Source organism: Tasmannia lanceolata, unplaced genomic scaffold (assembly GCF_043159265.1).
Source record: "Tasmannia lanceolata isolate RefF3 unplaced genomic scaffold, GAP_Taslan_0.1 ptg000018l, whole genome shotgun sequence".
Classification (NCBI taxonomy): Eukaryota; Viridiplantae; Streptophyta; class Magnoliopsida; order Canellales; family Winteraceae; genus Tasmannia; species Tasmannia lanceolata.
Window position 1 is genome coordinate 21,482,268 of NW_027518695.1, and position 288,358 is coordinate 21,770,625.

A 288,358-nucleotide genomic window follows, 5' to 3' on the forward strand; every position below is an offset into this window, starting at 1 on the left:
GCCCGTTTGTGAACGGTGCCTCTTTTCTCGAATCCATTTGTGAATGGTATCTTCCTCCTTGAGCCCGTTTGTGAACGGTGCCTCATTTCTCGAGTCCATTTGTGAATGGTCTTGTCTTCTCCTTGAGCCCGTTTGTGAACGGTGCCTCTTTTCTCGAGTCCATTTGTGAATGGTTTTCTATCCTCCTTGAGGCCGTTTGTGAACGGTGCCTCATTATCCAAGTCCATTTGGGAATGCTTCTTATCCTCGTTGAACCCGCTTGTGAGCGGCGTCTCATCTCCTTCTAAAAACTGTTTGAGAGCGATCTTTGTCCTTTCCCTTCAGAATCCATTCGAAAATGATATCTCATTCTCTAATTGCCCGTTTGTGAACGGCGCCGCATCGAGTTTTTATTATTATTCAAGTTCTAGGGTTTCATCTAAGGTTTTGCATTATGTTAAGGTGCGTTGTATCTAGAGAGTCCTTTGTCGATTAAAACTACGCAAAATGGTTCTGTCATTTTTAACTTTGGTATTCAATGACTACGTCATCTCTACCAAAGAGGGGCATCTGTAGACACCCCATTTTGTTTTGTTTTAATCAACAAATAAATTAGTGTGTTAAATCCATGTGAGAACCCCCTCTATCATTGATTTATATGTTTTAGGTCATTAATATCTTGATCTGACTTTACGGATCATCAATCGGGACAAAATAAGCTAGGGTCACTTCATAGCCCGGACCCTGATTCCATTCCGAGACCCGATTTCCGTAAATCGTTAGATCAATGGCAGATCATGACCTGGTCTAACCATCCAAAACCACCTAACCTCTCCTCTCATCCTAACCATTCAAACCTCACCTAACCTCACCTAACCTCTCCTCCCATCATAACCATCCAAACCTCACCTAACCTCACCTAACCTCACCTAACATCACCTAACCTCACCTAACCTTACCTAACCTCACCTAACCTCACCTAACCTCCTATCCCATTCTCCTATAAATACCCTCTCATCTCACCAAAGAAAAGAAGGAAAAAAAAGAAAAGAGGAGAGAACCCCTCTCTTAGAAAATTCAAGCCCTCTCTCTAGACCAAATCCCTCTTCTCCATAAGTTTGCATGGAATATCGTCTACAAAAAGGTATGTCTTTTGGAATTTTATTTTCTTTTCTATATTTGTAGGATTGAGTGTTGTTTTTGCGTATATTTTGGTTGATGTCATGTTTAATTTTGTACTAGTTTGGCCTTGGTCATGTTCTCACTTATGCTAAATATAATTAATGTGTTAGGGTCATTAGAACCTATTTGCAATGGGATGTTGAAATCATTGGCTTGTTAGGGAATTTAGATTTCTTTTGGGAAAACAATTCATTAAAATTTTTTGAACATTTACAAGAAAGAAAACTTGAATTTTACATGAATTATCAAAACCCATTTAATTTGGCTTACAAAACCTCCATCTTTCAATTGATAACAACAGCCCCCACTCCAATTTGATAACAACAGCCCCCACTCAATCTCAAGAACCCAATATCCATACCCCACCTTGCCAAGTAGATAAAAACAACCCCTTTTTCAAACATCCCATTTGAATCTAATCTCAGGCCCATTCAAGCCATTTTTCATATTCACCGTCTTTTAATCACTAAAAAAATAAGAACTATCAAAAGAAAACATGGGGGTGCCAATATCATTCCCGTCATAGTGCTAGCTGTTAGACTTTAAACAGATTTTTCGACCTCTAAACAACAGAATCGTGGGAAATGGTTAACTACAAAGTCGTAGATATTTTCGTGCCGTTTCCAACGAGTATTCGTGCTAGATCAGACAGCGAGCGGTTAAAAAGTTAAGTCCAAAATGGTTGCGGCACACCTTTAGGCATTTCCAGTTTAATGTTGCTGTCCTTTTGTTTGCAACACAAATTCGAACCTCTAAATCACAGATTTACAAACAATGGAGAACTACAAAGTTGTAGCCCTATAAAAGATCTTTCCAACGCATGTTTGTACGTTGAATTTGGCCAAGCGGTTAAAGAGTTACGACAGTTTTAGTGGGCTGCATTTGTCAGATCTTTTAATGGTCAATGGTTTGTCGAATTTGTGCAATTGTCAAAACTTGGTTGTGTTAACGTCATTTTCCAAACCAAAATCGAAAGACATTAATCTAAAGTACATCCAACCTAAAATTAACAAAACTAAAATTCACCCATTTAAAATCCACTGATAAAAATCCGTTAAAAGCCATTAACCAAAAGACCACTAAAAATTTCAAATGAAACTAAAACCTTCTAAATAAACAACTTTAAAAGCTACCAAACACACTAAATACCTTCAGATAATAAAAGCTTCAAGAAAACTCTAAAAGTTTCCACAAATCCAAAAGAATTCGAGATTCCCAAGAGCCGGTGGATTCAAAATTCCTTTAGGAACCCTTAGAGCCCAATTTAGGAACACTGGTGTCGTGTCGTGTCGTGTCCTAAGTTTTAGGGAGTCTTAGGTTTTAGGGAGTCCTAGAGTCAGGAGTCCGGCCTCATCACGGACGCTTGCTATGTATAGCAACCGTGCCATAGGTCTAGTTACACTAGTCACCCAATCTTTCCCTAGGACAAGCCTAGTAAACTAGGATGTAAGGCAAACCTGCATTAGTCTAAGGGACCATTTGCATTTAGATGAGAATCATATAGCATCTTAGATGAAATCTTAAGATAATAAAATCCTCAACTTGAATTAAATAACTTCTCCTAAAACTGTTGAAACAGTCAATCCCGTCTAGGTCGGTGTCCTAGTTGAGTTAGGCATAAGTAGCTTAGCTTAGGTGCACCGAACTACGTCGACTCTGATCCCAGTGAGGCTTGGGTACGTAGGCAGCTTGGATGTCTGATGGCATACCACCCGCGAGTCGGCACCACAAACAAATTGTGGTGTTTTGTATATTAATTTTCTTGTAAATGCTTAATCAAATCACTTAGGATTTTCCATGAAATTAGAATTCTAGGAGAACTGTCACTTAGATTGAATCCAGACAAATTAATAAATCAAGATACACATCTAGGATTCACATTGAAATTAGATTCTAGGATGCATGTCACTTAGTTCGCACATTAACATAGAGTTGAATGAGCCATTTAAAATAAATTTAAAAGAGTTAGCTTTTGGAATCGAAGACCGATTATCGGGCAGGAATGGTGCATGTGGCGGATAACTCCCCATACCTTCCATTCTCGTAACCAGGTAGCGAGTCTAGATTTCTGGTTAATTACGGGTCCTAGATCCCACATCTAGGTGGCGACTCTGTCAGTCTCTTTCGTGTGGAATTCGGATTGCCTTAGTGATCCCAAGTTCACAGGAAAGATTAATTCAAATCAACATTAAAATGCACACGCCAATCGCGTGGATACGAGAGACCAAAAGAGAGAGCGCGCGGCGGCTCGCGCCCCACACCCCTCTCGCGGGATCAGGGTACCACACGCACCTGTTCTAATGCATGTGTCATGGCCAAAATAGCTCCCCTACCATCACTGTGTGGCTGAGTTATGTGATATCCATCACCTAATAGAAAACAAATATCTCATTAACAGATCAATCAAAAGAATTACAGAGAACTATAAGTCTATCCATATGAATGTCTGAAAAGAAGACCTAACATCACATAGCCTCGAACCTCAGCATAAATTTTTGCTCCTCGTTCCCGTGCATGCTCAAGTGCCTTTATTTTACAAGAAAGCAACAATACGAGAATGTGCCACATGATTGATGCAGAATCTCAATTAGACTTTAAAAATAAACAACAGTTACAAACAAGCTATAATCAACAATAGTGACAAAAAGATGGAAGAAACAAGATTCCACAAGATGTCTAGTATCAATATAGCACCAAAGCACCATTTGGCACAGTAGTTTACATCGAGAGTGACTAGCAGTGATGCAGATTGTAGGTCAAATAAGAGGCATATTTGCCCAATAGAATTATTTAGACATTTGCCTCAATACGTGCAAGGGACCCAGCTTCCCGATCTCGAGTCAAAGTTTTTTCAACTTGATCCTATGCAGCCTGCCGTTTTCAAGGTCGGAATGTTAGGAAATAATCCTAACCATGGTTGTGGCCTTAGCAAGATCGACGGCCGAGATCATACTTGTTGGTTAGTTTTGGTTATATGAAAAGACATAACCATTTAGAGAAGAGATGTAAATGTATTGAAAGGTTGTTTGAGGGATGAACCAGCGTGATGAGGAGTTGCGTCCCTTCCCTTAAACATCTATAAAACTCTTCATGGGTCCCTACTTGCACACATCCATTATCGCAGCCCATCCTTTGCAATCCACAGCAAAAGGGAGAAGAAGCCGGTCCCCATCACCGTCGGTTGTGGAGCAAGGAGAAACTCAAAGAGAAATTCTTTCCGACATAATAAGAAAACAACATGCATGGCTTCCGGTATGTTGCTTTTCTATTTCAATTCAATCCATATTGTTAATTGCGTTTTTCTCAAAGTTTGACCGCCAAAGATCCGTTACCCGTGTTCCTGTTATGATGAACACTTACATGTGGTATCAAAGCCACGGTTAAGGCGAGAAAACGGAGAGAAAATCACAAATTTGGTGAAAATTTGATTGGAATAGGGTTTTAGCGGTATAAAGACCTCGTATTTTGATTTCTGCCATCAGTCCACCAATCTGATCGACTATTGAGTGGCACTGAAATGTTGCTTGTGTTCCCACGAATCCAACGCAACAAACGGTTCGTCGATCTGATGTCTGGATTGCGTTTGGTGGCGATTTAAAGATGAAATTTTTAATTTTTGGAACGCTTTGCACATCGCCGGAAAACAGCGTGCCGCCGGAAAACGGTTGCTCCCACCGGTGATTTTCTGACATGGTTACAAATTTCGTTCCGAGATGAGTCCAACGGCGTGTCGTGCGCCTCAATTAGACTTCAAACGAAGCCGCAATGATAAATCAAATTTTCAGTGTTTTTTTCTGATTTTGCTGGAATTTTCACTATTTTAATGAAGAAGACGATGAATAGTGTCGGGCTTCGCAGGCCGAACCGGGCCACGCGGGCCCATCAAGGATCCGCGATCGGTTTTTCAATTAGAAAGGGCCCAGTAGACCCTCTAAGCCCACCAGACGGCTTGGCCCTACCCGGCCCAAACGGCTCAAATCTGTGTTTGACTCGGTTTGGCCCATTTTTGTGATATTTTTTGCCTGATTATAGTGGTTCTGGGGGTTTTGCACCCTTCTGAATCCATGTTTTGGGTCAGTTTTGGCATTTAGGATCTATATCATATAGGTACAGTGTAAATTCAGAAACTTTTGATTTTTCAAGTTGGTTTTGAGTCAAAAGTTTTGGAGTTTTGGGCTCGGATTAGACTGGTTCCTAAGGTTTTAGACCGTTCTGAACCCATCTTAGGGATCGGTTTTGGCATTTGAGCACTGCATAATATAGTGACAGTGCAACTTCAAAAGACTTTTGATTTTATAAGTGTGATTTTAAATCAAAGTTTGGAGGTTTGGGGCTAGGGTTAGATCAGTTCCAAGGGTTTTGGCCCTTCTAAATTCATTTATGTTTTCAGTTTCGGCATTTAAACACTATTTGATATGAGTCCAGCAATCTTTATTACTTTTGGGCTTTTAAAGTGTGTTTTGAGTTTGATTATGATTCCAAACTCTTAAGGAACTTAGCCAAATGCAATAGGGCAGTGATTTTTTAATGAATTTATTACTGATTTATTATTCTAATTAAGGCAGTTGACTCATTTGGTTTCAAATTTATTAAAAGACTAATATTGTTTATATGCGTTGTGCTTTGCATATAACTTAGTGATTTAACTTATTGTTAAAGTCACATGTGAGACCATACGCTTGTTTGTACATATTGTTCATTAGTTCAAGTTGATTATAGATTGTTATCTTCTTATTTGAATGAACAAATGAACAAAGAACCTCGATTCCACATGGGAAATGGAATCGCTTAAGGTTAAGTGGTTAATTTTGAAAAATGTGTCGCATATAGTGACACCTTATGAATTATGAAACCACTTTGAGTTGCGTCTGTTTGTCCAAGAACAACACTCAGCCCAACGGATGACTGTTGCTTTGCACAAATAGGCGGTGCGAGGAGGCTAGGCCTGGGTAACTCGGTTTGGGGTTGTGCTTCTGCCCAACGGTGATGTGTGCCCATAGTACTAGGTTATTTGGCCCTAGTTGGTCTCATGGGAGAGCCAATTGTGTGCCGTGGCACGGCCCAACGGACGGCCCACGGTGGCACGGCCCAACGGAGAGCCAATTGTGTGCCGTGACACGCCTAGTGTCTCGCCAGAATCACAATATTGTGATTGCCTGAATTGAAAATCGTTTGTGTATTGTGGCACAGCCCAACGGACAGCCCACAATGACACGTCTGACGTTTCGTAAGGATCACATTTATGTGTTTCTGTGATTCTGGGCAATCCAACTATCTTCCCTAAAGATGAATGACTCAGTATTGTATTTGAGAACCAATTGTGTGCTGTGGCATAGCCCAACGGACGACCCACGGTTATACACCAGTGTCTCTTCATAATCATGGTATTGTGTTTTCTAAAGTAGAAACCAATTCTGCATCGTGGCACGGCCCAACGGACGGTCCATGATGGTACATATAGTATCTAATTAGAAGCACACTTATCTATCATCATGATTTTATACATTTTAGTCATTTTTTCAGTTTGATTGATTAAAATCGTGGATTGAGTTAATTATACTCCATTTGTGGACTGAATATGTGTTATAAGAAGTAAGCATGTTTGGAACTGCAAGTCTGTGTCTGTGACATTGAAGTTGTTGGTATCTTAGTGGCTTTTCTAGATACCGATTATGTTGGGTACTTTAGTGGGTCAGAAACCTTAGCAAGTGATGGAATAGATCTGCATAATTCAAGACTACAAAAGGCTAGAGTATGCATCATTGAATGACAGGCTCACTAAACCCACATCTAAAAGATGCTTATGAATAGTGGGAGTTCAATGTTAGTATCAATCTAGTAGTAATGGTAGACTTCCATTTTTTATGCAATTCGAGATGTTTTTAAGACTCAAAAATGTGAAGGAGTTCTTGAATGTAGTTAGTGAATATTTTAGAGGATCGTTTGAAGCACTTGCAAATACTCTTATGATGTGTTTTGATAACCTTAAAGTATATTCACCAAAGTTGTAGTTTTGAGCACATTTTGGAAGGCTTTAGATTCAGAACCTTGGTTGTGCTCACTTTACGACACACCTCTTGGTTATTCTAAATGGCAACATTAGAGTCCCGAAGATATAGACTAGCCTTAGCATTATCAATTAAATAGTGAACTTAGTATCAAGTGCCATTATCTTGAATAATAAATGACACAAAAAGTATGGATCTTTTAAGTTTGATATGGCCTAGAATTAATACCATACCTTTGTATATTATGATTCCTATTTAGTAAGTACTCCGGAAAAGATTTGTGAATAGATTAAGGCATTACTATTCACATTTAGAATTCTATGTGAGGTCTTCATGCGAGTTAGGTGCTTAGTAGAGGAGAGTATACCATTATATCGGGAAATAGAATAAAGGTGGTTGTTGAATCCATTGTTACTCGCCACTCTTTTCTGAAATTTTGGCTTCATATGAACTAGAAATCTTATTCTAGAAAAACTTAATTCCTTTGGCTATGAATCAAGGTCTGGAAGTATAATGGATTCTCTCTAGTTTTCCATTTCCCATTTAGTGAGTTTGGTTCTCTTCAGGGCAATCCTTATTGACTTATATTGCTCTTCTCTCAAGGTCAGACTTGGCCCACCTTGCATTTGAATGAGATAATCGGTATTGTTAGAAATAAATGAAATCGCGTGGACAAGAATTTATCCAATCAGTGGCTTAAGTTTTGTAAGCACATATCTGAGGATAGTTGGGTAAAAGAAGAATTCTAGATTCACTTATTTATATTTTGGACCACCAAATGGACCGTTTGGATCATCCTATTGTGTATTGTGTGTACTGCATTATTTGAAAAAAAAATAAAAAAAACTGGACTATATGTGCATACACTATAATGTGCTGCACTCCATCAAAAGATGATGTGTAAAATAGTGGGGCTCACGCACTAAAGAGAAACTGAGTATCATGGAAACCTCTTTAGATTGGAGGGTTGCGATCATCCTGTGTAAATGATTTTTGGGGCACAACCTATTTACATTGTGGCCCATCAAATGGATGGTTTGGATCATCTTTTGGTGCGGGTTGTACGGTAATATTAAGGCCCAATTGTAGGCCCCCCCCTATAATTTTCAAAACAAAGTGCATGGTCCACAGCATAGGATGATCCAAGCCGTCCATATGATGGGCCACAACGTAAATAGTTGTACGCCATGCCCATATAGGGTATGTTGAGCACGTGAGCTTAGAGTTAGGCTTTGTTCCTTCTCCTTATCTCACCACTCTGTGTCTGGTCCTACCGTAGACAAGAGAAACAGAGGCGAGAGACTAGTACTCGACCGGTGTTAGACAAACGGAGGAAACCTAAACCCCTTTTTTTGTTTCAATTATCGTATTGAGGCGGTCGCTACATGATTCGGGAATAATACCTTGAGGACCCAAATCATGTAGTAAACATCCCTATTTCCGGTAATACAATTCAATTACTTTATTCTTTAAAAAAAGGGACTAAGCTTAATCACAATAAAGGATAAAAAGTTAAAGCTTTTGCTAAAGTTCTCTAAAAATGCCAAGCCAAGTCAAGAGATCAGGTTTACCCAGGCATGAGGGGTGCCTAGCACCTTCCCCGAATCTAATCATATCCCCTACTCAGATATTTGTAAAGAACATGCCTAAAAGTAGAGTAAATCATCGGTTCTAGGCCCTAACCTAGATGGCCACTCAGAGATTCCCTTTTCATTGAAATCTGGACTCCGACCCAAGTTCACAGGAAACGCAGACATTCACAAACACCCCATTTGACACACAACCACGCGCATGCTGCAGCGGCCCGGGGACGTCACAGGATGGGAACGGGCTCCCACACCATCCAATCTATAAGGTTTCGATAATTTACAATTTCTTTTTCAATTGGAGGGCTAAGATCATCCTATGGAAATGATTTTTTGAGATACAACCTATTTACGGTGTGGCCCATCAAATGGATGATGTGGGTCTTCCTGTACTGTGGGAGTACGGTTTATTTGGAAAACATGGGTGGGGCCTACCTTGCTCAAAGTTTAAAACAAATTAATTGTAGGGCCCACCAACCATTCATATTGTGTGTGGGGAGAGAGAGAGTAGTTGTACTGCTGTAGAGTAGCAAGGGGTTTTTATCCAGGAAGGGGGATATCACTCCACGTGATAAACGGGATGAATTATTGGTGCTGTAGGAATGGGAAATATCACTCTCCAACAAGAAACAGAAATCAATTATTGGTGCCATGTGTTAGGAAAAAGGCATTGAAGAGAGCTCGAATCTCCATATAACACAGTTAAAGCGGTGAAAAGGACCAATCAACGGGTCCCCTTTTAACGTGATTTGACGTGTTAAAGTTACCACCGTTCACGTTAGGGGTGAACATGGTTCCGGTTCGAACCGAGGAACCGAACCGAACCGGCACATTTGGTTCGGTTCGGTTCGGTTCCATTTCTATATGGTTCGGTTCCAGTTCAGAAATCCGGGAACCGGTGCAAATTCGGTTCGGTTCTGGGTTTGGGATTTCAGAACCGAGAACCGAATTGGTTTAATGTAATCTTTGCTTTGGATATTAGGGCCTTATTATTTTCCAAATTTGTAGTTCATGGCTTCATGCATTGCCAAAATTTGTACATTATTATCCCATCTGTTTGTACTTCTTCATCCTTCATATAAGTTTTGCATTGCCCAAATTTGTGCCTGTTACTGTTACTGTTAGTGCTTGTAATTCATATATAAACAAGGCCATTGGTGAAGGTTGGGTAAACCCAGAACCGAACCGAACCGAACCGATTATATATGGTTCTGGTTCGGTTTGGTTCCACATATATATGGTTCGGTTCTGGTTTCAATTTCAGGGAACCGATTATATATGGTTCGGTTCTGGTTCCAATTTCAGGGAACCTATTATATATGGTTCGGTTCTGAGTTTAGCCCAAAACCGAACCGAACCGGACCATGTCCACCCCTAGTTCACGTTGTAAGGGGCGAATGCGAAGGGGTGAAAATATTTCTCCCCACCGTTTTTTCAAAGTGTTTTCCATCGAAAGAGCAAAAGAGTAAATGTCTTATTTTAGACTTATAATGCTGCCCAGCTGTCCCCCATGGTAGACGAAAGTGACCTTCTTTATCGTGAGAGCGCACATGAATTGCGGTATAAATCCAGGAGTAGAGGTGCACGGCTTCTAGCATCCTCTTTCTCTAATGCAAAATAACTTGGCCATGGCTTTCCCGACTGGTCCTCGGCGGACGACCGGTGTACTCGACACGATCACCTACTTCTTCAACGACATGTACACGGAGTTTAAATCGAATGAGGGCTTGACCAATTACGGTGAAAAAGAATTTTTCTGAGAAATTCTCCCATTTTCCCTTCGATTTGGAGAAATTCGTCCGGCGAATTTCAAGGGTGAATTTTCCTGAGAAATTCTCCTACTTTTCCTTCGATTTGGAGAAATTCGTCCTGCGAATTTCGAGGGTTCCACGTCACCCGACAAGCGCCCGACATAACCGGCGGTCAAAATTCCTATTTCTGCTAAATCCCTACCAAACACCCCTCGGGTAATTAGGAGAATTACATTCCCTGCTATTTTACTCAAAAAAACGTAACCAAACAGTCCCCCCTTAAATTGGGCCCTTCGGAGAAACATCCTTTTTGATTCGGTTCAAATTGGGCGGCCCTTCGGAGAAACATCCTTTTTTATTTTTCGTGTTTAAATTGGAGGAAAGAGTGCACATGAATTGCTGTACAAATCCGGGAGTAGAGGTGCACGGCTTCTAGCATCCTCTTTCTCTACTGCAAAGTAACTTGGCCATGGCTTTCCCGACTGGTCCTCGGCGGACGACCAGTTTACTCGACATGATCAGCTACTTCAACAACATGTACACGGATTTTAAATCGAATGAGGGCTTGACCAAACACTCCATTTACAAAGTCCCCCCTTACATATCCAATACCAACAAAACTGCATACGAACCTCACATCGTCTCTATTGGCCCTTACCATCACGGAAAGCCCCACTTGAAATCCATGGAAGAACATAAACACAGGGCTCTCCATCACCGTCTCGAACGATCCAAGAAAACCATCGATTATTATAGGAAGGTGTTGGACAACAAAGTGAAAGATCTGATGGATTCTTATGAGCAGCTCGATGAAGAATGGCGCGATCAAGACAAGTTCTTACAGCTTATGCTCCTAGACGGCTTCTTTTTGCTCGAGCTCTTGCGCTCTTATTGCAGTTTCAACGATCATGATATCATGGACCCAGCTTTTTCCTTGCTTCTATCTGCCCGGATCAGAAACGATTATGAAATCAACGACCCAGTTTTTAGCATTGATGGATCTGTCAATATCCTTCCGTATATAGTATCCGACCTTTTAATGGTTGAAAACCAGTTGCCTCTGCTGGTTCTTCAGACGATAATTGCTATTGAATGGCACGTTATGGGGAGACAAGAGGTGAGTCTTTTCCCCAAAACCCATCATCCATCCAATTTCTGGTTTAGAAATGTTATTTCCAACCCCTTTCCCTAAAAATGGCTGCAAAATTAGCCTGAAACTCCACCCACTTTAGTTGGACTTTTCAGTTGTTCCCTTTTGACTGATCGGAGCAGCTCACAATAATTAGATGATCTAAGCCCTTCATTAGAAGAGTTTGTCTTCATCCATGAGGTGGCTGCTCTCACATGCAACAAGCCATTAGAAAGAAAATCTTTTTAGCAAATCCCTTATTTTTAATATAGCAGCTCACTTTGGGGCCATTCCTCTCCTGGTATACCTACGTTCCTTCAATACAAAATCATTAGAAAGAAAATCTTTTTAGCATCTTCCACTCGAGAAAGAGAGCTAACATTATCTCTTTAATTTTACGCAGCATTACACAATCTTGAACATTCTTGTGGCGACGTTCTTTATACCTGCAATGAAACCAGACCCAGACATAAGGGACGGCCTACACATGTTGGACATAGTCCGAAAGCTCATTATTTTTGGCCCACCAGCAAACACCAGCAGTCGTTACTCCTTAAATTTTTGGCCACCAGCAAACACAAGCAGTCAATCATCCATAAATTTTTGGCCCATCAGCAAACCCCGCAGTCATTTATCCAGTGCCATCATGCCGTCGTTCTCAGACCTGTTTGATGTCAGAGTTAAGTTAAAGCGGAGCGAAACACAAAGCATCAGAGATATAACATTCAGTAATGGCATCCTTAGTCTCCCAGTTTTCATAGTCGGAGGTGGAGCCAAATCCTTCTACCTAAATGTCCTCGCCTTCGAGCGGCTTCACCACCGTGCAGGCCACGAAGTGAGTTCCTTCGTTGCCTTTATGTATGGTGTTAGACCTAAAATCGGTAACAGGTACAGCAGTGATGTAAGAGCTGAGCTGAATGACTAGGGGAGCTGAGTCCTGAAGGACCGGAGTGAACGAGGAGTGAAGTGGTCGAGAGAGAGTCCTGCTATGAGGGCTGAGTCCTGCACAAGGCAAGCGAGGTCAGAAGACCAGACCGGGTTTTACTCCGGACAGGCCCTTCGACACTCAAGTCAGTATGAGCAGGAGTGAAGGGGAGATGTCTAAGAGTTTAGGGAGAGAAAGGATTTTCGCATTACCCATTGGTTTGAGCTTTGAATCCCTTTTTATAGGGAAAACCTGGTGAGGTGTCCTGGACAGGTGTCCAGGACAGATGGCGGCCTGTAAGAGGCTGGAGTTCACCTACTCCAGGAAAGGTGGCAGGCTGTGAGTGGCTGGAGTTCACCTACTCTGGGACAGGTGGCAGCCTGTGAGTGGCTGGAATTTACCTGCTCTGGGACAGGTGGCAGCCTGTGAGTGGCTGGAGTTTTTACACCCCATCAGTTGCCCCCCAGTTTTCCAAGTCATTGAGTGACTTGGGAAAGTGTGGTTGATCGCTTATCTGGATGGACAGGTGTTGTGTGGAAGTGAATCGGAGGGTTCAGTCTGGAGGTCCAGTCTGGAGTCCGGCTGGAAGTTGAGTCCGGAGGTCCAGTCCGGAGTCCGGCTGGAAGTGAAGTCCGGAGATCCAGTCCGGAGTCCGGCTGGAAGTGGAGTCCGGAGATCCAGTCCGGAGTCCGGCTGGAAGTTGAGTCCGGAGATCCAGTCCGGAGTCCGGCTGGAAGTGGAGTCCGGAGATCCAGTCCGGAGTCCGGCTGGAAGTTGAGTCCGGAGGTCCAGTCCGGAGTCCGGCTGGAAGTGGAATCCGGAGATCCAGTCCGGAGTCCGGCTGGAAGTTGAGTCCGGAGATCCAGTCCGGAGTCCGGTTGGAAGTGGAGTCCGGAGATCCAGTCCGGAGTCCGGCTGGAAGTGGAGTCCGGAGATCCAGTCCGGAGTCCGGCTGGAAGTGGAGTCTGGAGATCCAGTCCGGAGTCCAGTTGGAAGTTGAGTCCGGAGATCCAGTCCGGAGTCCGGCTGGAAGTGGAGTCCGGAGTCCGGCTGGAAGTTGAGTCCGGAGATCCAGTCCGGAGTCCGGCTGGAAGTGGAGTCCGGAGATCCAGCCCGGAGTCCTGCTGGAAGTTGAGTTCGGAAATCCAGTCCGGAGTCCGGCTGGAAGTTGAGTTCGGAAATCCAGTCCGGAGTCCGGCTAGTGTTGAGTCTGGAGGTCCAGTCCGGAGTTCGGCTGGAGTTGAGTCCGGAGATCCAGTCCGGAGTCCGGCCGGAGTTGAGTCTGGAGGTCCAGTCCGGAGTTCGGCTGGAGTTGAGTCCGGAAATCCAGTCCGGAGTCCGGCCGGAGTTGAGTCCGGAAATCCAGTCCGGAGTCCGGCCGGAGTTGAGTCTGGAGGTCCAGTCCGGAGTTCGGCTGGAGTTGAGTCTGGAGGTCCAGTCCGGAGTTCGGCTGGAGTTGAGTCCGGAGATCCAGTCCGGAGTCCGGCCGGAGTTGAGTCTGGAGGTCCAGTCCGGAGTTCGGCTGGAGTTGAGTCCGGAAATCCAGTCCGGAGTCCGGCTAGTGTTGAGTCCGGAAGTCCAGTCCGGAGATCCAGTCCGGAGTTCGTCAGTCCGGCTGGAGATGAACTGGATTTTGTCCTGTAGCGCTTTGCGCCATATCCAGTTCGGCTTGAGATGAGCTGGATTTTGTCCTGTAGCGCTATCCAGTTCGGCTTGAGATGAACTGGATTTTGTCCTATAGCGCTTTGCGCTATATCCAGTTCGGCTTGAGATGAACTGGATTTTGTCCTGTAGCGCTTTGCGCCATATCCAGTTCGGCTTGAGATGAACTGGATTTTGTCCTGTAGCGCTATCCAGTTCGGCTTGAGATGAACTGGATTTTGTCCTGTAGCGCTTTGCGCTATATCCAGTTCGGCAGTCCGGTTGGAAATGAGTCCGGAGATCCAGTCCAGAGTTTGAGCCAGTCCGGCTGGAAATGAGTCCGGAGATCCAGTCCGGAGTTCGTCAGTTCGGCTTTTGGAGCAGTCCGGAGCTTATCAGTCCGGATTTTGTCAGTCCGGAGCTTGGAGCAGTCCGGATTTTGGAGCAGTCCGGAGCTTATCAGTCCGGATTTTGGTCAGTCCGGAGCTTGGAGCAGTCCGGAGCTTATCAGTCCGGATTTTGTCAGTCCGGAGCCTGGAGCAGTCCGGATTTTGTTAGTCCGGAGCTTGGAGCAGTCCGGAGCTTATCAGTCCGGATTTTGTCAGTCCGGAGCTTGGAGCAGTCCGGATTTTGGAGCAGTCCGGAGCTTATCAGTCCGGAGCTTGGAGCAGTCCCGATTTTGGAGCAGTCCGGAGCTTATCAGTCCGGATTTTGTCAGTCCGGAGCTTGGAGCAGTCCGAATTTTGGAGCTTATCAGTCCGGATTTTGTCAGTCCGGAGCTTGGAGCAGTCCGGATTTTGGCTTCGACCGGACTGATTCTGACGTTTTGTAGGACGCGTCGTATTCAGTCCGGAGTTCGGAGTACGGCTTGCACAGGACTGATTTTTTGTCGTCTTGCGCCCAGTCCGGTTCGGACCGGACTGCTTTTTGTCGTTTTGCTGAAACGCGTTATATCCAGTCCGGCTGGGGCCGGACTGATTTTTGTCGTCTTGCGGCCAGTCCGGTTTGGACCGGACTGCTTTTTGTCGTTTTGCTGAAACGCGTTATATCCAGTTCGGAATTATCCGGACTGATTTTTGTCATCTTGCGGCCAGTCCGGTTCGGACCGGACTGGTTTTTGTCGTTTTGTTGAAACGCGTTATATCCAGTTCGGATTTTGCCGGACTGATTTTTGTCGTCTTGCGGCCAGTCCGGTTCGGACCGGACTGGTTTTTGTCGTTTTGTTGAAACGCGTTATATCCAGTCCGGCTGGGGCCGGACTGAATTTTGTCCTGTAGCGAGACTCGTCATATCCAGTTCGGCCTGAGATGTTCTGAACGGCTTAGGATGACCAAGTTTTATTGAACTTGGGTTTCCGGGCAGCGAGTACCCTAGTTTTAGCGAACTGGGTTTCCAAGTAGCGAGTACCCGAGTTTTAGTGAACTGGGTTTCCACGCGGCGTTGGTTTTTGCGTCCGGGCTGGTTCCGGACCAGGAGTGAGCTCCCGATCTTTGCGGAGACGAGCCGTGGCGATCCAAGCAGCGAGTACCCAGTTTTAGCGAACTGGGTTTCTAGAGTACCCGAGTTTTATTGAACTGGGTTTCCAAAGTACCCAAGTTTTAGTGAACTGGGTTTCCAGGCGGCGATGGTTTTTGCATCCGGGCTGGTTCCGGACCAGGAGTGAGCTCCCGATCTTTGCGGAGACGAGCCGTGGCGAACCAAGCAGCGAGTACCCCGTTTTAGCGAACTGGGTTTCCAGAGTACCCGAGTTTTATTGAACTGGGTTTCCAAAGAGTACCCAAGTTTTATGAACTGGGTTTCCAGAGAGTACCCAAGTTTTATGAACTGGGTTTCCAGAGAGTACCCAAGTTTTATGAACTGGGTTTCCAGATACAAGAGGGAGACTGAGTCTGCAAAAAGATTATATTATTCATATTAACATAAATTTAATTTACAAAATCACCTTTCATGCAGGACGATTTGACTTAGTGAGTTGGTGCTGAGTGCTGCTGCTGAAAGAGGAGCCGATCAGAGCGACTTTCTCACTATCTTCTGGGCATAGCGGGATGGAGAGGAGGTCTTCAGCGGGTTGAGTCCCCCTGAGCTCATCCCTTACATCAAGCAGTTCGATTGGCAGTGATTCCACTGCATTTTTGCCTTTGAGTGCCATCGCGTAGCACTCCCTGGATTGAGGTTGATCTCCTCGAACTTCTCCCACGCCGTTGGGGGTTATGAACTTCATCTTTTGGTGATAAGCCGAAGCCACTGCACGAATCATTTTCTGGCCAGGCCGTCCTAAGATAGCATTATAGACCGAAGTGGCCCTTACTACCAGAAAGTTGACCATGGCAAAAGCTTGACAAGGTGGGTCTCCGACAAGAACAGGGAGCTCGATCTGCCCCACCACTTTCACGACCTCTCCGGAGAAGCCAAATAAATCTGAGTTCGCTGGCTTCAGACGGTCGTCGCCTATCATCATTTTCTCAAAGGCGTGGTAGTATAGAATGTCCGCTGAACTCCCATTGTCTACGAGGATTTTCTTCACCTCCCAGTTGGCAACGAGCATGGTTAGAACCAGTGCATCGTCGTGGGGCAGGATAAGATTATCCAGATCTGCATCTGAGAAGGAGATCTCATTCTCCGTTCTCGTCTTTTTGCTGGTTGTGTGCACGGCGTTAACTCGCCGTGCATATGCTTTGCGAGCGGTAGAGGAGGTGCCCCCAGCGGCAGGCCCACCCATAATTGTACCGATGACCCCCCTTGGCTGAGATCGGGGTGCCTCAGGCTGTGCATTGGCCGGCTGAGGGGTTTTGTCCCGAGCAGGGGGCTGCTGTGATCTTCGAGGGCTGCGGCCCTGGGGGCTCTTTCCTCTGCGCTCTTGGTTGCGGCTGTCAGTTCGGATATACTTTTTCAAATAGCCCCGGCTGATGAGTTGTTCAATTTCCTGCTTGAGTTGCCAACAATCATCTGTGTCGTGGCCGTGGTCCTTGTGGAACCGGCAGTACTTTGAGGGGTCTCTCCTGTTTCCCTTGGAGATCATTCTAGCAGGCCACTTCACGAACTCTTCTTCGCTGATCGCCGCCAGTATGTGTTTTCTGGAGGTGTTGAGAGGCGTGAAGTTTTCTTCTCTTCTCTGAGGAGGCGGAGACTTCTCTCTCCTGGGAGGTTTATCCTCCCTGCGCTGCTTAGGGAGATTCTTCTCATCAGAGGTTATCCTCCGGTTTGAATTAAGAGCTGCCAGTGTTTCTTCCACCGTTATGTACTCTTCTGCCCCGGCCATAAGATCCGCTAGTGAGTTCGGATTTTGTCGAGCCACCGCTCGACGGAATTCATTAGACCTGGCGCCTGCGAGGAGCGCATTCATTGCTGCTGAGGGATCTAGATTTGGCACTTGAAGTGCCTCCCTGTTGAATCGGCGGACGAACACCTTCAGAGGCTCGTTGTCGTCCTGTCGCAAGGCCATTAGGGAAGCTGTTGTTTTCCTTGGCCTGCGGCTGCTCATGAAGTGGCGGACAAGATCCTCTCCAAAATCATCGAAATTGTTGATGGAGTTCGGTTTGATCCTGGAATACCAGTCTCTTGCCGCGCCAGTTAGCGTTGTCGGAAATGCTCTGCAAAGAAAGCCATCGGAAGCTCCGTGGAGGAGCATCATTGTTCTGAATGTCTCCAAGTGGTCCACGGGGTCTGTAGTGCCGTCATACTGAGGGACGGCGGGCATTTTAAACCCTCTGGGTGCTGGGGCACCCAGAACATCATCAGTGAACGGCGTACTGCTTGAGAACGCCCTGGAGACGGGCCGGCTCTGGTCCTTCGCCAGTTCCTCTATCCGATGATCCATCTCCTTCATTCTCTGTAGTAGCGGATCCGTCCTGTAATCCAAGGACCTGATCCTTTCCACAGACTGGCTCACCGCGGAGCCGGACTGACTCTCCGGACTCCTACGACGAGGCCGAGACTTCACTGGTGGTGCACGATCTTCATGAGCTCGGCGCCTTTGTGCGGAGAGGGACCGCGACCTTTGGCGGCGGTGAGGCTCTGTTTGGGAATGTCTCGCTGTGGGGTGATGGACTTGTCTGGTGGAGTGGTGAGTTCGATCCTCACCATGGCGCGACGACTCTCCCCTGTAGATGTCTGGTCTTTCTTGGACAGATCGCAGAGCCTCTGGGGGAGGTTGTGAAGGCGTCTGAAGCAGTTGCTGATACTGCCCAACGAGAGCTGTCATCTGTTGAAATAGAGCTTGAACTTGCTCCAGGGTGGGCAAGGGATTCAGATGTTCTGAGCGAGCCGGGCTCTGATCTGCTGTAGCAGAAGCTGCTACTACTAGTGATGCAATTCGCTCGCTCAGGGTCCTGCGGGGTAGCGCGGTTTGGGTAGTCCGCGCCCGCGCAGTAGGCATCCGCGTACTCTTGCGTCCTGCCATTTTTGTGAGTGGGGTGTAAAGACAGCTTTTAGTTCTGGGGTCCCACGGATGGCGCCAATCTGTTAGACCTAAAATCGGTAACAGGTACAGCAGTGATGTAAGAGCTGAGCTGAATGACTAGGGGAGCTGAGTCCTGAAGGACCGGAGTGAACGAGGAGTGAAGTGGTCGAGAGAGAGTCCTGCTATGAGGGCTGAGTCCTGCACAAGGCAAGCGAGGTCAGAAGACCAGACCGGGTTTTACTCCGGACAGGCCCTTCGACACTCAAGTCAGTATGAGCAGGAGTGAAGGGGAGATGTCTAAGAGTTTAGGGAGAGAAAGGATTTTCGCATTACCCATTGGTTTGAGCTTTGAATCCCTTTTTATAGGGAAAACCTGGTGAGGTGTCCTGGACAGGTGTCCAGGACAGATGGCGGCCTGTAAGAGGCTGGAGTTCACCTACTCCAGGACAGGTGGCAGGTTGTGAGTGGCTGGAGTTCACCTACTCTGGGACAGGTGGCAGCCTGTGAGTGGCTGGAATTTACCTGCTCTGGGACAGGTGGCAGCCTGTGAGTGGCTGGAGTTTTTACACCCCATCATATGGTTTAATCAAGTCTGAGAAGGATGCTCGCTTGCTCCGTTCGCATGGGATTTTATATAGCACGCTTGACAGTGACAAAGCCATTGCCGATCTAACTCAAGAGCTTGCAAGGGACATATACTTTGATACTAATAGTCCTCTTTGCGAAGTGAGAGATGCGTTGTACGAATACACGATCATAAAAGCGAACGAGAATAGAATGAAGAGGTGGAGCACAAGAGTTCGTGAGTGGCGTTTGGCTGCAGCATTCCTTCTTGTTCTTACTGTGATTCAGACCTTGTATGCAGTCCTCGCATACCATACTAATAATAAATAAGCACCCAATCCACCCACCACATCCAATCCAAAACTGGGCCTAAGGTAATAATCAAGAACTTCCCTATGAAGTGGGTATCCACCCAGCCCCACAGTGTTACTTCAATGGAGTTTTTTAATAGTTTGAAAGAACCATATGCCTCCTTTCTTTGTCTGTAATTTGATGGAACATGTTGAAGGTTTGTGATGTGGTTGGGCTCATAATTTGTCAAATATAGAACTGTATGCATCCTTTCTGTCTTTAATTTGATGGAACATGGATTTCTATTGTAGATGGTTTGTGATGGGGAGTTTGGAATCATAATTCGTTGACCCTATGGAATCCAATATACACTGTTGAAGGGGGAGATTGTTGTTTCGATGAACCTTGTTGCTGCCCCTATTCGATAGTGTGGAAATGGATTCTGGCCTCTTTGTATCCTCAAGCTCGACCCATCGAATAACTTTCGTTTCCGCACTAAATTGGAAGTTCTGGTTGAGTATGACTAATTTCAATTCCCTTGCGGATTGGAATGACACTGCATGGATGAATCAAGGCATTCTCTTCTTTCGAGAAGGACTTTGTTTATTGTTTAGATTTCTAAAGAGGGGGAATCGATTGTTATTACTGCTATAGTTATTTTGGGCATTAAAAAATCAATTGTTATTGCTGCTATAGTTTGAAGCTTAATAATATAAAAATGGAAATTCCCGTAAACAGAAATCCAGATGGTTAATGGTAAGGAAAACCTTGAAAACCCTAGATCAAACAGGAATCCATGGTGTTATTGGTGAAGCCTGATCTCAGTCTAATCTGGGGTTAGTTTTGTACTTTTATGAATTAGGGTTTTTTCTTTTCTTGTAACGCGTCTGAGAACGCCATATAAAATGATGTGATATCAGAAGCCGCCATAGTGAGATGTGTGAGGGTTTGTAATCTCTTCTTCAGAATAGTGGAATCGTTGGCCTGTCGCTCTGCCGTTGACGTAGCCCATACTAAACTGGTTGGGTGAACCACATAAATCTGGTATTCTGTTTGTATGATTTTCGTTTATCTTTGCATCATTATTCTGATGCGTTGTTAATTCCTAGCACATGGTAAAATATTAAACACACAAAAATTATAGGAAAAAGGATCCATAAAATAAAATTAAAAATCACATAAATGCAGATTTCAAACGTGAAAAAACTAGGGCATATCTTTCTCAAACATCTCAGTATCTAGTAAAAATGAGGGGGGGGGGGGAAAGAACCATAGAAGAAGGGGGAAAAACTTAAAAGCATATGATTAGAGGTTTCATTTTCTATACCTGGAAATGGCGAGAGAGAGACAGCTTGTTTTGACGCTTGAGAGGGAAGGAGGTGGCCAAAATCGATAAAAAAAATCGTGTAAAGAGTGAGAGTATATTTTCGCCATAATTTTCTCTAATTCTAGGAATAAGAATACCACCTCCCTAGGAGGGTATCATGTTGCACCAAAAATCCCCTTCCTTTTTCTGCCCGGTATCATATTTTCTTTCCCATTCCATTCCGTAAATTTCCCCAAACAACGGAAAAGCCCTAAAACGGTATCAGATACCAATTCAAAATCTCTATTCCAGCAATCCAAACGCACCCTTAATGCTCTGTATGGTTGCCGGGTTTTTTTTGTTCATGGGAGTTATGTGGGAGAAAAAAAACCCTGGGAGATAGGTGGGAAAAAAAAAGTCCTAGAAGTATCCTGGTAAAATAAAAATCCCATGTTTGGTTGACCGGATTATGGTGGTTAAAAAAAAAAACCTTTGTTTGGTTGCTTGAATTGTTGGGTAGAAAAAAATTCTTCTCAAGCTTTTTTTTGGTTCCTGAGTTTATTTTTGTTCCTGGGGTTATCTTGGGATGGGATGAAAAGGCAATCATTACAAAAGTGGGATTAAAAAATTCACCCCACAAGTAATCATTACAAGAGTGGGATTAAAATGAACCTAGTGCTAAAAGGCAACCAAACATGGGATGGGACCAAAATTTAACTTACTCTCCCACATAAATTCATGAATTGACATTAAAAAAGAGTTAAAGTCTGCCACATAGCCTTCTTTTAAGGGGGTGCGAATTTATCATCGCCCTTCTTATATCAATTTTTTTTTGTGCTTAATGCTCTGTATGGTTGCCGGATTTTTTCTGTTCCTGGGAGTTATGTGGGAGACAAAAATACCCTGGGAGATAGGTGGGAAAAAAAAAGTCCTAGAAGTATCCTGGTAAAATAAAAATCCCATGTTTGGTTATGTGGGAGAAAAAAATACCCTGGGAGATATGGTGGGAAAAAAAAAACCTTTGTTTGGTTGCTTGAACTGTTGGGTAGAAAAAAATTCTTCTCAAGCTTATTTTTGGTTCCTGAGTTTATTTTTATTCCTGGGGTTATCTTGGGATGGGATGAAAAGGCAATCATTACAAAAGTGGGATTAATAAATTCACCCCACAAGTAATCATTACAAGAGTGGGATTAAAATAAACCTGGTGCTAAAAGGCAACCAAACATGGGATGGGACCAAAATTTAACTTACTCTCCCACATAACTCCCAGGAACAAAAAAAACCCGGCAACCAAACAGAGCATAAATATCCCTGTGGTAGCAGCTATAATGGCAAGATTGGCAACAACAGGGAAAAAAAGCTATGGAATATTAGTGAGTAGAGTTGTGACAGATTGGCTATGAGGCTGAGACTTGAGAAGGTGAGAGCGAGGGAGCATGAAACGCCCCTAAAAAACAGGGGGGAAAGACCAATATCAAGTAGCATATTTTTTTTTTCACTGTTTTGACTGATTTTTCATGCTCTCCCACGCTTCCTCAACGTTACATTCGCCTCTGAGGACAGAAATATCCCTTGGCGAAGATCCCAGAGACCTCGGTGTAGTATATCATGGTTCCCACGTTGCCGCCGCATAAGGGGGAAGATTGTCCACATCACTTCAGCATGGAACTGGAGATTGTTGGGGTTCCACGGAATAGCAAATCATCCCATATCGGATAAAATGGGTGGATGTGGATGGGTTATAAGGGAATGGGCACCCTCCCTCTAATGGCTAGCTTTTAGGGGTGAGTTCTACCCGGATAAATTCCTACAATGGGAATGCTATCTCGGGTTGAGATAGCATATCGGATAAAATGGGTGGATGTGGATGGGTTATAAGGGAATGGGCACCCTCCCTCTAATGGCTAGCTTTTAGGGGTGAGTTCTACCCGGATAAATTCCTACAATGGGAATGCTATCTCGGGTTGAGCTAGGCCCACGTTGCACACCTAAAAAATTCAATTGAAATGAAATCTGTTGTCCAAAAAATTCCATTGAATTGAGAGTGCCGCTGGACACGATCCTAACCTCTATTGATGAGGCTAGAGAACCGGTAAAGACCAAAAGAACCTCCATTAATCCAATCAAACACATTCGAGGAATCGCCTTCCAGTGACGGAGACTCATCACAAAATGCATCCAAACAATGAAATGGGGATATCCAGAGATAATCCCAAATGGGTTCTGCTTTGAAAAGTGGAATGAAGATTCTGCTCACTCTTCCCAATTATTCCATAAAACCATGCCTGGATCCAGTATCAGATCAGAACTGGATGAGCCATACCCCAAGAACCTTGTTCAATGGATGATTCTACCATCCAAGAGGTAGGCATTTTCGATCGCTGACCGTTCACTATATTTCCTTTTCAACAGTCCATTTACAGCCCACCAGTTGGATGGTTGAGATTGTCCGGCGGGAAGATCCCCGAGGAGTGGGCCATCAACTATTTGACCATTTTGGAGCACTGAACCATGGTTCTCATTTGTACAGATAGCTAGCTAAGGCAAGATTGAGTTTGCAAGGAAACAAAAATAGGCTTTCATGTAACTTCCAACAGATTTTAAGTAAACATAAGTTACACCCATTACCTCATTTCCTTGGAATGGATCATTCATCATCTGTCTCTTGTACATCCAGGCTTCCTTCTATCTTAGAACCACGATGCATTTCTGAATAAAGGCGCAATTTGGGTTGGGTCGGGTTGGGTTGAGCTTTCGGTAAATAATGAATTGGAACCAACATGAACCCGACCCAATTTTATGGTAAAACCTCAACCCAAACTCCCAAAAATCAACCCAAGTTGCACCCCTATTTCCGAAGCTCATGTGGCAAAACAACCTTCGCTTAGTACCAACTTAATGACCAAAACTTTGAAGTCTTACACAAATTCCCTGACTGATCAAAATCTCAAGGAAACCTCAATACGCTTGGGAATGCTTGGTCAGTAGCACCTAAAGGATGATTTTTGCAGTCTACTTCAAAGTCTGTCCATAGCAACAAATGGGTACCAACCATATTGCGCTAAGGGGGGCAAGAAAAGAGAAGGGATGCATTTGTTCCACCAAAGCCAAAAGAATTAGAAAGTGCAGCTCTTATCAGCAAATTTTTGGGGCACTCAGAGGCATGAAGCCATCATGAAAGACGGGATCCGGCCTATCAAGATTCAGTGTTGGCGGAGCAATCCCCTGCAACACTGCACAAGCCATGCTACATGTTAAACTACCAAGAACACAACAACTTGATTGATACTAGTAGATTTTGGTAGATACATCCAAGGTTAGCAAACAAAAGCCTCTTGATTGATTTATATCCTTTAAATTGTCATCTGTTTAGGAATTGTGTAAATGTATAGGGGCTGCTCCAAGACATACTAATCACAATATATCAAACAAATTGAGCAAAATATAAATTGAAAACGCTGCACGAAGAAATCAAGCAAACTTCGCAACCCATGACGTAATTTATATGCAGTACTTTTTACTCAATCACATCTTAATGGATAATGTCAAGCAAAATACTGGTAGATAAAATAAGCAAGGCAGCGAGGGAATATCCGTACATGGTATAAGGATAAGACTGTAATGATTGCTTCCACAGCTCCAGCTGCTCCAAGAAGATGACCAGTAGCACCCTACAAATTGTGCTAAGTCATGATAGAAAAAATGGAGGATGCAAGTAGAAAACTAATAACAATGAGGATCGTTGCAATAAGTTTCACTACCCTTAACAATTCAAATTTAAAAACCACAAAATTTACCTTCGTTGAGGACAAGGCCAAAGCACCTGATACTGCATGATCTGAAAATATGGATTTGATCGCGTTTGCTTCTACAACATCGCATGGATAAAGGAGAAATTCAATGCTTTTGAGGGCACAAAAACCAGGTTTTAAAATCATTGTGAGGTCATGTTATCAAATTCAGAACACCCAGCAACTTCTCACTAGTCCATAGTATCAAATTACATAACTGGCAGGGGCCTTGAATTTACCCAAAGGCGTCGATGTATCATGGGCATTTACATAATCCACTTGATTCGGGTGGGGGCCGGACTGCACCATGAGATAGAAAAGTTGCTTTAATACTTAAAACTTGGTATTTCACAACACACACATGCACAAACATGGTTTTTTTAAAAAAAACTGGAACACTAAAACATGCACAAACTTGGTACTTCACTGGAATCAGAGATGGAGTCCATGCCCATCAGAGATGGAGTCCCCACCCCCTCCCCCCACCCCGAAAAAAATAACATTTAGAATTTTATGTTTTGATGGAATAAAGTTACTAACTGTTAATCTGTCACCACTGAAAAAAAAGTTATGATGGTAATGAAGTACTTGTTTGTGGTATTATCCAATACGCGGCGCGATATTGATCAGTGACGACTATACATGGTCGAAGAATACATTTAAAATCACAAAAGTATGTTTTCTTTAGTTATAGTAAATGTCTGGGAAAATCATCAAAGAGATAAGGGGGATTAAAAAGAGTTATTTCCATAATGAAACATCATACATTGCCTAATTTTAGGTAAATCATCTCTAAAGATCCTTAAATCATTTACAAAAACAGTAGTTTTGATACTGGCACTAACATATCAAAGATGCATGCAACGCACCTGTTCTAATGCATGTGTCATGGCCAAAATAGCTCCCCTACCATCACTGTGTGGTTGAATTATGTGATATGCATCACCGAATAGAAAACCAATATCTCATTAACAGATCAATCGAAAGAATTACAGCAGAACTATAAGTCTATCCATAAGTATGTCTGAAAAGAAGACCTGACATCCCATAGCCTCGAACCTCAGCATAAATTTTTGCTCCTCATTCCCGTGCATGCTCAAGTGCCTTTATTTTACAAGATAGCAACAACACGAGAATGTGCCACATGATTGATGCAGAATCTCAATTAGACTTTAAAAATAAACAACAGTTACAAACAAGCCATAATCAACAATAGTGACAAAATGATGGAAGAACCAAGATTCCACAAGATGCAGAATCTCAATTAGACTTTAAAAATAAACAACAGTTACAAACAAGCCATAATCAACAATAGTGACAAAAAGATGGAAGAAACAAGATTCCACAAGATGTCTAGTATCAATATAGTACCAAAGCACCATTTGGCACATTAGTTTACATCGAGAGAGACTGGGCAGTGACGCAGATTGTAAGCCCAATAAGAAGCATATTTGCCCAATAGAATTATTTAGACATTTGCCTCAGTACGTGCACGGGACCCAGCTTCCCGATCTCGAGTCAAAGTTTTTGTCAACTTGTTCCTATGCATCCTGCCGTTTTCAAGGTTGGACTGCAGTATTTAGCAGGGGATATTTCTGGTGGTAACGCCCGTTGTGTTGCAATGCTTTTAGCATTTCGTGAGGCCATTAGAGACTACTCCACCCCACCAGAAAAAACTCTTGTTCGAGATTTAACTGCAAAAATTGGTAGTTACGTTTCATTTTTGATCGAGTGTAGGCCCCTTTGACCCTTTCAATCAGCATGGGAAATGCGATTAGGTTTTTGAAGAATAGAATTGCCAAGTTGCTTTTGACGCTTACAGAGCCGGAAGCAAAAGCCAGTCTTCAGTCAGATATTGATTGTTTTATAAATGAGAAGATAGTACTTGCGGATAAGGTGTTTGTAAGGCACGCAATGACAAAGATAAGTGATGGGGATGTACTCCTCACATATGGCTCATCCTGTGTTGTGGGAATGTTATTATTATACGCTCATGAGCTTGGCAAACAGTTCCGTGTTATGGTAGTAGACTCCCGTCCAAAGCTTGAAGCCCAAGCATTGCTCCGTAGGTTGGTAGCAAAGGGCATCACTTGTACATATACCCATGTCAATGCTATTTCTTATATCATGCAGAAGTCACATGAGTTTTTCTTGGAGCGGCATCTGTATTATCTAACGGAACAGTTTACTCGAGAGTTGGGAGTGCTTGTGTAGCTATGGTTGCCCATGCATTCCATGTTCCCGTGATAAAATACTGTGAAGCATATAAGTTTCATGAAAGGGTGCAGCTAGATTCTATATGCTTTAATGAACTCGGAGATCCAGATGCCATTTCAAAGGTGCCTGGAAGAAAGGACTTGAACCATTTAGATAATTGGGTAAATATGCCTCTTATTGGGCCTACAATCTGCATCAGGCAGGCTACACGATCAGAAATCATTATTGTGTCATTCATTCATACGGGACAAATTGGATTCAGTGGAAAAGCAAGAAACAAGAAATTATTTCTCAGACTAAGGCCAAAACCCAACTTGGTTCACGGACAATTTTCTAGTAATTTAGGACTGGGAGACAGCAACATGTATTTCTAAATCAGAATAAATAGATCATAAAAATAACAAAATACAGCAAGGAATTTTCAAAAAAATGTTAAACTTAAGAGTTCGACCATTAAAGAAACTAAATTCACGCAGATCATGTTCCATACAATCATTCACAAAAGGAAAAAAAACAGCTTTCTAATAAATAAAAATCAGATCTTAGACAAATATGCCCTAGAAAATCAGATCTGGTATAAAATGTCTGAGGCCCAAACAATGCCATTAAGGTAAGGAAATAAGGAGGTGGTCAAATGATCACGGTAGGGTATATGGGTGATAAGGGTATGGCTGATTGGGTTAAATCATGGTGTAGAAACTGATGGAAAAAGAGTTGACTAAGTAGAAAAGAAAGGTGAAGGTTTCAAGGGTGAGATTATGGGGGAATAGGTTATAGAAAGTAAAAGAGAAATGGAATCAATACCTTAGAGAGCGTGCCGGGCTACATCGTCTTGATCATCCGCTGCAAGCAATGTCCGAGAGGGGGGAAGAGGGCAAGTCAGAGAAGGGGGAAGAAATGGATCTAGATCAAGAAAGAAAGCAATATCAAGAAAGAAATCAATATCAAGAAAGGAGAAATACATGGCAGAAGGGGTAGCTTATGAACCCAACTGTGGGGGTGAGAAAGAGGAATAGAAGGGGACAGCTTATGAATCCAATAGCATGAAGAGGTGGAGCAAAGAGTTCGTGAGTGGCGTTTGGTTGCAGCTTTCCTTCTTGTCCTTACTGTGATTCAGACCTTGTATGCAGTCCTCTCATGCCATACTAATAATAATAAATAAGCACCCAATCCACCCACCACACCATCTTTTGTATAAACAATGCTTTATATTTCTCTTACTCCTAGAAAAGAATAACAGTTGCTCCTCTTTCAATAGATTGATTTTGGGCAATCATAAATTCGTGAATTGACATTAAAAAAGGGTTAAAGTCTGCCACATACCCTTTTTTAAATAAAGTGAGTGCTAATTTATCATCAACCTTCTGATACCATCCTTTTACTCTCTTCTTTTTGGTGCTTAAATATCCCTGTGGTAGTGACTATAATGGGCAAGGTTTGCCAGTTTGCCTCCAAGGGCGGAAATGTCCGTTGTGGTTGCCGCTGCATGGAGAGGCAAGATTGCTTACTTCCGCATCGAGGTGAAGATTGTTGGGGTTCCATACAAAAGCAAATCATCCCATATCGGATAAATGGGTGGATGTGGATGAGTTATAAGGGAATGGGCACCCTCCCTCTAATGGCTAGGTTTTAGGGGTGAGTTCTACCCGGATAAATACAAAGGGAATGCTATCTTGGGTTGAGCTAGGGTTGGCCTCAACCCGGCCCAAGTAGCACACATAAAAAACTCAATTGAAATGAAACCTGTTCTACATATAATTCCATTGAATTGAGAATGCCGCTGGAAATGATCCTAACCTCCGTTGATGAGGCTAGAAAACCGCTAAAGACCAAAAGAATCACCATTAATCCAACCAAACACGTTGGAGGAATCACCTTCCATTGACAGAGCCTCATCACAAAATGCGTCCAAACAATGAAATGGGGATATCCAGAGATAATCCCAAATGGGTTCTGCTTCGAAAAGTGGAATGAAGATTCTGCTCAATCTTCTTCCCAATTATTCCATAAAACCATGCCTGGATCCAGTATCAGATCAGAACTGGATCAGCCATACCCCAAGAACCTTGTTCAATGGATGATTCTAACCATCCAAGAGGTGGGCATTTTTCGATCGCTGACAGTTCGCTATATTTCCTTTCCAACTGTCCAATTTACAGCCCACCAGTTGGATGGTAGAGATTGTCCGTCGGGAAGATCCCCGAGGAGTGGGTCATCAACTATATGACCATTTTGGAGCACTGAACCATGGTTCTCATTTGTACAGGTAGCTAGCTAGTGCAAGATTGTAAGTTATCAATGAAACAAAAATATGCTTTCATGTAACTTCCAACAGATTTTAAGTAAACATAAGTTACACCCATTACCTCATTTCCTCATTTCCATGGAATGGATCATTCATCATCTGTCCCTTGTACATCCAGGCTTCCTTCTATCTTAGAACCAGGATGCATTTCTGAATAAAGGCGCAATTTGGGTCGGGTCGGGTTGAGCTTTTGCTAAAATATGAATTGGAATCAACACGAACCCAACCCAATTTTATGGTAAAACCTCAATCCAAACTCCCAAAACTCAACCCAAGTTGCACCCCTATTTCCGAAGCTCAAGTGGCAAAATAAGCTTCGCTTAGTACCAACTTAATGACCAAAACTTTGAAGTCTTACACAAGTTACCTGACTGATCAAAATCTCAAGGAAACCTCAATATGCTTGAAGGAATGCTTCGTCAGTAGCACCTAGAGGATGATTTTTGTAGTACACTTCAAAGTCTGTCCGTAGCAACAAATGGGTACCAACCATATTGCGCTAAGGGGGGCAAGAAAAGAGAAGGGATGCATTTGTTCCACCAAAGCCAAAAGAATTTGAAAGTGCAGCTCTTATCAACATCTTCTTTGGGGCGCTCAGAGGCATGAAGCCATCATGAAAGACGGGATCCGGCCTTCAGTGTTGGCGGAGCAATCCCCTGCAACATTGCAGAAGCCCTGCTACATGTTAAACTACCAAGAACACAACAATTTGATTGATACTAGTAGATTTTAGTAGATACATCCAAGGTTTTTTTTTTTGAAAGGCGACATGGATTCCATAAATATAGAAAGTAGACGGGACCGGGAGTCCCTTTCTACGATACAAAATATTAAGGAAGATTGGGACTGGTATACCCGAAACCAAGAGAAAGGGAACCCAAAAAATGTATAAATACATTAAAGCAAAGACAATACTGCTCAGAATGCAACCTGATTCCTCTTAGCTATCCCTACACGTTTTGATATTGCAATTGGCTGGCAAACCTGATGATCCTACCCTGAAACCTAAGAGGGTTAGAATGAACTGAATTTACCAACCCTGTCTCCAGACTAAGAAGTTTGTGAAAAGATAGGTTAAATCCATGGAGACGCCTAAGCAGAGAAACATCTCCCTCAGGCTATGGCTAAAAGCAAATATCCATTACTGAGTAATTAACTTCGAAGCATACTTCTAAGAGTAATGTGTCACAAGGTTTACTATCCCTGACTTTTAGGGCTGCAAATGAACCGAGCCGGCTCGCGAACATGTTTGTGTTTGGCTCGTTAAAAGCTCGGCTCGGGCTAGTTCGTTTACTAAACAAGCTGAACCCGAGCCCAAAAATTAGGCTCGCCAAAATAAACGAGCCGAACTTGAGCTTTGTATAGTTCGGCTCGGAAAAGCTCGTGAGCTTTTTAGGCTCGGTTCATAAACGAGCCGAGCTTTAAAGCTTGGATTATGTTTGTTTTTTATATATAAAATAAAAGAATGTGGGTTGTTTACCACAAATGAAGGTTTGGCCGAGTGGTTAAGGTGCTGGATTTAGAGGGGGCTTGAGTTCAAATCGCTAAGCCGAGCTTTTTCGAAAACTAAACGAGCCAAACCAAACACGAGCCTTCTTAAAAACTAAACGAGCCGAGCCCAAACACCCCAAAGCTCGGCTCGTTTGCAGCCCTTCTAACTTTCCTTTCCATTTTTCCTTTTCAAACTAACATTAGCCACCTGAAGTTGGAACCCTCAGAACTTAGTACCTAATGAAAATCTCCTGTTCTGAACCATAAATACCCCTAAAAAACAGTGACGATCGCCAAACCTCACCCCTACCAAGAGATTCATCTGTCCTTAACCAGGGGTAGGGGTGTTCAATCGGTTATAACCGAACCGAAATAACCGAAATTTGATAACTGAAATAATTTCGGCTATCAAATTTTGGAAACCGAAACCGAACCGAATTTTACGAAAACCGAACCGATTAAAAATTCGGTTATTCAGTTACAACCGAATAACCAAATAGTGATAGAAAAAGACAAAAAAAGACGATTTGATCGGAGGACTATGATCAATCTATCGAAACGGTTTTTTAGGCACAACCTATTGAAGTTGTGATCAATCAAATGGACTGTGTGGATCATTCTACGAAGTGCCCATACAGTATTTTTTGAAAAAATAATGTTTATTTTTGGTTAATTTCGGTTATTTGGTTAACCGATTTTTTTCCTGAGATAACCGAATAACCGAATTAACCAAAAATAAAAACTGAAACCGAACCGAATTAGCAAAAAACCGAACCGAACCGACTGAATCAATTCGGTTCGGTTCAGTTCGGTTATTTGGTTAAAACCGAATAATGAACACCCCTAACCAGGGGTACTTCTCCCCTTCTTGTCCGATGATTGAAATTGTAGATGATTCGTATTTTGCCTAAACCAAAAAATTATTTCTACAGATAGTTCATTTTTAACTTAGGACCCCTTAATCCTGGTTCCCTTGATCATGGCCAACCTCCTTGATTCTTTTCTCCCTTTCCTTGACATCCCTTTCTTGTATGGGGCAATGCATTTCGCTAGTTTTATCCATATTTTCATCATAAGAAATTCCGAGAACATCCCTATTCTTAAAAAATCACTAAATTGTTCCGGATCTTGAGGTTCAGGGGACCTTAAAATGTCACTGAGGCATCTGTTTTTTCCTTGGGTATCCCCATCCAGTCCTCTCACCTCTTTAACGGTGGGTACGATAGCCAGGGCTAGGTTCCAAGGCCGTCCAGATTATCCTTGTCCAAAGATGCTTTCCTCTCCTCCAAATCTGAAATGGCCAACTGTTTTTCCTCCTCCCAAAGTCTCCTTCGGTACGCCTCTTTGTCTAGGATCTTGCTGAACATTGGAAGTTCCAGAAGGGGCACATGAAGATCTTTTTCACTATTAGATTGAGAGGAGGCAGGCAGAGAAGAGCAAGTCGCCTCTTTCCTCTGTTGCACCCATTGCTTCTTAAGAGAGCTTAAGATGATTTCTGATGGAGTAGGCGATACCTTTCGAGCTAGTTTTTCGTTAAAGGAGATATCTTTCAAGAGGTCAAGGTCACCCTCGTTGAAAGACAAGGGGCTTTAAGATCTCGGTGAAAGATTATTTCAAACCATCGGAGGGGAATAAGCCAGCAGAGGAAATCTAGAGACCGATTTCGTAAACCTCTTTCTTACAAGTGGACCTTTAAGCTTTCTATTCAATGCAGACAATCCCCCTCGGGTGGCTAGGATAAATCCAAGGTTAGCAAACAAAAGCCTCTTGATTGATTTATATCCTTTAAATTGTCATCTGTTTAGGAATTGGGTAAATGTATGGGCTGCCCCAAGACATACTAATCAAAATATATCAAACAAATTGAGCAAAATATAAATTGAAAACACTGTACGAAGAAATCAAGCAAACTTCGCAACCCATGACCAAGTTTATATGCAATACTTTTTACTCAATCGCATCTTAATGGATAATGTCAAGCAAAATACTGGTACATAAGGTATAAGGATAAGACTGTAATGATTGCTTCCACAGCTCCAGCTGCTCCAAGGAGAAGACCAGCTCCAAGGAGAAGACCAGTAGCACCCTACAAATTGTGCTAAGTCATGATAGAAAAAATGGAGGATGAAAGTAGAAAACTAATAACAATGAGGATGGTTGCAATAAGTTTCACTACCCTTAACAAGTCAAATTTAAAAACCACAAAATTTACCTTCGTTGAGGACAAAGCCAAAGCACCTGATATTGCATGATCTGAAAATAAGGATTTGATCGCGTTTGCTTCTACAACATCGTATGGATAAAGGAGAAATTCAGAGCTTTTGAGGGCACAAAAACCAGGTTCTAAAATCATTGTGAGGTCATGTTATCAAATTCAGAACACCCAGCAACTTCTCACTAGTCCATAGTATCAAATTACATAACTGGCAGGGGCCTTGAATTTACCCAAAGGCGTCGATGTAGCATGGGCATTTACATAATCCACTTGATTCGGGTGGAGGCTGGACTGCACCATGTGAGATAGAAAAGTTGCTTTAATACTTAAAACTTGATATTTCACAACCAGTGTTTAAAAACGCGGATTTGACGCGGAATGCGGCCAAGAAAAATCCTTGTCGATGTACAAACTCCATTTCACAACACACATGCACAAACTTGGTTTTAAAAAAAAAAACTGGAACACTAAAACATGCACAAACTTGGTACTTCACTGGAATCAGAGATCGAGTCCATGTCCATCAGAGATGGAGTCCCCACCCCCTCCCCCCACCCCGAAAAAAAAAAACCATTTAGAATTTTATGTTTTGATGGAATAAAGTTACTAACCGTTAGTCTATTACCACTCAAAAAAAGTTATGATGGTAATGAAGTACTTGTTTGTGGTATTATCCAATACGCGGCGCGATATTGATCAGTGACAACTATACATGGTCGAAGGACACACTTCACAAAAGTATGTTTTCTTTAGTTATAGTAATGTCCGGGAAAATCATCAAAGAGATAAGTGGGATAAAAAAGAGTTATTTCCATAACGAAACATCATATATTGCCTAATTTTAGGTAAATCATCTCTAAAGATCCTTAAATCATTTACAAAAACAGTAGTTTTCATACTGGCACTAACATATCAAAGATGCATGCAACGCACCTGTTCTAATGCATGTGTCATGGTGTAGACACCCCATTTTGACCGTGCCCTAAACCTTCCAATTTTGTGCAAAACCCCATCAGATCAATGATCTAGGGTCCCAAACTTAACCCTAGGCTAGCTTTGGGTCCCAGCTAGGTCCCCGCAAAATTTCGTCAAAATCCGATCGCGTTTGCCTAGCGAACGAGCTAAGACGGTGCTGTAGTGTAAATGCGCAGAAGGGGGGTGATTTATCCTGGGTGGGGCCGAACCTGGGCCGAATGGGACAAAGGTTACGGGCGCGCCTTATCATTTGTTTGTGCGCCCATCAATGGTGGTGCCAATATCACTCCCCTCTATTCTTGTAAAAAAAAAAGTAAAAAGCTCATTTACAGAGGAGATGGAATTTTCAAAAAAAACAGCAGAGAGAGAGAGAGAGAGTAGAAGTTGTCGGTTACATATATAAATATATATATATATAATATAAAAAAAAAAAGCGAAGTGGCGAGTTGGATTATATGAGATTTGGGTCTCACATTTGGTGGGTCCCTTTGCTGATAAAACACAAGACACATTTTTTGAGGACCGGAAAGAAAAGTCAAAAAAAAAATGCCTCATGCTTTCGGCTTGTGGGCCAGAAATCATGCGAAGTGCGAAACACGTTACACCCACCAACAAAGACTACCTCCTAATTCTTGATTCCAGCGGAATTCACGGGGGTTCTTGTATTGTTTAAAGGCTGTAGTCTCGGGGGCTGCAGGGGGGGATTGGAGGTTGAATTCCTCTCTTCTAAAAAAAGAAAGAAAAGAGAGCTGAAGAGCTCTCTCCTCGGCTAGAGTGCAAAATTTCTCTTGGGTTGATATTTTTTTTCCTTTGGTTTTGGGGGAGGGCTTTGAGCCTTTGATAGCAAAGAGGTTTTCAAGATACACCAAACACCGTCTTCTCCGGCAAGCCTCCCCACAACCCATCCAACGGCAGCGGGCCCCACACAAGCACACCGACTCCGTCAACATCTTCCTGGATCTTCTGTTCCTCCTATTATAGCCGGTGTAAGTTCAGTTTTTTATTTTATAATTAGTCATTCTTTGCACTACACGATACACCACAGTAGCGGGTCCCACAGCGGGTCCCACATCAGTGGGTCCCACAGCGGCGGGTCCCACATCAGTGGGTCCCACATCAGCAGGGTCCCACAGCGGGTCCTACAGTGGCGGGTCCCTCAGTGGCGGGTCCCACATCAGCGGGTCCCACAGTGGGTCCCACATCAGCGGGTCCCACATCAGCGGGTCCCACATCAGCGGGTCCCACAACAGGTCCCAAAGCGAGTCCCACAGAGGGTCCCACATCCGCGGGTCCGACAGCGGGTCCCACAACGGGTCCCACAACGGGTCCCGCAGCGGGTCCCACAACAGCGGGTCCCACATCAACGAGTCCTACTATGAATAGTAGTTTTGAATAGTACTTATAAATAGTAATTATGAATAGTAGTTTTGAATAGTACCTATAAATAGTAATTATGAATAGTATTTTTGAATAGTAATCTTGTATAGTAATTATAAATAGTAATTATAACAGTCTTCAGCACAGGAGTCAGTCCTTCAGTCAGTCCAGGAGTTTTTCCTATCATCATAGGGGTTAGGATTCTGTCCATCCTCTCATCAAATCGTGATCTTTACCCGCTCCTGCAAGGTATAGGATGCTGTCCAACCCTTGCCGAGTTATTTTCCTGTTCGTTCCCCCGCAAAGTATAGGATGATGTCCAACCTTTGCGGGATTCCAGAAGTCTCCCTACCCTTATGATGATAGGATTTTATTCTCTGGTGTCAAAAAACAATAAAAACATTTCAAAAATACTTGAAAACAACAAAAACATTCCAAAAAACACTTGAAAATTCAAAAACATCTAAAAAACAATTCAAAATCCAAAAACATTTTAAAAATCAAAATTTCAAAAAATCTTGAGTCATGTGCAGAGTAGTTAGGAATTCTGGTCCGAACTACGTTGGCTTGATCCCTTTCAACAGGGTACGTAGTGCAGCTTGGGGTCCACATCCCAGGTCCAGCCAAACCTTTAAAAATAAACATTTCAAATATTCCAAAAAAATACAAAAAAACTTCAAAACCTTTTCAAAAAAGATCTTCCCCTAGAGTTAGGAGTCTGTCCTAGATATTTAGGGTGTTTTAGAGTTAGGAGTCGGTCCTGATTTGTATTGATATGGTGTGTCCTGTCGTGTGAGTGTCCCTAGAGTTAGGAGGCCTCAAGTCGATCGGTTAGACATTTAGTCGAACCGATGGCTAGACTAGGAAGCATATAGTCAACCCATGGTTTTCCTTAGAATGCACAGCCTAGATACACATAGGATATAGGGCCCACCTGCATTAGCTTAAGGCTAATCAACTTGCATTAGTTAGGGCATATAGAGTCCTAAAAATTACAATCCACTTGAATTTAAGCAATCGCACAAAAAACTTTAAACATCAGTCGAGTCTAGTGGATCGAGTCTAGGATAGCGGTCCTAGAGTTTTAGGCATCGTAGTTTAGAATAGGGCACCGAACTACGTTGGCTCTGATTCTTCCCGAGGCCGGGATACGTAGTGCAGCTAGGATGGATGGCCATCCTGGTCCGAGTCAAGTATTGCATTAGAGTCTAGGGCTTGTCGTGTCGGGTCATGTGTCGAGTCGTGTTGTGTTGTGTGTTTTGCTGTGTTTTCTTATTTTTATGTACAGATCCTATACCTTTAGCTGTAGCATGCATGTGCTTGTCCACCAGAACTTAGACACCAATTAGGCATGGCACTCATAACCTAGCTATTCTTAGGCGACATATCTTTCATTTCTTTTGTGTGTGCTTCTTATTCATCTCCGAGACATGCATGATTAGCTAGACGTTATCTCGGAGATATTCGTTCTCATTTCGCATGATTTTCGCCCAAAACTCTTCAAAATTAATAATAAATGGCATAAGAGACCAGGTGCTAGCACTTGGGCGAATTGGGGGCGCCTAATCCCTTCCCCATTCGTCATCAGGCACGAACCCTATTTTATATCTCTGGTTATCCGTTGCAACAGAGCACAGCATGGGATCCAGGGCCCACTTCCTTGGATGGCGACTCTTCTTTGTTTAAGGTACGCCTCGAATCTGGGCTAGTCCCCGAATCGAGAGGTATCTCACTTTACATCGCCGCTCATGCTGTGAGGGGCACTCTTTCGAGAGTTCCTTGGTGGGGCTCTCCTTCACGTGGACGATCTAGAGAGACTCGCGCGGGGGCACGTCCCTCCACGCCCGTCCCGGATCTGGGGTCCACAGGCTGGCCAAAATAGCTCCCCTACCATCACTGTGTGGCTGAGTTATGTGATATCCATCACCTAATAGAAAACAAATATCTCATTAACAGATCAATCAAAAGAATTACAGAGAACTATAAGTCTATCCATATGAATGTCTGAAAAGAAGACCTAACATCACATAGCCTCGAACCTCAGCATAAATTTTTGCTCCTCGTTCCCGTGAATGCTCAAGTGCCTTTATTTTACAAGAAAGCAACAATACGAGAATGTGCCACATGATTGATGCAGAATCTCAATTAGACTTTAAAAATAAACAACAGTTACAAACAAGCTATAATCAACAATAGTGACAAAAAGATGGAAGAAACAAGATTCCACAAGATGTCTAGTATCAATATAGCACCAAAGCACCATTTGGCACAGTAGTTTACATCGAGAGTGACTAGCAGTGATGCAGATTGTAGGTCAAATAAGAGGCATATTTGCCCAATAGAATTATTTAGACATTTGCCTCAATACGTGCAAGGGACCCAGCTTCCCGATCTCGAGTCAAAGTTTTTTCAACTTGATCCTATGCAGCCTGCCGTTTTCAAGGTCGGAATGTTAGGAAATAATCCTAACCATGGTTGTGGCCTTAGCAAGATCGACGGCCGAGATCATACTTGTTGGTTAGTTTTGGTTATATGAAAAGACATAACCATTTAGAGAAGAGATGTAAATGTATTGAAAGGTTGTTTGAGGGATGAACCAGCGTGATGAGGAGTTGCGTCCCTTCCCTTAAACATCTATAAAACTCTTCATGGGTCCCTACTTGCACACATCCATTATCGCAGCCCATCCTTTGCAATCCACAGCAAAAGGGAGAAGAAGCCGGTCCCCATCACCGTCGGTTGTGGAGCAAGGAGAAACTCAAAGAGAAATTCTTTCCGACATAATAAGAAAACAACATGCATGGCTTCCGGTATGTTGCTTTTCTATTTCAATTCAATTCATATTGTTAATTGCGTTTTTCTCAAAGTTGGACCGCCAAAGATCCGTTACCCGTGTTCCTGTTATGATGAACACTTACATGTGGTATCAAAGCCACGGTTAAGGCGAGAAAACGGAGAGAAAATCACAAATTTGGTGAAAATTTGATTGGAATAGGGTTTTAGCGGTATAAAAACCTCGTATTTTGATTTCTGCCATCAGTCCACCAATCTGATCGACTATTGAGTGGCACTGAAATGTTGCTTGTGTTCCCACGAATCCAACGCAACAAACGGTTCGTCGATCTGATGTCTGGATTGCGTTTGGTGGCGATTTAAAGATGAAATTTTTAATTTTTGGAACGCTTTGCACATCGCCGGAAAACAGCGTGCCGCCGGAAAACGGTTGCTCCCACCGGTGATTTTTTGACATGGTTACAAATTTCGTTCCGAGATGAGTCCAACGGCGTGTCGTGCGCCTCAATTAGACTTCAAACGAAGCCGCAATGATAAATCAAATTTTCAGTGTTTTTTTCTGATTTTGCTGGAATTTTCACTATTTTAATGAAGAAGACGATGAATAGTGTCGGGCTTCGCAGGCCGAACCGGGCCACGCGGGCCCATCAAGGATCCGCGATCGGTTTTTCAATTAGAAAGGGCCCAGTAGACCCTCTAAGCCCACCAGACGGCTTGGCCCTACCCGGCCCAAACGGCTCAAATCTGTGTTTGACTCGGTTTGGCCCATTTTTGTGATATTTTTTGCCTGATTATAGTGGTTCTGGGGGTTTTGCACCCTTCTGAATCCATGTTTTGGGTCAGTTTTGGCATTTAGGATCTATATCATATAGGTACAGTGTAAATTCAGAAACTTTTGATTTTTCAAGTTGGTTTTGAGTCAAAAGTTTTGGAGTTTTGGGCTCGGATTAGACTGGTTCCTAAGGTTTTAGACCGTTCTGAACCCATCTTAGGGATCGGTTTTGGCATTTGAGCACTGCATAATATAGTGACAGTGCAACTTCAAAAGACTTTTGATTTTATAAGTGTGATTTTAAATCAAAGTTTGGAGGTTTGGGGCTAGGGTTAGATCAGTTCCAAGGGTTTTGGCCCTTCTAAATTCATTTATGTTTTCAGTTTCGGCATTTAAACACTATTTGATATGAGTCCAGCAATCTTTATTACTTTTGGGCTTTTAAAGTGTGTTTTGAGTTTGATTATGATTCCAAACTCTTAAGGAACTTAGCCAAATGCAATAGGGCAGTGATTTTTTAATGAATTTATTACTGATTTATTATTCTAATTAAGGCAGTTGACTCATTTGGTTTCAAATTTATTAAAAGACTAATATTGTTTATATGCGTTGTGCTTTGCATATAACTTAGTGATTTAACTTATTGTTAAAGTCACATGTGAGACCATACGCTTGTTTGTACATATTGTTCATTAGTTCAAGTTGATTATAGATTGTTATCTTCTTATTTGAATGAACAAATGAACAAAGAACCTCGATTCCACATGGGAAATGGAATCGCTTAAGGTTAAGTGGTTAATTTTGAAAAATGTGTCGCATATAGTGACACCTTATGAATTATGAAACCACTTTGAGTTGCGTCTGTTTGTCCAAGAACAACACTCAGCCCAACGGATGACTGTTGCTTTGCACAAATAGGCGGTGCGAGGAGGCTAGGCCTGGGTAACTCGGTTTGGGGTTGTGCTTCTGCTCAACGGTGATGTGTGCCCATAGTACTAGGTTATTTGGCCCTAGTTGGTCTCATGGGAGAGCCAATTGTGTGCCGTGGCACGGCCCAACGGACGGCCCACGGTGGCACGGCCCAACGGAGAGCCAATTGTGTGCCGTGACACGCCTGGTGTCTCGCCAGAATCACAATATTGTGATTGCCTGAATTGAAAATCGTTTGTGTATTGTGGCACAGCCCAACGGACAGCCCACAATGACACGTCTGACGTTTCGTAAGGATCACATTTATGTGTTTCTGTGATTCTGGGCAATCCAACTATTTTCCCTAAAGATGAATGACTGAGTATTGTATTTGAGAACCAATTGTGTGCTGTGGCACGGCCCAACGGACGACCCACGGTTATACACCAGTGTCTCTTCATAATCATGGTATTGTGTTTTCTAAAGTAGAAACCAATTCTGCATCGTGGCACGGCCCAACGGACGGCCCATGATGGTACATATAGTATCTAATTAGAAGCACACTTATCTATCATCATGATTTTATACATTTTAGTCATTTTTTTCAGTTTGATTGATTAAAATCGTGGATTGAGTTAATTATACTCCATTTGTGGACTGAATAGGTGTTATAAGAAGTAAGCATGTTTGGAACTGCAAGTCTGTGTCTGTGACATTGAAGTTGTTGGTATCTTAGTGGCTTTTCTAGATACCGATTATGTTGGGTACTTTAGTGGGTCAGAAACCTTAGCAAGTGATGGAATAGATCTGCATAATTCAAGACTACAAAAGGCTAGAGTATGCATCATTGAATGACAGGCTCACTAAACCCACATCTAAAAGATGCTTATGAATAGTGGGAGTTCAATGTTAGTATCAATCTAGTAGTAATGGTAGACTTCCATTTTTTATGCAATTCGAGATGTTTTTAAGACTCAAAAATGTGAAGGAGTTCTTGAATGTAGTTAGTGAATATTTTAGAGGATCGTTTGAAGCACTTGCAAATACTCTTATGATGTGTTTTGATAACCTTAAAGTATATTCACCAAAGTTGTAGTTTTGAGCACATTTTGGAAGGCTTTAGATTCAGAACCTTGGTTGTGCTCACTTTACGACACACCTCTTGGTTATTCTAAATGGCAACATTAGAGTCCCGAAGATATAGACTAGCCTTAGCATTATCAATTAAATAGTGAACTTAGTATCAAGTGCCATTATCTTGAATAATAAATGACACAAAAAGTATGGATCTTTTAAGTTTGATATGGCCTAGAATTAATACCATACCTTTGTATATTATGATTCCTATTTAGTAAGTACTCCGGAAAAGATTTGTGAATAGATTAAGGCATTACTATTCACATTTAGAATTCTATGTGAGGTCTTCATGCGAGTTAGGTGCTTAGTAGAGGAGAGTATACCATTATATCGGGAAATAGAATAAAGGTGGTTGTTGAATCCATTGTTACTCGCCACTCTTTTCTGAAATTTTGGCTTCATATGAACTAGAAATCTTATTCTAGAAAAACTTAATTCCTTTGGCTATGAATCAAGGTCTGGAAGTATAATGGATTCTCTCTAGTTTTCCATTTCCCATTTAGTGAGTTTGGTTCTCTTCAGGGCAATCCTTATTGACTTATATTGCTCTTCTCTCAAGGTCAGACTTGGCCCACCTTGCATTTGAATGAGATAATCGGTATTGTTAGAAATAAATGAAATCGCGTGGACAAGAATTTATCCAATCAGTGGCTTAAGTTTTGTAAGCACATATCTGAGGATAGTTGGGTAAAAGAAGAATTCTAGATTCACTTATTTATATTTTGGACCACCAAATGGACCGTTTGGATCATCCTATTGTGTATTGTGTGTACTGCATTATTTGAAAAAAAAATAAAAAAAATTGGACTATATGTGCATACACTATAATGTGCTGCACTCCATCAAAAGATGATGTGTAAAATAGTGGGGCTCACGCACTAAAGAGAAACTGAGTATCATGGAAACCTCTTTAGATTGGAGGGTTGCGATCATCCTGTGTAAATGATTTTTGGGGCACAACCTATTTACATTGTGGCCCATCAAATGGATGGTTTGGATCATCTTTTGGTGCGGGTTGTACGGTAATATTAAGGCCCAATTGTAGGCCCCCCCCTATAATTTTCAAAACAAAGTGCATGGTCCACAGCATAGGATGATCCAAGCCGTCCATATGATGGGCCACAACGTAAATAGTTGTACGCCATGCCCATATAGGGTATGTTGAGCACGTGAGCTTAGAGTTAGGCTTTGTTCCTTCTCCTTATCTCACCACTCTGTGTCTGGTCCTACCGTAGACAAGAGAAACAGAGGCGAGAGACTAGTACTCGACCGGTGTTAGACAAACGGAGGAAACCTAAACCCCTTTTTTTGTTTCAATTATCGTATTGAGGCGGTCGCTACATGATTCGGGAATAATACCTTGAGGACCCAAATCATGTAGTAAACATCCCTATTTCCGGTAATACAATTCAATTACTTTATTCTTTAAAAAAAGGGACTAAGCTTAATCACAATAAAGGATAAAAAGTTAAAGCTTTTGCTAAAGTTCTCTAAAAATGCCAAGCCAAGTCAAGAGATCAGGTTTACCCAGGCATGAGGGGTGCCTAGCACCTTCCCCGAATCTAATCATATCCCCTACTCAGATATTTGTAAAGAACATGCCTAAAAGTAGAGTAAATCATCGGTTCTAGGCCCTAACCTAGATGGCCACTCAGAGATTCCCTTTTCATTGAAATCTGGACTCCGACCCAAGTTCACAGGAAACGCAGACATTCACAAACACCCCATTTGACACACAACCACGCGCATGCTGCAGCGGCCCGGGGACGTCACAGGATGGGAACGGGCTCCCACACCATCCAATCTATAAGGTTTCGATAATTTACAATTTCTTTTTCAATTGGAGGGCTAAGATCATCCTATGGAAATGATTTTTTGAGATACAACCTATTTACGGTGTGGCCCATCAAATGGATGATGTGGGTCTTCCTGTACTGTGGGAGTACGGTTTATTTGGAAAACATGGGTGGGGCCTACCTTGCTCAAAGTTTAAAACAAATTAATTGTAGGGCCCACCAACCATTCATATTGTGTGTGGGGAGAGAGAGAGTAGTTGTACTGCTGTAGAGTAGCAAGGGGTTTTTATCCAGGAAGGGGGATATCACTCCACGTGATAAACGGGATGAATTATTGGTGCTGTAGGAAGGGGAAATATCACTCTCCAACAAGAAACAGAAATCAATTATTGGTGCCATGTGTTAGGAAAAAGGCATTGAAGAGAGCTCGAATCTCCATATAACACAGTTAAAGCGGTGAAAAGGACCAATCAACGGGTCCCCTTTTAACGTGATTTGACGTGTTAAAGTTACCACCGTTCACGTTAGGGGTGAACATGGTTCCGGTTCGAACCGAGGAACCGAACCGAACCGGCACATTTGGTTCGGTTCGGTTCCATTTCTATATGGTTCGGTTCCAGTTCAGAAATCCGGGAACCGGTGCAAATTCGGTTCGGTTCTGGGTTTGGGATTTCAGAACCGAGAACAGAACCGAGAACCGAATTGGTTTAATGTAATCTTTGCTTTGGATATTAGGGCCTTATTATTTTCCAAATTTGTAGTTCATGGCTTCATGCATTGCCAAAATTTGTACATTATTATCCCATCTGTTTGTACTTCTTCATCCTTCATATAAGTTTTGCATTGCCCAAATTTGTGCTTGTTACTGTTACTGTTAGTGCTTGTAATTCATATATAAACAAGGCCATTGGTGAAGGTTGGGTAAACCCAGAACCGAACCGAACCGAACCGATTATATATGGTTCTGGTTCGGTTTGGTTCCACACATATATGGTTCGGTTCTGGTTTCAATTTCAGGGAACCGATTATATATGGTTCGGTTCTGGTTCCAATTTCAGGGAACCGATTATATATGGTTCGGTTCTGGGTTTAGCCCAAAACCGAACCGAACCGGACCATGTCCACCCCTAGTTCACGTTGTAAGGGGCGAATGCGAAGGGGTGAAAATATTTCTCCCCACCGTTTTTTCAAAGTGTTTTCCATCGAAAGAGCAAAAGAGTAAATGTCTTATTTTAGACTTATAATGCTGCCCAGCTGTCCCCCATGGTAGACGAAAGTGACCTTCTTTATCGTGAGAGCGCACATGAATTGCGGTATAAATCCAGGAGTAGAGGTGCACGGCTTCTAGCATCCTCTTTCTCTAATGCAAAATAACTTGGCCATGGCTTTCCCGACTGGTCCTCGGCGGACGACCGGTGTACTCGACACGATCACCTACTTCTTCAACGACATGTACACGGAGTTTAAATCGAATGAGGGCTTGACCAATTACGGTGAAAAAGAATTTTCCTGAGAAATTCTCCCATTTTCCCTTCGATTTGGAGAAATTCGTCCGGCGAATTTCAAGAGTGAATTTTCCTGAGAAATTCTCCTACTTTTCCTTCGATTTGGAGAAATTCGTCCTGCGAATTTCGAGGGTTCCACGTCACCCGACAAGCGCCCGACATAACCGGCGGTCAAAATTCCTATTTCTACTAAATCCCTACCAAACACCCCTCGGGTAATTAGGAGAATTACATTCCCTGCTATTTTACTCAAAAAAACGTAACCAAACAGAGCATTTACAAAGTCCCCCCTTAAATTGGGCCCTTCGGAGAAACATCCTTTTTGATTCGGTTCAAATTGGGCGGCCCTTCGGAGAAACATCCTTTTTTATTTTTCGTGTTTAAATTGGAGGAAAGAGTGCACATGAATTGCTGTATAAATCCGGGAGTAGAGGTGCACGGCTTCTAGCATCCTCTTTCTCTACTGCAAAGTAACTTGGCCATGGCTTTCCCGACTGGTCCTCGGCGGACGACCAGTTTACTCGACATGATCAGCTACTTCAACAACATGTACACGGATTTTAAATCGAATGAGGGCTTGACCAAACACTCCATTTACAAAGTCCCCCCTTACATATCCAATACCAACAAAACTGCATACGAACCTCACATCGTCTCTATTGGCCCTTACCATCACGGAAAGCCCCACTTGAAATCCATGGAAGAACATAAACACAGGGCTCTCCATCACCGTCTCGAACGATCCAAGAAAACCATCGATTATTATAGGAAGGTGTTGGACAACAAAGTGAAAGATCTGATGGATTCTTATGAGCAGCTCGATGAAGAATGGCGCGATCAAGACAAGTTCTTACAGCTTATGCTCCTAGACGGCTTCTTTTTGCTCGAGCTCTTGCGCTCTTATTGCAGTTTCAACGATCATGATATCATGGACCCAGCTTTTTCCTTGCTTCTATCTGCCCGGATCAGAAACGATTATGAAATCAACGACCCAGTTTTTAGCATTGATGGATCTGTCAATATCCTTCCGTATATAGTATCCGACCTTTTAATGGTTGAAAACCAGTTGCCTCTGCTGGTTCTTCAGACGATAATTGCTATTGAATGGCACGTTATGGGGAGACAAGAGGTGAGTCTTTTCCCCAAAACCCATCATCCATCCAATTTCTGGTCTAGAAATGTTATTTCCAACCCCTTTCCCTAAAAATGGCTGCAAAATTAGCCTGAAACTCCACCCACTTTAGTTGGACTTTTCAGTCGTTCCTTTTGACTGATCGGAGCAGCTCACAATAATTAGATGATCTAAACCCTTCATTAGGGGCTCACTTTTTAGAAGAGTTTGTCTTCATCCATGAGGTGGCTGCTCTCACATGCAACAAGCCATTAGAAAGAAAATCTTTTTAGCAAATCCCTTATTTTTAATATAGTAGCTCACTTTGGGGCCATTCCTCTCCTTGTATACGGTATACCTACGTTCCTTCAATACAAAATCATTAGAAAGAAAATCTTTTTAGCATCTTCCACTCGAGAAAGAGAGCTAACATTATCTCTTTAATTTTACGCAGCATTACACATTCTTGAACATTCTTGTGGCGACGTTCTTTATACCTGCAATGAAACCAGACCCAGACATAAGGGACGGCCTACACATGTTGGACATAGTCCGAAAGCTCATTATTTTTGGCCCACCAGCAAACACCAGCAGTCTTTACTCCTTAAATTTTTGGCCACCAGCAAACACCAGCAGTCAATCATCCATAAATTTTTGGCCCATCAGCAAACCCCGCAGTCATTTATCCAGTGCCATCATGCCGTCGTTCTCAGACCTGTTTGATGTCAGAGTTAAGTTAAAGCGGAGCGAAACACAAAGCGTCAGAGATATAACATTCAGTAATGGCATCCTTAGTCTCCCAGTTTTCATAGTCGGAGGTGGAGCCAAATCCTTCTACCTAAATGTCCTCGCCTTCGAGCGGCTTCACCACCGTGCAGGCCACGAAGTGAGTTCCTTCGTTGCCTTTATGTATGGTTTAATCAAGTCTGAGAAGGATGCTCGCTTGCTCCGTTCGCATGGGATTTTATATAGCACGCTTGACAGTGACAAAGCCATTGCCGATCTAACTCAAGAGCTTGCAAGGGACATATACTTTGATACTAATAGTCCTCTTTGCGAAGTGAGAGATGCGTTGTACGAATACACGATCATAAAAGGGAACGAGAATAGAATGAAGAGGTGGAGCACAAGAGTTCGTGAGTGGCGTTTGGCTGCAGCATTCCTTCTTGTTCTTACTGTGATTCAGACCTTGTATGCAGTCCTCGCATACCATACTAATAATAAATAAGCACCCAATCCACCCACCACACCCAATCCAAAACTGGGCCTAAGGTAATAATCAAGAACTTCCCTATGAAGTGGGTATCCACCCAGCCCCACAGTGTTACTTCAATGGAGTTTTTTAATAGTTTGAAAGAACCATATGCTTCCTTTCTTTGTCTGTAATTTGATGGAACATGTGGAAGGTTTGTGATGTGGTTGGGATCATAATTTGTCAAATATAGAACTGTATGCATCCTTTCTGTCTTTAATTTGATGGAACATGGATTTCTATTGTAGATGGTTTGTGATGGGGAGTTTGGAATCATAATTTGTTGACCCTATGGGATGGTTTGTGATGGCGAGTTTGGAATCATAATTTGTTGACCCTATGGAATCCAATATACACTGTTGAAGGGTGAGATTGTTGTTTCCATGGACCTTGTTGCTGCCCCTATTCAATAGTGTGGAAATGGATTCTGGCCTCTTTGTATCCTCAAGCTCCACCCATCGAATGACTTTCGTTTCCGCACTAAATTGGAAGTTCTGGTTGAGTATGACTAATTTCAATTCCCTTGCGGATTGGAATGACACTGCATGGATGAATCAAGGCATTCTCTTCTTTCGAGAAGGACTTGTTTATTGTTTAGATTTCTAAAGAGGGGGAATCGATTGTTATTGCTGCTATAGTTATTTTGGGCATTAAAAAATCAATTGTTATTGCTGCTATAGTTTGAATCCATGGTGTTATTGGTGAAGCCTGATCTCAGTCTAATCTGGGGTTAGTTTTGTACTTTTATGAATTAGGGTTTTTTCTTTTCTTGTAACGCGTCTGAGAACGCCATATAAAATGATGTGATATCAGAAGCCACCATAGTGAGATGCGTGAGGGTTTGTAATATCTTCTTCAGAATAGTGGAATCGTTGGCTTGTCGCTCTGTCGTTGATGTAGCCTATACTAAACTGGTTGGATGAACCACATAAATCTGGTATTATGTTTGTGTGATTTTCGTTTATCTTTGCATCATTATTCTGATGCGTTGTTAATTCCTAACACATGGTAAAATATTAAACACACAAAAATTATAGGAAAAAGGATCCATAAAATAAAATTAAAAATCACAGAAATGCAGATTTCAAACGTGAAAAAACTAGGGCATATCTTTCTCAAACATCTCAGTATCTAGTAAAAATGAGGGGAAAAAAAAGAACCATAGAAGAAGGGGGAAAAACTTAAAAGCATATGATTAGAGGTTTCATTTTCTATACCTGGAAATGGCGCGCGAGAGAGAGAGAGAGAGAGAGAGAGAGAGAGAGAGAGAGAGAGAGAGAGAGAGAGCTTGTTTTGACGCTTGAGAGGGAAGGAGGTGGCCAAAATCGATAAAAAAATCGTGTAAAGAGTGAGAGTATATTTTCGCCATAATTTTCTCTAATTCTAGGAATAAGAATACCACCTCCCTAGGAAGATATCATGTTGCACCAAAAATCCCCTTCCTTTTTCTGCCCGGTATCATATTTTCTTTCCCATTCCATTCCGTAAATTTCCCCAAACAACGGAAAAGCCCTAAAACGGTATCAGATACCAATTCAAAATCTCTATTCCAGCAATCCAAACGCACCCTTAATGCTCTGTATGGTTGCCGGGTTTTTTCTTTGTTCCTAGGAGTTATGTGGGAGAAAAAAAAACCCTGGGAGATAGGTGGGAAAAAAAAAAAGTCCTAGAAGCATCCTGGTAAAATAAAAATCCCATGTTTGGTTGACAGGATTATGGTGGTTAAAAAAAAAAACCTTTGTTTGGTTGCTTGAATTGTTGGGTAGAAAAAAATTCTTCTCAAGCTTATTTTTGGTTCCTGAGTTTATTTTTGTTCCTGGGGTTATCTTGGGATGAGATGAAAAGGCAATCATTACAAAAGTGGGATTAAAAAATTCACCCCACAAGTAATCATTACAAGAGTGGGATTAAAATAAACCTAGTGCTAAAAGGCAACCAAACATGGGATGGGACCAAAATTTAACTTACTCTCCCACATAAATTCATGAATTGACATTAAAAAAGAGTTAAAGTCTGCCACATAGCCTTCTTTTAAGGGGGTGCGAATTTATCATCGCCCTTCTGATATCAGTCTTTTTTATGCTTAAACATCCATGTGGTAGCAGCTATAATGGGCAAGATTGGCAACAACAGGGAAAAAAAACTATGGAATATTAGTGAGTAGAGTTGTGACAGATTGGCTATGAGGCTGAGACTTGAGAAGGTGAGAGCGAGGGAGCATGAAACGCCCCTAAAAAACAGGGGGGAAAGACCAATATCAAGTAGCATATTTTTTTTTTCACTGTTTTGACTGATTTTTCATGCTCTCCCACGCTTCCTCAACGTTACGTTCGCCTCTGAGGACAGAAATATCCCTTGGCGAAGATCCCAGAGACCTCGGTGTAGTATATCGTGGTTCCCACGTTGCCGCCGCATAAGGGGGAAGATTGTCCACATCACTTCAGCATGGAACTGGAGATTGTTGGGGTTCCACGGAATAGCAAATCATCCCATATCGGATAAAATGGGTGGATGGGGATGGGTTATAAGGGAATGGGCACCCTCCCTCTAATGGCTAGATTTTAGGGGTGAGTTCTACCCGGATAAATTCCTACAATGGGAATGCTATCTCGGGTTGCGCTAGGCTCAACCTGGCCCACGTTGCACACCTAAAAAATTCAATTGAAATGAAACCTGTTGTCCAAAATATTCCATTGAATTGAGAGTGCCGCTGGACACGATCCTAACCTCTGTTGATGAGGCTAGAGAACCTGTAAAGACTAAAGACCAAAAGAATCACCATTAATCCAATCAAACACATTCGAGGAATCGCCTTCCACTGACGGAGACTCATCACAAAATGCATCCAAACAATGAAATGGGGATATCCAGAGCTAATCCCAAATGGGTTCTGCTTTGAAAAGTGGAATGAAGATTCTGCTCACTCTTCCCAATTATTCCATAAAACCATGCCTGGATCCAGTATGAGATCAGAACTGGATGAGCCATACCCCAAGAACCTTGTTCGAAGGATGATTCTACCATCCAAGAGGTAGGCATTTTCGATCGCTGACAGTTCACTATATTTCCTTTTCAACTGTCCATTTACAGCCCACCAGTTGGATGGTTGAGATTGTCCGGCGGGAAGATCCCCGAGGAGTGGGCCATCAACTATTTGACCATGTTGGAGCACTGAACCATGGTTCTCATTTGTACAGATAGCTAGCTAAGGCAAGATTGAGTTTGCAAGGAAACAAAAATATGCTTTCATGTAACTTCCAACAGATTTTAAGTAGACATAAGTTACACCCATTACCTCATTTCCTTGGAATGGATCATTCATCATCTGTCTCTTGTACATCCAGGCTTCATTCTATCTTAGAACCATGATGCATTTCTGAATAAAGGTGCAATTTGGGTTGGGTCGGGTTGAGCTTTTGGTAAATAATGAATTGGAATCAACATGAACCCGACCCAATTTTATGGTAAAACCTCAACCCAAACTCCCAAAAATCAACCCAAGTTGCACCCCTATTTCCGAAGCTCATGTGGCAAAACAAGCTTCGCTTAGTACCAACTTAATGACCAAAACTTTGAAGTCTTACACAAGTTCCCTGACTGATCAAAATCTCAAGGAAACCTCAATATGCTTGAAGGAATGCTTCGTAAGTAGCACCTAGAGGATGATTTTTGTAGTCTACTTCAAAGTCTGTCCATAGCAACAAATGGGTACGAACCATATTGCGCTAAGGGGGGCAAGAAAAGACAAGGGATGCATTTGTTCCACCAACGCCAAAAGAATTAGAAAGTGCAGCTCTTATCGACATCTTCTTTGGGGCGCTCAAAGGCATGAAACCATCATGAAAGACGGGATCCGGCCTATCAAGATTCAGTGTTGGCGGAGCAATCCCCTGCAACATTGCAGAAGCCATGCTACATGTTAAACAACCAAGAACACAACAATTTGATTGATACTAGTAGATTTTAGTAGATGCATCCAAGGTTAGCAAACAAAAGCCTCTTGATTGATTTATATCCTTTAAATTGTCATCTGTTTAGGAATTGTGTAAATGTATAGGGGCTGCTCCAAGACATACTAATCAAAATATATCAAACAAATTGAGCAAAATATAAATTGAAAACGCTGCACGAAGAAATCAAGCAAACTTCGCAACCCATGAGGCAATTTATATGCAATACTTTTTACTCAATCACATCTTAATGGATAATGTCAAGCAAAATACTGGTAGATAAAATAAACAAGGTAACGAGGGAATATCCATACATAGTACAAGGATAAGACTCTAATGATTGCTTCCACAGCTCCAGGCTCCAGCTGCTCCAAGGAGATGACCAGTATCACCCTACAAATTGTGCCAAGTCATGATAGAAAAATGGAGGATCAAAGTAGAAAACTAATAATAATGAGGATCATTGCAATGAGTTTCACTACCCTTAAGAAGTCAAATTAAAATACCACAAAATTTACCGTCGTTGAGGACAAAGCCAAAGCACCTGTTACTGCATGATCTGAAAATAAGGATTTGATCGCGTTTGCTTCTACAACATCACCTGGATAAAGGAGAAATTCAATGCTTTTGAGGGCACAAAAACCAGGTTCTAAAATCATTGTGAGGTCATGTTATCAAATTCAGAACACCCAGCAACTTCTCACTAGTCCATAGTATCAAATTACATAACTGGCAGGGGACTTGAATTTACCCAAAGGCGTCGATGTAGCATGGGCATTTACATAATCCATCTGATTCGGGTGGAGGCCGGACTGCAACACGTGAGATAGAAAAGTTGCTTTAATACTAAAACTTGGTATTTCACAACACACACATGCACAAACTTGGGTTTTTTTTTAAACTGAAACACTAAAACATGCACAAACTTGGTACTTCACTGGAATCAGAGATGGAGTCCCCACCCCCACCCCGAAATAAAAAAACATTTTGAATTTTCTGTTTTGCTGGAATAAAGTTACTAACTGTTAGTCTGTTACCACTCAAAAAAAAAAGTTATGATGGTAACGAAGTACTTGTTTGTGGTATTATCCAATACGCACCGCGATATTGATGAGTGACAACTATACATGGTCGAAGAAAACATTTAAAATCACAAAAGTATGTTTTCTTTAGTTATAGTAAATGCCTGGGAAAATCATCAAAGAGATAAGGGGGATTAAAAAGAGTTATTACCGAAACATCATATATTGCCTAATTTTAGGTAAATCATCTCTAAAGATCCTTAAATCATTTACAAAAACAGTAGTTTTGATACTGGCACTAACATATCAAAGATGCATGCAACGCACCTGTTCTAATGCATGTGTCATGGCCAAAATAGCTCCCCTACCATCACTTTGTGGCTGAGTTATGTGATATGCATCACCTAATAGAAAACAATATCTCATTAACAGATCAATCGAAAGAATTACGGCAGAACTATAAGTCTATACATATGTATGTCTGAAAAGAAGACCTGACATCCCATAGCCTCGAACCTCAGCATAAATTTTTGCGCCTCGTTCCCGTGCATGCTCAAGTGCCTTTATTTTACAAGAAAGCAACAATACGAGAATGTGCCACATGATTGATGCAGAATCTCAATTAGAGTTTAAAAATAAACAACAGTTACAAACAAGCTATAATCAACAATAGTGACAAAAAGATGGAAGAAACAAGATTCCACAAGATGTCTACTATCAATATAGCACCAAAGCACCATTGGCACAGTAGTTTACATATCGAGAGACTGAGAAGGCTATACGATCAGAAATCATTATTGTGTCATTCATTCGTATGGGACAAATTCGATTCAGAGGAAAAGCAAGAAACAAGAAATTATTTCTCATACTAACGCCAAACCCAACTTGGTGCAAATCTATAGGTTCACGGATGATTTTCTAGTAATTTAGGAGCAATGTACAGGCTTTAACTCAACGAGACAGCAACAAGTATTTCTAAATCAGAATAAATAGATCATAAAAATAACCAAATACGGCAAGGAATTTTCAAAGAAATGCTAAACTTAAGAGTTCAACCATTAAAGAAACCAAATTAACCCAAATCATGTTCCATACAATCATTCAAAAAAGAAAAAAACAGCTATCTAATAAATAAAAATCAGATCTTAGTCAAATATATCCTAGAAAATCAGAGATCTGAAATAAAATGTAGGAGGCCCAAACAATGCCAATAAGGTAAGGAAATAAGGATTTGAAATAAAATGTCCAAGGCCCAAACAATGCTAATAAGGTCAGGAAATAAGGAGGTGGTTAAATTATCGCAGTAGGGTATATGGATGACGAGGGTATGGTTGATTCGGTTAAATCATGGTGTAGAAACTGATGGAAAAAGAGTTGACTGAGTAGAAAAGAAAGGTGAAGGTTTCAGAGTGATATTATGGGGGAATAGGTTAGAGAAAGTAAAAGAGAAATGGAATCAGTACCTTAGAGAGTGTGCCGGGCTACATCGTCTTGATCATCCGCTGCAAGCAATGTCCGAGAGAGGGAAGAGGGCATGTCAGAGAGGGGGGAAGAAATGAATCTACATCAAGAAAGAAATCAATATCAAGAAAGGAGAAATACATAGCAGAAAGGGCGGCTTATGAACCCAACGGGGGGGGGGGGGCGGGGAGGGCATGTCAGAGGGGGGGGAAGAAATGAATCTAGATCAAGATAGAAAGCAATATCAAGAAAGAAATCAATATCAAGAAAGGAGAAATACATGGCAGAAGGGGCGGTTTATGAACCCAACCGGGGGGGGGGGAATGAATCTAGATCAAGAAAGAAAGCAATATCAAGAAAGAAATCAATATCAAGGAAGGAGATATACATGGCAGAAGGGGCGGCTTATGAACCCAACCGCGGGGGGGATGATAATAGTACAAGGGGGCAAGTTATGAACCAATCGTGGGGATGAGAAAGAGGAATAGAAGGGGACGGCTTATGAATCCAACAGTAAAGGGTGAGAGAGAGGAGAGATGAAAAGGATGTGAGAAAGGAGAAGGAAGAGGAGAGAGAGAGAGAGTGAGAGACTTGATGCAAGGAATAGGAGATCATTTTCGTGTTCTTCACATTAGGGTTTTAGATGGGGTATTTATATGAAGGGAGTATTATTTTTTTAGGTGGTGGGCAGTCGTGGGTGCATATGGCTGACCAATAAGATAAAGGAAAAGGAACTAAGAGGGTAAGGGGTTTAGCCAATAGGAATTAGAGCAAGTGGGGTCAGGGCTTAAAAATGCAATAAAATGTGATTTAATAGGACAAATGGGCCATGAGAAAAGAGGGTATGGTTGGCCATAGACTGATTTAGACATCTTCCACATCTAGGTTTAATAAATAAAATTTGAATTATAACTCTACATAAAGCATCCATTTTAAAAATTAAAAAACGCTAAATAAAGCATAGGTAAATAAAAAACACAACCGTCTGTGTCCATGAATAAACAAATTCTAGAGGTAGACCACATCATAACTGGTGGACTACCAGTCTACGACAGACAAACCAATGCACTTCCTTTCTTTCTATGAATATGTAGTTTCTGCCCAAACCTCTTATGTTATCTCTCTTTTTGTACATTTCTAGGCGTGGGCGGGTACATAAAATTTGGTGCTAGCACCCAATGTTCTAAAAAGCGCTGGGCGGAGCTGGGCGGCTGACTGACCTCCCAGCGCCCATCCCAGCGCCCAGGCTGCCCGGGCGTTTTGAGGCGTTTTTCTTTTTTTTTATATATATTAATATATTTTCATAATATCTTTCATTTTCTTATATAAAATACAAATACTTGAATACATAACAACCCAAACAATTTTAAGCATAAGCACTAAACATTAAATAATAACAAAAGGTCAAAAACGCCCAGGGCCTGGGCGGCCGTCTAATAACTCCCAGGCAGTGAGCCCGCTTTTATAAACGCTCAAGGCCTGGGCGGTGCGTTTTTTCTGAGTCTAAGCGGCGCCTAGGCGGCCCCCTTTTAGAACAGAGCTTTTTCCCTTTTCAGTTGATGACTCCTAATTTGGTACATATGGCATAAGCAGATATGATCTGACCATTCATTTGGTGAGCTCCATTGGATGGGATATAGCCCAGAATCCACAGCAATCAAGTGACCCTACCCATCACATTAGAAGAGTTCTACACACACATCTGATTATGGATAAGTTCACACTAATGGGCCAGAAATAAGTTAAACCCAATAATGAAAACATAATAATTATGCATACTCAAAAATTAAGCAGCTACTAAGCATATTCAATGAACATGGAAAACATCGATATAGTTTCCACTACTTAGAAAAGGTTAGCTTGTGTTGACCCATGTTATAGAAACACATCAAAGAAAGGGACACACCAATGGTTTTTTTTCACCATTCAAAAAAAGTGAAGGGTTTTTTCTTCTTTTTTTCTTTTTTTGAAACAGTTAATTACGTTGCAGAAGAAAAACAGATTACAAAACGACGAGTTGTCCTCCAGAAACAAAAATTACATGTGAAGCACAAAAACAAAAGGAAACAAACTACACAATAGGAAAAACGTTGCTGATAAAAGGGATGCACCAAGAAAAAGTTGTACTAATGATTTACCTCAAAGTAACATTGGCGACACTTCGCTTATATCGAAGCAAGAACAGGTATTTTTGCATCTCTCTTGACCCTTGATTTAAGATTGGATGACAGATAATCATCAATTCACCTCTTGGGAGTCCAACTATGTGTTTGCCTATTTTGTTTGTCGCTGGGTTTTTCCCCTCCTGGGTAATCATCCTTTCTGTATGGTCTTCATTTAGTAAATGTCATTTCACCTGTTCAAATCCAAAAGCTCTTCTGGCTATGACGAAAATCCTGTTTCCCTGTAACCATATGTTGATCTTGGGACTACAGAGTATGTTTCCATCCCAAAGGGTAATAGTAATACTAAAAGATCTGTGGTTTATTTATTTATTTATTTATTTTTATTTTTGAATGGTAAGATCTATGTTGCTAAAGAATTGGATTTTCAAGCACTAGCCATTTTGCTCAGACAAACACAGTAGTTCCTGTACGACGATGTGTCTTTGACTCACTACACAACATATCCATGTCCGCTACTTCATCCACTTCGAATAGTTAAGCATGAAATTTATAACCCCAATTAGAAATCTAAGGCTATAAATAGGTCTGACGCTTATAACTGGTGTCCTGCAAATTTTGAAGACATGAGAAAACCAATCTAGCAGTATATTCAGCCAAAGCTCCAAACAAATGGGGTTCATCTATGCAAGTTTTGGAGGTTGAAGATACTCTAAATTTATGTACAAATTCACCATTTGCCGACACATTCAGCTGGGACATGGCAGAGTCAAAGATGCAAAGAATGCATAAGTAAGCTGTACTAGTTGGAAAAGAGAACTTAAAACCTTAACTGAACCATTTGATGAGAAACAAGTGATGTAAAAATTTTAGGGACTCACCTCCAACACCATGACACCGGAGCCTTCACCTATCCTGGAAAGTTGATAAATTTCAGAAAGTAATGAGATCTAACGAAAACTAGATAAAATTAGTGGTAAATACAAAAGAGAAGGATATTAGAAGTATGCACATACACAAATCCATCTCGGCCACATTCAAACGGTCGAGAAGATTCTTGTGGGAGAGAGTTATATTTTGAAGACAATGCCCTTGACCTATATATTTACATAAATTTATTTCCATGGTATGGTAATATGATCAATTTAGTATAAAATAAAATGTATAGCATCGCAACAAAAGAACCATGGTTATGACGGTACTAAATGTTGAGCAAAAGAATCATCTTTTTTTGTTTTGAATGATGTTCAGCAAAAGAATCTTAGAAATCAATGTAGAGCACAAAGGCTAAAGAAAACTTTCTGGGTACAAAAATAAGAATCCATTGCATGGTTTGGAGTGCACTATAGCTGTTTTGCTTATCTGGCCATTTAAGTCAGACATGTAATTTCATTCAAGTTGGTTCTCACTCAAACTTATTAAGTCAAATAATTTACTCACACCAGTCAAACGAAAGAGTACAGAATAACTAACAAGAGAATGCGCATTTCATGATTTTCAACATACTCACCAAGTTCGAGTCCATTAATTTGTTGAGGCAAATGTTGGAAAGATCATGAAAGATTTGGATACACTAGTGTTTATCAGATTAAAACACATGTATTTTTTAGGCATGTATGATGTATATACGTATGGAAATACATACATACATACATATGGGGGCCCTGTGTTTTTTGAGCGATCCCTTATCTACCTTATCTAAGGTATCCCTTAGAAACACTTTCCCCTGTGTGTGTGTGTGTGTGTGTGTGTTGAGAGGGGGGGGGGGGGGGTGTTGTGAGCTAGAGCTCACAAACATAGGGGGGCCCACATTGTTTGGATGATCCAAAGCATTCATTTGATAAGCCCTCACAGGCTCACATAGATAGGGTGTGCCCAAAAAATCAGCTTCATAGGATCATCCTAACCCTTCCATTTGTGGAGGTTAAAAATGGGCAGATTTAAACCTCCATAAATCTGCCCATTGTTAACCTCCACAAATGGAAGGGTTAGGATGATCCTATGAACCTGATTTTTTGGGCACACCCTATCTATGTGAGGGCCTATCAAATGAATGCTTTGGATCATCCAAACAATGTGGGCCCCCCTATGTTTGTTTGCTCTAGCTCCTATAAGCTTCTAAGCTTATATATAGGGAAAAGTGAGCGTACTCAGTCAAGTAGATAAAGCTTATCTACTTGGTCCGCTAAAACCAGTGGGGGCCCACATTTTTTGGGTGATCCAATCCATTCATTTGAAAGGTCCTTACCTACATAGGGTGTCCACAAAAAATCAGCTCCATAGGATCATCCTAACCCATCCAACAATGGAGGGAAAATGGACAAACTATGTCTGTCCATTTTTCCCTCCACATTTGGATGGGTTAGGATGATCCTATGGATCTAATTTTTTGTGGACACCCTATGTAGGTAAGGGCCTTTCAAATGAATGGTTTGGATCACCCAAACAATGTGGGGCCCCATTGTTTTTAGCTCAATCGAGTAGATAAGCTTATCTACTCGACCGAGTACGGTCACTTTTCCGATATATATATATATATATATATATATATTGTATAAATTAATACAAGCGAATTTCGTAGTATATTGATGCATGTGTGAGCCATGGCACACCAAGGATTAATGCATAATAGGGGGCAATGGCTCATAAAAGGGTCCACATGACCCAGAGGGACTTCTTTTATTTAAGTGTCAGTGGCTTCATAAAAGGACATAAAGGATATTAGCTTTAAGTCTTTGACATAAAAGGGCATTGGATTTCTTTAGAAATATTGGTTTGAGTGAAGGGCATTTTAGCCATTCAATCATTCATTATGTGAGACAATTCATGAGGTTTAACAGGGAAGTCGAGGCTCGCGAAAATATTTTGAGCTTGTTTTTATAAGAGAATAGTTTCTCTCTTTGGATTGCAACAACCAAGAGGTGGAGTTGGGGTGGAGCTTATTGCTGGATTTTGGTTACTTTTCCCTCTAGTAAGTGATCTTCTATATTCACTCCTTTATTTTTGGAATACTTTTTGTTTTTGCAGGGATTAGTCTACCTTAAATCTCATATTTTTTCCTAGACATGTACTTTGAGTAGCTTTAGGATTTCCATGTCCAAAAAGTCATGTGATACATTATAAAAGCTGAGTTCCAACATCATCTTGGACTAACTAGTGTGAAAACCCTTCCCAGGACTGCATCAATTGCCATTAAAGCTTATGTTTAGCCTAGATTTAGTTTGAATAAATTCAATACGGCTGCAAGAAGAGCCAAAGGTAACAGAAGTTTGTCAAAACTAGTGTTTAAAAATGCGGATGGGGGTCAAAATGCATCCAGGGAAATTCTTCGTCGACTCGGCACGGACACGGTCAAGAACGTGGTTGACGCGGCTGAGTACTTGGTTGACGCGGTCATAACTAGGGAGAGTCGAAGGAGTTTTTATTGACTCTGTAGGGCAAAACATGGAACACGGTGGCAAAATGCGGAACGCAACCAAGGGAAGAGGGAGTCGACTCGGGGGAGTCCACGATGATGTGGAGAAGTTTTAAAACTATGGTCAAAACCCTCCTATAGAGGCAAGAGATGAAGAAATCGAAGCACTTAGAAGGCAAGTTCAGCAACTTTAACAGTGATTAAATAACTACAAAGTCGAGAGCATGATGATAACAGCTACGACTGGGAGGATCTAGAGTTTAACCCTTTCTTCTATAGTGCTCCATGTGTTTAGCAAGGCAAAAGGGAAGGAAAACCCTAGATTTTCCAAGTGGAAAGGGACCCTAAGGAGTTTGATATCAATGCAGATATTCTAGATTTCAAAGGCATGCAGCAATCCAAAGACTTTATTTAATTGGATGAATATCATGGACCAAGTGTTCGATTACAAGGAGTGACAAAAGATGCCATTACAGCAAAGGAACTAAATAGACACTAAAAATGGCACACTAGATACCAGAAAGGGTAAGAACCTTCTTGCACGTTAAAGTTTATCGGCAAAGGTTGGGGGAAAAGAACAATAACAGTGTTAAAGTCAAGTTAATCAAATGTGTCAAGTGCTCAGAAAAATATTGTGACATGAAAAATCAAAATCCGATGTTTGCTCCAGTTCTCATAAATATTTTTTGAAACATTATTTTATCATCACTTATATGCTTATTCAGCAGGATCCAAAAAGGTAGAGAGAGAATTACAGTTTCACACCAGATTAAGAAAATGTGCAAAATTTTCTGCTCTTTTTTTTTTTTTTGAATGGTAAGAAAGGTTGCATAATTGGAATCAGTGATCAATTACCTACAAAATCCCGCTATTGATAGAGCATCAATACTGGACTCCGTTCCTCCAGCAACCATAACATCAGAATCTCCAAACTGAATCATCCTTACAGCATCACCAATAGAATGTGCGCCAGTAGCACAACCTGTCACTACAGCATGATTTGGTCCCTAGATTCAATTAAGAGTATGCAGCAATTCTTGTGTTTCAACAATCCTAGCTTTTTTTATTTCTTTTGACTGGTATTCAACAATCCTAGTTAATGACCACATTTTGTTCTTCAGATTATGGTATCGGATTCGTACAACGCTCAGAATAAAATTGAAATAAATAGAAACAGATCAGAGGTGGACGATCACCTTGGATCCATATTTCATGCTCACATGACTTGCTGCCATGTTGATCAATATTCGTGGAATGAAAAATGGGGTAAGTCGACGTAAGCGCTGGGTTAAAGAAGTAGAGAATAATCACATAAAATTGCTGGCAGTGCCATGTATGCAAATAATGGTCAAATATACCTGTAAGACCATGAGACAAAAAGGCATCATTTTCAGAAATATTGATAGTGATGTAGAAAAGAGTTGCAATTCACTAAATGATATCAAGAAAATATCAACCTTCTCACAGATCATTCGTGCCGCATCCAAAATGTCGCTAATGCTTCCAGTACCTTCACCAATGGAAACGCCCTGGTGGTTTCCAAATGCTTTACAGTTATAGAAAGACAGTGGCAAGAGGGATCCCAATACATTTCTTTAAGAAAACAGATGATTACCGTCCTTTCCTTCTTTTCTGGCTCACTCGGAAGCCAATTTGCATCTTTAAGAGCTTCGTCTGTTGAACATAGTGCATATGATATAAACTAGGCAATGGATCTATGGTCCTGAGCAAGAGACAAGGTATATGAAGGAAAGCCTATAAAGATAAATGTGTAAAAAAATTTGTAAGTTTTCTTTCAGTGTAGCATCCCAAAACCCCATTTCAAAAAAATGAAAAGTAAAGTGGAGGGATGGACTTATCTTTGCTTGGCCACTTGCCATTTGATTTCTCATTGCCTCTCTACTTGATATGAAGACAAATATTTAAGTCATTTAAACTTTAAACTATATAAAAAGTGAAAAAAAACCCTCATATTCCGTCTCCTACGCATAAACATGAAGATTGGTAAAGAAACATTTTGGTCATCTAGGTGAGAAGAACAGTTTTCCAACTCTTCCACATAGCCGTGCCTATGATTGCACGCGAGCGCACGCACAGACCAAAAAAAAAACCCCTTCTCTAGACTTCTCATTTTCAGTGGATTTGAAGGCGGGAAGGTGGGTGGACCCAAATACCACTCACCATTGAAGCTGCTATGGGATAGAGGTGAGATAAGACATGCATCAGTTTATAGCCTACCCCTCTTTCATAGAGGCTCAAAGGATCATTAACCACAGTTTCTGATTCAATCTCAGCAATCCTTCACAGCCATTTTCTCAACAGAACAGGGAAGTGAATGTTAACTTAACAACTTCTCCAAAAGCTTAAGCTGTTGGAGAAAGGCGTTATTTATCTTTATACTTTAACACTCCCCCGCACGTGTGGCCCACTTGGCAAACACGTGACACATGAGTTTGGGCTGACCATCGCATGTGGATTTTTGCTATCCGGGAGGTTTGAACTCGAGACCTTTGGCTCTGATACCATGTTAACTTACCAACTTCTCCAAAAGCTTAAGCTGTTGGAGAAAGGCGTTATTTATCTTTTATACTTTAACAGTGAAGAATGTAAAAAATGATGGTGGTAAGGAAATGATTTTTTTTTCCATTTTCAGCAAACTAAGAGCGGATTTCGACTCTGCTATCAAAGAAATCTGGCAGGGCAATTGCTACAAACGAGCCATGGCATGTATGTGAGTAGGATATAGGAATGTGAAAACAAGAGGTAGTTTAGGGAGTTACTGTTCTCATGACCAACCATGTTTATATCAAGATGTTAATGACAGTTGAGTACAATGTGCGGTGACACGGTGAGAGTGCAGAGATGAGATCACATTGGTCAGTGGAGTTTCGAGGCGTCTTGGTCGGACTTTTTTCATTTGAATGAAGAAATTTTATTAAGCGCAAAAGCAAGAGCTACAACACCAAAACCAAGATAGGCTCAAGAAACAAACTAAGGAAGCATACAAAGAGACAAAATCCCACATAATGGGTGATATCCAAAGGGAAAAAATCAGAAATTGTCATTGCCATGGAGTGTCTATGAACACCTTTGCAAGCCAGTGCATAAGTGATCTCATTAGCTGATTGCCAGCCATGATGAAAGGACAACTCAAAACTGCTTATATGATCCAAAGACCCATCAATGACATCAGCATATCTCCAAAGATATGCCTACTTAGACCGCATAAACTGAATCACACTACAACCCCTCCCTCCTCTTTCCACAATGAAGGGGAAGAGATGGCCATGGTTTAATGCACCACCTTTTTGGTTTGTACTCAAATGAATTCTATACATTTAGACGGCCAAAAGAAAGTTGCAATGCTTCAATAATCAATACTAGCATGGAGAGCTTTTGACCTTATCTCAAAAATGAATATGTAAAACTTCTTATGGCCAAAACCATCCCATACAATGTGGTCCTTGGAATCGAAAATTTTAAAGTGGGATAATTTGATTCTAACAGCCTACGGAATTCCAAGGTATGTCTGGAATAAAATAGGGCAAAGGTAAGGAATATAAGTTCGAATTCACAATCAGATTTAAGGAAATAGCAACAGACACAAGATATGTGTGGTTCATCCCAGCATGTAATAAATTAATCAATCAGATTTAAAGAAATAGCAACAGACACAAGATATATGTGGTTCATCCCAGTAACATAGCTTTAGATGCAAGGTTACCTTTGAGATGCAACTTTACCTCCTTTCCATGAATCTTCTTCCCTCCCTTTTAATCCTAGAAAGAACCAAAGATCTCTTCCTGGTTATGAGTCTTATGACCACAGCCGACATCACTAGGAAACCATTGATTTGTCATCAATATATCATCTCTCTATCCACAACACGCTTGATCCGACCATGTACGTAGATCAAGATACCTCCCATTTTCAATCCTTTCAAAGACAAAAATACCTTCTTCCCATTGAGGCTATTGCCTCCAATAAAAAGCATCATTTCCCTTGATGTTATTGCCTACATAACAAAGCACCTCGATCTACCACCAAGAATTGCATGTTTCTAGCTTCGACTTTAAACAAGAGGGGGTTGGGTCTGTAGCTCAATGGTTGGGGCTTTATATTTGTATCCCAACCTTGAAGTCGCAGGTTCGATCCCAGCTTACCTACGAAAAAGAAAGTTTTAAACAGGAGGACATAGAGAACCGTGGAAAACCTTTGTGTTTCTCCAAAGAGAACCACCTCACTTTCTCAACTTCTCACTTAAATAGAGAAACCATGAGAATCCCTAACCCGGGAGCAAGTAGAGTAAATTCAAAGCCCCTTTTGCCTATGGTGAAATGCCACACACCAAATAGCATAATGATGGGCCGTTAGCAGTTAGCACCCAACAATCTCCTATGTAAGAGGAACAACACTTGCTTGCCTTTCCAAGCATGCATCAAGCATCTTTAACTTGCCATCTCTCATGAACCAAGAGAAATAGACTCTGCATTGACAATAATATCATGTTATTGCCTTTGTCAACCATTAATCAAACCTAGATGAATTGCATCACCATAATATCTTCACTTTGAGGGCTCCAGCTTGCCCAATATATTTGTGACAATCTGCTCCCCACCTCATACGCAATTCTCTACATCTTGGTCCCTAGCTGCTCAAATTGGAAAGAAAAAAAAAGGAAACCAAACCCCACACATTACTTGAAGGGAAGCGTGAGAATGAAATATTGGGTATAACGGGTACCGATGATTTTCCTTGATATCAAAAACAACATTCCATGATCTTTCCATAGGGTAGGGTCGAAAGAGTCACTTTACTCACTTTCTTTTTCTTTTGAGGAAGACATGATTCCACTTTCCTTGATCCATTAAGTTATGGATTTTCACAATCTATCTATCTAGATGTAAAGTAATGGCATGGAGAAGATCATTATCTTCGAATAAACCATGGACCCATGGTTCTCTTCAGAGAAAACTAAGGTTTTCATGGTTCTCCCACTCTTTCTTTTGGTTAAAACCTTGAACAGGAATGGCCATTCTCAACAATAGCTCAAGGTGCTATCTAGCATCGATTGTAGTGACAAGGGAGAGAGATATTTTCTCATAGTAGTGGTTGCACAACGGGCTAGTTAGGCTTTGTAAAGATGTAGAAGGAGAGGTGATCGGCGAACATGACCGATCAAAGAGAGATCTAGAAAGGAAGATCGCTTAATGGTGGTAGATCAAATTATTTTTTTTTAATGGGTAAATATCATTGATAAAAGTGAAGGAGACCGAGGAGGTCAATACTTAAGATACAAGAACAACAGATAAGATAAACAAGAAAATAGAAATACAAGACAAAAATCAAGGAGGGGAGGAAGTCGAACTGCTCCACTCTCTGCCTGAATACTCCAGAGTGGTTGTGGTAGATCAGTGTTTTCTAATAATTGTAGTGTTTGCAGTCATGATAAGGAGGGAATTTGGGGTTCTTGCAAAGGGTGAAGAGGAGAGAGAAATGATGGAATGGGAGGTAAGCTCATATCTCAAACTTTATAATTCCTTTATGAATAGTAGATAGCTGTGAAAGTAGTCAACTATGACAAAACACGTATAGCATAACACGTATAGCCTGCATCATGTTTCTATTTCCATAAATCAGGTTGTAGCTTTATTTACATAATTACCAAGGAAATATTCAAGTTGTCGGAATATGTTCATATCTCAAATTTTCGGACTAAAGGATCAGATCGTAAAGTAGAAGGTTTTTGCCATAACAAAGCTTCCCTGTTATGAGGTAAGTTCACATGATGATGGGTAAAAAAACCCAATTATGTGCAAACTCGACCATTTCCACCTCTCCAAAATGTGAAGAAGCATTCTCAAAGCCCACACCAAGAACTTTTCTCAAATCCCTTTTGCCAACTTCAAATTGAGAGCAAGTTGGGCAACCTCTCATCCCAGAGCAAGTATGTGGTTATCCGTCCTAAAGATTAAAGGTTTTCTATACAGTCAATATTGTTAGGGTAATAATGCAATAGAGAGCATTTCAAGCATTGGACTCTTCTCCAAATTGAAGAATCTTAAATAGGACCAAATGAAGTGAAATACAATATAACTACTCTCATTCTTACAACATTGCCTTATCATTCAATTTTTCTACTCGAATGATGAGAAACAATCATTCAACTGTTACGCACCTAATTGGTTGTAACACAAATAAAAGAAAAAAGATGGAAAAAAGAGAGGGAAAGGGTTGATTCGAGGCAACCGGACCTCCTAGAGGTTCAATTATATAGAGGAACCGTGACTCTCCAAAACAAAGTTTGTTTTTGCCGAATTCTCTTCATTTTCTTTGTAATACAACCATTTAAATAGAAGAGCAAAGGTAGTTACACATCATCAATCCACTTGGCCACTTACAAGACACATCATCAACAGGTAACACCCACTGCCCTAAAACACATAATAACTACATTACAACTACCCCATAAACACCATAATAATAAGCATGTATCACCAACCTGGAATTAAACATTAAATAATCTAAAATACCTTCGAATTCAACCACAATTCCTCGTTGAATTCACCCACATTGGCACCACACGGCACGGTAGCAACAACTTTGGATGTCAATTGATTGAATGTATGCTCAATCGTTTTCATGTCAAAACCTTCCATTTTGAGATCCTCGATTGAAACCGCGGGAATTCCACACGCCCCATTGATGAGTCTCCTCCACATAGTCTCTACGCCACAACCAAGAGGTGTGACGAATCCTAAACCTACGAATAACTCCGTGTAAAACAAATAGAAATTACAATACAAAATTGAAAGAAAATTTCAAAAATGGGAATGTTATCAGCAAAACAATATTTTGATATCTGCACAAACCCAGCTGTCTTTTCTTCTTTAATTGGCTCCTGAGAGCTTTCGGGAAAATGCAATAACCATTTGCCAGCTCTTTAAATACTAAAAGACAAGATAGTTTGTGAAAATATCAAAGGGTTCTGGGCACTCGTCAAGCATCATTTAATTGCCGTTGAGATATTGAATTTACACATACTTTTATACTTTTATACATATTTTGAGATTGTGTCCTCAAAGTATGTGTAAATTCAACATTCCAATGGCAATTAAATGAGGCTTAGGGCCCTCATTAGCAAAACCCAATACCAAAATATGGTTGTGCTGATATCATTTCCCTAACAAAAATTGTATGGGTGAGCAGAAGATTAGGGTTAGGGTTACCGGTAACGACGACTCGTCTTAGGGGATCGAACGGTTGTGGTTTTGACGAGCAATGGCGGGTAATCTGAAACCGTTGGCGGGAAGATCGAAGGCGATAAATCATCGTCGGAAGAAGATGGCGCGAAAATGTTTGAAAAGATATATGGAGATTATAAGAGAATGAAAACGAAAAAGAAGAGAGAGCAGAAAATAACCCTAGAAATGAGACTGGGGGAGGAGAATGGCAGAGAAGAAAAGTAGGGTTTTGTAAATAAGGACTGCTACAATGTTCGGCCCGACTAAAATGACGTTTCGTGTTCGGGTTATGTAGAGTAAGAAATTTTATATGGTGCAAGGCTGTATAGTCTAGTATTTTTTTTAAAGTACGGTACGGACCACATTGGATGATCCAAACCGTTCATTTGATAGGCCATGACGTAAGAAGGTTGTACCAAAAAAAAAAAAATCATTTGCATAGGATGATCCTAGACCTCCGATCTATAAAGAAACTGCATATTATGGAATCCTCTATAGAATGGAGGGTAGGGATCATCCTATGCAAAAAATTTGGACCACCAAATGGACAGTTTGGATCATCCTATGGTGTGGTTGGTTCTGCATTACTGGACTATACGGGCTTACACCATAATGTACTGCACTCCATCAAAAGATGAGGTGTAAAATAGTGGGGCTCACCCTTGGGGCCCAAGGCCCACCTTATGAAAAACATGGTGTAAAATAGTGAGTTGGGTGTGAAATAATGTGTTGCACTCCATCAAAACATGAGGTGGAAAATATTAAGGCTCAACCGTGGGACACACCTCACCAAAAGATTCAAAAGTGGTGTAAAATGGTGGGCCCCAACCTATGCACGTACTTGTGAGGATAGTGGGTCCACTCGTAGGGTGTAAAATGATGACCCCTACTACATGCATGGGTTTGGCCGTTTGCGTAGAGATGTGGTCGTAGACACCCCATTTTGGCCGGACCCTGAATCTTCCAAAATCAATTTTGATTGCAAAGAATACGCATTTCACCCAGCCCCCTCAAAGAGCTTGCCAACTGTTCACGGCAAGTCATGTTATAAGGGGGGCGCATGCCAGGGGTGAAAATATCATCTCCCTTTAAAGAAAGAACAAATGTAGTTTTGGATAGCGAATGGATTTAGCTCCCATCTTGGGGTCATTTCTGGAATTTTGCTTTGCCTCTACATGAAGGAATAAACAAGAGCCCTAGGATTGGAGGAGCAAAATGAATGGTGGGGATCATAGAGACCTATTATTAGGTTTTGCTAGAGAATTCCTAAGGTGGGATGATCATAGCCATTAAAACCCTAGTTGTAAGGTTAAACATTCCTCCGATTTGATGAGCCTGCGATGTATCTATATTCTCTTTGTTAGCCTCCTTGAGAATGTGACCTATGTGGTTCCGATTTGGCTATTCCCTGTTGGCATGCAATCCTTTAATCATGACTTGTTTACAAAGAAAAGATGCTTCAAGTTACTAAACCTAGTACATGTTGCTTTCATGGCAGGAGTCTTACCTACTTGCCTACCATCACTCCTAAAAGAGTCATCGTTTCAAAGCCCACCTGGTCATGCCATTTTTCGGGGCTCGACCGAAACTCTGCTTCACCATCTTGTCAAATCCCCGTTCCAATGGCTGAACCACCTGAGAAGCCTACACTTGTCAGAATGGGAGAGTTGATGATGAACCTCTCTAAGCAAGTGGCTTAGTTGAATGAGGTGGGGAGTCAAATTAATAGTCGCATGTGGTGCATGTCTACCCAATATCACCCAAGTTTCAAGTGCTTTGTCGATGCGGGTACCAAGAAGGAAGATGACATAACTTGCAGATGGGCAGCTGAACCCGCCCTTGGCTCCAAGAATCCCAAGAAGCCTTCCACTGCTCCCAAGGGGGGGTTAACAATGTCGGATCCTCTCGTCAACCCCCCTAGCAGTTAGTACTAAAAGAAGAGAAGCCGATTTTGAAACCGATAAGAGAATTTTCCCAGTTGCCCTCATCACCTGCCATTGTTTTGAAAATAACTGATCAAGGAAGGCCATTTAACCCTCCTTGATCCCAGGCCCCCTCCAAATCCTCTACCCTATAACTAAAATGAGCTAGACTTTTGTGAGTTTCATCAAGGTCCACGACACACGATCTATCGTTGCCTAGCCTTGAAGCATAGTATCTAGAACCTGATAGACAAGAGCCTCCTCATTCTTCCCAAATCCAATGTCACACGAAACCCGCTTCCCAACCACGTTGTAACCCCTCCACCAACTGTTGGAGCCATTTCAACCGATGAACCCTTCATAGATCCTACTACCCTCATCTGTGCCATCCTGAAGTTGGGAAGTGGATTGACTATAGATGGAGGAATGTCAGAGCTTGAAATCCTAGGAGATTGTGCTATGACAGAGAAGATTTCACAGATGCCAGTTGTCGAATACTAGCATGAACGAGATCTGCAGGGCATTAGGGCGCCGCCCCTTCTAAGATCCCTATTCCCGATCGGTCTCTCCAGTCACCACAACGATTGAGGAAGGCACGTTGCCCATGCACTCAGGGCACCAATCCCCCGCCTCTGAAGGATATCTCCATGTTCGAAGTCTCGTTACATGTTGCTTGCATGCCAGCTTTCATGTTTAGGGAAGTTGCCAAGTTTCTTTCCTCAGTCTAATGCCATGTTTAATATCAAGTCCGGGTCTGTCGTGTCTGCTGCTTTGTTTAGTTGATGGTTTGGTGTCGAGTCTACCGTTGAGTTCGATGTAGAGTCCGTTGTGGGCGCGTCCAATATCACCGATGTACATCAACTTCCTAATGAAATGAGCAAGCATTTATGGTATTTTAAGTATTCTTATGTGTTTGCTTTTGGATCTAATGTTAACGATCAAACTAAAACACCCTCCTCGGACGAGGGCACCGATGAAATTTCCCTCGGGATATAAAAAATGGTCAAATGAGAGGAAGAGCGTCGAGTAAAACCACTTGAAGATGAAATCGGAACTGTGGATAGTGGTATTGAAACCCAAACTCGGAAAATACGAATTAGCAAAATTTTATCTCCCTAAGTGCACAGAGAATCAATAAACCTACTACAGTGTTCAATGACATCCTGTTTGTACATATTAGGATAAACAGTGATCTGGAAAGCTAAGGAAAAATCCATCAAGCATATTTCATACAATGGAACAAAGAGAATGGCCAAATATGTTGAGACGAGAAAGTATCAATAGAAGACAATGAAAAGATTGAAAGAAGATTTTCATATTACAAGATCACGGCCATATGAAATGAGCCGCAAAAAGAATACTCGGTTTTTATATCCTGATGGAATTTCAAATCAAAAAAGTTAAGTAATGGAGACATCCCTAGTATCAAAAAAAGGAGAGAAAAACGAAAAGAAAAGAAAAGAAGTGAAGAGCAAAAAGAAAAAAGGAAAGAAAGAAAAAGGAAGAACAAAACAAACCATTAAGTAAGTGGATTTATCAGAATTCCCAAAAGCATGGTTCAGATATTCAGATTCCAACGAATTGGATAAAAGAGAGTGAAATATAAGATCATATCCTAGATTATCAACACCACATCGAGAAAGCTCGCATCAGACATATAGAGGATACCCATAGTTGAAAAATCTCAAGCATCAATTTATAATCCCAAGGACAAGTCCAAACCCAATAGGACAGGCCCACTCAACACAGACGAAGTCTTGCCAGGAAATGCCAACAGACTCCTAGAATTAAAGAAGAGAAATCACAGAACCGATGAACCTCAATCAATTGAAAAACTTTTATGTCGGAATACCAACATGCCATCTTCGGCCATTTGAACCTTCAAAACCAAAAAATCCCAAGTTTGAAAAATCTCTCTTGCAGACCCCTTTTGAGCCAAGAGAAAATAAAAAATTATTTTCAAAAATCCAGAAACTAGGGACATTTCATCTGAACTACGTCTGACCTGATCTCTATCTCTCCATGGTACGTAGGCAGCCCGGTCTATCAAGGTTCTGTCAACCTTTTAAAAACTAAATCATTTTTCCTCAAACCTAATAGAACTATGCTGACCTGATCCTCACCACACAGGAGTACATAGGTAGCCTGGAAAGTCTAAGTTTTGAAAACAAAACCAAATCCTTTCCTTTGGAACCCCAGCTCACCTAGAAAGTCCTTCTGATTGAATAGGCAGAGGTTTAAGGCAAACAAAAGAAAAAAAATGAAGAGAAAAAGAAAAAACAATGGAGTCTGAAGACCCGCTAAGTTGAAAACCAGAAATGGCGGTATAGACAAAAGTTAGGGTCATTCACCTGATAAGTTGACAACTAGAAGGCCAGCTTAGGCAAAAGTTAGGGTGTTGAGCCCGTTGGACTAAAAATCCGAAAGGGCGATTCAGGCAAAAGTTAGGGCAAGTAGTTTGCCAAATTGAAAACCTAAAAGGCCAATTTGGTCAGATGGCAGTGACTTCCGCAAGGGAGCAAACCATCGCGTGGAAAGAAAAATTCTTCATGGATGGAGCAAAATCTCTGAGTCAGAGTAGTGCTGGCAAGTCTGCTTTGATACTTTTATAAACTAAGTGCATGGAAACCGAACAATCTGAAAGGAGATAATAACCATGATATAAATATATCAAAGGAGGAAAGTAGTACCTCTGGACACAGTATTCGAAATATTCTAAAAGTGGGTAACCCCTACTTTTAAAAAAATAAAATAAAAAATAATAACACATCAGATTCAGAAGTTAGTCCAGTGCTTGTTAGAGTCTCAAATATCCTTTATGGGTAGAGTCTCTTATAACTTTGGTGTCTTTCCTATTTGCCTTCTCTTTCTCTGAAGCCAAAATGTCTGCGTTGGAAGAATGACGGCATGCCTTCCAAAAGATGAAGAAATTTTGGAGTGACTCCTAGTTTAGGTATCATGAGGGGCAAAAGACATCTTATTAAGACCTGTCAGAGATCTCAGCCTCCAGAAGCGGGCGACGTAAGGGACTCTTAGACTCAGCCATCATCGAGATTTTCTTTCCCTGCCCATACAAAAGAAAAGAACTTCTATAACCTCAACTTTATGTGAAATATAATGTCTTTTCTTCAGTCATTGTTGTTTAGCCTTCTTAAGACTCTTGTCATGTAAGCACAAAATACACTAGGGAATTATTTTTTATCACATTTGTCAAGCCATTTGGGTCGCCAAAATGCACAAAAGTAACCAGGGGCATTTTTAGTCCTCAACCAGTTGAAATGAGAGGCACGAGCACATCTCGAGCTAAACCTCCAAACTCCCAGCCGAGTCTATCTCCAACAGAGTCAACCCTTCAACAAAATCGGTTTCCCCAGCGGAGTCTAGAGTCTGCTCCCCACAGAGTCTACTGTCAACTCCCCACATAATTTTATTTCCAATAGAGAAAAGTCCAATCTCTCAACAAAGTATGTCATGATTCAAACTCTCGGCAAAGAGCTATTAGATTCTCGGCACTCGTGTCATCTTGGTCGGGCTCGCCGATACAAGACTTCCCAGTGGGAGAAGGGTCACCTCCCAAATCACCAGCAAGTAGTATAATTCCGGTCCTCAGCAGAGAATAAATACTCCTCTTCTCTCTGCAAGAAATAACCAATCCCTTTAGGAATCAATCAAAATGCCAAATCGACCAATCTTTACAAGAGCATAATTGTTCCAAATTCGGATCCCCCATACAACCTTAGGTTTCGGCACGACCTTGATTAAATCTTTTGCATCGGACATCAAAGCGACACCCAACCAAATCTCTTGCATCTGACGCCAAAACGACGTTCATCCAAATCTTCTGCATTTGACACCAAAGCGGGGATTATCCAAAAAATTTGCATTGGATGCCAAAACGACAACCTTTAAAATCTTCTGCATAAGACGCCAAAGCGGCGACCTTCAGAACCCTCTAAAGTGGGCTCCAATGCGGCCACCCTCAAAATCTCTTTTGCATTTCAAATCAAAGCGACGATATTTAAAATCCTTTACAGTGGATGCCAAACCGGCGACCCTCAGAATCTCTTAGCGCCAGACGCCAAAACAACGACTTCAAAATCTTCTTCAACGGACGTCAAACCGGTGCCCTTCAAAATCTCTGCACTGGACGCTAAAGCGGCGCCTTTCAAAATCTTTGCATCTGAAGCCAAAGCGGCACCCTTCAGAATCTTCTGCCCGCGGCGCCCTTCAAAATTCTGAACTGGATGCCAAAGTGACACCTTTTAAATCTTTGCATCTAACGCTAAAGCGGCAGCCTTCAAAATCTTCTGCCCCGGCGCCCTTCAAAATTCTGAAATGGTCGCCAAAGTGGCTCCTTTCAAAATCTTTGCATCTGATGCCAAAGCGATGCCTTTCACAATTTTTTGCACTAGATGCTGAAGCAGTTCAAAATCTCTACACCTAATGCCAAAGTGGCACCCTTCAAAATCTTGTACATTTGAGTCAAAAGCGATGATCTTTGCATTAGACGCCAAAGCGGCGAACTTTAAAATCTTCTACATAGGGCGCCAAAGCAGCCACCTTTAGAATCCTCTGCGATAGGCGTTAAAGAGACGACCCTTCAGAATCTCTTACATTAGACGCTGAAAACTTATAAAATTTAAGATTTTTAAAAATCTTGAATAAAAGCAGAAAGAAAATTAATTGATTACAAATAAACAAGATACAAGTTAACAGTTCACAAGATAGAAATTAATTGATTACTTCGCAGTTCCAAGTAAACAGGATGAAATTTAGAGATGAACTATAAAGAGTTTATTTTTGTAAGCATAAATTAGAAATTTGATGTCTGAATATATAAAGGAAAGTAGCATAAACTGTATTACGAAGCTATATTCAAAATAGGATGGTAGGTGACAATAGTGTGAAATGAAATCCGGCTTCAGCCACGAAGTGCATGCAGTCCCCAAGTAAAATCAAAGCACGTTGCAATGATGTTTGCACAAAATAGCAAAGTTCTTTTCCAATTCAAAGCTTAATGCCAACGATAAATAGCTGAAGAACAAATGATAGAAGTATTGAATAATAAAATCTCTCAAACAACGAAACAAGTATTTATTGATATTGGGTCAATATCCCAAATGACTTTTAAAAATATGTTTTATGTCTGCAACAGACCAGGTCAGATAAAATAGGCTTGTTTGAATCTATGAACAGAAGATACTCCAGATTTAATAGAAATATTGAATATTTGATTTTACAAATGAACTACCTACCAGAGATTTTCACAGAGCCTTTCTATCAAGCAATAAACAGATTATATCCAGCCAACTCATGAGTAAATAAAAAAGTAAATAAAAGAGATTCAGGCCTTCCCTTGAGATGAGCCGGAGCAAGGGATCTTGCTCCTCACTGATGGAAGAAGATGGAGTATAGGTGGGTTGTGTGACCCTATTTGAAGACTTTGTTTTTGAGCCTCTGCCCCAGAGTTAAAATGGCGAAAATAGTGAAAAGAAAAGGAAGAAAAATAAAGAATGTTCGAAGGAGAGAGCTTGTAGTTGAGATTTTTGTGTGAGAATGCCATGTCTATGGTGGACCCTTGCTTGGATTTTTATGATAATAACTTCAGTGCCGATGATCTACAAATGTTGACTAACAAATTATGCTCCATGTAATTTCATCTTACGCGTTTTTAAATATGGATTTTTTTTTAAATTTCTTTTGTTGGAGTGAAAGCCAATTCACGCCCTCTTGGCCTATTTTTGGTATTTATATGATTGTTTGTTCCTTCATTTGCTTTCAGGTATGCTCGGAGCACCAGCTCGGTGTTTATAGATTTGTTCTTAATGTGTTCATAGTTTTTAATTTGTCGATTTAAGTTTCAGGTGTTAGTATCGAATTGGATGATCATTGGAATAATTGAAGTTGCTCCGTCATGTTATGCTCCTTTGCCAGCCTATCGCGCACCGGTATTACTTTATGAAGAGGGAATCTTATGCTGGTATGTTTTGTAATTTTAGGACGGTCGAAGAAAACCTGAAAGAGTTAATGTTTTACATTTAAATTTGACTCGAGATTACATTTAAATTTGAGTCGAATAATCCTGGGATGGATAACTCTCTTAACTCTTTGTTCATGTCAAAATTTGACTTAAAATCATGTTTAAATTTGATTCGAATAATCACCGGACGGTTAACTCTCTTAACTCTCCGTTCATATCTGGCAAATATGAGAAATATGAGCTGCTTAGTTCCACTGGACCTGCGAGACTTCAATTTATCATGAAAGCAATTTCGGTTTGCCAAACATGGCCTTAGGATTTTTTCTTCTTTTTTCGCAATTTTAAGAAATATGATATCAAGAGAAACTTATGTCAAAGTAGTTCCAATCACCCTTGTATTGTAAGCTGTAACATAGCAACTTGGTTAGATAGGCCACTAGGATGTCTAGGGGATCACAATAAAATAGAGGCCATTTGGGCAAAGTCTTTAAGTATGTTTGGCCAACTTAAATTTTTTTATTTTTGTTTGGCGACTCAAAACTTTCAGCCATCCAACAATGAAGAAAATTCCTTCCAACTTATAAGAACAAAGTTCCTATATTGTGGGTCCCACATTATAGGATGATCTAAACCGTTCATTTTTTAGGCTCTGACATACATATAGACCTGGCAAAAGGTTGGGCCGGGCCGGGTTTGACCCGACCCAAACAGGTTCGGGTGAAATGGGCCGGATCAGAAACGGGTCACAGAATATACGGGTCACTAATCCTGGGCCCGCACTCGGGTCGACCTGCGGGTCACCCGGGTTTTTGGTAAATTTTTGTTTTTTTTTGTTTTTTAAAGATTTTTGTTGTTTTTATAGGTATTTGCTAGCCACCTTCGCCAAAGGCTACTTCTCGTCCATCCTTTGATGTTAACCATTTATGTGACTTTTTGAGAGATTTGTCTTATTCTTGACGTGGTGAAAACTGCACCGAAGTACCACTTTTGCAAAGGTGGCTAGCATGATAATAATCATGATGAATAATAATCATGCCGTAAGTCCTAAGTTTTGGAGCAAAATTACGAAAAAAGTACCGAAAGAAGGTACCTCTTTATATGACGACACTACGGAAAAAACTACAAAGAAAATGCATGAAACATGACAATTATAGAAAGAAGCCCAAAATAAAACCTTGTTTCATTTCTCTACGGGCACCCGTGGGTCCACCCGACCCGGTCCAGTTTTGACGGGCCGGGTGGACCCGCGGGTCACTTTTAAACGGGTCACGAATGAGTGACCCGGACCGGGTCGACCCGTGGGTCCTAGTCACTTTTTGCTAGGTCTACTTACATAGGCCGTCCTACAAAAATCATCTTCACAGGGTGATACTAATATACCATGAAAATGACCGAAATGCCATTATCTCATAGAAAATAACCAAAATACCCTTATCCAATGGAAAAATGAAAAACAATTCTAGAAAGGGAAAAAAATCTTAAATACCTTATGCAATGAAAAATGACCAAAACACCCTCATTTCATGGAAAGCACCCAAAATATCCTTATCAAATGAAAAAATGAGAAAAAAGAAAAAAAAATATAATTGCTTGGAGTTTTTGAGTCATGACTCATCCACACTTGATCCCACAAATAAATAAATAGGATTATCTGATGTTAACTGTGATTAATTGAATATTAGGCTCAAATTGGATGTCCAGTAAGTCAAAAATGCTGATTGGATAAAATGTACCTATTTTAGCGAGGCTCACAACATTCATTTATTTGGACCCACAATTAGGGCCCACAAATGTCTCAAGGTAGTATTAGGAAATTAGAATGTAAAACTTTTTATGGCCTTACAATCCTCCATTTTTCATGGCGAACATAGGACTTCAAAGCTCCAATAACTCCAAAATCCCTATGTAAGTCCTTGCTTGAAGAGTATTAGACATTCCCTGAGTGACCTACATTCCGTTGGACTTCCATTAAGTTACCCATTGTGTCTGGGAAGTCCTTATGGAATTTAAAATCCCCCTCCCCCTAGTAAAAGTAAAATCACCCCATCCAAACACCAAATACCCTCGAGTACAATGTTTTTATTCTTCTAGTGTTATCAATCTCAAAGGCGTCACTTTGTTTGATTAGCTCAATTCATCTACGGGCCACCACTAGTTTGGTCTATTATCCTTGGTTTTACTAAAATTATATATAAGCCATTGATCAATACCTTGATATGACCATTTGATCAATACTTCAAAGGCAATGGACTAGACTAGTGATGCCCCCCTTGGTTAACAAAAAATCAGATCCATAGGATCATCCTAACCATTCGAACTGTGGAGACAAAAAATGGACTAATTTGTGAAAGTTTAAAGACATCAATTTTACCTCCACAAATCGTAGGGTCCGAATGATCCTATGAATCTGATTTTTTGTAGACACCCTATCTATGTGAGGGCCTTTAAAATGGATGGCTTGGATCACCCAAACAATGTGGGCCCCCACTATATTACCGTTTTCTCTTAAGGTAATAACATTCATATGACTGGCCTTACCAATCTACCATTTTTGCTCACCCAAAAATAGTAGGCCATAGGCTTAAAAATGTAAGATAGGTAATTATGCTTCTACAGTCATCTAAGGCAAATAACCCATGATTCAAGTAATTATCCAAATTATGGGATTTTATTGTTGAGACAAAGGTAAAAAATGGCCCAATGGATCATTAGATCAAGGGTTGGGATCTACCTATAGAGAATATATTTTTTTGTGACATAACTTATCCAGTATAGGCCCACCAAACATCGAACAAGTGGTTCCTACCTGTACTTTTTTACAGTTTTCCTTATTTATCCTCCTTTAAAAATTAGGGCAAAGGTAATATAAATGAGAAAGAGCATCGGAAATAACGAAAACGAAGGGTGGTGGAAATATCAAATATCACCCCAAAAGTCGTTTTCCCCTTCTCCGTTTTAAAACACTCGTAAGCGAGAAAAACGATTTTCCCTTTCTCCCCTGCTCTCTTACAAACCCTCTCTCTCTCTCTCACCGTCGCCGAACTTAAAGCTCTCCAAATACCCGCCAAAAAGGTATATAAACAAACTCAAATCTCTCTCCACACTCTTTTCATATTTTTTAAAATCCCCCCCTCTTTTTCCCTCTCTCGCCCCCCCTAGGGTTTTCTCTTCCCCTTCCCATGGCTTCTGATCTCTCTCCTTTGCAGGTTCGATCGCTCCCTTTCTCTCCGCTTTCTGTTTCTCTCGAAACCCTCACAGTGAATGAAAATCGTTGGTTTTCGCTCTGTAACGAAGGGAAAATCTCGAGGTTCTTCGGATGGAAGATGGTGAGAGGATGGATCAGAACTTATCGGTCTCAAAACCTGAAAATCCGGTCTTTTCTGACGGAAAATCGATGGATAAAGTTGAAGATTTGGGGTTTTCTGAAGCAAAATCGATGGATAAAGTGGTGGATATGTGTGGAGAAGGGCTAGGTTTTGATTCAGGGGCGAGGTTGGGGAAGAAAGCTAGGGTTGAATGTGGTGATGATATGAAGAGAATTGCGGAGATTGTGATGGTTTTATCTGCGTTGGGTGAGGTGAGGAGCGGTAGGAGCCCTAGTGTTGTGGAGAGAGGGCTAATGGCGGAGGCGAGGGAGAAGCTGGCTTTGATTTGCGAGGGGATTGCGCCGAAGGATCTTTTTCCGAGGGATGCAGTTAGGGTTTTGATTGAGGATCTCGGTCTTAATCGGTGGATAGATCAGAGGATTGGGTACCGTCCCCACAACATATCGATAGCGGACAAGGTTTGGCTCGCGAAGAGAAAGGTAATCTTTACACTTTTTGTTCTCTTTTACTCTTGTTGGTTGCATGTATTTACCTCGTAGAGTAGTGGTATAATAATATGGCGCTTGGAAGAGAGACTCAAATAATCCTACATCTGGGTGGATGGCCTCAAGAACAATAGAGATTAAGGGAGAAAGAGATGGTTTTTTCATTCATGCTCCAATGAAAGATCACAACTTATTTTATTAAAGAGATAACTACTGAGTTTAATTCAAGATATCTTGCTGAATATAGTATATGATGACTACTAAAAATACTTCCAAGATCTCTTCTAAATATAGAATAGACTAACTACTAAAAATACCACGAACTGCCACGTTCACATCGTATAAGTAGCCAACGGGGAGGAAGCAAGCCTTTTAGATTTACTTGGAACTTACATCGTACAATAATGATCAATAATGATGAGTTGTGTTTGGTTGTCAACCTCGGAGAGCTGTGGTAGGGAGTGTCATTACCAATATACAGGGATGAGAGAGAGAGAGAGAGAGAGAGAGAGAGAGAGAGAGAGAGAGAGAGAGAGAGAGAGAGAGTGAGCACATCATTTCCAAGAAATCGAAGCAATATTCCACCTTTTTGTGGTTTTTGGTTTGGATTTCATTGAAAGGAGGTAAGGGTGACACATCAGTAAACATGCAATGATTAAGTAGGAGACATCCCTGGTAGTCTCCCGGGATTTCAATGTTATATTGGCAACCAAACAAGGGGTTTTGCTGAAGTGGCACTCAAATTCCAAGCAAAACCCCTAAGCCATCTCTGTTTTTGTGCAACCAAACACACTGTTAATGTTTTGTTTTTCTCAATCACATATGAGCTGCTTTGCTTGATCTCTTAGTGTATTGAATATTGATAGATCAAATTTTTGGTTAGCTCTGAAGTTTATATAGCAAAGGTGGGATTTCGCTTGTATGCATAGTTACTTTAAAAAATCAATTATTGGCAATTCCACAACGTCATACCTAATCACTTCATGGTATATGTTTTTTGTGCATCAGTTTCGTGCATTAATATAGTCCATATGTTTAGCTGAATGTCTGCTATCTATACTTCGTGTTATTTTTTCCCAAGAGTCCTATTTTCACCCGAGTGCCAATCATTGTTGCAAGTCTTGGGAGGCACTGATTGATTCTGCAGCTGGATGCTGTTCAAATTTGTGGTACCCGAGTGTTTGAGATTTGTTATATTTAGAGCTCGTCCAGAGTTTGTGAAAAGTCACAAATACTACTGTAGAAACAAAGTTTTAATTCTCTCTGCAATATGTAATAGTTTGCTATTTTTTTGCTTTAACCATGACAAACTCTATAGACTAGGAGTGAAAACGTCTGAAAGCCATACTTGGCTAATATTTTAGCCTATCTAAAGAGGATAAAGCCATGAAAAGTCATGATCACGTTTTTTGGTATTTGGAGTTGATAAGTGGCAATGACAGTGCTACGCGGTTACTTCAAAATGTCTACGCATTGCGCATGATAATTATTGCTAAGTTTATTCGGTCATGTGCTTGCCATCTGATGCATGTGGGATGAAAATCATATTGTAGGGGTTTATGGATTGGGCACCACAACAAACCATGCAACCTATTAGGCATTCAAATATGACCTCATTGGAATGTTAGAGTTATTCCCAATGGTTTAGGCATTGTATTTAATAGTCCTTAGGTTGTGCAATATAACCTACAAATAGGAAAATGCAAGTGGAAGAAACATGATAGCCAGTCGTTACTAGGTTTTGATTTATTTAAAAGATGCTTATATAAAAGAAGACAACTGTATAATTTATTATGAGTCTTTTGAGAGGTTATTTGAAAGAGCACTACCAGTTTCTAACGGTTTGAGAGAAGCTGGACCTGTGAAGAAAATGTTAGGTGGATAAAATGCATTTTTTTTCTTAAATTTGGTTGGTATAATGGGTTTTTCTATGATTTGGCCGACACTTCGAATTTATTGCCGATTCACGTGTCCACACGTGTTGATACTCCTTTGGACACTTTTACTTGTATTGCTAGAAGTGTTAGACTTAATGTGGGTGTGTGGACATGTTTTTGTACCGTGTCAAGTGTGAAATTTTGTTTTTTTATTGAATATTGTATTTGTCTCATTTAGACAACTTGTATCCATGTCGAAACTGGACACACGAATCCGTATCCACAAATCATGATTACATATACTTTCTATTTTAGCCGTGTCCCCGTTTCTAAAGTTTGGGGGTTTGCCGTGTCCGACACTCCGTGTCTGTATCGACATGCGACACTCGTGTCCGTGTCCACAAATCATTGGGTTTTTTATATTTTTTCTAATAATTTCCCATTTTTTTATTTTTTATTTTTAACTATTAAAAAAATTCTTTGGTTGTAGCATTTTTTCTAGAACGAAACTCTGAAATTTTCTCTCCGACCAAAACAAAACACCAGACAAAACGGTATTGACAACTGAGGTCTGGGCAATCTGTCATTAGAATTAGTTACAACCATGGTTTTAAATTTCGGCCGAAATCCGAAACCGAAATTTGGCGAAATTTCGAATTTCGGCATTTACCAAATTTCGGCTGAAATTTCGGAATTTCGAGAATTTCAGTCCGAAATTTCAAGAAATTGTAATTTAAAAAAAGAAGAAGAAGAAACGGCCGAAATTTAGATATGAATTAAATAAGGTTTTTCAATTATTACTTTGAAATTTCAGGGGTCCGAAATCGGTACCGAAACCGAAATTTTAAACCATGGTTACAACCCATCTTTATTGGGTTCTAACATAATTTTATCGAGTTTTTCAAGGAAACTTAACAATTTTTTTTCCAAATTCTACGATTTATTTTCATTGCATTTTTAGAAACATATTATTGGCACTGTTTTCAATAATATTTGAAGGGATTTCCTTTAAAAAAAATATATTTGAAGGGATTTGCTAGGAATCATCTCAGAAGGCCCTACGGACCGGCTGTTGCATGAGGGAAAGCCACCTTAGATGATTAAATGAATGAGACAAAATCTGAGCCTATGTGGGTGTTTTGTACCCATTGAGCAAATATGGGTTGTAATTGTATAGCGGTATCTGAAAACATATCTTGGGGACGCCCTAAAGCGCTCATGGTATCTTTATGAATATACAAGCCAAAACTGTGAAAGAGTAGAAATATACATGCGCAGTTGAGATGTGATATGGTTGCATCTCGGTGCCTAAGGACACGGTCTAATAGATCGTTGTATCGAGTAGTTGGATCATAGTCTCTTACCATAAAAATGGCTGCATGTGCAGCCAACACCAACTATGAGAAATCCACCGATCCACATGTGATGTGTGAACAACGAAAGTTGTGTACCATAGCTATGGGAAGGAAAAGTTTGATTCAGAGGGAGAGGAAGAGGCAGAAATTGGAACAGAAATATCATTTGATTCGTCGATCCTCAAAAAAAGAAATAAGCAAAGTTTCATCGATGAGTGACAAATGGGAAATTCATGGAAAATTGCAATCCCCACCATGTAAGAGTGCACCTATACGTCTTCATCGACGTTGTTTTTCAACCGGAAGATCCTATGTGGCTGCTCTCTCATGCAACAGCCGGTCCGCAAAATGCTTTCTGTGATGGTCACTAGCAAATCCCATATTTAAATAACTTCACAGCTTTGAAATTTTTTAAAAAACTTGGTTAATTCTTACTTTTGAAAAAAAAACCTTCGAAGCGGATGGTTGGGGGTCCCGGCCTATAGGTTCTGTGTTCTCCTTCGCTTTAGTTCTTTTCTTTTTTGCCTTTTATTTTTCTTTCGATCAGGTTCTTCTCATTAGTGTAATTCTTAATGAATTTAGAGAAACTAAATGCTTCTCAAACTCCTCCCGAGATTTTGGGTGGCATCTAATGTGTATTTAATTGAGATTTAGCATTGTATGTAGAAAAAAATGTAGTTAAATTATCTGGATTTTTACCTAATGAGACCCTTTTGTCAGTGTGAACACTTGATAGCACTTTCATAAATGTTTGAATCTTTTATTTGTAATTTTTGAATCAAAGACAATCATGAATAAATGAAGGGAAAACTACTAGAAACCCCCTGTATCAGAACTAATCTACTAGAATCCCCCCCAAAATTTTCTTAATTACCAATTGTTGTATTTTTGCCTTAAATAGCTTTTAGTTTTTTTCTTTACCCATTTTACCCTTCATTATATTACTCTATAGATAATGTAGTAATCCCCAAAATCTCTCCAGTTTGAAAATCTCTCTCTCTCTCTCTCTGAGGCAACATATATATATACCCCATACGGCTATCCTCTTTTTTTTGGTAACTCTCTATTAATTAAATCCATCTCTCCTACCATACCCCATAAGAATCTACTCTTTTTTGGTAACTCTCTTAACTCATTGGTCTTTCTCTCTCTCCCAAACAAATACTTAAACACAATTGATGGTGGAAGGGAGATGAGATCTATTCAATTGAGAGAGATGCCAAAAAAGAGGAGAATCTTATTGGGTATGGTGGGAGGGAAATTAGTCCATTTGAGAATGAGAGAGAGAGATTTCCAAACGATTAAATAATGAGGGAGAGATTTTAGAGATTTCTACATTATCTATAACAAAGGGTAATATAATGAAGTGTAAAATGGGTAAAAGAAAAAATTAAAAGCTATTCAAGGAACAAGAATGTACTATTGGTAATTAAGAAAATTTTGGGGGGAATCTTGTAGATAGGTTTTGATGTAGGGGTTTCTAGCAGTTTCATGTTATCATTTTAAAATTTAGAATTTGAGGACATATATTGACACAATTTTTAGAATTTTGGGTGAATATAAATGAGTTTTTATCGTGTCGATCCTGTCTTAAACACTTGTTGTGTAGATGCCTTGTACTCTAGCATTATACAGAACTGTGACGGCCTAATTTGCACGATGCACATGCGGGACGAGCTGGGGATGCAGGGGGCAACGCCTCGGAAGGAAAATTTAATTTTTGGTTTTTCCGTTAAAGGATATTTTGGTAATTTTCTTGATGCAATAGCATTGATATATAAGCCACATATTAGAGTTACACACTTTAGGTTTCTTTGTATTTTCTTGGCCAAGAAGAAGAGAAGTTTGTAACCCTAAACTGAAATCGTGTAAGCTCTTCTCCCGTGGATGTAGGCACACTGCCGAACCACATAAATCTTGTGTTCTTTCTCGTGTGATTATATTTTGTTGCATCTCTTCTTGACATTTTGCTGCATATCGTGTTTGATCCTTGTTGAGAAGGCATTTCTCAGTTTTCTACAGCACTTTTTCTTCATCACCGTTTTTTTGGACATTTTTCTATCCATATTTTGAGCTAGAGACATTTTATATCCGTCATTATGGATTGAAATTTTGAAACAGTGAGGAAAGACTTGATGTCTAGGAACATAACAGAGAACATGACCTTGTATAGGAGATAATGGAAGAAAATGATCCATGTAGATTAACCCAACTAGTGTACTTAGTCAATTTAATCCGGGTAGACCCTTTCACCTTCTTCATGAAAATTTTCTGAAGGATTCATTAGCCGACCCCAACTAGTTTGGGACAAAGGCTAAGTTGAGTTGAGTTGAGTTGTATGGATTGACATTTTTGTGGTCTAGGTTTTTCTAACTATGCTATCCTCTTATGCTAAAAAGGCATGTTATACATTAATGGGCATCTAATTTTCCCTTTGGATTTCTTTTCTGTAGATGGAATTATCCAAGGAATTTACTGCACAACCTGCTACAAATTCATCTCAATTGCTTCAAGCGGGCTTTGGCACAAACTCTGAAAGCCTTGGTGCTTTCTTTCATGCTGGCACAGCTCATAGGTTCCCACTGGACAAACCAACTTCAATGCCTTTGTCTACTGGAGGCTTTCAGCCTTCTTCACCTGCAGTTCCTGTTTATTCATTTGCTTCTACATCCTTATTAAATCGGTCACAAGTTAATGAGGCACAGTTGTCTAACATTCGCATGCCACCGGCCAGTGGTTCTTCAGAGGGTGTTCCTTCTCCGTTAGCAGTGCCTCGAGCCGAAGCTGTACATTTCAGATTGGATGCACAATCAAATGGGCCGTCTTATTTGGCAAAAGTTCGAGGTGCAGCCTCTTCTTTTTTCTTTGTGTTGAAGGACAAACTATCTTCTGTTTTGTACACTAGAACTGAAGAACGTTGGGTGCCTTTTCTTATGCTTTCATAATGACTGAACAGAGTATCTTGAGTATAGAGAATAGACTCTTTGTTAGTAGAAAAGGCTCCGTATAGAGAACAGACTATTTGTTGGTATAAAAGGTGCAATCAATTGCTTTATGAAAAATGCTTAAAAGCCTGGCTGTTACGCTCTTTCCTAACACACTTTATGGGCCTTGCTTGTGCCCTGCATACGTGCTCGGATTTGTTGTTCCAAATGGTCATAAGCTTGGCCAAATGCTCGTGAGAGCACCCTAATAGGATGATTCTAGGCCCTTGATCCATGAAGCCTCATTTAGGGGTTTTCAAGAAAAGATTAACCATTGATTTTTGTACTCCATCTTACACACGGGTTGTTTGGCAGGGGACCAAGATCATGTAGGTCGCCACATGATGCTCTAGAAGATGAATTGTCTCGATTTCACATACATGTCCCTGTGTGCGACCCAAAATTGCATGTTAGCTAGCATTGATCTTGACTGTTTGCCTAATTCTCTTTATATGTCACAGATTTCTCATTCTCAATGTCCTTCTCAAACTTTTAATATTAGAGATCATTTTACAACTTATATAGCCGCAGAAACCTTTTAGAAACATGCTTTGGATTGTGAAATGAATTATTTTTGGAATTATATGTTATTCCATTCTGATGGTTACATCATGCCTAATATCTTATAAGGCTTACCGATTGTAAGAAATTGTTAATAGTAGTTACATGTTGCAAAGATGTTTATTGTGCCCTTGGAGTAGACCTAGAGTCCAAGGAGTAACATGCCAGAGCCAGAGGCATTTTTAGAATTTACATACATCAGCAAGCCATTCACTGAATTGTAGTTGGAGGCCAGTTTTATTGTTATTTATAAATTACAACTTCAGGTGAGTTACTTAAACTTGGAGCAACTTTGGTCTAAATGAGTCTGTCAGGTATTAGGTATCTTTATTATTAATTACTTTTAGATTTTGATACAATCGCATCATCTTATGAAGATAGCGAGGGAGATTGGTTACTTTCAAGTGATTATTTGGACAGAGATTCAGTCCTCCCTGAGCATTATAGCTCTCATAGTCCACGGTACTTTATGTTGTAGATATAGATATCAGATACTTAATATTATATCTGTTGAGATTATAGTTAGCAAAACTTGATTCGGCAAAAAAAAAAAAAAAAGGGATGGGAAAAATTCGAGTTTAATACTGTATTAGTTAAAAAAAAAAATAACATAGTAAAAAAAGGGAAACACAAAAAAAATGCGTTTAAAATTTTGTTACGTGCAAAATATAGTGGGGGTAAAGTTGGAAAGTTGGCCAAAAAATGCATTTAATACATCTAAAACGCGACGAAGTTTTTTTCACCAGAAAAGTTTTAAATGGCACACCAATAAAACATGTTTTTATTTTTAAAAAATAACGCCGTTTAAATCAGAGTTTTGCTAAGTATGGTTGAGATTAGAGAACTTAGGGATGCCGTTTCTCTCTATTTTCTGCCTGGCACAATATGCTCGCTTATAGATGATTTAACTGAATATGTGTTTCTCACTTTCTCTTGTGCAGCAAGTTCTTCTGGAGATCACCTGGTGGAGAAAGCTCCAACATTGGCTTCCTCAAAATCCCCATCTCTCACAGTGGCTAAAGTTGGTCAAGCAATTAGCATGTCAGATCACACTGTGAATCCCTTCCAACCTCAGGCCATAAGAGATAACGACTCCAAATCTTCTGTGGTGCAAACTGCGCCCGGTGACGTGCAAAAGGCTTTGCAGGGCACAAATTTTGTGCTAGCTCCCTCGCTCTTTACTATCCACAATGACATTGCTAAAAATGTTCAGAAGATTCTGCAACCAAGGCCTCCTGATCATCCCAATTGGACGATTCCTCCAATTGATTACATGAACAAACCTTTAACTTGCCAAATATGCAAGGTTTCCATCAATGATGTTGAAAATTTACTTGTTTGCGATGCTTGTGAGAAAGGAGTCCACTTAAAATGCCTTCAGTCATTTAATCAAAAAGGCATTCCTAAAGGTGAGTGGCACTGCCCTAAGTGCTTGACAATGAGCAATGGTAAGCCATTGCCTCCTAAATATGGTCGCGTTAGCAGGGCTATTGGCACATCAAAGGTATCTTCAAACACCACCGAAGTTCGGGCTTTTCCAGAGAAGAAAATGGAAATTTCTGATCAGAAGGTTAATCATCATAAAATAATTGCTAATGGTAACCATGCCTTACCAATTTCTGCTCAGGTTGCCAGTACTGGAAATAACCATATTGAGTCTGCACCGGATTTGAAGATGCCAAACGTGGGGCATTCTTATCCTGCCCGACTCACTGACAATGGTATTGATGCCCTTCATGAGTCTCAAGTGTCATGTGAAGGAGATGCCAAAACACCGGGGAATGCTGATGTTTCTGAAAATCAAATGCATGAAATTAGTGAGGTTGAACGTGAGGAGTTAAAAATACCATCTGATTTAACAAAGGGTTATGAATGTAAGCCTGGGTATGGTTTTAAGCGAGAAGATCTAGATGGTACAAAGGCTGTTTCCAATGGGAACTTGGACAGTGGGAATGGGTCCAGTGATTGCAGTAGGTCTTCATCAGAGGACTTGCATAATGTGGAATGGGTTGGTGGCGTACTTAAAGTTGCAGATGAGAGGACTTATTATGAGTCTTGTTGCATTGATGGGATAGTGTACAAGCTGCAAGATTTTGCTCTTTTTCGTTCTAACAATAACAAGCTGTCACCTTCTAAACTTCAGGCAAGCCATTTTCTACTCAAAACTCTCTCATTCTCTCTCTCTCTCTCTCATTATTATTTTTGTAAACTCATTCCAAGATCTAATAATATCCATTGAAATAGCCCTTTATGCCCCTGGTCATTTTTTCAGAAAATTGAAACTGTATTGACATCTAATTAGTTAGAAGCTATAAGATTATGCTCGTTTCTGTTCTAAGAATCACAAGCTGTACCTTCAAAACTTCAGACAAGCCATTGATATGTCTTTTCAAGACGCACACGACACACACACACACACTCCCTCTCTCTCTCTCTCACTCTCTCTCTCTCTCTCTCTGTCTCTCTCTCTCTCTCTCTCTTTGATATCCTTGCAGACTTATGTCTAACAGACTAACACCATCACTTGAAACAGCTAATTTTGCCGCTGGTTACTTTTCAGAAAGTTGAATCCATAGCGAATTTCTAATTAATTCTTTGCAGCCACTGCAAACCTGCTCCTTGAATTATAGAACATCGTCTTTTATGTTCTCTGTATACATTTCATTTCTTTATGAAGAAAGCGTGGTTTTTCTGTTATAGGTTTTGTGGGAAGACAGTAAAACTAGTTCAAAGTGGGCTATTGTGAACCGGTGCTATTTTCCGGATGATCTGCCTGAGGTTGTTGGCCGACCATGCACCCCTGAATACAATGAGGTGAACAGACTTGCTTTTTCTTTATGTTGATTTTTAAAAATATTTTTCATCTTTATCTTACTAAATTTCAATTACTTTATGTTTAGCATTTAGATTAGTGCGCCTATTGTAAAATTGCAGTGCTATAGCCTTTTGAGTTTCATATGCAAATATGCAAGAACAAGAAACTGAAGGGAACAGATCTAGACCATAATATCAATGCATTTGTTAAAGTGTGTCATGTTCTGATCTAGGAGCCTACTGTACAAGGAATTTGTTTGTTCTAATTTTGCACAAGTCCCTTATGTTTCATTATAAATACATAAACGCATGCACTAATTTTGCCAATTATGCAAGATTCTATAATTCTTTGATGTTGATCATCATTTGACTAAGTTACCAAGAAGCATAATATGTATTTGGTCAATGGAAACATTGCAGCTTAGGATATAGTCATTGTAACCTTGGCAGTAGTGCTTCTTTGGTGCCTAGCAATCACCTAGGAACAAGACATGGAAAAGACCATTTTTCAAAGCATAGGTGAGACATGAGAGCAGAGAATTCTTTATCCATATTTAGCACATGTAGAAAGATATAAATGGATATATTTAAGAGTTAGGTGATTTTGACTTCCATTTTATTGACAGTGTTAATGGTTGATTGCATGAAAACATATAGGGGCAGCGCCACAATATAATGGAAGATCTAATGTCACAGCCATGTGGATGTCATAGGCGTAGGTAGAACCAATAATTTGTCCGAGGAGGCTGGGATATAAACTAGTTTACTTGCTTAATCAGTTTCTTATTTTTTTATTTGGGAAAATTACATTCACACCCCCTCTATTTTCTGACACATGCAACTCTAACCCTGACTTTCAAAACGTGACAAGTAGAACCCCTGAGGTTTCACTTTGTAAGTTAGACCCCCTCCGTCAACGGTCCGTCAGGTTAACCCGACGGAAAGACTGAAACTAACCTGGGTTAAGATTTTGAGGACAAAAATACCATCGTTACTGGTTTTAAGCCATTGCAAAGGGATTAGGGTTAGACCATTTCCTTCATCACCGCCGCCGTTGCAATATTGGCCACCGCCGCTGTCACCATCTCCGGCCACCACCATTGTCTTCCCATCTCGGTACACACACACACACACACACACACACAGAGAGAGAGAGAGAGAGATCTTCTCTTCTTCAAGACATCCCACCACAAACAATGAAACCTTACCCCATGGCTACATCAAAGTATCAAACCACACATTTCAAGAAAAAACACTAATAAAGACCAAAAAAAGCCAAAAATATTAGGGTTTTGTTCAAAGCATGATAATGATGTGAATGAAGACAAATAAAACCCTTAAATCGAGGGTTTGTGTTGATAAATAAACGAGGGTTTGAACCAAACCCTAATTTTCAGTTTTCAAGTGTGAAGACCCTAATTTTCAGTTGGGGAAGACGAGGGCATTTTGGTCATTTCCACCTCGCGGTCTACTCCGTCACATTAAAAAAACCTCAGGGGGTGTACTTGTCACGTTTTGAAAGTCAAGGTTAGAGTTGAATGTGTCAGAAACTAGAGGGGGTGTAAATGTAATTTTCCCTTTTTATTTTTCTACTAAAAAATATAGGATTTCTTTTCAAAAACTCCCTATTCTTCAAACTATATTTCAATGTCAAAAAATCATGATTTTATTAAAAACAGACTTTTATAAAAGTAATTTCCAAAAAGGTCCTTGAAATGTACTCCTGCCAAATAATTGTTAGATTTCCAAATAACCATGTTGCGTGGATTCGGATTCGCGTGTCGGGATCCAACCCTGGATTTGGGGTGTCGGATTTGGCAAACCCCAAAAAGTATGATTCGTGGATTCTGTACTTTTTAAATTATATATATATATATATATATATATATATATATATATATATATATATGAGGAAAGTGTCTCTAGTCTCTCCCCTAGATAAGCTTATCTACTCCTCTCTTTAAAAAGACACAGTGGGCCCACGCTGTTTGGATGATCCAAAGCATTCATTTGATAGGTCCTAACATAGATAGGGTGTGCCCAAAAAATCAGCACCAAAGGGTCATCCTAGAACTTCGTTTTGTGGTGCCTTGTGGTACCCAGAATGGACACATATAAACGTCCACGTTTATATGCGTCCATTTTGGACACGGTGTGCCCAACGAAATGAAGTTCTAGGATGACCCTTTGGTGCTGATTTTTTGGGCACACCCTATATATGTTAGGACCTATCAAATGAATGCTTTGGACCATCCAAACAGCGTGGGCCCACTGTGTTTTTTTAAAGGGAGGAGTAGATAAGCTTATCTAGGGGAGAGACTAGAGACACTTTCCTCTCTCTCTCTATATATATATATATATATATATATATATATATGAGAGAACATTTCCTACACACTTGTGTAGATAAGTTACCTACACACTACCTTAAAATACAGTGGGGGCCCACATTGTTTGGGTGATCCAAACCATTCATTTGAATGATCCTCACATAGATAGGGTGTCCACAAAAAATCATATCCATAGGATCATCCTAACCGTTCAAACTATGGAGGCAAAAAATGGACTAATTTGTGAAGGTTTATACACGTCCATTTTACCTCCACAAATCGTAGGGTTGGGATGATCCTATGGATCTGATTTTTTGTGGACGCCCTGTCTATGTGAGGACCATTCAAATGAATTGTTTGGATCACCCAAACAATGTGGGCCCCCACTGTATTTTAAGGTAGTGTGTAGGTAACTTACCTACACAAGTGTGTAGGAAATGCTCTCTCTCTCTCTCTCTATATATATATATATATATATAGAGAGAGAGAGAGAGAGAGAGAGAGAGAGAGAGAGAGAGAAAACGGTTCCTACACATATGTGTAGATAAGTTATCTACACACTAGGTTAAAATACAGTGGGGGGGGCCACATTATTTGGGTGATCCAAACCATTCATTTTTAAGGCCCTCACATAGATAGGGTGTCCATAAAAAATCAGATCTGTAGGATCATCCTAACCATTCGAACTGTGGAGCCAAAAAATGGATTAATTTGTGAAGGTTTAAAGACATCCATTTTACCTCCACTGATCGTAGGGTTGGGATGATTCTATGGATCTGATTTTTTGTAGACACCCTATCTATGTGAGGGCCTTTAAAATGGATGGCTTGGATCACCCAAACAATGTGGGCCCCCACCGTATTTTAAGCTAGTGTGTAGAGAACTCTCTACACATATGTGTAGGAACCGTTTTCTCATATATATATATATATGTGTGTGTGTGTGTGTGTGTGTGTATTCGTAAAAAATTTGAGGATAGAGGGTTGAGGTGAGTTTTGTATTAAGAGCGTCAAAGGAGGAAGGGGGGACAATGTTCGAAGGTCGAGGCGTTGGGGTTTTTATTAAAAGAGTATGGGTTGTGCTTTCATATAAAAAAAGGTTAGGAAGAAAACACGTTTAAAGGGAAAATATACAGGATTTGCATTTTAAAAGAGACACCGATGAGTCGGGTTCGCCCTAAAGAAATAGGATTCGTGCGGGACACGGCTACTTCCATGTCCGACCCGCACACCGCATGTGGAGACGTGTCGACATGGATTCGGCATAGTGGGCAAAGAATCCATGCAACATAGATGATAATAATACATTTTCTTTTCTATTTAGACTTTTAATATTTCTTACATAACTTGAACAATTTCACAACTTTGGGAAGAAGTGATAATAGAGAATCAACAATGCGGACTTCGTTTTTTAATGTAGAATCCAATTTTTGACATGCGCATTGCCAGCAAGACTGCATTTCACTTTATTGAAATAAAAACAACCTGTTTGCGTGCGTGCGTGCGCGCGCGCACACACACACACATATATGTATATATATATATATTGCTTTTAATGCTCTTCGTGGCTCCTTTGTTAAGATTTTGATGATGCCTAATTTGATTGAAGTTTGATAATTGCAAAAGAGAGAGAAAGAGGGGGGGACGAGGAGCTACTAACTGACGTGGCTATGCCCATCTCGTCTCCTTGAATAAACAAACCCTAGAAACAAAAGAATTTCCTTTCCATTTCCATCTCACCCTTATCCTCGCTTTCTGATTGCCATTGCAACAACATGAAACCCTAACCCATTCGTTGTCCAAGACGACTATTGCTATGGAGGTCATAAGTCCCAACAACCACGCACAAGACTCAATCCCCTAAACCAGATCGGATCTGATTATCTTGTTTGCTCTTTCGAGCTCTACTCTGCCAAAACCCGACCCCTTATCTGTGTCTGTCCATGCCGGTCACTCCAAGGCCACCGAAGGCGACGTTTTTGATATCGACCTTGGCGATGTCGCCTGCCCTGCGAAGCTTCGACACCCAAGTGTGGTTCATGCTCAGAAGCACGAAGCGGGTGCAGGCGGGGGCGGGGAAGCATGGATCTAGAAGAGTAAGGTTGGAAGCGCCATGGAGCGTTTATGTAATATTTTCTTTGGCTTTCAAAATTCCAAGTGTATCAAAAAATAGTAATTTCAAATCATATGCATATATATATATATATATATATCTTTCAAAACATAATTACATATACATTTCAAAAAAAATAAAAATGTAATTATTTCTAACTATCTTCATTTTCTTACTCTCTTTCCCCTTGCCTTCTGAAGATGTCTTTGTGCTTGCTCCAATGAAGTACTTTGAAGAGTTAGAGGAGTTTGTTGCAAGGAAGTTGGTGATGGTAGGATTGATGGAGTAATTGTAACTGATGGTGTAGAGAGAATGACATCATCAGTAGGGTTTGACAAGCTCCTTGGTCGCTCCTTCCTAAGGAGTGTCGAATCGCGGTTCGGAAGTGGGAGCGACATCGATGATACATGATTCATGCTTCTGAGGTCCATGTAGTGCAAGTGCTTGACAAAAACAAGAAAGCCATGACCATGGCACTCAGCCCTTCACCTTTCTTTTCTCGCAAATGTACTATATGCCTTGGCCATGGTTCATGGGGTTTGAGAAGAAAATGGTTAAATGGCATTTTTGTAACTTATGATTAGAATGCTAATGGTTGTTACACCGGACTTTTTAGAAATCATTTTACAAAAGTTGAATTGTTTGACAGAATCAATAGTTCTAATGACTAATTGGAATATGGTTGACTGACTAGGGAAATTTTGGAAAAATTCCCAAAATTAATAATTAAGAAATGACGCCCAATTCCAACTTGACCTGTTGACAAAATTTCTTCCAAAATGATATGGTATTTCCAATTATTTCCAGGTTACTAGTGATCTCTCTCTCTCTCTCTCTCTCTCTCTCTCTCTCTCCATGTACAACTTCGGGGCGTGCTGGAAATCATGATTTGGAGTTTATTGGGGCAAGTTAGACAAATCAGCTTGTCGTTGCACAAATCTATGTTACAGTTTGAAGTTGACAGAACTTAAGAATCATGATTAACACCCATTATCAAAATAATGATTTTATAAATGTTAAAAATCTCCGGTTCTCATACACTAGTCAGCTTTGTTCAGCTCCACTTAGATGGGGGGAAATTGCAAAGCATGTCAATTCAATGGGTTCTTGGGTTGAAATAGCCATTTCCAATAAGGAATGCCTTTGCGTCCACAAGGAGAGGAGTGTAGGCTGAGCTTTGTATCAAGTGGATAGAGAAGACCCATAGTTGAGATTTTTGGGTTAATTTTGACTTTTTTAATGTCACTGTTTATATCTTTGGCATCTGTCGGGGAAGCTAAATGTTCACACCAGAATATGGTGTGGAATGGAAAGAGAAGCAAGGGATTTTTTTCATGTCAGTAGCGCTCCTTGTGAAATACAAGAAGTATGATCCACTGGTTGTGCCTGTGCGAAGGGGAAAGGAAATGATAGGAGGGATATATAGATTGCTCGCCTAGAGTCGTCCATGAATTTTATGGGGGCACGGCTTGCATTTGACCAATGAGAGGGAGGCCTAGAAGCAGTAACAGAGGAATGGAAGGCGGATATTTACAATTGATTGTTGCTCAGTGAAGGCTCTTAGTTAGAACATAAGACTATAAGAGGATTGGGGACCTATGAAAAAAAGGCCGATGCGAATATTTTGTTGGCTCATCATAAGCCATCTATTTTGTCATTGTAAATGAAAAAGATGAATGAGATGTATGTGGCAGATTTGGCTGAGATCAGTTGCAGTACCATATTCATGCAGTACCATATCCACATTATCTTTTATCGATTCGGTTGGACCTTCAAAAACGATTTTGGTTGCTTTGGATAGAGCTTTGTTTGAGGTCAAGGAGGAGTTTATTGACACCTATGCCACCTTGGTTTGGTTGAGGTGGGTGTTAGTGGGCGTTTTCTAAAGTCTGCGGCCCCAACGGTTGTATGCTTCGTAGCAGCATGTGAGATGAGTTGGATTTGATCCGTAGTAGATGGTAGATCCTATGATGTGAATGGAGAGACTTCAATGTCACTTGCTTTATGAATGAGAGGCTATAAGAACCCATTTTAGTATGTAAGTGTTTTTTATTTTGTTTGCAGAAATGCTTTATTTTATCTTCCTCTCACAGGGGCTTGGTTTACTTGGGAAAGAAACCAGGATGTGCAGTTCAAGAGTTGCCTAGATTGGCTTTTGCTTTCTCTTCAATGGAGCACACTCTTCCCAATCTTTGTCTTCAATGGTGCATACTCTTCCCTAGATCTATTCGAATCATGCTTCTCAAACTGATTTCAGGTCACCAATCCATCGTTTTAGATCCTAGGTTGGCATAATGGTGGCGTTAACCTTTTCGATTCTAGCTTTCTTGGTTAGAAGATCCAAAGATGCGGGAGAGATTGGTGGTTGTGCATGGTCCTGCTGCTGTTTTATTGAGATAGAAACTTAGATTTTTCAGGTAGTGGGGTAGAGAACATAACGGCCTAGCTGCATAGAGAAAATGTGTCATTCTTGCTAGGATCTATGTGTTAGATGATAAGGAAGGCACCGATTCTCTTGTGCAAGGCATCATATTCAAAAGAGCTCTTCTTAAGGAAGGGTACAATAGGATCATCTTGTTCCAAGAGTTGAAATGGCGACATAATTCTAGATCAAATTGACTAGAAATGGGAGATATGAACATAACATACTTCCATAGTGTTGCCCGTGCTAGAAGGAGATCAAACCACATTCATTCTTTGATAATTCATGGAACGAGGTGCAACTATCCAACCTCTATTTCTTATGAGACTCCAAGTTTCTACGAGGGTCTCTACACCTTAGAGAGTTGGGATCTCTCACTCTAGCTGGGATTGAGTTTGGGCTTGCTAGATTCGGTCAGCAGAGATGGGCTAGAGATCCTGTTCAACAAGAATGAACAGAAGAAAGATCTTTTCTCGATGAAAGGAGCTAGGTTCATGGGGGTGTTTGTGGTGGCGGGGGTCTGATCTCGAAGTGTCAAAGTGCCTTCATTCATGGTACACAAATCTTTGATGGGGTGATGATTGCCAACGAGCATGTCGATTTCTTTCACAGAAGTGGGAGGAGTGGTTTTCTATGTTAGGTAGATATGGAGGAGGCGTACGATAGTGTGGAGCTGCTTGTATTATCTTATCGGTAGGATGGGCGTCAATAGTAGGAGTTTTTATGTGGTGTAAGGCCTTACAACAATACGATTGAGGTACGAGCCTTGACATTTGATCCAGCAGAAGCTCACTTTTTAAGAAGACGCCGTTGGATCAAATATCAAGGGTGGTACCTCCTCCACCGTACAAGGGCCATATTGTTGTAAGGCCTCGCTCCATATAATTTCTCCAATAGTAGATGTGTGATTGGATGCAGAGATGCGCCCCTTCAGCTTGGTGCTCAATATTGGTGAACGGTTTTGCCAGGGGTTTCTTCCAGACTTTCAAGGGCTTCTTGTTGGGCGACCTTTTGCCCCTTTTTATTTTTTGCCACTGTAGTTGAGTAGCTCAGCAAAATGATGGTTAAGGCTCGCTCTGTGTTCTAATCAAGGAATTCAGATTCTACCCCTCTGGATTAGACATTACTCACGTTCAGTATGTGGACGACACTCCTCTTTAGTAGCTCCAATGAGAAGAAAGTGAAGAATCTGTAGGCAAATTTGTAGTTTCAGAAGGCTGTATTTGGTCATAGTGTTGAGAAAATCTGGCGGGCAAAATCTGATCCGCTCGCGCACAAGAAACCGAAAAGTAAAAATAAACATAAACCACTAGAAGAACACCACGATTTATGTGGTTCGGCCAATATGCATACATCCACGAGTGAGAACAGTATTGAGAGAAAGCAAAATTACAAGGATTGCAATGGATTGATCTGAATCCCACAAACCCACAACCCTTTCCCTTGCTTTTCAACGAAGACCATATACTAGAGAAACCCGAGAAAACCCTAGTTGAAAAACCCAAGAAGAAGCCCTCCTCTCTCTCTCTCTCTCTCTCTCTCTCTCTCTCTCCCATACGCACTTCACATAGCCTCCCTTGGGGTAGTCACCACGCCTCACATTTAGCCTTCCCACCAAGAGAAAACAGTCCTTGCTTTTACCCTATGATATCTAGGTTTTCCCAAAAACTTAAAATACTTTCTTGTCTTGGCTTTCCACCACAACAACAATCCTAGATATAATAGGAAATATGTGGTGGGAAACAAGCCAACTTTCCCAAATCTCGACCTTAGATTGTTTCCCTGCCACATGGAGATTTTCTGTTGATGTCTCCACTGGTCCAATGTCTCTGCAAACCGCCATTGGCCTTCCAAAGTACCAGCTACACACCATCGAATCGTCCTGGTTCTGAATCCTAACTCGATCAACATGGTCATTGCACTATAGCTACCAACCTGTTGACTCACCCGGTCAACTCCCCCTCGATCCATCCTCACCAATGCAGGTGCCGTTATCTCCTCACCATCGTCTGCAACATGGAAACCCATCTATGCACCAACTGTGAAAGAGACCCTACGCGTGCACACACCACTACTCTGTTTCCAACTAACCATCAAGATCTTAAGAGCACTAGTCACTGTGTCCCTGACCAGACGATATAAACTACTACGCTTCTCTCCTTTCATTAGAACCATACAAGCGTGTGTGATTTTCATAGCTCCACCTGCAACTGTACGTGCAACCCCTGGAATCCTACCGGCCAAGTGACACTAGATTCTTCCAAACCTCTGGGAAATATCACATATGCCACACCACCCAAAGTACGAACCACTCTGTCGAACATCTCAATCTTCACCATCCCTTTCCTGTGATGACACGAGTAGACCCATCACCCAAGGACACTACACCTACCCTTATCTCATGGAACATATCAAAATATTCCCTCTTGGAGCATACACGAACAGAGCACCCTGAATCTAGAATCCACTCATCATAATAAGTGTGATTACTTGTAGAGACTGTGAGAACATATCCAATTGTTTCACTGTCCTTATCCGTTAGCCCATCACCGTATTTGTTGCACCATTATCTAACATGTCAGCTCAGTTCAGACAATTGCGCTTAATAGTTCTTTAGATAGTAGCATCTTGTTTTGCATCTAAAAGACCAAGTTTTCTTTGTGGTAGGCTTTAGCACTTATGTTTTACTTATTTGTCTTTAAATATGATGAATCTTATAATTTATGCGTGCCATTTTTAAGAAATGTGCTATTTATTCCTAGAATTGCATGTCTCAAGTTTCTAACAATTTCTTTGTAATTTCTACGATATTTTCGATTCTCTCTATCAAGTGTTGATTTTATTGAACTATTCTTAGTGATGTTTATTTGCTAAATGTTGAAGTTCATATGTTATGTTTACAGGTATACGAGTCTAATCATGGAAGCACAATAATGGCGGGATTAATTCATGGCCGGTGTGAGGTGATACCTCCCAACAAGTACAAGGAAGAATTTGAAAAGAGAATTCATGTAGGGCACGGGGCAAACTATGGGTTACATCCAATTTTCTTATGCAAGTATGTCTCTTAATACATAGCTTTTACCACAATTATTTTGCATCTATTTGCATAGAAATATTTTACTAGGTAAGGTTATTTTCAGTGATGATAAAAATTTGTTGCGTAATAATACTTGCTCATGTACATCTACTGTTTTTTCAGCACCGTCTGCTATTTTTCATAAGCTAATGTAAACTATGTAAATGAGTAAGAATCTCTACATTGTTTCTATTGTGAAAATATTTTTTAATCGAATAATGAGATTGAAAAAGGAAGAAGACATGTAATATCTTAAGGGAAGAGTCAAATCTGATTTTGCATTTACAAAGAAACATATTACAAAGAGGCTACCTGAGTCAATTTTGATACGGTGAATGACATGGGGTAAAGATGGAGGGATCACCCATGTGATGTGCTACAATCAATGGAGAAATTGGTTGATAGTGCGAGCTATACTGATGGTAACATCCAACAGTGGTATGCCGACCACATATGACAGCTGTGGACACTGTGAGCGCAATTGTCAGCAAATTAAGAAACAACTGATTTGGGCCACGAAGATAAAACCATTGTTGAGCGGGAATGAATTATACCCTATTTTCTAGATTGAGTTTAGGAGTTTATAAGGTTTTGGAACTTTCTTTTTTAGTAGACTTGGGACTTCTATAGTCACAACTCACAACTCACGAGGAAGAAATTCCAAGGCTTCTTGATAATTAGTGTACGTTGGAACTGGTGGATAGTGTCAATTAGTAGAACTATGGTAGAAAGATAAAGGTTATCTGGTCGCATTGGCTTAATGTATTCAACTGAAATGGAAGTAAGATTGCTCCTGACTGGATTATATCTTTGAGGAACTAGTTGGTCCATTGTTGTTGGAAGTAGGGGTGCAACTTGGGTTGGGTTGGATCGGGTTGAGGCCAACCCTAACCCAACCCTAGATAGCATTCCCTCAACCCTAACCCAACCCAACCCGAGCCTCGGGTTGAGGATGGTCAACCCTAAGCCATCCTTCCTCTAAATCTCTCAACCCTAACCAGACCCATCTAACCCAAAATCTGGTCGGGTTGAGTCAGGTTGGTTCAGGTTCACCTTGGGCCAAACAGAAAAATACAATAACACTGACAATCAAGATAAAATTCTAGGTCGGGTTCGGGCTGGGCTGCCAAGGCCTCAACCCTAACCCAACCCAAAATTAAATCGGTTTGGCTTTTGTCAAATCTAAGTCAACCCAACCTGTGGAAATGCCAACCCTACCCAAGCCAAAATCAGGTTGAACCCGACCCAAGTTGCACCACGCCTAGTTGGAAGGAGATTCAAAGAATCTTGGGATTGTGGGCACTGTTAAAAACTCCGTGTGTCAACCATCTACTCACTTAAGTTGACTATGCTTTTACTCTGGCTGATTTCTCGTCCAAGTCTGAGTTTGGCCCCACTGAGTCAATCAAAAACTACTGAGTCAATCAAAAACTCTGTTGACTCACCCAGGTTAATGAAAATTTATCACATCAATCCATGCGATTCGACTTGCTTTTACCTTGGCGAGCTTTCTTGTTCGAGTCCGAGTTTGTAAACACTGATCATAGCGATTTGCTTGATTCATCATGGACGTGTGATCTTGGCAGGGAGATATCACCAACCTTTAGACATATTCCTGGATTTTCCAATGAGACAGTAGATATGCTAACGAAGTGATTACTGGATTTGTCGTTGGGTATTTGACACCATTATGATTCAGGGCTGACCATATTGTAAATTTGTACTGTCCTTGTGGGACATGTCATCCTGTTTTCCATGTACTGTTTTTTTATTATAATTAAGTGACTATTGTTACCGCACAAAAGAAATATAATGAATGGCGTGGTTAGGATGAGGACCGTAGGATAGGTTTAAATCAATATCTGAAAACTGCTAAAATTTTAAAACTTTGAAACTTTGAATTTGATATTAGTAACGGGAGATGAATTTAAATTTTAAATTTGAATTAAATGGTTGATAGGTCCAAGTGAACACGTGTAGGTATCGGCCTATGGCTGTTCAATATCAATTTCAGCAAATTCTTATGTGCACCAATGGGGTATAAGGTAAACACAACATAAAGTTTGGAGCTTAAATAAAGGTGTGCAGTAATAAAGCTGGATGCTTGGCCTAAAGATATAAAATCTATTGATAGATGGAATCCAACAGTGCAAGCAGTAACAGAGAATTGACTCCTTAACTACTTCAAGCAAACAAGATGAAACTTAGCATGGCCATTCAAAAAAAAAAGAAGATGAAACTTAGCAATGCACAAATGAGAACTGATGCGTGTAGCGAACTAATATGCAAGCAGAAATCAGAAGCTTAAGGTCTGCACATGTAAAGCAAAATAGAATAAACTGCAAATAGAGAACGTATTACAGAGCTATGTTCAAAGTAAAATAGCAAGTTTCAAAAGAGGGGTTTTTAAAACAGGGAATGCTCAACAATAGCAAAAGGGGCCTCTGAGATTAAAGGTTGGACCTATAATCAGTGGGTAAAATAAGATGGTTGTGTAAAAATGGTTTATAAAAAACGAATTGCTTTAAGCAAATGAGGTTCTGAAATTTTGCAGTCAGCAAATGAAATGGTCTCAGAATTTAGAGATGAGCCCCAATATACACAATAGCCTGAGTAAAGAGACTGATTGCTAAATCCAGATTTTGGATGCGAATAAAAGGCAAATGTAAAATGAGGAAGTTAATCGTAAAGTAGACTCAGATCCAGAGTTGGGAATCAAATAAAATGCTGGTGCATGAAGTAAAGCATAACTTGATTACTGAAATTCGAGAATTTGAATCAAATGAAATGATATCTATGAACGAAATAAAGAGAATAATAGTAAAACAAATCCTTAATGAAAGCTTGAGTCTAGCAAGAGTATGAGTAGGCCTAGTGTTAGAAGGGAGTATTTTGTGCGAGAAACTTCTGAAAATGTTAACTTCCTGTAAAATTGATGAAAACCCTGAAGCAGCAAGTTTAATTCTCATGAAACCCACAGTGCAGGAAATTGAATAAAGATACAACAATAGAGGTTATGCAATATAAGAAAAGAATAGAGATTGTGCAATATTCCATGAAGTAAACGGAGATCATACAGAACAAAGATTACGCATAATGAAGTAAGGAATTTGCTAGCGTCCATCGCAGAAGGCATTTCTCAGATGGCTTGTTGCATGTCAGAGCAGCCACACAGGCTCACTTTCAGCAGATTTTGTCTTCATTCACGAGGTGGCTGCTCTCACATGCAACAGGCCATCCATGAAATGCCTTCTGCGATGGACGCTAGCAAGTCCCATGAAGTAAACAAAGACTATGCAATATTTAATTAAGTAAATAGGTTCAGACCTTCTCGGTTTGCAGAGATGACCGTCGAACCCTGTGTCTTGTGTCCGGGCTGAGGAGGAGAAGAGATTGAGGTGAAAGGTTGTGTGGGGATGTTTGAAGATGGTGGAGATGTCGTTCGATTGCTGCTCCAGTGCAAAAGTAGTAAAAAATGAAGATAAAGAAAATCAATAACTTAAGAGAGAGAAAGCTTGTAGTGTAGCTTTTGCCTTGTATTTTTTGTGCTTTGGGAGGGCTATTTATAGGTGAAAAGGGGGGAAATTGTTATTTTTGGGTGAATCAATTAGGGATTTGTGGTATGTTAAAGTTGGGCGAATTCTTGGAAGGGAAATTGGCTATCAATCGAAAATTAGGAGTGCGTGATTGGGATTTTGTGTGAGAATAGCAGGTTTGGGAGGAAATTTATGTTTTAATTAGATTCGTCTATTTTGGGGAAGAAATTTTAGGGGTTTTGGCAAAAAATGGGCTGGTCATTTGGGAAAGAGAGGATGCGCTCGTTTTTAGGGCATAATGGCATACATTTGTAAATTTCAATTAGTTTTGGGATATTTTGATACTTAAATCGGGAATGGCATGGGCTGTAAAACTTTGGAAAAGTAAAGGGTATATTGATGGCTGTTTTAAAGGAGAAAAACGACAAATTTTTTTTTAATCATGTTTACACTATCATATAGAACTGTTGTTTGTACCTAATATATCAGTGTAGAGGTGTGACCTCTGGTGCGATAATTGGAAATCTGGGGACAAAAATGGCATGAATCATAATTTTATCAATATCAATATTTTCTGTTCTCATGTCTGCTACAGTGCTACTAAGGCTGTCGGTCTTATAAGAGGTGTGGCCTCTGGTGCCATAATTGGAAATCTGGGGACAAAAATTACATGAATCATAATTTTATCAATATTAATATTTTCTGTTCTCATCTCTGCTAATAAGGCTGTGGGTCTTAATATTTGTTACCTATTGGACTTGATGGATTGATGACCTTATTTATTCACTTTGTTGAGAGGCATATGCAGATATATGTATAGTTTGCATGCTATTGGTGGGGGACTTTATGCTGCCAGTACTGCAACTATGCATCTGAATCAATATGACTGCATTAGATATACAGATATATTTTGCGCTTGGATCCATATTCCAGTTTTTTTATGGGAGTAATTTACTTTGCAGATGGTTTTATGATGAATCCAGAGGGCTTTTCCAACCTGTTACTGATTAATCCAGTGCCTATCCTTTTTAAACATTATTATCTTCATTCTGCATTCATTCTCCGTATATCCCAAATCCTCACAATCAGGTACATATTTCAGATGATAATGAAATCTGCTATTATTTATTTTCATTCCCTGCCGTGATCGTATTATTTAGCAAAACTTGATATGACAAATACTGGAGGGGAAAAATTCGGGTTTTGTACGGTAGTGGTAAAAAACTGTAGTAAAAAATGGTCAAGTAAATGGAAATGGAAAAAATGTTCAATGAATAGAACATGTTTAATATGTTTTGGTTTCAAATAAATGGATTTAAGAAAGGGTATATATATATATATATGTGTGTGTGTGTGTGTGTGTGCGTGTGTGTGCGTGTGTATTACGGCTCACAACATAAGAAGATCCAAACCGTCCATTTGATGGGCTACAACGTAAATAGGTTGTTCCCAAAAAATCATTTCCATAGGATGATCCTCGCCCTCCGATCTATAGCGGAATTGTAGATCAGAGGCCCAGAATCATTGTTGTGGGCTGCAAGGTACTTTTTTGAAAAATACTGGATTATATAGGCTTACACCATATAAAAACTCTGTATGTATATATGTGTGCCCATGTTAAATCAAAATCCTAATAATAACATTAACTTCAGGGAAATGTTATCAGCATAACCATATTTTGATATTGGCAAAAACCTAGCTGTCTTTTCTTCTTTAATTGGCTCATGAGAGCTTTTTGGGAAATGTAATAACCTTTTGAGTTTTTACTTCTCTTTAAATACTAAAGGACAAGATGGTTTGTGAAAACATCAAAATATGGTTGTGCTGTTATCATTTCCCTAAATTTAATATACAAATTATAGAAGACCCTATTCCAAAAATGTTATGACTTGTAGAAAAGTTCGCCAAAAATGCATTTATTACGCCTAAAATGCGTTTTAAACATTGGGTTTTGTTAACGAGTGCCCCAGGGGCACTGGTTAAAGTGCATTGGAAAAGTATATTTGCAATAAATCTACACGTTGTTTTGAGAGTATTAAAATGTTTTAAGGCTCTTTTCTCAAACCATGTGCAAATATACATTTCCAATGCAGCTTATCGAGTGCCCCAGGGGCACGTTAACAAAACCCTTAAAACATTTTCTTCAAAAAATGCATTTTTTTGTTTTGCTTTATAACATTTTAAACAGAGCATAACGTGCGCCCCCCCCCCCCCTCCCCCACACACACACCCACCCACACCCACACAGACACACACACACAAAAAAAAAACACTGTTTAAAACAACATTTTGAAACTATTATTGTGTTTTAATCCTCTTGTAATTAACTTCAAGTCATCATTTTCATTTCTACATTGAAATGTCCTCTATTTATTGGAAAAAGAGGATTGACTAGTATTAGTAATCCAGACTGGATTTTGGTTTGAGTTGATGTCTCAATGATCTTATTATGATTGGACTGTTGTGATCTCTCACCCAAATTCTGTGTGCTTGCCTGTTTTATCATGTGTTGATTGTTTAACTTTGTTTCTGGAGGAGATGTGCTGAGACTCTTCTCTTGTTTAAACCAGGTACTATACTAGATGGGCCCTTGGAACAAACAAGCCTTCCCTTGTACACTATGTAGCTCTCTTCTTACTTTATAGCCTCCTTCCCTCATTGTAACTGTAATCCTAATCTCTTTCTTTTTTCGCTTGCCCTGAGCCTATCTATATGTGATCATTAAAGTTGTACTTGCATTGTTTCTGATTGAAAATTTGAAGAGGGTTGTCTCTTTACAGTTCTCTCTGCGATGAATTCCGGCTGATATTTCTATTTTTGCAGATTAAAGGAATTTGTAACATATTATGATCAGAACAATCAGCTCAATAATCGGAGAAAATCAGAACACTTCAGGGCCGACATGTGCAAATTGAACGAATCAGCATTGCAATTCTCTTAAATTACTTGAGATCAAACCGATTTGATTGTGCAGATGAGTCTATCTCGTCATCCGTACTGTTAGTATGGGGCCCGATTTCCCAATTAAGCGCCAAAGTCGTAGATCAAGGAATGGACATTTGATTATCATCCCCACAAAATCAAGTCAATTCAATGGTATGGATGACCCCCGCGCATCATCCAGATTTCATATACGGCCTCAATTGATCAAATGGAAGCCCAACATTTCCTAGATTAATGGGCAGAACAGATCCTAGGAGTTACAGGGTTGCCCTCATTTCAGAAGGCAAATTTGGAAACCTCTTCTCTTTTTTTTGAAATGGCTAAAATATTCCTGAAATACTGTGATCTAATGGCCTAGATATTATCTATGAGGAAAGACTTAAAAGCCCTTAAAATGAGCAAATTCCTTTCCCAAAATGTCCTTGAATTTTGATAAGAAAAAAAAAAAATCCAGTAAGAATATTATCCAACCATTGAACAATCTTATCTTTTATTTTCTAATTTTCAGTTCAAATGGGAGATTTTTCTTTATGGCTGGGAGAATTTTGGACGAGTCTCCTTGGATCCACTGTCTCTTGATTTACAAGAAAGTTGGTATTTTCAACCCCTGAAGAGGAGCCAAATATTCCTCTACCCTGTTTGGATTGCATGAAAAACATTTCTGATGGAAAATTTTTCTTTCCACAATCTAGAGAAAGGTACGAAACTTTAGAAATGTTTCTTTCCTAAACTTTTCCAAAAAATTCTCACAAGCCAAACATGGCCGAAATGATTAAAGGATCTTTCAGTATTTTACGCCCATTTTTTCAAAATTTACACCCATTTTTTCTACTTAAAAATGAGTTAAATTTGTTTTACGCCCATTTGTCTACTAAAAAATGGGTTAAATTTTACTTAACATCCAGTTATAAAATTTTACATCCATTTTCTACTTAAAACTGAGTTAAAATTTACTAGTTTGTGGATTTTTTTTTTTTTTGGGGAAAACTTCTAGTTGTTTGTGGATAATCAAGCCCTTTTTATTTTATCTTCATTTAGATGGAATCATGGAAGTTTCGTTTGTTGTGTTGTAAAATAACAATTTTTTTTAATGGTAAAAATAACAATATTTCTTGTTTTTTTCAAATTATCCATAGTTTGAAAGGTAGATTGGCAATTGGAAAAGTTCCAAAGAAAAAATACGGTGGAATTTTTTTTTTTAAAAAGGAGTAAATATCACATTCGAAAAAATTAGAAGGAATACTTTTGGCTTCTTAGTGGAGAAATTATATGATAAAAGGGCGTACAAACACGTAAAGGTGGTACCTTCTATAAACGTAGGGCGGAAAATATAAAAATTAAAAAAGGTTCCAAATATTTCCATTTCCACTACCTTTTACAATAAATCGAAAAGAGAAAAAAAGAAAAAATATGTGCACTTCAAGTCTATTCAATTCAACCCAATCAATGAACGAATGTATCATTTGGAAATGGATTTGTCCCAATAATTCAACAGTGAAAAACATTTCAGCTTCGGTTTTGATTTCGGTAGCCACAGCGATGAAAACGTTTCAGTTTCGGGTGGAAATTTCGGTAGATTCCCGTAAAATCATGGAAATGTATGAAAATATATGCAAATGATAAACTTTTATGATGAAACTCCAAGAAATGTTAGAATAAGTACAAGTACGCAGTTAGAGACCATCATATAAGCAATATAGTAATCCATAATAGTTTAATAAAATGCATTATTGCATTTGTTTGATAATTCAGCACATGCCACATTTCACATGCAATTCATATAAATTTAATTTTAATTATGTAACCCATACTTATATAGTATATCACTAATACACTTACGATTTTAGTTTTGGTGTACATTTGGATTTTGATATGTGTTTCAATGGGTTGAAATGGAAATACTTTAATCATTGTATGAAGGTTTTGGAGACGCCAGCTAGAATCTCGAAATTAAGCACTATTTATATTGGAAAAAATGTGCATGTCTATAAATCATTCCGTTAACCTTAAATCACGGTTAGAGACCTTAAATCACGGTTACAGACGGAGCTTCTTGAAGATAATTGGAGCCTCTCAATGTGCAGGGAATTTCTACCAATTTCTACCAAAATTAGTTGTTTAAATGAGATTTCTCTATTGAATTTTACAAGAAATTTTGTACTTATTGCACACAAGATTGAAAATCATAGGCATATATGGCCTTGAATGCCATCAGAATCAATTCTTATTTGCAAATAAAATTCATTATATTTAATATTAATTGTAAATGGGACATATCATTTGAAGGCCCATTTTGTGAAATTCATTAACTATATCATTTAAAAAACTGTGATAACCATTATTTGAAGATAAATACATTTAACTTGAAAACTATTTGCATACAATCTTTTATGCAAATAACTTTTAGAGGCAACTAAAGAGGCCCATAAACTCCACAACGCAATACACAATCCCTCATTCACTAACAGTGAAATACATAAAACTTGCTAACTCAGCACATCATCAACTAACTCAGCTCTTTCTTTAGAGCATTGGAAATATTCAATCTACACTTCTCTCAATCACACTCCTCCATGCTTAGGTGAATGAAAGATAAAGATATCAGCCTCTTCAGGCAATCTAAAGCTAACCCTCTTCTTATGCAACTTCCCACTTTGGCTTTTACTTAGACAAGAAACAAAGACTCTTTCACTCCCTTCATCAGGCTTCATTTTAATCTCCATAGAGACATTCTCTCTTTCATTGAGGGAGAGACCATGGTTTTCAATTGAGAAATTCTCTCCCCCCACAATGAAGTTATCATGGATGTTCACAATCGTACGGCTACAAGCCCATGGACAGACCTTGGAAGATTGCCTAGAAACTTGAACTTCACCTCCATTGATGAAATCTCGCTCTGAATAAGGAGATACAATAAGCCATTCCTCAAGAGTTACATTCCTTACCTTCTGTGTTTTCACTATCTTATTCTCCTTTTGGTGCAATTGCTTCTTCTTCTGTATCTTTAAGCATCCGGGTATCAGCCAGTCGAGGAGCGGCTTTCGATCCTTCTTTGGGGATGGATCGGAATCCCATGGTAGGAGATTGGGTAGGATTACTCCCATATCTTTCTTAAGATTTGCTGAAAGAATGGTTGATTTGAGAAATGAATTGGGTTAGTGTTTTGAGGGATTTATGAAGGGAGAGAGACGGATAGCCCAAGAGGGATGGTTGTCCATGAGCACACAGACCATATGAACAAGACGTAGTTATTATCTATAGAGAGAGAGAGAGAGAGAGAGAGAGAGAGAGAGAGAGAGAGAGAGAGAGAGAGGTTAAACTACTAATGTTGAGATTTTAGGGATGGGCCATAGGTGACCCACAAATGGAAACTTAAGAAAAAATGAGCAATTGTCTGAATTCAATTCAACAGATCAACGGTTGGGATCATCTAATGAGTGTGATTTTCTGATCATGGCATTTCCGTGTTGAGGCCCTCTCTTGCTGAATGGTCTAGATCTTGTTTATGTAATGTGGGTGGGCCCACCAAAGGGTGACTCATTTAAGTGCATATTATTTATTTTAGCTTTGATTTTGATGTTAGTTAATGTGTATGAGCACATTAACTAAGATGGTGATAGTAGCTAGGAGGTTTTTTTGTTGTTTTTCATCAAGTCCATGAATCCTCTTGTTGCCCAATAGGCAATAGCTTATTAGCTTAGTTGGGGACATCAATGAGAGTGGTATGAATGAAAAAACAAAATAGGGCTACTGTGAGAGCACTTGGACTATGTAGAAGATTATATTAGAATTCGGGAAAATGATATCTCCACGCTCTTTTTCTCGCCTTTTGTTTGTCTTCTCCTATAAATTACCATATTCCCGCCATCTTTGTTTGTCTTTTTCTTGGAAATAGTTTAATGTTCAGGAAAAAGACAAACCCAAGTGGTGGAAATGGCTGGAAAAAGGTGGTAGAAATATCATAAAGACTTTTTTTATTTATTTATCATCCAATACATGTGATTGTAAGGTTTGATAATTTCGGTAATTAATGCTCTACACAGCTTTAGGCTTGGGAGGTTATTTGTTTTAGAGATTTGCTAGAGACTATCGCAGAAGATATTTTGCGGACAGGCAGTTGCATGAGAGAGCAGCCACCTCAGATGAGTTAAATGTATAATACAAAATGTTGAAGAGTGAGCATATGTGGCTGCTCTCTCATGCAACAGCCGTTGCGCGAAATGCCTTCCGTGATGGTTCCTAGCAGGTCCCTTTTTTCAATTTTATCCTATCCGTTCAACACTTAATAGAGTGAAGGATTTTCATAAAATGATAAAATCCCAATTTTTTCTAGAGATTTTGAAAAAAAATCAAGTTATCTTTGGATTTCTTTTTTTCACTGCAAAAATATCTCAAAATGTTGCAATAAATTTATAATATTATTTAAGGTACTGATATCGGCACAGCCATGTTTTAATAATTGCACAAACTCAGCTTGTCTTTTCTTTTAGGGAATTGCCATGGACCCTTGCAAATCCCTTTCTTTTGAGAGCTTTTTTTGGGGACTGTAATAAGGTCTGGACTTTCTAATTTTCTACTCACACTACTGAAAATAATTGCCCTTGATTTTTTATTTTTTGTGTGTGTCAGCTTATTGAGTCTGAACTATGAGCTTCCCTGTTGATGAGGAAGGAGAGAACAAGTGTGCCACCTTTGGTTCATACATTTCCAGAGGTTCTTGGCCAAGTTCTTACCTGAGGTAGAATTTAGACCTACCAAATCAATCAATAACTCATTTGACTTGCCCACATCCGTGTTTTGAAACACTGGATTATCTAATTGCAGGACAACGAAGTGGGAGTAAAGATGCTCTAAATTGTTACATAGAAAGGCAAAGGTAAAGAAATTTGTTAGTGTCCGCAACTATAGCTATGTTTGGCAGCTAGGAATTTTTTTCATGATATATCATAATCTCCAAATGGTAAGAGGGAGAAAAGCTAGTGGGAGAAGGATAGAGATTTGAGAGGGCACGATCCAGATGGGTGGGAAGTGGCTAAAAATCAGAAAAAAGACCGATCCATTTTGAGTAGAATTTTTTGTTTCCTGATTTTTAGCCACTTGAGACACTAGTTTCCTGTTTTTTGTTTCCAGATTTTCAGCCACTTCATCCTCATCTCCACTCGGAGACACTGATTTTATCATGGGAAAAAAAGAAAAAAAAATTCGTGGTAGCCAAATGTGCCCTAAAAAGGGGAACCATGGAATAGATTGTTAGAAAATGAATTTCAACTGCATCAGATTGATCAACCAAGAGCAAAATCTTCCACAAGTTTCGCAAAAATTATCATAAACTAAATAGTATAGCATACAAATACACAGTTGATAGTTACTCTTCTCTAGCTAAAATTTAACTCCCTAATTGCAGAAACCAGACTGATATCACATAAATGTAAAGACCAACCTCTATATGTCCTATGCTGTTATCATGGAGAAGGTGGGAACGGTTCACTTCCAGACACATGGGAGGCAGCATCCTCTTTTGCAATGGCCACATAGTTCACTGGAGCTACTGGTCTGTTTTTGTCACTCTTCCCATCTTTATTAGTGGATCTGACCCCGTTGCCACTGCTCTGATGGGTATTGAGAGATAGCCTTCGGTTGGGGGTGCCATTTGTTGCACTTCCATTGGCTCGTGGTCCCACAACCTTCTTTGGACCGAGTGGCCGGTTTGGGCTTGGCCTTGAACCAAACAGAGTTTCTTGTTCTGTGTTTAGTTGCTCGTGAAACCGTTTCTGATCCTGCACAAGAAGCACCGCAAAGTAATTTGGCATGAGTAGATATTTCCGGTGAAATTAGTGGCGTGTATTTTTATGAAGGAAAATGACAAGGTTTTGGAACTGCAGCACAAAGAGGATAACATGATGGAATTAAAAGCGATGCAGGGCATGTTTGGAAACCATGAAAAAAAAATCATGAAATATTTGCTTACCCAAGGTGGTGGAAGGGTAAAATGATACGGTTTTATGATGGAGTCAAAGGGATGAGATTTGATACTTAAAAAGTAGGCTACAAAAAAGAAGTCGAAAATAGAATTTGAGGAATAAGAAACTTCTTCCATGTCGTACGTTTTTGGTAGTTTTCATCCACATCATTTTGGAACTCAAACATAAAGAAGATGACATGATGGGATTAAAAAGGACCCACTTGAGAGCATGTTTGGCAACCAAGAATAAAAATTCATGGAATATTTTCTTACCCAAGGTGGCAGAAGGGTGGAAAGGGCTGGAGGAAGAGAGATTTGAGGAGGGTTGGTCAACTTTTGGTGTGTGTGTGTGTGGGGGGGGGCGAGATATTTGGTTATCAGGTAGGATTTTTGGCTTCCTTGTCTTCCAACCACGTCCCATGCTCTCTCTCTCTCTCTCTCTCTCTCTCTCTCACACACACACACACACACAAATAAACAAATATTCCATGAATGCAAAACATGCCCTTAACATTACATCTAATCATGATGATAAGAACACTAATTAAGTTCCACATCAAACAATTTCCGTTTCTTATCAATGTTAGTCTGGTAAGAGTATGGGCGCCAGTCAACAAAAAACTACTTTGACTTATGTAAGTCAATAAAAAACGAACTCACTTTAGTCAACTTGGTTTTACCTGGGGTGAGTTTGTGTCCTAGTAAGTTTTCAAATACTGATGTCTAAATGTAAGCACCATGTCTCTTCCACCAGAAAAGGTGAAAGATTAACTGTAGATGTAACCCATACTCTAGTGTCCTACAGTTACTAGTATACCAATGCAAGACAGGTCTTAAAGACCTGTTACGACAAACAATGAGCACGGACCTGTGGGGGATGATTAGCATAGACTGCACTTATCTCCACTACTGGTCATATGCTTACCAATGTCTTAAATTTCTGTTTTTGTGTCGGTTTCAGACACCACTGAAACCGTCAACCAGATCTTAGACCCTGATTCACCCTCCGTGGACGAACCTTGCAGAGGAACCCTTGGGTTTTCGGGGCATTGGATTCTCAACAATGTTTGCATTACTTGAAATTCTTGCTTCCACTCGGCCAAAATCATGTTAAAATATGATAATAATTTCAGTTTTTTTTTTTTTAATTTCCACCGAAATGTCTAAAATTTCGGTGGAAAGTTTGTAAAACAGGGTAAAACAAAATTTCAAGTAAATTTTAACCAAACTTCGCTGAAATCTTGTAAAAAAATGATTTCAAGTAAATTTTGTTTTGGCCTTGGCCGAAACAACATGTTTCGGCCGAAATTTAAAACCTTGATGCTTACAATAGTAGCTAGTATTACCAATATTAAGAAACCAAGAAAAAAAGAGACATGGGTTGTCATATGTACCCTCATTCTCCGCTTTGCTTCTTCCCTGTCCTGCCTGAGCATGGCATATTCATCTAGCATCTCAAGCAGAGGAACACCATCATATGCAAATGAAAACCCACGTTCTTCTTCCCATGCCCGAATCTTGGCCACCAAGGTGTCAACCAGAGCTATAAAAAGGAAATCACATTAATAACTTGATTAACCATCAATGAAAACGGAATTAACTTTGAATCAATGAGCATTCTTTTGATTTTCTTGTTCAACTGTTTTAGCAAGGAAAGAGATTTAAGTGACATTAACTAGTGTTGAACTTAATCATAAAAAAAACTAGTGTTGAACTTAAATAATAAAACTCTGTATATCTGTTTATTCCACATTCTACAAAGCAGTTGTTTATTTATTATTTTCAAATGGAAAATTTCAAGCTACGGCATGTTATATATATCGAAGAAGAGTGTCGGAAATAATATAGAAATCTGCAGAGAATAAGTTGTCAATGGAAACCTTTTTCAAACACTAACGGAACTTTATTAAGGATTACATATATCTTTTGAAGTAGTAGTCATTTTCTTTAAAGAGTAAGACTGTGATGACTTTTGGAAGATCATAACCACTTTATCAGCCTAAAAGTAAAGATTTTGCACCATTTAACAGAAAGGCTTTCTTTCTGCATGTATGCATGGCTCCATATGTGTACGTACATACATACATAATGTATACAAAGATAATGCTATTAACCCACAAATCATTCTTTTTGAGGTTTGCTGAATCCAACACTCAATATCCATATCGGATTTCAACACTCATACCCGTATTAATGAAACTCTCATTTATCTGTGTCGGATTTTAACACTCATACCCGTACTAATGCAAACATCATGAGAGTGTGTCACATATGTTTATAAATGTAGTTAAGAGTTAACTGATAGGCGCACATACAAACATAGGATGTATCTAAGTACAGCAATGCAATTTCCATCCCAGCCAATTAAATCCTAGTTCTATTCTAGCATTTGTGAGGAAGGGAATCTCTAACAGCAATAAACAGTAAAGAAGTTTCACTCGTGAAATTGAGTTCTGCTAGTCCTTGACAACAGGCTGATCAAATCCTTCAATTGAGACAAATACAAAACAGGGTTTACAAATACATAGTGTGACCTTCCTTGACAATGCCATCCTTTAAGCAAGTTTCCGTGAATTTATTTTCATGTGCTAATGTATGTATCCATCAAAATTCCCAGTGACATTTAACTTTAACTATGAACTTTGTGGTGAAGACCAATACATGTAAAATATGGTACTCTAATTCAAAAGATACCTGGAATTTTGTTTACGAGAACACGAGCTTTTTCTGCACGTTTGAGGTTTATATGCGCACCTCTACTGGAATTATATCTGTTATCATCCTGTTTTCACAAACACCAAATCAGAACACCAAAAAGCCAACAGTTACTGCAAAAATGGAGAAAAGGCTGCATGTCTCTGGAAAGAATGCAAGAGGATCATGTCCTTTGCCTTGCATTTCTTCCTTCAGTCTTTATAGACCTTTTTCTTTGCCAGTCAAAGGAAAAAGTGGGGGACACTTAGTTGTTATAAATGGTGAGGGTAATTGTTCGTGAATGTGCATACAAATCCAACAGTGACATGCAACATGGACACACAAGTTCCTAGACTGATAACCTATCAAATTTAGGTTACTCAAATGAATGAGCTACAATGTGTATGCAATTGCACAAAAAACCACTTCGCAGCTTTTGTGATTTAATAAGAATTTTAATTGTAACCGACATACTCAACAGTTCCATTAACATTTCTCCTGCATGCAGGTATGTATGTAAATGTAGAATAAAGAAAGCTAAAAACAAAGGATAGAAAGGATTTTCCCAGTAATAAATTTCAGTGCCGTCTCAGGTCCCTATATAAATTCCGGGTTAAAAAAAAGGATACAGAGGAATCATTCATTAAATGAGAATCGAGTCCTCAGATCCTGAAGGCATGCATTTGTATCGGTTAGAATCTATGATTTGGCCGACACTTCGAATTTATTGCCAACATATGTGTCGTGTCGTTTCCGACATGACACCCGTGTCCACACTCCTTTAGACACTTTCAAATGTATTGCTAGAAGTGTTAGCAACTTTATATGTATGTATGTGTATGAGTGTGACACTATTTCTAGTTTTTTATGGGATTCCATGTCAGATACATCGTATCCGTGTCAAAACTTGGTCAAAACTCGGCACACGAATCTGTGTCCACAAATCATGAGTATATGTACTTTCTATTTTAGCCGTGTCCCCGTTTCTAAATTTTGGGAGTTTGACGTGTCCAACACCCCGTGTCCGTGTCGAGACGCGACACTCGTGTCCGTGTCCACAAATCATAGGTTAGAATCATAAATCACAAAGATGAGAGACAATCACCCAACCCCAACACTAGAAGTTAAGCATCCACTGCTTCCACCACATATTTAAGTATGATGAATAAACTGGAAATCTTTTTATTTTACTAGGAGAGAGAGAGAGAGAGAGAGAGAGAGAGAGAGAGAGAGAGGGAGACAGATCAATGATACCTGATTGTAGTCTTCCAGCCAGCTTTCCTCTTCGCATGCTGACATCCATTTTTCAACCTTTTCTAATATGTCTTTTCTGCTGAGGGCCTCTTCTTTGGCTTTCATTATCTGTTTATCCATGTCAGACAGTAGTTCAGAAGGTTCTACACTCCCGGAATCAATTAGGGCCATTATTTTTTCATGAGCAGCCTCCGAATCTATTTCTATGTGAGCATGGGCATAGATTGCTTCAAGTTCCAGTTGTTTCTTATGAGCAATTTCCTTCATTCTGCTGGCCTTTAGCTGATCGAGCCTTTCAACTTCCACCTCAGCCTACAAAGAACAGTAAGAGAATTGAAGTACAGAAAGCTGAATGCACTCAAATGTAGTGCTCTCAAATTTGAAGGTTAGTGCAATTTGCTAACCTGCTCGATTAGATCAAGAGCAAGGGCCCCGGGAATAGTAACCTCATCTACGGAAGCTGAGATATTGCAAGTGACATGATCGAACAAACTCCGCTCCTCCATAGGCGTATCCATCAGGTCCCAAAGGTCAGATAGCTGTGTCGCTAACTCTTGCAGCTGAAAAGAGGTTACTTTTTATATTAATTACTATTCCTATCCATCAAATAATTGGAATTCATTTCACCTAAACAGCCAAAACACAGAGTTGATTTTCTAAATGACGAGGAGCATTTAAAGTCATCTATGGAAAAAATGTGAGCAGAGAGCATTTTCTTTAGTTCACATCAGGCAAATTCCATATTTGAAAAAAATTATAGGAAGGAATAGAATATGTTATAAGGTAATAGTAATTTTATATTTCCCTGCAGAAAAAAGATGAAGAAATTAAAGGTTGACTAGTGTTGGAGTGTAGTCCTAAACATAAATTCATAAATTATCAGCATGGAACTTCATGTCAATACATCCTCCATTCCTTCCAACCAATATGTGTGTATACAATTCAATAGTCCTGCAGACTAGCAACCGTCTGGCAGTTCAAGCAAGCCATTTACTTCTAGTGTGCCAATATTTTCTAGTAAAAGCTGAAAGTTGGCTCAAAACAATAAATGCTAGGCTTTCGCCGTGGACTTTGTTTTCTCTACGGTCCCTTTGGATGCCATGAATAGCATATTGGTGAAGGAAAAAGCAAGAAGAGAGGAGAAGCTGAGGTTCAAAAAACATGATTTTCTGAAACTGCCTCTCCACCTATGCAAGATGGATTTCTTGTTGGCGAGGCCGAGGACAATGATGGAGACAGGTGACTTGCCGAGGTTTTCAGAGTTCAAAGGCGAATAGGCTGTGGTTGATGAAGATGGCGTCGACCAGTTTTTGCCTAGCCCCACTCGATTCTCCTTCTCAAACTATCGTCTTCCATATAGCTACTGAAAAGTAAAATTAATTTTTACTTTAACACTACTTTTATGTTACTTTTCTTGTATTTTACTTCTACTTCTATATTACACGCATCCAAACAATAAGAGAGAACTACTTTGAGGGCACCACCTTAGTAGTGGGGTTATAGAAGAAGAAAAGGGAAGAATGAAGAGAAAAGAGGGAGGATGAGAGATAGGGTTGGAAGTGTAAAACCTCACAACCCTAATAAACTTGATACAAAAGATGCCACTAAGCAATAATGGTGGACCCCATCTTCATGACTTCACTAATAACTTAAAAAGAAAAATAATGAAGATTGTTTAACTTCCTACACTAAAACATCTACAGTATTAAGTGCATTTACTTGCACCTTTTCAAGTATTTTTTTTATGTGACTAAACTTGGTCTATCTGATATACCTTCAAAAACTATGCATGTTGATTGACAAATGATACTTCCATTTAGGCTACTCTGTAGACTGAAGAATTTTCTAGGACTTTATTTTTTCTACACTCTATATCATCAACGGGAAACTAGGATCCAAGAACAACAACAAAGATTTGAACAGGACTCACAGGCACAAAAGACCTTTACTAGTTAAAAGTTTCCTCAAATACCTAAGCAAAAGAATTCAAATATTCACAAATATATTACCTAGCCAAAAATAACTGAAGAGCACTGACCCTAGACATGTTTCCTTTTCATCTTTGTATTTGACCATCTCCGTCGGCTTCCTTAATTAATATATTCAGCTGCTTTTCAAAAAAAAAAAAAAAAAACTTTGACCCTAGATTACAAGAACACTTGGGTGCCAACCTAGCAGAAAATAGGAACAGTTAAATGTAGTTCACACCATGAACTTGTTACAAAAGTCTAGAAGATGCAGAAATGGAGCATTGCTTTCCCCATTAGTCTTCTATTTTCATAGGCATTCAAACTACCATAGAAGCAATCCATTTCATGGAATTTACAAATTATATTCCTCATCACAAAAACACCAAACCATAGGACGCGAAAACCATTCATAAGTGAATATATATGTGCCCACACACACACATCATTGTCAAGCAAAGCAATAACAGCTCAGCAAACATTTTTTGGCATAAGGAAGAACCTCAAACTAAACTGCCAGGAATACCTTTTGAAGCCTCTGACTCTTATCTTCCTTTAGCGCTAAGACCGTCTTGGCTAGCATGGATAAAGTGTTATTGCTAATGCTCTTGGATTGCACACCAATAGAATCATTTAGAGTAGGATGAACTTCAGTAATAGTACTAAAGAAATCCATCCCCAAGACAGCGCATAGATCATGCACTGTGCTTACAAAGTCCAGAACCTTGTGCAGCCTATCACTCTGCCAAAACAGAAAGGAAGCACCCCCAGTTGATAGTCATCAACAAAAGACATGTAGAAGTAAAATAACCATTGCAGTTACTAAAAACTGTTACATTTTAACTTTTTAAAAATATTGTCAAAAAAAAAAACCTTTTCTTTCTGAAGTTCTTGTAATTGAGAATGGAACTCGTCTAATTTCTTCAGGGACAGATCATTCTCATCAACTGCTGGTGTCCCTACTCTCTCATTATGTTCTAAGTTCCCTGCGATTTCCCCATGTATCTTCTGAATCTGAGACTGCACATCAGCAAACTCCTTCATTCTCTCCCCTTTCTGCTCCCATAGTTGTTCCAATGCTGGTGCTATAGCTGCAAGTTGCTCTTTGATCGTACCCGTCGACTCATCAGGCTGTACCCAATGAAGAGAAATCATCCAGTAAATCCCAATCCCAGTATCATGAACGCAGAAGAAAATTTTCGTGGCAAAGTCAAACCTGTTATTAGATCATAAAGAGTGCAATCGCATGAATGGAATTCATTAATCACCTTTGGCTCGGGGTCCATTATATGTGCATAGAGAAGGCCATATGACCACAATATCCCCGAGGATATTTAACATAGTTAAAATTGAACCCTGGTGAAATGTACAACTAGGTGCTTAGCGCTTTCAGGGCATTTCACCAGAGCAGGCTAGCCTTCGCATACGGTATTGTAGGGCACTCACTGAGGAAAAAATTAAGACGTTTGTACCATGTACAACTAAGACATCTATCATGAGGCTGTCAGAAAAAGACTACCGGGATGAATTGCAAAGTATGTTACCAGGATATTACAGGGGTAATATCCCTAGTTTCGTAATGTGTGTAAAAATTACAATTTCCCTACGTAGGAAAGTGTAGGAAAAAAGGTACAGAACCCATCAAATAAACGATGAAGATGATTACTTACGACTAAACATGCTAACTTACTATTCCAGTAAATGTTTTTTCTCCGAGAGCAGCGAGAAGACTTGCGAGTTCAGCCTTAGAATCAGCCAAGGCCTGAAGAAGTTGTGCCCTTGAAGTTGAAGCCAGGTCAACTTTCCTTTTATAAACATCCAAGCACTCCTGCTCCAATTGAAGCAGCATTTTATCCCGTTCGTCATCACTCTCGCCAACCTCATCCCAGATTTGCTGCAATGAACTCGGTCATTTTTATTCACAACCACTAAATTCCTTTAGGCTCCATTTCTTTCGAGGTAAAACGGGCTGTATAACAAATTTTACACCCAGTTTCCCACTTAAAAATCAGCATAAAATTTGTTTTATGCTTATTTTACCTCAAAAGAAACAAGAGCCATAGGAAATTATCACAAGAAGAGGCAAATTTAAAAGCTAAAAGTCTAACGTGGATTACCTGTAATTGTTGCAATAAGGACCCACATGTGGTTTCACCTAGCAGCGGATTTTGAGAGCCCATAACAGCCATTAGACTTTATAGTAACCTGCATTGTGGGAGAAGTTTGCAAGAAATATTAAGACCATATATGAGAAATGCGGAAACCGAGGAAATGAATTGCAGATCAGCATACCTTACAGGCCGGAAAGGTGTAGCACTCTACCAGACGAATCAATCATGCACACCCGGTGTCAGTTGTTATCAGTTATCACTCTATTAGTGAAGATGAAGCATCAAATTAGTTGAGGAGATCAAGATCTGCAACAATCAGAAAAGAAGACATCTAGTGTGGCTACAGAGCGAACAAATTATCAAAAAGTGAAAGGGCACATGAAAGTTCATGTGCAGATCTACTTAAAAAGGTTAAGTTTCTAGCAGTTGGTTGATCTCTTAACAAGACTTCTCCATCCAGATAACATTATCAAAATCAAACATGTAGGCAAACAATGAACATCCAAAGCCACGAAATTACCTAATCTCCAAAATAAGACAGAGCTAATATTGCTTGAATACAAGAAAATCACTCATTAAAACCTCAGGCGATAGAAATCATTACTCCAAAATAAAGACAATTGCAGCATTTCAGGATGATGTGAAAATTACAATCACACTATCGATTCAATACGCTATTTTCAAATGACAACTGATCTAAAGCTCTCTCGTTTGCAGCATATTATCACCTGCTACAGACAATTCACATCCGGAACTACAAAATGACCTAATTTTCGAATTAAAAGAGAGCTCGGATTGTTTAAATACAAGCAAATCATACATCAAAGCCCCTTATAACTGAACATTTCTCCAAACAACAACACTACTACCCCCTTCAGGACAGCCACATTTCAATCTTAAACCTCGTAAATTATAACTTCTTAAAGAGACGAAAAAACGAACCATCTCATAAACAAGTTTACAGAATTACGAGCTCCTGGACTGCTAACCGAACTCATCCAAGCCAAAACCACTCAAACCACCAAAATAAGGCATTCAAGAAAAGAATCACAAGATCCTGAACTATTAAACTTACTGCATTCGACTAAACAGACTCAAAACACAAAAATCCAACATTGAAGACCGGATAAGAAGAAAAATAGAATCTACTAAACAAATTCGACAAAAATAACCGATTACAAGTTCAAAAGCTCCAAAACACAAATCAAAGTCATATCTCGTAATTAAGAGACAAAATAAGCAGCATTCACGCATCCAAGTACTAAAACCTCAGAAACCCTGATTTCCCCCACAAATTCAACGGAAAGAAGCAAAATACAAAGCATCAAGACCACGATCACAAGTTCAAACGCTCCAAAACACTAATCAAAGTCATTTCTCCTAATTACGACATAAAAAACAAGCAGCATTCAAGAATCTAAGTACTAAAACCTCAGAAACCCTCATTTCCCCCACAAAACATGTATCAAACACATGATCGCAGGGAAAACCGCTCCATAACACTACGATCTCTGTATCTTCAAACCCTAAACCATTCCTGAAAGGGAAGAAACTAGCTTCCAAAACGAGATCGCGAGAAAATAGACAGTAAAGAGCTCGAGAATCGACATTTCTCAATATTGGGAAAAGCACCAGAAGAAAGATCAGACACCTTATCGAGAGGAGATTTACCTAGTTTATTTCCCGGAGCTAGGGTTTTGAGATTTCGCGAGCAGATCTGAGCTTTCTCAGTGTTCTTGTGTTGACTGGAGAAGAGGTTGGGTTTTCTCGGACAAAGGGAAGAAAAAGGTAGAACTCACGGAGAAAATTATGCTACGCTCCCTTGAAAATCTCTTATATTACGGTTATGTCCAGAAAATCATGATATTTCGCGCCTCCGCATTTGGAAGTGCATTTACGAAAATGACATTACAGTTTGCGAAAACTACCTTGTTATCCCTGAAGGGCACAAGTTCAGTGGCTTGCGGTACCTTCTAAATAATGTGGCTCCTCCTATTCTTGATATTTGGGTCACTGGTGTTTGAGAAAAATTCATGTAGTGGCTGAGAAGAAGATAAGAAGATGCTTCAAGAAGCATAAACGCTTTCCTTAAGACGATATTTGCCCTCACCAGTAATGTGCAAATTGGACCACGAACTCGCCTCCAAAATACAATGATCGTCTCCAAAATACAATGAAGTCCGGTTCCAAACCGATTGCTTGATGATGTTCTGCACCGAATGGAATCAAGCCTGAATCACCTTTAAATTTTTCAAATAATTAAGACCCAGGTGTTCTGTTTCTGCAAAAAACAGAATACTTGAAGAGAACTTCTAAAATAGTAAAAACAGAATCTTTGTAGGGAATTAGAGAGAGAAAGAAAGAGAATTGTGCTGGAAATGCAATTTTGGGAATACCAAAGTAAAAATTCGAATTCTCTATATAATGAGTATTTTCTACTGTTTTTATAGAGTTTCTGGCATGCGAAATGCAAAGTGCGCCTAAAAAAAGGTCATTATGCGCCCTATAGCCTATTGCCCACGCGTGCGCGACGGTACGTTGCACCGTCCCGCGGTTCAACCCAAGGCTAAGACCCATTATGCACTATAATAAAGTAGAGAAAAGAGTAAAGCTTTATAAGCCAATCTTTTTATTTCTTATGAGTCGGTACGGGACTATCTTTTCTACACTACTTTTACACTCTTCTTTTTCTCTTGCAAAAAATAACTCTTTCCAAAAAAAAAATCTCCTTTTCCAAAACACACTTAGAAAATATTTTCCAAACACTATCTTTTGACCAAAAATAAGATTTTGAAAATCAAAATCTAACAATTGGGTGGGCCAATGAACTCTAGAACGGTGGATAAGTGCATGTGTTTTCTAAATTTTATGTGAAAAAATGAACGTAAAATTTGTTTTATGACCACTTTACATTGAAAGAAATTTGTTTCTTTGAGCTGATATATAAGTGAAACAATGGACTTAAAATTTATTTAGATTTACATTGAAAGAAACAGAGCCCGAAAGAAATTCGTTTCTACGTAAAATGGGGAAAAATAAATCTTAAGCTGATTTATAAGTGAAAAATTGGGCGTAAAATTTATTTTACACACCTTTTACATTGAAAGAAACAGAGCCTTAAGAAAAATGATTCAACTTTCACATTGAAAAAACTCAGCTTTCGGACCATCAAAGCAAAATGGCATTTTCGTAGTTTAATTGAAGACTTAGGTATAAAATTCAGCTTGAGAAAGGCATTGATGACAATATGGCTTCTCGCGAGGAAAACGAGATTCGTGATGTGGCCATCGCCAGCTGTCACGGTCTTTCTATATCTCATGCAAAGTACGAAATCACACTGTTCATCTCCTAAATGCCAAGAAGTCCGCGGACTATCAAAGTTGTAGTCCATGGATCCACCAATAATGGGCCGAACTCCAAAATTCACTCCAATTACAAAATCCTGTCCATGCATTGAATCGTTACCAAAATTAAGTTTCGGTCCTGTTTGTTTGGGATTTTGAGAATCAATTTTGAATCCCAAAAACTAGTTATTGGACTTAAAATTACACTTGGGTCTTGTTTGTTTTGGATTTTGAGAATAGATTTTTTGAGTCCATAATGAGTTATTGGACTCAAAATTACTTTCACGCTGTGTTTGTTTTGGATTTTGAGAATAAATTTTGAGTGTTTTTGGACTCAAAATTATGTTTAGGCCATGTTCGTGTTAGATTGTGACAACCGATTGTGGGCCACAAAGCAACCGATTATTGGAGTCATATCGGTTTGTGGGCCACAAAGCAACTGATTATTGGAGTGATATCGGTTTGTGGCCCACGATCGGTGTTAGATTGTGACAACCGATTGTGGGCCACAAAGCAACCGATTATTGGAGTCATATCGGTTTGTGGCCCACGATCGGTTGTCACGGAAATGGACAGGGCATTTGGATTTTGAGAAATGATTGTGAGTTGGACTCAATTGTTCTCAAAATCCAAAACAAGATGGGCTTCATCTCACAAATGGGCCCCCCTCATAATGTTCTACAGGATCAACGGTCTAGAATTCACAGACAGGCTCCTATTTAGAACCCAAGAGGCAACTTTCTCCCTTGTCGCTCCCCTATAAGAGAAGACAAACAAAAAGGGGAGGAAATATCATTTCCCCACAGGTAAATTTTTGGGTTTTCAGATCGACGGTCTAGATCAGTTAATTTGGGGCCCGCTATCAAATCATCATGCAATACTAACCCTTCCCATAGATTCTACAAATGTTGGGGCCCGCTACAAAGTAAGAAGGTAGTTATAATTTATAAACTTATAGTTAATAAATACACTAAAGGGGGTGGCCTCGGGAAGAAAATGGGGCGAATATCACAACCTTTTTTTAAGATGTGGGGACCGTTCGTTTGGCAGGTAGTCATGTGAGTAAACAGACACCGAACATCTGGTTTTGTTTTTTTGCACTGAACCGGTCAAAACACACCACATGGGCTCTCTGCTCTTCCTCGAAATGACCAAAATACCGTTGCTCAATTGCTAGATGGACGTGGCCAGTACTTAAACAGTGCTAGCCTTATGTGACCCTTAAATCAACGGCTGATTGTGCAAATAATTTTCATGAGTAGATGATGCTGACCGTTAGATCAATGGATTTTATGGATCGTTCGTCTCTCAATTGTTGCACCTATTTTCCAAATCAGTTTTGTGGTATGTAGATGGAGGATGACAAAACTTCTGATCTTCACCGTACATTTGGCACTCCTAAATGATGATTCTATTTTTTATTTGGTCTATCGACTGTGGGCAACTATGCCAAGTTGAATGGCTATGATCATCCAATTGTGGAAATATGCCAAGTTGAATGGCTAGGATCATCCAATTGGTGTGATTTGGATGACAGATGATCCAGATTGGTGTCCATTAGAAGATCAGATTGAAGCAAATGTATGGTAAGTTTTGGGTCTAATTGGCTTGTGGGTCCTACTAAGTTCAATGAAGTGTCCCAAGAAATAGGGTTGAATGGCTAGGATCATCCAATTAGTGTGATTTGGATGACAGATGATCCATATTTGGGCCCATTGGGTGATCAGATTGAACCAAATGTATTGGAAGTTTTGGAAGAAAATTGATATTGTCTTCTTATTTTTTGATCAAAAATTTGTTGGATGGCTGTTATATGGATGCAAATAATCTGTTATTACAGGTTTAGAACAGACTCCCCAAATAGCCATGTTGCGGCCAAGAATTGGGATCTGTTTAGATAGCCTCAGAAAAGTGATGACGAGTAGCCTGTGGACATGAACAAACGGTTAGAAGATGCAGGATCATCTACCGAAGATGATGTAGCGGAATCCGAAAGTGCATCAAAGACTTGATCATCCTAAATCCATCCGACAGTCCGAATGGCTTCGTCAAATGGACAGTTGAGAAGGGTAATTTAGAACATTTTGCTATTAGGGAGTTACTGATGGAGATAATAAAGAGACAAAACGTTGAAAATGGTGGAATAGAAAGGTTGACAAATGAGGTCGCAGGAAGACAATTACATGGAATTTGAATTTTGGCTTAGCGACGATGAAGGAAGGGCAACCGTGGGAAGCCAATGCTAATATCATGGGATTGGATTTGAAAGTTGACTACCAGCTATGGTAACAAGATAATTACATGGAATTTGAATTTTGGCTTAGCTATGATGAAGGAAGGAACATAGTAATTATGGCAAGCCAACATAGCTAGTTTCTTTCTTTTTTCTTAATCCTTGTAATAGACAGCCATTTTGAATGACCAATGTTGCCAAATTTATCCCTTTTATTTTAATTGCTTTTAATGGGGTTGTAAGGTCCTTAATATTAGTGATTTTGGATTTTCAAAATCATGTATTTTGCATGTTTTAGTGTTTTGGAAAATGTTTTATGAAAAGCATTTGGAAAAAAGAAAGTGTTTTCTTGGAAAGATTTGCTTTTACAAAAGGATGTAGAAGTGTACTTGAAAAGATAGTCCCGTACCGAATGAGAGAAAGGAAAGAGAAGGGCTTATAAAGCACTACACTTTTCTAATACTTGTTTGATTGTACATTGGGTTGAACCCATGGTTGGACCCGCGGGACGGTGCAACGCACCGTTCGCACACGCGCGCGCGCGCGGCCTGGGCAATGGGCAATGGGGCGCATAGTGGCGCTTTTTTTAGCGCACTTTGCACTTGCGATCTAACGGTCAGATTTCAAACATTCTGGAAAGGTGCCCTGTAGAGGTGTTTTTTCACACTGAAAAGATACCAGGTGGTCTATAAAATGTGCAGAATTCGGTCATTTCATATAAGAAAATGAATTAGCAATTCTGACAGACTTTACACTCTCTTCTACACTCCTACAAAATCCCCAAGTATTTCTACATACTGTTTTTTTTTCTGTTTACTGTTCTAGATACTGTTTTTCTGCAGAAATAGTATCTAGAAATTTTTCTAAGGCTTGAAATTTCAGAAGGGCATTTCGGGTTTGATTCCGCTAGTGCTACACGTCATCAAACATTAGTAGGGCTTCCCTATTAGACTTCATTGTATCTTGGAGGCAATTCGCGGATCCCCTTTGCACACTACTAGTGAGGGCGAATCTTGTCTTAAGGAAAGTGATATCACACCTTGAAGCAACAAGTTTTTGTTTTTTGTCAACAACAACAACAGTACTCTCAATTTTTTTCCAACACTTAACACCTTGTTCCATGCAAGGCTAGATATTTTGAGAGACTCACTGGTCATCCCCTTGATCGGTTACAAAGAGACCCCCCACAAGTTCCCTAGGTTGCTGTCCATCCACTATTCCACTTTGTTCCTACATCCCAACAGCCCTCTTGTGCGTCATGAGACAATCTGATCCAGCCCTCCATTATTAGTTGCAAGGAACAATCAAATTGTCCAAAACAGCCCTCTGAACAGCAGCCGAGCCACCCAATCTCTTCCCAACTTGCACACAAACAACAGTGACCCACTTTATTGTAGCTCTCCTGCATTCCACCTTGACCTGTTTCCATTAGCCCACCCAAAAACCCTTATGATTGTAAACCATCAGCCCGCTACCTGCACCTCCCATCATTTTTATAAAAGCTTCCTCACACACCACTGCATCAGAAGAGCACCCAAGTTTGTCCTCCAGGAAGGCCCTTTGATGCTTAAGTTAATGACCAGCAACAAATGAGTAAGAATCAAGAAAGTAATGTTGGGTTTTGGTCCTCTGAGGATTTTAAATTGGGTTTTTTCATTGTTGAACATCAGGAAAAAAATTTGGGATTTCTTTTACTTCCTAGTTCTAGTTGGAATAAGAAAGAAGTTTTAGTTGATTTAGGATTTATAAACAAATGTCTATAAATAGGCTTCACTGTACACAAATTCCATGAGCTTTTGATTAATAAAATTTATGATTCTAGTCCCTCGGAATTGTCCCTATGAGTTTTTGCGTCGTCAGAAATTAAAGTTTCCTTTCACCATTGCTGGAGGTAAGCCTCCTTGCTTTATGTTTTGTTTGATCATAAACCAGTCCTTTTAGCCCATCCAAATCCATCCAATCTCATCATATTTTAGTCCTCGAGGTAGGCACAGTTTCCTACGGTAACCCTACTCCAATAGCCACTTAAAACGAGTCCTAAAAGAAGATGTGAAAGAAAAGAGTCCTAAAAGAAGATGAGGAAGAAACACTATGACGAAAGCATTGTGTTTTCGTCTTTTATGAGCCTTGGGGGATGGTGGAGTTCTTTCTTTTAGTTGTTTTCAAAGGTGATTTTTCTGTGTTTTTGGTAGAGAACGGATCACTATCAATAGTAAGCGTGCTAGAGGGGCTGTGGTTTTTCGCTACTTGAGAGTTTACTGTGATGTCTCCATGGATAGGTTTCTAACTTTGTGGGACACCTGGTTCAGAAAGGATGTTGGGAGAGGATATTTTCCTTTCATTGCTTGATTATGCTTGAGAGACCGTGGTCTTTCGCATTTTTTGAGTTATCTTATATCCCAATTGTACTATTTGAATTTGTATGGTCTGGGAGTTTTTTTTTTTTTCTCATGTTGTTACTGGGTGTTTTTGTATAGGGGCGGGACTACTGGTCCCCAACTTTTATGTTCGCCTTACTATTATTAATAGGTATGTCATCTTTCAAAAAAAAAAAAAAACGAGTCCTAAAATGTCCTCACAAAACCCACCATCTCCATCCTATATTTTCGGCAACCGAACAACCCATATATCAGTCCTCTGTCCTTCCTTTGACCACTCGAAAACCCAAATAAATCTCACCTGCTTACCGGCTGAACTAGGGGTGGCAAAATTGGTCAAACCGAACCGAAAATTATGTTTGGATTGGTTAAACCAAATCAATTCAAATTTCGGTTCGATAGAACCAAACTGATTCAAATTTCGGTTAAGTTTGGTTTGGGGTCAAACCGAACCGTTGCCCCCGATTTCCAATGATTATGAGTGAGGGGTGGCAAAATTGGCCGAACTGAACTGAACCGAAACCGAGCCGAAAATCCGGTTTCAGTTTGGTTAAACCAAACCGATTCAAATTTCTGTTCGGTTTCTGTTCAGCATATGTTAGTCCTCGAGGTAGGCACAGTTTCCTACGGTAACCCTACTCCAATAGCCACTTAAAACGAGTCCTAAAAGAAGATGTGGAAGAAAAGAGTCCTAAAAGAAGATGAGGAAGAAACACTATGACGAAAGCATTGTGTTTTCGTCTTTTGTGAGCCTTGGGGGATGGTGGAGTTCTTTCTTTTAGTTGTTTTCAAAGGTGATTTTTCTGTGTTTTTGGTAGAGAACGGATCACTATCAATAGTAAGCGTGCTAGAGGGGCTGTGGTTTTTCGCTACTTGAGAGTTTACTGTGATGTCTCCATGGAGAGGTTTCTAACTTTGTGGGACACCTGGTTCAGAAAGGATGTTGGGAGAGGATATTTTCCTTTCATTGCTTGATTATGCTTGAGAGACCGTGGTCTTTCGCATTTTTTGAGTTATCTTATATCCCAATTGTACTATTTGAATTTGTATGGTCTGGGAGTTTTTTTTTTTTTTTTCTCATGTTGTTACTGGGTGTTTTTGTATAGGGGCGGGACTACTGGTCCCCAACTTTTATGTTCGCTTTACTATTATTAATAGATATGTCATCTTTCAAAAAAAAAAAAAAACGAGTCCTAAAATGTCCTCACAAAACCCACCATCTCCATCCTATATTTTCGGCAACCGAACAACCCATATATCAGTCCTCTGTCCTTCCTTTGACCACTCGAAAACCCAAATAAATCTCACCTGCTTACCGGCCGAACTAGGGGTGGCAAAATTGGTCAAACCGAACCGAAAATTATGTTTGGATTGGTTAAACCAAATCAATTCAAATTTCGGTTCGATAGAACCAAACTGATTCAAATTTCGGTTAAGTTTGGTTTGGGGTCAAACCGAACCGTTGCCCCCGATTTCCAATGATTATGAGTGAGGGGTGGCAAAATTGGCCGAACTGAACTGAACCGAAACCGAGCCGAAAATCCGGTTTCAGTTTGGTTAAACCAAACCGATTCAAATTTCTGTTCGGTTTCTGTTCAGCATATGTTAGTCCTCGAGGTAGGCACAGTTTCCTACGGTAACCCTACTCCAATAGCCACTTAAAACGAGTCCTAAAAGAAGATGTGGAAGAAAAGAGTCCTAAAAGAAGATGAGGAAGAAACACTATGACGAAAGCATTGTGTTTTCGTCTTTTGTGAGCCTTGGGGGATGGTGGAGTTCTTTCTTTTAGTTGTTTTCAAAGGTGATTTTTCTGTGTTTTTGGTAGAGAACGGATCACTATCAATAGTAAGCGTGCTAGAGGGGCTGTGGTTTTTCGCTACTTGAGAGTTTACTGTGATGTCTCCATGGAGAGGTTTCTAACTTTGTGGGACACCTGGTTCAGAAAGGATGTTGGGAGAGGATATTTTCCTTTCATTGCTTGATTATGCTTGAGAGACCGTGGTCTTTCGCATTTTTTGAGTTATCTTATATCCCAATTGTACTATTTGAATTTGTATGGTCTGGGAGTTTTTTTTTTTTTTTTCTCATGTTGTTACTGGGTGTTTTTGTATAGGGGCGGGACTACTGGTCCCCAACTTTTATGTTCGCTTTACTATTATTAATAGATATGTCATCTTTCAAAAAAAAAAAAAAACGAGTCCTAAAATGTCCTCACAAAACCCACCATCTCCATCCTATATTTTCGGCAACCGAACAACCCATATATCAGTCCTCTGTCCTTCCTTTGACCACTCGAAAACCCAAATAAATCTCACCTGCTTACCGGCCGAACTAGGGGTGGCAAAATTGGTCAAACCGAACCGAAAATTATGTTTGGATTGGTTAAACCAAATCAATTCAAATTTCGGTTCGATAGAACCAAATTGATTCAAATTTCGGTTAAGTTTGGTTTGGGGTCAAACCGAACCGTTGCCCCCGATTTCCAATGATTATGAGTGAGGGGTGGCAAAATTGGCCGAACTGAACCGAAACCGAGCCGAAAATCTGGTTTCAGTTTGGTTAAACCAAACCGATTCAAATTTCTGTTCGGTTTCTGTTCAGTAGAACCAAATCGATTTAAATTTCGGTTCGGCTTGGTTTAGGGGTCAAACCGAACCATTGCCCACCCCCCCCCCCCAACTACCTTAGTATCAGGTGATTTCTAACACACTTAAACCAACCACCTCATATCCTAGAATGACCCGACTATTCATACCATGTTCAGCCAACCTAATCCACTTATTTACTTCTTGTCTTAGCCACATGGTGTCTGACATGTGATCCGAGACCATTGTCTTTGTTAATTCCCAACCCATAAACCTCTTTCGTTAAATCTAAATCTACCTTTTTATTGACAACCGATTAAACCCACCATCCTTGACCATTTTTTTTATGCTAATAGAATTCCCCATCAATCCTTGTTTCCGAAACTACCCAACATCTCCTTCTTTTAACTCAAATTTCAACTTGCCATCTCCATCTCAACTACCCTTCTCATCAATTCTTTAGCCACTCTTCTTTGACTCTTTAACGTATCTATTTCTTAAAAATGAAGAACTTCAATCTTCAAACCAACTAAAATTCACCACATTCTACCATAATTAACCTCCACAGTGCTTCCACCCCTACGTCAGTTTCCCCCTCTCGATCCACACTAGTAATTAATGGGGTTGAAAATCAAACACTACTTTTTCCAATAGTCTCCAAGCCTATGCCCGCACTAACCAGGATATATCATATATGTGATTATAAATTTAGAGAGATGATATCAGCACAACCATCCTTTAATACATTTAATAATTGCAGAAACACAGCTTTCCTTTTCCCTTTTAATGGTTTGTAAGAGCCTTTTTCAGAACTGTAAATAATAAAAAGACAAGATGGTTGTGATGATATCATTTCCTGAAATTTACAGAGCATTAAGACATTAACTCTTAAGAGCAATGCCATTTCAAAAAGGAAGCAATAAAAAAGGCTGAGTTGAGTGGACCCCAACTAGTTTGGGATAAAGGCTTAGTTGAGTTGAATTTAAACATGGCGAATGGGCAGGTTGGGTTGGGTTACCTGCGGTCATGCGGGTGCAGGTCAAACTGGTTGGGTGAAAAATGACCTGCATCCCTACGGGCCAGCACTTAGGTGACTTGCATCCGCTACGGGTGGGTTGGGTCAACCTGCTGGTAACCCGCAATTATTTGCCGAAGAGTGTTTTTTTTTTTTTTTTGGGAGGGAAGCATTTTCGGCCTCTCTCTCTCTCTCTGGTTTTTCTCAAAGCCCTAAAACATGAGAATGACATACCCCCCATTGCAAATGAACCCTTATACATTTTATACTAGGTTGCATTTCCGCTTAATCTAGACCGTTCATTTCTCTTTTTCTTTGATCTCATGGTTCGTATGGGTTGCTTCTCAATGAAGTAGCACAAAATACCTGAAGTACCCTTCAAAAGAGAGAAATCTCCTCTTTTATCTGAAAGTTGCCATTTGTTGCGAGCTGAGAAATGTGGTCGATATCTATTCGAAAAAAAAAAAAAAATTATACTAGGCTGCATTTCCTCTTAATCTAAACCATCCATTTATCTTTTTCTTTTTATCTCACGGTTCGTATGGACTGCTTCTCAATGAAATAGCACAAAATGCCTGGATTATCCTTCAAAAGAGAGAAATCTCATCTTTTATCTGAAAGCTACCATTTGTTGCGAGCTAGGAAATGTCATCGGTATCTACTTGAATAAAATAAGAAAAAGAAAGAACGCCTGCGGGTCAATTTTGACGAGTCACTCGGATGCTAACCCATACCCACAAATTTGCAGGTGGGTTGGGTGGACCTGCGGGCACGGGTCGATTTTGCCAGGTCTAGTTGAGTTGAGTATTAAGAGCAAAATTACACGTCATCTTCGATAGTGTTCTAGTGAACGGTGTGCTTAATGTGGGGTGGGCCCAATCTCATCACATACTAGCTCTTGCCTAACTACGTCTCGTACCATCATTTCCATCCCTCCTTCCATTGTTTCAATCAATCCTGTCTAATCTCTGCCCTTTCTATATATGTTTGTTGATAAGGAGAGCGATAAGGAGAGCGATACGAGATAAGGACAACAGCCAAAACCCTGACAAATAATTACTCCAAATTACGCAGTTGGGGTACCCCCGAACCCGATTCCTATGACGCCCAGAAGCAGAAGTACCAAAATACTTCGATAGGGTCTATTCTCTTCTTTATTTTTCAACAGTTCTCTTCGATTAGCCTTACAATTCACATATAGAGGTTGCGTTGTCTTTGAAATCTTGATAGTTTTTTCTATCTGGGTTTTTGTTGTTTTGATCCGCAAGGGCTTTTCTGATCTGGGTTTTGAATAATCTTTTGAGTTTTGAGCATGAGGAAGAGGGAGAGAGAGAACCCATGTGGGGTTTGTGGGCATTACCACAAATACGAGGAAGGAGAGGTTTGCGGAATCTGTGGGCATCGGATTCCTGCTTCGTTCGAGAAATCGAGCACACAGAGCAGTGCTTTCCCTTCCGAGATCTTGCCGGAGTTCCTCTATTTGGGAAGCTATGATAACGCCTCAAGGGCTGAGCTTCTCAAGACTCAGGGGATTTCTAGGATTCTCAATGTAAGTTTTTTTTGTTCCAGCACTTGAATTTTTGTGATTTTCTGTTTATTTAATAGTTATGGGTGATGGGATTCCTAGGCCTCTTTGGTACACTATTTATTTTATAGGTATTAGAATGAGAAAGAGAATACAATCAGCATACAAAACACTAATCCTATCACAAGAATAGGGATACAGAATCATTCAAAAAAAAAAAAGAAAAAAGAAAAAAGAATAGGGATGCAGACCAAGAGAACAAAGACAAGACCTATCCTTAGAAGCAATATCTAAGGAAAAGTGGAAGCACAAAATATGTCAAGAACCACTAATAATCAAGGGGCCTCTTTGATTCACCCGGGAACATTGAAGAAGAATGTAATAGAGAAAAGAAGATAAATAACTCGCTTAAATTCAAGAACAGGCGAAAACTCTCCATCTTGCATTTAATGCAACTCTCGCCTTTACAAGCAATAGACGGCTATTATTTTATAACAATTTTTTTGTATTATTTTGTTAGGGCACTCGAATGTGTGTGATATACTGTTTGGTTAATGGTTATGCGTGGTAGGATTCCAGAGCCTCTCTGGTTCACCACAGAAATATCTGGTACATTGAGAAAGAAAATAACAGAGAAAAGAAGATATCTCGCCTAAAGTCGAGAGCAGGCAAAACTCTTTAACTTGCATTTAAAGGAACTCTCCCCTTTGCAAGCAATAGACGACTGTTATTTAATTACAAAAATAGATAAAATCTAGCTTAAGAAAATGTAACAAGAATATCTAGAGAAGAAAGATAAAGATAGCAAGATTTCTATCCTAAGAGATAAAGATAAATATACGAAAGAGATAAAATATGAGAAGATTTACGGGATCTTCACATTGGGTTTTTTATCTGTTTGTATTGGTTAACAGTTGTCTGTTTGAATTTGGTATCTCCAAATTTTAGTGTTGAACTGCTGGTATTGATTGGTTGAATCATCTGGAAAAAGGGACTTGCATTAGATGATACTTTTTGTGAATCAACTGCTGACATATTTGCGGTCTATTTTCTCCATTTTCTGTTAGAGGAGTGAAGTCTATATTTATCTTCTTCAATTTCAAAGTTTCTTAATGTTTTCAGCTTGAGAATTTTAGGGTTAAATGGGTCTCCTCTATTTTTGGAGAAAATGGTTTTTTTTTTCAGTCTTCTTCTGCAGTTGTATACTGGGACTTGGCATCTGAGTGTTAGAGTTAGTGGTACGCATTTAGTTAAATAATCTTGAAAGGAGAATCATGTTAATGAAAGATATTCAGATTGTAACTGCATTCAAGATTTTTGGTTTAGTTTATTATGAGTTATGTAACTTTTGCTATCTTATCAGGTTTTAGATATGCTATTGCTACGAAAGGATTTGAATCCTCATATTTTTTCTAACTTTACAGACTTCTATTTCAACATGACATCGACAACATGGTTAATTACCTCCTCCTCCCTCCTCCCTCTTCCCTCTCTTCTCTCTATTCCTGTCAATGTGGAACTTTCTTCTTATTTGTTGAAAAGTTTTTTGGATTAGGACTAACTAAAGGACTCTTTGGATCTGGATCACTTTTCGACCAATGAATTGCTCTCCAAATTTAAGTGGAGGGATATGGCTGAAAAAAAGAGTTGCTTGCCTGATGCATGAGAGAGATACGGCAAATAGCACCATAAGATAGGATTTGGTCAATCTCTTGGAACCTTGGTGGAATTTCCAATGCTATTGTGGTGGAGAGCCCTTCAATAAATTAATCATAATGAGAGAAATCAATTTCTACATAAATTATTGACGAAAGGTCTAAGTGGGAATTGGAGGGGTTGGCGTGCCTATTTGGCACGGTACCATTAAAAAAAATGATCTTTGGTATGGTTAGAGGGAGGTCTGCTTTGGTGCCGACCGCACTGAGCAAGGTGGCGCTCAATGGTGCACCCCCCCTCATGGCTATTTTAAACTCAACTTTGATGGATCCAGCATTGGCAACACGGGACCCTTAGGGAGTGGTGGTCTCCTTAGAGATGAGGAGGGGGCTATGGTTTGGGCTTTCTCTGGTCCAATTGGATCTGCTGATTCTAATGAGGCGGAGGTTAGAGCGGCTCTTTAGGGCATGAGGTCTCTTGAGTCTCATGATCTATCTAAGATAATAGTGGAGGGCGGCTCGCTTAATGCTATTGGGTGGCTGAAGGGGGTAGCAAATCCTACCCCTGGAGAGATTAGGGATCGCATTGGCAGGTCGGAGGTCATTTTTCAGCATGTTAAAAGGTCCACTAATTCAAAAGCTGATATACTTGCCAGGGATGGAGTCGCGAGGCAGTCGTTAGAGCTTTTCGATGTCCTCCCTCCATGAGAGTTCTGCTATTTGGCTTCTCATGCTTTTTCCTCACTTATTGTATCTCTCTTGGTTCAGACCTTCTCGATCGACCTTTTGTATATTACATCGCTCATTTTCACACACACACACACACATAAATACTTTACCATTAAAAAAAGGTCTAAGTGGGAATTATGCAGGCTTTGTCCCGTAGAGCGAGATACGGCAAATCCGCTTTCAAAAAACAAAATCCAAGGTTAAATGAAGGCATACTGTGCCAAATCTTAATATTATTACTAGGCACCCCAAATTTGCTTGCTTATCCACTAGACCATTTCCTTCATGCTAGATACGAGTAAATGAGTTCACATATATCACTAATGACAAGACTTTAGCCTTGATAACATGACTCTCCCCACAAGGACTTTCAAAATCAAGAATAATATTACCATTAGGACCCAACATAGTGCCACCAACAGCAACTTTTCTAACTTAAGCATTGTTTACCATTGATTCTAAACATTATAAGATCTTGCAACCACAACCTAATTTTTGCTCTTCCATGTGGCTAGATTACCCCAAACAAATGTGCAATATTCACTTGTAGATCTAGATCATTATAGGACAGCTCGTCCCCTGCATATTTCTGTATGGTTAATCTCAATGAACATCTTTTTCAAAAAATAATATTCACTTGTAGATCTACGATCAATATGCGAGCCGGATCAATCTACATCTATATTCCCTTCTACAATCATATCTCTCCTAGTGGCATATATAACACCTTTTCTATGTGCTCCTTAAGATATCACATGGTCCTTTGAACTGCTTTTTAGTGTGTAGACCGAGGTGAATGCATTAATCAGCTAACCATGCTCAGAAGTTGGAACACAGGCGATATGCCAATATCTAGGGGAGTAACTGTGAGATAAATGAGCTTCCCATCCGGTCTCTGATAGACTCGCGAGTCAGCAATCAACTCTCCCTACTTGTCGACTCCTTAAAGAATTCTGCAGGCTTTGTCCCTAGCTTACCTATTTCTTTCAATAGGTATAGTACATACTTTCGTTGTGATATGAAAATGACATGCTTTGATATGGCCACCTCAATGAGTAGGATTTGTTTGAGGGGACCGAGCTTTTTTATGTCAAATACTCATCCAAGGTAATCCTTTAGATCTTGGATCACCCTAACATCATCTGGTATAACCTATGAGTTATGACTATATCTTCAAGTATACCACTAGAAATATGGTGTTCCTTCCATCCCATTTAATGAAAACAAAGTGATTTCCATAACTTCTCTTGAACCCTATGCGTAACTAGCCTAGCCGAACCTGTCAAACCGTGTACGGTGTGGATTTTTTAGTCCATATATCTCTTTCTTCAGTCCATTCACCTTGCCCCCCCCCCCCCCCCTCTCTGATGACGAGCTAGTCTTTGTTGGCATCCTATGAAAGTACTTTGATGGACTTGATTTTGCATCTAGTGAGAAGGTTTCTTAGCAATCAATCCGATCGAATTGTGTGAACCCTTTTGCAACCAATCTGGCCATTTATCGATCAATCAACATCCATTTGGTTTATGCTTGATAGTGTACACCCATTTACATCCAATCACATGTTTACCTCTTGGCAACTCAACTAGATCCCAACTTTATTCTTCTGTAGTTCTTGCATCTCTTCAACCATTGCTCCTTTCCACTCTGGACGAACTAAGGCATTTAAAGCTTTGGTATGAATAGAAACTAAAAAAATGGATGATAAGTGAGCTCAGTAGGAGGGAGGCAAAGACTCATATGAAACACAATTAGAGATAGAGTGAGAGTTACATGATCTCTTACCCTTGCATAAGGCAATATAAGACTTGGGAGATAAAACAAGAATATGTGACATAATAAGGACAATACCTGAATCCAAGGCTTTTGATTGCTGAGGATCAGTTGAGATTGCAGCTAGTTCATTTCCTTTTTTCGAGTATAGACTTGTAGCAGTTTGACAGAATCTCTGAGGGCACATCAGTAGATGAGGATGGAGAGCCATCAACTTCAATAATTACTGGAAGAGGAATGCTGTACTTTTTTGAGGTTTAAGTTTGAAAGGTTTTTCCTAGAGATGAAAAACTAGGGAACTTTCTCATGCAAAGTTACATCCGTATCGTTTCCTTGTCCTCGAGATGACATTTTTACCCTTTTTGACAGTTGGAATAACCCAGGAAATGCGTTTGATAGCTTGAACTTCTAGCTTCATTCTACCTTGGCCGAGGATGTGAAGAACCAGATGCATCCAAATACCTTAGGACATATGGCAAATAGAGGATCTTGAGGGTTTAAAATGGACCCCATTGAGAACCTGGGAAGGCATGCGATTTTTGAAGTAAGATGTAGACATGTAGTCAAGACATCCCAGTACAACTTCAGAACATTCATTCCTAGAGCTAAAGACGTTGACATGTAGTGACTTCTAGGAGATGATGCTTTTTTCCTTTCCATGACTCCATTTTGTCGGGGAGTGTAGTGACGTGAACTTTGAAACCCAATAGGGCTCCTTAAGCTGAACTTTGTTGGTTCTAGTGTGGGGAATCTTCGACCGATCGAAGTTTGTTGGGATGGGGGGGTGTCTTCTTTCGGAGCACAACGAGACCACTAGGTAGGCATATTTGACTATCGTGGGGGTGCAAGCACTTTTAGCCAGCATTCATTTTTTAAGCCTAATGGTTCAACCCATGGCAATCTTCTAATCTTGTTTTGACGATTCCAAACACAATTTGATTCATTATGTTATACTAATGAGTTTTTTATTTAAGTTGAAGATTTTATCTATGGAACAAAGTCAAGCAGCATGGATCAATGGCATGGAGCACTTGAAGATCAAGGAAGCCATAGAGGAAAGGATCCATGGAGTTTAAGTGGAAGACTTGAAGGAGAAGACTAAATGGAAGAGCAAAACCAAGTCTTTTTGAGTTTAGATCCTAAAGTCCATCCTGTCACTTTAAATCCATAAAAGGCATCAAAAGGAACTTAAAATAATCCTAAACAAGTTAAATATATCATAAAAATCAAGTGGACTAAGTCCCATAAGTCAAAGAGGAAGAGAAAAAGGAAAAAGGCCAAAATTAGTTGACCATGGACTTTGTCCTGTGGATAATGACCTTAGGGAATTTTTAAATATTTTTTAAATTATTGTTAACATAAAGTACACTTTTATGTTTTCGTAGGGCACATGATCATCAAAATGGGATAAGAAACGAGAGAGATATGAGTTTTCGAAGTTAACTACGCAAATATGGAAAATACAGAAAACACTCTGCAGACAATGGACAGATGATGTCCAGACATCTGCCCAGGCGTCTGGGCAGACGTTTGGGAACGTAACAGCAAGTTTTTTGTCCATTTCTTCTATATAAAGGGGTTCCACCGCTCTAAACCTTTAACGCTCACTTTACACTCATTTGGATCAACCTTTGGAGTGATTTAACATCCTTATGCCTCTCTTGGATAACTGTTGAGGGATTGGATCTAGGTTTCACTTGTAAAACATTTTGAGAGAAGATTTGTGTGGGCATTCTTGTTGTAATCTGCCTTTATGAATGCTTTTCTTCTTCTTTCTTTTACTCATTGCGTTTAGCGAGTGTTGGAGACGCAGAGCCATCTTCGTTTGGCAAGTGTTGAGGTGCGGAGCCACCTCATATGGTAGCCTTAGCGGTTTGGTCTTCACCCGTGAAGAAGGCTGGATTTAGTGAAGCATCCAACGGTTTTGGTGGAGTGGATGTAGGTCCCGGGGTTTTGGACTGAACCACTATAAAAAGACTGAATGCACATCTTCTTTGCTCTCTGTCTCTTTTTCTCATCTCTTTATCTTTATTTAATCCATTTGCACTTATGCTTAATTGTTAATTCTATGTGCATTAGGCCTTCCATTTACAATTTCTCTCAATTGCTTGAATTTATTAAATGAGCAAAGTTTTTCAATGTAATGAAAATATTTTAAAGCACTAATTCACACCCCTCTTGGTTGCCTAGGTCTTGTTCACGTCATAGTGGAAGGAGACTAAAAAAACACTATTAACTAGATGATCAAGGGATCTATTATCCTTGGAGATGTGTGGATGCTATCGGAGTGATCCTGGACCGTATCAAGGGCATTCAATTTTGTTTCATCATATATTGAGATCTACAGATAACAAGGCCAACTAACTTGCTTGCTTAGAGGTTAATAGACTAGGGAGTTTTTTTTTACTTACCCCCCTTGATTGACCCTTAGCTATATTTAGTTTGTGTTTGATTTAGCTTTGTACTGACCATCTTGGTCCCCAATCTCAAGCCCTCTTGCTTTCTGATGGGCAGAAACATGAATACTTGATGACTCCACAATGTTCTTAGAGCTCGAAGATGTCTCTAGCACAACAAGTCGCTTATGGAGATTGTTAGCCTTGATCACGAAGATCCATGGAATAGTTACCTGAGGCTAATTGCGGGGTTGCGTTTTGAGTTCCACTATCAACATATGTGGAAGTGTCACCCTCAGTCATAGTAGTATGAGCACTAGGCACTCCGAATTTCTGATATAGGTGAGGTTGAAGACCCCAACACATCTCTCCCATATGCTTCTTCTTCTCACAACAACTACATCCTAATTTGTCTTTCTTTGTGGCTTTTATGCGTCCTCAATTTACTCCTTTACCGGTATTACCACCATGTCTTGCTTGACCTCTCATGTAAGAAATCAAAGCAGAGGCTCGGATTGAGATGTACCTCCTTTGGCATGGAGGAAAAAGGTGTATAGAAAGAGTAGGATTATAGTAGTTTAGTGAGGAAGGTTAATGTAGGTAACGATTACAACTAGTAAAGAAAATTTCACAATGGTTTAAAATTACAAGTTTTAGGGATTTATAGTTTCGCATAAATAAAAAAACATATTTTATTCATGTAGATTTAATGTTGAGATTTTGAACAAAGATCCACATAAGTTTCATTTGAAACTTAAGATGAGCTTTTAAGTTTTAAATACACCATTTTTTTAAGGGAGATGATTTTTTCACCCCCCTTAGGAGGGATGCACCCCCCCTTTAAAGTGAATTGGGGGCAACTTTAACGCTTTTTGACATCAAATCATGTTAAAAGGGGGGCGCATCCGTCCTGGGGGTGAAAAATCATCTCCCTTTTTTTAAATATGCTCCTTCAACATGATCAAAAGGAGAAAACACCCTTTTATGAAAAAGTATTCACCTAAATTGGAAGTATACTCATAATTAAGAGGAAACACCTAGAAAGCGTGTGTAAAGCCTGCTTCACCATGCCCTAAATTTGGGAAGCAAGAAGAACTTAGCTTCTGAAGTGAGCTTCTCATCCAACTAGGAAGTTTCTGGTAAGGGTAATTTACTGTCACACGCTGTAGATTTCAAAAAATGACAAGAAAATGCTGCCTTTTAAGAAAACTCTAAAAAATGCTATTTTATTAAAAAACATTTCTTGAGGACGAAAATGCCCCTCCAGTTAGAATTTCGATAACCCTTTCTCCTTTCTCCTTTACATTTGTCCTTTACCTTTCTGGTAAACACAGAAGTCTGTTAACCCCAGAACGCATCGTCTCCGGCAACTCTTCGCCGGTAACTCGTCTCTCTCCGACTTGCTCCTCCTTCGACTAATTGGATGAAGCTTGGTTGTAAAAGAGAAACACACAAGCTCCACAAGCTACCCCTCTAGAAAAACACATCTTCTTTGGCGGGCTAGACCTCAGTTTGTATCTTTTCGCCACAAGTTCTCGGAAATCTTCGCCAGCATCGACATTGCATTGAAGGTAGACAACTATTTTCCCATTCCCAAACTTTATACACCCCAAATTTTGAACTCGAAGCCCAAAATCTGTAATTCGACTCGAGAATAGCATAGTCGAAGCAAAAAACTGTTAGTCGAAGCCAAAACTGTTGGTATAAGGGTTTAGATATTTTGGCTTCGACTAACACCTTTTCTGCTTCGACTAATTTTTTTTGGCTTCTACTAACTTCGGCTAACATTTTTTATTTCTAGTAACTTTTTTGCCTTCGACCAAGAGATTTTTTGACATCGACTAATATATTTTTGGCTTCGACTAACACTTTTTTGGCTTCGAATAACAATGTTTCCAATAACCTTTTTTCCCTTCACCTAAGTTTTTTTTGGCTTCAACTAACATTTTTTTGGCTTCTACTAACACTTTTTTTGGTTTCGATTGACACCTTTTTTTGGCTTCGACTAACATTTTTTTGGCTTCTACTAACACTTTTTTTGGTTTCGATTGACACCTTTTTTGGCTTCGACGAAGATATTTGATTTCCAGTAGCATTTTTGCCTTCAGCCAAGAGTTTTTTTGGCTTCAACTTACATATTTTTTGGCTTCGACTAATACTTTTTTGGCTTCGAATAGTTTTTTGGCTTCGACTAAGTTTTTTAATTTCCAGTAACTTTTCCTCTTTCGGCCAAGAGTTTATTCTGGCTTCGACTAACACTTTTTTTTTTCTTTGAGTAACACTTTTTTGGCTTCGACTAATAATGTTGAATTCCAGTAACATTTTTTTCCTTCTTTTAGAGTTCTTTGACTCAGACTAAAATTTTTTTGGGCGTCAACAAACTTTTTTTTGCTTTGCCTAAGAGTTTGATAACTTCGGCTAAATTTTTTTCTTGGCTTCGAGTGACTGTTTTGGCTTTGACTAATTTTTTTTGCTTGGATTTCGGGTGAGAATTTTTTTGCCTCGACTAATTTTTCATGTATTGTCATTCTTTATTGTGATAGTGTTGTGAGTGTAAAGGGCTAAAGGGCTCTCTTGGCTTTTGTTGTGCTTTTAATGGATTTACACACCTCTCTCTCTCTCTGGTAATTTTAACGGGTTGTTGTTATAATCACTTGATATACTTTTCTTATTGAAACAACTTTATAAGTCCCACTTGATTTATCCTCACTTGAAAGATGACCAGTCGTCGAGCAAAATAAAAAAGAACAACAAAACATGGTATGAAAACAACAAAAAAGAAGCTTAAAGCCCATCGAGCAACAAGTAAAAGTACAACAGTCGCTCATACCACAACAATCAAAAGCGAGCATACAACCCTTGAGCAACAACTAAAGGAGCAACTGTCGGCGGAACCACAACAAAAAAGGAGCATCCCAACCCTCGAGTAACAACTAAAGGAGCAACTGTCGACGGAAGCGGAACAGAAATAAAAATGCATACAATCTTTTAGTGCATATTTGTCGGTTTATTGATAAAGTAATCGTCTCTTAGTAACTGATGTCCTGTTATATTTGTAGGAAATAGAAGGTGTTATGGTGAGATGTTCTCCATTCCAGTTCAACGAGGAATTAACTAACTCAAAGAAAAAGCCACATGTCGGCATTTGGACCTTTTTAAATAAGACTCCATTTTGATAGTTATTTGATAAGTTGGGAGGCATCACAGTGTACATGACACTTTTGACATGCCTAGTTAATCTCTAGGACGTTGAGAAGAATTGTTTTACTTTGGGCGAGGAGCAAGTAAGCTTTTATGCATCGAACGTGGCCTTAGCTTTAGGCCTAAGCATAAGAGGGGCAAAAATATCTTATAATAGAAGCCGTATTAAACATGTAGCGGGTTGGATGTTTGACAAACCCTCGGCTCCACGAGAGCAGATTGTAGCCAACATTCTCGGGTTGGTTGATATTGATGAGGATGAGAAGACGGAGTTGACAGTGAAGTTGTTATTATTGCTACTATTTAGTACAGTTTTGTTTAGTCAAACAGAACATAAAGTTCATCGATCCCTCTTCCACTACATTAAGAATCTCGATTACATAGGCAACTTTGCACGAGCCAATGGGCCAATGCAATATCTAGATATCACCCAGTTAGGATGGGATGGTGAATAAGTGTCTACACGGCCCTCCATCATATAATTCTCTCAAAATATCACCATAATTTTCTATTTTTCACCACTAGCATTATGTTGTATTGCGAAATATCCTTAGAGATGTTCATTCCAGATGATTCTTAATAAGAAGCCAGTTTGAAATATTGGTGATGATGTTCGCAGTTCGCATGGGAGAATTTTACTACCATTGGATCAAAGATCACACGGTGGTAAACATCACCACCTTGGACCGACCACTCGTCGAGAATAGTGCATTGGCCCATGCAAAGTTGCCTATGTTATCGAGATTCTCAAATAGGGGAAGAGGGATCGATGAACTTGATGTTCTATTTGACTAAACAGAATTGTACTAAAGAGTATCAACAATAACAACTTCACCGTCAACTCCGTTTTCTCCTCCTCATCAAAATCAACCAACTCGAGAATCTTGGCTACAATCTGCTCTCGTGAGGCCGAGGGTTTGTCAAACATCCAACCCGCTATCTGTTTAGTACGGCTTCTATTATAGGAAATCTTTGCCCCTCTTGTGCTTAGGCCCAAAGCTAAGGCCACGTCCGATGCATCAAAGGTTGCCTGCTCCTCGCCCAAAGTAAAACAATTCTTCTCAATGTCCCAGAGATTAACTAGGCATGTCAAAAGTGTCCTGTACACTGTGATGCCTCCCAACTTATCACATAACTGTCCAAATGGAATCTTATTTAAAAGGTTGAAATGCCGAACATGTAGCTTTTTCTTCAGGTTATTCCATTCCTCGTTGAACTAGAATGGAGAACATCTCACCATAACATCTTCTATTTTCTGTAAATATAACTGGACATTAGTTATTAGGTGATGATTACTTTATCAATAAACCGACAAATATGCTCTAAAAGATTGTATGCACCTTTATTTTTGTTCTGCTTCCGTCGACAGTTGCTCCTTTAGTTGTTGCTCGAGGGTTGTGATGCTCATTCTTTTTTGTTGTGATTTCCTCGACAGTTGCTCCTTCAGTTCTTGCTCTTGAGGGGTTGTATGCTCGCTTTTGGTTGTTGTGTTATGAGCGACGGTTGTTCTTTTTCTTGTTGCTCGACGGGCTTTAAGCTCATTTGTTGTCGTTTTCGTACCATGCTTTGTTGTTCATTTTGTTTTTGCTCGACGACCGGCCATCTTTCAAGTGAGGATAAATCAAGTGGGACTTATAAAGCTGTTTCAATAAGAAAAGTATATCAAGTGATTACAACATCAACCAATCAAAATTAGCATAGAAAGAGAGATAGAGAGAAATGTGTAAATCATTAAAAGCACAACAAAAGCCAAAAGAGCCCTTTAGTCCTTTACACTCACAACACTATCACAATACATAATGACAATAAATGAAAAATTAGTCGAGGCAAAAAAATTCTCACCCGAAGTCCAAGCCAAAACAGTCAGTCGAAGCTCAAAAAGTGTTAGTCGAAGCCAAAACATTCAGTCGAAGCCAAGAAAAAATTCAGTCGAAGCCATAAAAACTCTTAGGCGAAGAAAAGAAAAAGTTAGTCGACGCCCAAAAAAATGTTAGTCGAAGTAAAAAACTCTTAAAGAAGGAAAAAAATGTTACTGGAATTTAACATTATTAGTTGAATCCAAAAAAGTATTACTCAAAGCAAAAAAAGTGTTAGTCGAAGCCAAAGATATGTAAGTCGAAGCCAAAAAACTCTTCGCCGAAGCCAAAAATGCTACTAGAAATAAAAAATCTTTGTCGAAGCCAAAAAGTGTTAGTCGAAGCCAAAAAAATATTAGTCGAAGCCAAAAAAACTCTTTGGGAAGGGGAAAAAAAGCTATTGGAAACATTGTTATTCGAAGCCAAAAAAGTGTTAGTCGAAGCCAAAAATATATTAGTCGATGCCAAAAAATCTCTTGGCCGAAGGCAAAAAAGTTACTAGAAATAAAAAAATGTTAGCCGAAGCCAAAAAGAGTTAGTAGAAGCCAAAAAAAATTAGTTGAAGCAGAAAAGGTATTAGTCGAAGCTAAAATATCTAAACCCTTATACCAACAGTTTTGGCTTCGAGTAACAGTTTTTTTGCTTCGACTATGCTATTCTCGAGTCGAATTACAGATTTTGGGCTTCGAGTTCTAAAATTTGGGGTGTATAAAGTTTGGGAATGGGAAAATAGTTGTCTACCTTCAATGCAATGTAAATGCCGGCGAAGATTTTCTGAGAACTTATCGCGAAAAGATACGAACTGAGGTCTAGCCCGCCGGAGAAAATATGTTTTCGTTTCTCTTTTACAACCAAGCTTCATCAAATTAGTCGAAGGAGGAGCAAGTCGAAGAGAGACGAGTTACCGGCAAAGAGTTGCCGGAGACGATGCGTTCTAGGGTTTGCTGACTTCTGTTTTCACTAGAAAGGTAAAGGACAAAGGTAAAAGGAGAAAGGCTATTAAAATTCTAACTGGAGGGGCATTTTCGTCCTCAAAAAATGCTTTTTTAATAAAATAGCATTTTTTTTAGAGTTTTCTTAAAAGGCAGCATTTCTTGTCATCTTTTTGAAATCTGCAGCGTATGACAGTAAATTACCCTTCTGGTAACTATGGTCTATGGGTAGGAGTTTGGTGGATATGTTTCCTTGATTCTTTAGAGCTGTTACAAAGGGCTTGGCAAGCATTGCCAAATGTTTAGTTCAGCTGGTTGTAGGGCACATGATAGTGTCTTGGACTTGGGAGACATATGATTTTTGTGAAGTAACGTATTGGAAGAGTTTTTGCAGTTACATCTGATTGTGACGGCGTCTTCATTTTTTGGAAGGTAGGTGAGGAATGTGTTGCATTGAATGAGAATACGTTGGAGGGTTTTTAATTCTCTATCTATATAAATGAGTATTGTTCCTAATACCATGTTTAAGTTATGCCACCATTAACATTCTTATCATATGCTTAGGAAACAGTGAAGCACCGATATGGTACTTTCAAATTAATGAAGCCTTGAATTTAATATTTTTATGGGGAATCTAGAGTTTAGTGGCTTATCATATGAAGTCGTGCTAGCACAACCATGTTGTTTTGCAAAACAACTCATATTCCTATAGTGATGAATTATGATATGGAGAAGTCAACATTTCTCTCTTTCTATCTCTCTGCACACATGTGTGTGTGTGTGAGAGAGTGAGAGAGAGAGAGTGTGTGTGTACGATGACATTTTCTTTTATAGAATATGTTCTCAATTAATTTAGAAAAGTTCTGAATTCATTTTTGTTAGTTTCAGAAATTGTAGGAATGTTTGCTATGCTTGAGAATGTTTTGTCTCCTCTCTATTCAACAACCATGAAGCCATTTGGCTTCTTGTCAACAAAGATGAAGCCATTTGGCTTTCAACACTTGTCGTATTCTATGTATCATCCTGTTTGCCATCGATATGGAATCTTGACCATCGCCTAGTGCCATAGCTTTCATGTGGCTTTCTCTGTATGGAAGAAATATTTACCGATAATCAATTATTGACATGGTAAATCTATCCTAAAATGTGTAAATTTTGCTTATAATTGTTTGAGAATTCATTACATAATTTTATAAGGTTTTGTGTTCATTCTAAAGGATATTCAGAGCTAGGTTGCTTGGCAAATTTTGGTGCAGATTGGAGTGAGATTGTATATTTGGCACCTCATTATCTGTCTGTCTGTATTTGTCATACATCATAGTCCTACTTTTGGGCTCTTTTTGGTTGTATGTTTCTGCCTATCTTTTAATAAGTCTCCCTCCTCAACTTTTTGAAAAAAAAATAAATTAGAAACCAGGTACTACATCTGCAGTAATCAACTCCTTTCACTTAATGAAAGTCACTTATTACAAAAATAGTATGGGGTGTGAGGATATTTATTTTCGCATGCCCTATTATAAAATGATATTTTCTTTTCATTTATTGAGTTGTAGTTATGTCTTTTTCTACCATTTTAAAAAAAAAGTTTTGCCTTTTTATGTCTTTTTTCATAATGAATAACCAATGTTAGATCTACAAATTGTACCAATTTTTTGGACTATTTGATATAATTATAATTTCATGATCTCATCCCCATAAGCTGCATGTTACTCTTTAAATGGTTTTCCATTAATTTCTTGCACTTCTTTAACAATTCTTATGATGCTGGCTATTGGTTCAGGAACTTGGCCATTATTTTCTCTCTTTCTTATGACTCTGAGGAAGTTTATTGCTTTTGTTTTTGTGTATTTAAGACGGAAAAAGTTGCTCTGTCTATAAAGTGTTTTGATTTGCTTCTCTCTGTCTGTTTTTGGGGAATATGCAGACTGTACCTGCTTGTCAAAATCTGTACAAGAATTCTTTCACTTATCATTGCCTCCAGGAAGAGAGAAGTTTACCATTTGATGATGCAATTCAGTTTTTAGGTATGTCCATTATATTATGTAGATAGTTTCTGTCGTGAATTAATGTTTATTAGCTCTTAAGATTTCTTTTGTTTATCTGTGTGCGTGTGCATGCTCATGCATGAGTTCAGTTTGTTCATCTATGATTAGGCTCTGGGGCTTATGATTTTTGTTTGAGATACTTGTACCATTTACTATTCTTTTTTAGTAACTGGTTAAAATCTGTACTCAAATCATGACATTTTATCCTATGACAAACATGAACAGTGTTAATTGTACCTATTTGTTAATTGTTATAAAAGGATGGGTAAGGAAATAAAAGCAGAAATGACCAATGTCTGAGAACTAGAAGATAGTGTGTCCCATTTAAGCTCAAGGAAACTTGCCCCACAGGTGAAGGGGCCATATGTTTGGACATAATTGTATGATGTTTAATACACGTCAATTAAGTCCCTTTCCAGATCGATGATAACAAGTGGCATTTTGGGGACCGTGGCTCTTACAAGGATCGGTTCCCTTGGCCTGTTTAAGATGAAGGTTGTTTCTATGGAGCATAGACGCATTTTATGTTGTGCTGATGAGGAATCCAACGTTCATCTTTCATCTATTGCAGCATTGCGAGAAAGATCTAGTTCTATGTTCTCAGTTGTTTTGGCATGTGCTAGTTTTCTCATATTCTTTTGGGTTCCTAATGTAGCACAAATGATGCTTGCATCTCGATTAAGAGATTGTATACCTTGGAACATGATTCCTTTTCTGTGTTAGGTGTTTGTTTGGTCTTGGTCTCTTAGGTGAAATTTAAAGGATGAAGAGGTTTTGTCTCTATTTTCCAGGAGGATAGGATGGTGTGGGCTTGTGATTCATATTGCTTCTTTTCAATCAAGTCCCTTTTCATATCAATGGTGGTATTTTTGGGCATCATATGGCGATCCCCAACACCCTCTAGGGTACAAGCTTTTGTTGGACCTTGGCTCTTAAAGAGATTAATTCCCTTTATCTAGTTAAGATGAAGGCCATATTAGGTTGTGCTGATGGGGGATCTGACAATCATCATTCATCTGCTATAGTGTTGCAAGAAGGATCTGGTACTCTATCCTTGGCTAGATTGACACGCCCTTGTTTTTCCTCATTCTTTCGGTTTTAATGGGGCCATACGCACATATGGTGCTTCCAGCTTTCTTGAAGAGGTTTTGCACGTAGGAACATGAACCCTTGTCCAGTGACTTGGGCCCTTTGTAAAGAAAGATACCGAAGGATGCTTGTGGATATGTTCGTCATGGAGGGGAAGATCTTGTTCAACATAAAGATGATGCTCTTCTCTTGGGTGATTGTATTGGATGACTTTTTTCCAAGGAAATTCGGCTCTTGATATCTATGGGAAGTGGAGTGAAATTATCTTTGGGCAGAAACCTGAAGCCGAGAGTTATACAGGGTTGACCTCCATTGAATGATAAATTAAGTTGAACTTTGGTGGGTGCTGTTTTAGGTTATCCAGGTCTAGTGGGCATTGGTGGCATCTTTAGATATGACAAGAGAGGCAGTATGTTTTTTTGAACCAGTTGGACCAATGGATTAAAACAGATTAAAGCAAAACTTTTACTACTTTTAACTAGATCACAGATCTTTGCTGTTGAGAGGAAGGGCAATTTGTGGGCAGAAGGTGGTCCCACGGACTCGATTGTACGCTTTGCGGGTTCAGGTCCTTGGAGATTGGCTCATTGCATGGAAATTTTTTTAGGTTTTTGTAGAGAACTGAATCTCTCATTTGTTTTCATGTTCCGATACAGAGGCCAAGCAGGCATAATTTCTTTTTTCTTTAATAATATAACCAACTCATTAAATTCTTTGTAGATGTATGCAGAATTTGGCATGCTTTTTGTTTGATACTGTTTCTTATTGGGCACATAGTGTAGTTTGACATGTTTTGTTTGTGCAGAGCAATGTGAAAAGGACAAGGCACATGTTCTTGTCCACTGCATGTCAGGAAAAAATAGGTTTGGATTACTGCAAAAATAACATAGAATATAGTCTAGATTTCTCAATATTATGGTCGCTAGACTTATTATTTGTTAATCATTTAACAGGTCACCCGCTATTGTAATAGCTTACCTGATGAAAAGCAAAGGATGGAGGCTTGCACAAAGTTCCCAATGGGTAAAGGAAAGGAGGCCATCAGTGGAACTATCTGCAGGTCTGTATTGGCCCTGATATATTCTAGCAATTTTTCTCTGATCTACTGTATTTGCAATGTATTTTGAATTGGCATTAAGCATTAAAAAATTATTTCTTTTTATTAACAAAGAGAATTTGTGAAAGGCAAAAGAAAATACAAACATGATGTACTTAGCTACCTCAAAAAAAGGTGGAAGAGATTCTTAAATTCATATTTAAGGCAGAGAAGCAGCAGTTGGTGATGTATTAAAAATAAAATTTGCCTTTCTATGAGTAATGGAAGCAAAATATATCATAGTAAAAAATTCTGAGTTCTAATAAAAAATACCAACAATCCTTCATAGAGATGAAAATTATCTATCTGTTCAGCACATGTCATCAAGAAGAATCTCCTCTGCTGCTTACTAAAAAATAATATGGAAGGTGACAGAGACTTCTCTATGCTCTACTAAAAGGCTGCTTACATTTGCATGGGCAATAATAATACTTACCACCGTCGTTTCTTTTTGTTTCAGAGGGCCGGCTTGTCTCTCCTTCCCTTGTATTCTTTTTCCTTTCCATTTCAATAATGTTGGCCTTTCCAAAAAAAAAGTCTTTTTTTTTGGCAGAAACGATAAGAATAATACTTGCAACAAGGATAATTGTCCCTGCTTATCATTTCTCCTACCCTTAACCAGTTCATAATCTCTATAAGCGAGGTTCCTCTATAAGTGAGGTACCTGTTCATCACAATTGAGCTAAAAATACACTACAAAACATGGAAAAACTATTTCTATGCAACCATTTAGGCCATCTTTCTAATCACGTCAGGAGCTAGAATCCAACCCCCGAAAAGATCCGGTTCTTTCATTCCTCTGCACGCCCTATTTTGTAAAAAATAATTTGCAGTCACCTAGACCATGATCTCTCATTTCCATGGTAGGATAGCAACTGGGGTAAAGGTTGCTGAGGGAAGTGAATCTTGCTTTTCCTCTTCTTATTCTCCTTTTTTTTGGGTTTGAGCTAGCAGCCTTAGGTATTGTTAGTGGATCATTATGATGCTGTATAGTGTTGCTTTGCAATCTACAAAAGCCAATATGGTAGTGCATTGGTACACTATTGTGATTGTTTCAAATTATTAAGGTAGGTCATTGATCATAAGTATGTGTTAATTATCATGAATTCAAGCTTAATGCTCCAGCTCTGCACATAGTGTGGCTTTTATAACAAATTCGAGTTGCCACATACCAACAAGGTTTTGAATTTCGGTTTTTGTCGGCTCTGAAATGGCAGCATTTCGGTTTCAGTTGGAAATTTCGCCGGAAATCTTGTAAAATCACGGAAACATATTCAAATGATGAAATTTTAAGATGAAACTTCGGAAAATGCTAGAATAAGCTCAAATACATACTTAGAAACTATCACATAAGCAAGAAAGCCATCCATAATGGCCTAATTACATTGAACAACTAGTGACATGCGATGTTGCACATGTCTAGAACAATAAAGTAGATAAAGAAGGACAATGTAATGAAGTATAAGAAAGTACAATGACCGATCATATCCCTCTAAGGACCCCAACCCTATGTCAATACAACACAGAGTTATGAGGTGGTATGGGTCCCATTCTGATTTGACATCCCATGCATAAGATACAGTTACTTTTCTTTCAAGTCCAATGATGCTGCCACATATGCAAATGATGAAATTTTTGGATGAAACTTTGGGAATGCTAGAATAAGCACAAACACAGACTTAGAAATCACCACATAAGCAAGAAGGCACATGTTTGGAACAATAAAGTAGATAAAAAAGTACAATGTAATTAAGTATACAAAAGTACAACGACCAACCATCCCTCTAAGGACCACAACCCCATGCTGATTTGACATCCCATGCATAAGATGCAGTTACTTTGGTCTGGAGTCCAATGGTGGTGCCTGCCGCATATCATTCTCTGCATTAATGAAATGAATTGAAATGCAAAATAAATGCTTAGGTTTAGAAATTTGAAATTCCTATGACTCTTCAGATTGGCATGAAAAGTGAGTTCACCTTTGATCCAATTAGGATGACCCACAAAGCATGTTGACAAACATAAAACTCAACTCAACTCAACAAAGCCTTTGTCCCACTAGTTGGGGTCGGCTAAAAGAATCCTTTCGAAAAATTTCATGAAGAAGGTTGACAAACATAAAACGATCTTAAATATTTTTCTACCTTTGCAATTGGCATTGGCACCACTAGTTGCACCATTTACATCCCAATGACAATTTATCTATAAATACAACTAATCAAATGTTGAAAAACAGGGCCTTAGTAAAAACTGAAAAAAGTTTTAAACTAAAAGACAGGGCTTGATAAAAACAAATCAAAGATATAAGGCTTGGAAAAAGACCAAATTTTTTAGGGTTTTCCAAAAAAATTCCAACTTTTAGGTATGTTATTCTATTACTTCTATTTACAACAGATTAGGGCAGTTTTTTTTTTCTTTTTTCTTTTTTTTTTTGAGAAAAACAGCTTTATACACCATAAATCGGATTATCTTTTCAATTTTTTTGTTGCTTCGACCATTTCTGTCGAAATTTCGACCAAAATAATAAAGTTGAATGAATCCATTGAGTTGTCGTTTCGGTGGGGACGGAAACAGAAACATTTTGGTCGTTTCGTGTAAATTTTGTTTGAAAATTAAAATAATGGCTGGTAGGAGCTCTCAGACGTGGAAAAAAGTGAAAAGAAAGGATGAATAAAAGTGGGAAATGGGGCGACAAATTAATCCAGCCGCGAGGCTGAGTAGTAGGGAAAATGGTACGGGGGTAGAAAAGAAGAGGAAAATTGGAGAAAGGCATAGTGGGAAAGAGAGCATGTCGGCTGCAGGTTGGCCGAGAGGGAGAGAGGGAGAAAGTAAAGGAAAAGAAGATGAAAAGAAAGAAAGAAAGAGAAGGGAAGAGGGAGAGAATCGAAGAAAAGAGGAGTTGTAGCTCACCATTGTGGGGGAGAGGAAGTAAAGAAAAAGGAAGCTCGGAGAGAAAACAAAGAATGGGGAGGGGACTTGTCTGCTGCCCAAACCGAGAGAGGAGGGAAGGAGGCTGAAGAGTTGAAGAGAGGAGAGAGGAAGAGAGGGGCACACTTTTGATGTAGAGAGAGAGTTGACCTTGAGTCTCACTAGGTGATGCAGGACAGGTGCAAAAAAGATCACTACTCATGCAGCTTTGATGCCAAATTGGTTTGGGATAAATAAGGGAAGACAACTGGATAGTAGCACTGATAACAATGGACGCAGGTCGGGTACAGAAAGATAGCAAGTCATGCAGTTTTCGTAACACATGTTGTAGGACTAATGGGGAAGGTGGACAACATTAGTAACTGGTCTAGATAATTGAAAAGGAGCCGACCATTGGATTTTTACAAATTTTGGATATGGGCTATTATTGGTCAATAGGATGAAAATTTGCATGTATCAAGTCGATCAGACCTTGGGACTTGAGAGTCAGGCAGGATTCACAGCTCTGTTAAAAAATCAGAAATCAATGGTCTAGATCCGATCTCAGCTTCAGATCCTACTGTTGGATCAGTCTAAAATTTTAGTATGGAAGAAAAATCAAAGAAAGAAAAGAAACCCCAAATTTAGGTTCAAATCCATTCATTGGATTAATGGCTATGATCACACTAAAGGTTCTTGATAGTTGTCAAGGACATTGGACAAGTGTCAAGGATAGGTTGACAGGTTACGGATATGTTGACCGGTGTCAAGGATATGTTGACATGTACAATCAAGGACTGATCAAACAAATCTGGAGACTTGATGCTGGACAGAATTTTATAAATTTGTAAATGAACATAAACAGATATAGAAGCATATCAGTTACAGAATTGTAACAGATCTGAAGTAATCTGTAACAGATGAAATCTGCAGCATATTGTAATTGTAAGATCTGTAATTGGCTTATGGGCAGTTATGCATAGGGATTAAAGCTGGGTAGGTGAGGCTAATTTCTGAAGAGATATGGCAGATTCTTGATGGTAAATATTGGTTAAATCTCAGGGAAATTACGACTAGAGTGTTTGATAGAAATTTATAGGATGAAGTAGCTTCAATGAGTGTGGTTTTATAAGGCTCAAGGTTAGAAATTAACTGGTTAGGTCTGGTATTAATGGATTCTGGGTTAAAAGACAGGTTTTTAGGTGATCGCATAAGTGAAGGAATATTGGAGAAATGTCTTAGGGTAGCAGGTTGCAAGGTGGGCTGTGGGCTTTAGGTATAGGTAGGGAATCTAAAAGAGATGGGTTTGGGGGTCTGGTCTTGTTCTAGGCTAATTTCTGGGTAGATTAATGGTTGCTAAGGGTTCGGTAGTAGAAAAGGGAGCACCAGGTAGGATAGAAGAATTGAGTACAGGTTGTAGGCTAGCAAGCAGTGGCGGAGCCAGGATTTATGCATAAGGGGGGCAAGCTTATGTAGGCTTATACATAAGGGGGGCAGGCCTTCAAATTTTAAAAGGGGCTGGGCCCAATCGAGTTGGGCCTATTAAGGATTTGGCCCAACTCAACAGGGCAACTGCCCCCCTTATGCTACATGTAGCTCCGCCCCTGCTAGCAAGAAAACAAAGAACCTAAACAAAAGAAGAGCAAGAGCACTTACAAAATTAAGGGGTTTCTCCTGAGCAATAGTAGATAACCAGATAGGGAGAAAATCAATATCATTCATAAAGTGTGTAAAAATTGGTCCAAAGGTTTCTATTTGAAGATTAAGTCAGACCCTCTTGGGATTGAAAAATGAAAACTAACCCTAAAAGACATTCAAGTCCTTCTCTAGTTGCTTGAACAAAAATAGAAACTAGTCTAAATTCAAGACTTAATAACTCATACTAAAACAATAATAACTACGACTTCTCATGAGACTTGGACTCACCTATCCAAACCCTACGAAAAATTTAAGCGGGCCTCATGTGGGATTAAGTGACATAATGTCACAGGGCCTTTAATGTTGAGTCCAATATTGATATTGGCACCCAAGGCATAAAGACACAAAAATACATATTGCTAAAAGACACTCACTTCTAATATTGACATCCTTTACTTGTATGGCCAAAAATGATAATGGCACCCAAAAATTTGTAAGGGTCCAGGGATGGTCCTCCATCACTAAGGTTCTCTTGGACATCATACCATAGAATATGATGCATCACACTTCAGATATACATCACACCATAGGATACAAAGCATAAAACTTCAGAAATATCATCACACCTAATCAACATATGAAGCCATCAAATTTTACTCTTACTCACCTCTTTTTAGGGCCAATAGGCCTTTCATATTTATAGGGTATGCAAGTCATACGAAAGTTAAAAAAAAAGAGACTCTTATTCCTTGTTGCAAAACAACTCCTAGTCTAATTAGACCCCTATTATACTTAAACTACTAAGACGAACTCTTGAAATAAAACTGTTATATGGACTCTTCCTACTACAAGTAAACTAAGACTCTTCAAATCCACTAGGACTCCTAACTCATCGTGGAAACTAACGCACTTCAAGTTCCACACGCACAATGACTTATGTCGCAATGTGTGCTCTTTTGGTCACTTAACTGCTTCAGTGATTGATTATAAATGACTTAAATGCCGCTATCACTTAAGATTTTTGTAATAAACATGTGTGCTCTATTTTAAACATCTACAACTTAAGGAAACCAAGTGATATTGGTGAGAAAAAACTGTAGTACCCCTCCTATAACTTAATGGACTTAAAAGATACCTAAAGGTCACTTAAACATTAGAATGTGGGCCCTGAGATTGTCCCCATCAGCACGTTTGACATTTCACTGTCCAATTTGAGGGTGAGTAGTGAAAGATAGTTGAGTTTATGATTTATTTTCATATTCTATGATGTAACTTATGTCAAGGACAATTTATCATGTTGTATTATTTCAGTTGAGTTAATAAAATAGGGCTTGCCCCATTAGGAGACCTCATTCCATGAACTCTCACCTCTTCCTCTCCTCATCTTTCTCTCCTTCCCTATTTCTCGTTTTTCTACCATTTTCTTCTGAGTTTGATTGTCTGCAAAGGCATGACACAATACATGTATAAATAAAATATTGTAAAGTTTAACTAGCAATAACTTGGAAGATACAATTAATAATATATTTGATTATAGCATCTATAAAAGTCACATTTTCAAACTTAATAGTTGGAAATATTTGACCTAACAAACAACAAGCATGATAGATAATTTCAAGATAATGACATGTTTGAAAGATGATGGTTCTTCTGGCCAGGAAAGTATCTATGAAGTGTCCTGCATAGAAACACATCTTGGACCTCCACAAGTATATATGGGTATCATAGCAAATAATGGCTTTTTGAGCACGTCTCTCTCGAGTTGTTTTTATCTTCGATTGGCTGCATCACCCTAGATATGTCCAAAATGGCATTATTACCCTAAAAGTTGTGAAGAGTAGATGTTAAGATATTCACTTTTCTATCCCATTTAGAGGGCTTAAAACTTCCTCATTATGGATCAAATTGTTGCTAGGTATTAAATGTTGAAGGTGATCCACTCACATGTTCCTGTAATGCTTAACATTCGGAAAAAAAATGCTTCTATAATGCTTCGACCTGCATGTCTAACTTGTCCATTTATGAATTGTAGCTGTCTACCAGCAGTTGCAGGAGTTCGAGCAGAAAATCTTCGGATCAAACGAGTTAAACCCAATACCGGTTTTCCCTCCATCTAATCCTCCATCGTTCGGATTTGGGTTTTCATCAATTAATACTGAACCTCTTCCAGCTTTCAATCAGCCATCTTCAACCTCTATCTTCGAGCGTGCCAGCCTAAACATCTCCCCACATGAATTTACCTTTGGAGCTTCCAAGAACGAGAATAAAGTTACCGACAGTTCTTACAGTATCACCCCTCCAAATGGGACCGACGCTCCAATGGATAGCTCCTAAGTTCTTCATACATTTATCGGAATGAAGTTGATTGGATCTCGAAACAAGATTCCTGTGGTTTATATCTGAATCTGGATATAAAGCTGGAATGCTCGCTGCCGGTTATCAGATTCGAATGCTCAAGAGTACACTTGCAAAAATGGGTATGTTTTCGCATGGTATTTGGACTCATTTTCTGAAGTGTGACTTCTCTGCTGTCACCAATAATTTCTTTTTCATATGAGATGATGATTATACCCCAGAATTTTCAATCTCTTTTCTTTTCTCAAGTTTGATTTATGGGTCTTGTTGGAGATTCTGATTTACTGTAAATATACCCTCCACCCATGCTTTTAGCATCAACTTAAATCTCTGTACAAATATTATTGGGTCTTTAGATGTTGTGAGACTTTGAATGATTGGCTTTCCTGCATATCAGTTTTTGGTTGTTTGGGGAGCAAATGCATTGGTTGGCCTCAGCAAAATGATTTTTTTGAGATTTCTCTTTGTGATCCAGATTCTTCATCTGGTTGGATATACTGTGGATGGGACCATGGATGCCCCAAAAATCTCAGCCATTTGATGATGCTTACTGCGCCAACGGACGGTCGAAATGCATTGATTGGATGGCTAGGATGTGGAGAGTTTTGGGACTTCCACTTGGTGGGGCCACCTTGGATTGCTCATGGCAATTGAATGTGCACCCTATTCCATATGTATTTTCCATCCTTCGTAGGCTAGCTGTTGGATGGTTAGGATCATCTATTTAGGTCAGATTTTGGACGATCCAAGGTGGGGCCTTCACTAGGTGGATGTTCCAGATTATTGGTGGTGGGCCATCCAAGGTGCTACAGTTTGCCACATAATCATATACATTTATGCTTAGTACAATAACCTGCGCCCGCTATGGTAGACTGGACCCCACTTACGAATGATCTGAACCGTCCATTTGATAGGTCTTTTCTTTGGATATCTTATAGTAAAAAAATCACACAGGTATTTTATTGAGAGACAGATGTATACTCCATGTGATCCCTTAACTAAGTCCTATTTGTACTTACATTTATATAGCATTATTTAAATGGTTGTCCTATAAAATGGAATTATTTAAGGAGTCCACATAACATTTTCCATGCCATTACTAAAACAAGGGAGTGCCAATATCATTTCCCAAGACATTAGTTGTTAATTTTAGGAAAAGACATTTTTACCCTGGGAGCTATGTTAGCTTCTGGCAATCCACATGGTCTCAAGAACCTGTTTCTGAAACATGATGTAATGGAACAAAGATGCTGAAATTCTACATGCTTCCATTCATCTAGTGGAGATGAACCATGCCCCAATAATCTATCCCTCAGAACAATCCTAAACATTGCTTAGTAGCCAGCAAATTGGTAAATAAAATAAACAAGAAATAAAAAAGAGGCAACAGTCCACATTCAGCTGAAAATCTTCATTGACAGGAAATTTGGGAGTCTGATTGGAGAATTTTTGAGAAATGGCCCATCCACAATGAGACCCAACAGGCACACAGTTTTATCATTGAGAGGGTGGCGCTATAGTTTGCCAGGAAACAAAATCTGAATCCAATTTAGAAGGCCATTTAAAGTTCAGATGCACCACAATGCCTGTATCTGCATCACCAATATCCTTGAGAATCCATCTTTAAGAGGACTGTAATTTTTTGTTAAGTTATAAATTACTGACGTCGATCAAATCCATTGCATGACCAAAGCATATAGGAAACACTGAAAAAATTGGCAGGCTATTGAAAAGCATGTAAAAAAAACAGTATCCTTTGTCTGACGACATTGATAGCATATTCAAATGGGCACCATTAGACTTGTGGATAAATCTGATACCCAAATAGTGAGATTGAGTTGATGGTGAAGGAATGGATAATAAACAATCTGTCAAACTAATTGTTTTGTTTCTTTCTTTTTTTCGAAATCATAGTCCAAAAAACTCAGCGATTTGAGTCACATAGAACAGACGCTTAGAGAATCAACGAGAGAAGCAGATCAAGTCACGATATATTTGAGAATTACAACTTAGATATAGATAATCCTGGCCCCATAAAGATGAACATTTTCGCATTCCACACCCCAGGAGGAGGCAAATTTTTGAATTCATGAACCAACATTTCACTGATGCACCCTGCTCAATGTACTGGTCAAAATTTTGAATTACATTTTCGTTCTATATACATGAATAGGACAAAAAGCATACAGGGATAAGAACAAACTTATTTTTAACATTTCTTGGTGACAACAACAAAAATGCCTCTTTACAACACATTAAATTTCAGCCGCATCCAACAATTAGAGAGGTCTCACCTGGTTACATATTGGATGTCTGAATGTTCTCTCAACCATTCAAGCACCTTCGCTCCAACCAGCAGTTCTTGTACCTACATAAATCGGGAAACAAAACGTTATTGTGGGATTCAACAATAAATGAGTTGTGGATTATGTTATTTGTGGGATTCAACAACAAAATGTTCTTGCACATTAATAACCCATGTAAGTCATTGTGGAATCCAACAATAAATGAGATAGTGCTCACGAAGGTAAAAGGATCCTTTCAAACCTTTCTCCATTAATTTGGAAAAACAAAAAAGAATGATGCATGATGCCTGCTGGGATTAGAAGAGAATAACCTGCTCTTTTACATGCTCCTCATCATAGTCTTGATTATGCCGTTTGAATTCAGCAACAGAGTTCTCAACCTCTTTGACCAGATCCTCTGTTGAAAACTGCAATCAAATCCAGAGTCAATATGATGCCTTTATTTTCTCATATTTATTCCTGACTATCAGTTCAAAACTGCATTGTTAAGCATATGAAGCGTGTTACCTTTTTTTTTCTTTTGAGAACTAACGAATAGAATATTATCGAAGAAAAAACTATGATCTGTGGGCACAGATCCGTGATTGTTGAGACGGGTATGAGGTGTTTGACTTGGCAACCTCTAAAAAATCTAGAAACAAGGATACACCCAAATCTAAAAAATCTGATTACTAGTCATAAGTTGCAACATGATAAAATATGGCATTCATTTAACGAACTAATAAACCTTAAGATTAAGAAACATGAGATAATCAAATAACGGGGCATTCATCAATCTAATCTACTTATCTTCAGTCTCCAATATGCAGCGAGATAGAGAGATCAATAGGATACAGTAAATATAATATCAGAAGAAGTATTTGTTTAGTGTTTTAGGTTTTCTTAAAAAAAAGGGGGGGGTGTGTGTGGAGGGGAGTATTAGTCAAAGAGTTAAAAGAAGAGTAAACGTTGTCAGATGCACCCACATTAAGTCTGACACTTCTAGCAATATGTTTACAAGTGTCAAACGAGTGTCGAAACGTGTCGACATGCGAGTCAGCAGTAAATCAAAGTGTCTGCTAAATCATAGAAAGAAAGAAAAAGAGAAATAGGAGAGGGGCTGAGATATCCCGAACAACATATAAAATACAAAACAAAACAGCCAAAAAATCATAGATGCTTGATCTCATGCAGCCCAAATGCCTCATATTCCTATACTACTTAGTTTCTATCATACATGTGAGGCTTGATCTACACCACTCATGTTATACCTCACATAGGGTGGTTCACTGCCCAAAAAATGTTAAGAATGGGTAATCCTAATTGCCAATCAAGATCCATAAGAAAATACAAGATAGCAAAACATATGAACACACAATGGTCTATTTCCAATGGACAAAAGTCAATGAATTCGCAACCGAAAGGTGTTCCTTTAACTGCAAAACATAAGAAGCATTGCATGTTGAAAACTAACTGGGTTTGCATTCACCTGCAAATTTTCAAATTTGAATATCTCTCCAACAGCGAGCATTTGTTTGATTATATCGGTGATATTTCCCCTCTGGTGTTCCAGGAATTCATTTACTGCATTTTCACTCGAAAGAGAAGCCAGCTGCTGTTCATCTAGTTTTGTGCTTGCCTGTATATGAGTTCATATTTTTTTTTGAAAATTTGTATATGAGTTCATATTGAAATTACAGATTGAAAAAAAAAAAGAGGTACCAGAATTAAGCTTTTTACCTGTAGCTCTAAAAGTCTGGCCCCATAAAGCTGCCTCCCTTGATCCTCGAACAAGGACTGGGGAATATCAACCTCAGTAATCTGAAAATCAACTCGGAAAAATTCATAATGCAACACAAGCACCAGATATAGTATGAAGAACAAACAAACAGGAGCAATGTAACAGATTTGAACATGAGGTGTGGGACACTAAACCCTAAAACCTACACCCGGACTGACCCTCAGAAGACTGCAACCATATAGACACAAACTTCATATAAAAAGGATCTAAATAATTGGTGCTATTGAGTGTTGACAGCTTCCAGGAGCAAATTTTTCCCATGCCATTTTTCAGAACAGTAAATTCACCTTGCACAGTTGATCCAAAATTGCATTATCAGTCGCTTGCTCTCTAGCTGTTTGTTCGACTTCTTTACATCTCTCAAGTATTGATTCCCTGACCTTTCAATTCAGGTAAAAGAAAATTCCACTGAACAGTTAGAATTTATGCCAATTCTAGAAACTTAAACTGCATGCAATCTTATGTGAAACACTCTGTAAAATCACAATCAATATAACAGATAATTTTTTAGAGAAATAATGACATAACATTGTACGGTTCAGAAAGAAAAATAACTTAATCAATGAGACCTGACTCAAGGTACTGCATCCAGGAAGAAGCATATCAGCAAGAGAGTCATCCAGCTCTGGCAAATCTCTATAAAATAGTTCCTTGCATTCCACCTAGAAAAAGGAATTGTGACGATTCATATATTACCATCATGTATTATGTAACGTTTTGACAATGCCAAATTGATGGAAACTGAAAAAAATCTACACCCAATAGCCAGGTTATATTGTCCAAATAATACTTGAAAAAACATATTGAAATTTACCACAAGAATCTAACACTTGCAACAAATTATGCATTCCTGAAAAACTATATATCTTTCAAACCACATTGATAATGGAAACAATAAAACCAAGTTTGTGTCAGAATCAGTCAAACTATGTGCAGTAGGTCAGAAACAAAAAAAGACTCACAGTAAATTGAGCATGAATGCCTTGGAGATTTTCCTGTTTCCATGAATCTGGAAATATAAGGGGAAACGACTTTGTTTCACCTCGGTGAATTCCTATAATTGAATCAAGGAATCCAGGGAGAAGGTAATCCCCTTCTTCTGTATCCAAGTGCAAACCTGGAAAGAGCAACCAAGTATGGATCACTTCATGAAGAATTGCGAGCATCAGGTCACTTAGGCTATACTATTAGGAAAATGATAGAAGTATTAAATAAACAGGAAAAATAAATCATTTAGAATTTTCACGGAAGCATCAGACATGTCTATGTTATTATGATAATAGTTGCCTGCTTCATAGGAAAAAAAATTTGCATGCCCATTTCAAAACTGGTATAGCTCCACATCCCTGCATGTATTAGCAATACCCAATTCATACTTTTTCAAGCCATGGTTACATTTCACTCCCAAATTCTATCAATTGTATATCCTCACTAGAATGGGGAGAGCTTCTAACTTGAAGAAACTTAACAAAGAGATAACTAGAGTTCGTCACTGAGGCAGATCCTTCTCAAATGGAATAACAGGGTTTGAGCCACCCAACTCCCAAAATTAATCTGTGTGTTGAACCCTGGCTAGATATCATACTTAGGGTCACTCCACAAGCTCTACCTGGTAGCCCCATGGCTAGGTTTGCAAGCTTCTGGGTTTAATGGTTCATTGTTTTGAGATTACCATATAAGCGGGTTGGATTCAAATCAAATCCATTTCATATTTTAGCAAAATATCAACCTAACACAACCAGTCATTATCACCATATATGGCTTTTCATGGTTCAAGCCACCTAGTTTCTGCCATTTGAAAACCTTGACTCACATAATTTGAGACATCTCAATAAAAAGTCATAGCAGCATGTGAGATTCATGTAGCATTGTAACACTCATATTAACAAATTGAAGTTTGAAAAGTAAAATAAATAAAAAAGGTGATTTTTTCAACTTGAAAAATCTAAAGTATTTTTTTTTGGCAAAAAAAATTGTAAATGATCATTCATGGTTGTGACAAGTAGCAGAAAAGGACCTTCCTAAAGATTGGTACCTCCACAACAGCAAAACAACTTACTAGCATGGTTTTAAATTTCTAACAAAACCGACATGAAACAACTGAAATGTTAATATTTCCATCCCGACCGAAACGCATACCGAAACCAAAACTGTAAGTATATTATACCACTTTGTGTTACATAATTGTACTTTATGAATTGATTGTGAAATGTGGTGTATGTATTATTTATAAATATTAATATAAATTACACGTGAAATGTGATATGTACTTAAGTATCAGATATAAGCGACAATGCATGTCATTAGGTGTTTGATATTGTCAAATCATTATGGATGGTTGTCATATGTGACTGGGTTCTATGTGCGTAGCATTTCCTGAAATTTCATCTTGAAATTTATCATTTGCATATGTTTCCATACGTTTCTGTGATTTTATAGGATTTCTATTGAAATTTGCCTACAAAATAGTCATAAACATAAGGATAAGACAAAGTCCTCACAAGGCAACAAAGTTGGAAAATACATTTCATCATTTGTAGATGGGAGAGGGAGGTGGCTTTAGCAGTTGGAAGGTGTTATTCTATTCCACAATTTGGAGCATTTGGACAGAGCAAAACATAAGGGCAGTGTCTGGGACATAAGTATAAATGTGGACGGTCTTCTTGTCTGGTTTCAATATTTGTTTACTGGTGCAAGGATTTAATGGGTTCCAGTAGGTGCTACTTCCCCACAACTAGTCTGTGATAAGCAGTAGGCTCCTTCAAGCAGCTGGCCGAAGTTAAGTTACAAAGTATGTTTCAAAAAAGAAAAGAAAAAAAGAAAAGAAAAGAAAACTTCGATGGAAGCTGCAAAGTTACTCCTGGAATGACAGGCTGTAGAATTATGACTGACTCGAGAGGTTCAGGAGCGATATTCTTATACAAGAAAGTACACTTTCTTACATTGCTCCTCCGCATTATGACGGAGATGGAAGGTGAGGTTTTAGCCCCAGCATTACTCTTTTTTTTCTACGCGCAGATCTGCCCTAAGTGTTATATACGACGATCCCTTTCCACGCATGAGGGTTGATTAGAACTTCACGGTGTACCACGAAAGAGAAAGGACCACTTGGACTTTGGCTGAATTATTACACATCCATTGAGAGATTATTATGCTAGGGTTAATTGAATATACCCTTTCAGTACATCATGGTGGACCTCGTGTCCATGCCTGCATTTCATTTTTTAATTTCTTTTCAATATATTAATGGATTTTTACTGGATTAAACTTTTAAAATCCGATAATTTTTATCTCATTTGGTTTTTGTCTCGTACTGCATCAATTCATATACATCAAGCCATCCCAGCAAGCTGAGTGAAGGCTCACGCTCTCACTAGATTTATTATAAACTTGCTACCACAACTAGTAAAAAGATTTTTAGATCACACAGAGGGAAATACAATATAGTGATGTGCTAAGATGCAAGCTATGATCTAAACCCAAGCTAGGTTACTCACAAACTACATAAAGTAACATCAAGCCATTAGTCAAAACTCATATAGAGAAAGCATATGAATAAGTTGCAACAACAAAATTCTAAACAAAATCTGCATTTTATTGTTCAATATGTTTGGAATGAATTATAAAGAACAATTCCAAAACAGAGAATGAGATAAAATAAAGAATAACATCCTGACACCTTGATGCGAAAGTGCAAATGAACAAACCTTTTCTCTCTGCAGATGGAATTTTTTCACCAGTAGAATTATCTTTATCAATTGTCGTAGCAAATATATCAAGGACCACAATATCACCAATCTGTTAAGTTTTCAAATATACTTTAGAAGGAGAAACAAATTTCAGAGCCAAACATTTAAAACATTTGGATTTTTCAGCAATAGACAAAATCTTTGTTTTAGAAAACTGCCAAGCATGGTCCCGTCCACTGTTAGTAGATAAATAATGAATGCAACAAGCTAGACATCAAAAGAAGAGGAAAACATTCACAGTAAGGCACATCCGGGCATGACAATCAAGGTAGACCCTGTTTTACCATTTTCATGAGCCTCCTTGTATATGTTTTACATTAAAAACTTGTGTGTGCCTATGTTGATATTTTACGTGAGAATGTACTAGGCTTCCAATGTTTCCTTTTTAGCCTAGAAGGGCATACTTGTAAGCCTTGAAAAACACCAATGCAAATTATTGTGTAGGGAGCATTCTGAGGTTAGGATGATTTCATAGCATGCTTGATGTTACCTTGTCGCTGATCTCTTCATATATCTTGATATATGTCGCTATATGCATACGGTGGGAAAAGCTAAGGTCAACTAAGTGGTGCTCAACCAACTCATAATATCTCCTATCCTCTAGGAGGAATTTACATCTCAAGTATGAACACATGGGCCTCTTCTCAAACCCATGTACAAAAGCAATGCAGAATATATGTGCAACCGTGTACTCGTCCGTGTCATTCCGAATCGACTAGGATTTGTTTTGACCGCATTCGAACCTACATCCACATTTTGAAACAGTGGTCGAGAGGCTCCCAAGAGTACCTTGTACTCACTATGCCTAAGCGGACAACACAGATGTGGGACTCTAAGAATATGTTGTGTGCTGATGACCCTCGACATGGTTGCTATCTGACAGCTTCAGCCATTTTCTGCGGGAAGATGAGCAACAAAGAAGTAGATGAACAGATGACTAATGTTCAGAAAAAGAACTCTTCCTACTTTGTGGAATGGAAACCAAACAATGTCAAGTCCAGTGTTTGTGACATCCCACCCAAGGGGCTGAAAATGTCATCTATGTTTATTGGGAACTCGACATCAATTCATGAGGTGTTCCAGCAGGTCAGTGAGCAGTTCACGGCTATGGTCAGGAGGAAGGCTTTCTTGCACTGGTACACTGACATCCCACCCAAGGGGCTAACGATGTCATCTACGTCTATGTCACAAATATCTGATATTTTCAAAATATCACATTTTTATTGCGACATTTTGATAAAACGACAAAATCCCGAAATAATCCTGAGATTTTAAAAATATAGCAGTATTTTCATTTTTATCATAAAATATCGCAATAATAGCAAGATATTATCCCGGTATTTTAACAATATTTTTATTTTATATATTTTTAAAATTTTATATATTTATATATATTTTTTAAATAATTTTATTTTTATCGTTTTTCCCGATATATACCCGAAAATAATAATAATATATCACGAGATTTTCCCTTGCTGAGAAATTCCCGAGAACGATATTTGTGACATAGATCTACGTTTATTGGGAACTTGACATCAATTCATGAGATGTTCCGGCGGATCAGTGAGCAATTCGCACTTCACGGCCATGTTCAGGAGGAAGAGGAAGGCTTTCTTGCACTGGTACAGTGGAGAGGGTATGGATGAGATGGAGCTCACTGAGGCTGAGAGTAACATGAATGATTTGGTGGCCAAGTACCAGCAATACCAGGATGCAACTGCAGATGATGAAGAGTATGAGGAAGAGGAGAAAGAGATGGCAGCCAGAGGTATTTACATTCTCTGATTTTTATGTGGATTTGGTGAGCAGGTTTGATATGTTATGTATCAGAGATCAGTGTCAGTCTGTTCGTATGAGTTACATGACTGCGAATGAGTTGGATTTGTGATTCATCGTCAAGATTCTCAAGGGTTGCACCATCTTTCGATTTTTATTCTTTTACCTTCATGAGGTTTGGTCTACAACACATGTATCATGGTCATGTCCTCTATATAAATTAGTTCATGTGTCTCTTCATGGATAGTTGGGTTTGTGATTTAAGTAACTTCTATATGTTTTCATATATGATTAAGGGTTTTTTGTATTTTTATCGAAATCAATATATATGGATTAGTCTCGTTGATACTTTTGCATTGTAAAAAACTCTAAAGATTTGTCACTTTTACATAATATGTTTTTAACATGTATAATTTCTTACTGGAGATGGTAAATATATTACAATTGTAGTTAGTTAGTTAGTTAGTTAGTGCGCGCGCGCGCGCGTGTGTGTGTGTGGGGTGGGGGGGCGCGCTGGATATCACTTCTAAATTGTTAGAATATAATTTGATACGAATTTAGATCTTTTATTTGTGATGATTTTTTTGAAGAAGATATTGTCAATGAATACTACGAGGCAATGCAATTCGTTCGAGAGTTTTTTTTTTTTTGTGTACATATTTGATTTAGGAAAATATGTCCCCTAAAAAGGGGAAGATCTAGTCATACAAAGAGTTAAAAAGAGTAATTTATCTATGTTGCATGGAAATTGACAGATCATGAATACATAAGAAAGAATTTCTAGGATAGATTGGTGTTCATTGAATTAGTTGAACTTGTGAGCCATGTTGAGTGTAGCTTATGGCAATTCTTTTTAATATAGTTGGATGATCTTACAAATTTCATGAAGGTGTTTATAGAAGCTGGCCAAACGAGAGCGAGATGTAGGTTGTTAATAGTATAGATTTTGCGAATAAGGTGCACTTACGGTGTGAATGGTGTATAATTTTGTTTTGTAGGAACTATCGAATTAATATTGTACACCAAATAAGTAAACATTATGGGTGTAAATGTTAACATTGAATTTTTTATTTTTTTTTGAATGGTTAAATGTTATCATTGATATCATACCCGAAGAGGCTTCCCCAGATACCAAGTTGTCGTTAATGGCCGGGGGAAGAAAAGGAAGAACAGAAGAAACAAGAAGAGGAGAAGGGAGGAAAGGAAGTCATGGAGTTTCTTGAATAAAACCCATGCCTTATTATCACTTGTAATTATATCAGTAAGACAAATAAACACAAACCCATGACTTATTTTTACTTGTATATTAGTAAGAGAAAAAAACATATTACAATAAAATCCGTCTGTATGATGGGCTCCACAAAAGGCCAAATATGCACTTAAACAGGAATCAATTAAGTTTAAATACAAAACAAAAAAAAGGCATGGAACAATGCCAAAAACCCAAATCTGGTCCTTAAAAAATCAGTTTTATAACTGATTTCAACATGAAATTTGTAAGTGCGTAGCACGATATTGCAAGCATAAAGGAGAAGTCACATTGAAGGAAGTGTTTCTCAGAATGTTAACTGAATTAATACATACCTGTAAGGCTCTGTCAGTTACAATTCTCAGAGAGCCTAGAGATTTGTGACGGTGTCGTAGCTCGTCTTCAGATGCCTTCTGAGCAGTAATGCTATTGTCTATCTCAACAACAATCTTCAAATTCTTGTATGCATTCTCGGATATCCATTTAACTTCAGGTGCCACGTCTACCACAACATCATAGCTGTACCATAGACCAAATAGTTAAACCAATGTACATATAGACACACATGCTTGCATGCATAAATACACAGTTCTAACATCACTCAAGTATTAAGGTTTTACAGCAATACTGACTTTAAAGAAAGGCAGGCGTGAAATGAGGTTTAAAGTTTAAAGCTTTTGATAATCATCTCCATATTGAAAAGAAAACCAAGAAAATAATTTGACCATGAATCCTGGCATTACAGAGAAAGAACCCCTAATTTAACCCCTAATTTATGCCAATAATTTACAAAAATGACTGCTAAAATTGAGCCAAAAGCAGGGACCATGGTTTTTAAATTTTGGCCGAATTACCAAAAATTCGGTCGAAATTTCGGATTTCAGTTGGGACCGAAACCGAAATCACATGAAACTGAAATTTCGGCCAGAATCCCAAATTTCGGCCGAAATTTCAGGAAAATGTAATTTTTTTAGAAATTTACTTTTTTCCGAAATTTTGGCACAGTAATGAAATTCCTTTTTTTCCAAATTTCAGCCGAAATTTTGATTTCGTCAAAGGCCGAAACCAAAACTGAAACCGAAATTTAAAACCTTGACTGGAACTCACAGTACCAAAATTCAACCATGACTGATGGTAACTTTTGAAAGAAGGACCATACAGAAATGAAAAAGAGCACCTTCTTTTTCATAATTAAAGAGTCAGTCTTTTTATAAAACTTGATGTATTGTGTCTTCCATTGACATCAGAAAGAACATAGGTGTAACATCAACTTGTTTGTTGCTATAGCAAGAGAGATGGCACAAAAAAATCACTCTAATTGGCGTCATGCCTAAAAAAGCATATTAGCTCAGACATCATCGCATCTAAGGTGTCATTATTTTTTCTCCGTTAACCATCACAAGGAACAAACTTAAGTTGAATTGAGATAAAGAAACATAAGATATTACCCACAACTTTTTTACATCCAAAAAATACAGTGAACAGCAAACAAAGGAAATAGGAATATTAAACATAGAGGACACCATGATAAAATCCAGAGAATGAAATAATAGGAGAAAGAAGATACGGTGACAAAGACGTAGGCATCCAAAAAAAAACAGGAGCATAAATTTTGCTAGCTAACTTTGATGAGATCTCTAAAGTCTAAATAGTTTGCTCCTTGATTGACATGACAGATTTTTTTGCATAAAGCGATTAATGTGTGAAAAACTGAGCAAAATTTCAAAAAGCTATGCCTCTAATAATGTTACACCTATGGTGTTTCTTTTCTCTTAAATAAGCAATACCAACAGAGTATGATTGCAGCTCTTGCCACATAGGAAACTCCAAGAGGTTCAAACTCTAACAAATAGCAGAATGATTAGCTTAAAAAGATAAGCTTTGACAGACCTGAGAAACTCTAGAGGGGTAAAGGCTTCTTCCATCTCAGAGAATTTAGTTAAAATGCAAACAGAATCTTTCAAGGCCCTCCCTGTAACCTAGATAAATGAAATTCATCAATTGAGCAGTTGTATGTGTATGAAATTGGTGTTTTCTAAATGATCCAGTATATTTCTCTTTTCCAAGATTCATATCATGCAAAAATACTTAGAATTGATGTAATCCATAAACAAGATTCAGAAAATTGCAGTAAAACACAAGTATCATGCCGTCCCAAATCATCATTTCGCAAAAGACATCTGAAATTGAATAGTTTCTCTGATTCTAATTTTTAGACCAACATGACAAAAAAAAAAGGAAAAAAATCAAGTTTCTTCAGAATTGGTAAAAAGAGAGTAATCCATGGCCTTCCATAACCATAATTCAGAACTATTTATGTTGATTCTATTGAAAATGTTGTCCATAGATCCTTGTGAAAAAAAAACAACAAAACCAGTGCAACTTTTTCTAGTAAACCTGAAAAATTCAACCAAAATATTGATATGCATCACCAACCTACAGTACCTCAAAAGAGAGTACCTCATGAACTGCATGTCTAACATCATGATCGATGAATAACTAAAATTGAACGATTACGGCAAACAATTTTTTTTTTTTAAATTGACATTTATCCAAAGAGTGCCAAATAAGGGACAAGCTGTCCCCTAACAGGCTACAACTATACCGCCCCCTACATACAATAGGATTAGCTTATATATTCGTTATATGCTACCCCATGGCCGTCCATAACCATAATTCAGAACTATTTATGTCGATTCTATTGAAAATGTTGTCCATAGATCCTTGTGAAAAAAAAACAACAAAAACAGTGCAACTTTTTCTAGTAAACCTGAAAAGTTCAACCAAAATATTGATATGCATCACCAACCTCCAGTACCTCAAAAGAGAGTACCTCATGAACTGCATGTCTAACATCATGATCGATGAATAACTAAAATTGAACGATTACGGCAAATTTTTTTTTTTTTTTTTTAAATTGACATTTATCCAAAGAGTGCCAAATAAGGGACAAGTTGTCCCCTAACAGACTACAACTATACCGCCCCTACATACAATAGGATTAGCTTACATATTCGTTATATGCTACCCCATCCCCATTCCCCATTACATTACCCAAAAGCCTAAATTGTATCGAATCTAACAAAAAAGTGTCAAATTTGTGGGCCCCACTAAGTCAAGATCCGTGTCCGCCATACCACACAAACTTGTCCACCACATTCCGGCTGGCAAATTCAATTTTCAAAAATCCCGCTCGAAGACCTAGAGCTATTGTGCGCTCCTAACCGTGCACGATAGCCAACAAACCATCTTCACCACCCGATCTCTGGCGGCCTCCACCTCGCACCACCACCAAGCTCCTGCGAACCCCCATTAAATTTGGCAACATAGTTGCTTCTGCCACCGTCCCCTCCATTTCCTACTTCCACTAACCCCAAAAAAACCAGAATCCGACACCCTCCATTACCACTAGCCACCAAGCCCAACCTCAGGCCACCTCCCATGATCTTGAGTCCGAAACCCACAGCCTCCTACAATCAGATCCGGCAACCCACAGCTTCCAGATCCGACAACCCATGCCCTCCCACGCCATCCATGGCCCCATATCCAGAAACCCACGGGACTTCCACAGCCACCCACGGCCTTCAACGGCTCCAGATCCAGCCTTACGGCCTCCACGGCTCTAGATCCGGCCTCCACGGGAGAGTCACTCTCCAGATCTGGCCTCCACAACTCTAAATCCGACCTCCACGGAAGAGCCACGGCCTTCCACAGAACCAGCTCCGGCCAACATCACGGCTGTGTGTCTGAGAGAGAGAGAGAGAGAGAGAGAGAGAGAGAGAGAGAGAGAGAGAGAGAGAAAGAGAGAGAGAGAGAGAGAGAGAGAGAGAGAGGACGGCTTCCGTCCCTAGCGTTTCTGTCACCCTGGGGGGCATAAGGGGGTTTCCGTTCAGGGAGCTCTCTCTGGGTAATGCTGATCAATAATTACGACAAAATCAGAGAACAAATAATTCCAAGTTTTGAATGAGAAATTAGCATATGATAAACTTAATTGTAAATTGATAAATTCCCATCAACTTTTAGTCAAGGTTACACTTTCGCTATGCATTTTGATTGTCATAGAAATAGAAACATGTTGGTTTCGAATGGAAATTTTGGTGAAAATCTTGTAAAATCATGAAAACTTAACGGAAATATATGCAAATGATGAACATTTGAGATGAAACTTCAAGAAGGACCGGAATAAGCACAAATACACACTAAAAAATTGATACAAAAGCAAATAAAAAATAAAAAATCACCCTAGTGACGTGTTGTCACGTATGTTTGATAATTTAGTATATACAACAATTTACGTGTAATTCATGTAAATATTTATTCATAATAATAATATTGTTATCTTACCCACTTCTCCAAAAGCTTAAGCTGTTGGAGAAAGGCGTTATTTATCTTTTATACTTTAAATACTCCCCCGTACGTGTGGCCCACTTGGCAAACACGTGGCACATGTGGTCTCACTTTGGGATGACCATCGCATGTGGATTTTTGCTATCTGGGAGGTTTGAACTTGAGACCTTTGGCTCTGATACCATGTTATCTTACCAACTTCTCCAAAAGCTTAAGCTGTTGGAGAAAGGCGTTATTTATCTTTTATATTTTAACAAATACATGCATCATATTTCACATGTAATTCATATAAATATAATTATGTAGCACATGGTGGATATAATATTTCACTAATACACTTAGGTTTGGTTTTGATGTGTTTTGATGGGGAAGGAAACAAAAACATATCAGTCATTTCATGTTGGTTTCGATGGAAATTTAAATTTTAAAACCATGCTTTTAGTTGATAAGAAATAGATGTAGTAGGGAAGTAGTTCCAGAGGATTATAGTAGCCTCTTTTTTAGTTACGCTTGATTATAGTAAGCCCCTTGTCATAAAAAAAAATGTCATCTTTTACAGGAGGCATACACTAAAAGAAGTGAGGATATAAAGCAGATTGCGTCAATTGTTATGAAGAGAATATTAGCAAGCTCAAACTAAAGTTCCAACAGTGCAAATACAATATGTACTCAAATCAAGTGAAATAACTTGAATTTTCCAGGGACTAGGATAAATGAACTTTTTTTTCCTGAAATATCTAGCCTAAATGAACTCCTGGCCCTAAATGACCAAGAAGCCACACAACCACTATCTAATAAAAAACATATAAACAAAACATGCCATTGTGAAAAAAAACATATAAATAAAACATAACTCCACAGTTTAAAACCCATTTATGAATCATCATATCAACCTTAATAGCAACTCTATGGACCAAGATATAGGGCATTGCTAAACAATGAAATATGGGATAACCGGATAACCCACTGGAAAATATAGGAACCTAGTCAAGTTTGCATTGGTATAGCTGGATCACTGCATTGCTCAACAACATAGCATGTGCCAAACTACAAACATAAAGTTATAGGTAGACTATGAGTGACCTTATGATGGGTGCAAGTCCCTGTATTGCAAGGCTCAACAACAGCAAGTATTCAAACAGTGTTGGAGCTCCACATGATCAGGGATTGTTGTTGAGACTAAATTTCCAAAGGTTGATCCATCATGAAGTCACTGAAAATATTAGTGCCTATACAGATAGGGAATTAGGTTCAGACCTTGCTCAGGAGACAGAATAAAGTTCTAGACTGACATTTTGTGTGGTGAGAGGGTCTAAAGGATGAATTTCATGACTTAGTCTTGGTGGCTTCATAGTGCGAGAGCTTGGACAAAGAATCTTCCATTAGAGAAAACAACAGAGTTAATTGGAGGATTAAATTTTGAAAAAAAAATCATTAATAGAGAGATCAACAGGGTTGTCGCTTTTATGCCTTTGTTAGTCAACTTTTATTAAGCAGTATACGAGCAACCGGAGAATGTGGACCTAGAGTAATGAAGGAGTCTTCTCTGTTCATTCTTTCCACCATCGTCTTCTGCCAGAGATGCCTCCCTCTCATGCCCACAGAGCTTGGGGAATTCTAGCCTTGCCTAGCGTCTGCACCTTTGCCTGGACGACATGCCTCAACAAAAACCTCACTTCGGATCACCCTCGGAGCGTGGGACGATCATAGTCGACCATTGTGCATTGTGCCTCGAGGAAGGCGAGACTATCGATCATTTATCCATTCACTACAAGCTACCTAGGCCTTAGTTCTTCAGCTTTTTGGTATCATACAGGTCTCCGCAGATCACATCGATAAACTTTTTGAGGAGTGGTCATATGCTCCCTGGTCGATAAGGAGATAGAAACTTTGTGACCTCGCGCGCTTGGCTGCTTTGTGGGATATCCGAAAGGAAAGGTAGGGTTTTCCAAAACTTACATAGTTTGAATTAGGGCTGTGCATTATTCGGTTGAAACTGAAATAACCGACAGAACCGATTTCGGTCGGTTATTTCGGTTCGGTTCTAGGATTTTTCGGTTCGGCTTCAGTTACACTATTTAGCATATTTCGGTTTCCTACTTAAAATCCAAGATTCTAAAGAGAAGCGAAATGAACGGTCTCCTTCTTCTCTTGTCTCCCATCTAGGATTTTGAGGAAATCCAAGATTCTAAAATCCACGTATCCAAACGCCCCCTTAGGCTTACTAGGATTCCATCGACAAAAAGTGGGCCCTAAATAAAAACCTATTCCTCGGGGATATGTTAAACTCAGCTTCGATGGGTCTAGTTTGGGAATCCATCACTGTCCAGATTTGAGGGCCTTCTGCGTGAGTCAGACGGTGTGACCAAACGAAACTATTCATGTCCATTGGGCCTTTCAGATGCTACGAATGCAGAAATGCAGGCTCACCTGGCGGGACCATCTCATTGTGGAAGGAGACTCCCTCAATGTGATTCGATGGATATGTACAGGAGCGTCCTTCTCTTTGAGAATTATCTTTTAGCCTTGTTCTCCATGCGTCCTTCCTAAGTCATTCTTTCTCCATCGCTGCCATTTCAATTTTGTGTGATATTCTCGTACAAGTGTTGAATCTTGTCTTTCTCCTCTTGAGCTTAATTGACACATGTTCGTGGCCTTGTTCATTATTTTAAATTAAGTGATTAAGATTCAATTCCTTTTACCATAAAATTCATAGATCTAGTCAAGAAGCAGAAACAGAAATTAAACCCAAAATATCCTTGCATTGAAGATGCATGTGTTAATAGATTCTACAATAGTTGAGCCCAAATAAAAAAGAACTCAATATTCATAATACATACCGAAGCCATGGCATGCGGAAGGGTCCTCTTCAGAATAGATTCAATCGCAGCCCGTTGAACATTTTGCTTACCTGCATAATTTATAAGGATATTCTCCGGAATTTTCTTCCCTGGCCGAAATCCCGGGACCTGAGTAAATTGTGAATAATTTCTATCATGATACTGAATTTTCAAAAAAATAAATAAAAATGACCTTGCATATTGACTTTATCGCTACTAAAAGAAAAATCAAATATAAATTGAAAACACCTTTGCCTGCTTCGAAAACTCATCTAAGACTCTTTTGTAACAATCCTGGCAAACAACTGGAGGAACTTTAACACTTAGCCTAACCTGCAAGAGAGGGACAGAAATGAGATTTATGATTGCTAAACAACCAATTACTCCAAACCATTAAGCTGTTAGAGTTGATGTTATTTTTCTTTTAAATGGCAAAGAATTATATTAATGAAAAAAGAAAACATCGGGAGAACCCCAGCGATCGAGATGATCTAAGCAATACAAAGAAGAAAGAAAAACATAGAAAAGAACAACCATGAATCAAGGGGGAAGAAAGTAAAACACTTCCAACTCCACACTAGACACCCCTTCCCGATATACCTGCTTTTATTAGTTTGCAAACCTCCTTCCAACTAACCAAGTAAAGTTTCTTCTTATCATCAGCCCCAGCCCATAGAAATCTCCGCTGGAATTGTTCAATCCAATTCACCTCACTCATCAGGCACTTGAACACTGACAACTGATAGATAGGTAAAATAGCTAGGATTGTCTTGATTAGAGAAAGTCTCCCACGAAAGGAGACCAAGCTCCGCTTCCAAGTGTCAGGTCTCTTTTCCACCCTTTCTACTTGACTCTTTCGAGGGCCTCCCCCTCCTAATGGGAGCCCAAGGTAAGAAGTGGGAAACATATCCACTTCGCACCCTAAGAAACTAGCTAGGCCCTCCATCTCCTCTATGGGAATATGAGCGTCAAGAATCCGAGACTTACGGAAGTTGGACATTCAGCTTGTTACCACCTCATAAAATCTCAGGACGGCCTTCAACTTCATCACCTTTTCCTCTTCAGGTGAGCTAAAGATGAGAGTATCGTCTGCAAATTGAAGGAGGAAAACCTCCACCCCTTGATTGCTCAACCTGAATCCTTCAATAAACCCCTTAGCCCTACCCTTATCGATCAATCTACTGAAAGACTCTGCCAATATCACGAACAAGAATGGTGACAGAGGATCACCTTGCCTTAGACCCCGGAGGACTTAGAGAAACACTTCGGAGAACCATTTATTAGCACGGAGAACCACGCAGACGACACACACCTATTAATCCAGCCTCTCCATCTACTACTAAACCCCATCTTCTGCATCATATACTCCTCCTTATGTGTTATTTAGTCATTTATACATCAACACTCCCCCTCATGTGTGGCCCCTCTTTTTTGGGTTGGCTGTAGACGTGGCACATGTGTACCTCTTGGGGGTTGGCCCTACAGGCAGATTTTTAATATCAAGGAGTTGTTGGGTTTTGAACCCAAGACTTGTCGTGACGCAATGGCTTTGGTACCATGTGAAATTGGGGATTTTCTTCTAATCTTGGACGCAATTGCAATTTAAATCCTAATTAGTGTTTATATAAAACACTTAAAAGAGATAAACATAGTAACAACTGATAACTATAAAAATGTTGGGGGTTCCACGCAAAAGCAAAGATCCCACATCAGAAATGCAAGAAGATATGGATGTGCTTATAAGGATTTGGGCACCCTCCCCTTAACTGCTAGCTTTTGAGGGTGAGTCCTACCCGAGTCCCTACAGAAAAGATATTAAGAATAGAATATCCTAATCTAACCTGATTGCTAATCTAATCTGGTTGCCTAATTTATGGGCCCACCACTCAAAACACGACTCTGATACCATGAGAAACAACCAATTACTCCAGAAGCTTAAGCAGTTAGAGTTTATCAGTTATACTTCAACAATTGTAAAGCGCTAAAAAAAAAAAAAAAAAACTCTCAAATTCATCTGTGAAATCACTCTGAAATCGCAAATTTAAACACTTACCCCCAACTGTTTGCTTTTATTCCTCAAAGATAAAAACAAAATTCCAACTCAGTGGATAAGGGAAAAAGAGGAAGGAGGAGAAACGTACTCTGGAACGAGGCTCGTTGGTCTCGGTGACATCGATATCGGCGGGCAATCGATCTTTCTTTTCTGAATTGGGAGAAAGGGTGGTGGAAGAAACATCCTCGATGGGTTTAGAACGTGAGCTCTGTCTAAATCGGCGGGAGGTAGAAGAAGCAGAAATGAGTTTCTGAAAATGTTGAAATCTCTTGGAAGGGAAACTGATAGAGAGAGGAGGAGGAATTGGGTGGGAAAGAGAAAGGAGGGAGTGGTGAGAAGAAAGAGAGGAGGGTTGGAAATAGAGGGTGAAGTTCGGGACAAGGAGCTCCATTCTCTCCCTCTCGAAGCAGAAGGAGCTTTACGGTCCGGTTAAAAGGGGATAGGACTTGTTTTGGCACATTTCCACTCCTCTCTCTCTCTCTATTTTTTAGGTGGGTAAATAACTTAGAAATTGTGTTTTATGTCTGAAAGTAAAGGTAGCATGTATTTTCCACTATTCTTACATTTGCATGGCACCTAACATTCTAAAATGCTATTTTGCCCTCAAGTGCAAATAAAGCATAAAAATGCTTTTCTTTTCTATTCTTTTCTATTTTTTCATCTCCACCAAAGCCAACGACAATCGCTGCAACTTGAAAGAGGAGGAGGACAACGACAAAGAAAATGGAGATGAAGAGATGGAAGGAGGAAAAAGAAAAATCAACGTTGGAAAATTTGAAAAGAGGAAGAAGGAAAAAAAAAGAATCGATGTCAGAAAAAATGGAAAAAATGGGTGAAGAAGACAGAAAAAAGAAAAGAATTGATGCTGGAAAAATAGAAGAGCGGGATTGTGTTCATTTGGAATGAATATGCACACAAATGGACATACCATATTTTATCAAGGTGACCCCACGCAATAGTAAGTCGAATGTGAGAACTAGGGAAAAAAAGAGGTAAATGTGCCGTGTAAGGCATTTATATATTTTTTTCTCATAATTCTAACATGAATTCAAAAATACTTCCAGTCTACTATCATAACATAAATAAAACACATTGTTTGGGTCATTTTCCCTTTTTAGGTCGATAATTTCAATACTTTTTTCTATAGGGAAACGACTTAGTAAATGTGTTTTATCTAAAAAATGACAGCCGACTATTAGCATATTTTGAGTTCACATCAAAATTCCATTGTACGAGAAAAATACGAAAATGCCATTCAAAGAAGTTTTCCGTCTTTTCTTCCTCATTTCTCACGTTCCTAACGAACCTCCGTTGCATTTTCTCCGGCCCATTTTCGCCTTCCCGACTAACCACAGCTGCATTTTCTTCGGCCTTTGTTTTAGCCTTCTTGACAAAGATACTATTGCGTTGCAAGCAACCTCCGTCGATAAAGCGAAATTGTCAACCGTTGACCACCTGAACGGTAAGTCATACTATTCTTCTAGATCAATCTTTCCCAAAATAAACTGAATCAACATTGAAAAAAGAGTCTTAATGCAAAAATAAGGATCAAGGAAGTCTACCGTAGTATAGAAATGCTGGAATTTAGGGTCTACTTGGTAAAATATGGGGTCAAATCAGTAAAATGTGGGGTCGTGTTGAGAAAATGTTGGCTTGTGTCTGTAAAATGTGGGGTTGTATATTTCTCAGACACAACTCCACTTTTTGCCGACACTGTTGGGGTTTCCAAGCCACAAAACGTGAAAACAAAGAGGGGAGAAGAAGAAAAGAGAAAGGGTCACAAAGGGGTTTTGTGTGCTGGTTCTTCTAGGGTTTGCTTTTGGGAAAAGAAAGCAAAGAGGCTTTGGAAACCAAGCCATTGAAGGTTGACATCTTTGGAAAATGGCAAGAAAGAAGAGGGAAAACAGCCAAAACCTAGGGTTTTGGAGTTGTGCTTGGAGAAGAAGAAGAAGATCTCGGTAACCCCGGTATGCCTCTGAGAACGGAAAAATCCCCCAGGGAAGATCTCGTAGTTCCCATGTTGCACTTGCATGGATGGACGAGATTGTCCGCGTTGCTTCCACATGGAGGGGGAGATTGTTGGGGGTTCCATGTGAAAGCAAAAGTCCCACATCGGAAAGGTTGAAAGATGTGGATGGGCATATAAGGATTCGGGCACCCTCCCCTTAGTGGCTAGCTTTTAAGGGTGGGTTCTACCCGAGTCCCAACGTGTGGTATCAGAGGCGGGGCGTGGTAACCCCTGTTTAGCCTCCGAGGATGGAAATATCCCTAGGGGAAGATCTCGATAACCCCGGTATGCCTCCAGGGATGGAAAAAATCACTCGGGAAAGGTCTCATAGTTCCCACGTGCCTGCTGCGTGGAGAGGCGAGATTGTCCGCTGTGCTTCTAGGGTGCAGGGGGGAATTGTTGGGGGTTTCAAGTGAAAGCAAAAAATGCCACATTGGAAAGGTTGAAGGATGTGGATGGTCTTATAAGGATTCGGGCACCCTCCTCTTAACGGCTAGGTTTTAAGGGTGAGATCTACCCGGGTCCCAACATACACAACCTCACTTAAAATATCTTCTTCCTCTCCTTTTTCATGTTTAGCATCTTCTATTTTACCGACGTCAATTCTTCTTTTTCCTTTCCTATTCTTCCTCTTCCTTTCCATTTTTCCAGTGTCTTCTATTTTTGTCGGCGTTGATTCATCTTTTTCCTTCTTCTTTTTTCCCCTTACTCTTGGTATTCCTCTCCCTCGTCCGCTTCCTCTTCCCCCTCCTCTCCCTCTTCCGCTTCCTCTTCCTCCTCTTCTGAGTTGCAACGACTTTGTCAGCCGTTGTGGAGATGAAAAACAAAAAAAAAATGTAAGAGAAGAAGAAGAGGGTATTTTGGTCTTTTTCCTCATAGGCACCACTTAATGTCAACTCAAATTTTGATGCCATTTTGTGGTAATTTAGAAATAAAGCGTTATTTTTGAGAAATTTTCCCTTATATAACATTAAGAGAAAGAGACCTAGAAATTGGGTCTTATTTTTGAAATTACAGTTGAATGGCGACATAATTTGATTTCACATGTCAGGGTATCGTCATATGAGAAAGAAAATGAAAATGCCCTTCGAGGCTATTTTGTCTTTCTTCCTCATTTCTCACATTTTTGACAAATTGATTCTTCCATGGCCGTTGTGTTTGTTCCTCTCCGGTTGTCACCTTCCCGATGATCTACTTGATGTGTATTGGGTGCTGCGAGGCCATTCTTGCAACCATCCTCCATTTAGATATCAAAACCATCAGCCACCTAAACGGTAAGTCACACCATTCTTTTACTTGAATATTTCGAGAAATGAACTACATCGACAGTGTAAAAGATTTTTAATGCAAAAAAATACGATTGAAGTAGTCAATCAAGTGTCACAATGGTGAAATTTGAGCACGGAAATGTCAATTCGTGTCGGGAAAATGATGGAGTGTGTCAAGAAAAACATTAAATCAGACCACTTTTACTTCTTCCTCTTCTTTTCTTGAAGTACATTGATAGAGCGCCTCAAAGTCATATTATATCATGTCGTAAGAAAAATATGAAAAATTCTGTATAAAAATATCATCGAGAATAGAACAAGATAAAGAAGAAAAACCTAAAGAATGGTGACAAAAAAAGACCAAGATTAACTAAAGAATATTTCTACCTATCTTAAAAACCATGAACATGATCTTTTCTTGTATGTTTTGGCCACGTCTGTTTCCGTTTCGAAGAGGAAGGTTTGGATCTTTCAATCTTATGTTAAGAGTGATGCGACCCATGTTAGGTCCATAAGATACCAATGTTCTATGATTCACCTCTAACTAATGTGTGCGCCTCCATACTGGACCAAAGAAGAAGAGGTCGATCGATCTAATGAGCATCCTGCATAAAATGAGAACCTTGCTTCATGTTTCCAAAGTGTCCATAGAGGTAAGACCCGATAGGGTGAAGAGTGAGGCTTAGGCCTAGGACTTGTGGAAACCACCTAGTAGGCAAAGATTGACCTCCGGGAAAGACCGATTCACTCGCATTGACATGAGGGTCCAACCAAGCTTTTAAATTTCAATTTTGGAATGTGTTTCAATCCTCACTGAAACTGAAATTTCAGATGAAATCTATTGAAATGAAATAAAGTAATATTTTATCCCATACAAAATTTCGGAATAATATTAAATAATGAGTAAAATCCAGATTTTTTTGTTACATTCCTTAAGTTTTGCTAAACAAAATTTCGATTGAAATTTTGCAACGTTTCGAGTTTACCCAATTTTGGTTTCTGTATTGATCAAAACCCGAAACAACATTGTTTTAGTCACAAACCATTCCTTAAACAAAGGGGTTTCAGTCATTAGTTTTATTTTTTTATGCAGGAATAATTTTATCCATTGTTTGGCTGAGACCTCAGTTGATATCCTTCTACGTTTAGCATTTCTAGAGTAATTTTTCCTTTGGGTGATGAAAAATACACACCCTCTGTAGGATGGATTCATGTGAAAAAAGCAAGTTTTTTTTTTTTTGCTCGGTAAATTGGGGTTAGGCAGATCTCGACCAGAATATATTAAACAGAAAAAGAATTACAATCTAAGGTAGAGAGTCCCAAAGGAATCCTCTAAGGCAATTACAAAGAGATCATATGGAATACAAGATAGGGGAATGGGATCCCCTTTACAAATGCAATTGCTTTTAGATAGGAAATCAGCAGCCCTGTTACCTTCTCTCCAAATGTGGCTGATTTTCCAAGAATTTAGGGAGATTAGATCTCGATGGAGCTTTTCAAGGGCAGGGAATTTCTCCATGGGCAAGGCCATTGCTTTCTAATAATCTGAACTGCATTGAGAGAATCTGATTCTATCCATAAATTTTCCACCTGTCTGTTTCTGGCTAGCTGAACACCCCTGATGATTGCTTCTAATTCGGCCTCTTGAGTGGGGACTGAGTCATAGGCAACAGAGAAGAGAGAAATGATCTGGCCTTTGCTGTCTCTGAGGATACCTCCCAAAGAAACCATATCAGAACTGATCGAAGCATCTGTGTTTATCTTTAACTGAGTTTGAGAAGGTAGCACCCACTGGCAAAATCTAGATTCCGATTGAGAATGAAAGAGGGGGAGATTCTAAATCTGGGCTATACGACTGTTTACTTCATTCAAATCTTCATTCAGTTTAAGGAAGAGAACACGGCTCCTTGCAACACGGCAGATTCTATCTAAGATAATGCTCTTGTGAGTTTTTATCTTATCATGAAGTCTGTAATTTCTTTCTAACCAGATGTAGTAAACAGAAGCAGTGAAGAGGATTCTTGCAAGACAACCACTCTGGCCTTTGAATTTGAATTTTTTCCGGATCCAACCCTCCTCTTCGCCAAACGATTTTCTCTGATTTTTCCGGAGGGATAATTTCCTGAGAATTGTTCTCCAGATCCAGGCTGAATAGGAACAAGAAAAAAATAAGTGATTAACAGATTCTGTTACACTATTACAAAGCAGGCATCTCTTATCAGCATTGATAGGAAGGAAGGGGAGTCTATCATTGGTTGGAAGACGATCTTGAATTGCTTGCCAAGCAATGAAGCTGAACTTCGGAATATGACCAACCCATGGAGATTGATCTCCAGAAATGACATTCCAAAGTTGCTTGATTTGTCCGGCAATGTTAAGATCCTTAAGACATCGAATCCCAAGTCCTCCTTCCTTTTTTGGCCTGCAGATGATATCCCAAGAGATAGGATGATATTTCTTTTCAAGAGAGGGGCCTGACCAAATAAAATTCCGGAAAATCTTTTCAATGTCTAAAAGCACTTCTGCAGGAATATGGAATGATCCTGACCAATAAATCTGATAAGTGCTAAGGATAGATCTTACCAGCTCAATTCTTCCTGATCTAGATAAATGTCGGTTGGTCCAGGTTGAAATTTTTTTCCTCACCTTATCAATGATTGGTTGGCAGTCCCTAGAATTTAGTCTTGATGTTACCAGAGGTAATCCTAAATATTTAATCGGCGGATTACCTTCTCTGATATGAAGAATGTTGTAGATTGCTCTTTTGGTACAATTCTCCACACCAGCAAAAAAGATTTCACTCTTGGTAGGATTAAATTCCAGACCCGAGCAAAGCTTGAAGGTGCGAAGGCAAAGTAAGATTCCTGAAGCATTTGGAGGATTCAGGTCTGCATAGATCATTACATCGTCTGCAAAAAAAGTATGAGAAATAGTGAGATCTCCTTTAGAGAGCGGAGAGGAGATGGTTCCTTGGACAAGGTTTGTATGAAGGATACAAGATAACATCTCCATAACAAAACAGAACAGCAAGGGGAAAATGGGGTCTCCTTGTCTTAAACCATTGGAAGATCTGCAAAATCCATGAGGGGCTCCATTAATGAGAACAAAAAAGGATGCAGTGGAGATGCACTGTTGTATCCAATTGCACCATCTAGGAGGGAACCCTATTTTTGATAAAAAAACAAAGGAGGGTAGAGTGGATAACACTATCAAAAGCTTTTTTCAAATCCATCTTTAGACACATAGCTTTTTTGGGGTTTTTCCGATGGAAATTATGACAAAGATCATGTGCAATCAGGATGTTATCCTGAATGGATCTACCAGAAATGAAAGAAGATTGAAAGGGAGAAATGAGCTGATTCATAAGAGGTTTGAGCCTGTTAGCCAACAGCTTGGTAATAACTTTATACAGGAAGTTGCAAAGGGAGATTGGCCTATAGTTCTCAGGAGAGCAAGCATCTGGATGTTTAGGAATCAAGGAGATGAAAGTGGTATTGAGCTAAGGGAGAATTTTGCCTTTTAGAAAAAAGGATTGAATTGCTAATGTTATATCGCTGCCAATAAGGTACCAAAATGATTTGAAGAAATCTCCATTGTATCCGTCTGGGCCAGGGGCTTTATTCCCGTCAGAATCCTTGATGACTTGCCAGATTTCTTCCGAGGAGAAGTCTTTAACTAACAATGAGGCCTCAGTAGATGAAAGCTTTCTTATAGGATCGGAGGCCAGATCAGGATCTCTGCTAGATGAATTATCCGCTCTATTAAGGAGGTCCTCAAAGTATGAGGACATAGTTTTTGCAATTTCCCCCGGGTTAGTAGAGATGTCACCCCCATCTGTGGTTGTGCCTTGGATGCCATTTTGATTTGTTCTGGCTTTGACAGTTGAATGAAAATAGGATGAGTTAGAATCCCCAAGGTTGAGCCAATTCATCCTCGACTTTTGCCTATAAAACTTTTCCTCCATGGTGGCCACTTTGATATAAGCATCTTTGAGGGAATTTTCTTCCTGTCTCAGCTCTTGGTTCAGAGGAGAAACCGCAATTTGAGCTTGTAAAGAATTAAGTTGATGACGGAGAGATGAGGCTCGGACATCTATTCTTCCAAAAACCTCATGATTCCAGATTCTGAGGGCAGCTTTCACTTCACAGAGTTTCTGGTATACTCTGAAAAGGGGGGTTCCTTTTATTTCCTTGTTCCAGGCTCTTTCAACAATTGGAAAGATTGAGAGATCATCCAACCACATGGAGAAAAACTTAAAAAAGGTTTTTTCAAGTTCATGGATGGGTTGGAAATTTGAGTGATCATAGGGGAGTGGTCTGATAAACCAAGGAGGTGATATGAAGCAAAGGAGGGATATAGAAAAAACCATTCTTCATTTATCAAGGCCCGGTCAAGCCTTCTTAGCTTGATATCCCCAATATTGGATCGATTGTTCCATGAAAGAGATTGGCCAAAGGATCTCAGATCAGATAGGGAATTATTATCAATCCAGCAGTTGAACTCATCCATATCGCTTCTGGACGGACCCACACCCCCCAATTTTTCATCATTAAATCTGACGATGTTAAAATCTCCGAAGATGAGCCAGGGCAGATGCATACCTGTAGCAATTTGGGATAGGTGACTCCAAAGGGGTCTTCTATCGATGGGTTTGTTATGAGCATATACAGAAGTTACATAACACTGAATATTTGTTTGAAGGAATCTGATATGGCTATGAACAAATTGTTCATTTTCAGAGATGATATTCCCTTGAACCCGCTGAGGATTCCACAGAATCCAGATTCTGCCTCGAGAGGAGGAGGTATAATTTGCAAAGTGATTCCATGTTCCACATATTTCACCTATATAGTGAGGCATTTTATGTTGGGGAACATGCGTTTCAATGAGGCTAATAAAAGGCAGATTCTCTTTATGGATTAAATCTTTTACCTCTTTTCTTTTATTTTTTGTTCCCAATCCCCTGATGTTCCACATACCGAGCTTGATCATTGGGAAGGATTTTGAGGATGGAGATGGGCAGGCCTAGGCGGGCTAGCATTGGGTGAAGGAATTTCAGAAGATGAATTCTCAATGGATTTATCGAAGGGAGGCTTGAGGTTCAATGTCTCTGTTTCAAGAAGGTTCAGAGTTGGTGAGACAAGAAATTGGGTCTCTTCAGAATCGCTTCTCATCTTGACTGAGGGATCATTCTCTTCTTGGATGAAAATCTGAGATTCCTCCATTGGATTAGTCAATATGTCCCCAGATTGCTCGGCAGCTTCTTTCAAACTATCCAGGTCAGAGAGGGTTTCAAAGGAATTTTTGAGCTGAATGGTTGATTTTTCACCTTCCTGACAAATTTGATTCGGGGGGGGGGGGGGGGGGGGGGGGATCCATGGGAAGGAGAGGGTAAACTGGGGGATAAGTCTTGCTCTTCAGTGGCCTCTCCAATGTCTTTCTTTCCCACAGGTTTCCATTCCATCTGATTAGGTTTCGACAGCTGAAGGGATTGATTTTTGGGGCATCTCTGCAAAGAATGGCTGAAAGATTTGCAGTTGATACAAGAACTAGGTTTCCACTCATATTCCACAGATTGATCAACAATTCCAAATGGAGTATGGATGGGAATAAGATCTATCAATGGCTCTCCAGCTTCTACTTCTACGCAGAGTCGGGCAGAGCTTAGGCGTGAGGATTCTGCAGTTTTTGTGTCCATATAAAGAGGGGTGCCAATCGCACTACCAATTTTACTGATGCCATCCGAGTTCCAAAATTCAAGGGGGAGACCCGGAAGTTTAATCCAGACTGGGACAGTGGATAATTCTGGTTTTTCAAGAGGGATACCAGGGGACCATCTTCGAAGAATCAAGGGCCTTCCGGCATAAGAATGACCTTCAGTTTCGAGAATTTGGGTGCAATCCTCCTCACTGCTAAAACTGAAGAGATAGAAGCCATTTCGAAGACCAAAGACTTGGAGACTTCCCTTTAGTCTCCATTTTCTTTCGAGATTTGCTCTGAGTGTCAAGAAGTAAGGTCTTTTTCCCATGAAGAAACCTACAAGGGAATGATCCCATTTGTTGCTACCTTTGTTTACTTCCTCCATATCAAAAGAAATCTTTATCTTACCAGTCTCAACTTTTATAGGGGTAACTAATTTTAGTTTCGACTGGGTTGGATTTTCATTCTCAGGTTGGTTTTGCCGGGAGAATAAATTTTTCCATGGATGATTTGTGGGATTACCAGAGCCTTCTTCATGGTCCAATAGTAGTGGCGGGAAATCAGTTTTTGAAGTTACCAAAGGGCAGGAATAGATACCAGGGGAAGAGAAGGTATTCAAGTTTCTCGATGGGCCAAGGGCATCTGAGTTTCCCGCACATTTTTTGAGCTTTTCAATTTTTGTCGCCTCAACGAGTTTTTAATTTAGGGTGGGGGTGGGGGTGGGGGTGGGGCTGGGGAAGTGAGAGGGGAAGATCTGCCGATAGATGGTACATCAATAGAAGGATCAAGAATAGGATCTAGGAAAGAATAATCAACCAGGGTTGGACTCCCAAATTTGGAAACTGGGTTAAGAGGAGAGTTAGAGTTATCTAAAACAGGGGTGTCCTCTGGGATTCCATCTCCAGCCATCGACCTAGCTGGGAGGAAGAGGTCAAAGGTTGGAGGGGGAGGGGCAGGTTTAAGCGGTTGATGGGGATTTGACGATGTGGGCCGAGAAGAGGTAGGAGCAGATTTTGCAATCTTTTGCATTGAGGCTTGGCCAGGGATGGTTTAGGGAATATTTTATGCAGACAAGAGCCTTTTTTGAAATAGGTTGGTTCTGGAATGTTAGAGATCCTGGATTCAAAGGAGTTCTCTGGAATAAGGGAAGGGGATTTTCCAGCGATTGAGAGGCTTGAGGAGATGGTGGAATCTGTCCAATATTCTTTCTTGCACTCAATGGCTTTTTTCAGAGCGTCAATGTGCTGGAAGAAAACCGAATCTGGGTTCGGTTGTATTGGCCAGCATCGCTCATCAAATTCTCCCGGAGCAGAGACCCTCTTTCCAGGGTCAGGGGGTAAGCGATCCATTAAGGATAAATAGCAAGACTAACTGGTAAAAAGAGGGACGAGAAGGGCTTGGGCCCTTGCCTTCCTCTCTCTCTGTATATGCTTCTTCTTTGTTTTAATGGTCTTTTAATGGTGAAAAAGGCAAGTTGTTAACCATTAGTCATTTTTTACACATAAAAAAGCATTAAAGCCTGCCAGATTCACGTTAAAACGGGTGAGAATCATCCTCCCATCCGAGATTTAGGAAATCCAAAATTATAAAATCCGCACATCCAAACAGCACCTTAGCATCATTTTTCCTTTTCCATTTTCCCATTTTTGCTCTTATTATTAAGGATGAAGAACACATTTGGTAGACTTCGATGGCCAATTTCAACTTGAGACTTTGAATAGATCAAATTTCATATAACCCAGCATAAGGAAACCATTATTTTTCATGGCTCCACAATGCTAGTAAGAGTGAGGAACATAGGAACTAACCATCTGTGTCTATGTTATTTGAGCAAGCAACACTGAGCAAAATGAAAATTTTCTAAAAGGTCCTAAGCTTTTCTTCTTCAGAAAAAATAACAAGTCTCTGAATGTGGGATGCTTTCAAAATCCTAATTTGCTCAATTGAGAACTTAAAATGTTCATAATTTCCCTCACTCTTCAACACAAACTAGATTATAATGGCTGAAACTTTTTTCCCAACCTCAATTCATGCTTACCCATCTCTTCATTGGTTATAAATCAATTATTAAAAAAAAAAAGTAAACTAGAAATGGTATCTAACCAAGCCAGTGTATACTCCCAAATCACACAAAAACTAATAGAACCCACAAGGTGAGTTAGGATTGACAACTAAATCAAATCAGAACTGTATTTTGGCGTGTAGATCCAAAATTTTACACTAAAATGAGCTTTATAAAAGAGACCCAATAAAATAGAAAGATTTAGACACCGATTGACGCAATCTGCAATAGCAGAAAGCAGATTGCCTGGACGATATCTTGTGGGAAGAAAAACCCATTGTTCTATGTTTGAGAAAGGCTTCTAAAAAAGGCTAAAACAAAGCCATTTTCTCTCTCCCCCTTCTCATATTATCTCTATCTTCTTCTTCTTCCTATAAGAAAAGAAATATCAGAAATTCGGTAAGCGGTTTGTCGACTGAAATAAGCAACAACCGACCAGTTTTATTTCTGATTGATTTAGCTACAGCCACATTGGCAAATTCAAGAAATGGGTAACTGAATAGATACGCCCATCTCTTGGTACATGTAGCCACAAACAACAAAATCAATGTAAGAAAGACCATAAAAGAAAAAAACTAAAGCAAACCAGAAACCCTAAGAAGCACAAGAAATCAAACAATAAAGGCAAGGAAACTGAGCAAAAAGCAAAACCTAGAGCAACCCAGAAACCCTAATGCTCAGGCAACCCCAAGAAAACAAACGCCAAAGCAAAGGATACAAGCCCTAGGTTTTACTAATGAACACTTTATATAGGAACCCTGAAACCCCAAGAAATCAAACCTTACCTCAGTACTGACCATGGTTGAGTTCAGAGAGTCCGGTTACTAGTTCTCATGACCATTAAAGTTTGTAGTTCAACCCAATTTTAGGCATACATATGGGCCGATGAGAGCATGTGATGGTTCCTGAAATTCACGAGATCTCCTCTAGATGAAAAAATGACTATGATCCAATCGACACATGGCAGATGTGTCTGCTGATCGGGACTGTAGATTTGATGGGCCACACAGGGTAACATGTGGGTCCAGGTCTAATGTTAAACTTAAGATGTAAAATGGTGGGATCCGCTATAATGTATGGGTTTGGGTGGAAATGATGTTCTCTTGTAAAATGGTGATCCCCACCTACGTTGTCCATGAGTATAAAATGGTGGGTTCCACCCCCTTAAAAAACATTAGTTGTAAAATAGTAGGCCCCACTCATGCTATTCATGAGGTGTAAAATGATTCAATGAAAAAAAAATGAAGGGAAATGAGACATCCGCCCCTTTTATCACGGGGAACAGCCCGTGTCAGTGTATCGATGAGTAAAGAGGGGTTGTTGTACTTACGTCAGAAGAATTCAATGCCCCTGATTGCCACAAACACTGACAGGGATGTTCCTGGTGATCAAAGGGGCGGATATATCATTTCCCTAAGGTTCTGTTCACTTGCGTCCCCTGTAAAGCAAATCCCTGGAAAACAACCTCTCTTTTCCTTGAGAAGACCTTACAAGATAGAATTCTGGTGTTCACTTGCTTCCCAGTGAAAATAGAATTACATATGTGGAATTTCTGCAATAAGTCACAAAATGACACGGAAAAACCCATTTCCCCCCCCCCCCCCCTTTAGGGATTTCAGTTCCGACAAAAAACACACGGATTTTGTTTCCTTGGGAAACTAGTGCAAAAAAAACGGCAATCAATTTTCCTGAAAACCTTTTCCTGTGCGAGTGAACAGTCCAAGGAAACCTTTTCCTGCTCAGATTCCCTGGATTTCTTTTCCTAATGCCACATCAGATTCCCAGAAAACATTTTCTTTTCCTTTCCTGGAAAACAAGTGAACAGAGCCTAAATGAATGAGGGGAGAGATTCACATTTCCTATGTACTATGAGAGGAATGATAGAACAAGGATATCTATATTATAGGAGGAATGATAGAACCAAGGCTCCCTTGCATAAAGAGATGGAAAAGGGTGCCCCATTGTGTTTGGCACTGACCACGCTGCGACACGGAACCTATGGGCCTACGAAAAGCCTTCAAGCGAATCCCACCACATGGCAAGACACATCACACCCAAGCTATAATGATCCTTTCGGCCAGCACGGTAACTCCTTCCAACACGATACCTCCACAAATCATATGCCAACCCATTTCATCAATAAGAGGTCGCCGGAGAACCCTTGGAATGAAGCAACACCAAAGTCAATTATGGCACTCCTTGCAACGTCCCATTGGCGGCTAGAGCCATCCCTACAAAAGTTGGACAGATCGGCAGAACCGATAAATGAGCCAATACTAGCTTTCCCTTCATCCTTCATGGAAACTCCATCTATAAAAGGGAAACCCACGGTTAGAGCAAAGGAGGCTAAGGTATGCATAGGAAACCCCTTGTTTTGTGCCTGGTTCCATCGTTTACCTCCAGAGTTGACTTGAGTGTAGAAAGGTTTCCCTGGAGTTCCCAACTCCGGGAAGCCTTAATCCTTTGTCTGTGAGCATAGGTCCTCTCTAGATAATCTTGTAGAACCGCGTTCATCAGAGCATAGTAAGGAAGGGCCCACTCGCGCGCGCTTAAATCGGATTTGAACGACAACACATTGGAACCACCTCATTCTCAGCAACCAATTAAAAAACTTTCCAAAAACCACTCTCTCGTTTGTGTCTTGCCTATCTCTTGGCCTTAAAATCAGCACCACAATTTGAAAATAAGATGTTACTCTTCTTGGAGATTGATCAATTCTATCGGCCGCTAGAGATATTTCAGGCGGCCCTACACATCATCATCAATGGCAGCCGGCAAGTGATCTAAGGTGGGGTTCAGGTCCCACTTACAGTTTTGGAAGGATTCAGATTGTAAAACCGATTACTGAAAATGAGGTGTTTCTAATAGGGCGGCCTTTTTTGAACCTTTATGCAAGGGCGCCCTTGCTTCTATCATTCCTTAAGAAATAAAAAAAAAAAAGAAAAAGAAAAAGGATCGGAATAAAAAACAGGAGGAATGATGAATTGAAGGCAATTTGTTGAAATAGACCAATGGGAGCGCCCTCGTAGCTGGTTTTTCCGAGGGCGCATTTCACCCTACCATTCCTCAAAAAATAGATGCAAAATCTAGGGAAGTGATATTTACGCCCCTTTTCATCACCAGGGACTAAGGGTGTCAATTTTGGCTCGGGCTCGGAAGCTCGCTCGAGCTCGGCTCGAATCCTTAACGAGCCGAGCTGAGCCCGAGTTAGGCCAGGCTCAGCTCGTTAAGGCTCGTTAAGAATTTAATATATTTAAATATATATATTATATATTAATATATACATTAAAAGGGTTGTCCATGGAGTGAAAGCGGGGGGGGGGGGGGGGGGGCAAAATATGTCACTTCATTTTTGGAACCCCATTTGTTACTAGGACCACCCCCTATAGTGTAAAAAAAGTAGTCAAATTACACTAGTAGGGCTGTCCAGGGAAGATGAGGGGTGTGAACATAATATAACCCGAGCTCGGTAAGGCTCGCGAGCCTGGCCGAACCGAGCCCGAGCCTCACTTGTGAGCTTAACGAGCCGAGCCGAGCCTGGCCAAGCTCGGCTCGGCTCGGTTCGTTTACACCCCTACCAGGGACACCTGGTGCCAATATACCAATGACTTAAGGGGGCCTAATGTACTTGATGTCAGAAGAATCTAGTGGCCTTGATTGCCACGTACACTGGCGTTGGGTGTCCTTGGTGATGAAAAGGGGCATAAATATCACTTCCCAAAATCTATCCTTCTTTGCTTTCCTTTTCACCGAGGAGACAACCAAACAGAGCCTAAAGTGTATTTTTTGAGGATTGTAATTGTCTTTCTTTTTAGTTTTTCACTTTATTAAAAGTATGGTATGGCCCGCACCATAAGGTGATCCAAACCGTCCATTAAATGGGCCACAGCCTAAATAGGTTGTGCCTCAAAAATCACTTCCATAGGCTGATCCTAACCCTCCGATCTGAATGTTAGAGGGTTGATCCTAACTAGGGCTGCAACTCGAGCCGGGTTTTACCCGACCCGAAAATAGCCTGGGTTGGGTTCAGGTTTCATGGGTTTTGGGTCGAGCCGGGTTGAGCATTCAAAAGCCCGCATGAATCTCGGGTCGAGCCGGGTTTGAAGGGGCCCGACCCGACCCAACCCGAGTTACATAAGTTATAGTATGTACATTTTTTTCTATTGTTAGTTAAAAGTTAAAAGTGAAAACCCACGTACCCACTGTTACTGTATGTGAGTGTAATTTCTGCTTCTATAAGTTGAGTTGATTCAGGTGTTTGATTCAGCATTGTTTGATTGTAATTACAACATTGTTTAATTACAGCACTGTTTGATTCAAGTGTGATGTGAGTGTAATTACATCATTGTTTGATTCAAGTGTAATGTGAGTGTAATTTCTGCTTCTATGAGTTGAGTTGCCTTGCCAAACAAGAATTTTCCTTAAAAAATTGCGTCAACGTGAAAAAACCCGACCCGACCCAAACCGACCCGAGATTTATCATGGGTAGGGCCGGGTTTGGGAATCGTGGGTTTTCCGAAAAAAAACCAGACCCGACCCGACCCGAGATATTTCTCGGGTATGGTTGGGTTCTCCAAAACCTGACCCGCCCGACCCGAGTTGCAGCCCTAATCCTAACCCTCTTTAGGGTTGATCCTAACACTCTTTAGATCGGAGGGTTAGGATCAACCTATGGAAATAATTTTTGGGGCACAACCTATTTAGGCTGTGGCCCATCTAATGGACGGTCTGGATCATCCTATGGTGCGGGCTATGGTGCGGGCCATACTGTACTTTTAATAAAGTGAGGAGTGCCCTCATCAAAAGACAGTAGTGCTGAAAACATTTCCCTTAAATAAAGGAGTGGAGTGCATCTATCAAAAGAAAGGGCATATCAACACCCAAAAGAAACCTCTCTCTCTCTCTCTCTCTCTCTTCCCATTGGTTTTCAACGCTATCAACCGATCCACTCTGCCACCGGCCCACCGCCACCCGCTGGTAATGGAGGCCGTGGGGGCCCGATTAGGAAGGTCTTCGACCCGGTATGGCCCAGCAATCGTATTCAGTGGGCCCGTCCGGAAATGGAAGAAGAAGTGGGTCCCAATATCACCATCCTCTTCTTCAAACCCTCCTCCCTCCTCAAGCACCACCAATGGCAACAACACCTCCCATCTCCTTCTCTACAAGTGGGCTCCACTCTCTCAAACCAACAATACCAACAATTCTGGCAAAGATGATGCCGCTACCGTGCCGGACGAACCGCCACGAAGGAAGTTCCGATACGTTCCGGTACGAAGACGATATATCCTTCCCTCTTGATGGGTTTTTTTTTTTTTTGGTTATTGCTTGTTTTAAATTTGGTTTTTTGTTAGAGTTTTAGTTTTGGGTTAGCCATAGTGGTTGATTTGGGGCTGTTGATGTGTAGAGACTGAAAAGGTGAATGGGTTTCAAGAATTTTTGTATTTTGGATATGGGTTTCTGTTTGATTGTAGTATTGTGGATGGGTTTGGATGGTTAGGGTTGTGGAGTTTAGGTTTAGCTAGGGTATTAGTTCTAGGGTTGTGTGGTTTGGGTGAGATTGGATTTGGAGATTATTTGATTTTGGATTTGGGTTCTTGTTGGATTGCAATATTATGGGATTGTATGACAAGGGTTTTGGTTTACCTAAGATTTTAATTTTCTGTTGGGTGCTGTGGAGGACATTGCTTGATTTAGAAGCTTGTTGTTATGTGATTTTGGATTTGCCTAGGGTTTCATTCTGACTATGGTTTTGTGAAAAAATGGGTTGGGTGAGATGGGCCTGGAGATATTAGCTTCTAGATTTGTGTTTTCGGTTTGATAACATTGTTATTTCTTGGCTTGTAGAACTTTATCATTTTTTTGAATGGTAAAGAATTAAATTAATAAGGCAACGATCTTACATGCTGAAAAGAGATTGATGATCATGCCACTCGATCCAATATCTCATCAACTCACTGTGCGAAACTCCATTGATGAGAAAGACTTCTTAGACATTTTATAGCATTGGGGGAGTCTCCTTCCACTATCACCCGATCAAGAATATTCGGCTCGAGGAGCCTTATCCTTGATGCAACTGTTAGAATCAGTTTTCCTTTTTCCTATTCTGCTAATTTAGATTGTTTTCTTTATTTAAGTTATTGCAATATTTAGGATTTCCTTATTTTCCTTTTCATATTCTAATGATTTATGTTTCCTTATTTTGCTTCCCTTAATTTCTATATAATCTAGATGCCGTATGGCTATTCAGCAGGGAATAATCACAATTAGTGCAATTAGCATATTGGAGGTCTAGTTTCCTCAAATTAACTCATTGGAGGCCTGAGTTTCCTTGAATTAACTCATTCCTTCCCTTTTCCCTATCATCTTCTTCCCTATTTTCTTTTATGATAGAATGGTGTTCTATCAAGTTGGTATCATAGTGGTTTACTGGTAGATGCCTCTTACTCGCAGTCAAAAGAACAAGATCGGTATCAAAGATTTGAAGGCTTATTACATGGCTGTCGGGAACAAGAATGGTTCGTCATCAGAAGAACAAGCCTTGGAAGCGAAGTTGGATGCAAAGATAGATTCAAGATTCCAAGCTTTTGAAGAGAAAATAATGAAGATGTTTAGAGAATTAGCCTATCAAATTCCGAATCCTCCTCAAGTGATGACCATCCAAGATAGACATGATCTTGTGTCTGAATCTACTATTGTGCTCAAGGATCAGTTTGAACAAGGGGGTATAAACTTTCGTGATCGTCGAATCAATGAACCTGATAATCGAGGTGGCGAAACGTTTCTCGATCGAGATCAAAATTTTCGTCGGATTAAAATCGAGTTTCCGCCTGGGGATGGTAGCGATCCAATTGGCTGGGTGTCTCGAGCGGAGCGATATTTTCGATTCCATTAGACGGCGAAGGATCTCAAGGTCGTAATCGCTTCTATCAATCTCGAGGGAGATGGTACTCAATGGTATGATTTGTTTGAAGCAACTTGTCATGGAATTCTTACTTGGGAGGAATTCGTAGAGGGTCTATTATTTCGTTTTGGCTCATCTGAGTACAAAGATGTCCGTGGCGAGCTAGCAAAAATACAGCAAACAACAACTATCTTGGAGTATCAAGGTCGGTTTGAACGACTCTCAAATCGAGCCAGAGACTGGTTAGAGCCACAGTTGGTTGGGACGTTTGTCGCAGGACTCCGTCCTGACATTAGGTGGGAAGTCAAGATGTATCGTCCTCGCACGATGACGACGGCTATCTCTTATGCGCGATTGCAGAAGGAAAGACTAAATGAAGATAATCGACGTTCGTATGATGGCTTTACTGGCCAACCCCCTGGTCTTCTTTGAGAAGGTCCCATTGAATCCACGGGTCATAACATGCATGTGAAGCGGTTGACTGAAGAGGAACTCAAGGACCGAACGAGTAAGGGGCTATGTTGGCACTGTGATGAGAAGTGGCATAAGGGTCATCGTTGCGGAAAAACACGGTTGCTGATGATCGAGCCAGCTAGCTATTCCAACGCCGATGATGAGGATTATCAACCTTGAGGACAAAGTTGAAATTAAGGGCGGAGGAATGTTAGGATCACTTTCCTTTTTTAGAAGATTTTCATTAAGCTAGATTTCCATATTGCACTAGATTTCTATTTTCTCATTTCCTATTCTACTGATCTATATTTCCTATTTTGCTATCCTTATTTTCTATAAGATGTAGATGCTGTATGGCTTTTTGGGCAAGAAATAAAATCGCGTTTAGTGCTTGGCACGTCGGAGGTCGAGTTTCCTAGAATTAACTCATTGGAGGTATGAGTTTCCTCGAATTAGCTCACTTTCTTCTCTCTTTTTCTCCCAATCTATCAATATTCTTCTTTATTTTCTGTTTGATAGAACGGTGTTCTATTAGCAACACTCTAATCTCCGTCTCATTGGAGTTTGTGATTCCAACGGGACCTGAAAACGCTTAGATGGTTGCACCCTCATGATCACGAAGGAGCCTCCCTGTACTCATCGGCCTTGGATTTCCCATGCTTGAACCATCGAAGTTCAACTTGAAGATTCCCTTCCCTGGAGGTATCCATGCTTGCTCTACGATCACCCTGTGTTCCCTACTGCTGCATACCTCAGACCAACCACTCCATAAATCATGCGCTGAAACAAACCTGAAGCTGGGGAGAGCCTTATCCCATGCAATGTTAAGTGCTTTAACCTTAATATATAGGGAATGCAAGGTTTTGGCTTTCGTCTCTTTCCAAAGCACCCAGATTGTAGTGAGCAGTACTTCATTCTATGTCACTACCTTTTTTCCACCAGGGAGCATATGCCCAACTTTCCAAAACCTCTAAAAGTTTGGAAGGGAACACCCATGAAATCGAAACCTACCTAGGATTCTGTTCCACACATATCTGAATGTCTTGCAATGTATGAACCAGTGGTTAAAAATGCGGATACAATGCGGGACGCGGTCGAAGAAAATTGTAGTCGACGCGGCCGAGTACTCGATTGACGCGGCCGGGTACTCGGTTGACGTGGACATAATTCGGGAGGGTCAAAGAAGTTCTTATTGACTCTGTAGAGCAAAACACGGAACACGAAAGCAGCAGAATGCAGCCAAGGTAAAACTATGGTATAAACCAAGGTTTTAAATTTCGACCGAAAGTGAATAGGGTGTACCCGAAATGGTATAAACTTTCAACCGAAATTTTGAAATTTCGAATGCAGCCAAGGTAAGACTATGGTATGAACAAAGGTTCTAAATTTCGACCGAAACCCGAAATTTCGGGTTTCATCCCAAAAATGGATTTTCCCCGTTATTTAATAATATCCTGAAATTTCAGGCGAAATACCGAAATTTTCTGTGAAATAAAATATTATTTTATTGGCTTTCGTAGATTTTGCACGAAATTTCAGCCGAAAATTTCAGTTTCGGTGAGGACCGAAACGCTTTCCGAAACCGAAATTTGACACCTTGGTATCAACATGTGGTTCATTGACTCTCCCGCCTCCACACATCACACAATGATCAATGATCCACGTGTTCCGGTTACAAAGGTGATCCATTGTTAAGATCTTGTCCGCTGGCCACTCGAAGGCGTGAACTTTAGGAGGGGCCGGTATGTTCCACACTTTTGCCACTAGCGAAGCTGAAGGATTAAGTGCAATCAGCTAATAGAATGATTTGAAGTTGAACGTCCCAGAAGAGCATTGGATCCAGACCCTTTTGTCGACCCTCAACTTATTTATATAGCAAGCCGCAAGCATTTCTAATAGTCCCATCCTCATGTTGCTCCAAGCAATCTTTAACCCATGCCACCTTCTCAGTCATCAAAGCAAACAAGCCTAGGAAAGCTTCTTTTAGAGAAGCCTCTCCACACCACTTATCCTCTCAAAAATTGATTCGCTCCCCTGAATACACTCTGAACCTAATACCTTATCTGTTGTTTTAGAATATCCCTCCATACTGTCACTCCTCACTGCCTATACCTGTGGTCAGACATCCATTTTCCCATAAAGGCACCATACTTCAATAATCTTCACCCATAAATTGCCGCTTTCTTACCCAAACCTTCATAACCACTTCCCAAGCAGAGCCTTATCAACCTCATTTAATAAGAGGCTTGTAGAGCTCCATCTTTATCATCATAGCGTGTCATCAATAATTTCATTTATATTATTATCATAATTTCTATTTTTTTGCTAAATGTCTATTTAATATGAGCATCAAAGGTTTGAGATAGATCAATTGAGCTTTCCCACTTATCATTCAAGTAAATCCATAATCTCCTCGATAAACAGGAACACCCAACAAAACTTGATGTAAGAAGCTCAATGTCTGTAAATAGCCCAGAGCATGAATCCCCATGGGCCGCATACAACCCATTTAATTTTAACCATTTAATGGTGGTGACTCAAATTCTTGAGCTTTTAACCTCCTTGAGACATTTGAAAATCAAACCAAGCTGCTTTTACTTCTTCATCGATCACTTGACATTGCAAGAACCTGCATTGGCAAAATGACTCCTCCATTAGGTTCAAAGATGGTTCCCTCGTAACCGGAAACCCTAATGCTAGCAGAAGAGTCGCCTTGTACTTTACTACTACATTCAAAATTGAGTCCGAGGCAGCCGATTGGTGGGCATCATCCAGACATCCTGATGCCCCTAGAAGGGGATAGGTCTAAGCGGAGCGAAAAGGGTTTTCCATGAGATGGGAAAGGAGAACTATTAACCTCACACTCCGGAAAATGGAATTCAGCAAATATTTTCTTATATGGAGTCATATTATATGTGTGGATTACATATAGATTTGATATGGATCCTTTTTTTTTTATTCCTTTGGCCAATCGATCTTCCAATATGCTAGTTTCAACGACTCTCGTTCCTTACATTTCTTTCGAGACTGAGAGATTTGAACCTTGTTCCTACATGACCCGATCAATTCGATTAGGCACTCTCCGTCTATTTTCATTGTTCAACTCCTCACGGACAGAAAAAGATTGCAGTCAGTTTGATAATGATCGAGTGACATTGCTTCTTCGGTCCGAACCAAGGAATCCGTTAGTTTTGCCACTTCAGGTCTTTTAACTGAAATGCATCAATCCGCAAAGATAAACCAATGATTCGTCATTGGAGTAGATAGCAAGAACCATTTCATCGGACATGCAGTTCATCAAAATTCAAGATCTAATAAACCAAAAAATTCAAATGAATCTTCAAATTAACGATTTTTTGGCTCCCGAATATCCAACTACCAATTAATTCCTTATAACGTGCTCTATTTTATACGATTGGCGGGCATTGTCCCAACTCCCAATTAGAAACTACATAGTTAAGAGAGATTTCCTTAAATTTATTGTCTTCGCATCTCGTTCGGATACCCCACTATTATTTAGTGAATGTGTTAATATTTCTGCATACTCTATAATTAGTGGGGAAAGCACTGTCTGGTAGAACCACAGTAACTCAACTCAACCTTCAGGCAAGTCCGGAGCTGACAGTGGTGGCAGTATAATTCCGCCAAGATTGCATTGACATAACTGGGGTTTTGGCTGTTACTACTTGGGTTTTGGTATTTTTGAATAACTTCTCAATTCTCATGCTACTATCCTCGACTACCACGGTCCTGGTGAACTGACTGTGGTTCACGTGGCACAGATCCTGCTCGCCACCCACACATGACACAAGTGCAAGCAATCAGAATTTCACTAATCAATGGGCCCCTCCATGGATGGGCCATAGTAAACTCTTATTAGTCAGACTGTTGCCATCTAATCTGTGGCACTGAATGTGAACCTGTAGCAACTTTTGTGACACCAACTCATTTAGGTCATGTCTGGCAACCATGAATTTTTTTTCATGATAAATAAGTTTCTCCAAGTGGTGAGATAGGGTAGGGCGGGTGGGTGGAGATTGAGGGCACAAATGAAGAGAGGGTGAGAAATGGCTAAAAATAAGGAAAAAAACAATCATATTTTGGGCCAGAGTTTTTGTTTCCTTGTATTTTAGGCTTTTCTTACCCCTTGCCTCACTCAATCCCTTTCGCATCTATCTCTCTCCCTCACCATTGGGTAAGCTAATATTCCAGGAAAAAAAATTCATGGTAGCCAAACGTTCTATGATCGTTTTTTTTTTTTTGAAAAATAACTAGCTTCCATTTGAGCTGTCCATTCCTATACAATTGATTAGATGGCTAGCACTTTCCAACTGGTGAAATTTTTTGACTTGTGGCCATCCATCTTGGGCCCCTCAATAGGTCAGTCGTAATTGCACTAACATGTGCCATGTGGCGAGGCTGAGTGCACCCCAAGACGGTACACTGGACGTGCACTGGATGATAGAACTCATCTCGTACTTTATGTTTTCTTATTTGTGTTCTTTTTGTTATTATTGTTATCTTCATCATTTTGCTTGAAGATTTGTTACTTGATGTTTATTCAATAACTTGGAAATGCAGGTTTCTGTAATAGAAGAACAGAACGAAGAGGCTGCCACAAATGTTGATGACGATGACACTAAGCCAAGTGATAGCGTTATAAATGATCCATCTCCTATGGCAACCAAGAGTGATGATTCTGGTGGAAAACCTGATGTGAATGATGTACCAATGGAAGAAACTCAGGTGATAGTCAAACCTTTTTCTTCAATAAAGCGGTCTGTCTTCTGTCTTCATTTTATTTATTTCCTTAGTGACTTATACTGCAATCATCATTTAAAATATATATGGGATTTGCTAGCGTCCATCGCAGAAGGCATTTCACGGATGGCCTGTTGCACGTGAGAGCAGCCACTTTTCAGCAGATTTTGTCTTCATTCATGAGGTGGCTGCTTTCTCATGCAACAGGCCATCCGCAAAATGCCTTCTGCAATGGACGCTAGCAAATCCCTATATGTGTGTCTCCATTCTGGTTCCTAGAGGAACTTCAGTCCTCCAGATTGTTCTTTGTTCAGGACCGCTTCCCCTTCCCAACTTCTCTGCTCCCCATAGAAGGTGGGTTTTGCTTGGTTTCTAGTTCTGGTTTTGCTTGCTTATTATTTTTATTTTTTAAAATTTTAACAAGTGAATAAACATATGCATAGGGGAACACAGAAGTACTAATAGAGCCTGTCTCCAAAAATGTCCATCTGTGTTTCTTCATTGTGAATATGTGAAAGTTTCCTATTCTCAAAGTTCGAAAAAATAGGGTTCATTTTGTGAATTTTGAAAGAAATCTCAGAGGAGAATTTCCATGATGATAAAACCTTCAGGTTTTCTCTTGCCGTGAATTCAGCTTTATCCCTTCCAATATTTTATGCCAATTGTCCCTGTAAGTTCCCACCAAGAAAATTACATTGGTGTAACTTCTGTACTTTTTTTGTTCTTTATTGTAATTTGCATGCTCTGTTTTGAATGGTAGCAAAAAGTTTATTAAAAACAAAAGGGAAATAGCTCAAGACCGAGATGACTGATATACAGGAATGGAAAAGAACAGAGAGAAGAAAAATACATACTAAAACAGCCCTCCCGAAAAGGAAAAGTTAGATTCTAAAGAACAAGATCTCAAGAAGGGAGGAAATCAAATAGCTCCAATCCCTCATTAGAAACCCCATCCCTGGCTAACCTATATTGGCTTTACCATGGGCAGACCTCCTTTTTTTTTTCTATTCTTTTTTTCTTTTGGTAGGTAAGCTGGGATTGAACCTACGACCTCAAGGTTGAGATGCAAGGTCTCATCCATTGAGCTACAGGCCCAACCCGGGCAGACTTCTTGGCCTGCTGCAATTTGCATGCTTTTCTGCCACAGATCTTAGGCATTTCCGTTGATGATGATGCTTGCAAGAGGCAATTGAAGCTTTTCCTTTATTTTGCTTTTTGAACAACATTGAAGTTACTTCATGGCAATGCCTGATATGAGTTGTTAATGGAAGTCTTAATCCACATTATATTCTAGGCTTCCTCCAAGGGTCAATCGGCACCACAGGACCTAAATGAAACTAGTCTGGATTTGAGCTTGGGACTGAAAGCACGCAACGAAGGTAATGATCCAAGAATGTCAGATCAAAGTGAAGGTGGTCAGCTAGAGAGATTAAGCTCAGGTGGGGATATTGAGATGAAGCCTGCGACAAATTCAGAAGGCGAAAACAGAACAAAAAGGAAGTCCATGGTACCTGACTTAGAAATGAGAGTGTAAGTTTCATTGCACAGTTTCTTTCTTTCATAGTGTTACCTTCTTCAGGTCCATTGATGTACTATCACCTTCATTTCTTGCATGGATTGGCTGTCATTCCATGCCCAGCTCACACCCAGTATGTGAAGCTTTTCAATCAAATGATGTTATTGAGCATGTTTCCCATATCTTTGAGAAACAAGTGGGATATTTCTTTACAAAATTTTGCTTAATTTCATAGCAATTCTGCCTAGAGAAAACAATGTGATCTTTGTTGGTCAGCTTATGTCTCTGCTGTATTGAGAATTTGAAATGAGACTAAATTATGGTTTCCTTATTTCTTCTTTAGCTGCAGAAGCCTCAATCCCTAATATTAAGATGGCTGTTAAAATACTGACAAATACTTGGCCCGGGGAATTTCTTAGAAAGGGTGTATCAGAAAAATGCATATGTAAAATATATTGTAAAAGATACATTTAAGAACATAATTAGAACAACAAATAATTTCACGAATCTGTCACTGTATTTTTGTGATATTTTTGCGGTAAAAAAATAAAAATAAAAATAAAATATAAAGATATCTTGATGATTTTTCAAAATCTTGGGAAATTTTCTTATTATGTTGTTTGATAAAAAAAAAGAGTAAACTGTCGTCATAGTTCTGAAAGGGAAATGATTTTAGCACTCCAATGTTTTGATAAACACGGGCTCCTATGGTTGTCGTGTAGTATTTAAAGGGTTTTGACAAACATGTTGTCGTGTAGTATTTAAAGGGCTTTAAGAGCTTTTTGAGAACCTTTAAATACTACATGACAAACGTGGGAGCACATGTTTATCAAAACATTGGAGCGCTGAAATCATTTCCCTTTTGAAAATGTAGATATTTTGACTGATTGTTAAAATCTCTTGGATGAACATGAGAGAGAGAGAGAGAGAGAGAGACTTCCCAGCCCAAAAGAAACTTCCCAGCCCATTTCCCAATCAACCAAAAACAATTCTTCCCTTCTCCAGATACTCGAGGACAAGTACAAAAAGCAATGAAGGATATCACTTAAAGCGAAAGACTTGAGTCTCTCAATCTAAAGGGAATCGACTTCAATGCAATTGCTCCGTAGCTTCCATGAAATTCATTTAAATTAGAGTCCAACAATCGGTTGACCCGTCACAATCGGTTGGCATAATCTTAAACTAACAGGGCTTAAAGAGTTGGTGTTATTTAATAATCATTTATACTTCAACAGGTAGTGTACATTTCATTTGGTAGCCATGTGGTTCGGTCACATGAGCAGATGAGTATTTTTATTAACTATCAAGTTACAACTTACAAGCTACGATTGACAGCTGAGATTTCCCAATAAGTCTAATCTTGTGGTCACATTTTGATAGGCCATTGGGCCCACTGCCCCATCACAGAGAGTTGGTAGATTTGAGTAAAAGAAAAAAGAAGAAGAAGCAAACTACTTCCTCTCACAATCATAAGTAACTTAACCAGGATACCACATATGGATCTCGTCAAACCTTCTTTGTCAAGCATTCCTATATGGGTTAGGCTACCTGAGCTCCACTTGAAGTTTTTGGACTCAAAGGGGGATCAGCAAAATAGCCAGTGGCATTGGGAAGCCTCTCTACATAGATTCTAGTACAGCTGAGGGGTCAAGACTCAATTATGCAAGATTCTGTGTGGAAGTTGATGTTGATGCTCCAGCTTACCCATCAAAAAAAAAAAAAGTTTTACTTAACCAATATGTATTAAAGATCATGGACCTTTGGATGCAAAAATGCCCAAACTAAAATGGTTCAAGTTGGGCATTTATATTGCAGTTTTCACAAAAAAATGCGAGATTTTATATGGTGTAAGCCCTTATAGTCCCTTATTTTTCAAAAAGTACTGTACGAGACGGTTCGTGGGCACTCACTTCACTAACTTATACTTCTCTTTAGAATCACATCATAGGATGATCCAAACCATACATAAAATGGAACACAACTTAAATAGGTTGTTCCCCAAAAATCATTTCCATAGGATGATCCCAACCCTCCGATCTATAGAGGAATCCCCAACCCTCCGAATCTATAGAGGAATGGAAACCTCTATAGATCGGAGGGTTGGGATCATCCTATGGAAATGATTTTTGGGGCAATCTTATGGACGGTTTGGATCATCCTAAGATTTGGTCCGTACAATACTTTTTTGAAAAATAAGGGACTATAAGGGCTTACACCATATAAAAACTCAAAAAATGCAATCTAGAGAGGACCAAATTGAGATTTTAACTTTGGCTAGGCATCCAAATGAACCAGACTTGAAAAGATGTATGCAGCTAGATTTAGCATATCGAGTGTTTAGGTGGCAACAAAATTCTTCACAGATCTTCTGCAGAAATGTCTTCTTCTACAAAATCGATTTCTGCTGCCATAAAATCCATTCCCTCAAAAAAAGAATCACTTCGAAAAGCATTCGAAGAACTCCAATCTCATTCCTCCTCTTTCGCCTCCTTCTCTCTTCAATGGAACGATCTCGAAACCCACATCGACTCCATGTCAAAATCCTTCGAGTCTCGCCTCAAAGACCTCGAATCAAAGGACAAACAAAACCCTCTTGTCGAAAAATCAGAAAACCCAGAAAATCCTTCCAAAAAACCTGAAGAATCATCCTCAGACGCTATTCCAAGACCAGAGCTAAAATCCTTCTGTGAAAACATGGATGGAAAGGGAATTCGATCTTTCATAATAAGAAATAAGAAAGAACTCTCTACTGTACGGAATGAAGTTGGCCCTGCTCTTAGATTTGCATCTGACCCAGCAAAGTTGGTTTTGGATGCCATGGATGGGTTTTATAGTTCGGATTCAAAATCAAAGGGAGATAAGGATATGGAGTTGGGTTCAATTAGAAAGACTTGTATTCTTTTGTTAGAGAGATTGTTAATGATTTCACCAGAGATTAAGAATGATGAGAAGGAGAGAGCGAAAATTTTGGCGGTTGAATGGAAAGGGAAGATTAGTCCTGGTGGTGAAAACCCTTTAGAGGTTTTTGCATTTTTGCAGCTTTTAGTTTCATATGGCTTGGTTTCTTTATTTGATGTAGATGAATTATTGGACCTTGCTGTTTTCATTCCTAGATGGAAACAGATTGGTTTCATCAGGGCGCTTGATTTTACAGAGAGGGTTCCTGGTAAGGATCAAAGGAAAAATTGCATTTTGATTGTGTCAAATAATTTTTATGGGTTTTTGCTTTGTGGGTTTTGATTAGAAGGTTCTTTCCACTACAAAAAATTGATTGTGTTATCTAAGATGGATATGCCTCACATGATTGTCTCAAACTACCATTACTACTTTTTAAGTTTAATTGGTACTTGTTTATTAGTCTACTCTTCATGCATATAATTCCAGCTTCTTGATTGATGTTGGACACTGGGTTTCCAATCCTACTAGGATAATAGCTTTTTATCTTTATGTAAGATATTAGTGTCTTATTATTGATGTTTATCTAGTTGTTAGGATTTTATCAAGTTTTTTTTTTTTTATAACTCATGAAGTTTTATGCAATTAAGGAACTATTGTTAATTGTTATATTAGTTGTAAAAAATGTAGGGTGGGCTTTTTGGATGTAAAAAAAAAAGGTTTATGGAGGGCTTTTTGGATGATCAATTGAAGGCTTTTTCAGACACACTCTGATGTTATCCTGGCAGGGATTTACAGCGACCCGTTAAAAAAAGGATTTGCAGCGAAACCACAGGATGAGAAGCTAATCAAACTCAGATGAGGTCAGAAATACTTCGGCAGATCTAGTAAGATGTTAGATTTCCCTAAAAATATCCCAAAACTTAAATAAACAATAGAACAATGAAGCAAACCACAATCAATACATGCTTAGATCCTTAGTGGAACATTAAGAGATCAATCCAAGAGAAATTCACAGAAGATCGTTGTGAAAATGTCCAAAAGAAAAGAAATTTTAGTGTGTTGGCAAAATTTTAAACATCTCCAACTGCCGCTCCGATCGCCAACTACCGAGGAAAAATGTTGTCTCATGGAATACAATGTTCAGAGCCCATGCGAGGTTTGGATCCGTGGGGACTGTTCAGAGGCTTTTTAACAATGCTTCGAAAATAAATGTAACTACATGGAGTGCTATCATATCAAGGTGAGCAGTAGGTACCAGGATGCACTTGAGATGTTCAAAGAGATCTTAGTCGAGGTAGTGAAACCTAACCAGACAATATTGGTTAGTAAACCTGTCTTGGGGATCTTAATTCTTAAACTAGGTATTTGGGTTCATCGTTATATTGAGAAACTGGGATTGAAGTGGATGATATCTTAGGTGCTTCGTATTCAAAAGTGTGGTTTCCTACAAGGTTCTACCTTGGTGTTTGGTAAGATAGTGAAAATGGATGTTTGTTCTTGGACTTCAATGATCTATGGGCTTGCCATACATGGGCATTCTCTTAGAGCACTGAATTTATTCAGTGAAATGGAGAGCATAGGGATTATACCTAATGCCATTATCTTTGTAGCTCTCTTATTTGCTTGCTCTCATGCAGGGTTAGACGATAGAGGGTGAGAAATTTTAAATCAAATGGATCGAGTTTATAACATTAGGGAGCATTATACATGCATGGTTGCTCTTCTCAGTCATGCGAACCTCCTGGACGAGGCTCAGGAGCTTATCAAAGGAATGCTGATGGAGCCCATTGTTTTTGTCTGGGGCGCGTTGCTAAGAGGGTTTCGGAGCCATGGGAAATCTTTTTGGGGAAGCGAAGATGTGGAGAAATAGATTGCAATGTTGGAAACAAGGGACAATGGAGCACATCTGCTTATATCGAATTTATATGCTTCAAAAGACCAGTGGGACAATGTGGCAAGGATGAGGACGATGATGGTGATGGAGCAAAGAAAAACCCAAGTTGCAGCGTGATTGAGGTGGATCAAGTGGTCCATGATTTTTTAGCAGGAGGAAGGTTACATCCCGGATCTAAACAAATATATGAAATGATGGGTCAAATATATGGAGAAATTAACCTGGAAGGTAAATTCCATCTGACCAAACAATCTAATCGTTTCACCTAAAAAACAATTTAACATTCTGCATTTAATTTCATGTTAATTTACCCTAAAGATAAAAAACATAGTATAAGACATGAAACATATGACATATAGGGTTGAGTTTTCTAATGAATATGAATTACTCACTTGGTTGATTGGTTGATGTTTCATTTCCTATGTCTCTTATAAGGCATGTATTACTTTAGATTCCCTATTGCTTATAATTAAGAATCAAATTTATCAGTCAAATGTGATTCTATTGCAAAAACAGAAAAAAATAAATTTTCTACCTTAGTTACCAAACGTAATTCTCGAAGAAAAAACAAAAATCAAGAATCAAAAGCAAAATTAAGAAATTGAATTGGAATCATAGCCAAACGCCCCCTTATTTTCCAATGTTCAGAGCAAAGAAACAATTTAAAAAACCTCCTATTACCACGAGTTTATGGGCTATATATAGCCTCAAACACAAAACAATTTTAAGCTCATTGAAATTATGGTTGCATTAGCTTGTGGATAAGTCCCTTCCTGTGACCAGCAAGCTTTTTGCTTGTTTCAGATTTTGTTCAGAAGCTGGTCAGTAAGGGGAAGCAACTCGAGGCTGTTTACTTCGTCTATGCTTTTGAGCTCGTGAATAAATTCCCTCCTGTACCATTGTTGAAAGCCTACTTAAAAGAATCCGAGAAGGTTGCTGAAGAAATCCGAAAACGGGGGAATTACACAACTAGGTCACAGGTATGGTCTTTGCATCCTTCTATTGCCTACTCCCGATGTATTTCAATGTCTTTTGCTCATGGAGACACTATAAACTGTGTATATCTGCTACAGAATGAGGCCAAGGACAAAGAAATTGCTGCTTTGAAAGCAGTAATCACATGCATAGAAGAGCATAGCCTTGAATCTGAATTGTCATCTGAGAATCTTGAGAAGCGTATTTCTCTGTTAAAACAACAGATGGCGGACAAGAAACAGGGTGCACGGTTGCATGCACTTAAGCCCCAGCAACATGCACCCAACAAGAAGCCTCGGCCAGTGGTGCCAACCATGGCTGCTGTCCCTCATAGTGCTCCTCAAACCACAATCAATTAACAACAACCACAGCCTTCTGGGCTGTTGGTCAACCCTGTCTCTTCAGAACATCTTCTGGGAACTAGTTTGTATGATAAGCATTTGGTCTACAACGGTCTCCCCTTGTCTGGTGGCTTACCGTATCGTCCATCGTACTTACCTTAGTTTGATGGCACAGTCCAATTTAGTCTGGTCAATGCGGGTTAGTTGGTAAACCTTAGCATGACCTTCTAAATGACCTAAAAGCAAACATAGAATGGTATTTTCTGCCGTTGACATGTTGTGACAGTTATCTGTAATTCTAACTTTAACTTCATTGTTTGCCGTTGTGCATCTTATTTAAATGGAAATATCTATTTGTTTTTCATCCATATTAGAAGTGTTCTTTATTTTTGTTCGCAACAAATTTCACGTGCATGAAAAGGCAAATCACACACATAAATGCATTGAGATGAAATTTCCCTCCTGCGAGAATAAGTTTTATTAATTTTGGCAGGGATCGTACACTTCCCGCTTTATTGACAATTATTTACATTTCTTGAAGAAAGAAAACACCTCTGATCATCAAAAGGTTCCCTATCTAAATACAGCTTCCAATTAATTATCCTTCAGAAAGATCTTATTTTTGTTAACAGATATTTTCGGATGAAATTTCTTTATCTTGGGGACTTTCTTCATCTTCTCAAACTTTCTTCATTTTCCTTTGGGAATGCGTCATTTTTATCATCTTTCTCTTTCAAGAGAAAGGTCTTCTTCCTTTAAGGAGTATCTGGGAAGAGATCCTAAAGGGACCTTTAGAGACTCTCTGGAGAGAGATTCTAAAGAGATTTTCTTCTTTCTCCCGAAGAAGAAAGGTTTTCTTTCTTTTGGAGAAACCACCGTCTTTATCTTTAGAGGGGAAATCGCCGTATTTATCATCTTTCTCCCCCGGAAGAGAAAAGCCTTTCTCCTTTAAGGAGCCTCTGGAAAGAGATCCTAAAGAGACTTTTATAAAGTCTCTGAAAGAGACTCTAAATGGATTTTCTTCATCATTCTCAAGAAAGAAAACTTTTCTTTCTTTTGGAAAAACCGCCGTCTTTATCTTTTGGGGGAACCGCCTTCTTTATCATCTTTCTCTCGGAAGAGAAAGGCCTTACCCTTTAGGCAGTCTCTGGGAAGAGATCCTAAAGAGACCTTTAGAAAGTCCATGGACGAGAGTCTAAAGGAATTTTCTTCATCCTTCTCATGAAAGAGAAAATGTCTTCTTTCTTGTGGGGAAATTGCCGTCTTTATCTTTTTGGGGGTAAACTATCGTCTTTATCATCTTTCTGGTCTTCTTCTTTTAGGGAGTCTCTGGGAAGAAATCCTAAATGGATCTTTAGAAAGTCCTAGAAGAGACTCTAAAGAGATTTTCTTCATCCTTCTCATTAGAGAGAGATGTCTTCTTTATTTTGGGGAAACCACCGTCTTTATCATTTTTCTTCCGGAAGAGAAAGGTCTTCTCTCTTAGGGAGTCTCTGGGAAGAGATCCTAAATGGACCTTTAGAAAGTCCCAGGAAGAGACTCTGAAGGGATTTTCTTTATCATTCTCATGAAAGAGAAATGTCTTCTTCCCCGAAAAATATCTGCAAAAGAAAAAAAAGAAACTGTTAGCTAAATCTTTTCTCACATTTCTCATTCTCTTTCTTCTATTTCTCATTTTGCGTAGCTTTCTCTCTCTAGAAGATCCGATCCCCTTTGCGTAGCTTTTTCTCTCCAGGATTGGATCCGGATCCTTTCTCAAAAGGACATTTCTTCTATTTATAGAGATTCATTAGGCTAGTTGGTTACTGCCAACTCATCATTTATCTTTAATTTCACGATCTCTACTTTCTCTTTTTGGAGCCGTTTGACTCTCACGCAACAACCTGTCCATAAAATGCCTTTTGCGATGGGTCCCAAGCAAATCCTAAATGAAATAGTCCTTGCTTAGGAAAAGAATGATTTAATAACCATTGATCATGACCCACGTCGAGGCCCACTATTGTTTTCAAAAATTATATGATGAAAGGGTGTACAAATACATAAAGATAGTACGATGGAATATTTTTTCATGTTGGCCAACCACGGCCTAATTGTAATTTTTGTCTATACTATGTACCGATAAGGGGAGAGTACATGAGAATCATGTTATCCCATTCTTTTTCTTTTTTTTTCAAAGGTAACTAATTTTATTGAGTAAAAAGGTATCAATTACATGGGAATCTGTTTTATTGAGTAGAAAGGTAACTGTTATCCCATTCTCATACATGGGAATCATGCTCTCTCTACGGGTTTTGTTTTGGGAAATGATAAATGCGCCTCTTTTCATCACATGGGACACCCAACTGCAGTGTATGCAAGGTTTTAAATTTCAGCCAAAATCCGAAATTTCGGTGAGGACCGAAACCGAAACGTTCCGAAACCAAAATTGCCGAAATTTACGAAATTTTGAAATTTAAGATAAAATATTAATTTTTTATTCCTCTACATAATTTCAGCAGAATATATATCAGTAATTTCGCCAGAAATTTTGGCCCAAAAAACGACATCTCCAGCGCCATTTACCGAATTTCAGCCAAAATTTTGGGATTTCAGCTAAAATTTCTGTTTCAGATAGGATCGAAATTACCTCCAAAACCGAAATTTAAAACCTTGAGTGGACGTGAAGTACATCAGCCCCTCTCTGCAGTCATTGATACACTGCAGTTGGGTGTCCCTAGCAATGAAAAGGTGCGCATTTATCATTTCCCTTTAAATATCCATAATTATACTATTTCTCCTCTAAATTGTGCAAAGAAAAAATTCCAAGAAAAAACCTGTCAAAAATGCTTCTCTGGCACATTCCAAACAGGGAGAGATTCTCTCCGGAGTTTATGCTTGTGTTATTTGTATTCCGAGCTGGTTTAAGATGATGGATCTTCGGTCTCTTCATATGATGGAACATTTGAAAAATAATAGTTCACTTGAGATTACAGTTTTTGAATCTGCTTTTCATAAAAGAGTCCTCCAATGTTAGGGTATTTAGTTGCAAAAAAATTTCCTAGCAGAAAGAAGAGTAGGCCAACGATATGAAGTAGGCTTTTGGTCATGGAAATTGGTTTTGGGAGCAGTCTTTTAGTGAAAAACTTTACTGAATGAAACCACCAGTAAAGGTATGAACATGCCTGGAAACGTATGAATTAGAATCCTATTGTTCCTAATTTAGCTCCCCAATCAGACTATATGCTCCCTTGCTACTCTCCAAATGCTTAGATATTAATCCACAAGTGGGGCAGATTCACCTGTGATGATCCTTCCCCTCTCTATTTCTTTCTCTGCCAATTCATCCGCTAAATCATTTACTGGTCTGTGTTAAGCACAATTTGTGGGTGAGATTGGTTGCAAAGACCTTGAATCTTCAAAAATAAATTTTTGCCCACGTAATGGTAAATTGGTAATACAAGAATCACCTTCAATGATCAATTGTCCTCAAAGTGACGAGAAGATTTTTATGCCCCATAGCAGCGCTCTTGTTTCCTCTTCATTCGAGTCACAAATACCAACTGAACCTGAAAATGCTTGCTGATTTGAGTCCACAAATACCCATGTGAACGGTGAGGATCGTCTTTCTTCAGGTGAAACTTTTTTAAATAGGAGATGACCAAATGAGAAGAACAAATACACTGAAATGTAAAATCAGAGATCTGAGCATCAGTTACTGAATTGGGTTTTAGAAGAGATTCGGGCATGGCGGACGGGGTTGTAAGATTCAGCAAGAAGATTAGGGTATCTGTCAAAAGAGGAAAAACGGTGCAGCATAGCAAATTAATGACAGGCATGTAAACACTTTCTATTACTGCTTTCACATAAAATTCATGGAATGTGCCTTAAAGTACTTGGCTATCAACCCAATAAATAAGCTTAGTTTTCATAACGTTAATCATTTTGAAGATATAAATGAAGTTAACATGTATTATGGCACATCTGCTGATATTGTTAATGAAATAATGTATATCTCTGTTAAGGCAAAACTTTTATCCACCCATCCTGGAATTAGAACCAAGTATCTCATTCTAGAGGGTAAATTTTACCTCATAGAATTTATACAGATTCCCACAAAAACAGACACATGTACTGGAAAGGCTCTTCATGCGACAGAATCTTCATCGGCCTCATTGGTTACAGTAACGCCAACTTCAGCTGCCCGAATAACACGGTAATGAAGCATGTATCCAGGCTGCAGCCAAAAACAAATGGAAGCAATTTAATCCCTCATAAAGCATTTACTTTCTACAAGCACTTTAATCCCTCAGTTCTAATGCAAATGTGAAGAATACTGTCAGAAAGAAATCATGATTGCAGATTTGAATACATATGCAGAATCATTGTTTTAAATTTCGGCCGAAATGCGAAATTTCAGTTGGGTCCGGAATCTGAAAATTTTGGATTTTGACTGAAATGACTGAAATTTGGAAAAAAAAAAAAAAAAGTGGCTTCGGTAGGGACCAAAACCAAAATCAAAATTTAAATCCATGTGCATAACTAGACAAGCAGGACAACACGAAACTAGGCCCTCCATGAAACCCACCAAATACCAATGCCAGTCACTGCTGAAACTCGTAGTAGAAAAACAAATTGCCACCTCTCTCTCTCTCTCTCTCTCTCTCTCTCTCTCTCTCTCTCTCTTCTTATACTCACCGGAATATTTTTTAACAAAAAATAAGCTCTGATGCTTACCTACTCCCAGTGAAACAAAAAATCTTATTATAAGGGCACAAAAATAGATAATTTTTGCAAATAACACATACTGAAGAGATTAATAAGTATATGCAGGCACTGGGTTATCCGTTATGACACTGAAATAATCGATATCCACAGTTTATAGGTCTTCAATGCGTGGGTGTAAGTTCACTGTTGTTATACTTTCATTACTTGACCATTTCAGTGATATGAAGTCTGTGGCATGGGTTGAACTCATACAAGACTCAGTTAACATTTCCCTGTTATCCAATTTGTTCATTTATTGCAAGCCTACAATAATTCTTTATATTTCGTTTTATTCCTAACTTCTACACATTATTAAGTCTTTTTGCAATTTTCTACTTATGCGGTTATGCCCCAAAGCATTGACACTCTCCTATAACAAGGATCTCCGCTTGTAAAACATAGGTATGGCCTTATGAAGTACTTTGACCTGGTTGACCGTGGTCCTTCTGCTGTTCTTCTTCCAAGGGAACCTAACCCATATAAAAAGAAGCAAGCTCCTTAGAAACCAGTAGGTCTCACTATCATTTTGGTGCTTATCTGAAACACTAGAATCAAGCAATTTTCAACCACGCATGGTGCACAAGTATCCACAATGGTAAGGAATCAAGAATATCAATGTTTGATTTGGGGAAAGAAAGACACAGATAACACCATAACCTCTCATTGCTTGAATTTTATGAATTCACTTAGCGTTGGCAATAAATTTGTCCATCCATTATGGGATCCTAACTCAGTTAAAAATCAAGACATGGACACCTGGGGCTTGGACAATCGCCCTTAAATTTTCAGGATCTATGACAGCAGGAAAGGAAGTGCCCCTTAACGTTTGGAGCAATGTTGAAAACGCAGATGCGGCGTGGAACGCAGCCGAAGAAAATCCTAGCCGACTCGGCACGACGCGGTCGAGTACTCAGTTGATGCGGCTGAGTACTCGGTTGACGTGGTCATAACTTGGGAGAGTCAAAGGAGATTTTATTGACTCTGTAGGGCAAAACACGGAATGCTGATGTGGCACAACGCGGATTGTCGCCAAGGTAAAAGAGAGTCGCCGCGGACGCGGGGAGTTTGAAAACTATGGTTTGGAGTAAAAAAAATGTCAAGAAACTGACAATATGCAAGTAACTTTCAAGCAATAGATTTTTCTCAAGACAAATACTGTACCCAACAGAATTCATGATTATCTGACGCATTATATATAACGAGTTCATACCTTCAGAACGGCAGCAACAGTGTTAGATGGCTTTGAAGTATCAGGCACTTGGAAAACCGCAAGATGTCTATGTGGATCAAAATGCTCATTTATAGGATCAAATTTTTCCACTCCAAACTTTCTGAACACCTGAGAGCGAAAAGGTTGAGGATTTTAAGCAACAAAAACCATCAAAGAATCCCTCATATATTGCACATAAATGAAAAAATAAAATAAACTTGCTAGAAATTAATTTGGCATGGCAAATTAGGAAAAAATAAAGACAACTAGTATATGTAAAAACATACATGGGTTCATTGATAAGGATTTCCATATGACCAAATCATTTGCTTCCGTTCATTCTCCGTTGCTTGTCTAGGATTTTAACAAGATGTTTGAGCAATGGAGCCCCTTTTTTATTTTTCTCTTTACAATAACAATCCTGCAACTACAATGCCAAGTCGACAAATTGAATTGACATAAAACTCATGCCCAAAGTTCAAGCAAGGGAATATCATGGACTAACTTCGACGAATCGAGAATTGGCAAACCCGGTCTGGCAGGAGTGGGGGGGCTCCAAAGAGATGAAAGGGGGATGACAAGATGAGCCTTCTCAAGACCTATTGGGGAGGACTCTAATGAGCTGAAGCCAGAGCAGTGGTGTTCAAGGCATTCGGATTATCAACATTCTCGACTTGAGTCATCTCATAGTGGAGGGAGACTCCCACAATTTTATCAGGTGGTTAGATGGTTTGCATTCCTCGCCGTGGGGTTTTTTGATGAGATCTGGGATCGATTGGGTGGTTTTCCGATTCGCTTCCATCATTTGCGGGGATCGGCTAACGAAGAAGCGGATTGTATGGCTCGTCCGGGCGAGATTTAGAGATTTTTGACTTCCTCATTGAGTTGCTTTTGTTTTCTTGTTTTTTTGCATAGTTGTTCATTCTACCCATCATTCAAAAATGGGAGTATAATGGACATCAACAGGAACCACTCCCCTAATTTAGCCATGTTTCCAATGAGACCATGGTTATCAATGCAGTTTTGTTTGGTCCGAAATGGACAAAATTGAGTGTAAATGCCCTAAAAGCTAGCATTTATATAATAAACCTTTGACTTCTTAATTGATTTCATGACATTTAATGGGTAATTAAACGAAATGTATAACATGCTTATTATTTGAACCCATGTTTTCCCTAGGTAGCTTTTTTTGTATTTCTTCTACTTGTGAAGATTCAACACCAAGGATTTCTCCTACTTTTGAAGGATTCAACACCAAGGGTTTCTACACAAAATGTATCTTTTGTTAAATTTAGTTGATATAATGATTTATTACATTTTTCTATGAAACAGACTAGACACTAGCATGTCATGAACCACTAAACACCTAAAGAAATGGTATTCATAACTATAAGCAACAAAATGCATCTTCAACAATCTGATAAAAAAAGGCACTGCGGCAACATTACCTCTGCAAGCTGTTTATCAGTCATTTCAACACCCTCCAAAAGTGTTTTTAAAAGTGGAACAGCTCCAGCAGAGTCTTTAGACTGATCAATCTTTGAAAAGCTATCTTTTACAACAGAAGCAGCTCTTCCCAAATTGTCTGCAACATCTAATAAGTTCTTGGCGAAGTCCTGAAGAAAAGTCACAATATTGAGCATCATAAGATCTCAAAACCCGCCAGAAACAAATGATAAAGTAATAATAGCCAGTACAATAAAAGCAGAAAGAACCACTACCAGTAAAAACAAAAGAATAATGAGAAGCGGATCCACCATTCAAAAATAACGTGAGAGTAGCAGACCTGTATAGCAAATTTTTTGGAGTTCGCTGCTCCACGTTTTGTCCTGTCCATGACATTCTCCATTTCTGCATACCTCCGACGAACTTTATCTTGCATTATCTCAATTTCGTTGTATTTTGCCTCCAATAACTTTTCCTTCTCAGAAACTATCTTTACTAGATCATCAATAGATAGATCACTCTCCGTATCTGAATCAGAAAATGCAGTTAGTTAAGTACTTCTCCTCTTTTAGACAGATTCAGACTTTGAAAATTTAGGATCTGAACTTGAACCTGACTCTTTTGTTTGATCGGGAGCTTTACCATCTTCACTTTTCTTACTTGACTCACTAGTATTCTCATCTAAACCATTTCCGTGTTCATCTACAAACTGGCTAGTTTCTTTATCGGTTGCGTGAGGAGATGCAGATGAGGAGATCCCAACTTGCTTAAAATTGGCTTTCCCGGGGACCGAATAATGCAATGTTTGAGTTATCTGACATGGAGACCACTGGCAAGGAATAAAGTACCGTTGTTAGTCCAGTTATATTAATGATATTTTGTTTTTGTTTTTTGAAAATATTAATGATATATTGTTCAAAATAAAACTTTTAGAAATTTATATTTTGTAATATTTTCAAGCTGCATGGCAAACTTTCATGCAGCTTGAGAATATGTTATCATTGGTAAGGCACTATATCAATGATACTTTGTTCAAAATTCGTTCTTTGAGAATTACGAAGTAATGACTTGCCAACTAACAGAATTTTCAATGATCAAGGAAAATCATTGTAACCGTGCGACCATTCAAAAAAAAAAAATCACTGTAACTGTGGGTTCTACCTCACTTGAAAGGTAAAGATGCAATTTCTTTACAGGATAAACGAATCCAGGAAATAAATTTGAATAAAAGAATATAAAATTTCTTTACAGAATCAGTGAAGCTAGGAAAATATATTTGAAAGACTTGGTCGAGACATATCTATTGTAACAGCTCATATAACAGACAGAATGTGAGAAGACATATAACAGACCAGGGCATAACGAAGCAAATGAAGGTCAGGGTCGACAAACTAAAGAGCTTCAACTCCACAAAGAAGTCCCCAAAAAGAAAATGCACAAGATAGGTTGTATTGGAAGAAATTCCAAATCCAATTCATTAAAAGAAACTTCTTCGTTGAAATTTACAGATCTTATAGCTGAAAAAAATTCCAACATGCTCAAGGTGCACCCTCTTGTTTTGCATGGTAATTATATTAAAAAGAGCAGATGGAATAAAAAGATCGAGGAGGAGTCAGACCAAAAAGAAGAAAACAGCAACAAGCTATGAACAAAACAAATGGAAGAGAGAACAGAAAAAACAGGAAAAAAAAAACAAATAACCTCAAGGAGGATCTCAGTCAACACCCGAACAAGCGAGTCGACAACAAGTAGCTATAAACAAAAAAAAAAAAATGGAAGAGAGAACATAAAAAACAGAAAAAAACAAATAACCTCAAGGAGGAAAGTAATCAAAAGTCATAATATCATCTCTGTCAACACCTGAACAAGCGAGTCAATCTAGATCGCTATTGGATGATCACCAAACATGCCAAATCTACGTGTCGTGACCCTCGATCACATCCAACATCTCCTCAATAGCATCTGCTCAAGGTGCATCATCTTAGGAAATGGTGAGCCTTTTTAATTATGTCCACCAGGCAGTTGTCAAACTAAAAAGCATGTAATGAGGTTTTACTACATGTGTAAATGTTGTCGACTCAGGATAAATCTTAAACTCCTACCTGACTAATTTCAGCAGAAATCCTTTCAAACAATGAAAAGATACTCGACAAAACACTAACATCTTAAATGTAGATATTTTGGATTAATGCACTAACTTTAAACAGTTCTCATTATTGTCTTTTGTCCATGTATGAATAAAGAATTAAAGGGCATAATGGAATGTTCAGATGTCGGTGGAGATGCTAGGCTTATAAGTTCATGGCAAAGTGTTGGTGATCTATATGATTTTCGACACATGCTTCAGTTTACTTCTACAATGCCACCTTTTCTTCTCTGAAAAATAGTGCAGAACTAAAGTTTCCAAAAGCAATTCTCAACTATAGTCGCAGTACAAGTAACAAAATCTCCACACTTGCCATTCGATCCATTATTTCGTATATCTCTTGCTTTAGTGTTTGTATGATCCTGAAAGTCTGTAAATCATTTCATCGAGGGAAGAAAATAGGACGAGAGTGCAAATCCTAAAGTTCTTGGTACCCCAGAGTCAAAACTAAGTTAGCCTTGGTTTATTATAGATTCCTTCTGAAACTTGTAGTTTTAGATTTTTTTTTCAGGGGGCTATTCTTTCCCTCTCTTAAATTCTTTCATTGGTTCATACAACTCATTTGGAATTGTAATAGATAATTAAAGATTCTAAAAAAGAGGGTGGAAGGTACAAAAAGATACGATACAAAATGGTAAAATACTCCTCGTCTTCTGCCTTTTGGCCCCTTGTCCAGCTATGTCACAAATATCTCCGATATTTTCAAAATATAGCGTTTTTATCGCGAGATTTTGATAAAACGACAAAATCCCGAACTAATCCCGAGATTTTAAAAATATAGCGATATTTTCATTTTTATCATAAAATATCCCGATAATATCACGATATTATCCCGATATTTTTATTTTACATTTTTTTTCTTAAATTTAATATTTTTCTATATTTTATAAATAATTTTATTTTTACCCTTTATTTCCCGATATAAACCTAAAAAAATTAATATATCGCAAGATTTTCCCTGGCCGAGAAATTCCCGAGAACGGCATTTGTGACATAGTTGTCTAGTCTTGAGTTAATAATCACCTCAGATTAACAATATCAAATAACTAATATACCAATATATGTGCTCAAGTTTTAGTAAGTAAACTGAGATAACCCAATGGAACCCATTCTTGTAAAAGATGAAAGTCAAAATCTAAGAATGATTATATGAAAATTTATAAGAAAAATACACATTTTGATCATTCAATAATCTCTATTAGCAAAATGTACATAGATAAACATAAAATATGAATAGAAGGTAAGAATTAAAAATAGAGAAATGATTTCTGCGCTCCAAAGTTTTGATAAACATGCGCTCCAGATGTTTGTCGTGTAGTATTTAAAGGGCTCTAAGAGCCTTTTGAGAACCGTAATATTCCTCTGACAGCCCTTTAAATGCTACACGACAAAATTTATAGCGCATGTTTGTAAAAACATTGGAGCGCAGAAATCATTTCCCTAAAAATATAGGGAATGTATTCAACAAATGGGTTTCCTAGAAAAGCGCTTGGGAAACAGGAAAAAGAATCCTTGGAAGAACAATCCTTGGAAGCAAAGTTGGAAGCGAAGTTGGATGCAAAGATCGATTCGAGATTCCAAGCTTTCGAAGAGAAAATAATGAAGATGTTTAGAGAATTGGTCTCTCAAATTCTGAATCTTCCTCAAATGATGACCACCCAAGATAGACCTGATCTTGTGTCTGAATCTACTATTGTACACAAGGATCAGTCTGAACAAGGCGCTACAAACTCTCATGATCATCGAATCAATGAACGTGATAATCAAGGTGGCGAAACATATCTCAACTGAGATCAAAATTTTCCTCGGATTAAAATCGAGTTTCCGCGGTGGGATGGTAGCAATCCGATTGGCTGGGTGTCTCGAGCGGAGCGATATTTTCGATTCCATCAGACGGCGGAGGATCTCAGGGTCGCAATCGCTTCTATCAATCTCGAGGGATATGCTACTTAATGGTATGATTGGTTTGAAGCAACTTCTCATGGAATTCCTACTTGGAAGGAATTCGTAGAGGGTCTATTAGTTCATTTTGGACCATCTGGGTACGAAGATGTCCATGGCGAGCTAGCAAAAATACAGCAAACAACAACTATCTTGGAGTATTAAGGTCGCTTCGAACGACTCTCAAACCGAGCCAGAGACTGGTTAGAGCCACAGCTAGTTGGGACGTTTGTCGCAGGACTCCATCTAGACATTGAGTGGGAAGTCAAGATGTATTGTCCTCGCACGATGACGGCGGCTATCTCTTATGTGCGATTACAGAAGGAAAGACTAAATGAAGATAGTCGACATTCGTATGATGGCTTTACTGGCCGACCCCCTGATCTTCTTCGAGAAGGCCCCATAGAATCCATGGGTCGTAACTGCATGTGAAGCGATTGACGGAAGAAGAACTCAAGGACCGAACGACTAAGGGGCTATGTTGGCACTGTGATGAGAAATGGCATAAAGGTCATTGTTGCGGACAAAAATGGTTGTTGATGATCGAGCCAGCTAGCTATTCCGACGACAATGATGAGGATAATTAACCTTGAGGACAAGGTTGAAATTAAAGGCGGGGAATGTTAGGAATAGATTTTCTTATTTAGATGCTTTCCTTATCTATGTTATTGCTATCTTATATTAGGTTTCCTTATTTCCTTTTTCCTATTCTGTTGATTTCTATTTTCATATTTTGCTTTCCCTAAATTCTATATAATGCAGATGCCGTATTGCTTTTGCGCAAGGAATAATCAAATTAAGTGCAGTTTGCATCTTGGAGGTCGAGTTTCCTCGAATTAACTCATTGGAGGCATGAGTTTCCTCGAATTAACTCATTCTTTCCCCTTTTTTCTATCTTCCTCTTCCCTATTTTCTTTTCTGATAGAACGGTGTTCTATCAATTGACGATTTGATAGGAAGTTTGTACGATGATCTGAAGGGAGTTTCCCAGTAAGTATGACTGTATGAGTACACAAAATGAAATAGAATGTAATCATGTAGAAATTGCTATTTGTACCAACAACATAGACTAAAGCACTGCCCAATCCAGTACCCAGAACCTAAAATCTACCCTTCTTGTTTTGTTTTTTTTTTTTCTTTTGTTAAAAGGAAAAAGGATGTAGAAATCAAACCCCATAAACCCTAAACCCAGACAGCAGAATTCAAAAAAAGAAGAAGCAAGGCCTGGTTTTGAATCGAATACCTAAAACCTAACTACGCACAAAAGGCAAAACCAGCGATATGTAAGTAAAAAAATCGAGCCTTTTCAAAGTTTTTTAAAAAATATAAAATTAAGATGGGATTGATTACTACCTTGGTAAAAGAGGTTGTGGATTTGTGCAGAGAATGGGAATTGTTTGAGAGATTCGGAAGCAATTCGTGTCGAGAAGAAACGAAAGATCGGATGTGGCTTGGGCTGATCTTAGAAATCCGAGAGAAAACCCTAGAAAAAAGCATTTTGATTTTGGGTATGGAGGGTAAGGAGTAGAAGAAATAGATATAGACTGGTGGAAAGGTAAGGTAATGTCGAGAAAGAGCGCGAGAGTGCTACTCGTTTGCTTGGGGAGAAGGAAAAGTAGGGTTTTTGTAATGGCCCCACTGTTTGGATGATCTAAACCATTAATTTGATGGACCCCATAGGATGATCCTAACCCTTCGATTTAAAAACCTCAATGCTTCTAAGGGTTAGGATCATCTGAGATTTTATACGGTGCTGCTGCATCCCTTGATATTTATTTGATCCAAAAACAGCCGTCGTTGGGCATGCGCTGTGAAACGCGGAAGTTTTTGGCCTTTAACCCGGAATGAGTGTGATTGGAATTTTTAGATTTAAAAAGGGCAAAAATGACAATTTACATTAAACTAGGGTTAAGTAAAGATTGCATCGTGGTTAAACTTTACCGTTTAAAAATTAAAATTGTTCTCTTTCCGTGCATCGCAAAAGGCATTTCGCAAATGGAGACAAAGTTCACCAGGTGGCTGGTTCGACTTGCGACGGATCAGCCTCGAAAAGCCTTTTGCGATGGACCCTAACATATCCCTTGTTTTTTACAATGCTGCGATGCGATTTATCATGTTTTCTTTGCATGCTTGATCCGCTTGTTATAGTGGGTTGGTAGGTGCTGAGCGTTAGCTGAGAGTCATATCTATGTTTTCAAATTCAGAGGATGAGAGGAATGGTTGTGGAAGGTTGCAACGGGATCTAGGCGTGTGAGGAGTTAGTGTAGTAGGACATTTTCCAGATTCATTTATATCAGAATCGAGTTAGTCTAGCAGGACATTTGCCAGATTCATTAAGGCCACGTTTGGACACCTCATGTATATAAATTTGGATTTGGATTTGAGTTTTTGGATACAAAAGGCATCGGTCATCCTCATGCTCATGTTGTACCAGGGAGGGAGGGACGTCTTGCTGCAGCAAGGTTGACGGGCAGCAAGGGTGAAGGTAATTGCATGTCTGCAGGGGCGGAGCCAGGAATTTACGGTTGGAGGGGCCAAATTAATTTACACTTGTCTGCATTGGTCATTCGGGGGGGGCCATGGCCCCCCTCAAGCTATATGTGCTTCCGCCCGTGCATGTCTGGATCCTCTAGCTTTGCTATATCTTCTTGGTGTTACTTCTAGATTTAGATCTTTAGAATCTCAGAGTGTAAGATTGATATTTTCGGAATTATCAGTTAATCAATCGTTCAGAGGTACTTGTTTTAGGTTAATAAGAGTTTTGTGCAGTTTCGGAAGGGTACATATGAAAGTTTTTGGAAGTGCGATAGATAATTTAAAGAAGGCATGTTTAGAAAAGAAAGGAAAGGGATAGTTTATGTTTTCAGTTCATATTTGTATGGTTTGTTTTTCATTAGTTTCGGGTATGCCCGTGTCAATATATGTTAATCTCTTGTAATGCAGGCTTTGACTCCTGGTCCCGAATGCTCTTTGAGTATTAATGAAATATTTCAATTTTCAAAAAAAAATCTAAATCTTGTGGGTATCCAAACGTGGCCTTATTTCATTTAGGATTATTGACTCCGACACTTATTGGTTATTCTATTATTATTGGGTTGAACATTTATGAGTAGAGAATTGTTTTTGGAGGATTATTGTTGGATCATTGACAATTATTTTATTTATGAACTCTAGTTGCTCTACATACTTGTTATATCAAGCAAGTGATGTTTTGATCTCTTAGCCTTGCGCACTTGTGCAGGTGAATCAGGGGAATGCGGCGCTGTTTCAGACCCTGGTTTGGGGCATGACTCCTTACCAAGAGGGGCACCAACAAATGAACTTCTTAAATTATCTACTTTCACAATCACTGTCAGGATTCACAGGATGACGTGTCAATCATAAAACCATCAATTTATGGTCCCTTAGGGCACGTTTGGCTACCATGAATTTTCCCCCCTTGAATATTAGTTTTAACGGCGAGGAAGGATGGGAGATAGGGGTGCAACTTGGGAAGGATGGGAGATAGGGGTGCAACTTGGGTCGGTCTCAACCCAAACCCGACGGGTTCAGCCCGATTTTGGCTCGGATTGGGTTTGCATTTTCTCAAGTTGGGTTGGGTTAAGGTTGGGAAAAGCCAACCCGATTTAAATTCGGGTTGGGTTAGGGTTGAGGCCTTGGCAACCCAACCCGATCTGAACCGGACCTCCGTCTTCTAATGTTATCATGATTTTCTCAGGATTATGTTTTTCTTTCTTGTATTTTTTTGTTTGGTCGTAGATGACCCGACTCCAACCCGACCCGATTTGGAGGCGGGTTGGGTTAGGGTTGACCATCCTCAACCCGAGGCTCGGGTTGGGTCGGGTTAGGGTCGAGGGAATGCTATCTCGGGTTGGGTTAGGGTTGGCCTCAACCCGACCAGACCTGACCCGAGTTGCACCCTAGTGGGAGAGGGATAGATATTGGGAGGGACTGAGTGAGGAGAGGGTAAGAAAAGTATGAAAATCCAGGAAACAAAAAACTCCACTCAAAATATGATTTTTTCCTGATTTTTTAGCCGCATCTCACCCTCTACTCATTCATATGCCTGCCAAGTCTTTCTTTCTCCCACCAGCCCTAATCTCTCTCACAAGCTAATTTATCATGAAAAAAAAACCCTGGTTGCCAAACATGGCCTTCGGGTGCAACTTGGGCCGGGCTCAACTAGAAATTGACTATTTTGATTCTCCCTCAAATGGAATGAAAAAAATATAAAAAATTAATTCTAAAAATTCTAAAAAAAATTCCATTCAGACCGGGGCGGAATTTGTATGTCACTTCTTTGGGGCGGGTGACAACTTTCGGCATTTATTCCCCCGTAATTCCGCCTCGGTGTCAATTCACCCCTTTGATTCCGCTCTTTTTTTTATCCAAATGTCGGAATTGAGTGGAGTTGGAATCAAGTCCCGATCCCTTTTGCATCTTATTGCACCGTTACATATTCTCCACATAGATCTTTATTGGTAACAAGGTGCAAAGATTGGATCAGACTGCGCAAATTTGACTCTTGTCGAGTCAATTCGGTTTGCAAAACCCTAGTCGATTCAATCTTCCTCCTTTGATCATGATCATTAGCATTCTCATGACCCTTGCACCCCAGCAGAAAGGCAAAGAGTCCTTATCCTTGGGTCACCACATCATAGTCTTTGAACCTGGATATAAATGCGAAACATGGATTACAATCTAATCAGTTTTACGGCTCACAATCGGTTTAATTTTGAGTAAATAATCAGTTTTGGATTCACAAAAATACACCGCATTTTTACAACTGACAATCTGTTTAATTTTGAGTCCAATAATCAGTTTTGGACTCACAATCAGTTCTCAAAATCCAAAACAAACACGGCTGCATTTAATTTGAGTCCAATGATCAGTTTTGGACTCACAATCAGTACTCAAAATCCAAAACAAAAACAGGGCCTAAATGAGCTATAAAAAAAATCAATGTATTTCATGGTATAATAACACCACTTCTACAGTTATCTGGCTTAACAATATAGCGGGGGAAATGATAAATGCGCCCATTTTCATCACTTGGGACACCCAGCAGCAATGACTGCAGTTGGGGGCTGATGTACTTCACGTCAGAAGGATTCAACGGATTTGATTGCCACGTACACTCCAGTTGGGTGTCCCATGTGATGAAAAGGGGCGCATTTATCATTTCCCTACATCAGCAATTTGCTAAGATTATTGAACTGGGAAGCATCTCATACCTATTACTATATAATAAAGATACGAATACACTGCAATTTTGAAGAACTTCAAACCAAAACAAACCACCAAATTCTCAAACGAACATTATGTCCTCATCAATTCAAAATGTTTTGGCCATAAAAATGGCTAAAAATCTGAAGATACAATGGAACGTAGTGGGAGATTGTCTGTTCCTTATTCTTTTAGAACCGCCTCTTTAGCCTCGTCAAAGTAATCCTGCCTGAAAGAGTTCAAAGGGATGAAGCGTTAATACAATTTTCCACATTCCTCTGAAAGTGATTAGAAACTAAAATATGAGAAATTATATGGTGTAAGGGCTTACAACAATAAGGCCTTTGTACAGTGGAAGTACCATCCTTGATGTCTAATCCAACAACAGCTCTCAAAAAGTGAGCTGCTGTTGGATCAAATATCAAGGGCGGTACGCCTACCGTATTGTTGAAAGCCCTTACACCATATAGAATCTCCTAAGATATAGTAGAAAGAGAAATAAAGCGACTTTTGTCTGAATAACAGCAAGTTAGAGAAGAGATTTGGTTTCTAATGAAAAATAAAAACTCCTAGGCCATGTTTGGAAATCGTGAATTTTTTTCCATGGAATTTTAGTTTATAATGTGGCGAGAGGGATGAGGAGGGTGGGAGGAGAGACTTGAGAGGGAATGAATGAGGAGAGGGTGAGAAAAGTCTAAAAAAAAAAGGGAAAAATAAATCATTTTTTTACTAGATCTGTTTTTCCTTTGTTTTTCAGCCTTTCCTCACCCTCTCCTTGCTCAAGCCTGCATTGTGAGCTACCTCCAAGGCCCTACTTCATCAGGCGCCCACACTGGTGTGGTAAAAACCTCATTCAAAAGAGGTGAAAGGTACAAAAATGACAATGACCAAGGTGGTCACTAATGCAAAAACAAGGATGGAAAGCAGAAAAAATAAAGGTGGTCACTACTTCATCAGGCGCCCTCAGAGGCACCTTAGCGAGGCTGCCGGGCCTTAGTGTGAGTCGGTTGCTATTGAAATCGGCTCGAAGGAGTCGGCGAATATCTTTGAGTGCCCGGAGGAAATATGGGCTGCATTGAAATCGGCTCGAAGGAGTCGGCGAATATCTTTGAGTGCCCGGAGGAAATATGGGCTGCATCCATTGAGCTGGGCTCTAGATTTGATTTACACAGCACCTTTTGGGGTAACCTTGCCACAAAATCTATGACGGACCACTATCAGCTCAAAATGTGGTTAAAAGGTGTTTCGGGCACTTCAGCCGAGTTTGAGATATTTCAGGTAGCTCCTGGGGAGGTGGCTATAACCTCCTCTCCGGAAGCCTTCGTGGTAGATTGCCGACGTCGATGGATGAATGCTTCGGATACTCCTTTCACAGAGATATGTGCATGGAAGGATAAATTCCCCGGGAACTTTACGTACTCCTGGTGGTCGATTGATGGACTCCCTCCTCAAGCATGGTTGGTGGAAAATTTCCGGAAAATAGGGTGTCGTATCGGTAGAGTGCTAGCAACAGCTGATTCCTGTGATGAAGGTAGAGGGTATGAGAAAGCTTCCATTCTCCTAATGACTTCTTCAGCTTCCCCAGATTCCGTGCGTTTACCAGTTTACATCGATGAGTTGGTGCATTGGGTGTCGGCCTCAAGAAATCCTACTACTCCGCTACAACGAGTTGTACCGGCATCTGAAGTTTCTCGAAACTGGCCGGAAAATTTTGGTTTTTCCGGTAAGAAGTGGTCGGAGAAGAAGAGGGCGCAGGTTAGTCCTCAAGGCGTGAAGTGTCTAAAGCACGCTTCGTCCTTTAGTTCTACTGTTGACGTGGAATTAGGTGAGAGGGGTAGGGTAAGCAGGCTTGCAAAGGGGAAGGGACCAAGACAAAATGCGGCTAGTCTTCTCTGTCAGAAATACGTGGCGGATGGAGAGACTGCATGTAGTTGGAAGACAAACAGCTTTCCCGGTTCAACTTCCCAGGCTCTCATCTCTCCCTTCATTCAAATGGACTCGCCCTATCCGTTGGATCAAGGGCGTCAGCAGCTATGGGACCATCCTTTTCAGTCAAAGGTGGTGGGCCTGTCTGATGTAGATAACATTGAGCTCTCGCCCTTCAAAACCTTTCCTTCGGTCATGGCCCAGCTGGTGGGCTTTTCTGCAATAGTCCATAGCCCATTTTCACCTACTCTACAAGTATCGGGTCTGAGGGATCACTCGCTCATTTCGCAATCCCGTTCTCTTCGTCTCGGTGATTGGCGAGAAAAAGAAAACCCTCGACTCATGGTCAACTTAGCGGAGGCTTTCGCTGGTGTCTCCTCTTTTGATCCTTTCATAGAAGGAATTCACGAAGGAGAAAAATATCGTCTCTTGGTCAACCTGGCGGAGGCTACTGTAGGTGTTTCCTCTGTGGATCATCTGGTTGACGGAATACAGGAAGGTGACCTTTTGCTTCGGAGGGAAGTGGTGGACCCGGTCGGTGTAGCTTGCCCAGCTATCGTTAATTCATCTTGTGTGCTTTCAATCTATGAGGAGGCCCAACGGGGTGTGGTATCGGGCAAAGACATTTGCTGCAGCCAAGATCGGGGTGATTCCTCCACCCAAGGATTAATCGATGTCTGTCATGACAATCTGCTGTCCGATCCTTCTACATCTGAGAGTTGGAAGTTTTCGGTGGAAGGCGTTGATGGTGGCGGAGTTCCGGATTCAAATGAGGAATTCGTAAGTGACAACTTAGCTTTAGTTTTGAGCGTGGAGGAGAATATCACTCCTCTCTCATGGGTAGATCCTCAATCAGAAATTTTGGAAATTTTTGTGAATCATATAATTTCAACTAGCAGAGTTATGGGCTTATCATACTCCGGGCCGGAAGACCAATTGCGCTCTATGTTCAGAGTGGCGGAGCGTCGTGAAATGGATCACAGAACCTTTTCTGATCCTTCCAGCGTCGAAGGAGTCAGGAAGATGCTGCGAGAGCTATCCAAGTTGAAATCGGATGTCAATTATGATAAATCTCCTGTCTTTAAAAAAGGAGTTCGCCATGCGAGAGGTTCCAGTCGGATGAGTCCGCGGGTAAGTGCTCAAAGGTCGTCTGTTCGCCCATGCTGATTCTTTCTTGGAATGTTAACGGGCTGGGGTCTCTGGAGAAGAAGGCACAGGTTAAAGACTTAGTGAAACGACATAAGCCGGATATAGTTTGTATTCAAGAAACAAAAATGGGGGTGGCAAATAGTGCTTTGATCCGAAGTCTAGGCGGCAACTCCAATTGGGAGTGGCTCTCTTTGGCCGCTGTAGGGGCAGCAGGAGGCATTCTAGTGATGTGGGATCAATCCAAATGGGTGATTCAGGATTCCTGGGTAGGCCAGTTCTCAGTGTCAATAGTTCTTGGTCAGATGAGCACACAAAAAGTTCTTACCTTTTCAGGCATCTATGGTCCAACACTCCGATCAGCGAAGCAACAGTTGTGGTCAGAACTTCTATTGATCAGGGGTAAATGGGGACATCTGTGGTGCTTAGGGGGCGACTTTAATGAAATCAGACGGGTAGAAGAAAGACAAGGGTGTCGTAGAATTTCCCAACATATGTTAGAGTTTTCCGATTTCATTGCTGAATCTGAACTCCTCGATATTCCACTACTGGGGGCTAAATTCTCTTGGTCCAGAAACTCCCAGAAAAGCTGTTTAGATCGCTTCTTGTTCAGCAATGGCTGGCTTTCCTTGTTCCCGTCAGTGTGTCAGAAGGCGATTGTACATTCAGTGTCTAATCATTGCCCGATAGTTCTGGATCCACGACTGGATTCATGGGGTCCATCACCTTTTCGATTTCAGTTAGGATGGTTAGAAATTCCTCACATGATTGAGCGGATGGGCGGATGGTGGGAATCACATAAAGTGGAAGGGGCAGCCGATTGGGTCATAGGGGCTAAACTTCGTTATGTGAAAAAAAGACTCATCGAGTGGGACTCTCTCAGAAAAGAGGCTCTCCGCGATCGCCAATCTTGGCTACAAAATCGGATGCGGGTCTTATCATTGGCCGATGAAGCGCGGTCAGCTTCAGAGGATGAGTTGCATGAGTTGGGAAAAATTAAGGAGGAACATAAAGGATGCCTCCTCCAGGAAGAAATTTTATGGAGACAGAAGTCCCGAGTTAGTTGGCTAAAGCAAGGAGATAAAAATACTGCTTACTTTCATAACATAGCCAGTGCACGGAGGCGGAATAATAGGATTGAGGTTTTAGAAGTGCAGGGTACCCTTTCGGATCGCAAAGAGGCGATTACTAAGGAAATTCTGGACTACTACCGGCAGTTATATTCAGCAGAAGATATTTTACAACCTACATTGGATGCGGTGAGCTTTACCTCGCTTGATGCTTCTAGTTGCTCGGGGCTTGAAGGCCCCTTTTTGGCTGAAGAGGTGGAGAAAGGGGTGTTCTCCATGCATCGTGACAAAGCGCCGGGGCCGGACGGTTTCTGTCTTGCTTTTTTTCAGGATTGTTGGGAGTACGTAAAGGGAGATGTCATGGCCTTCTTTCAAGCGTTCCATGCTGGGTTGAAGCTGGATCGGGGAACAGGTGCCACCTTTCTTGCTCTCATCCCCAAAGTTAAGGGAGCAGTGAAGATTTCCGAGTTTCGGCCTATCAGTTTGGTAGGTTGTTTATATAAGCTCTTGTCTAAAGTGTTGGCGGACCGGCTCAAGAGGGTCCTCCCCTTTATCATCTCAGAGAATCAATGTGCTTTTGTTGCCCAGCGACAAATTTTAGACTGCTCGATGGTAGCCAATGAAATGGTGGATAACATGGCAAAGTCAAGGAAGCAAGGTATTATCTGTAAGCTAGACATGGAAAAAGCGTATGACAGGGTGGATTGGCAGTGTCTGGACTACCTCTTACAAAGAATGGGTTTCGGGAGAACATGATGTGGGTGGATCCGTAGTTGTCTATCTTCAGCTCACTTTTCAATTCTGATTAATGGCTCTGCACACGGGTTCTTCCAATCGTCTCGAGGATTAAGACAGGGGGATCCTCTCTCTCCCTTTCTATTTGTCATTATAGCGGAAGCCCTTAGCGTGCTGTTGAAGAAAGGTCGAATGGAGGGGTTGATTTCCGGGGTAGATTGTAGCGAGTCTGGGTTTCAGGTCTCGCATTTGCAATTCGCGGACGATACTATACTCTTCAGTTCTTCCCAGGCCTTAAAGATTCTTAATCTTAAGGCTATTCTCCGGTGCTATGAGTTAGTGACAGGTCTTCGTTCCAACTTCTCAAAATCTCGTCTCTACGCTTTGAATATGTCCGCCGAAGGTGCTTCCGATCTAGCGACTATTATGGGATGTTCCTTGCAGAGTTTGCCTGCCTCTTACCTGGGATTGCCTCTGGGAATAGGTCGACCTCGAAAATGTGCATGGGATCACATTGTGGATCGAATTGAGCGAAGGCTTGATACATGGAAGAGGAACTTATTATCTAAAGGTGGCAGGTTAACCTTTATCAAAGCTGCTTTGGCCAATATACCCATTTATCAGCTATCATTATTCAAATGCCCGGTGTCTGTGGTCAAGCGCATTGAACAGATTCAACGACGATTTTTGTGGGGGGGTTTAGCGTCGCAGCGGGTCCTGGCGCTAGTGAGTTGGGAATCGGTGTGTATGCCCCTTCAAGGGGGAGGCCTAGGTATTCGGAGGCTCAAGTAGGTCAATCAAGACTGATGGGTAAATGGTTATGGAGGTTTGGTGAAGAGAAGTCAAGACTATGGGCTAGAGTAATCTCAGGTAAATATGGTGTTGCTCCAGGTGAATGGACTTCTTTGAATATCTTCAACAAACCGGGGGTGACGATTTGGCGGGATATCCTCAGCCTCTTACCGCTCTTTGATCGTGAAATCACGTATCGTGTGTACTCCGGCGAGCGGATATCTTTCTGGCCCATGCGGTGGTGTTCGGCTGTACCGCTCCAAGCCCTATTCCCGGATCTTTTTCTAGTTGCAGCGGATAAGTATCTCTATGTGAAAGATTGTTTTGAATACGTTGGAGGAAAAGTTATATGGCAGCCTCCTTTCCGTCGGAATTTCTTTGACCGCGAATTGCCATCGGTGACGAACTTATTTCAGATTCTGGAGCAGAATTATGTTAGTGTCTCTGGGAAAGACAAACGGTTGTGGGCAGCAACGTCTTCAGGCAGCTTCTCGGTAAAGTCTTTCTATAATAGTTTGGTGCCTTTTGAGGTTAATCATCTGGTAGCAAAGGTGTGGAAAACAAAGGCGCCCCCTAGAGTATGCTTCTTCGGTTGGGCGGCATTAAGGAATCGAATACAAACAGTGGACTTCCTACGTCAAAGGCACATGCTGTACTTTATGCCTTGCATCAGGGGAGTCGGTAGATCACATTTTCATACACTGTCGAGTAGTAAGGGAGATCTGGGGGAGGCTTTTAGGCCGATTTGGCATCATATGGGTGTTCCCTTCATGTTTGCAAGATCTGTTTGCCAGCTGGGGATGTATACCTTGGGGAAGCAAGGGAAAGAGGTTGTGGTGGCTATCCTTAATGGCGGTTTTATGGGTAATATGGACAGAAAGGAACTCTCGGATCTTTGATGGGAAAGCTAAATCTCCGTTCTTTTTATTTATTAAGGTCATTTCGCTTACTATCTCCTGGGCTAGAGCCCTGCCGTTATTCCGTTTCGTCTCGGCATTAGAACTGTGGGAAGGGTGGACAGTAGTGTGCCATAGCAAGGAAGTTCAGCAGGTATCCATTCAGCATTGGAGCCCTCCTCAAGAAGGGCACTTTAAATTAAATTTTGATGGTTCAAGCTTGGGCAACCCAGGCCCTGCAGGGATTGGTGGAGTATTACGAGATAGCAACGGTGTCGTCCTGAAGGCTTTTTCTGGCCCACTCGGCATAGCGGATTCGAATGAGGCTGAGGTAAGGGCAGCGCATCAAGGCATTGTAAGCTTGGTTAGGGAAATATCAGACAGCTGTGTTGTGGAGGGTGACTCGCTGAATGTTATAAGATGGCTCAGGGGACCTCGGACTCCCCCATGGCGCTTTCTTAAATTCTTTGACGAGATTACAGATATCTTACAGGGGCGGCCGGTAACTTTTAATCATGTGAGGCGCTCTGCTAATGACGTAGCAGATAAGTTAGCAAAAGTTGGCGTATCGCTGCAGGCTTTAGAACTCTATGATTTTCTCCCGCCCTAATTGTATTACCATAGTTTGTTTTATTTTCTGTGTTGTAAGGGGGACACCCTCAGTCTTCTTTTAATATAATTGCTACCATTTAAAAAAAAACAAAAAAACAAAAAAGAAGCACAGAAAGTAAAGGATGACCCATATAGCATATTTAATGGGGAAAAAAGTCTCGCCAATGAGAAACCGATCCAGATGGACAGTGCTACAGGCAAGTTCATTGGGTTTCGCAAAACACCACAAACAAACATTCATCTGCATCCACAAATCACGTTGAGATTCGCCCTCTAACAGGAGTCTATGCTAATGAATCTGAAGTCTCCCTCGACCATGATCTACCACCTAACTCTCTATGATAGATATAGAAACCAGAGGGCAATCTCTCCGGCTTTATTTGAGTCCTTAATATCAAAGCCAGAAGCCCTAGTAATTTTCCCTCTATGGCTCTCAAACAAGCCCCTGCGCGCATAGACCATTTTGTGATCCAAGGCAAAAATAGACCATATTCACCACCCAAACTCATCTGTGCAATTATACAACTGACACACAAACAAATGTCATAATCCTATCTACGAGTATCAGAAATACAATGAAAGCACTAGAAGGGTCAAGCATTAATTTTTTTTAAAACTCGAAATTTATCTAGGAACCCAGGCTGCCACCTTAAATTTTATTGATTGAGTAAAAGAAAAACGGAGAGCGGGACATGTTGCGTTACCTCTGGACCCAAAAAAGAAACAAAATTACTAACGATGGATGCTTGGGATACCCAAAGCATCACACCTAATCGTTCCCCTAGCCCTAATGGGCATCTCATTCCATTGACTAAAAACTTTATCACATATTATATCACAAGCGTACTTCGCCAAAGAGTCGGAAACTTGATTAGCTTCCCTATAAGTATGAGACAACTGAGGCTTCAACTCTGCAATCAAAGATTTCAATTACTGCCAATATAATTTGATGGACCATGGCAGTTCTTTATCGTCATTTAGTAAATCAATTAATATCTTGTCGTTAGATTCAATCTAAATCTTGATGAGACCAAGAGCTTTGCAATATCTAAGGCCATCCATCATGCTCCTAGTTTTTGCCTGCATGTTAGTACCCGTATTATAAAAATGAGAATAGGGAAAAATCAGCTCACCATTATAATTTCTCAAGCCTACCCACCCACCTGATATGCCAGGGTTGCCTTTTTAGCAGCCCCATCTGAGTTCAGCTTAAACTCATCAACCCTCGGTTTTCCCCAGCATACTTGAAAAACCTTGGAGGGACACCGGCATGGGAGAAATATTAATTTTGCTAAGAGCCCATATTTCCCAACTAGACCAGTCAAGAATACGAGTAAAGGATATGGCAAGTGAGCTAGTCCAAACCATGACTTCCTTTATAATCCATTTAGTTGGTTTATTTAACCCTTCCATTAGCCCTCTGCGCTGTTCTTTCCATATTTTCCAAACTATGAGGGATGGAATCATCTTTATGACGAACCTTCTTCTCCGGGCTATCTCAAACCTTTGAAGGAGATGAGCAATGATGGGCTGATTTTGCATTAAAGGAACACTAGGGAGGGTTGCAAAGTGGCCCCTCAAACCCCTACTCATGTCATTGTCTATAAGGAGGTGGTCAAGATTTTCTTCTAGGCACATAGATGGAAGGGGAATAAAAATATCTTTCAGCCTACTATCAACATGAATCACATTCGAAAACTTTCCATATGAAATATCATATTTTGGGAGGAGGATCACTCCATGTGGATGACAACCATCTTTGTTTTGACTTCTCTCTAACCATGTTCCAAGTTGATTTAGTTGAGAAAAAATTCAAAATTTCTTCTCTCTAGCTATCATGTTCCAAGTTGATTTAGATGAGAAAAGACCCCAGGAGTTATCCTTCAAAAAAAAAAAAAGGAGACCCGAGGAGTTTGGAGTCCAAAGTCCAAAGTCCAAACACTCTCATCTTCATTGTCAGTCAAATTGACTTTGAACACTTTCATGTCATTGATAAGCCATTGAGGTCTATTTTTCTCAAACTCATTTAGCTCCTAGTTTCCATGCTCATTTATAACCTCCTTTACTTGAGTGTTAGGTTCACTTCATTTCAGCTGTAGGCCGCATGATTGATAATGGGGCAGTTGCCAATCCATTTATCAGTCCAAAAAACTACTTCTCCCTTACCAATAATGAATAATCCAACGACCGTTGTTAAACCATTCTTCTTTCAAACTAGCCATGTGCTTCCACTGCTTAGAGTCACCAACCTTGGATTTTATTAGAAAGAAGCTTTTGCCCTTCAAATCTTTGGACCTCATGAAGTCACTCCATGGGCTCAGTTTCACATGCATATTATGGATGCTTTTAAGTCTAAAAGCATTGCAGAAGTCTCGAAGGGATTTGGTTCCAAGGCGTCCTTTCTTGGGTTTGCATAGATTATCCCAAGTCACCCAATAATGTTTCCTTCCCTGATCGGTAGTCTCCCACCCCACCAAAAATGGGCAAAAAATGCTCTCTATTCTTTTGAGAACCGCCACAGGAGGTTTTAAAACTAATAAAATATATATCAGAATAAAAGCCATTACATGGTTTAAGAGGACAAGTTTACCTCCCGATGATAAAAGCTTTCCATCTGCCTACTCACTTTTTTGATCAACCTTTCAAAGAAAAGTATCTTGATACAAAGGAGCCGAAGGTAATCTATACTTCTATAGGAAAGCCAGAATAAATAACTTATAAAGCGAGTAGTGACACTTATTATCCTCCTTATTGCCAAAGAGCTTTTCTTAGAGCATGTAAAGCGGTTATTGCCAACCTTCCATCGGCATCCTCACCTTTTCGATCAACCTTTCAAAGAAAATTATCTTGAGCCTCCCCTTATACAAAGGAGCCCCCCGGATAATCCATAGGAAAGCTATTATAAGTAAAGCCCGTAGCCATGGTTATTATCTTCCTAGCCAAAGAGCTTTCTTAAGAGCATGAAAAGCAGCTATTGTCCTTGTTGATGTGTTGATCTAAGGCTGATTCATGGGAAGCAAGGACCTTCATAATATTCTCAATGGACCTCCTTTTCAATTTAAAAAGATAATGGTATCATCTGCAAACAGACAATCGGAAATTGGGGTACATCCTCTAGAGCAAAAGTAGTATTCAGCCTTCTTATCCTAGTATACCTTTTCAATCCTCTACTCATCACCTACACATGACCTCTTCTGCAATAATAAACAGGTAAGGCTAAAGTGGACCCCCTAGGAACAAACCTCTCGTAGATTTGAATAAGTCCTTTGGCTCGCCATTTATGCATATCGAGAACCAACAGTTTGATGTAGCTCTATTTATCATAATAATAAAGGCATTTCCAAAGCCGGATTTCATAAGCAAAGCTAGGAGGAATTCCCATCTCACACGATCATAAGCCTTGGCCCAATTTAAGCAGCACATTAGCTCCATGTACCTTCTGGACAATACTTTGAAACATTATTTCCTGCACAATGGAGATGTTATCGATAATATTCCTTCCTTTAAAGGGTCAAGCATTAGTTTCCAACAATCATGTCTCACATGTACATGATTTGTCTTGTTCTAGAAATAGGTTAATTATCTATAGTTTCCTCAAACCTATATTTACCCTTTGGCAGTCAGCATGAGATATATTTGATTGATACTTTAATTAAATGTGTTTTTGTTGCTTATACTTAAAAGAAATAAAACTTTGGAACCAATAAAGTTACCTTCTTCCTGCATTATTTTGCATAAATCCAATCGAAAACTCAGTAAGAAATTAATACACACCCATATGAATGCAGACAATACGATTAATAAGAGAAAATCTTGAAATTAAAAAATGCAAATGGCATAACAGTTAAAGCACGAAGCCAATTTTGTATGGAAGATAGTATATAAGATGAATCTGTGCCATACCGAATTTTGCGGGCGAGTTGATAAATTCCTGTCCCTGCCATTGCGACATTTACACTGAAAAGGTTCCAGTTTTTCTACAAACCCAGCATGATATACCAGTATATTAGAATTGATTCATAGAAACAAACCCAAACACCTTCAAGTTCTAGAAGATGCAAATCAACAAAAGAGACAAACTGAAATGGTTTGATCCTTCAAAGGGGAATAAGGCCGGAAGTAGGAAAAGGTCAACAAACTCACTCCAATAACCATTTTAAAGTTGGTGTAAAAAAAATAACCATTTCAAAGTTCCTTAATTACAGATTAATTCAATGCAAATGTTACTCAATGCATCTGCACTAAGTTACCCAGTTGTAGCCGAAGAAAATTTAGTGAAATTTTAAATTGGCTTGAGTTAAATCATGAGTAGAGCTTAATGCATATGCTATTGAAAGTGGAAATCAGAATTAGAAACGATGTGCCCAATATGTGTCATTTCATGAGTGAAGTATTTGGTTTTTCTGGAGGGAGGGTGTAGACACCATTTTGACCGAACCCAAATAGCGTCGTTAGATTAGAAATCCTGTTAAATCGGCGTTCTAGAGTCTCAATTGGTACCTTAAGATAGGTTAGGATCCAAGGTAGGTCCCTTTAAATTTTCGTTTGAATCCGTTAAAGTTTGTCTAGCAAACGAACGAAGTTTGTAGTGTAGTGTAGTGTAGGAATAAGGGTGGCGATTTAGCCAGAAAAGGGGGTGCGCTTGAACCTGGAAAGCCAGTTCAAATTTACTGCAATGGGCTGTATGGGAGGATATGCAAGCATGCAGATTAATGTGTAATATAATTAGGGGGTGCATTATCCAAGAGCAGGGCAGTTTGGTAATTAGGGAAGATTATTTTCTTCCTTTTCAAGTTTCGTTTAAGGCCTAATCTAGACTAATGAAGATTTAGGGCTAAGATTAGTTGGAGGGAATCCTAGGAAGCTTCCTTGGAAGCTTCTTAGGTGGTTAGAATCCCTTTGATCCCAACCCTTGAACAAAAAGATGATTTGAAGGTTTGGGATCAAGAGGGGAGAAAGATATTTTGCAAAGTTTTTGCTCCCTTGTTTTCTACTTGGGCCACACCTCCTACTAGTATAAAGAGTAGTCTCAATTACACTAGAGTGGGCTGTCCATAGAAAGGATGGGGGGTCGATATATCTTTTTCCTTATCAAAACCCCCATCGATTTAGGGTTTGGCGACAGAGCCTCATTTGAAAGAAAGCATAGAGAAGGAGAGAAAGAGAGAAGGTGGTGATCGGAGAGATCGTCTTCCCCAACCTCATCTCCGACCAACACTATTATTTTCCCCTTCTTATTTATCTTCTTCTTCTTCTTCTTTTTCTTCTTCCAGCCACCGCCCCATCCACAACCTCCGATTCGACTTTCACCCAAACCCATCACCATCACAGCCACCAAACCCTCTTTCATCTCCACGGCCATTTTCTTCTTCACAAACCCATTATCCAAACCTATTCTACCATCTTCTTCTTCACCCAACTATTAGCCACCTCTGTAATCCGTCCACCATTTCCGGCCTCATTTCCGGATGGAATCCGGCCAGACCAGACATCTCTAGCTTCCTCTTACTGCCTTCTTCAAAAACCCCCATTGCTCATCCCTACAAACCCATTTTTTAGCACCATCGTTTTCCCCTTCTCTAACCCTCCATCAACACCATCAATTCCGCCGGAATTCGGCCACCTATCACCATCTTCTTCGCCTCCACCATCATCTCCCATGTGCAGCCATTAAACCCCTTTTCCTCCATCAATTTATTCAAAACCCATCGACTCAAACCTACCATCTAAATCCAAACCCTTCCCTACTAACCTCCATTCTCTGCCATTGTAGCCATCACCTCCATTCTCACCTACATACCACTTCCTCATTTTCTCAAACCCCATTACCCAAACCCATTTCCATAAACCCCATTAAATCTGGCCACCATATCACACATCTGCCATTATTAAAGCCATCTCGATTTTCTTCCTAATTCATAGCAGAGCTTGTATAAGAAAAAGAGAAAGAGGAAATTAACTCAGATCTTTTCAACGGAAAAGTACTTCAGAGAATCAATTGAAGCAAGGAGAATCCAATAATCAGGTATCTCATATTTTGTTCTTCAACATCTGGTGATGTCTCATTTCTCATCTGATTTTTAGAATTAATGCACAAATTCACTGAACATAGTATGGAGCTGGTTTTTATGTCTGCTCTGTATTGATTGATTAATGCTTCAAAGTGATTTCTTGTACATAAAGCTTTCGATGTCTGTGAAGTAATTGATTTCGAGATAATTCCTTTCATTCATTCCTTGTTTGGAATGCCTTGATTAAAGCCTAAATCTTAGTTTGTGTTGTTGAATCAATTGAAAATGAAAGTATTTGATACCTAAAATGTCTGTTGTGTGGGCATAATCTTCAAATATATGATACATAGTGTTTGTTGGATGGCCTCAAAGGATTTGGATTATGTTGTCTTGCTTTGAGATTGATTTCATTTCAATTTGGGGCTTTTTGATGAATAAGTCTGAATCGTGCAAGCATAAAAACAAATATAGGATTTATTTCTTAGATCTCAGGCATGTATTTGAAAGTTGCAAAGCTAGGATTTAGTTTCCCTCTATAGTTTTACATTGACCATTAGCTTTCAGGTGAGCATCTACTTTTACTTGCCAGGCTTGCAACTTTCTTGCTTCAATATGCTCTCCATTTTTTATTTTTTATTTTTACTTTTTTATTCTTTTTTTTTTTTCTCTTTTTGTCTGTGATCTAGATTTCAGATATTCTATTTTGGTAATAATTTGCCTTTAGTAAAAAAAAATTTTTAATAAGAGTTCTGTGAGAAATTTGACTTTTTATAGTGATGATCATTAAGTTGTAGACAAACCTTCGTAAATGTGATGATGATATGCTTTAATATTTTCAAAATGGTTTAGGCTTGGATGCTTTGAATTGTCATGATTCTCTTCAAACTGGATGTAAATGAGAAACTATGTCTGCCTTTGTATGAGTGATTGTGTTGGAATTGCAAATTTTCTTAATCCTATGCTCATTCATGCCGATACTCCTCTCAAGCTCTCATTTTAGTGGCTTTGAACTCTTTAAACTCCATCTAAATCTGTAGAGTACTTCTCTTGATCCGGCTTCATGTGTACTCAACCTATTCCTTTTACTTCATATTAATCCCCCATGCAACTCTTAATAGATCTTGGGCAGAGTTCTTTTCGCTAGAAATTACAGGTCAGTTTGTTGCTCTGAATAGTGCAAAATTCTGCACTTCTTTCACCTTGCCGTCAACCTCTCAAGTATACCATCCATCTTCATTGGTACCAGCTGGCTTTCTTATTGTCCTCTAACCTATCCAACCCTTTTCTGTTTTCTTCATATCTTCTATAAGTCCTATGGTTCTCGCTCCAAGTAGCCCCCTTTCTTCCATTTTTTTTTAAAATCTGTTCAGGGGACAAAAGAGCAGGTTAAATAATAGCATAGTAAGAGTATTATTATCAAGATTTAACAATATTAAGTCAGCTGTTGGGTCTGTTTTTTAACTTTATGAACATGTGCATCTGAAGTTATGGTTTAATTACTTGATCTAGCAGGTTTTGAAATTATGGAAATGCTCTTCTTTTACAGCTCTGTATTTTTTATTCTAATGTTGATTGGTTAAGCTTTTGGTTTGTGTTCCTGTCTTGTTGAGCATAAGTGAGAATATAAGTGAAATGAATATGGGTCTGTTGTGTATATGAATAATAAAAAAAATGTGTACTTTGCTCATATAAGGGCTGGTATCTACACTACTCTATTCTGATTTCAAAATCAGCACAATGTTCTGTCTCATGCTAGCATAGACCCGGACATTAAGGTGTGAAATGATTGTTTTTAATGATTTCTGGTACAAACTTAGACTTTGATGAATAACAGAATTATAGACAGGGATATGCTGAAGTTCTAGATTAGTGTATTATACTCGTTTTCTGTTCGTTGTAACATAGGCATTTCAGCCAAAAAAAAATGAAGGTTGCTGTCCTTAAGAATAACCACTGTATTACTGAGTTGTTTTAATGGGATCAGTAATCTGAACTTGGAAACATGTTGTCTTGGAAATACATAGTTCTTGTAGAAATATCATTTAATTGGTAAAGTATTTGTTGCTCTTGTTTATATAAATCATGTAAGCTTGTCTCCTAAAAGATTTTGACTTTTCTGCTGAGACATAGCTTGTCTCTCTAAGGGTTGGCTCCAGCTAGCGCTATCATTGCCCTTACAATGACGAAGGAAGGGAAATCTAAGACCAAGTTAGTCTTCTACTAATAGGGATACAACTACTCGAGACTTGGATAGTCTCCCAAAAGGCTGACTCACGAATGAGACAAACCATGTCTCCAAAGGGGGAATTAATCATTTAAGAGCGCCCAAAAGACTGTGCAAGTCCACTATATAAAAGAGGGGGGTGCTACTTGGACTGAGCAAGTCCCCTAAAGATGGGCTTGGGCTAACGCCTTCATCGCCTTAGCAATAAAAAAGGCTACTAATGTTTATAGGTGAATATCTAAAAGATTAAGAAGACTCTACAGAAGGGGAAAAAAGAGAGGGGGGATATAACAAATATCCTCCAATTATTCTATTGTTTCCTACTATAAACAGAATCCCAGTCCAAAATAAGTAGAATAACCAAAACATGGCTTCATTTAAGAACCAAATTCATCACTTCAGTTTTATCAAGTAAAAATGAATAGCATGCCACTAGAAAATAGGAATATCAAAGCTTCTGATCTATTCTATACAGCCCAAGTGACTTAGAAATTTAGTATACAATAAAGATATCATATCAAGCTTATTAAAGTACAATTATAACAGTAAACTTCTTTAATCTATTCTATCATGGTAAATTGCTAGTTGAACCTCCTACCATGAATTGACATTACCACTTTCCAACCTATTTTCCATTATCACTATTACTCTTAAAGAGTGTACAGAACGGTCACTTAATCACAACATGGTTTATATAAACAAGAGCAATAGATTCCGGCGGACTTGATGGTGTTGATGGAGGGTTAGAGAAGGGGAAAACGGTGGTGCTAAAAAATGGGTTTGTAGGGATGAGCAAGGGGGGGTTTTGAAGAAGGTAGTAAGAGGAAGATAGAGATGGCAGGTCCGGCCGGATTCCGTTCGGAAATGAGGCCAGAAATGGTGGAGGGATTACAGAGGTGGCTGATAGTTTGGTGAAGAAGAAGATGGTAGAATAGGTTTGGATAATGGGTTTGTGAAGAAGAAAATGGCCGTGGAGATGAAAGAGGGTTTGGTGGCTGTGATGGTGATGGGTTTGGGTGAAAGTCCAATCGGAGGTTGTGGATGGGGCTGTGGCTGGAAGAAGAAAAAGAAGAAGAAGAAGAAAAAGAAGAAGGGGAAAATAATAGTGTTGGCCGGAGATGGGGTTGGGGAAGACTATCTCTCCGGTCACCACCCTCTCTCTTTCTCTCTTTCTCTATGTTTTCCTTCAAATGAGGCTCTGTCGCCAAACCCTAAATCGATGGGGGTTTTGATAAGGAAAAAGATATATCCGACCCCCCATCCTTTCTATGGACAGCCCACTCTAGTGTAATTGAGACTACTCTTTATACTAGTAAGAGGTGTGGCCCAAGTAGAAAACAAGGGGGAAAAAACTTTGCAAAATATCTTTCTCCCCTCTTGATCTCAACCCTTCAAATCATCTTTTTGTTCAAGGGTTGAGATTAAAGGGATTCTAACCACCTAAGAAGCTTCCTAGGATTCCCTCCAACTAATCTTAACCCTAAACCTTCATTAGTCTAGATTAGGCCTTAAACGAAACTTGAAAAGGAAGAAAAGAATATTTCCTAATTACCAAACTGCCATGCTCTCGGATAATGCACCCCCTAATTATGTTACACATTAATCTGCACGCCTGCATATCTCCCGGATAGCCCATTGCAGTAAATTTGAACTGGCTTTCCAGGTTCAAGCGCACCCCCTTTTCTGGCTAAATCGCCACCCTTATTCCTACACTACACTACACTACAAACTTCGTTCGTTTGCTAGGCAAACTCTAACGGATTCAAACGAAAATTTAAAGGGACCTACCTGAGATCCTAACCTATCTTAAGGTACCAATCGGGACTCTCGAACGCCGATTTAACAGGATTTCTAATCTAACGACACTATTAGGGTTCAGTCAAAATGAGATGTCTACGGAGGGCAACGCAGCTACTGATTTCCTCTCCAAATCTAAATTTCCTATTCACTCAGGATATTCATTCTGCTCAGTCACCCTTTGATTTACTCTCCATACATCTGACCATTGTACTGGCAAAATATATTGATGGATGCAACTGATTATCTTTTTTCTTCCCACCAAACGCTGGCATACCAAAGGTTACCTGGAACGCGGTTCGTTCCGGTACGCAGTACGGGAACGGGGTACGATGGTAGTCCGGTACGCGGTACGATGAGGATATATATATATATATATATGTGAGAAAACGGTTTCTACACACATGTGTAGATAAGTTATCTACACACTAGCTTAAAATACAATGGAGGGCATATTGTTTGGGTGATCCAAACCATTCATTTGATTGGCCCTCACATAGATAGGGTGTCCATAAAAAATCAGCTCCATAGGATCATCCCAACCCTACGATTTGTGGAGGTAAAATGGACGTGTATAAACCTTCACAAATCTGTCCATTTTTTGCCTCCACGGTTCGAAGGGTTAGGATGATCCTATGGAGCTGATTTTTTGTGGACACCCTATCTATGTGAGGGCCAATCAAATGAATGGTTTGGATCACCCCAACAATGTGGGCCTCCACTGTATTTTAAGCTAGTGTGTAGATAACTTTTTTTTTTTTTGAATGGTAACAGAATTCATTAAAAAGAAGACTGAGAAGGTCCCCCCTCAAGTACAAATACACAGATATAAACCAAGAAAACATAGACAACCCTGCAACCCATAGTACACGTGTGTGTAGAAACTGTTCTCTCTCTCTCTCTCTCTCTCTCTCTCTCTCTCTCTCTCTCTATATATATATATATATATATATATATATATATATATATATATATATAATTTCATATATTTTTACAAGAATGTCATTCCATAGTACACACTACACACATTTAATACACAAAATATAAAAACCTCGTGTATGTCATACATATTTTTTCAAAAAGAAAGTTCCAGTTGGAATATATGAATATCCTTCTATAGTCCATAGTACATCCATTTAATAAAAAAATAAAAAAACCTCATGTATGCCCTACATATTTTTTTCAAAATAAAGCTCTAGTTCCAATTCAACCCAAAATATATAAAATTTATAGCTCTCTCCATCTCTCTTCTAGTCTATATGCATCTCTCTCTCTCTCTCTCTGTCTCTCTCTCTTTCTCTCCCGCGGGTCGCCGCGGTTCGTCATTTTTGGCAATCTGGGTCGTTAATGAACCACGTTTCGGATCGTGTGACCCCGGATCGCGGATCGGATGGTGAATCCGGTAACTATGGGCATACCCCCCCCCCCCCCCCCAAAAAAAAAAAAAAAAAAAAACCACCATACGAACGCACGCATATGCACACACAGAGAAAACTTGGTATATTTCCATTTTTTATAGGTAAGCTGGGATTGATCCTCACGTGGTATATTCCATAGTTGCTTCTAATGAGAATAAAACACAATGGATCACACCTTCAAGCCTGCGACAAATTGGAATGGGCCCCATCTGTCCAATAGTCCACTAGTGATGTGAGCCCCAGTTATATTAATCTTAAAGTCACGAACAATTCTTTCTTTCCTATTGCTTGGCTCATGTGTGGGCCCCAATAATGGATCATGAACACTCGCTTGAGATTGCACTGCATTAGGGACTCCCTGTTGAAATAACTAGACCTCAAGCTCAAGTTGCCCTCTTCCAAAGACGTTCGATTGTCAATGAAAATATCATGGCAATGATCTACAAATCTAAAGACTCCTTCGCTTTTTCGAACAAAATATTTGGAAAGAGAATACATGGCCGTAGCTCTGGTGGTATATCATCGGGAATGATATGAATAAACTCCTCCAAGATTGGATGGCCAGATGAACAGAACTTCAAAATCTCGTCTAATCGATCATCCTTCTCTATCATTGATCGACTTAATATCGGTCGATCGATTTACCACTCAACTCAACTAAGCATTTATCCCAAACTACTTGGGGTCGGTCGATAGATTTACCATTTCAAAAAAAAATTGGTCGATCGATCCATTCCAACGTCGATTGAACATACATAAATTTTTTAAGCACAATTTCTTTGGAAGAAATACCCTCGGACACAATTTTCCACCACTAATTCCACTGATTGTGGTATTGAACGAATCCTCTCTTATATTAGTTTGTGGTATTAGAAATATTCACATACCTCATAGGATTCTTCACTCAAATCCTTACAGGTTGCTTCTTCATCTTCTAATATTCCAAAGAAATTGAGAATTTCAATCTTAATTCTGTCTCCCATCGATTATTTTCTTATGAAGCTCGATTCATGGGTTGAAATTGTGGTCGAGGTATAGGAGGGTCCCAATTGTGTGTTGGTTGATACCTAGGGTTACCTCCTCTTCAATTCCTCCCGTGTTGATCCCCACAAGCTTTGACACACTAGGTAGTTGGCATCCGATGACTCTCTTGATTATACGGAAGTTGGGCAGGAGACAATAATTAAGCGAATTCTTCCCTCATCTCCTTCATCCTCTGGTTTCGTCATTCTACTTGACATTGTAACAACTCCTTAATCTCTTCACCCTTCTTGTTCTTATTTGATTCTTCACTTGATTATGGATCAGATGGCCTTCTAGGGCCATCTTGGCTCTGTTACCAAGTAATATATATATATAATCTACTAATGGCAATGCTTTGATACCAAAATGACGTAAAAAAGATCTTTCTTGAATAATATGTGTGGGATATGGAATTTTAAAAAATACCTTACTTGAATAATATGCCTAAGATATTGAATTTTCCGCTAAAAGGAACCAGATCAAGGTTGATTACATTCCTATATTTAATCCTAGGAAAAATTTCCTGAAATTTGCAACAGGTCTTCCAAGGTTTGAGTTTTCTCCAAGAAAAAAAACCCCACGAACAGTTCAAGAACCAAAACTAGTATTCCACACAAAATAAACTCAACTTCTTTTACTCAAAATGAAAATTGTTATTTAAAACAAGAGAATAACACAGTCTCTCTCTCTCTCTCTCTCTCTCTCTCTCTCTCTCTCTCTCTCTCTCTCATGAGTGGGCACAATTCTGGATCACGAACAGTAGCATGATATTGCACTGCATCAAATACCCAATAGCGTAGTGCCGTAGCGTATTAAACACATATAACACGGATCCAAGCGGAAAAACCAACATTGTTGATCTTTGAGCAATTGGTGACCTATTCTAAGTAATGCACCTATATGCATGAGAAATCTTCCCTAGTAGGAGGCATCTGGGATTCACTTGAATTGTTTGATATCAAGTCCCCTTCTTCTAATTGTAACTCGTGATTTAACTCCAAGCAACTGTAAACAAGTCATTGGTTTTGATATGGACAGTTTCTCAGAGGCAAGGTATAAAAAAAGTTGTGTCTGATATGGACTCCAACACATGTGCCTTAGTTGTGTGGCACCCTCTCCTGAAAGAGGGAGACTTTAGCTATGTAAGTATCTATGATTTTTCCTGGTATGCCTGAGTTGTAGTAGGAGCATAAGTGGTTGGTTTTAGATAGCAAATAATTATTGGCCCGTATACTTTGTGAGCTCCATGTTTGTTGACCACATTAGTCGACTTTTAGGAGTCCAATATGCTACATTAAGTGGATTAAATAAAAGTTCAAGCATTAAATCCAGCTTCATAAATTATGTGGCAATCAAGGCTACCAATGATTGCTCCATGCCCAGGGACTGCATATATTTTCAATTACTGTATCCGTTGAATTGTGATGTCCATCGTTACAAAATAGAGCTGAATGAATCAGTGGCCAAGAATATTGAGATGGATGCATATTGTCCATCAAACGTAAGGAGCTTTCATAGGTATTTGCGTTTGGAGTTATCTAGACACCTCAGAATAAGTGTTTGTCTACGTTCTAGAGAAGTCGCTTAAGAAATCTAAAAGTTAGCTTTATGAGCATTACAATCTATTGAATATGGACAAACTCGACTATAAATAGAAAAAAAATGTATGTGACAGCTTTCTTGGACGCTTCTATGTGACATAGTTGGAGCTTTTTCTCTATTTTGATCTAGATTGATCAAGATCATTTTGTTGTTTTATCCTTTCCTAGAATTATCTTGTGTGCTCTTTAGGAATTATTGGTAGATCTTGTTATTTGATGCATCGATAGTCTTTCAGAGGACCAGACCACATCATCTTCTTAAAGTATAAAAGATTAAATAACTCCATCTCCCTCAGCTTAAGCTTTTGGAGTAACTGGTTGTTTCACATGGTATCAGAGCCAAAGGCCCTGAGTTCAAACCTACTGAATAGCAAAAATCCACACACAATGGCCAAACCCAAAAGAGGGGCCACATGTGCCACGTGTAGGCCAATCCTAGAAAGAGGGGCCACATGTGAGGGGGATTGTTAAAGTATAAAAGATTAAATAACACCATCTCCATCAGCTTAAGCTTTTGGAGTAACTAGTTGTTTCACACATCTAATGATGTATTTTCATAGTGTCTTGTGTGAAGCAACTCTGTAAGAACAATTAGGTATCGACACATCAAAGTTACTTTTTCTTTTTACTGATAATGAAAAAAGAAATCGAGCCTATTTCAGTCTGCTATTCTTTAGATGCATGGCATATATTGTTTACTAGCGATGAAAATCTTCTTTTGGACAAACCTAGTTTCAAGATTTAATCCTTTTCTATCTATAGCAGAATAAGTAGTTCAGGATGATACCAGTACAGCACAGATTACTCCCTATTTATACGGTACATGGGAAGGAAAGATTTTAATAAGTATTTCGTTGGCGAGAATCATAAAAAAGATTATCGTAATTAGTAGATTACAAGCTCCCATAAAAAAGATAGCATCAAATTCCCTATTTAATCAACCTTACCGGTACAATTACAGTGCTATAGCGTGTCCAGATAACTCCAGTAAATGTAACAGCTGAAAGATCATAATACAAAGATGAGAAATAAGTCCACATTAAAAACCTGTAATGCATACAAATAGAAACAGAACATAATCATACCATACAAATAGAAACAGAATATATCATGCCTCCAGATATTATTACTTAAAACAAAACATACAAATGTTCACTGGACGAACCACACATACCTATTTGTTGAGGATAGGAAATCTTCTCAGGTGGCTTTGAGAAGTCAGCAATATTGGCTATGCTGATACCCCATTTAAAAGTTGGAGCCCAAAAATGAACTGCAATAGAAAGGAAGTTATTCTTATGCATGCAAAAGGAAATGTAACATCACGAGTAATTTGTGAAGTAGATATCAAACATTCTTTTAGAAAAAATAAAGGGCATAATAAGGAAGTATAACTCTCTCTCTCTCTCTCTCTCTGAACGGATAAGGAAGTATAACTCTCGAGCTGTTGATAATTCAAAGGTATTTATATATGAGTTTTTATTTTTTAATCAATATCCAGAGAGCAGGTTATTAACTGATGGGATTATTGACTGCCAACCATGGTAAAGGAACATGTGTAGATTGAGAAAATATGTTGGTACATAGTAGAGCACAACTGAAAAGGCAAGTACATATGTAAAGCTAATTTATTTATTTTTCAAAACAGCGGCTGAATTTATTTATTTTCTAGGTCAATTATTAATGGTTTTATGGAATGTTCAATTTCTTAGAATCCAAGAATAATATAAAACTACAAAATGTTTTTAGAACAGTAGTTAATAAAGGGTATGACAATTCCATTAGATTTTGGCCTTTCAAAAAAATACACTAGGTTTTGAAGTACAACCCATTTATAAATATGAGAGAGACAGGGAGATTATAGCCTGTTAATAGAAAACAAAATAGAACAAAATATGAGATGGTAGCATTTTATGACAGTAATTTATAAAGGGTATGGCAATCCCACAATATTTTGAAGAACAATCCTTTTATAAATAAGAGCAAAAGAGCAAACGAGAGATCATAGACCATTAACAGAATAGAAAACAAAAGCAAATATAAGATGGTAGCAAAAAGGAAACTGATCCAAACAGTCAACAATACGTATGTACAGAAATACCACTACTTTCAAATACTTAAATGATTAAGCTATCTCCCACTAAATGGTTAATAAACAATGGAAAGCACTTCCTGATTGCTCTGATTAATTAGTCAGTCTATGATTTATTATAAAGAATAAGATATGATAGGTGAGCCCTCCAAAATCAAAAAACTTTCTCTACACAGAAAGAATAAAACCAAACCTCCATTTGCCTAGAGCTGAACATCTCACTTCCACTAGCTTGCTCTAATTCCACACAAGTCTATGGATCAAAAACTCCAGTTCACCCTTATGCATGTGAAATGATGCACACACCATGCTACAGAGAATAAAAGCTCTTAAAGTAATCCTTAAATAGGTGTATCTAGTCTAACCATGCAGGATAAGTCATTTACTTGGTTGGGTTGTTTGAAACTTTGATCATCTCAAACTTCCCATACTAGTTCATATAACATTGAATGAGTTATCCTAATTTATTCGACAATCAAAACAGGTTATCACCTTTGCGTGATAAGCCTCATCCCATACACCTCAACTGTTGTAGGGCGATCAACGGTATTCAAATAGTAGATATTACTATGTCGATGATCATCAACTAATCGTAAGATCAGTTAACTAAAAGTCCTAGTTCTATAACATGCAACATTACAAGAATGGAATAAACAATTAACCAACATCTAATACATAAAGCGAAATTAATCACATAAAAATTCTGAATGGAGGGGACTCCCTCAATGCAATTAGGTGGCTACAAAATCCACACAATGCTCCATGGAGATTTGCGGCTTATTTGATGAGATCCAGGATAGAATTGGAACCTCCCCCATATCCTTCAACCATATAAGGCGATCAGCAAACGGAGAGGCTGACAATCTTGCTAAAGGGGGTGTACATAGGGAGAGGATGGAACTTTTCGATTTCCTCCCTCCCTAATTATTTCCATTTTTCTTATTAGCTTGCTATTTGCTTCTCTTCTTCTTGTATATTTGCGGGACTTTCTTGGTCTCGGTTTTATCAATGAAGTTTCTATTACCATTCAAAAAAAGTAAAATTCTGAGTGGAGAAGCATACATGTTAAAAATTACTGAACAGCCAAACAAGTATCTAACACTGTTTCAAAATGCGGTTGTGGGCCAAAACGCAGCCAAAGCAAATCCTAGTTAACTTGGTGTGGAGCGATCGAGTACCCGGTTGATGCAGTCAGAACTCGAGAGAATCAACCCAATTGACTCGGTCATAACTCGAGAGAATCAAAGGAGTTTTGTAGGGCAAAATGTGGAATCGGACAAGAACTCAACCATGATACAAGGGAGTCGACTTGGGAAGTGGAGGATGATGTGGGAGAGTTTTGAAACTATGGTCTAACAAGCAATTCCTCTTCCAACTAGCCCACCATCAACCAAATATAAATATACATCTCCAAAATATCCATGGTCTTATGCTAATGGGAAGTTACTCAATAAATGAATCTAAAAATATCATATTGAACTTTCTCATTCTACCATAGTGAAGGGAAGCTGAGCTAAAACATATATTTCACCTAGGAAACAACTCTCTAATATCTTGAACTATAAGCAATTGTTTCTAGTGAGCATTCCAAAATTCTATCTCTGATTCCTTCACTGCTTCCCGAAACGGACCTGCTTACACTGCACTGCTTCTTCCAACAATACTGGAAGTGGGGCTGCCCTATATGGCCAAGCCAGGCACCTCCCTCCCCTATCTCTAGTGTGGCTTGAAAGAAAACCATGTTGTTTTTGGCAATGAATGGAGTAGAGTATCAATGGATTGGCGGCACAACAGAGTGATTTTGACTGAGACACCTGTTTGATCTGTTTCGAGTCCCCGGGGGATTGGGGGTTTTTGGACCAATTGTTCAAGTCCGAAAAAAAATCCGTTCGAGAAACAAGAAGATCAATTTCGGGTCGAATCAAAAACCAGATTGTATAGTTATTATGGATGCAGATAGAAAGTCCTCGGTCATACTTGAAGCTGATTGATCACAAATACCTGTTGCATCTTCAGTGGATTCAAATATTCCAGTGCGATCCTACAAAAGAATCACGTATCGCACAGATCGGCCGTCCTATTATTTCCTTTATGCCTAAGCCTACCTAAAGAGCTGACCGAAGGGACTAAACAGATTCTAATCTTAATCAATCGGTCGCTCCGCTCCCTTACGCTTCCTGCTTAGCGGTCCTTACCAAACTCCCTACCAATGGTTTTTATTTACTCCTTAAGTTTGGATGGGGATTCCAAGGTGCTAGATCGGTTCCTTAGAGTAAAAAATGAGCTTGCCGAACCTTATAGTTTCCTCTTAGTTGCGGGATAAAACCTTGTCTCGCTCTTTCTTATTGATTTTGACTGCTTTACAGTATAGGCTAAGAACCTAGCCCCTACCTTGATACACTCGCTCGCTTCCTCCATGATAATTATGTTATCCGCAAGCTGTGGTGGACTGGGAGATGTCGCGCAAGGGGCAGGAACTACAATTCTTCCTCAGATTAATCATACTTGAAAAAAATTGATTTATATAAGTATATAATACTATAGGCGGTTCGTCGAGGGCTTCTTGGGTGATCAGAAGAGCTTAAGCTGCTTTTGCCTTAACTGGCTGAGCTAGCGAAGGTTCTCCCTTGTTTGTTGCCCTATTAGTAAGCAAGGCGGAGGCCATATTAAGTTTAAGTCAATTCGAAGCACAAAGAAGAATTGGCTGAATTGGAGGTTCTCTACTGGTTTCACTAACTATAATTATAGGGCCCTTACTTCGATCACGCTTGGCCCTTGCCGCTGACGCCTATCGTTTTCAAGATACAGGAAGAATCGCTAAAAGCAGAGGAGCATGATCCCACCTTTCCTTGCTTTCGCCTAGCTGCCTATTGAGTTGACTACTTCGGGTAGGGAGCGAATAGGAGTGAATATTCGATTGATTTCATAGCCCTTATTAGATTAGCATGTCGCGCGCATCCGTTTCGAAGCTGGCTTCTTTAAAGCCCCTTCTCACGCTAGTAACCTAATAAGGGTCTTTATGGTGCTAGCTTATATGCTTTTGAAACTGGTGTGGAATGCACCTGCCTTGGTGTAGACAAGTAAAAGCTCTTAAAGCAGTCACTAAGCCCTGCTCGTTTGAGATTATGACAACTGATTGTGAGCCCCAAAAGTGATTATTGGACTTAAATTACATTAATTTTGACTCTAATTATCAGTTTGGGGGCTCACCATCGATTATCATAATCTCAAACGAATAGGCCTAAATTAGATGTATCTAGTCTCGCTATGTAGGACAAGTCCTCCTCGAGTTGCTTGAGTGGTTTTACTCGGTCTCAAACATGGCATCATAGTTCTATACAAGGTTTCAAATTTCAGTTTTAGAATGCGTTTCGTTCCTCACTGAAACTGAAATTTCAGCTGGGCCGAAATTTTGAAATTTCGGACAAAATCTAACTAAATCTAACAAAACAATATTTTATCTTGTATTACCGAAATTTCAGGAAAATATTAACTAAAGAATAAAATCCATATATTTTTTGGAGATTTTCCTTAAAATTCGGACCGAAATTTCAGGGAAAACGAAATTTTGACCGACATTTCGACTTTACCCAATTTCAGTTTCGGGGTTGACCGAAACCCAAAATTTCGGACCGATTTCAGTCGAAATTTAAAATCTTGGTTCTATGACAGAGGATGGGTTAACCTAATCACGCACGGATACACACAAACCATGTCCAATCAATCTACCAATAAACATTCAATTAATTGCACCATTAAGGATAATCCAAGTAATACCTTCTCAAACAAATTTTATTTGTGACTTCCTAATTCCACCCAATTTTTTGTTTCTTCCTACTGGGTACGGTTTTTGACAATCTCTCAACTAAAAACCAAGATGCTTCACATGGAATTCTTCAGCTTACAACAGAAATATCAACCTAAGAAGATTTCAGATCAAGAACACACATAACGAGATCCAATGTTTAAACTTTAAACAGAAGATAATTGTCTTGAAAAAAGATGGAATTATTCATTAAATTGAAAAAAATATGGAAATGAGTAATGAAAAATATGAGAGAAAGGCATTAGACTAACTGGTTTTAGGGCCGGCTGGGTGATTCCACAGCGCTTGGATCTTCGAGGCCGCCATTGACTCTCTCTCTCTCTCTCTCTCTCTCTCTCTCTCTCTCTCTCTAGATTCGTCAAAGGCGTGAAAATACGGAGGGTATTGAATTCCGTCTTATTTTGAAGCAGAGGCTGGTGATGTTAGTCATCCAGAGGTTATTTACTTGGGACAGCCCCTCTAGATCTAGTTGCGGCTGTCCAAAGTAAAAAATGATGATGTTAAATATCACTTCCCTTATTCTAATCGTTTGGCCCCACTAGGCAGATGATATAGCCAAAGAAGAACTCAAATTTTATCAAATGACAAGATTGTACTGTTGATCATCCCTTTAATAGTTGTACAAACTCATCTTGTCGTTTGTTATTTAAACAACCATGTAAGGTTGTAAGCCCAATGGCTCAACCTTGGCTAATTCTCATCTTGTTTTGATGATTCCAAACATAAGTGATCTTATGTTTCCTAATAAGTTTACTTCATCAGTTGTAGATCATGTAATCGTGTGTCCAGTATTAAGGAGGTTGGATCATGGCAAATGAAAACCTCATTGGTGCATCAAGGCAAGCTTGAACTAGCCTTAAGAAGATCTAAGAAATGATGGACTTAAAGCTTTGAAGACAAAGTGAAGACTATTTACATTTCAAGTTAATTTTGTAGATTGTAAAGTCTAATCTCACTTAGGGTTGTTAGAAGCACCAAACACACCCAAAATAGGTTGTATAGACTTTGGACAAAAGGCCTAAAAAGGAAAAGCAACATGGAAAACAAATCGGCCGAAAAATAGTTACTACACTTCTATAGACCAGGGGGGAGGGGGGTCTGCAGAAATCTGGATGTTTGCCTTCTCTAGTAACTCTGGCAGACACTACCCAAATGTCTTCCACGGCGAATATAGCTATTGAAGCTCATAACGACTAGTTGATTTGTGGCCTTAGAAAATACGGAAATGCCACTCAACGGCTTGTTTTGGTTTTTGCCTATAAATACAAGTTTTAAACACTTATTTAATCAATTGTAAACACCCATAAGCAAATCTTGAATGTTCTTTTGAGTTGTGAAACCCATTTTGAGCCTCTTGTAACCTCTTGAGTGGAGATTCGGACAGAATACTTCATTGTAACACCATCATCCACACTGTCCAACCCTTTGAGAAGGGATATTTACTTTCTTTGATACAAAGATATTAATTGGGTCGAGTGTGGAGACGTAGAGCTCTGGAGCGAGTGTAGGTGACTTAGAGCTATCTCTGGTTGGCGAGTGCTGCGGGGAGGAGCCATCATTGTAATTTATTTAATTCCCACCGTCAAGGGAATTAAAAAGGTATTGGTGGAGTGGAGTAGGCCTTGGCGTGGATCTTCTGACCGAACCACTATAAAAATCTCCGGTTCACTCTTACCTTTTCTCTTCTGTTATCTCTTCGTGCATGGTATTTTTAGCTTCTCTTATGGTTTGATCGTATTAATTTCTTCTTGTTTTTAAATTTGTAATTAACAAGGGCAAAAGTTTTTTAAAACCCAATTCACCCCTTCTTGGGTTGCCATCTTAGTATGGGCCTTTAGATCGTTAGAGTTTCAAAGGTTATTACAATTCTCAAAAAGGTTATAGAAGCTGATTAAAAAGACAAACAAGTTTGTGCAATTATTAAAACATCGTGGCTACAGTAGTATATATATATATAGATCGTTTATTTGTGCAATTCATTGGCCCCCACCCTGTTCGAAAATCTAGATCGTTCATTTGATGGCCCCAGCAACTGATCTTTGAATACGGTGACCCCACATATTATAGGTTGGCTTTTATAAATTCCAAAAGACGGGGGGCTTTTTGTAAGAAAACGTCAATACTATAGGTGGTGTTTTCGTTAAAAACACCTTAAAAAAAGAAAAGAAAGATTATCGTTTGACGGGACTCCGGCACTGAAAAACCTCGCATTTTGTTCGGATTTCGTCGGTAAACCCCTCGAAAATCGCTGGTGGGGAGCTCGATTTTTCAGCCGTGATAAACCCTCTTTTTTCACCTGTTACAGAGGTTGGCTTTTTTCGAATTCCCCTTACTGTGTTTTTTGTTTTTCATTATCTATAGGTTCGATTCTAGGGTTTTTTCTTGCCACCATAATTCCATCTCGTCTGGACATTATTTGCATTGTTTCTGATTGAGTTATAGGGCATGTTTGATATTACTAGCTTACCCTCTGGTATTTTCACGCCTTTGACGAATCTAGAGAGAGAGAGAGAGAGAGAGAGAGAGAGAGAGAGAGAGAGAGAGAGAGAGAGAGAGAGAGAGAGAGAGAGAGAGAGAGAGAGAGAGAGAGAGAGAGAGACGGCCTCGAAGATCCAAGCGCCGTGGAATCACCCAGCCGGCCCTAAAACCAGTTAGTCTAATGCATTTCTCTCATATTTTTCATTACTTATTTCCATTATTTTTTTTCAATTTAATGAATTATTCCATCTTTTCCAAGACAATTATATTTTGTTTAAAGTTTAAACATTGGATCTCGTTATGTGTGTACTTGATCTGAAATCTTCTTAGGTTGATATTTCTGTTGTAAGCTGAAGAATTCCATGTGAAGCATCTTGGTTTTTAGTTGAGAGATTGTCAAAAACCCTACCCAGTAGAAAGAAACAAAAATTTGGGTGGAATTAGGAAGTCACAAATAAAATTTGTTTGAGAAGGTATTTTACCCATTCTCTGTCATAGAACCAAGATTTTAAATTTCGACCGAAATCGGTCTGAAATTTTGGGTTTCGGTCAACCCCGAAACTGAAATTGGGTAAAGTCGAAATGTCGGTCAAAATTTCGTTTTCCCTGAAATTTCGGTCCGAATTTTAAGGAAAATCTCCAAAAAAATATGGATTTTATTCTTTAGTTGATATTTTCCTGAAATTTCGGTAATTTCGTTTCGAAATTTTGTACAAGATAAAATATTGTTTTGTTAGATTTAGTTAGATTTTGTCCGAAATTTCAAAATTTCGGCTCGGCTGAAAATTTTGTTTCGGTGAGGAACGAAACGCATTCCAAAACTGAAATTTGAAACCTTGAATAGAACTATGATGCCATGTTTGAGACCGAGTAAAACCACTCAAGCAACTCGAGGAGGACTTGTCCTACATAGTGAGACTAGATACATCTAATTTAGGCCTATTTGTTTGAGATTATGAGAACCGATGGTGATCCCCCAAACTGATAATTAGAGTCAAAACTGATAATTAGAGTCAAAACTAATGTAATTTAAGTCCAATAATCACTTTTGGGGGTCACAATCAGTTGTCATAATCTCAAACGAGCAGGGCTTAGTGACTGCTTTAAGAGCTTTTACTTGTCTACACCAAGACAGGTGCATTCCACACCAGTTTCAAAAGCATATAAGCTAGCACCATAAAGACCCTTATTAGGTTACTAGCGTGAGAAGGGGCTTTAAAGAAGCCAGCTTTGAAACAGATGCGCGCCACATGCTAATCTAATAAGGGCTATGAAATCGATCGAATATTCACTCCTATTCACTCCCTACCTGAAGTAGTCAACTCAATAGGCAGCTAGGCGAAAGCAAGGGAAGGTGGGATCATGCTCCTCTGCTTTTAGCGATTCTTCCTGTATCTTGGAAACGATAGGCGTCAGCGGCAAGGACCAAGCGGGATCGAAGTAAGGGCCCTATAATTATAGTTAGTGAAACCAGTAGCGAACCTCCAATTCAGCCAATTCTTCTTTGTGCTTCGAATTGACTTAAACTTAATATGGCCTCCGCCTTGCTTACTAATAGGGCAACAAACAAGGGAGAACCTTCGCTAGCTCAGCCAGTTAAGGCAAAAGCAGCTTAAGCTCTTCTGATCACCCAAGAAGCCCTCGACGAACCGCCTATAGTATTATATACTTATATAAATCAATTTTTTTCAAGTATGATTAATCTGAGGAAGAATTGTAGTTCCTGCCCCTTGCGTGGCATCTCCCAGAGTCCCAGTCCACCACGGCTTGCGGATAACATAATTATCATGGAGGAAGCGAGCGAGCATGTCAAGGTAGGGGCTAGGTTTTTAGCCTATAAGCCTTTTCTGTAAAGCGGTCAAAATCAATAAGAAAGAGCGAGACAAGGTTTTATCCCGCAACTAAGAGGAAACTATAAGGTTCGGCAAGCTCATTTTTTACTCTAAGGAACTGATCTAGCACCTTGGAATCCAGTAAAATAAGTGTAGTTCAGCAACAAATGCCTTGGAACCCGGAGAAACTTGGTTCGTGCTATGTAGCTTGTTTTCTGACTTGAAGATCTCTAATTTTCTCTATTTTATGATTTTGGACTAGAGTTCTTATTGGCTAGTTGGACATTGAAAGGTGACCTCAATGGTATGATTATGGCATGGAGTTCTATAGCTTTATTTAATACTCTACTATCATGAAACTCTTGCAGCTCAATAAGTGCTTGTAAGGAAAAGAGAACCATGAGTTGTCAAAAGATTTACCCTTTGCCCTCTGGAAAAAGGGAATGCAGTAGCAATAGAGGCAGCATGTAGTTAAATTCATGAGTTTACTTTTCCCTTACAAACATTCTTGTAGTTTTCTTTTTATTTCTAGGTAGTCTAACGTAATTAGGCAGTTCTACATAATTAAGCATATTTTCTAAGACCCAATTTAATACATATTTTAAATTCTTATTCAGGTTAACACACAAAAGTGAACTACAAATATAGTGTTATAGGAACTAAAGCAATTCGTTTGGCCAAGAGGCCTTAAAGGGTCAGGCTAGGTAAGGCCTTGTTTTTTTTTTTCCTTAAAAGTTTATAAGACCCAACCAAGCACGTGATTAGGCCTAATATCAGCTTATTGAAACTATGAACAATCATCAATTTGAACATGTTTTGAGGAAATTGTAAGTTCTGAGATTTTTTACATTAACCCCAGAAGTATCAATTTATGGCCGACTCCCAATATGACCTTGAAAAACCTTCATGTTATCAAAGTAATTTGGTGACAATCAGACTATTTTTGTGGAGCTGAACCCAAATTGAAACCCTAACAAACAACAAAACCTTCCCAATACCCAAAACAAACAACAAAACCTTATCTTATCTGATTATGGACCGTGGACGATGCCAGAGAGAGAGAGAGAGAGAGAGAGAGAGAGAGAGAGAGAGAGAGAGAGAGAGAGAGCAAAAACCCCAGATATCTCTTAGTCTCGCTCCAGAGGTAACCGGCGATTGGAATATATTTGCATCCCTTTTATTCCCCGATGCAGTCCCTTTATAGTGTAGAAACTAAAAAGAGTAGTTCTAAACGGTGGGTGCAACTTGGGTAAGGCTCAACCAGAATCCGACGGGTTGAACCCGATTTTGGCTTGGGTTGGGTTAGAATTTCCTCGGGTTGGGTTGGGTTGTGTAGGGTTGGGTTAGGGTTAGGAAAAGCCAACCTGATTTAATTTCGGGTTGGGTGAGGATTGAGGCCTTGGCAATCCGACCTGACCCAAACCCGACCACTGTCCTCTTATTTTATTATGATTTTCTTTGGGTTTTGTATTTTTCTCTGGCCCTAGGTGAACCTGAACCCAACCCGGCTCAACCCAACCTGATTTCGGATTAGATGGGTTGGGTTAGGGTTGAGAGATTTGGGGTAGGTTGGGTTAGGGGTTGACCCTCCTCAACTCATGGCGCAGGTTGGGGTTGGGTTAGGGTCATGGTTTTAAATTTCGACTGAAATCCGAAATTTCGGATTTCGGTGGAGACCGACACCGAAATCACCCAAAACCGAAACGGCATTTATTTCGGCCGAAATTTTCCCCAAAAAATCTGTTTTTTTAATATTAATTTAATATTTCACCGGCCGAAATTTAATATTGAATAAAATATTAATTTCGGGTTTTGTACCAGATTGTCGAAATTTCAAAATTTCAAGGTCCAAAACTAGTACCGAAACCGAAATTAATATTTTATTCAATATTAAATTTTGGCCGAAATAAATGACCGTTTCGGTTTTGGGTGATTTCGGTGTCGGTCTCCACCGAAACCCTTTAGTTTCTACACTATAAAGGGCTAGATCGGGGAATAAAAGGGATGCAAATATATTCCCATCCCCGGTTACCTCTGGAGCGAGACTAAGAGATATTTGGGGTTTTTGCTTTGCCTAAACCTCTCTCTCTCTCTCTCTGGCATCGTTCACGGTCCATAATCAGATAAGGTAAGGTTTTGTTGTTTGTTTTGGGTATTGGGAAGATTTTGTTGTTTGTTAGGGTTTCAATTTGGGTTCAGCTCCACAAAAATAGTCTGAATGTCACCAAATTACTTTGATAACATGAAGGTTTTTCAAGGTCATATTGGGAGTCGCCATAAATTTGATACTTCTGGGGTTAATGTAAAAAATCTCAGAACTTACAATTTCCTCAAAACATGGTCAAATTGATGATTGTTCATAGTTTCAATAAGCTGAGATTAGGCCTAATCACGTGCTTGGTTGGGTCTTATAAAATTTTAAGAAAAAAAAAAACAAGGCCTTACCTAGCCTGACCCTTTAAGGCCTCTTGGCCAAACGAATTGCTCTAATTCCTATAATACTATATTTGTAGTTCACTTTTGTGTGTTAACCCGAGTAAGAATTTAAAATATGTATTAAATTGGGTCTTAGAAAATATGCTTCATTATGTAAAACTGCTTAATTACGTTAGACTACCTAGAAATAAAAGGAAACTACAAGTATGTTTGTAGGGGAAAAGTAAACTCATGAATTTAACTACATGCTACCTTTATTGCTATTGCATTCCCTTTTTCCAGAGGCCAAAGGGTAAATCTTTTGACAACTCATGGTTCTCTTTTTCTTACAAGCACTTATTGAGCTGCAAGAGTTTCACGATAGGGGAGTATTAAATAAAGCTATAGAACTCCATGCCATAATCATACCATGGAGGTCACCTTTCAATGTCCAACTAGCCAATAAGAACTCTAATCCAAAATCATAAAATAGAGAAAATTAGAGATCTTCAAGTCAGAAAACAAGATAAATAGCACGAACCAAGTTTCTCCGGGTTCCAAGGCATTTGTTGCTGAACTACACTTATTTTACTGGTTTACTTTTCCTATAGTCAATACTCAAGCAAAAACATGCATAATTAGGAGAGGGGGGGTTGGGGGTTAAATACTGAAAAACCAATAATAAAAGGATGAAATTACTAGATTTAAATTGTCAAAGTCCAACTAAAGTCCCTAATAATAATCATTTTGGCACCTAAATCCACCGACCCTTTACTCTTTTACATTTTTATTAGTTGGTGTTTAAATAGAGAGCCAACATTCATATGTCAAATTTCCTTATTGGTAGTGGTTAAATTTACCGAGTTTCATGGGGTAGATGCTGTACTGCTCATTTTGTATTAGTTTTGCTCTTTTGTTAGGTTAGTGGGTCTTTTCCTCTAGGGGAAACTTTTAGATGAGGGTTGTTTTCTGTTTCCATTTTAATACATTGATTCTCCATCAGTGTAACTTAACAGCCCCAAAGACTGAATTCTTCTTTTCAGACTTCTAAAGGTAACCTTCTGAATTCATTTTAAAAAAAAAAGGTAACCTTCTGAATTGGGTGCATTAATCATGAACTCATGTGGGTTTCTTCTTTTCCTTATTTTTGGATGACAGATTCTAATATTTTTTTTTGAATGATCATGTCAGATTCTAATATAAGTTTCAAAGGACTTGCTATGTCGTCTTTCATACATTATAGAGTTCTTTTTAAAATATAATTCTACTCTAAACACCACAAGCTGTAAATTGTTACCTGTATTAGTTCATTTCTTCCTTTTTTAGTTTTCACCTCAATTTTTTGGATTTTGTTTTTGGAACTTTTTAGTGACTTATGTGGAGAGGGCGAGCCTTGGCGCAACAGTAAGGTTGCTCCATTGTGACCTGGTGGTCACGGGTTTGAGTCACGGAAACAGCCTCTCTGCAAAGCAGCTGTAAGGCTGTGTACATCTAGCCCTCCCCAGACCCCGCAATGGTGGGAGCCTCGTGCACTGGGCTGCCCTTTTTTTTAGTGACTTATGTGGGGGTCTTGTTGGGGATTGATCGAAGACCCCTGAGTATATATGTTCCTTACTTATGTAGCAATTTAAGAACTTGAAAAGATAATAACCACAATGCTTGCATTTAGTGACTCAACTCACTTCATACTTATTATTGATAACTAATCATTCTTCTCATTCTGTTTTTTCTCCTTGTTGGATCCTGGACAGTCTGACAGATGGTTCGGTTCTGAACATACGTGGATTCAATCTCCGAATGTAGGATCCGAGGAATTCTCTGATCAGGAACTGTTCCTGTTACGATCCTAGCTGGTTGTGACTTGGGCACGGGTGGATCTAATCCTAATTTGGCCCGCTGACACCTCTAATCATAGCAGAGATTCACTACTTCAACAACCTGATTATGGCTAATCAATTCGGCACTCGTATGAACCCAATCAATCCTATCGATGCCCAAAACCAAAACCCTTCTTTGCAGCGGCTTCATCACGTTGAAAAGGTAAGAGGAACTCAACATCCCATGGAGACACATGAAATTCCCTTTGATTTGCTTGTTTTTCTATTAGTAGCATTTGTCACAATCAAAGCATGAGGATGTTGATCTTGGTCTTGATTGGGTGTAGAGGATAGTCCATGTCTTGGAGCTCGCCGGAGGCGTAATGGATGAGCTGGCAAATTCCACCGGTCCGAGGATGGAAGTTCTAAACAGCCACTGCCGTGAGTTCATGCAGTCGATGAGGGTAAAATAACATTTTTATGTTTCATTTGTCAATTTTCAACCTTTTGTGCTTGTCAGATGGTTTGAATTTTGCAGTAATGCCCATCCACGGTGGGATCTTTACCATGTGGATGGTTTGAAGCAATTGCACAAGCTAGTTTTCATGATATTTTTGGCAAGTAATTGTCGATACACAGGGTTTTTAGTCACTTAAATAACTAAATGTAAGTTGGGCCCATCTCCTTTTTGGTTCTTCACAAGTGAAAAGAAGAAATTTCCGTCATATAGGTCATATAGGTTTGTGGGTCGGATTTTCCAATCCAACAAACAATCTCTCTCTCTCTCTCCTCCTCCTCCTCCTCTCTCTCTCTCTCATCTTACCTTCTTGCTTCTTGTGATTTCTTTGTCAATTTAGTTTATAATATTTTGGAAAGGTGAGACCATAGAAGCAGGAAACGCCTAGGGTAGGTGGGAACGCGTTTCCGAAACGGGTACGAAACGCTTTTTGGAAAATGGTGAAACGGCTGTAAAACGCCAGTGAAACGCGTTTCCCATTTCTTGGAAACGCGTTTCCATGGAATTTTAATACTTTTAAAAGGTATATTTAAACCCCATTTAGTTTTCTGTGAACAACCCTATCTAGTTTAAAGATAAATACACTAAAGAGGGCTGTCCTTATCAATATATGTGTTACCATCACATTTATGTGTTTCACTAGCGTTTCCTTTAGGTTTCACGTATGTTTCACTAGCGTTTCCTCTAGGTTTCCCAAACGTTTCCCTTGCGTTTCCCAAGACGTTTCCCAATGCGTTTCACATGTGTTTCTCTATCGTTTCCCGTTTCTCATTTCCCCTTTGATTTTTTTCACGCGTTTCATGTTTCCGTTTCACGTACCATTTCCCGTTTCCGTTTCCCGAACTGGCAACTATGGGTGAGACTATTTGAAGCTTCTAGAGTTCCTATTATTTTGAAGTGAGTATGTTTAAGTTGAAGTAGGGAGGTTGATTAGGGCTGCTTTTCTTGTTAGAAATAGTTTAAGATAGAAAATAACTTGTATTAGAGGAAGGTTTGGTTAGTTTTCTTTGGGAAATTTCATTTTTTCTTTCCTGAAAGAACTAACTTGTTTAGGAACATTTTAGTTGGAAAGTTATTGGAAAGGTCTAGAATGGTTGTATATGAAGAAGGGAAGTGCTTTGGAGGTGAAAATATTATTTATATGATGTAAGATACTCTTTTGTGGAATTTTTAATTAACTATTAAAGTCAAAGTTTATAAAGGTTTTTTTTTTTTTTTGTTCTATGCTGTTTTCTCTCTGGGTTAGCATCTCATCCTGCTGTCTATCTTGTCCTTATTGAGTTACATGCTTGGTTTTGTTATGGATTCGATTTAATGATAATTTAGCTACTCTGCTTCTTTGTTTCTTTCTCTCTCCTTCCCCCTTGCTCTTGGCCTTTGCAAACCCATCTCACCCTTGTGCATGGGAAGCCAATCCTTTGGAAAATACACCCATCTCAGACCAAATGCTAAAATGGAAACAAATAGCAAAACACTGAGAATGTTTGGGCATGCCACAAACATTCATGCCCAAACATTCAGTTTTTTCATGAGTCTTGCCCCCATGTTGTCATTTATGCCAAACGAAATGGGCTACAGAACTCTTAAGCAGCTTGGGTAGTCCGTGTTGACATGGTCAATTAATCTGTGGCTTCTTGATGCCATTCCCAAAATATACACATTCCGCCATCAAAGCCATCATAGTTCGTAGCAGGACATGCCTCCGTAACACAATTTTTGAGTGATTGACATGGCTCTGCCCCTTTACAACTAGGTTCCAAGATAGTGATCATATATAGGTGAAGACTAGTTTGATATACTTAATTCAATGTTAATCAGGCTCCTTGTCAGTTCCAAACTAGAATTTTTATTTTATTTGAACGTATTTGTACTGCATTGAGGCCCTCTTTGGACAGCTGTCAGAATATGCTTCAGTGATGTTGTTTTGATATCCTCAATTGCAATGTTCATTGGTCTCCATGCCAGTTCCAAACTAGAATTTTCATTTTATTTGAGCAAATTTGCACGGCACTTGGCCCTCTTTAGACAACTCTCAGAATCCACTTCAGTCATGCTCTTTAACCTGGAGCAGTCTTTAATTTGTTTTTATAAATTCGAGATGGTTCTGAAATGGGGGTAAATAGTCAGTGGTGATGTGTCGAACGAACTGCTTTTAGTTTATTTATATGGTCATAGCTAATTGAATCCTTTGGTGTCTTCAGAGAGGAATTTGAATAAGAGTTAGTGGCTGATTTCTCCGTATCATATATTTCTTCTGAGTTTTAGTGGCTTCTCTAGCCATTACAATAGCTTGCAAGGTGTTAGAAGCAGGGATTACCTCATTACACACATCGGTTCTAATCTCCACACGGCGGTTCACTGTAGTCATCCCCAAGCAGCTGAACCAGTAGCCCTGTTCACGTTCTCTGACAACCAGTGTAGTGCTATGGGGATTTGCAGCAGGAGTTTCTTTTTTGGTTATACTGACTGATTCTCTTTGTAGTGTGGTTCAGAGGTGTTCAATCTCTCCATTGGCCTCTCAATGCTGTTTGTTAACTGAATATATGTTGCCTTTTTTCTTCATGGGCATGCTCAATCATTCTATTTCTATTTCCTGCTCCTCAAGCATATGGGTGAGACGTGTTTGCAGAGGCTAGACGCAAAGGGCAGGACGATGAGAAGTAGTGGTAAAATTCCATTTCTATTTATCTGTCTTCCATTTAATTTTCTTTGTAATTATCTCTTTCAATATTTTGTTTTCTTTCTATTCGTTCCCTGTATTTCTAACTCTCCTCAGCCATTTTTTCTTTCTCGGATAAAAGAGGGCCGATGATAATAGATTTCATGATCTTAGAAAATTTCAATGAGCACGTCAATGATCTGATTCTTGTTACACTCACCAAAAGATGCGGATTGTAGGCCCAATAAGAGGAGGCATATTTGTCCATTAGGACTTTTTAGTGATTTATTTCCATGTTATTTAGTTTTTAGGATTTCTATTTACATGATATTTAGTTTTCTAAAAAAATGGTGTTTAGTTGATTTTATTTTTCATATTATTTAAAGTTAGGGATTTTATTTATTTCCATGGAATTTTATTTCCATTGCCTATATATAAGCCTAATGTATTAAAGATTTTAAGTTTTTGATGAAATAAGATTGATTGAGAATCTCCTTTTCATCTTCTTCCTCCTTCCCCACTTTCTCCTCTATTCTTCCACTTCTGTTCTTCTCCTATTCTTCTTCTTCTTCTCTTCTCCTTCTATTTCTCTTCCATGGCCTGTATCCCTGAACCCTATGCCTTCTCTTTCCAATTGCTTTAACCAAGTTTTCTTCCTTCTAAATATCTGATGTCAATGTTCCCTTGTAGCTGCTTTTCTTTCCCTGTTTGATATATTTTGGATTTTGACATCTCTGGAGTGATTGCTTGGTAGTTATCCTCATTTCAATGATCTGATTTCTTTTCATCGTTTTTCTCATAAAATCATTTTTTATCTCTATTCTTGTGTGTGATATATTTTCCATTGTCTCTTCTTTTCATTTTTACATTTTTAGTGATTTCTTCTTTCCATTATGCATATTTCTTGTTGGATACATTGTTTGCTAATATGCACTGGTATGACTCTTTGTTATTGTAGTTGTCAGATTGTGTACTCTTGAATGATTTAATGGTAGCACGCTGCTTCTTTATGGATGGATGGGCAATTCTGTGGCTGTAAATTTGATGCCCTTTTGTTGATCTTTGCCGTGGATGAAGGGAATTGGTGATCGCCAGCTTTTGTCATGAAGTGGGAACATCCTTCACAGATATAAACCCCCACATTGAGTTCTTGATCACACTTCTTTTCTAAAAACCTACAGGCTGTTCATGTTTCAGAAATTAAATCACAACCTGTACTTAAGGGTCTAGATTCAGTATATAGTTTTATTGTTTTATCTATCTACACAGTGAAAAGTAAAATTATGCAATTTTACTCTCTTAAATGTTTATCAACTCCTACAAATGTCAATCTTACAGAAAAAGAAACATTTCTTCAGTTTTTTAGAGAGAAATCATGCATGGAGAAGCAAACTATTCAGCAATCTCCCATTGGCCGAATCAATGGGGACCGCCCATTAAATGAGGATACCTGCTCACTCATTATTTGGGCCCCTCCTGAAAACAGGTGGATCCCATCTGTTCAGCCAAAAGGAGAGACCACAAACTGCCTTCCCATGGCGTCTCTGCATCTGTAGTCTCTAAATCATTCCTCTTCTTTAGCATGTGGTATGCAGAAATTAATGGGACATTTCATTGCATTGTGAATGTAGGACATCCAAGTTATGTTGCGGGAGGAAATCAAAAGTGCATGCGAGTACCGTCCATTTGAAAATTGCGATTACAATGCTAGAATTTCCAATGAGATCTGTTGCGAGAAACTGGAGTATGTTATTGGAAAGTTGGATGACATGAAACAAAACATTGATAAATACAATGACACATTCTAAGACACCGTGCAGGTGGCTCTCGTAAGTATACCGACTAATATTATTACAATTTCTCTCTTTTGTTAAGAGAATATTGTTGATTTTTCATGTCTATCAGTAGCTCCAACCTTGAATATTATTCTTCAGCCAAGATTTTATGGGTTTTACCATGGAGTTTCCGTCATCTTGTTGATGAAATCCTCCTGTTATTCCACTTTTTATGTAAGATTTTAGGACCTCTTTTGATACCACCAAAACCCTTCCTTATTTGTTAAGATTATATATGTTGATCTTATCTGCAAATGGATCTTATCTGCAAATGGGACATTAAGGCCACTTTGGAAGTTATTAACTGTGATATATATAAGCTTTTGCAGCCAGAATACGAGTTTATAGTAAATAAGATTATATGCGGATAGCTTTAGTCGGAAGAGGCCCTTTAAAGGGTAATATCAAGCAATACACAGCTACAATTTCCTCAAAGAATTAATCCTACTAAAACTGTAATGGGTATAGTGATTTAGGTTTGATTCATCAGCATTTAGAATACGCATGCTAACAAATTCTTCCAAAGTTTTGCTTGAAAATTACGATATGTTAATATTGCTAACATATCATTAGATGCATTGGCGGATGGGCTTGCTAGACAGGGAGTGAACAGTATTGAGCTCACATTCTTTGACCATCTTCCACCTTGAGTTTTTCTTTTCTGTTTCGCTCTCTCTCTCTTTTATTGTAATCCTGATGCTCATTTTCTCTGTTGTATTTTGACCGTCTTTTTGATTTATTTTAGGGGCTACATTAAAAAAAATAAAAAAAAATCATTAGATGCATTCAACAGGAGAAAAGGCGAGAAAGGAAATTCTGTCTTTGGTTCCAACAGCGGAGGCGGAATCTATATTTAGATTGTCATGGAGACGTACGATAAAGTCCGAATCAAAGAAGACAACCCATCTTATCGTCAACATCTTCGATCTTTGGTTATCGATTCGTCTGTTACTCTTTTCCTCTTTGTGATTGTAGGATCAGGAATGTATAATTATACCGTAATTCTTCTGCTTATCAAGTCACAGTCAACAAACATGGGATGTTCGTAACAGAATCCGATCAGAGGGATGTATCTGATTGAGGAATAGGGTGATTTGTTCACACTGAGATTATATTTTATTGTTGTTAAATTTTATATTATCACAGTGGTGATTATAACAGGGGAATTTCCTTTTAAGACAGCATCATTTCTTGGGCATGGACCCAATTGTTGGCCATCACAAGTCTGGCCAAGTGCCCTGGGTGCCACCCTCATCAGTTGATTACCTTTGATCGAGCATAACAAGTACATTCTCTCCTAGCCATTGATTTTTGTACGAATCAATCATGCGAATGAGATCTCCATTTGACATCAGATTTGGTCCTACTGGGTTGCCCTGTGATGGCTCTTCAGGTGAACGGATCCGATCATAATGCTGGATTTTGTTTATCTTCTTGCTGTTTGATCTCTTATAACAGTCATGCATAATCCACCCTACAAGATGGCATATAATATATCTTGGGCCATGAGGACATTAAATTTGATTGCAGCGTCCAGGCAAGACAGTGTCCTAAGATCAAGGTATGGAAATAATCAAAGGTTTGGTAAAATCGTAGGAAACCTTTTATTTTTTGGATTTTCATAATTGATTTTAAGTGATAATTGCCTAGTAACTTGAATTCATGTAAAACTTTCCCAAACACTCGGGCTGTTTGGATACGCGGATTTTAGAATCCAGGTTTTTAGTTTGAAAACAGTGTAAAAGAGGGTCATGATCAAGCTGCTGGTATGCTGTCCTGACAGTGTTTCTTGGGTTTTAAGTAAGAAAACTAGGTTTGATACATCTCTCTCGTATCCTGCGATTTCTAAAACCTGAAAACATGAGACGATCGCCAGCTCTCTTGCTGTCGGAAAGAAGGGCTAGAAATAAAAAAAAACGACGGCTGCTCTCTTTCTTCTCTCGTCTCCCAACTACAATTTTGAGGAAATTCAGGATTCTAAAATACGCGTATCCACACACACGGCACCTTCTTTCTTGCTCGATGGTAAAAGGAAATTTGTGAGTCTTAAAAGGGGGTACAAGGGGCATCTATGTGAGATCAAACTTGATATTGTGGAACATAATGAGATAAGGACTGAAAAATCAAATGGGTAACCCCTATGGGACATACATCATTTCTATTTAGGAAGTGTAATAGTGGTTTCTTTCCAAGAATCTTCATTTGTTTGTTGATCTAATTCATTCATTTGTTGGGCTACATAGATAGGATGATCCAAACCTAGGTTGTGCCCCCAAAATCATTTCCATAGGATGATCCTAGCCCTCCAATCTACAGACAAACTGCATATTATGGAAACCTCTATAGATCGGAGGGTTAATAATCTTAAGATCATCCTATAGCAATGAGTTTTTTGGGCAACACCTAATTACGTTGTGGCCCATCACATGAACGGTTTGGATCATCCTACAGTGTTGTCCGTACAGCACTTTTTGAAAAATACGAGACTAAAAGGGCTTACACCATATAAAATCTCTAATTCAAGGATGTTTTCCACCCTTTCGTTTTTAACAAAGAGACAAACAAAAGGGTGCGGAAATGGAGAAAATAGGGGTGAGAAACATAATCACACTTCTTCCATTAAGGAGATAATATTTTTTCGCCCCCATGTAGGATTATGCGCCCCCCCCTGATAGAGTGAATTGTGGCAGACTTTAAACCTTTTTGATGTCAGATCATTTTTCAAGGGGGCGCATAATCCTACAGGGGGTGGAAAACAAATCATCACCCTTTCTTTATCCGCATCTTCTTCCCTCCGCATAAAACATTTCCCTACAACGGATAAGTTTTTCAATCCTTCATTTCTCTCCAAAAATCCATGGCCGCGTCCTTCAATTTCCCGCGAATTCCTTTCTCTACGAACCCTAACCCTAACCCTAACCCCTCTCTCCGACCCTTCCCCATCTCAATCCGTACTCCCATCTCAGCCAAATTGGAGAAACCCTTACCGTCGATCAGATCCAGAGATCCGATCACTGAGATCGATTGGATCGTTAATCCATCGATACGTTATGCGAATGTGATGTTCTTTAGATCGGGTTATAATGTTCAGGTGATGGTGGATGAAGGAGAGCCTGAAGAGGTGCTTTTAAGGAGGTTTAAAAGGGAAGTTTCGAAAGCGGGTGTGATTCAGGAGTGTAAGAGGAGGAGGTTTTTTGAGAATAAGCAGGAAGAGAAGAAGAGGAAGGTTAGGGAAGCTGGGAAGAGGAATCGTCGTAGGTAAGTAGAAAAGTAGCGATTTTTTTTTTATAGTTAAAACCGTAGTTCTTCTCTTTTTTTTGATGGTTAAAACCCTAGTTCTTCTCTCTTTTTTTTTTTTTGATAGTTAAAACCCTAGTTCTTCTCTCTCTCGCTCTCTCTCTCATCGATTTCGAAGAGGAATCGTCGAAGGTGAAAAAGAAAAAGTAGTGATTTTTCCATCTTAAAAACCCTAGTTCTATTCTGTTGTCTCTGTTTCTGTTATCAATTTCGAAGAGGAATCTTCGAAGGTGTAAAAGAGAAAAAGTAGTGATTTTTCGATGTTAAAACCCCTAGTTCTGTTCTTTTGTCTCTGTTCTCTGTTCTCTTATCCATTTCGAAGAGGAATCGTTGAAGGTAAGAAAAAGAAGAAAAAGTAGTGATTTTTTCCATATTAAAAACCCTAGTTCTGTTCTTTTGTCTCTTTCTCTCTCTTATCAATTTCTTGTTCGTCTTTGTTTTTTTTTTTTTTCTTGATTTTGTAGAATGTGATGGATTTTCTGAGGAGCTAAATTTGCGATTATTTGACCTTAGAAATCCCAGTTTGTTTATTTTATTAATTTTATTTGGTTTTTGATAGAATGTGATGGATTTTTTGAAGAGCAATTTGCAATTATCCGTCCTTAGAAGTTAGATCCCCCTGAGCAAACCTCCACGGGTGAGGATGATTACCCTTCAACCACCTGATGACGTTAAGGGAATCGCCCTCAGGATCACTCTATCTAGGTCTCTAACCTCTATTCTCCTAATGCCTTGTGCTACAGCTCTCGTCACTGCCTCATTGGTGTCTGTTATCCCAATAATGCTTGAGAAAGCTCACTTTGTGGCCCCATTTTCATATTTTAGAACTTTTCCTACTCGTGCAGGTCCTGGATTCCCCATGCTGGACCTGTCAATGTTTAGGTTCCCTTGTCTTGGCCCAGGCGGGTACCACCCAGGGGTAGGATGCTCAACTTGCTCGCTCCCGGTAGCACATATAGCTCTCCAACCATGCCATAAATCATAGGTTGTTCTACACCTGTTTACCCTGCTAGCATTCATGTCGGAATCCGTATTTTTCCTTACAAAGTCAATCAAAACACCTTTGACTTTCCTGAGTTAGCTTCACCTGTCTAGGCCCAGATGTATTTTTCCTTACCTGCTGATGCAAGTTCTTCCCTTCTGAATCAGATAGTACTCTGATCACGACACACAGAATCGAATCGGATTTGCTTTGGTGGTATTTTAGCAGATTTGTTTTGGTAGTATTTTAGCATTTTAAAACACTGGCACAATGTAAACAGCTGATTCCTTCTGCATTACAGGTCTAACACCAGGTTTCTACATGAATGTATGAAATGCCCATATGAAAGTCTGTTGTGGTTGATTAAACATGGATCCCACTCTCTTTCCCTCTATTGATTTTTCTCTTTGGATGTTTCTCACTTGATCATTCCGATTAGAAAGTTTACAACCATGTATACATGGAATCACAAGGATCTCTCTATAATTGTAGAAACAGAATCACCATAAAACAGAAAATGGCTAACAAGAAACTCCATTCCATTTGATCTGTTACAGACGTTTTGGGCCGAGATTCACACCAACAGAAGGAGATGCTGCACCTAAGAAGGCCGAGGCTGCGGAAGATGAAGACAACTGGGATATGCCGGCAGGAGGCCTTCCTCATTGACATGTCTCCGACCATTTCCGTCAGGAGGCCTTCGTTATTGACATGTCTCCAACCATTTCCGTAAATTGGGAGGTACTCTATCTTTTTGTAATTTCTTTTCTGTGATCTGTAGAGCTTTCAGCAATAGTGGATATTGTTTCACCTCTGAAATGTACTATTGTCTTTCATGTCAAAGATGGTTAGAATTCAGTTGTCAAGAGGCTCATTTAGTATCCATGATATTTGTCCAAGGGAAAAAAATTGTTCAATCCAAGAGTTTCTAATCCTCCCTCTTCTTCTTCTGTAATTTGGTTAACAGTTCATTCTGTGGATGTAAAATTCATGAGTAGGCTGAATGCTGCACAAGTTTGCAAGTGCTTAGTTTTTACAACAGATTTGTATGAGACTGTTTTCTATCTATCAATTTAGCAGTGTCTACCTCTTTTGTATGTTTCTTAGGCCATGTTTGGCCACCATGAAAAAAATATTCCTTAGAATATTTCTAGCAAATTTTTTTTTGAATGGTAAAAAAAAAACCCAATTCTGAATAGGTATTTTCTTTACACCAGTTTTTAGGAATTTTTTGATGCTATCTCTATTTCCTCCCATTTAATCATCTCCACCTGCATCCTTCTCAGCCTCTCTCACACAATTGGGCCTGCAGATATTTCATGGAATACTTTTCATGGTTGCCAAACATGCCCTTAATTGTTGATTGCCATATCCTGCAAGTTTTTTGATTGGTCTCTGTAGACCCTACAAGAATACATTCTCTCTTTCTCGAATCTTTACAAATGATCAAGGGCTAAACCTTATACTGTAAGGATAGATTAGTAACTGACTTATAGAAAGGCCTTTGTTTTAGTAGATATTAGTTCTATGTTAAAACAAAATTGTAGGGGCGCGATTTGGGCCGAGTCGGGTTGAGCTTTAGCTAAAAAATGAATTGGTAAAAGCTCCACCCTAATTCTCAAATATCTACCCGAGTTTCACCCAGAAGAAATTGCCATTAGCAATAAGAAAAAATTGCACAATCATTAAATTCCACGGTGTAGTGGAAAGACCTTTAAGAAAAAAAAAAATGAAAAACATGATTCTACAATGGAACCATTCAAAAAAAAGAAGAAGAAGAAGATTCTACAATGGAAGGAGAGAAATTCCAGGCTATTTAAAATTGATCTTAAAACCTTATTTTCACATTCACAAAGATTATTTCAATTGTTATATCTTGGTTGAGGGTTCTCCCTTCATTCAAGTTTCACTCCAGCTCCAACCTCCACAGATGTTGGAAGGAGATTTGCTGTAGAACCGAGAGAGTGGATTTGATTTTACTCTTTTGGGTGCTGCCTGATCCTGAGTGGCTTAAGTTAAATTTTGATGGCTCTAGCATTGGAAATCTGAGGCTGGTTGGAGTAGGTGTATTCAAGGTTTTAAATTTCGGTTTTGGTACTGATTTCGGACCCCACCGAAATTTGGGACCGAATTTCCGGAATTTCGGCCGAAATTTTGTAACATTTAAAAAAAGAAGAAGCATTTAATCGAAATTTCAGACCGAAATTCCGAAATTTCGGTTTCGGTCGAAATTTAAAACCATGGGTGTATTGCCCAGAGATGGAGAGTAACTAAAAGGGCCTTAACAGGTCCCATTAAGGACTCACATACTAAGCTGAGGTTAGAGTGGTGCTTCAGAGCATCAGGATCCTTAATGCTAGTGATTTGGACAGGCTAACAGTCAGGGCGATTCTCTCAATACCATTAGTTGGTTGAACGGGTAGTAGGCCTCATTCGTAGACGTTCATAGATTTCACAAACTATCTCATTCACAAGATTGAGGCATGCAAAAAATAACCTACTCGACGATATATTTAGGATGGCTTTTACATCATGCTTGATCAAAGGTCTAGAATCGTCCGATGAAGGTGGGATTATGGAAAATATGCCGAACTCCATCAATATTCGTAGGACCATTGCGGTACACGGGCAGTGGGACGATGTCACAAAGTCATTTTTATTGAATGGTTGTCTTCAAAGGATATCAATACATAAAGATACAAAGAAACAAAAAACCCTCCAAATTTTTTATGGAGGGTAGGTAGGGTCCTACAACAATAACAAGCCCTTTAACAAGTGGTCACTGATCACTATCAGATGTAAAATGGAGAATTTAACACGGATTGGTGCCCCAAAACAACGACATGTTGCTCGAATTCGCCCAATTCATAGGATCCTTTGAAAGAATTTACCTTATTTTTGTTGGACTGTAGGGTCTTTCAATAATAACTAGCCATGAGTACTTCTGCAGTCATCTTTTGAGGTGCACCCCCGGTTATAGGGAGTTTGTTGAGAGGGTTTACAGTCTCCCTTACTTGAGGGAGTACAAGGGGATCGATCTTGGCCAACGGCCCCATCGCTAAGATCACTGCCCTTTGCTTCCATGAAAAGCATAAACACGAACACACCCACGAAGCAAATTGCCATGAATCTGGTCTTAGCCATTGTCATTTGGATAAAGCGGTCTGGATTATGCGTAATTAATAGTGGATTGTGTGTTAATAGAGTTAGAAGGTTTGAATTTATAGGGAGAAGCTTGTTTGGGTTAGTTTTAAGTTAGAGGACAAAAACGGCTACGGCTTTGATTGTCTCTAATTTGAGGTTTAAAACTGGTCTTAATGAGAGAGAAGATCGCCTATGTTTTCTTTGGATTTGAAGCTTTTTCACTCCAAAATAGGTAAGGAACTGGTCTCCAAGGCAGTTATTTTAGTTGGAACAGGTTATTCAAATAGGGCCCACCATGTATGTGCCACCTGTTGGTAGATCCCAACCGTCGAATCAATATATTTTTCCTTGCTGTGGCTTTAATTGTTTGTTGTTAAGGTCCTTGACTTTGGATACGGTTACAAGAGTGTGCTTCACTGGGGAGTGACCTCATTGGAATAAAATGTGGCACTCCCATTACAAAGAGAATCGACCAATAAGGAAAGATTCCTATCGAGGCAAGTCTTATAAACTTTTTTTTATGGGTAAGCTGGGGGCAAGTCTCATAAGCTGCTGTGAACTCATTCCTTATAAAAGACGACCATGCACATAGGTACGCATCTTCTGTTATCTTCAACATCTTGAATCACTAGCAAGAATACTCTCTAGCTCTCTTGTTGCTTGGTTTTCTTCTGTTGTGCTGATTTCTGACTTGAGCGTCGGAGTGGTCTCCCGGAATCACAACTTCGGAACCCCTAACGTGTTTCTCACTAGCGCAGATCAATCAGAGGTTGAAGCTCTGCCAGCCATTGACCGTCCGAGGACCAGTTCGTCCAAAAGAAAATCGATCTGGATATAACGCAACGGGTAAAACTATGCCATAAAAGGATAAATTGTAGCTCGTTTGAGGACTAGGTCGTCTGATATTCATCAAAATATGTAGCTCGTCCAGAAGAAAGCTGACTTAGATATAACTATGGGAGCCAGATTTTTCCTACGCGCGCTTGTGCGTCGGGGGATCACCTCATCGGGTACTCGGGGAGTGTTAATTGATCTGCGTTTCTTGCGGACTCGGGAGCGTGATCTAGACCCCACAAGAATGAGAAACTTAGAGTCGCCACCTAGGTTAGGGCCCAGAGCATGTTCTTCCGATGAAAAGGGGATAGGTAATCGAATTTCATTGGGCGAACAGTAACCAAAGGGGTTCTTTTGCTTGGGGCTTAGAACCTGTTAATTTTGCTCTGTTTGTTAAGGCATGGTTCTTACAGATATATGGGTAAGGGTTATGGTAACAATCGGGGAAGGTGTTAGGCACCCCTCTTGCCCGGATGAATCCGGTCTCTTGACTTGATTTGACATTTTTGAAGAATTTAATCAGGATAACTTATCATTTTTTTGGATTATGCTTAATTCCAGAATGTAAATAAAATAATTTTCAAAAGAACGAAAATAAGCGGTGGTTATCATGATTGAGATCATATGCTGTGGTATGAGTTCCGAAAGATCTCGCAGCTGACCACAATCAGGTTAACTAAATCAAACGGAAAAGAAAGTACAGAAGGGAAGTGAAACTCTGGGTTTATGATTCCCTCTGTTTGTCCAACACCGTGGAGCCACCACGTGCCCACGGGCACCCAAGTAATTTCACCATATTAGTGGGGACCCTAGATAAAATAATATTCAATTAGAGGCTGCCATCTGTGAAGGGCAATTCCACCAGGGGGAAATTACCAACAAGGACACAATTCCCGAAATTTACTATTCTTACTGATTTTTCCTTATCTGTTGCTAGTTACTGACTTAAGCATTGGAGGACCTTCCCAGAGACCATCTCCGGGTTGATCTTATGACTATTTACTCGTGCGCGCAGGCATCCGCCCTCTTTGAAGCCAGTTCATCCGTTCACCAAATTTTGGCCGCAATAGGGCCCACGAAGATTTCATAAATATTTTTTCATGGCTGCGAAAGGTAGCCTTAATTGTTGATGGCCATATCCTGCAAGTTTTTTGATTGGTTTCTGTGGGCTCTATAAGAATACATTATCTCTTTCTTAGATCTTTACAAATGACAAAGGAATATCCTTATACTGTAAAGATAGATTAGTAATTGACATATAGAAAGGCCTTTGTTTAAGTAGATATTATATTTACTTAAAAAAAAATAAAATTTATCGACTAAAACAAATTTGTGGGGGGGGGGGGGGGGGGGGGCGTGGAGTTGTAACTAATGGGGGTAAAAATAACGACCCAATGGTGAGCCACCACGTGCCCACGGGCACCCAAGTAATTTCACCATATTAGTGGGGACCCTAGATAAAGTAATATTCAATTAGAGGCTGCCATCTGTGATGGGCAATTCCACCAGGGGGAAATTACTAACAAGGACACAATTCCCGAAATTTACTATTCTTACTGATTTTTCCTTATCTGTTGTTAGTCACTGACTTAAGCATTAGAGGGCCTTCCCGGAGACCATCTCTGGGTTGATCTTCTGACTATTTACTCGTGCGCGCAGGCATCCGTCCTCTTTGAATCCAGTTCATCCGTTCACCAAAATTTGGCCGCAATAGGGCCCGTGAAGATTTCATAAATATTTTTTGATGGCTGCGAAAGGCAGCCTTAATTGTTGATGGCCATATCCTGCAAGTTTTTTGATTGGTTTGTATAGGCTCTATAATAATACATTATCTCTTTCTTAGATCTTTACAAATGACAAAGGAATAACCTTATACTATAAAGATAGATTAGTAACTGACATACAGAAAGGCCTTTGTTTTAGTAGATATTATATTTACTTTAAGAAAAAAAATTGTACGGATGCAATTTTGGTCGAATCGGGTTGAGCTCTTGCTAAAAATAAAGGGAAATGATAAATGTGGCTCTTTTCATTACTTGGGACACCCAGCTACAGTGTATTTATGACTGCAAAGGGGCTGATGTACTTCACATTTGAAGGAATGAAGTGACCTGATTGCCACTTACAATGCAGCTGGGTGTCCCAAGGGATGAAAAGGGGCGCATTTATCATTTCCCAAAATGAATTGGAATCAACCCGAATACAACCTACTTTATGATAAAAGCTCAATCTGAATTCCCAAGAATCTACTCAAGTTGGTCCTGGAAGAATTTTTCCATTACCAATAAAAAGAGGGAAATGATTTTAGCAATCCACTATTATGATAGGTGGCGAAAGCTTCTTGTCGTTTAGTGTGTAATTGGACTTGTCAGAGCATTTTGGGAACTGTAAATAACCTTTTTACAGCCTTTTAAACACTAAGGGGCCGTTTGGGTACACAGATTTTAGAATCTAGGTTTTTAGTTTGAAAACAGTGTAAAAGAGGGTTCATGATCAAGCAACTATATGCTGTCCTGACATCGTTTCTTGGATTTTAAGTGAGAAATTCAGCTTTTAAAAATCTCTCCTGCATCCTGAGATTTCTAAAACCTGGAAATATGGGAGGATCTGCTACTCTCTTGCTGTCCGAAAGAAGGGCGAGAAGTAAAAAAACAAGTAAAAAACTACGGCTGGTCCACTTCTTCTATTATCTCTTAGCTACAATTTTGAAGAAATCCCGGATTCTAAAATCCGAGTATCCAAACAACCCCTAAAAGTTACAGCCCACTTCATAGGATGATCCAAACCGTTGCGTTTGTTGGGCAACCAAGTAAATTGGTTGTGCACCGAAAATCATTTTCAAAGGATGATCCTAAGCCGCTGGTAATAGCTCAGAGTCTTAGGATCATCCTATGAAAATGATTTCGGTGCACAACCAAATTTACGTTGTGGCCCAACAAATGGAACGGTTTGGATCATCATAAGAAGTGGGATACTTTTTGAAAAATACTGGACCATAGGGCCACATACCATATAAAAACTCATTGTGGAATGATAGATACAAGGGCTCTCTTTATGCAAGGGCCAAAGAAGGGCCATTGAATAGATCCACATCAATTTTAAAGCCGGTTGAGAAACTGAATTCAGCTGCACTTAATGATGTGGATCTATTCAAGGGCCCTTATTAAGCCCTTGCATAAAGAGGGCCCTTGTATCTATCATTCCGCCAACTTGCTTAAGTAAATTATTCCGGATAAGTGATATATCCACCCCATTTTTTAACTTGGGACAGCCACATCTAGTGTATCTATGACGGTAGAGGGGCTGATTTACTTCATTCGGAAGGATTCAAGGGGACTGATTACCATGTAAGCTGGAGCTGGCTGTCCCACGTAAAGAAAAGGGGCGAATTTATTTTTTTTATGGGTAAGCTCGGGTTTGGTTAGACCCCTACTGGTCTATTAGATCAACTCGTTTATATAATTGTACTAACCTGCCTTGTCTTTTCATTTTTCATTTCCTTAGACAACTGGTTAAATATAAAAGACAACACAATTTAGTGCCAATATCAGTAGCAGTACTTATCTGAGTGTTATTTCCACTCATTCCCATCATTTCCCAATAAATTTGGCCAATGACATTGGGGGAGACCGGGAGAGGAAGGAACAAAAGAATAGGAATCTTGCCTGCGAGAGTGTGCCTGGCATTTCTATTTTGTCCTGTTTTTTTCTTCCTTTGAGGGAATGAAACCGAGTTCTTCCTTGTTCCTAAAACCCATTGCCATCTTCATCATTACCTTCACAACAACCTCTCTCTTAATCTTTTTCTTCCCAAAAAACCCATCTCTTCAAAGACCAGAACCCATGGCTCGTAGTTTTGTTCTCTGGCTCCATGGATTGGGTGACTCGGGTCCAGCAAATGAACCCATCAAGACCTTTTTCACTTCTCCCGAGTTCAAAAACACCACTTGGTCTTTCCCTTCTGCCCCTTCTGTTATGAGATTTTCCTCTTAATATAAATAATATGGCGTACCTGTTTACTGATTTCTGTGAAGGCTTTGGGTCTTCCAAAACATGGGCTACTTTCTTGGTGGATAAATAGAAAAACATTTTCTTCTTCCATCTCTTAAAATTAGCACCACTAAATCGAAAAGGCTTATTCGGATTTGAGGAATCCGATATAATCTCATCATGGGATGCCATATTTTAGAAAGAGGAAAACAGAAACGAAAATCACCTTAAAATTGTTATGAGATTTTCCTCTTAATATAAATAATATGGCGTACCTGTTTACTGATTTCTGTGAAAAACAGAAAGAATAGATGATTAGTATAACCTTTTCGATGCGGCGAGTTGAGGCACGGACTAGGTCGCTCTCTTTAAGGTGATTTTGCGCCTCTGTGGAAAACCCTCCGGTGCAACAGATTCGAACGCAATCACCCCCAGGATACAACAGCCCGACGCACCGTCGCTATCTATCTGAAGTGCACAATCAGATAGATCCGAACCAAACAGCGAACACTCCGAATGCCCAACAAATAAAATAGAACAGAGAAAAGAAAACAAAAATAACAGAAAGGAAACTGTTCTGTTTTTGCAAACGACTCAATAGAGATGAAAAAAGAATCAGCAGAGATGAAAGGCTCGTCTATCTGTTCTTTTTTTTTTTAAAACCAAAGAGAGATTCTAAAACAGATGTAAGAACTGTATTTCAAGACGTTGGAAACAATCTCTTTTTATAGAGAAAACGTGTCTGTTGAAGACACCTCTTTAAAACAGTAGAGACACCTTTTTAAAAACGTCATTTAAAAAATTGCCGTTTTTTTTTTTTAAACGTTACTTAAGAGGGTTGTAACGGTTGGATTAGAAAACCCAACCCAACCCAACACACACACACACACACACCCACACCCACGCCCCGACCCGACCCGACACGGCACGGCTCGGCTCGGCGCGAGCGCGCGCGGGTGTGTTTTTTATTTATTTGATCTTGTTCTTTGTAAAACACCAAAGGCAAACAAATTGAATGCCCTTGAAAGGCCCAAGCCTTTGCTCAACACTCCCTCTTATATGGATGGGAGAATTTTTCTCAACTTCCCATCTTGGACTAAACTTTTAAGAGGTAAGAGAGCTACCTTCAAAAGTTTAAATGATTTTGGTGGGAAAGTTCAAAATTAAAAAGAAGCTTTTGCAAAAGCAAATGTCTTTTCATTTTAATTTTCTTTAGTATTAAAATACTAACACCTTCTAAACCCGTCTCTTGTAATTGTAAGTCTAAATTTCATGAATTCTTTCCTTAAATTTTGTGGGTTTTGGTTCTTTTTCTATTTTATTCTTGTTATTTACTGGATTCTGAAGATTACAATTAATTTCTGCATCTGTGTTACTTGCCTAGATGGGTCCCACATAGGGTATATTTTTTGGATTTTTCTCTGTAGTTGTTTGGTATGGTTAGGGGTATTAGAGATAAGGGTTATCTAGATTGGATTGGGTAAGAGTTTTTGAGGAAGTGGTTAAGTGGGTTTTTCTATGAATAACATGCAACTAGTATTTTTCAAAGGAATGAAGAAATTTGTTGTGGAAATTCGAAGTGGGTCTAGAGGCTGATCTTCCGTCTAAGAAGATTGATTCTGTTGCGAACTGATTTAGGTTCGTAACAATCTGGGTAATTTTTCCCATGTGCTTGCCTCAGAGAGCGATTGTATGAAGTTTTTGATATAATTGGAGTGATTTTATTCTGTTTATGGGATCAAGAAGTTTTCTATTCTTCGTGTGCTTTGCTGCTCTTGCATCCTTTCCTTCCACAAATTTGTTAAGGATTGGGACCTGAAGATTAGAATGAAATTCTATATCTGGCTATTTCTTTTTTCCCCTTTTATAGTCTATGCTTTAGATCAGGGTTTTATGAGGTTTTCAAGATTGGCATTTGGATGGTGTTCTATTGATAGTTATGAGAGTGGGAAGCGAGTGCAAGAATCAATGTGGAAAGCGAGGGTTTTAGAAAAGAGAAGATCCAAATAATGTAAAGAGAAAATATGTGATCAGCTAGGGCTGCAACAGGGTCGGGTTGGGTCGGGTTTTTCAAAACCCTAGCCCAACCCTAGATCCCATTATCTCGGCCCTGACCCGCCCTGACCCTGAGTCAGGGCCGAAAAACCTCAACCCATTGCCCGCCCTACAGGGCTCAGTGCTGGCCCTCGCCCGCCCTGATTGGCCCTGGTTGGGTAGGGTCGGCCCTAATTGACCCTAGTGGATTGCTGGTCTGAATTTAGCTGATCTAAAGCAAGGGCTATTAAGTGGATGGTTCAGAACAATCAAAAGTTGGGACCCACCTTGACCTCGCCGGAGCACCACATTCTATTACCGTGAGGTAATTTACAACCGTTCGATCGGTGAGACTTTTGAATTGTGAGGCCATTTATGGTGGATCCCACTTTATCATCATAGGGATTACCAACTTTGGTTGTTCACAGATGCTTCATTGGTGTTGGGGGTAAAATCCGCTTCGTCCTTAGATTAAAGACACGTGGCATTAGCAGTAAGAGAGGAAACTAAAATCATCTTCTAGAACGTAACTACGTAAGTATGAAGGATTCTCTGCATTGTTCCAATTTAGCAACATCATCAAAGAGGAAAAAGTTTCGAAAGGGAAGTCCCATATGAACAAGGTAACTCTCCATAAGGTCGGTGAAACTAGTTCCCACGAGGAAACTTTGTGTTTAACTCCAAAGAGAATCGCCCAATAAGGAAAGATTCCTATGGAGGCAAGTCTCGTAAACCTTTTTTTATGGGTAAGCTGGGGGCAAGTCTCATAAGCTTGAACTCATTCCTTATAAAAGACGACCATGCACATAGGTACACATCTTCTGCTATCTTCAACATCTTGAATCACTAGCAAGAATACTCTCTAGCTCTCTTGTTGCTTGGTTTTCTTCTGTTGTGCTGATTTCTGACTTGAGCGTCGGAGTGGTCTCCTGGAGTCACAACTTCGGAACCCCTAATGTGTTTCTCACGAGCGCAAATCAATCAGAGGTTGAAGCTCTGCCAGCCATTGACCGTCCGAGGACCAGTTCGTCCAAAAGAAAACCGATCTGGATATAACTCAATGGGTAAAACTATCCCATAAAAGGATAAATTGTAGCTCGTCTGAGGACTAGGTCGTCTGATATTCATCAAAATATCCAACTCGTCCAAAAGAAATCTGACCTAGATATAACTGTGGGAGCCGGTTTTTTCCTATGCGCGCCTGTGCGTCTGGGGTCACCACATCGGGTACTCCGGGAGTGTTAGTTGATCTGTGTTTCTTGAGGACTCAGGACCGTGATTCAGACCCCGCAAGAAAGAGAAACTTAGAGTCGCTACCTAGCTTAGGGCCCAGAGCATGTTCTTCCGATGAAAAGGGGATAGGTATCCGAATTTCATTGAAGGAACAGTAACCAAAGGGATTCTTTTGCTTGGGGCCTAGAACCTGTTAATTTTTCTCTGTTTGTTTAGGCATGGTTCTTACAGATATCTGGGTAAGGGTTATGGTAACAATCGGGGAAGGTGTTAGGCACCTCTCTTGCCCGGATGAATCCGGTCTCTTGACTTGATTTGGCATTTTTGAAGAATTTAATCAGGATAACTTATCATTTTTTTGGATTATGCTTAATTCCAGAATGTTAATAAGATGATTTTCAAAAGAATGAAAATAAGCGGTAGTTATCCTGATTGAGATCGTATGCTGTGGTTTGAGTCCCGAAAGATCTCGCAGCTGACCACAATCAGGTTAACTAAATCAAACGGAAAAGACAGTACATAAGAGAAGTGAAACTCTGGGTTTATGATTCCCTCTGTTTGTCCAACACCGTGGAGCGTCAGGGCTTTCGTCTCTGTCTCATTCGTCTATGGTAGGACCGGAGACAGAGTGGTGTGATAAGGAGTGGGAACGTAGCCCTATTTAAAGAGACGAGAGGGGTTTACGTTACAGGATTTAGGGCAAAAGGAGCCATAAACCCCGTAACTACCCTGCACTGATTTTTTATAATAGAAATACAAAAAGCTGGAAAATAAATATAAATTTACCAGAGGAGCGTGAGAGCTTGTCGAGAAACCGGCGGCGTAACGGCGCTGATTAGACGAAAGGGCTCCGGGTTTGTCGAGATTTCGGCAGAACAACAATGCTACTTGGACTAAGGAGCTTCATATTTGCCGAGATTTCAGCAGAACAACGGCGTAATTTAGATAATAGGGCCTTGCGTTCTTCGAAGTTCAGCAGCACAACGACGCTATTTGGATGAAGGGACTTCGAGGTTGCCGAGATTTCGGCAGAACAACAGCGTTATTATGAAAAAATAGCTCGTAATTCTACGAAATTCGGCAGAATAACGGCGCTATTTGAAGGATGTCGCTTCGAGTCTTTAGAAATTCAGCAGAATGCTGACGCCCAGTGCGAGCAACCTATAAATTTCTCTACTTTCTCTCTTCTAAAGCAAAGAAACTAAAGTTTTCTGATATTCAAAAGGATTTTTGAACTGAAAAACTAGAAAGGGAAAAACCAAGGCTTTTAAAACTAAAACCAGAGAGAAGTTAAAAAAAACTAAACTCTTTTAAAATCTTTAAAATTTGATTTTTACTCTTACCCCCTATTTATCGGGGGTCGACTCCCAAATTCGCAGAGTGCGAAATTTTAGCACTCTGCGAAATTGGGAGTTATCCCAATTCACAGGTTGCGAATTGGGACCTGAGTGTCAGGTCAACAAGATTTTGGAAAATGTGATTTTTCATCATTTTTTGCTTCGAAAAACGTGATTTTTCGTCTCTTTTAACGGGTTTTCGGGAAGCTTCGGCGGATCGTAATTCCTTCGTTTGGACTCCGAATCGCGCGCGGTCAGATCCTTTGGACTTCTCATTATGAGGAGATTCCAATGAACCTAATGTCGGTGGTTTTTGGACCACGAAGTGTTTTTGGGTAAAAACGAATATTTTTTACTCAAAGCTAACTTCTCGGTTGAAAGGCCGTGTGAAAACGGACTTTTTGGCCGTGTCGTGAAAGGCGGGAAACCGTGTAAAGACTGGCTTTCGTTTCACCTCCGGGGTAAAGTTCTTTTTTTGAAAAATTATCCTAGTTTCATAACCTAAAGAGAGATTGAGAGAAACATTACAGGTGCTGTGGGACTCGTCATGAGACTCTTTCTCACGACAACCTATCATTAGTTCCATCCTGACAAAATTAGGTGTCTACAGCCACTCTTTGGTAGAGGGTGCCTGAATGCCAAAGTAAGGAGACAACAAAATTTTGTCACTGGGGACTAATGATCGGCTTGTAAGATTCATATTGGGTCCTTAAGTGTAAAGCCTTCACCGAGGAATCTTGCTGTCAGGTCCTTGAGTTGAAACCTCTCGCTGGCGATTTTTGGGTTTTGAAAATACGACTGTTAGAACGAGTCTTGGGCAAACATCGTTTCTAATAGCCGGGAGGGTCATCGGAACTCAGGTTTAGAGCCTGACTTGGGGAGGGACCTCGAGGGATGTGGTTCTGACATCTCGTGTCGGCACTGATAAAGGGAATGCTGAAGTGGCATCTGGTGATTGGTACAACGGATCGTACACAAGACTTGATTCAAGTAGAGTAGATGCACGACTGTCATTTGCTCTTTGATTTGGTTTGAATGATTTGACGCGATGTGATACTGTATTTTAACAGTATCGATTTTGAAAAGATGTTTCTTTGACGTCTCGAAGTTGATTTGTCTTAAAGGTTTGCTAAGAGACTAGCGTTTGTACGGATACAAACACTTAAAAGGGTGATTGATTTTGATGAGTTACCGCATATAAACAGACTTACTCGGATTTGATTGGATTCAGAGTGTTACAGGGTAGAGACGGACTTACCCCGATCTGGAGGGTTACCGCGTAGAAACGACCTTACCCTGAAGAGCTACCGTGTGGTACGGGTTTGCTCTGATTCGGAGGGTTACTGCGTAGAAACGGACTTACCTTGGAGATCTATTGCTTGGTGACGGGCTTGCTCTGATTTGGAGGGTTACCGCGTAGAAACGGACTTACCCTAGAGAGCTACCGTGTGGTGACGGATTTGCTCTGATTTGGATTGCCTAAGCAAGCTTTCATAGCTTGAAAAACTCTAGGCAGGTGCTCTCAGGGAGACATTGGTTTGTATAAGATGCCTCAGGGGACTCACACTGGTTTAGATGGTTTAAAGGATTCCCAATGGTTGGACGCCTCAGGGGACTCACACTGGTTGGATGCCTCAGAGGACTCACTCTGGTTGGGTGCCTCAGGGGACTCACACTGGTTGGATGCCTCAGGGGACTCACACTGGTTGGATGATTCAAAGTAATTTTTGAATGACTTCGCTGGGGATTGGTTACCCATGTGCTTAGGGAATCTGGGAATGCGTGTTCTCTGTTGAAAACTGAATGCGAACGACTCTCTGAGGACATGAATGTTTGTTATGATGGGATCTTTGGTGACAGGTCCTGATTAATTGATGAAAGGCAAATCCTTGACATGGGATCCGATTTTTCTGATTCGATTGGCAAAGTATCTGTACTGGCAACCTGGTCTTGATGACCAGGTTCTTAACAAAGGCTTCCGTAAGTGGGGGTGAGTTCCCCGACTTTTTTTGATAAACATTTTGTTGTCTAACAACCTTTTGGAGACAATATGTTGTCTCGACTCTGGTGGGGAAGACCGTGAGAGCTAACGCAGATGGTAAGGTCCTTTGATTGCCTTAAATCGGACGAGAGCCAATCATAATTGATTCTGTTTAGAAGTGGTCCGACTATGCCGGGGAGTCGATGTTCTACCGACCGCGTGAATAGTTGACTGTGAAGGGGATGGTGAACATCCTCGAATAGTGTCGAGATTTGTCGGGTTCGACCGGGTTTTGACGAATCCGTTGATAGCAGGACTGTACAAGCAAGGGTCCTCATTCGGGGAATGCCTGAAAGACATTTGTATGCCTTGACTCTAATGGGGAGGACTTTGACATTTGCTTTTTTGAGAGATAAACCAAGGTTTAGCCATCTTTTGGATGTAGTTCAGATGGTGAGAACTCCCTCGAGAGTTTCTGAATGATCTTGTACTAATGGAGAGTACATTGGGCTCTGCAGGAGAGGCTTGGGGTGGCAGTGAATTTCTTTGGAATAGTTCCATTGGTGAGTGAATGTTGATACACTCGGCTGGGGAAAAGTTAAGACGATCTCGTGCCTTGGATTAACTTTGCCATGATAAGAGACTCCTTCGGAGTGATTAGGCTTTGCCGGGGATGATCTTGGAGGTATTGGATTACCTCCAAGGATTCTGTTGGAAAAAACTTCTTTGAAAGGCATTGGTTGCCTTGAAAATGATTTATAAAGACTCGGTGGGGAAATATGTACAAATCTTTGGCAGTTCGGGAGTTTGGATAGGAGCGGACATCGAAAAGATGCGCCTAGAAGCTTTGAGGAGTGCCCAAAGAGTTGTTCAATTCATCGTTGGAAATTTTTGGCAATTCACGGAAGATACAATGGTGAAACGGGCTGAAAATGGCGGGAAAATGACAAAAAATAGGACCGAAGTCGTGAATTTTCCGCGAAAATAATTCGCTGGCCACGAATTTCCGGGATGGATATATATGTTATATATATATATGTGTGTGTGTGTGTGTGTGTGTGTGTGTGTGTGTGTATGTGCGGCGTTCATTTTACTCATTTTCATTCGTTTTCGCTCTGATATTTCGATTTCTTTTTCGCATTTTTTTTTTTGAGTTTTATTCCATTGTGAGTCACTATGGTGTGACCCCACCTACGAGGGAGGAGGGAGGAGGGATGCGGGGAGGGAGTCCTCAGGGGACGAGGAGCGGGATCGTGCTCCTTGGTATGAGGGTACGCTTCTAACGCGTACCGTGTTACATCTTTCGCGGCACTTCCGCGATGGAGAGGTATGTCTTTTGAACTTTGTTTATGATTCCTAGATTTTAGGATTGCTTTTAGCTTTGAATTCTTCTCCCATTTGGGAAGTTTTTTTGATTTGTTTTCTCTGCTTTTTTCACACGGTCTTCCTGTCATGACCACGAGAGGGTCATTGAGAGATATTCAGGCGAGGTGGAGGACTCTCTACCCTAGGGCTCGGATCTACTTCCAGGATTCGGGGCTCCACAGACTCATGAGTCTCGATTCAGAGGGGATAGGGCCAGGCTTTGTGATGGCCCTAGCAGAGCGCTGGTGGGATACGACCCACACTTTCCACTTCCCGATCGGGGAAGTTGGGATGACTCCGCTAGCTTTTTCCCCACTGACAGGGCTTCGGATGGGAGGGACTCCCATTGCCTTGACTCCAGTTACATAGGCGGATTTCAGAGAGACTCTGGGGGTGCTAGAGCATGACAGTAAAGATCTAAGGATGACCCGGTTGGATCACTGGCCAGAGAGACCGGACGAGACAGATGAGAGGTACTATTGCCAGCAGATGATGAGTTTTGTGATGTCCCTTCTAGGACAGTGCCTGTTTAGCGGGACATGCAACACAGTCCACAGGGACTTTTTGAGCATAGTTCGCCATATTGACGGACTGACGGACTACGATTGGGAGGAGCAGCTTACGCCTTCCTCATCAGAGAGATGGACTTGCTGTCGCAAGGAGCGACGAAGTCCATGTGCGGGCTTTAGTACATCTGGGTGGTACGTCTTTTTTACCCTTCTCTTTTGAATTCTGAATTTGCTTGCTTTTTAGTTCATTGCTTGTGATATGAATTGTTTTAAGCAATTTTCCTTTGTTTGATGACTCTTGTACAGGCATGGGCCTTTGAGTGCTTTGGCCTTCTTGCCCCTGAGCCCAGGGAGCTAGACGTAGTATATTTCACGGTGCAAATGCGCTGGGGAATAGGACCTTCGGGGTCGCGCCTCATCTACTCGGCGGATCAGGTTCGTGGAGCCATTGACCGGATTCAGTCAGATGCTGTGAGTACTTTAAATTATTTTTATTTTCAGTACTGCACTTTTTTGCTTTGAGTTATCTTCATGTCTTTGACAAATGGCCCGTGTCGTGACAAGTCCGGTGGAGACCTCTGGATGATCACCAGGAGGTTTTGAGAGATGAGTTTGCGCTCACCAGGCTCGTCTCTCAGAGGATGACAATGTTCCACTGTCATTTGGGTCATGCAGTTTACCTACCAGATCGGATAGCCCTCCAGGGGCTTGGGGATGAGCTTCAGAGGATACCTCCTCCTCCCTTTGGCAGCTTGAGGATCTTGGACTGGGTCGAGCCGGCTCAGCTAGAGATCTTGTAGACACGAGGGTTTGACATCCCTGATGACCACTTCCTGCCTGGGGACTACGGGGCCTGGGCTTTTGTGCAGCTGATGGGGCTACTGACTTCATGACATGTATTCTTTTTCACATCTCTTTTCCTTTCAGTTTTGATTTGCTGGCTACTGAATTTCTTTTATTGATTTGAATTATCCTGTCTTCTGCAGGAGGATCCTGAGGCAGAGGTTGCCCCTGAGGCTCCTGCTTTCGCAGGGGAGCCTTATGATGAGGCTCGGGCCGTCGAGGAGGCCATCATGGCCACGACCGCCGAGGTGTGGGGCGGTCCAGTGTTCAGAGAGCCTGCTCCTATCTAGGCGGGCCTAGCAGGGAGAGGGAGGCCTTCTGCTCCCGAGCGGGGCAAGGGGCTGGCAGTAGGCGAGATGTCCTCGTCTAGGTCTTCTTCTCCAGAGAGACGGGGGCGCCTTCCGCCGGTTCCTACTAGGGGTGCAGCTTGGGTCGGGTCGGGTTGGGTTGAGGCCAACCCGAGGAGCCATTTGCTCAACCCGAACCCGACCCGACCCGGCCCCAACCCGAGGGGACCCGACCTGAGGAACCATTTGCTCAGCCCGAACCCGACCCCGACTCGATTTTCAAATCGGGTTGGGTTGGGTCGGGTCGGGTTGACCCCCTTTTAGGCTTTAAGTCTTTTAACGTTTCTAACTTTCCGTCTTTCCATTTGCCTTGAAAACTTAACAAACAAGTAACGTTAAAGGGGGGATTTTAATATTTTATGCGTTAGAGGGATAATATCATTCCTTTTTTTAGTTTTTTTACTTTTACTATATTAGGTAATGTTAAAAGTAAAATAGAAAATTAAAATTTTTGAGAGGGAAAATAAAAAAGGTAAATTTTCAACTTTCATTTTAAGTATATTTTATATTATTAGTTTAAAAATACAAGTCGGGTTTCCAGGTCGGGTCGGGTTCCTGACACCCCAACCCGTCGGGTTCCCGACACCCCAACCGGAATTCAAATCGGGTTGAGTTTGTCCAACCCAAACCCAACCCGGATTTTCGAAAACCCAACCCGACCCGGCAAAAAACTGAGTTCAACCCGACCCAAGTTGCACCCCTAGTTCAGACGCGGTCGACAGCTCGAGGGGGTCAGCAGACGGGTTCCTCCTCTGGCTTGGACAGGGCCTGGCCCATCCACCATTTCAGAGCACTACCTTGGGGCGTCTCAGTCTCTGATAGGAGAGGAGCGAGGGAGATCTTCTTGACAAGGCCGCATGAGGCACTTGATTTATGCATTTATTTCAGTACTTTAAAATTGTTTGCATATTTTAATTTGAATTCTTTTGGTGTTGCAGCTTCCTCGCTACCAGGCGAATGACCTGCTACTGTTGGTGGGGAGCCTGAAGCTCCTTGTCACTCAGCAGGCAGAGGCTCTCAGGGAGCGGGAATCACGGATCCATGCGCTGGAGCAGGCTCGACGAGAGGATGGCCAGATACTCCTAGTCCTTCAGCAGGAGATCGAGGCCTTGAGGCAGGGGCGGGGGATACAGGAGGGTCCATCAGCCAAACAGGTATGGAAATTCATTTCTGTCTTTGAATTGAATTGAATTGAATTTTGCATGTGTGTTTTGATATTCGTTTGATATTCTAACACACTTTTGGATGCAGGAGGAGGTGTACCGGCCGAGGATGCCAAATCCAGAGGGCAGAGGCAGCACCGGCCTAATTCTAGGTTGAGACTAACCTAATTCTAGAGCTTTTTACCTCACTAGCGTTCTTCCCAGAATCCATATTTTTCCGTACAAAGTAATTCAAAACACCTTTGACTTTCCTGAGTTACAACCGGGCTAACCTACTACTTAGCATCTCGTTAACTGCGTACTCTGATCATGACACACCGAATTGAATTGGATTTGCCTTGGCAGTATTTTAGCCGATTTGCGTTGGTAGTATTTTAGCATTTTTAATCACTGGCACAATGTAAATAGCTGATTCCTTCTGCACTACAGATCTAAAACTAGGTCTCTACATGAAAGTCTGAAAGGCCCATATGAAAGTCTGTCATGGTTGATTAAACATGGATCCCACTTTCTTTTCCTCTATTGATTTTTCTCATTGGATGTTTCTCACTTGATCATAACAACTAGAAAGTTTACAAGCATACAGACATGAAATCACAAGGATCTCTCTATAATTGTAGAAACATAATCACCATAAAACAGAAAATGGCTAACAAGAAACTCCATTCCATTTGATCCGTTACAGACATTTTGGGCCGAGATTCACACCAACAGAAGGGGATGGTGCACCTAAGAGGGCCGAGGCTGCGGAGGATGAAGACAACTGGGATATGCCGGCAGGAGGACTTCCTTATTGCAATAGCGGATGTTGTTTCACCTCTGAAATTTACTATTGTCTCTCATATCAAAGATGGTGAGAATTTAGTTGTCACGAGGCTCATTTAGTATCTATGATATTTGTCTAAGGGAAAAAAATTGTTCAATCCAAGAGTTTCTAATCCTTCCTCTTCTTCTTCTGTAATTTGGTTAACAGTTCATTCAGTGGATGTAAAATTCATGAGTAGGCTGAATGCTTCACAAGTTTGCAAGTGCTTCATGAGTAGCCCATTTAATCCTCTCCATATGCATCCTTCTCAACCCCTCTCACACAATTGGGCCTGCAGATATTTCATGGAATATTTTTCACGGTTGCCAAACATGCCTTTAATTATTGATTGCCATATCCTGCAAGGTTTTTGATTGGTTCCGTAGACCCTCTCTTTCTCGAATCTTTACAAATGACCAAGGGCTAAACTTTTATATTGTAGGGATAGATTAGTAAGGGGCCGTTTGGATACGCGGATTTTAGAATCCAGGTTTTTAGCTTGAAAACAGTGTAATAGAGGGTATGAATCAAGCTGCTGGATGCTGTCCTGACAGCATTTCTTGGATTTTAAGCAAGAAAATCAGGTTTTAAAAATCTCTCCTACATCCTATGATTTCTTAAACCTGGAAATATGGGAGGATCTGCTCCTCTCTTGCTGATGGAAAGAAGGGAGAGAAGTAAAGAATGAGTCAGAAACGACGGCTGGTCCTCTTCTCTTGTCTCTAACCCTCTTTCACACTGTTTTCAAACTAAAAACCTAGATTCTAAAATTCGTGTATCCAAACGGCCCCTAACATATAGAAAGGCCTTTGCTTTAGTAGACAGTAGTTCTATGTTAAACAAAATTGTAGGGGTGCAATTTGGGTCGAGTCGGGTTGAGCTTTAGCTAAAAAATGAATTGGAATCAGCCCGAATACAACCTGATTTTATGGTAAAAGCTCCACCCGAATTCTTAAAAATCTACCAGAGTTTCACCAGAAGAAATTGCCATTACCAATATAAAAAAATTTGCACAATCATTAAATTCCACTGTGTAGTGGAAAGACCCTTGAGAAAAAAAATATGATTCTTCAATGGAACGATTCAAAAAAAAAAAAAAAGATTCTGCAATGGAAGGAGAGAAATTCCAGGCTATTTAAAATTGATCTTAAAACCCTATTTTCACATTCACAAAGATTATTTCAATTGTTATATCTTGGGTGAAGGTTCTCCCTTCATTCAAGTTTCACTCCACCTCCAACCTTCACAGATGTTGGAAGGAGATTTGCTATAGAACCAAGAGGGTGGATTTGATTACTCTCTTTTGGGCGCCGCCTGATCCTGAGTGGCTCAAGTTAAATTTTGATGGCTCTAGCATTGGAAATCTGAGGCTGGTTGGAGTAGGTGTATTCAAGGTTTCAAATTTAGGTTTCGGTACTGATTTCGGACCCCACCGAAACCCGAAATTTCGGGCCAAAATTTCGGACTGAATGTCCGGAATTTCGGCCGAAATTTTGTAACGTTTTTATAAAAATAAAAAATAGCATTTAATTACCGAAATTCTGAAATTCCGAAATTTGGAATTTTGCGAAATTTCGAATTTCGGTTTCGGTCCCCACCGAAATCCAAAATGTCGGTCCTAAATTTCGGATTTCAGTCGAAATTTAAAACCATGGGCGTATTGCCTAGAGATGGAGAGTAATTAAAAGGGCCTTAACAGGTCCCATTAGGGTCACATACTCTAATGAAGCTGAGGTTAGAGTGGTGCTTCAGGGCATCAGGATCCTTAATGCTAGTGATTTGGACAGGCTAACAGTCAGGGCGATTCTCTTAATACCATTAGTTGGTTGAACGGGTAGTAGGCCTCATTCGTAGACGTTCATAGATTTCACAAACTATCTCATTCACAAGATTGAGGCATGCAAAAAACAACCTACTGGACGATATATTTAGGATGGCTTTTACATCATGCTTGATCAAAGGTCTAGACCGATGAAGGTGGGATTATGAAAAATATGCCGAACTCCATCAATATTCGTAGGACCATTGCGGTACACGGGCAGTGGGTCGATGTCACAAAGTCATTTTTATTGAATGGTTGTCTTCAAAGGATATCA

General features: G+C 39.7%; 13 protein-coding genes, 1 non-coding gene and 2 pseudogenes across 32 annotated transcripts; 9 read left to right on the plus strand and 7 right to left on the minus strand.

Annotated features, from left to right (window-relative positions):
- Positions 1 to 10,786: 10,786 nt before the first annotated feature.
- Positions 10,787 to 20,375, plus strand: LOC143850185 (uncharacterized). Its single transcript, XM_077359453.1, has 4 exons — positions 10,787 to 11,623; positions 12,039 to 12,554; positions 18,081 to 18,404; positions 19,108 to 20,375. The coding sequence occupies exons 1-4, from the start codon at positions 10,976 to 10,978 to the stop codon at positions 19,492 to 19,494; spliced, it is 1,875 nt and encodes a 624-aa protein (XP_077215568.1). The 5' UTR covers positions 10,787 to 10,975; the 3' UTR covers positions 19,495 to 20,375.
- A 2,940-nt stretch (positions 20,376 to 23,315) lies between these two features.
- Positions 23,316 to 28,107, minus strand: LOC143851534 (3-oxoacyl-[acyl-carrier-protein] synthase, mitochondrial-like). 13 transcript variants are annotated; one of them, XR_013236399.1, is made up of 7 exons: positions 27,574 to 28,041; positions 25,590 to 25,656; positions 25,422 to 25,467; positions 24,792 to 24,852; positions 24,559 to 24,664; positions 24,361 to 24,432; positions 23,316 to 23,994 (listed from the first exon to the last, which is right to left on the minus strand). XR_013236399.1 is itself a non-coding variant. In XM_077361001.1 (7 exons), exons 3-7 carry the CDS (start codon positions 25,440 to 25,442, stop codon positions 23,965 to 23,967), a joined length of 255 nt encoding a protein of 84 aa, XP_077217116.1. In that variant the 5' UTR covers positions 25,443 to 25,467; positions 25,590 to 25,656; positions 27,574 to 28,027; the 3' UTR covers positions 23,316 to 23,964. The 13 variants fall into 13 exon arrangements, 1 of the variants encoding a protein (XP_077217116.1); XR_013236395.1 differs by having other exon boundaries at positions 24,559 to 24,852; positions 27,574 to 27,672; positions 27,732 to 28,039; XR_013236400.1 differs by having other exon boundaries at positions 24,559 to 24,852; positions 27,574 to 27,612; positions 27,762 to 28,038.
- On the plus strand, positions 26,069 to 27,143 carry LOC143850186 (uncharacterized; annotated as a pseudogene).
- A 15,773-nt stretch (positions 28,108 to 43,880) lies between the features above and the next one.
- Positions 43,881 to 46,654, plus strand: LOC143851301 (UPF0481 protein At3g47200-like). The gene is made up of 2 exons (XM_077360681.1): positions 43,881 to 45,173; positions 45,610 to 46,654. The coding sequence occupies exons 1-2, from the start codon at positions 44,526 to 44,528 to the stop codon at positions 46,381 to 46,383; spliced, it is 1,422 nt and encodes a 473-aa protein (XP_077216796.1). The 5' UTR covers positions 43,881 to 44,525; the 3' UTR covers positions 46,384 to 46,654.
- A 2,974-nt stretch (positions 46,655 to 49,628) lies between these two features.
- On the minus strand, positions 49,629 to 65,872 carry LOC143851535 (3-oxoacyl-[acyl-carrier-protein] synthase, mitochondrial-like; annotated as a pseudogene). Its single transcript, XR_013236402.1, has 14 exons — positions 65,608 to 65,872; positions 64,912 to 65,141; positions 59,994 to 60,101; positions 59,836 to 59,907; positions 59,575 to 59,661; positions 59,234 to 59,385; positions 55,980 to 56,060; positions 55,845 to 55,878; positions 51,874 to 51,940; positions 51,707 to 51,783; positions 51,109 to 51,169; positions 50,876 to 50,958; positions 50,672 to 50,750; positions 49,629 to 50,297 (listed from the first exon to the last, which is right to left on the minus strand). The product of XR_013236402.1 is annotated as a 3-oxoacyl-[acyl-carrier-protein] synthase, mitochondrial-like (transcript).
- Positions 65,873 to 76,440: 10,568 nt separating this feature from the next.
- On the plus strand, positions 76,441 to 103,879 carry LOC143851249 (uncharacterized). 2 transcript variants are annotated; one of them, XM_077360600.1, is made up of 8 exons: positions 76,441 to 76,596; positions 76,731 to 77,329; positions 83,021 to 83,411; positions 85,054 to 86,255; positions 86,813 to 86,926; positions 96,694 to 96,848; positions 101,368 to 101,494; positions 103,229 to 103,879. In XM_077360600.1, exons 2-7 carry the CDS (start codon positions 76,841 to 76,843, stop codon positions 101,414 to 101,416), a joined length of 2,400 nt encoding a protein of 799 aa, XP_077216715.1. In that variant the 5' UTR covers positions 76,441 to 76,596; positions 76,731 to 76,840; the 3' UTR covers positions 101,417 to 101,494; positions 103,229 to 103,879. The 2 variants fall into 2 exon arrangements, with proteins under 2 accessions (XP_077216715.1, XP_077216714.1); XM_077360599.1 differs by lacking the exon at positions 103,229 to 103,879 and adding an exon at positions 102,976 to 103,188.
- A 4,769-nt stretch (positions 103,880 to 108,648) lies between these two features.
- Positions 108,649 to 119,163, minus strand: MAP65-1 (microtubule-associated proteins 65-1). Of its 2 annotated transcripts, none has more exons than XM_077359223.1 (11): positions 119,008 to 119,163; positions 117,518 to 117,642; positions 117,343 to 117,430; positions 116,916 to 117,119; positions 116,099 to 116,356; positions 115,752 to 115,967; positions 113,663 to 113,818; positions 113,259 to 113,570; positions 112,005 to 112,092; positions 110,705 to 110,853; positions 108,649 to 109,125 (listed from the first exon to the last, which is right to left on the minus strand). In XM_077359223.1, the coding sequence occupies exons 3-11, from the start codon at positions 117,412 to 117,414 to the stop codon at positions 108,811 to 108,813; spliced, it is 1,770 nt and encodes a 589-aa protein (XP_077215338.1). In that variant the 5' UTR covers positions 117,415 to 117,430; positions 117,518 to 117,642; positions 119,008 to 119,163; the 3' UTR covers positions 108,649 to 108,810. The 2 variants fall into 2 exon arrangements, with proteins under 2 accessions (XP_077215338.1, XP_077215339.1); XM_077359224.1 differs by having other exon boundaries at positions 117,518 to 117,597; positions 119,008 to 119,149.
- Positions 119,164 to 129,853: 10,690 nt separating this feature from the next.
- LOC143849502 (protein-tyrosine-phosphatase IBR5-like) lies at positions 129,854 to 154,481 on the plus strand. Its single transcript, XM_077358547.1, has 5 exons — positions 129,854 to 130,440; positions 144,883 to 144,982; positions 146,898 to 146,955; positions 147,046 to 147,152; positions 153,766 to 154,481. The coding sequence occupies exons 1-5, from the start codon at positions 130,204 to 130,206 to the stop codon at positions 154,065 to 154,067; spliced, it is 804 nt and encodes a 267-aa protein (XP_077214662.1). The 5' UTR covers positions 129,854 to 130,203; the 3' UTR covers positions 154,068 to 154,481.
- Positions 154,482 to 156,104: 1,623 nt separating this feature from the next.
- LOC143851417 (trigger factor type chaperone family protein) lies at positions 156,105 to 174,669 on the minus strand. Of its 2 annotated transcripts, none has more exons than XM_077360845.1 (13): positions 174,277 to 174,668; positions 172,385 to 172,468; positions 172,136 to 172,264; positions 166,839 to 166,927; positions 165,284 to 165,467; positions 161,882 to 161,972; positions 159,137 to 159,291; positions 158,744 to 158,836; positions 158,462 to 158,554; positions 158,114 to 158,194; positions 157,863 to 158,012; positions 156,706 to 156,801; positions 156,105 to 156,456 (listed from the first exon to the last, which is right to left on the minus strand). In XM_077360845.1, the coding sequence occupies exons 1-13, from the start codon at positions 174,577 to 174,579 to the stop codon at positions 156,379 to 156,381; spliced, it is 1,626 nt and encodes a 541-aa protein (XP_077216960.1). In that variant the 5' UTR covers positions 174,580 to 174,668; the 3' UTR covers positions 156,105 to 156,378. The 2 variants fall into 2 exon arrangements, 1 of the variants encoding a protein (XP_077216960.1); XR_013236325.1 differs by lacking the exon at positions 156,105 to 156,456 and adding an exon at positions 156,902 to 157,025 and having other exon boundaries at positions 174,277 to 174,669.
- Positions 174,670 to 185,609: 10,940 nt separating this feature from the next.
- Positions 185,610 to 185,695, minus strand: LOC143852098 (small nucleolar RNA snoR109). The gene has a single exon (XR_013236678.1). It is a non-coding gene; the product is annotated as a small nucleolar RNA snoR109 (small nucleolar RNA).
- Positions 185,696 to 190,084: 4,389 nt separating this feature from the next.
- Positions 190,085 to 199,199, plus strand: LOC143851424 (uncharacterized). The gene is made up of 3 exons (XM_077360849.1): positions 190,085 to 190,494; positions 197,162 to 197,326; positions 198,636 to 199,199. Exons 1-3 carry the CDS (start codon positions 190,207 to 190,209, stop codon positions 198,873 to 198,875), a joined length of 693 nt encoding a protein of 230 aa, XP_077216964.1. The 5' UTR covers positions 190,085 to 190,206; the 3' UTR covers positions 198,876 to 199,199.
- A 1,905-nt stretch (positions 199,200 to 201,104) lies between these two features.
- Positions 201,105 to 205,333, plus strand: LOC143851704 (FRIGIDA-like protein 2). The gene is made up of 3 exons (XM_077361188.1): positions 201,105 to 202,023; positions 204,454 to 204,629; positions 204,723 to 205,333. Exons 1-3 carry the CDS (start codon positions 201,234 to 201,236, stop codon positions 204,981 to 204,983), a joined length of 1,227 nt encoding a protein of 408 aa, XP_077217303.1. The 5' UTR covers positions 201,105 to 201,233; the 3' UTR covers positions 204,984 to 205,333.
- Positions 205,334 to 208,772: 3,439 nt separating this feature from the next.
- Positions 208,773 to 218,065, minus strand: LOC143851589 (grpE protein homolog 1, mitochondrial-like). Its single transcript, XM_077361059.1, has 6 exons — positions 217,805 to 218,065; positions 212,977 to 213,193; positions 212,705 to 212,892; positions 212,367 to 212,534; positions 210,919 to 211,047; positions 208,773 to 209,178 (listed from the first exon to the last, which is right to left on the minus strand). The coding sequence occupies exons 1-6, from the start codon at positions 217,946 to 217,948 to the stop codon at positions 209,089 to 209,091; spliced, it is 936 nt and encodes a 311-aa protein (XP_077217174.1). The 5' UTR covers positions 217,949 to 218,065; the 3' UTR covers positions 208,773 to 209,088.
- A 3,594-nt stretch (positions 218,066 to 221,659) lies between these two features.
- On the minus strand, positions 221,660 to 249,260 carry LOC143851574 (mitochondrial pyruvate carrier 4). The gene is made up of 5 exons (XM_077361047.1): positions 249,098 to 249,260; positions 244,103 to 244,201; positions 243,876 to 243,928; positions 232,758 to 232,831; positions 221,660 to 221,906 (listed from the first exon to the last, which is right to left on the minus strand). The coding sequence occupies exons 1-5, from the start codon at positions 249,150 to 249,152 to the stop codon at positions 221,861 to 221,863; spliced, it is 327 nt and encodes a 108-aa protein (XP_077217162.1). The 5' UTR covers positions 249,153 to 249,260; the 3' UTR covers positions 221,660 to 221,860.
- A 1,701-nt stretch (positions 249,261 to 250,961) lies between these two features.
- On the plus strand, positions 250,962 to 263,576 carry LOC143850938 (mediator of RNA polymerase II transcription subunit 11). 3 transcript variants are annotated; one of them, XM_077360226.1, is made up of 5 exons: positions 250,962 to 251,153; positions 257,323 to 257,611; positions 257,736 to 257,852; positions 262,196 to 262,393; positions 263,145 to 263,576. In XM_077360226.1, the coding sequence occupies exons 2-4, from the start codon at positions 257,516 to 257,518 to the stop codon at positions 262,370 to 262,372; spliced, it is 390 nt and encodes a 129-aa protein (XP_077216341.1). In that variant the 5' UTR covers positions 250,962 to 251,153; positions 257,323 to 257,515; the 3' UTR covers positions 262,373 to 262,393; positions 263,145 to 263,576. The 3 variants fall into 3 exon arrangements, with proteins under 3 accessions (XP_077216341.1, XP_077216342.1, XP_077216343.1); XM_077360227.1 differs by having other exon boundaries at positions 263,193 to 263,576; XM_077360228.1 differs by lacking the exon at positions 250,962 to 251,153 and adding an exon at positions 251,404 to 251,496.
- Positions 263,577 to 265,207: 1,631 nt separating this feature from the next.
- LOC143851034 (small ribosomal subunit protein bS21c-like) lies at positions 265,208 to 267,764 on the plus strand. The gene is made up of 2 exons (XM_077360359.1): positions 265,208 to 265,657; positions 267,236 to 267,764. The coding sequence occupies exons 1-2, from the start codon at positions 265,257 to 265,259 to the stop codon at positions 267,345 to 267,347; spliced, it is 513 nt and encodes a 170-aa protein (XP_077216474.1). The 5' UTR covers positions 265,208 to 265,256; the 3' UTR covers positions 267,348 to 267,764.
- Positions 267,765 to 288,358: the final 20,594 nt, after the last annotated feature.

Excerpts from the sequence above, each read along its gene's own strand:
- LOC143849502 (XM_077358547.1), top strand. The coding sequence starts at position 130,204 with ATGAGGAAGAGGGAGAGAGAGAACCCATGTGGGGTTTGTGGGCATTAC. Across the intron at positions 130,441-144,882 it reads GGATTTCTAGGATTCTCAAT|ACTGTACCTGCTTGTCAAAA; the intron begins GTAAGTTTTTTT and ends GGGAATATGCAG. Across the intron at positions 147,153-153,765 it reads ATCAGTGGAACTATCTGCAG|CTGTCTACCAGCAGTTGCAG; the intron begins GTCTGTATTGGC and ends TATGAATTGTAG.
- LOC143851034 (XM_077360359.1), top strand. The coding sequence starts at position 265,257 with ATGGCCGCGTCCTTCAATTTCCCGCGAATTCCTTTCTCTACGAACCCT. Across the intron at positions 265,658-267,235 it reads GGGAAGAGGAATCGTCGTAG|ACGTTTTGGGCCGAGATTCA; the intron begins GTAAGTAGAAAA and ends GATCTGTTACAG.
- LOC143851424 (XM_077360849.1), top strand. The coding sequence starts at position 190,207 with ATGGAGGCCGTGGGGGCCCGATTAGGAAGGTCTTCGACCCGGTATGGC. Across the intron at positions 190,495-197,161 it reads GGAAGTTCCGATACGTTCCG|GTTTCTGTAATAGAAGAACA; the intron begins GTACGAAGACGA and ends TTGGAAATGCAG. Across the intron at positions 197,327-198,635 it reads TACCAATGGAAGAAACTCAG|GCTTCCTCCAAGGGTCAATC; the intron begins GTGATAGTCAAA and ends ATTATATTCTAG.
- LOC143851417 (XM_077360845.1), bottom strand. The coding sequence starts at position 174,579 with ATGGAGCTCCTTGTCCCGAACTTCACCCTCTATTTCCAACCCTCCTCT. Across the intron at positions 161,973-165,283 it reads TAACTGACAGAGCCTTACAG|ATTGGTGATATTGTGGTCCT; the intron begins GTATGTATTAAT and ends AAAACTTAACAG. Across the intron at positions 158,555-158,743 it reads GATGCAGTACCTTGAGTCAG|GTCAGGGAATCAATACTTGA; the intron begins GTCTCATTGATT and ends CTGAATTGAAAG.
- LOC143851249 (XM_077360600.1), top strand. The coding sequence starts at position 76,841 with ATGGAAGATGGTGAGAGGATGGATCAGAACTTATCGGTCTCAAAACCT. Across the intron at positions 77,330-83,020 it reads TTTGGCTCGCGAAGAGAAAG|ATGGAATTATCCAAGGAATT; the intron begins GTAATCTTTACA and ends TCTTTTCTGTAG. Across the intron at positions 86,927-96,693 it reads GCACCCCTGAATACAATGAG|GTATACGAGTCTAATCATGG; the intron begins GTGAACAGACTT and ends TTATGTTTACAG.
- LOC143851704 (XM_077361188.1), top strand. The coding sequence starts at position 201,234 with ATGTCTTCTTCTACAAAATCGATTTCTGCTGCCATAAAATCCATTCCC. Across the intron at positions 202,024-204,453 it reads TTTTACAGAGAGGGTTCCTG|ATTTTGTTCAGAAGCTGGTC; the intron begins GTAAGGATCAAA and ends TGCTTGTTTCAG. Across the intron at positions 204,630-204,722 it reads ATTACACAACTAGGTCACAG|AATGAGGCCAAGGACAAAGA; the intron begins GTATGGTCTTTG and ends TATCTGCTACAG.
- LOC143851534 (XM_077361001.1), bottom strand. The coding sequence starts at position 25,442 with ATGACACATGCATTAGAACAG. Across the intron at positions 24,630-24,791 it reads TGATACATCGACGCCTTTGG|AAGCAAACGCGATCAAATCC; the intron begins GTAAATTCAAGG and ends GCGATGTTGTAG. Across the intron at positions 24,433-24,558 it reads TGGCCTTGTCCTCAACGAAG|GGTGCTACTGGTCATCTTCT; the intron begins GTAAATTTTGTG and ends CACAATTTGTAG.
- LOC143850938 (XM_077360226.1), top strand. The coding sequence starts at position 257,516 with ATGGCTAATCAATTCGGCACTCGTATGAACCCAATCAATCCTATCGAT. Across the intron at positions 257,612-257,735 it reads GGCTTCATCACGTTGAAAAG|AGGATAGTCCATGTCTTGGA; the intron begins GTAAGAGGAACT and ends GATTGGGTGTAG. Across the intron at positions 257,853-262,195 it reads AGTTCATGCAGTCGATGAGG|GACATCCAAGTTATGTTGCG; the intron begins GTAAAATAACAT and ends TTGTGAATGTAG.
- LOC143851589 (XM_077361059.1), bottom strand. The coding sequence starts at position 217,948 with ATGCTTTTTTCTAGGGTTTTCTCTCGGATTTCTAAGATCAGCCCAAGC. Across the intron at positions 212,535-212,704 it reads CCAAAAAATTTGCTATACAG|GACTTCGCCAAGAACTTATT; the intron begins GTCTGCTACTCT and ends ACTTTTCTTCAG. Across the intron at positions 209,179-210,918 it reads CTGTTGCTGCCGTTCTGAAG|CCTGGATACATGCTTCATTA; the intron begins GTATGAACTCGT and ends TTTTGGCTGCAG.
- MAP65-1 (XM_077359223.1), bottom strand. The coding sequence starts at position 117,414 with ATGGCTGTTATGGGCTCTCAAAATCCGCTGCTAGGTGAAACCACATGT. Across the intron at positions 113,819-115,751 it reads AGAGTCAGAGGCTTCAAAAG|CTGCAAGAGTTAGCGACACA; the intron begins GTATTCCTGGCA and ends ACCTCTTTTCAG. Across the intron at positions 109,126-110,704 it reads AAGCAAAGCGGAGAATGAGG|GATCAGAAACGGTTTCACGA; the intron begins GTACATATGACA and ends CTTCTTGTGCAG.
- LOC143851301 (XM_077360681.1), top strand. The coding sequence starts at position 44,526 with ATGGCTTTCCCGACTGGTCCTCGGCGGACGACCAGTTTACTCGACATG. Across the intron at positions 45,174-45,609 it reads ACGTTATGGGGAGACAAGAG|CATTACACATTCTTGAACAT; the intron begins GTGAGTCTTTTC and ends AATTTTACGCAG.
- LOC143850185 (XM_077359453.1), top strand. The coding sequence starts at position 10,976 with ATGGCTTTCCCGACTGGTCCTCGGCGGACGACCAGTTTACTCGACATG. Across the intron at positions 12,555-18,080 it reads ATGTAAGAGCTGAGCTGAAT|ACTGGCTCACCGCGGAGCCG; the intron begins GACTAGGGGAGC and ends TCCTTTCCACAG. Across the intron at positions 18,405-19,107 it reads CCCAACGAGAGCTGTCATCT|GTGGCTGGAATTTACCTGCT; the intron begins GTTGAAATAGAG and ends GGCAGCCTGTGA.
- LOC143851574 (XM_077361047.1), bottom strand. The coding sequence starts at position 249,152 with ATGGCGGCCTCGAAGATCCAAGCGCTGTGGAATCACCCAGCCGGCCCT. Across the intron at positions 243,929-244,102 it reads TTCCTATCCTCAACAAATAG|CTGTTACATTTACTGGAGTT; the intron begins GTATGTGTGGTT and ends ATGATCTTTCAG. Across the intron at positions 232,832-243,875 it reads ATAGCACTGTAATTGTACCG|AAAAACTGGAACCTTTTCAG; the intron begins GTAAGGTTGATT and ends CTGGGTTTGTAG.